This window comes from Dasypus novemcinctus, chromosome 1 (assembly GCF_030445035.2).
Source record: "Dasypus novemcinctus isolate mDasNov1 chromosome 1, mDasNov1.1.hap2, whole genome shotgun sequence".
NCBI classification, from domain to species: Eukaryota; Metazoa; Chordata; class Mammalia; order Cingulata; family Dasypodidae; genus Dasypus; species Dasypus novemcinctus.
In genome coordinates this window covers 204772709-205055237 of record NC_080673.1, presented here as the reverse complement: position 1 = coordinate 205055237, position 282529 = coordinate 204772709, and the positions used below count along the sequence as shown (strand labels likewise).

At 54.8% G+C, this 282529-nt stretch overlaps 2 protein-coding genes, 1 long non-coding RNA gene and 1 pseudogene across 4 annotated transcripts; 1 reads left to right on the top strand and 3 right to left on the bottom strand.

Moving 5' to 3' along the window:
* Positions 1 to 69728: 69728 nt before the first annotated feature.
* On the bottom strand, positions 69729 to 104425 carry TRMT44 (tRNA methyltransferase 44 homolog). The gene is made up of 11 exons (XM_004459506.3): positions 103805 to 104425; positions 98575 to 98689; positions 95065 to 95284; positions 94270 to 94338; positions 93352 to 93459; positions 91686 to 91757; positions 87021 to 87127; positions 85787 to 85970; positions 82070 to 82502; positions 81603 to 81719; positions 69729 to 70464 (listed from the first exon to the last, which is right to left on the bottom strand). Exons 1-11 carry the CDS (start codon positions 104388 to 104390, stop codon positions 70232 to 70234), a joined length of 2244 nt encoding a protein of 747 aa, XP_004459563.2. The 5' UTR covers positions 104391 to 104425; the 3' UTR covers positions 69729 to 70231.
* Positions 83272 to 83355, bottom strand: LOC111764398 (U4 spliceosomal RNA; annotated as a pseudogene).
* A 902-nt stretch (positions 104426 to 105327) lies between the features above and the next one.
* On the bottom strand, positions 105328 to 107067 carry LOC139439679 (uncharacterized). The gene is made up of 2 exons (XR_011649678.1): positions 106803 to 107067; positions 105328 to 105702 (listed from the first exon to the last, which is right to left on the bottom strand). It is a non-coding gene; the product is annotated as an uncharacterized lncRNA (long non-coding RNA).
* Positions 107068 to 113005: 5938 nt separating this feature from the next.
* ACOX3 (acyl-CoA oxidase 3, pristanoyl) lies at positions 113006 to 205308 on the top strand. Of its 2 annotated transcripts, XM_058301306.2 has the most exons (19): positions 113024 to 113134; positions 141064 to 141112; positions 141580 to 141732; positions 142799 to 143029; positions 144339 to 144413; positions 144703 to 144792; positions 146240 to 146383; positions 148875 to 148963; positions 158624 to 158720; positions 164832 to 165014; positions 167560 to 167682; positions 169304 to 169424; positions 172129 to 172251; positions 174305 to 174418; positions 183072 to 183187; positions 196650 to 196824; positions 198253 to 198320; positions 201577 to 201663; positions 204670 to 205308. In XM_058301306.2, exons 3-19 carry the CDS (start codon positions 141589 to 141591, stop codon positions 204784 to 204786), a joined length of 2097 nt encoding a protein of 698 aa, XP_058157289.1. In that variant the 5' UTR covers positions 113024 to 113134; positions 141064 to 141112; positions 141580 to 141588; the 3' UTR covers positions 204787 to 205308. The 2 variants fall into 2 exon arrangements, with proteins under 2 accessions (XP_058157291.1, XP_058157289.1); XM_058301308.2 differs by lacking the exon at positions 141064 to 141112 and having other exon boundaries at positions 113006 to 113134.
* Positions 205309 to 282529: the final 77221 nt, after the last annotated feature.

Sequence of the window (282529 nt, the reverse complement as noted above, 5' to 3'; positions counted from 1 at the left end):
GCGCTTGCCCCCTCCCCACTCTGGTCATGGGGGAATATTTAGTTGGAGGCAGGGGACAGGCAGCTCCCATGGGGCCTGGGGGACCCCTGCCTCTCCGAGCCTCCAGATCTCATTCCACCCCTTTGGGGTGTCTCCTCCAGGCCTGGCTCAGCAGCAGGGCCCTGCAGGGAGCGGGACCCCTGGGGTGGTTGATTGATTGGGGCAGGGCAGGAGGCGGACGGTGGTCCAGGGCACGAAGGCTTGAAGGAGGTGTGTTCGCCCTCTCTCCTCTCCTCCCCCTCCTGTAGAAGAGGGAGCAGGGCAGGGGGGGTGTGGGGAAGCCAGGGCTCAGCACCTGCCTCGTGGTGGCCTGAGCAGCTGGAACCCCCCCCCAAGCCTCATCCCACCCTGCCAGCTCTGGGTCCTACAGGGGGCCCCAAGGGAGACAGAAGAGAGTCCCAGAAGCCTCTGCTGCAAGGTGAGGGAGGGAAGGTGAGGGAGGGTGGTAGCTGGAGCCCTGGCCGGTGGTCTGCCCAGAGCCCCCTTTCTCCCCTCAGGGGCAGATGGCTTTGGGGCCGGGCCAATGCCTCCAGAGCCACTCCGCCCTCCATGGAGCTAGATGAGCTGGGGATTTGCCTCCCAATGGGCACACGACCGCTGGGTGGCCAGTGCTCACAGCCCCACAGCTGCGTCCAGGCACCCATGCCCAGGGAGTGCTGGCCACACTCTGGGGCCATGGATGGCCACAAACCTGGCCCTGGGCTGGGCCCTCTGCTGTCCCAGTCCGTGAGGCATTGACCTCAGCCACCTCTGGGAGAGTTTTACAGTTGCCCTTGACCAGCTGGCCGGGCAGTGCTGGGCTCAGAGGTCAGTGCACGGAGACTGGAACCAGAGGTCACAAATCCCAGGCCTGGACAAGCCATGACTGAGACCGGGCAGTGCCCACAGTGGAGGAAGCATAGGGGAGTGTCTTGGCTATGGACCGAAAATGGAAGATGCTGATCCTAAGTAGCACATTTCAAAATGCAGCCTGAGGGAGTGCTGAGTTCCTAGCCAGGGGAGCTCTGTCACATTCCCCAATGGAACAGCAACAATCCCTCAAGTGCAATGGCAAAGACCAATGAAGACAGATGGTCCAACAATGAGCCCTTGATACTGATGGCTGCAATTATGAGCCTGTGTGCCTGAAATTTCAACTAGGCCTAGAGCTGCAGGGTGCCTAAGAGTTACTGCCTGAGAGCCTCCATGTTGCTCAAATGTGGCCACTCTCTAAGCCAAACTCAGCATGTAAATGTATTACCTTCCTCCCAGTGTGGGACATGACTCCCGGGGATGAGCCTCCCTGGCGCCAAGGGATTACTATCAAACACCAGCTGATGATGTAGCTAGAAAAAGACCTTGAATAAAAGGGTCAACTCAGACCAGCAGAATTTCTCAACCTACATGTAATATCGGGTGTTAAAAACTGCTTTTTGACTTTGGATAAAAGGGGGAAATGGAAAGGACAAATGAGTTCATATGGCTATGAGTCTCCAAAAACGAGTCGGAAGGTCATCAGAGGGGTAAAGCTTACACACACCTCAGCAGGGTACCAGAGACAGGCAAAGTAGATAGAAACCCAGGCACTGGTTCTCCTGAGGGCTACAGAGACCCACGGGTTCTATGGTCATGGCAGATGACTCTGGAGTTCAGTGCCATGTCAGTTGACCCTACTTTGGAGTTTGTGTTCCTGAATGTGATGAAATTGGACTCAGATATGACCTTTCTACACATGCCTCTTCTGTTACTTTTACCAGAACTGTGGTTGGTGTTGGGGTTGGTGTATATTCAGGAGACCTGAGTCTCTGAACTGTCCATGTGACAGCCAGACCCTGAGCCTCAGCAGACTTGCAACTCCTACATTCTGGTTTATTGGACTTACCCTGGCCAGCTAACAGGGGGGTGAAGGTCAGCCACCACACCAGGGAGCCAAGAGTGCCTACAACTGCAAGTAGGAGAATTGTATCCATCATCCATGTGGAATCTAAGCCCCCTCTTGATGTAGAGAGGGACTGGACGTAACCATCCCAGGGTCCACAGGGTGGAGAAATGGAGTATGGATTAGAGTGGACTTATTGGTATTCTGCTGTGGAACTATTGTGATTAGTAATAGAAGAAATTGTAGCATTGATATGGACAAAGTGGCCACGGTAGCTGCTGAGGGTAGGGAGAGGGAAGAAGAGATATGATGTGGGGACATTTTCAGGACTTGAAGTTGTCCTGGGTGGTCCTGCAGGGACAGATGCTGGACATTGTGTGTCCTGCCATGGCCCACTGGATGGACTGGGGGAGAGTGTAGGCTACAATGTAGACCACTGTCCATGGGGTGCAGCAGTGTTCCAAAATGTATTCACCAAGTGCAGTGAATGTGCCACGATGATGCAAGAGGTTGTTGATGTGGGAGGAGTGGGGTGAGGGGCGTGGGGGGTATACGGGGACCTCATATTTTTTTAATGTAACATTTAAAAGAAAATAAAGAAGAAAAAAAACAAAAACAAAAAACTCCAAAAAAAACCAAAATGCTGCCTGGTCTTCTAGAAAACTCCATCGGGCTTCAGGGGAAGGCAAAAAAGGAAACAGCAGCCATCTCTAATAAGCAGCTTTGCTTCTTTGTAACTGCTGCACCTTCCAGCGGGAGGGGTATAGCTTTTCCTGGAATGGATTTCAGGTGGCAACAGTGGGTTTGCCACTGTTTGCCCAAGGATGCGCCAACCTTGCCGCGTGGGCCCCAGCTGGCCTTGCGGGTCTAGGCCCCTGCGAAGCCACAGGGAGGAGAGAGAGCTCAACTTGCAGACTCGGGCTGAGCTGCAGCAGGAGCCAGGGAGGCCACGCCCCTCCGCGGGGTCCTGCCTCCGCTGCCAGCCTCCGGGGACCCCAGGCCTGAGGGCCTTTGGTGAACCAGGGGCATGGAGCCCCACAACCAGTCACACCCCAGGCCCACAGCCGGGGGGCGGTTCTGACTGACGGGCTGCGGGCGGCGGGGATGTGGCTGGTTTTTTTCAAAAAGTTTTTAAACTGCTTCCTGGCCACCTATGGTTATAATTATTCCTAAAAGGATTTCTTTTATTTGAATTGTGCTCTGTAATTTACAAACACACTCAAATACACACTCGGGAGGAAGGCTTGGAGAATCCACTGCAAGGAGCATCCAGGCATTGCTACGAGTGTGTGCCTCGGGCTGCCCGGCGGTGACCTGAGGTCAGCGTGTCCCTCGGGCTGCCCGGCGGTGACCTGAGGTCAGCGTGTCCCTCGGGCTGCCCGGCGGTGACCTGAGGTCAGCGTGTCCCTCGGGCTGCCCGGCGGTGACCTGAGGTCAGCGTGTCCCTCGGGCTGCCCGGCGGTGACCTGAGGTCAGTGTGTCCATCCGTCAGCGGAAGGAGAGGGCTGGCGCGTGCTGAGTCGTTGAAGGGGGCACCCGTGGAGGACCAGGTCTCGGGACCGGGCGCCCCAGGCCCCGCCTTCCGGGGTGGGGCCAGCGCTGCAGCCCCCTGGTTCCCACCGGGCTCAGCCCCCACTGCAGGGGACAGGGGATGCCCCGGCGCCTGGACGGTAAGGAAGCAAGTCACGGCAGGAAGCGAAGGGCAGGTTTTGTCCACTCATTCATTCACGCCCTCACACCCTCATTCATTCACACACTCACTCATTCACAGCCTAGTTGGGCCACCGTGGGTCGTCCTTTCTCAGACTGTGAAACGTGACGGAGGTGCCCGCAATTCCTGGACACTGTCCCTGGCTCTGTCAGTGACACTGACACCGAACAACCCCCGCCCTGGGAACAGCCCCCCCACAGTGACTCTACTGAGAGCCAGGCTCCCTGCAGCCCGGGACTTCTCCCCCCTTGGCAGGTGGGGGGCCCCCCTCCCCCTCCTGGGCACTGATCCACCCTCGGCCACGGCTAGGCCTGATGGTGGCCGTAGGGGGCAGGGCAGGGGCCCCCTTGCTCTTCCAGCCTCATCCTTACCCTTCGTCCTCTGAGCACTGGCTCAGTCTCCCTGTCCTTCCCCAACCAGATTCTGATCCTTCCCAGGAAGCCAAAGGCTGCAGACAGGACGCAGGTGTCACCTGTGTGCGAGCCAAGAGGCATCATGAGAGCAGAAGTGGCATGGACAGGTGCTAGCCAGACCCCCCAGGCAAGGCTACAAGGGCTGGGCCTTGTCCTTGAACACAGCTGCCCATGCAGGGGGTCTGCTGCCTGCCAGGCTTTCCCACCTGTGCAGGTGCTTTCCCACCTGTGCAGGTGCTTTCTCACCTGCTGCCTCGAAACATCGCAGCAACCCTAGAAAGAGGGAGAGGAAATGGAGGCTCAGAGAGGAAAAGCCACTGGCCTGGGGCGGCCCAGCAGCCACATGGCTGAGTCCGGAGCTGCTCCCTGCCGCCTGCCCATGCCAGTGTCTTCCCACCCTTCTCCCCTCCCTGACAAAGCCAGGCTGTCATTTTGGGGTCCCAGTGACATGTCCACTGCAGGGCTGGTGTCCAGTCCACGGTGTCCAGTCCACGGTGTCCAGGGCGCTCAGGGCGGGGTCCCTGGGGCCCACCTGGCCCTTGGTGAATCCACTGCAGACAGAAGCCAGGCTCTGTGTCCAGAGAGCCGCTGTGGGCAGGCGCTGGGGCCCCTCTCTCCTGAGCAGCCAGGGCCTGGCACAGCGGCTGGCGGAGCAGGGGGTACAGGAGCGGATGGGCCGCCACCTCCCTGCAGGCCTGCTCAGAAGCCCCCAGGGAGCCTCGCTGCTGATGGAGCGCCAGCTCCAGCCCACCGGAGCCCCAGAGCATTGGAAGTCTCTAGACTCACGGATTTGAGTCCAGCCAGCAGCCCTGACTCCAGCTGAGCAGCTCCGTGCAAGCGCCCTGAGCCTCAGGCTCTTCGTCTATAAAATGGGGTGACAGTGCCAGCCCCTTGGGATCGTGGTAGGATCATGTGCCAGGCTCCAGGTATACAGTCTGCGCTCAACAAACAGCAGCTCTGTCATCACTGTCATTGGTACAAAAGCCTCTACCCACCATCCTCTCATTAGGTTTTGCTCAGTCCCCTGGGCTGGGCACCCGCCAGGGGTACAGGTTTTCTTGACAAGCTCCCAAGGACACTGCTGTCACTTCCATCTTATAGACGAAGATGCCCGGCTCAGAGAGGGCAAGTAGTGTCTCCAAGGTCACACGGCAAGTCAAACTCGGGCTCTGAACCCAGTGCTGTTTCCCTGACACCTGTTCAGACCTCCTGGGGGGGGGGGGAGAGGCTGGACTGAGGGTGGGAGAGGCTAGCATGGGGCCAGGGTGTCATCTTCTGGGCTCAGCTGGCCTCTCCCAGGGCCTTTGGGTCTGTTCCTTCCCAACTCGGTGTGTCCGTCTGTTCAACCTGGGGTGGGGTGGGGGGGTGGGGCAGGACCTGTGGGAGCTGCTCACACTGCCAGGCCACGCTGGCCGGCGGCTGGCCCGGGAGCCGGGGAAGGACACGGCTTTGAGTCCAGCCCGCAGAAGCTCTGGGGTTTCCCACCAGCCTGACAGTCCCAGAATGCCCCACCCCAGCTCAGAAGGCCCACCTCCCCGACATTTACAAAGTGTGGCCCGTCACCCATCAGTTTGGAGACCCACCCTGCAGGGGCAGGTCTGCTGGGAGGAGATGAGCAGCACAGGGTCGCCACGGCATGCTGCAGTGAGCTGAGCGCAAGGACAGGTTGGCGCTGAGGCCCAGGTGGGGGCTGGACGCTGGCCCGGCCTCGTGGTCCCAGGTCCGCCTGGCCTAGGCTCAGTGATGGTCGGGAGAGGAGCTGCCTGTGCAAATGACACCACCACTGCTGCCCCGCCTCCAGGGAGCACCAGCGGCCAGCATGGGGGGGAGGCGGCCGCGGGCTGCAGGGGCCACGTCGGGAGCAGATTCCGGTGAAGGGCTCTGAGAGACAGGGCTGTGCAGCCCCCTAGGGGAGCTGGACCCAGAAGGAAAGACGCCCGTGTCTGCGGTGCCTCTTGCAGGAGGTGGGCCAGGCTGCACCTGCATAAAAGCCCCCCAGCCGTCAGGAGCCCCTAGCAAGGCTGAGGGTCCCACCCTGGGACTGGAAACCAAGTCATCCTCTGGGGAGTTTCGGCTGGGGCAGCCACACGCGTCCAGGCGCTCTGCCAGCATCAGCCGTGGCTGCGCGGAGAAGGCTGGCACGCGGCTCCCGTGGGGCTCGGCCCCAATTCCACATCCCCCTGTCCCCCGAGAAGAAAACGGACTCCCGGAGGTGAGCTCGGCGCCCTGGTCCTCCTGGGCGGGGGTCCTGCACAGCCAGGACTTAATCCACAGCCCTGACAAATAAATAACAAAGGCCAATGAGGGAGGAAGAGCAGCCCCCGCCCCAGCTCCTCTGCCCCTGTGTCCGCATGCGGCCTCCAGGCAGCCTGAGCCACTTCCAGCAGGTGACGTTCCTCTCCAAGGGGTGTGCAGAGGCAGCTAAGCGAGCCTCCTGTTCTAAACGTAATTCCCTGGATGGGAAGCCGACTTGGCCCAGTGGCTAGGGTGTCCGTCTACCACATGGGAGGTCCGCGGTTCAAACCCCAGCGGCCTTGACCCATGTGGAGCTGGCCCATGCGCAGTGCTGATGCGCACAAGGAGTGCCCTGCCACGCAGGGATGTCCCCACGTAGGGGAGCCCCATGCACAAGGAGTGCGCCCCGTAAGGAGAGCCGCCCAGCGCGAAAGAAAGTGCAGCCTGCCCAGGAATGGCACCACACACACCACACACGGAGAGCTGACACAGCAAGATGACGCAACAAAAAGAAACACAGATTCCTGTGCCGCTGACAACAACAGAAGCGCACAAAGAAGATGCAGCAAATAGACACAGAGAACAGACAACCAGGGTGGGGGTGGAGTGGGGGGAGAGAAATAAATAAATCTTTAAAAAAAAAAAGTAATTCCCTGGAGAAGACCCTCGATCCACCTTTGCCACCGCTGCGCGATTGCACTGAGGGGCAGTCAGCTCTTGGGCAGGCAGCGGGCGCCGGGTCACTGCCCGCATGCGGGTTCAGCCATCGCCACGCGGCGTGGGCTCCTTGCTGACGCTCACCACGCAGGAGGCGCCGAGTCACGGCCCGACGGGGGGAAACAAGGCTGCAAGCCGGGCGTTCTGGCAGTTTCGGGCTCCCTCTTGCACACACATGTGCACTTCCACAATGCAGACACATGCTCACACCCACGCTCGAAAATAAAAAAGACCTATGATTCAGCACCGTGCAGTGACTGAGTAATTCAAGATGAATTAGTTCGTAACTTCAGAAAGAAACGCTGGAGCCAGGGCCGGGCAGGGCTCTGGGAGGCAGCTCCACCCCTAGGCACGCAGGCACACTCACGCACGCGCAGACACACAGACGTGCCCGGGAGACGGCGGGCTCGTGGGAGAAGAAGGCTGCCGCCGCCCCCGCCCCCCGCCGGCGCCCAAGCCGGGACCTGTGGGCCCGAGGCCTCCCGGGGCCCCTGGTGAGGAGAGGGCCCTGGGAACCCCAGCAGCCCCAAAGGGCCCCCTGAGGGATGTGCCCAAAGGAGAGGGCCCTGCTCCGCTCAGCACGGGAGCTCCGAGCACCACCCGGCCTCACGGGGACATCATGCCAACTTAGGCAGAAAACCCAGACACAACTGGGGGACACACAGCCTTCCTGGACAGACACGCTGGCTCGGGGCAGACCTCCGAGGAAATACTCCTCCGTGCCGGCCGTGAGGAGCCCTTACCCCCATCACTGCAGGGTGCGGGGCTGGGGGCCGGGTGCTTCTGAGAAGGGCAGAGCACTGGAGAAAGAGTCCAGGCCTGGCCGGGACCCCCTCCTTCACTCAGGAGCACAGGGGCCTCGGGTGAGTCACATTCCCGGGCTGGCCCTCAGTCCGTCCCTTAGCAAAGGGGGCACAGCCCCTTCCCTGCCCCCTTCCAGGCTGGTGGGGGGTGCTCAGTGCACCCACCCACCCAGCCGCAGGCCCTGGGCCGGCCCTGCTCAGCTCTGCACCCTCTGCAGCCGCTGCACTGCAGAGCAAAGCAGCGCGGCCCGCTCTGCAGCACAGCCCCTCCCTCCTTCCAGCCCCTGCAGCAGAGCCGCCCACTGTCCCACTTCCGAATGTGGGAAGGGGACCCAGAGAGGGCCGGAGCCAGGTGGCAGTCCCAGCCGAGTGGCTCCGAGGCTGCGGCCCTGGAAGCGGCCCCGGGAGAGCCTCGCACCGGCACAGGAGCCACCACCACACCGGGCTCAGGGCTCGAGGAGCTGCTGCTGCGGCCAGGGTGGTGGGTGGGGAGACCACCCGGGGAGCTGGGCCCCGAGGGCCCACCCTGCAGGAGACCCCCAGGAGCCCCGCGGGCAGGAGCCCTCGCTGCGGCACGGTGCCCACGGTGCATGGCGCCTGCGGTGGCGGCTCCCCCAGGCGCCCTGCGCTGCCCCAGCGCGGGTCGGCACGGCCAGGTGCTCAGGCCAAGGGGTTCCGGGGACAGGGTGGGAGGAGGCCACGGGCGAGCTGCGGCGGCGTCCTGAGGCCCCAGGCTGGCCCCCCACCCGGAGTCTCAGGGAATCCATGCCCGGCAGACGCTGAGTCTGGGGTCCGGCCTCTGTCCCCTGGTGTAGAGGACTGAGCTGTGGGACAGGGCCCTCGGCCCCGGGGCCTTAGAGAGGAGCCGGGTGCGCAGCGCACCTGGCTGGGCCTCGGGCGTGGAGGGTGGACAGAGGCCTGGCCGGCCCAGGCTGTGCCCTGCCCCCGGCGTCCTCACGGCAGGGGACTGACAGCCAGGACCCCGCTGGTCACAGCGCATGGAGCAAAGCAGACAACCAAGGACCCTGTGGGGACACCGACCCGGGTGCCCCCCCAGGCGCTATTTCTGCCCGTTGAGGTGGTGCTGCCACACACTGCAGGGGGAGAAGGGGGGCTGGAGCTGGGGGAGGGGAGGGGTGGGGGGGTCAAGGGGCAGGGAGAGGGGCACCTGCTGGTCAGGGTGCCAGAGCCCGACACTGAGAGGTGGGGGAGGGGGCAGGTCAAGGGGGTGTTCAGGCCGGGGATCCTGGAAGTCAGGGGGACAGGGCAAGAGAGAAAGACAGGGAAAGAGGATAGACGAAAGGGGACGGATGGCGGCCCTCAGCACAGGGAGGTGGGCCACTCTTCCCTTGAACTCTGTCCTCTCTCTGCAGAGGAAACTGAGTCAGACGTGCAGCTCGGCCAGGATTCCCAGCCAGGGGGAAGCCCCCTGGGTCTCCCTCCCCTAGGAGAGCTGGGCGGGAGCTGTGTGCACGGGGGACACCAGGGGACACGGGGGAATACAGGTGGGGAGGCAAGCCGCACAGATACCGGCTGAAAACTCAGCAGCCAAAAGCACCCTGCCAAGGAGAGAGCGGGTGGGGTATGGCCCTCCCTCCCCAAGACTTGCGCCCCCAGGTCAGGGCAAAGGTACTGGGCACAAATGGAGAGGATGTGCAAACGGACCCCAAGCTGGGGGTGGCAGACCCCCACAGCAAGACAGGCGGAGAGACACCCCCCCCGAGCATTCACAGAGCCGCACACCAGCTCCCTGCGCAGCGGGCGCACACGCGTGCCAGGGTAAGGCCGACACTGAGGGGCACGCTGCCGCAGGTGTGCGCGGGAGGAGGGTCAGAGAGTGTGTGCGGAGCCCGAGCTGCGGACCTGGGCTGCAGGCGGGCGAGGAGCACGGGCGTCGGCGTGGTGACATAGACGCACCGGAGCGAGGCGGAGCAGGGGCGAGGCGGGGAGGGCGGCCTTGGAGGCGGCGGGGCAAGTGCCCGGGCGCTGGGGTGCAGCGAGCAGGATGGGAAGTGCGGTTGGAGCTGAGCCATGGGCAGCAGAGCGCCACCAAGGTCCCCACGCGTCCGCGAGCAGCAGGCGGGCTACACGTGGGACGCCGGGAAGGTGTCGGGGGAAGGTCAGGCCTGGCCCACGCCAGAGCCCCGGCAGCAGGTGGCCCAAGACAGAGTCACTGGGGAGACGCCCAGGCACGCGCAGGAGCAGCGCACCCAGCAGCCACGCCACGGCCCGCACCCGCGCGCGCAGCCCCCCAGCGGCGCCTCGGCCGCCCCCAAGGCGCTGGCGGCTCCCCCGCGGCCCCGCGCCCTCGGCCTGGGCTCCGGGCGGGCTGGGGAAAGCTGGCCGGGCACGCGGAGTCCCGCGGAGCCCGCGGCGGGCCTCGGGGTGACGGCCGGGCGGGGCGCTGTCCCGGGTCCTGAACGCGCTCGCGCTCCCCGCGCCCCGAGGCCCGGGGCTCCGCCGATTGCCGGGTCCCACCGCCCTGACCCGCGCAGGGAGTGAGGCGGGAGAGCGCGGGGCGCGGGCAGACGGAGGTGTCCTCGAAGCCGCCTTGTCTCCGCTCCTGGCGGGGTGGCGGGAAGGAGCCCCGCGCCCCTCGCCTCGCACCGGCTCAGCCGCTGCTTTGGTGACACCTCTCCACCCGACGGGGCCGTGCCTCTGCGGAAGCATCGCCCCTCCCTCCCCGGGCACTGGCACCAAACGGAACGGGAGTGGTGCCGTGGTCTCGCGGAGCTGACGAGACTGAGTCGGCAGGGGTGGGGCTGGGCAGGGGTGGCAGGAGGGCAGGAAACAAAAAATGCCACAGGCAGGGTGCTGGCGAGAGAACAGAGGCACACACTGTGCTCGTGTCCCAGTCACCTGCCTCCAGGGAGGGGCGGGAACTGGGCAGAGGCTTACTGAGCCAAGAAACGGGGTGCGAGGAGTGGAAACGGGGTGCAGGGCACGGGGGAAGGAGGGTGCTTTCATCTCCTGGTCTGCTCGAGCAAATGGCCTGCAGTGCATTGGATCAAACCATGTAGATCCATTAGCTCGTGGTTTTGAGGCTGGGAAAGGTCCAAATCAAGGCGCCATCGAGGTGACACTTGCCTTGCATGGCCCGGCGCTCTGGGGCTGGCGGCGGGTGACTGCGCGGCCTGGCTCCCCGGTCACATGACAGTGCACATGGCGGCCTCTCCCAGCCTCTTCCAGTTTCGTTGCGTATCAGCTTCTCGCTTCTCTCTTTCTTTCTCTCTCTTTCTCTGCCTGAACTCCATCCTCTCCTAAAGGACCCCGGGGATAGGATTAAGAGCCCCCCTGACCGAGCTGCCCCACACCGTACCTGAAGTAGACTGAAAACGGGCTCACAGCCGCAGGGATGGGTTACCTTTAAGAACGTGTCTTCTGGGGTCCGTACAGCTCCAAACCACCACGGAGGGAGAGGAAGAGGGAAAGAGAGAAGAGAGGAGGAGATGGGGGAAGAGAGAGGGGAGAGCGGGAGGGAGAAAGAAAGGGGGGGTGAGGAGCTGGAAGGACGCCCTCTCCCCTCGCGCTGTGTATGGAATCTCCCCTGGGGGCAGGGCTCGGCCCCTCACGCTTGGTGGACCCCAGGAGAGGGTCTGTCCTTCCCCCACCTCCACTGACCCCTCCCATGACTTCCAAACTTTGTCACCCCGTGGGACTCTTCCAACCATATCAGCAAGCATAAGGTCCCAAGAGGCTTTCTGGCATTTGCTGCATACTGGTGACCATGACATGAAAGGGCCAGAAGGCAGCTGCCAGCCCAGCCCTTCCCGAGAGACAAAGCACAGCTGGTGGGAGCGGCTAACTCAGGGAGGGGGGTCTCCCCTCGGCCAGCGCCGTGTGAAAGGCCTGGAAGCAGCAGAGTGGACCACCTGGCCTGCCCCCCGGCTGTGTGGCCTTGGGCAAGTCCCCGGAGCGCCCGGGGCCTCCCTTTCTCACCTGCAAAATGGGGACGCTGACAGTGACAGCACCTGCCGCACGTGGCTGCGTTAGGATCAAAAGCGTCCACGTAAAGTACCTAGAACGGTTCCAGCTGCAGCAAGTCCTCAAAGGCGCGCCAGCCTCAGTGACAGTTCCTGTCTTAGAGTGGGGGACAGGAAGGCTCCCGCACACCTTCCCCAAGGCCGCACACCTGGGAGCTGTGGGCTGTTCCTGCTGCACCCCCAGTGTCCCCCACACCCAGAAAGGCCGTCACAGCAGCTCCACCCCTGGCCTGCTTCCATGCAGTGCAGCGGCCTCCTCTCCCCCCAGCCCGCCTTGGCACCCCACCTCGCCAACCTGCCCTCCAAACCAAGAGAAATGCTCATGCAGCCGTCCTGCCCCTGGGGAGCCGGGAGCTAGAACGAGGATGTCGCGGCGGGGGCTGGCTTTTCAGCGCGTGCCCAGGCTTTCTGGCTTTCTCAGGAAGAGGGGATGGCTCCAGAGTGTGCCAGGGACTGGCCAGGACAGTGGGGGTGGCGGTGGCCGCTGCCCCTGCCCCCCAAGGCTTCTGAGTGACTGCCTGAGGCTCTGGCAGCAGGGAGGGGCAGAGGGCCTCACCGGTGGGCTTCACTCCAGCCGCCTACAGCAGCGTGCTCTGTCACCTCTACACGTCTCCCAGGAGGGCAGGTGCAGGAGCAGCTCCTCTGTGCTGTGAACAGGGGGACAGTTTGCCCTGCGGTGTCACATGAAGCCAGGCGGAGGCTGCTCTGCCATCCACGAGGAGGCACTCCACACCCGGCACGGGCAGGGGGCTGGGCTGGACCCCGCGTCACCACGGAGATGACCAAGGTCTGATGCAAGCACGTCTGCGAGCCGAGAGATGGGGACAAAATAGGATCTGAATTCGGACCCCCACCAACACTCTGACAACTTTCCTCTGAGGAACAAGGACTTTACTCGTTAAGAGAACAGGTAGGCTGTCGCCAGGATGTCAAGCCCAGGCGCTGGCGTTTGTGAGCCGATTCATTTCTGCACGCGAGCCCTGAGAGCTCGTCACCCGCAGTCAGGGAGAGCAAAATGAGCGGAGAGGAAGAAAAGTGAGCGCGAACTGCGCGCCCCTTGTCTAATTCACGCGCCGCCTCCACGTGGTGGGCGTCCCTGCCTTGACTTTCCAGGCGAGGAGACAGCGCAGAGCAGTGAGGCTGACCCGGTGCTGGAAGGAAGCCTCGTCGTCTCAATTGGCTCTTGCCATCAGGGCTAAAAGAGACGTTTCCAGGAGCTCTGGAAGAGGCGGGTCTCCCTGGCTGGCCGACTGGGGGAGGCTTCCCAGAGGAGAGCGTGAGCGCACTGCTTCTTCTGAGCAAGAGGAGGTGGGCGGAGAGGACCCCCAGACGCAGGGAGGGCACCCCTGGCCGAGGGGAGGCAAGGCCGGAGCCACGGGGCCCCGGAGAGGTGTCAGGCAGGTGGCAGAATAACTGGGGTGCCAGAGGTTGCGGGGGCAGAAGAAGCCAGCAGGCGTGGCTGAGATCCGACTCTGGAGGGCTGTGAGGGGCCCTGGAGGCATCTGGAATACACTCTCTAGGCAACTGGGGGGGGCATTGGATGTTATTCAGTTGGGGAGGGTCCCGGGGTACCCAGAGCGTCATCTTAGAGGCATCTCAGCAAGAACGGGCAAGCGGGCATTTCTCGGGCACTCGCTGTTTTGGAGTGGTAGTAAAAATATTTAGCATTTTAATAAAACCCTCCTTTGTAAGATTGAAAGATAGATTAGTCTCTACATTCCACCCTCCAGAGGATTTAACTTTTTCACCAGGAATGAGAGTTGAGGGTCAGAAGGTTACACGGTATGGCCTTGCTAAGGGTGCAGGGCTCAGGTAGGGGGGCAGCTGCTGGCCCCAAGGGCTCTCAAGAGAGCAGTCGCCGGCCTCCACGTCTCCAAGGCGGCCCCCTCCCCTTCAGAGCAGGAACCCCAAAGGGCAAGCAGGGAGGCCAAAAGGAAGGGAGGGACACTAAACGCCCCAACACAAGAAGATCACAAAAAAATTATATATCCTATATATCCCCCCGACACAGCACGATGCAACTGTTTTTAAAAGTGTGCAAGAAGGACAGTGCTTTCATGTGTTTTTTTTCCAGTCAAGAAAAGATGCAGTATCAATATATATTATTTATTAGAAGGCAAATTAAAATTTAAAAATTTTCTTTGTCGCAATTGCACTAATATAAATTGCCCATTTTACACATTATAGTTAAAAACAAAACAATAAAAATTACAGATATTAATATTGGTGTGTGTATTTATAGGAATGAAAAGCATTACACCAAAAATCAGAAAGGGTGATTTGATTTAATTATGAAAATATTAGGAGTTTTCCTCTAAAAAAACACAGAAATAAAAATAAGGAGTAAGTTGGCCAAATTATAGATAAAATACATTTATATTTTACATGTGTCAGGATTCACTTTATTTATGGAACACTTTTGAATAAATAAGGAAAATATAACATCATGCAGGAAATAATCAATAAAAGGTTTGAGCATGTAACTTACTGAAACAGAATTATAAGAAACAATAATATAGATACCTAGTGTGTAAGTCAGCCAAAGGGACGCTGATGCAAAACACCAGAAATGGGTTGGTTTTTATAAAGGGTATTTATTTGGGGTAGGAGCTTACAGACACCAGGCCATAAAGCATGAGTTACTTCCCTCACCAGAGTCTATTTGCACGTGTTGGAGCAAGATGGCTACTGATGTGTGCGAGGGTTCAGGCTTCCTGGGCTCCTCCCGTCCAGGGTCTTGCTTTTCTTTCCCCTGTGAGTTTAGTTCCTGGGGCTCCAGCTTCAGCATCAAATTCCAACATCAAAACGCCAACATCAAAAACCCTCGACTCATCCTTTGCCGTGCCTTTTATCTGTGAGTCTCGCCCTCCACAGGGCAGGCACTCAACAACCTACTGGCACAAGAGGTTTACTTGATTCCAATATAACTAATATGCCCAGAGGAGAAGACCAGTTTACAAGCAGAATCCAATATTTCTTTTTGGAATTCATCAATAATATCAAACTGCTACACTCCACCCTCTGAATTCCAAAAAGCCATTACAATATCAAAAAAGGAAAAGAAAAACCTTAACTCGGTGACAAGGCAAGTACTAAACCACATCACAATCAATTTAAAGAAATAGTTTGTCTTGGAGCAAAGTCCCACCTGGATGTACAAAACAATTTATCTGCTTCCAACACACAAATGGACAGAAAAAGGATAAACATTTTCACTACAGTAAGGAGAAATGGAGAGAGAAAAGGCAAAAAAAGCAAACAAACAACAACCACCAACCAGCCCTGAACTCAATTGTGACTTTAACCATATAAAATGCTGCGACAGCCCTGGATGGAAATAGGCTGGCCTGTCAGCTGTCATGCCCGGGGTCTGACAGAACGATGGGCATTCTTTTCTCTGTTTCTTTTTGCTTTCCTGTAACTGCTCACATTTTCCGGGAGAGCATGGACTGCTTTGAAATGCAGGAAATAATTTTAAAACCCTGGCCTTCAGCTCCTCCGTCAAACTGCGCCTTTCAGAGCTCGCGGTCTGCCCGGCTGCTCGGCTGGTTTTCCTGCTTTGGAACGTCCTAAGTTTTCGGAGATCCTGGCAGCAGTGGCCTTCCCGAGAGGGAGGAGAGAGAGCGTGTGAGCAAGAAGAACAGAGGGAGAGACAAGTCCTTAAACCAGCAGAGGGCTAAGGAGCGCTAAGCTGGCAGCCTGCCTGTACTCGCCAGGAAGCGCCGCCTCTCCATTGCGCCCATTCCAGTCAGGGTCTCAGTGGCTTTTGAAGAAGCTCCGAGCACCGGGACCCCCGGAGCCCAGGAAGAGGCAGGGCTAGCAGGGCAGGCCTGGCGTGCAGCCCAGGAGGGGTCTGATCCCTTAGTGGGACGGAGGCTCCCGGGGGGGCCAGGACCAGTGTCTGGCCCAGCCTGGATGTCCCCAGGGAAAGGGGATTTTAAGGACAACATGAAGCTTCTCAACCAGTTGGTGCCAAGTTGCCCGGAGCCCCCCACCAGCCCCGCTGGTATCTGATTCGTCTCGTGGCCCCGTGTCCTCCGTTGTATCCCAAACAAGCCTGGCCCCCCAGGTGCCCGGTCCACACACGTCGAGCCAGCGGGCAGGGCAGCCCCACTTCTGCTGGGGGCACGTTGCTCAGGGTTCCGCATTAGTGATAATGGTCAGAGCCAGCGCTGACCGGGGAGGGCCTTGCACACATCAGTGTCCATCTGTCCAGCCGCCCTCTGGGGTGCAGACGCCTCTGGGTTGGGGCCTGCTGCCTACACCTGTCCAGCCCACACCTGTACACACCAGGTAACCGGAAGAGAAACCAGTTTTAAAATCACTGGGAGATGGGAAGCGGACTTTGCTCAACGGCTAGAGCGTCCGTCTACCACATGGGAAGTCCAGGGTTCAAACCCAGGGCTCCTGACTTGTGTGATGAGGTGCCCACGTTCAGTGCTGATGTGTGCAAGGAATGTTGTGCCACGCAGGGGTATCCCCCGTGTAGGGGAGCCCCATGTGCAAGAAGTGCACCCCATAAGAAGAGCCGCCCAGCACAAAAAAAATGCAGCCTGCCGAGGAGTGGCGCCGCACAGACGGAGAGCTGACACAACAAGATGACGCAACAAAAAGAAGCACAGATTCCAGGTGCTGCCAACAAGAATAGAAGTGGACACAGAAGAACATACAGCAAATGGACCCAGAGAGCAGACAACTGGGGAGGGGGGAAGGGGGGAGAAATAAACTTAAAAAACATAAAATCTTAAAAAAAAAATCAGGAAACGGACTTTGGCCCAGTGGTTAGGGCGTCCGTCTACCACATGGGAGGTCTGCGGTTCAAACCCCGGGTCCCCTTGACCCGTGTGGAGCTGGCCATGCGCAGTGCTGATGTGCGCAAGGAGTGCCCTGCCACGCAAGGGTGTCCCCCGCGTGGGGGAGCCCCACGCGCAAGGAGTGCGCCCATGAGGAAAGCCGCCCAGCGTGAAAAGAAAGTGCAGCCTGCCCAGGAATGGCGCCACCCACACTTCCCGTGCCGCTGACGACAACAGAAGCGGACAAAGAAACAAGACGCAGCAAATAGACACCAAGAACAGACAACCGGGGGGGGGGGGGGGGAATTAAATAAATAAATAAATCTTTAAAAAAAAAAAATCACTGGGAGCTGAGCCAGCATCTCCCAGCTTAACCCTCCACTGCGGAAAGCAAACAGGTGGGTCTTATTCTCCCCATTTTACTACTGGAGAAACTGAGGCCCAGGGACTCCCGGTGGGGGAGCGGGGTCTCGCCTGAGACTGCATAGCTGGCAGGAGCCCCCGCTGCTGGACCTGCCCTCTGGCCCCGACTGGCTGAGGCCCTGCCGGCCCCTCCACCTGACACCAGGCTCCCGGAAGTCCACCTGCTGACCCGCTGGCCTAGTGTCCTGGGGGGAACTCACACCCCCGCCGCCTCGTGCACCGCGGACTCCACTTACTTTTCCTGCGTCAGCCCCCGTCGAACATCCCCCCAAACTTGCGACGGCCCTCGTCTGACAGGTGCAGGGCTGCCCCAGGCAGGAGGCCCCGGTCAGCCAGGCCTCAGGAACCGGCCAAAGCGGGACACGGGCAGCGGAGGCGGGTAGTCAAACCCTGAGCAGGACAGACGCACGAGGCAGGCCTGACTTTGCTCGGCAGTGGGCACCCAGGGGCTGCTGGGGAGATGAGAGCGCCGGAGGCAGCCTGGGCTCCGGCCCAGCCACTCGGTCACCGCATGCCTTTGGCCTTTGGACAAGCCGCTTCCTCTCTCAGAGCCTCAGTTTCCTCATCTGCAAAATGGTGAGAGCCCTCTCCCCGTTAGGGCTCTTGTGGAGGAGCAACGCGATGAGACAGCTTAAAGCAGCCGACACTGAGCAGACAGCAGGGCCCTCCTCCTCGCAGGGGTCCCCCAAGCCCTGGCAGATTCCGGAATGGTCACGGCCTGTCCACAGAGAAGGTGGAAGACGGCGGGGGTTACGGCGTGGAAGGGGTGCGTGCGTGGTGGGCACATGGAAGGCCAGCTGCTCGGCCAGCTGCGCCCCCAGAATGGAGTGAGCCCCGGCTCTGGGCCAGCCCTGAGCTGAGCTCTGGGGCCACAACACTCTGCCCACAAAGCACGAGCGGGGCTCCCAGAAGCGGGGTGAGAGGGCCAGGTGCCCGGTTGGCAGCCGCTGCCGAGTACGAAGGGCAGGAGCTCGTCCCCCCAGGAAGAGGGTGATGGAACTGTAGGTGAGAAGGACTTTTCAGTGGGCAGGAGAGCAGAACGTCCTGAGTGCAGGTGTGGGGTGCAGGCAGCTGCCAGGGGCAGGCGGGAGGAGGAAGGGAGGAGGGGGCTGGGCAGGGCGCCAGCCGCCCTGGAGGATGCTGGGCACGGGCTCGGCTTCAGCCTGGGGGCGGGGGACTGCTGACGGCTTTTCGGTGTGAAGCAAGCCCTGGGGGTGCACCACGAGACAAGGGGGACGGGGTTGACCGGGTCAGCTCACGAGGGGTTCAGGGATTGGAATCGAGGCATGAGTTAGACGCCTCAAGAGTTTTGGAGACCACTTTGGAAAATCCAGCAGCCCTGAGCCCACGGTGCCCCCTGGCCGCTGGGTTGAGGGCAGGCGTCGCTGGCCCAGTGCTTCCCCCCGGCTCCCTGCACCCCTGCCCTTTGCCTTGAGAGCACATTTGCTCAGAAAGGACAGCGTGCCAGTTTCAAGCCCGGGCCGTAAGCAGTCTTGCGTGTTTCCGTGTGCTTTCCCGCCCCAGCTAGCCAACTGGCCCAGAAGACAGGCGCGTGGCGCTGAGTCACGCCCACCACGTCGCAGGCCAACAGTGAGCAGCGGAGCTGCTGCAGCCGCTGCAGCCTGGAACCGAAGCTAGCCTGGACAGCTGAGCCCCAGACGACCGACAGGCACAAGTGACTCCAAAAGCAAATTGTTGGGGGAGCAGATGTGGCTCAAGCAGTTGGGCACCCGCTTCCCACATGGGAGGTCCTGGGTTCAGTTCCCAGTGCCTCCTGAAGAAGAGGCGCAGACACAACAAGCAGATACAAGGAGCAAAGACAACAAGCAGGCAATAAGCAGACACAGTGAGCGGACAAGGAGCAAACAGACAAGGGAGCCATCTCAGAGGTGGGGGGAGCAAATTGTTCAAAGTCCCTGAATTTTGGGGTCATTTGTTGCATAGCTATAGCTCACTAATACAACAGAAAATGCCACCCGCCTCTTCGACATTCCACACATTTTCTGGTTGCCCGCAGTCTCCACCACTCCCTACTGTATTGCCCTCACCCCTCTTCATGCATGTTCAGTCTCTGCTGGGTTCCACGCTTGGTGCTGTAAGGAGCTCAGCAATGGCAACATGGGACCTGATCAGCTTCCCCAGGTGGGGATTCCTTCAACAATTCCCTGTCCACATCTGGGAGGGCCCTAGAAGACAGAGGAGTGGCCTGTCTAAGTCCATCCATGTCTCCCAATCCAAACCTCCCGGCCTGACCTTCACGGCTTTCCACCAGCCAGGTCGGCCTTGGCAGTCCACCTCCCCTGACAACCCACCCCAGCTGGTCCTGCCAAGCCCTCCCGGTTCCCCAGCTACCTTTCTCTTCCTCACAGCTCCTCACATCAACTCCTGATCCTCCCCTGCCGAGCACAGCACTTGACCCTGTGTCAGAAAGCAGGGCGTGTACTAGCAGTCTCCTTGCAAGGGGCAGAGGCTCCTCTGTGAGTTCCAGTTTCCCAAAGTGGAGAGGAGGATGAAAGCATCTCTTCTGGTGGCAGTGGGCAGGATGGTTCACAGAGCAGCAGATGTCCCACCCCACTGTGGGAGTCCTCGGGGAGTGGGACCCACCTACCACTACAGATGCCATGGGGGCCACGGGCTCCATTTCACCATCCCTGGAATGGAGGGCACAGGCACCCTGGCAAGGCTGGGCTGGCCCGATGGGACCAGGAGTCTCAGGGAGGAGGCCCAGATATGGCCACAGGAGAGGCTGTCCGGGACCACAGGAAGCATGGGTGACCTCCCAGCTCCCAGCCATGGCCTTGGCTGGGCTGCCCAGTCCCCAGTGGGTCCTACCTTTCCCATGGCTCTATGAATGGTCCAGAAGTTACATCCCTCAGGAAAGCTCCCTGTCCTCTTAAGTTTGCCAGATCTCAACTCTCAGGCTGGTAACCAAGAAGCCTGAGTATTAGAATACATGAACACATGGCACGTGAGAAGTATAAAGGAGAAGCCATTCCAAAGCAGTCGAGCGAATGTGAGCTTAGGTTCTAGGCAATATGTATTTGTTAAATGTATGGTGACGGTGATGATGGCGACGGTGATGGTGGTGATAACAGTGACGATGGTGATGGTGATAATGACGATGATGATGGTGATGATGGTGATGATGGTGATGACGATGATAGTGATGGTGATGATGATGATGCTGGTGCTGATGCTGGTGATGGTGATGATGACGGTGGTGATGGTGATGGTGATGGTGGTGGTGATGATGGTATTGCTAGTGCTGATGGTGGTGATGGTGGTGATGATGATGGTGGTGATGATGGTGATGGTGATGATGACGGTGGTGATGGTGGTGATGATGGTATTGCTAGTGCTGATGATGGTGATGATGGTGATGGTGGTGATGGTGGTGATGATAGCGATGGTGATGACAATGATGATTATAATGGTGATGGTGGTGATGGTGATGCTGGTGATGGTGATGATGGTGTCAAAAGACAAATCAGACCCGAGTTTGCAAACTGCTGCATTTTGCTCGGCACACCAATGTTTAGCTGCAGCAGAGGAAACCAGACCACTTGCAAGAATGGAAGTAGCTTTGGGTTTTAGGGATGACAAATGATTTTCATAGACTTAAAAAGGAAGGTAGCTCGATTCCTATTGATTAGATGAGGGTTTGTCAGTCTCATAGGGGTGGGTTTAGGGTGGTGGGCTTTATTTTGTATTGGGTTAAAGGAATGAATAAGGACTCGATCAGCTGTCTGGGTTAACTGCCTGGGTGGGGATTTCAAATTTCAAAAGATAAAGCAGAGGGAAACGGACTTTGGCCCAGTGGTTAGGGCGTCCGTCTACCATATGGGAGGTCCGCGGTTCAAACCCCGGGCCTCCTTGGCCCGTGTGGAGCTGGCCATGCGCAGTGCTGATGCGCGCAAGGAGTGCCGTGCCACGCAAGGTGTCCCCCGCGTGGGGGAGCCCCACGCGCAAGGAGTGCGCCCGTGAGGAGAGCCGCCCAGCGTGAAAAGAAAGTGCAGCCTGCCCAGGAGTGGCGCCGCCCACACTTCCCGTGCCGCTGACGACAACAGAAGCGGACAAAGAAACAAGACGCAGCAAATAGACACCAAGAACAGACAACCGGGGAGGGGGGGGAATTAAATAAATAAATAAATCTTTAAAAAAAAAAAAAAAAAAAAAAGATAAAGCAGAAACCAAGAGTGAGTTCAAAGAGGAAGTAAAGCAGTGTTGTTGTTGTTGTTGCTTTTGGGTCTGAGAAGTCTCCAGGACTTCCTCTATGCAATTTTATCAGTGATGTTGGTGACGATGATGACAAAAATGTTGATGGCGGGGATGACGGTAGAGATGATGATGGTGATGGTGGTGATGGTGATACGGTGATGACGATGACGATGATGGCGATACCACATTTAAGGAGCACTCCCCACACCCTGTACTAAACCCTTGGTATATATCACCCCCATTTAATCCTCTCACTGAACCTTTGAGGTAAGTGTCATCATCTCCATTTTAAAGATGAGGAAACTGAGGCACAAAGAAGGTAAGAAACTCACCAGGGCCCCACAGTGGTTGCTGGTGGGGCTGAGACACAGTCGTTCCCCTCACTGGGTGGCCTCCAGATGTAACGAGGTGCGTGGGAGAGCAGTGCCGAAGGGCTCTCCTCCCAGGGGAAAAGGGGGTTCCCAGAGAGGGCAGGGGTGACGTCAGGGGCCAGGGTGGAGCTGAGAAGATTCTGGCCAACAGCAGAGAAGCAGGTCACCTCACCTCCAACACCGACTCATAGCAGGAGCAAGCCTTGATCAGACGCCTCACAGCCACCACTCACCACCCACCAAATGCTTACCAAGAGGCCTCCGGCCAGTGAGCTGGACAGCGACAGGGGCCCTGGGCTCGTCAGGCCGCTCTCCCCCTGCCCCTGCCCCAGGAGGAGCTCACACACCTCCAGGAGCCGAGCCCCCGGGAAGCGCTGGCTTGGGAGAGATGCAGGTTGACGTGCCTCTTCTCAACGACGTGTTCCGCCACCTCGTGCCGGAGGCTTGAACTAGGCTGTGGTGGGGTACTTAGCCCACGGAAGTTGGCAGACATTACACACCGGACGCCTTTTGGTCTTGTGGCGCTGGCCGTTCCACGTTGACCAGCGCAGCCCTGTCCAGGCCCCAACCGCCCTTCCAGCCACCTGCCTGAGCTGCCTGGTGGCTCAGCCCCCCACAGCCCTGGGCCGGCAGCCTGGCAGGGGCCACGGGCTGGATGACATGCGGCTCTCGTGTCCACTGCCAAAGCTAAGCCATGGAGGTTGACTGTCACCCATCAGATGCCAGGACCAAAGCCCGTGTTGTCTGGCCCACGGGAGGGAGGGGCTCCCCACAGCCCACTGGCCCCCGGGAGGGCTCCCGCCCCTGGCCTGGCTCCCTGCCCGCCCACAACCAGCTCCCCTGAGCCCACCCCTGACTGCCTCTGATGTGCCACCCGCCTTGGCGCAGCGAGCATCTCTGCGGAGGGCCTCAGGGTCCCCACCTGCTGCAGCCTGTCCCAGCAGCGTGAGGTCCTAGGGGCACCCTGGTCTTGGAGCCAGAAGACGCAGCTTCAGGAGCTCTGTGACCTCAGTGAGCTGCTTGGCCTCCCTGGGCCTCAGTTTCCTCCTCCATGAAATGGGGCGACCACACTGCTCTCACACGGTATTTTCTAGAACAACCCATGCTCGCCGCAGTGCCATGCTGACCTAAGGGACTCACCCTCCCCCCGGGGCCCGGGCTGGTGCGGGGACTGGGCTGAGCTCGGCCAGCAGGGAGACCGGATTCAGCGGAAAGCCGGGCCGGGCTTCCCGGGGGGCCGGGTGGGGGGTCAGGCAGCTTGGGGCGGGAGCGGGGGCAGAGCCGGCGGCATCGCAACCAGCCTTCCCCGGGGCAAAGCCCGCGCCGGCCGAGTCCTCCTCAGATCCCGACCCTTCCCTGAACTTCTGGAACAAGAACGATCTCCAGCCCCTCGGGCCCAGCGTGCGGACGGCGACCCTGCCGCCCCCTGGGAAGCCGGCTCCGGCCCCTCGCAATCATTCTCTATTATTGTCACCTCTGGGAGTTAAAGATCAAGCCCAAATCAGCTGCCAGCCGGCAGCCCGTCCTGGGGCCTGGGTGTCCTTCCTCTCGCCCACTCTTGCCCCTTACAAATGCCCACCGGGCCCCGCCTCGGCCGGCTGCTGTTGGTCCAGTGGCCGCAGCCTCCAGAGCTCGGAGGGGCAGGCGGGCCCACCCCACGCACAGGGAGGCGAGGGCGGGGGGCCGGGGGGAGACAAAGGAAGAGGGTCCAGGAGGGGGGTGGACTTGGAGGCCCCCTCTGGGCCTTGTGATGGGGGTGGGACTTGTCGCCCAAGCAGGGCTTTCGCTGAGAGGGCAACAAGCTCCCGGGCCGGGAGTCAGCAGGGACGGGAGGTCGCCGGTCCCATGCCACAGGTGGGAAAACTGAGGCCGGAGCCCGCCTCCCCTCCCAGGCCTGGCTGCTTTATTTTTTTTTTTAGGAGGCGCTATGATCCAACCCAGGACCTTGTCCGTGTGAGGCAGGCGCTCAACCACCGGGCTCCACCTGCTCGGCCTGGCTTCCCTTTGCTCACCTTGGCTTGGTCATTTCCCCCCTCCCCTCTGAGAGGGGCTGGCCCTCCAGAGCCTCCTTTGGACTAAGGGCTCCTCCTAGGACACTGTGCTCTGCTTCCTGCAGACCTGGGCTGCCAGCGCGCTGCGGGGAGAAGAGGGGAGGCGAGCGACCGGGCCCACGCCCTCCGCGGGGACGGAGAGGGGACGAAGGAGGGCCTCAGCCGGCCTCCCCTCCTGTCCGGGCCTGTTTGCCGTCTCCATCGGGGGGCGAGGCCCCCGGGAAGCCTCTGAGGACGGAACGCGCTCCCGTGAGCAGTGAGGTCCCAAACCCGGGGCTCCCCCACTCCAGCCACTTCCGCTCCCTGGGCCAGGGCTAACCCGACTCTCCCACTCACGAACCTGCTGTGGCTCCCCATTGCCACCCCAGTCCAAACTCGTAGAGCCACAGAGACGGCGCGGAAAAGAGCCTTTGGGGCCCTCGTCACCCAGCCTCCGCCTCCCTCGGACCCACGGGGGCGCAGAGGGCGGGGGTGACTTGCTCCACTCACACCCCCTCGTGAGCCCCCTGCCCCCAGGGGACCTTGGCACACGTCTGGTAAGCGGATGAATTAATGCACGGCTGGATCCACGGAACAACAAGGGGTCGGAGCCAGGCAGCTGGCTGCGGGTCCAGGCCCCCGGCGGCGCCCGTGCCGCCGACCTCCGGGAGCTCCCATACGGGCACTCACCCTTCTGACTGCGCGTCTTTCTGTCACTTGAGCAAGTGCTGCCAAAATCGCCGGAAGGCCGAGCGCACACCCCGGCTCTCAACACTCGCTCTCCGCGCTTTGCGGCTCGTGGCGCGGCGTGGCTCGTCGGCCCGGCCAGGGTGGGCAGTGAGTCGATCGTCACCGTGCTGGAGGGTCTTTCGAGCGACCCCAGGCCTGAGCCTGGCACAGCTGAGGCCCCCACTCCACCTCCACTGACAGCCTCGGAGGGGCTGCGTGGCCGGTCCCCGGACCTACCTGTCCCCTCCCGCCTCCCGCCTTGCCAGGCCGCCCGTCCCCACGCCCCTCCACACGAGGCTTTCCCAGCCCTTGGGGCCCGGCTGGAAAGCCACCTCCTCGTGCGGCCTTCCTCGGCGACCTGGCCAGAGGCCCCTCCCATCTGTCCTTCCGCAGCCACACCCTGGCACCTGCGTGCGCCGATGGCACCAGACGGGGAGCGGGCTCGTTCCTACAGCTTGGACGACTCGCCGCGTTCCTTCGATCCTGCGGTGAATCTGGAACGAAGCTATTTAATCCCTTTTTACAGACGAGCAACCCGGGAATGGGGGACTCTCCCCCAGATCACCAGCAAGTGAGTGACAGAATGCAGGGCCGCCGCCAGGCACGTCTGCCCCTGGCCCATCTGCTTCCGTTCTTCTAGGGGCTTAAGAAAAGGGAACGTATTGCCTCAGGCTCTGGGGACCAGAAGCCTGGAATCCAGGTGTGGGGGACGCTCTGCACCCCACCTTTCCCCCGGCACCTGGGGGCCACCGCAACCCTGGGGGCCCCGGGCTTGCGTCTGCCCTGCTCCGTCTCCACGCAGCCTTCCTCCTGGGCTCCACCTCTCGTGGCCTTCTCCGCTCTGTCTGTGTCCAAGTCTCCTTTTAAGGATGCCCCTGCTTCCAGAGAAAGTCCCTTCCCGGGGCTGGGTGCTGGGGCTCAAACCTGGCTTTTGGGGAGACCCAGCTCCATCCAGAGCCTTGGCCTGGCGGTTTGGGTTTGCTGATTGATGCCACGCGCCTCGGGCACAGGGACACTGGCAGAGGCGCACAGACCTGCCACGGGTGGGGCAGCGGCTCTGGCAAGGGTGAGCGGGCACCTGAGGATCTGCCCGGGAAGGCGAGGAGGTGGGAGGCGCCAAATGGGACTCCAGCCCCCAGCCCCGCGCCGCTGTCGCTGTCGTGGGACCCCAGGCGCAGGGGTGGAGTGAGAGCGAACGTTTCAGATGACCGACGTCACGGCTGGCAGCGGAGGGCTCGGCTGTGTGCAGGCCGTGGGGCCCTGCCGGCTGCGCTGACCCCGCGCCCAGAGCTGCTCGGGGCCACGGGCCCAGCCAGGAGGCGAAGCCCCGTCCTGCAGCCGTGGTCATGGTGGCTGCCAGCCCACGTAATTGCACAGGGGACGTTTTTGACTTTACAGTTCTGGATCCGGAACCACTTTAAATGGCCCATTGCCTCCATGTTTTGTGGCTTTAGCCATTTTTGCCGATCCTATTTTCGTCTTCTTCCTCTATTTCACCTTCAGGTGGCCAGGTCTTCCGACGCCCTGCTTCTGTTTTCTGTTCCTTCATTTTCCTCCCTTTACCTGAGGCCTGTCATTGAATTCTTTAGAAGAGACGCCAAGGATGATTATTTTCCTGCTTTCCGCGCTGTGTTTTACACTTCAACGTGGAGCTTCCAATCCCACTGCTTGGCCTTTTGTCCCCTTCACCTTCTCGTCTGCAGCTGCTTTTTCACCTTGAACTTTCCACTCGTGGATTTCACATTCTATCCTTGATCTTAATCTCTCATTTGCTTTACTTTCATGTAGCTTATTGGCATTATCTGTTGTGCAAACTTTGGTTTTATTCTCTCTTTTTCTAGTTTCTCTCTTGGACCTGGGTGGATTTCAAATTCATTTTGTCCTGTTGCACTAATTGAACAATATTAGCACCTGATTTTTTCTGATTTTATCCTATCTTTATTTTAGTATTTTTTTATTAACGTTTACTTTGGTTTTTTCCTCTTTGTTCCTTTTCATATCTACATTTTCTTTACAAATTCCTTTTACATGGCTGGCCTGTGGCCTGGTTAGGACATTAACTGCATAACCGACAAGCCCCAACCTCGGCGGCGTAGCGCCATCAGCAGTGACTTCTCACAGCCAGGGACAGGTGCCTTCCGCTCCTCTCTGGCGTCCGGGGGCGCAGGCCACAGGGGCTCTGACACCTTGGGCCACGGCTCCTGAGGTCGCCGGGAGGGCCATCGTCCAGCAGGAGGACGGGGAAAGAGAGGGGACGGTGCTGGGCACGTCACCCACCAGCCTGGAAGGGGCACCCACCGCTTCTGCTCACGTTCCAAGGGCGAGCGCCGGCCACCTGGGCCCAGGGGCCGGGGAAACGTGACTCCGCTGGCGGCCAGTCTGGAAGGGGCGGCACGAGTCTGGGTGGACGGCCATCACCAGGGCCGCGGCCAGCAGAGGCCCCACCCCGCCCCTCCAGGCGCCCCCCTCTCCCGGGTCCCCCGCTTCGAGAGACAGCCACGTGCCGCTCCCTCCTGGTTCCCCCCACGGCCCAGGCTCACGGGGGCGCAGGCCTGAAACCCAGGGTCCCCCCGTGTTCGACCTTGGGATCTGGGGTACGCCTGCAGGGGAGGCGGGCGATGGCCCCATCCAGCGCCCTGGCCCGTCCATGGTCAGCACAGCCAGCGCCGGCGCCAGCCCCAGCCTGTCCCCGTCCCTGACCAGCAGTGGACCCGGGGCAAGGGGTCACCCTGGCCTCCTCACCTGCAGAAGGGGAGGCCCCCTGGCCGGCAGGACAGCACCCCTCAGGTGCGGCAGCACGGCGAGGGGCTGCGCCGCGCGGGGGTTTCACTCTCGCGTCCGCTGCTGTTTGCGCACCAGAGACCCCGGGGAGGAACCGGGGCCCGGCACCCCAGGAGGAGGGAAGGGGGCGCATGAGCGTCCCTCCTGGTGGATGCCAGGGCCACGGATGGACAGGCGCAGGGTCCCGGGGAGAGGACGCGCCCCCGCTGCCAGCTGCCGCGTCCCGGAGCCCCGGCGCGTCCCTGCCGCGAGGCTCTCGTGCGGCCCTGGAGAGGCAGCGCAGCTGGGGCACAGTGCCAGTTTCCCACAGCTGCTCGTTGTCTCTCCACTCCGTCAGGAGGAGACCCAGAGCCGGGCCCTTCCCAGGGCACCCGCGGGGGGCACGGGGCCTTCCTGGGGCGTCAGCAAGGCCCTTGGGTCTAAGCACCCACTCCGGAAGGTTCTGTCTACAGCGGAGGATCCTGGGGTGCTGGGCGTGGGGAGACACGGGACACTGCCAGAGAGACCGAGCGAGGGGGCGCTCTGCAGGGGACTGCAAGGGGACCCCAGGAGGCGGGAATCGGGGGGGATGGTGTTCTCGGGGGGACTGCAAGGGGACCCCAGGAGGCGGGAATCGGGGGGGATGGTGTTCTCGGGGGGACTGCAAGGGGACCCCAGGAGGCGGGGATTGGGGGGGGTTCTCCGTGATGTTCCGTGCAAACCCTGGGCTTTCCTCCCCCTCCGGAAGGTTCCAGAATGACTCCCCTCCCAACTGCCCCCACCAGAAAAATAAGCTTTAAGTTCCACAGCCGTGGACTGAGCACCTACTATGTGCCGTGTGCGCGGTGAGGGGAACTGGGTGCAGTGCCTGCTAGGGGAGCACAGGCCGCCAAGCCCACACCCGGCCCTGCCCAAGCTGCGCCTCTCCAGTGCTCCCACAGAGGGAGGAGGGCGCGCGGGCAGACCGGGGAGGGGGCCGGGCTGAGGCTCACAGGGGGTCCGGGCCAGCCTCACGGGGCGGGGGGTGCTGTTGGGACGTCCTGCTCGGGTGGTGCCCTGGGAGCCACTGGGGAGGGTGAAAAGAGACCGGGGGGGGGGGGGGGGGGCGGTCGGGGAGGGAGGGAGGGAGGGAGGGAAGGAGGGGGCGGGGGGAGAGGGGAAGGACAGAGGAAGGAGGGAGGGGGAGGGGAGGGAGGGGCAGGGAGGCAGGGCGGTGGGGCGCCCCGCTGCTTGGACCGCTTCAGCGGAGGCAGCACCCTGTACTTCAGGCCCAGCTGTCATCAGGAGCTGCAGCCTGCGCTGAAGGGAGAAAGCGGAAGGTGGAGAAGGAAAAGAAAGTGCTTCTCTGGAAACCTGAGGGGGAAAGGGTGAGGTCTAGAAGGGCAGAGCAGCTTTTAGGCCCAGTTCTGGCAGGGGCGGCTGTGCAACCTTGGGGAACTTACTTAGCCTCTCTGTGCCCTGGTTTCCTAAGGGCTCTTCCTAAAAACTGCAGGGTCTCGGGGGTTGGGCAAAGAGATAAACAAGTCGGGGTCAGGGGCTTGGGAGAAGGGGGAAGGAGGGGGAGAGGCAGGGGAGGAAGGGGAGGGAAGAAGGGGGAGGGGTGAAGGGGACGGTGGGGGAGGGCGGCAGCTCTCTGGAAGGACACGGGCAGCGAAGGCCCCGCATGGAGCTGCTGCCTGGCCTTGCTGGGCGGGATCAGGCCCCTGCCTGGTGGACGAGACGAACGGGTGGGGGCCTCTGGGCGGGGCCAGGCCCGGCTCCTGTGGGGGCAGCCAGGGCGCAGCACGGGCGGCTGAGGGGGGAGGCGGGCAAGGGTGGAGCCTGCGTCATCCCTGGGCACTTCCCCTGCTCAGGTGTGGCCTCAGGGAGCCACCTCGTGCCCCAGTGCCTAGGGGTGAGCTGCCCCAAAGCGTCGTGGGGCTCTGCTTCCAGGAAATGCCTGGGTGCCAGCAAGTGCCTCTCCCACCTCTCCCAGCTCTGCCCAGTCCTGCCACCTCTCCCAGCTCTCCCACCTCTCCCAGCTCTCCCACCTCTCCCAGCTCTCCCAGCTCTCCCACCTCTCCCAGCTCTCCCACCTCTCCCAGCTCTCCCACCTCTCCCAGCTCTGCCCAGCTCCACCTAGCTCTGCCCAGCTCTGCTCCATCTCTTCCCAGCTCTGCAGTAACAGGGGACCGAGTGGCATCTTAGATAATCAAATGCAAAAGCCTGGGGTGCCCCCACCCAGAAAAAGTTGATTTCCCAGTGGTGGGGAGGGCTGGGCCTCTGGGAGCTTATTTCCAGCTCCCAGAGGCCAGAGGGAAACTGGGCTGCAGGGAGCTGCAAATGGAAACACTAAGGCATGAGGCAGAGGGAGAGAGGGGCTCGGCGCCCGGGGCCAGCGCAGCAGCTGTCCAAATCCAGCTCGCCGCCGGCCCCGTGGCCTGGGGCAAGGGACGAAGCCTCTGCAACGAGGCCCGAGGGTGGCAGAGCAGCGCGCAGGGAGGCCACAGCCCCGCTGACCCGCCGCGGCAGCCATGCGGGGACGCTCCGGGCACAGCGTTGGCCCAGGTCAGGCCGGAAAAAGGGCTCGTGGGGTGGGCTTCCGTCAGACACCCCAAGGTCCAGAGCCCGGGGGCAGAGCCGGTGGGCTGTTCACCCAGAGGGCAGCTCTGGTGCTGGGGCAGCGCCTCCGCTGAGAGCTGGGGCCGGGGGCCAGCAGGGCACCGGGCAGGTGGCAGGGTCTTTGGTAGCAGCTGTGTTGTGAGCGAATCCAGGGGGAAGGGAGGTGGGCGCACTGCACAGACCCGGGGGTCTCTACACCCTCCCAACAGCCCATGAGGAGGGTCATCGTCCACGTTAGAAGAGAGGGAAATTGAGGCATGGGGCTGTGAAGCTCAGGCCCAGGGGGTCCAGCTGGTGAGGGGTTGAGGCAGGCTGAGCTTGCCAGGCTGTGCGGATTTGCCTTGCCAGTCAAGCTCCCTGCTACCCCGAGCGGCGTCCAGCTGGTGCCTTCCCTCCCGGGCTGCCCTGGAGGAGGCCATGGGCAGTGTGGACACTGACGAGGTCGTGCATCCCTCCTGGCTTGGGCTCGTGGTGGAGATCCAGAAGTCCAGGAGGGCTTCCGGGAGGAGGTGTGATTGGAGCCACAGCTTGAGGAGGGGGAGTGCGATCCGGGCCACAGGGGGCGGTGCCTGAGTGGACATGAGCATCCAGACAAGCCCCGGAGGCCTTCAGGCCAGAGGCCTGCTCAGAAAGCAGGACACGCCGAGTCCCAGGGGCCACCTGCTGAGTGGTACGGGGACCGGGGGACCCCCGAAATCTCTTCTCAGCTGCCAGGGAGTGTGAATGGAATTAGGGGGGAGGGTGCAACACTTAGGCCATGAATGTGGAGCTCCAGGGACCCCCTAGACCCAGATTTCCTCCGGGCAAGTTTCCCCCTGGCCCCGACTTCCCTCAGGGCATCACCTCCCACCAAGGCTGGACGGCGGCGCAGGAGACCTCTTGCTGGGTCACCTCCCAGCTCCACGGAGCTCAAGGGAGCCAGAGGGCTCCTCTCCTTCCCCTCCTGACCCCAGCCACCAGATAGACAGACAGACAAATGGCTTCCTACCCCACCCCTCCCCAACCCTGATGACCAGCCCCTGCCAACGCTTTAACATCTTCCTAGTCCCAGGAGTGGGTAGAAGGGGCCCAAAGTCATGCCCACGCCCTCGGGACCTGGGAAGGTGGTCTTACGGGGAAAGGGTCTTTGCAGCTGTGATCACATTAAGGTCCATCCTGGGCTAAACGGGTGGCCCTGGATCCCCCAGCGAGGAGGAGGCCCTGAGAAGAGAGGAAGAGACACAGAGGCGGCCCCGGGAGATGCAGGTGGGAGCGAGGCAGCCGAGGAGCTCTTTGTCCACTCATCTGGGGGTGGACACTCAGGGTGCTCCCACTTTTTGGCTGTTGTGAATAACGCTGCAGTGAACATTGTGTGCAGATATCCATTGAGGCCCTGCTTTCCATTCTTTGGGGCATACACCTAGGAGCAGAATTGCTGGTCGTAGGGTAAGTCTATACTTCACTTTCAGAGGAAGTGCCAAACTGTTTTCCACAAGGGCTGCACCATCGTACATTCCCACCAACCATGCATGAGGGCTCCTATTTCTCTGCATCCTTGCCAACACCTGTTATTTTCAGTTTTTTAAATACAAGCCATCCTCAGGGGTATGAAGTGGTAGCTCACTGCAGTTTTAATTTGCACTTCCCTAATGGCTAATGATGGTAAGCATCTTTTCATATACATATCGGCCATTTGAATATGGTGGCGGTTTGAGATTATTTATGAATCCCAAAAAGAGCAAGATTATGTTTGAAAGCTAATCTATTCCGGTGTGATACCTTTTGATTGTATTAAATCCAAAGGTTTTGAGTTTACCTATAAAATCAATTGAGGGCTTTTGACTCAATCAGGTCAGTAGGGCATGACTCAGCTTGAGTCCCTGTCCTCTTGGTGGGCTGATATAAACAGACACTCACTCAAGACAACACATGGAAGAAGAGAGCACTTGGTCCTTTTGGTCATGTCATGTGACAGAACGGAGAAGGCTCCAAAAGCTAAAGCCCCAGGGAGAGCTGAGCCATTCAGCTGAGAGTCCACAGAGGAGAGACCAGCAGAGATCAGCGACCATCTCGCTTCAACACATGGCAGCTGACCTCAGTGAGAAAACAACCTTGCGAGGGACTCTTTAGCCCTTGTAATGGGATAATTGACTTTTTCCTTTCCAATTCGGATGCCTTTTATTTCTGTCTCTTGTCTGACTGCTCTGGTTAGAACGCCCAGGACAATGTTAATTAACAGTGGTCAGCAGCATCCTGGTCTTGTTCCAGATCTTAAGGGGAAAGTTTTCAGTCTTTCACCATTAAGTATGATGTTTGCTGTAGAGTTTGTTTGTTTTTTCATAAATGCCCCTAATCATATTGAAAAATTTCCCTTCTATTCCTCATTTTCTGAGTGTGGTTTGCTTTTTTTTTTACATCAGAAACGATGTTGAATTTTATCAAATGCTTTTTCTGCATCAATGGAAATGGCCATGTGGTTTTTTACTTCATTCTATTAATGTGGTGTGTGATGTTGCACTGATTTTCTTATGTTGAGCCAACCTTGCATTCCTGGAATAAAACCCACTTGGTTATGTTGTATAATCCTTTTAATATACTGTTGGATTCAGTTTGCCAGTATTTTGTTGATGATTTTTGCATCTATACACGTAAGATATATGGGTCCGTAGTTTTGTTTTCTTGTGCCACCTTTATCTGGCTATGGTATCAGGGTAATGCTGTCCTCATAAAATGAGTTAGGAATCTCTCCTCTTCTGTTTTTTTGCAAGAGTTTGAGAAAGGTTGGTGTTAAATCTTCTTTAAATGTTTGGTAGAATTCAGCAGTGAAACCATCAGTCCTAGACTTTTCCATACTGGGAAGTTTTTAATTATTGATTCAATCTCTTTACTTATTATAGGTCTGTTGAGATTTTCTATTTTTTTCTTGCACCAGATGAGGCAATATGTAGGTTTCTAAGAATTTGTTCATCTCATTTAGGTTTTCTAATTTGCTAGCATGAAATTGTTCATAGTACCCTCTTACAATCTATTTATTTCTGTAAGGTTGATAATTATGGTAGTTATGTCTCCACTTTCATTTCTGATAATAGTTATTTGTGTCCTCTCTCTTTCTTTGTCAGTTTGGCTAAAGGTTTGTCAATTTTATTGATGTTTTCAAAGAACCAATTTTTGCTTTTATTGAGTCTTTTAATTGTTTTCTAGTCTCTTTTTCATTTATCTTTGCTCAAATCTTTCCTATTTCCTTCCTTCTACTTACTTTGGGTTTGGTTTACTCTTCTGGTTCTAGCTCCATTAGATGTGAAGTTAGATTATTGATTTGTTATCTTTCTTATTTTTAAAATGTAGACAACAAAGTTATAAATATTCCTCTGATTACTAGCTTTTGCAACATCCCATAAGTTCTGTTATGTTGTATTTTGTTTTTTGTTTGTCTCAAGATATTTCCTAATTTCCCTGTGATTTCCTCTCTGACATGTTCATTGCTTGGTAGTGTGTTATTTAATTTCCACATATTTGGAAAATTTCCAGTTTTCCTTCTGTTAGTTATTTCAAGATTTATTCCACTGTGGACTGTATTAGTGAGCCAAAGGGGTGCTGATACAAAGTACAAGAAATCTTTAGCTTTTATAAAAGATATTTATTTGGGGTAGAAGCCTACAGTCACAAGGTCCTAAAAAGTACCATAAGAGGGACTTTCTCACCCAAAGTCTGTTGCCACGTGTTGAAGCAAGATGGTGGGTGATGTCTATGAGGGTTCAGCCTTCCTCCCTCCTCTTAAGACTCCATGGTCCCAGCTCCTTCTGATCTCAGTTGTAGGCTGGCAGAGGGCTCCTCTCTTTTGCCAAGACTTGTTTCTTTCCTGGCTCAGCTGCTCTGTTCCCTTCACAAGCTCAGCTGTAAACTATCATGTGAATGGCTCAACTCGCTTCCCGGGGGTGCAGGAGCCTCTTCAGTGGAGCGTTCACTCTTTTCTCGCATTATCTGCTTCTCCGTGTATCTACATGAGTGACTATCTCTTTACAAGGCCCACAAAGGGGGCAGGGACTTAAGCTGAGTTGCCCTAATGACGTGTTCAAATCAAAGCCCTAACCTTGATTTAATAAAGTACAAGTGGAACCTCTAAATTTAGTACAATCCAAAGGATATCACACCCAGAGGAGCAGACAGTTTACAAAGATAACCAATGTCTCTTTTTGGAATTCATAAGTAATATCAAACTACCACATAGTCCAAGGAGATACGTTGTTTGATTTCAATATAGTCTTTAATTTATTAAGATCTGATTTGTGGTCTCACATATGGTGTATCCTAGAAAATGTGAGCAATTGAGAAGAGAATACTTTCTGTTGTTGTGGGTGGAGGATTCTATATATATCCCTTAAGTCTAACTTGTTAATAGTGCTTTCCAAGTCTTCTCTTTCCTTATTGATCTCCTATTTTGATGTTCATCAATTATTGAAAGTGGCATATTGAATTCTTCAAAAATAATTGAAGAACTGTCTTTTCCTCCCTTCTATTGGCTTCATATATTTAGGGCTCTGTTGTGAGGTGCTTATAAGTTTACTGTCATTATATCTTCTTGCTGGATTGAACTTTTTCTCAAAATATGATCTCTTTTTTAGTCTCTTATAACCTTTTTTTACTTAAGCTCTCTTTTTTCTGACCATAATATACTGACTCTGGTTCTCTTTTGATTGCAGTTTGCATGGAATAACTTCTTCCACCCTTTTACTTTCAACAATTTTGGTCTTTGTACAAAAAGGGAGTCTCTTGTAGACAGCATAGAGATGGATCACATCTCTGCTTTTTAATAGGGGAGTTTAATCCCTTGACATTTAGGTAATAACTGAGAAGGAAGGATTTACTTCTCCTGTTCAGCCATTTTTTCTATGTGCCTTTGTACTAGTTAGCCAAAGAGGTGCTTTTGCAAAGTACCAGAAATACGTTGATTTTTAAATTATTATCTTTTTTTAAAAAAGATACATGGATCACACAAAATGTTACATTAAAAAAATAAAAGAGGTTCCCATATACCCCACTCCCCAAACCCCCCACTCCTTCCACATCGACGACTTCTTTCATTAGTGTGGTACAGTTATTGCATTTGATGAATACATTTTGGAGCATTGCTACACAGCATGGATTATAGTTTATGTTGTAGCTTACACTCTCTCCCAGTCCATTCAGTGGGTTATGGCAGGATATATGGTGTCCTGCCTCTGTCCCTGCATTATCATTGAGGACAACTCCAAGTCCCGAAAAGGTTATAATCACATGGCCCTAAAGAGTCCAACTCAAGGTTGGTTTCTCACCAAAGTCTGTTGCCATGTTTTGAAGCAAGATAGTTGCTGATCTCTGCAAGGGTTCAACTTTCCTTTCTCTCACCTACAGGCTGGCATAGGGCTTGTCACTCTTCCCAGGGCAGCAGGATCAAAGTTCTCTCCTCTTCTATGTCATGACAAAGTTCTCTCTTCCCATGTAACTGTAACCTTGTTTGATCCTTGATTACTCCACTACTGTCTCTTTTTTTTATTTAGTTGCTTTTTTTTAAAGGTTAACTTTTATTTTTTTTTTAAGATTTATTTACTTATTTATTTCTCTCCCCTTCCCCTTGACCCCAGTTGGCTGTTCTCTGTGTCTATTGGCTGCATCTTCTTTGTCCACTTCTTTGTCAGCGGCATGAGAATCTGTGTTTCTTTTTGTTGTGTCATCTTGTCATGTCAGCTCTCCATGTGTGTGGCACCATTCCTGGGCAGACCCCACTTTCTTTCATGCTGGGCAGCTCTCCTTACGGGGTGCACTCCTTGTGCATGGGGCTCCCCTACGCGGGGGCCACCCCTGCATGACAAGGCACTCCTTGCGCGCATCAGCACTGTGCACGGGCCAGCTCCACATGGGTCACGGAGGCCTGGGGTTTGAACTGTGGACCTCCCATGTGATAGACGGACGCCCTAACCACTGGGCCAAGTCCGCCGCCTAGGTGCTTTTTATAGCGTAACATTTTTATTCCCTTCTTTCCTTTTCTATCTATTTTTTAGTTTTTTTTTTTTTTTCTTAGTGGTTACGTTTGTAGTTACCATTAACATCTTGAACTAGTACCAACCTAGTTTCGGGAGTATACATACTCTCTTCTCCTATAGATCTCCATCCTCTCCTCTTTGTATTATTATCTCAGATTACATCTTTGTACCATGTATGCCAATTAACATAGATTTTAAATGTCATTTTGTACATTTGCCTGTTAAGTCATATAAGAGGAAAAAAGCATTTATGAACCCAAAGTACAATAATGCAGGATTTTATTTTACCTACATAGTTACCTTTGCTGATGTCCTGTATTTCTGCTTTCCTTTTACTCCAGTCTGAAGGGCTCCCTTTAGCATTTCTGGTAGCCTGGGTTTTCTGGTAATGATCTCTTTCAGCTTCTTTCTGTAAATTTCCTAAGTTCTTCATTTTTGAAAGATAATTTTGCAGATATAGAATTTGTGGGTGAAAGTTTTTTCTTTAAGGACTTTAAATATGCCCTCCCAATGTCTTCTGGCCCCCATGGTTTCTTCTGAGATCCCTTGTGTGCGACAAGTCACTTCTCTCTGGCTGCTTTTGAAATCCTCTTTGTCTTTAAATTTTGACAATTTCACTATATTGTGTCCTTGTGTAGACCTCTTAGAGTCTATGCTGCTCAGAGTTCACTGAGCTTCCTGGATGTAAATATTCATGTCTTTGATCAAGTTTGGGGAGTTTCCAGCCATTATTTCCTAAATACCTTCTCTGCTCCTTTCTCTCGCTATTGTCCTTTGGGTACTTGAATGGTACATTTGTTTGTGCACTTGATGGTGTCCTTCAGGTTCTGTTCACTTTTCTTCATTTATTTTCTGTCTGCTCCTCACACTGGAAAACATCAATTGTCTTGACCTCAAGTTCATGGGTCTCTCATTCTGCCTGTTGAAATCTTCTGTTGAATCCATCTAATGAGTTTCTCATTTCAATTACTGTACTTCTCAGTAAAAAAAAATAACATTCTGCTTGGTTCTTTTTCAGTTTCTATGTCTTTATTTCTACATCTTATTATAATTTTGTTCAGATGATGTTTCCCTAATTTCCTTTAGTTCTTGGTAGAAGGATTCTTTTAGGTCATTGAGCATATTTAAAATGTTGACTTCAAGTCTTTGACTAATCATTTCAATATATGAGCTTCTCCAGGCATGGTTTCTGGCAAATCTTCTTTTTTTCCTGTGACTGTGCCATACTTTCCTGTTTCTTTGAGTGTTGGTAATTTCTACTGAGAACTGGGTATTCTGAGCATTTCTCTTGTTATAACCCTGGAAATCAAGTTTTCCTACTCCTCTGGGATTTCTAGGGTTTTTTCCCCACTCCTCTTGGGTTTCTAAGGTTTTTGTTGTTGTCGTTGTCGTGTTAAGGACTGGAGTTGTCAATCTGTGCCCTTTCCAAACTATCATTTGCTCCAAAACAGGAAACAGAAAGAGAAAGGAAGAGGGGGGAAGAGGCGCTGCCTCTTTAAGACTCCCTAGCTGGTTTTGCCCAAGGAGGTTGGAAGGAAGCCTGCCCTCCCGGACGCCTCCCTCGTGATCCGAGGGAGCTGGTTCAAGGCTGCGGTCAGTGATCAGACCACACTCACCCACAGTTTGGGAACTGGCTCTTTATGTCCCACCCAGGCCCCAGGAAGCTGCCCCAGGAGCCCAGGTTCCATCCCCACTGCTGCTGGCAACCAGGCTGGGGAAGGGGTGGAGCCCCCGCCTGGAGGGGCACTCGCTGGCGGTCACTCCTGCTCTCGCCTGGAGCGGCACGGTGCTCCACTGGACACCAGATTCAAAAACAGTTGGTGCAGACAGTTCCTGCCAGTTCAGCCTCTGTTTTGGCGTGGGGACGCTCTGGAGCTTCCTGCCGTGGCATCTTCCCAAACACCTCCCTTTGGAGCCTGGTTCTTGGTCATTTCTTTAGCTTCAAGGTACCAGTGAGGTGGTGCCCAGGAAATGCTCTCTCAATGAATGAAAGAATGAGAGAATGAATGAATAGGCACGTTTCTTCCTGAATCCATCTTGTACTATGGTGAGTTCAGGCAGACGTTCCAAGCTGAAAGCTCTACTCCTGGCAAAACCTGGCGGTTCTTAATGTGAAGCCTTGAGAGGGCGGGACCTGCCCACGGCCCCACGGCAGGCGGCAGCTGGGCCCGGCCGGGGATCTGCCTTAGGGACTTTTCACATCCTCCACAGTCAGCCCAGACCCTTTCCCTCCTTCCCTGCCTTTGGTGCATCTCTAGCTTCCACCCAATTAACCTAGCTTACTCTCCAGGGACGCCATGCCCAGGGCCCTAGTGGACCACTGCCAAGCCCTCTGCCTTCCCACCTGGTAACCATTAGCTTCTGCCCTGCTCATCAGGAGGCCACGAGTCTTAAATCCTCCCAAGGAGGTGACTTGGTCATGAGAGTTGTAGCAGTTTGATATGGTTATGAATTCCAAAAATAGATATTGCATTGTGTTTGTAATCCAGTCTGTACCTGGGCATGATTGAGTTACGATTAGGGCACTGAGTCCCTGCCCCTTGCTGGGTGGAGACCCACAGATAAAAGGCAAAGGACAGAGCTGAGGGCTTTTGATGTTGGAGTTTTGATGTTGGAGTTTGATGCTGAAGTCTTAAGCTGGAGCCCCAGGAAGTCAGCACACAGAGGAAAGAGAAGCCAGCCCCAGGAAGGGAGGAACCCTGAGCCTAGGAAGAAGCAAGACCCTGGAAGGGAGGAACCCAGGAAGCCTGAGCCCTCGCAGACGTCGGCAGCCATCTTGCTCCAAGTAGATGTGGGTGAGGGAAGTAACTTTGCTTTATGGCCTGGTCTCTGTAAATTCCTACCCCAAATAAATGCCCTGTATAAAAACCAACCAGTTTCTGGTATTTTGCACCAGCACCCGTTCGACTGACTAATACAAGGGTTTTCCAGTAAACGCATTTGAGGACTTAGCAAATTTTAGTATATGAAAGCAGGGAAGATTGCTGCTGTCCCAACTGAACACAGATGCAAGCCATTCATTCATTCATTCATTCATTCATTCATTCATTCATTCATTGGTTCATTCAACAAGCATCTGCCGAGGCCCCTGCTCCAGGACCTTGCATGCCAGGGGACGTGGCAGAGAATGGAACCGACCCGCGTCCCTCATGGAGCTGAGGTCCTAGCAGGAGCGCTGGGAAAGGAAGGAACGAATGAGCACCTGCTCTGTCGGGCCGGGATAAATCAAGGATGAGCAGTATTGGATTTGCGAGGGCGGCCGTGCCGTTGGGGGACAGCCTCGCCCGCCAAGAAGGCGTTGTCTGAGCAGAGGCCTCACCAGCTGGGCAGGCAGGGGATCTCGGGGAGCAGTGCCCGGGGTGGGGGAGAGTTGAGTCGGGCAGAGAAGGAAGGTGAGGGAGCTCCGGGGCGGCGTCGCGGGCCAGACCTGGCGAGGATCTCGGGCTTTGCTCCAGCTTTGGTGGGCGCCCTCGGGGGAGCGTGAGTGAGGGTCCCAGCCCTAGGGGACCACCACCGGCCGGCCCGCCGTGGACACCAAGGAGGCAGCAGGCCTCGACCACGGAGCCACGTCCTGGAGGACCACGAGCAGATGAGCCGCTCCCTCCCCTGGGCGGTGGGAGTGGGGAGCGGTAGCCTCCTCTCGAGAGAACCGGGCTCTGACCGTGAGCACGTCGTGTCCTTCTAGGCGCTCTCCCCAGGCAAGGGGCCGCCGGGGTGGGGGAAGCTGGGCCCCTAACCTGGGCGCCCACAGGTGCTGCACACCTGAGTCTCGTTGAATTGCGCAGCAGCCCTGCCGGTGAGGACCGTCTCGGCCTCGGGTTATCAGTGCGGCTGCTGAGGCTCCGAGCGTTGCGGCAACTTGCCCGAGGGCTTCACAGCAAGCCGGTGGAAGAGCCAGGCTGACTTTCTGGCCCCGAGCCCTGAGCCCCCTGCCCTATCTGGCCTGACCATCCCTCTGCCGCCTCCTCTGGGAAATCGGTGGCCGTCACGCAGTCACAGTCCAAGGGGCCAGTGGAGCAGCCCCGTGGGCTGGCAGTGGCCCCAGAGGCCCCGCCCACAGGCAAGTCCCCCCGGCAGCACCCCGGTCCAGGGCGGCCTTTCCTCCTGGGCTCAGGGTGCTCACGGTAAGGTGGAACCAGCCCAGTGCACCCAGAGCCGCCCGCCGAGCGCAGCGGGGCCGAGGCCTCTGCGAGGTGATGTCCCCAACACGGGCGGGAGGTGCGGATGGGGCCATTCAAGCAAGTCCCCAGCCCTGGCCGGGGAACAGCGAGACGGCTGGCGACACTTGGGCCTGGGGCGCCCCGTGAGCCTCTAGTTCTCTTTCTGTTTTTTTAATTTTTAATTTTTAAATTTTTATTTATTTCTCCACCCCTCCCCCAGCTGGCTGCTCTCTGTGTCCACTCGTGTGTGTTCTTTGTCCACTTGCATTCTTATTAGCGGCACCGGGAATCTGTGTCTCTCTTTGTCGCTTCATCTTGTGTCAATTCTCCGTGTGTGTGGCGCCATTCCTGGGCAGGCTGCACTGTTTTCGCACAGGGCAGCTCTCCTTATGGGGCGCACTCCTTGCCCGTGGGGCTCCCCTATGCGGGGGACACGGCACTCCTTGTGTGCATCAGCACTGTGCATGGGCCAGCTCCACACGGGTCAGGAGGCCCAGGGGCTGCACCCTGGACCTCTCATGTGGTAGACGGACGCCCTATCTGTTGAGCCACATCCACTTCCCGTCTAGTTCTCTCTCACCAGCTCTCGGGCGGCAGCAGCAGCTGCACCAGCTCCTGCGACCGGGCCTGGTGCCTGAGATCCTGGGGGCGGGGCGCAGGCCCCACGCGGGGCGCTGTTTCCTGTTTGCCCCTCGCCCCACCCTCGGGCGCAGTTGTGGGAAGTGCCGGCAGGTCAGGCCGCTCCAGCCCCAGGTGTCCAGAAGGCCGAGCACGGGAGCCCCGAGACCCCGGGCACCCGCGGCCCAGGGCAGGGAGGCGCGTGGGCATCGGCCCCAAGCTGTGCGTGCCCCCAGCGCTCTGACCCTGCCTGGCACTCGGGCGTCCACCTCCTTGGGCTCAGGCTGGCCGCTAAGTGGCACCACTGGGACCTTGGAGATGGAGCTGCTGAAGGCCGATGAGGACCGGGCCCAGCCGGGCCGACGGCAGAACCAGAAGAACCAACACCCTCTGTGGGATTTGAACGTGGCAGGCCACACGGCAGGATGTCAAACATGCAGGGTCAGTCCACAATCACCCAGCGCGGATGCAGGACGCCCGGCCCTCAGGTGGCAGAGGGCTGGGGACAGCGAGGCCAGGGGCTTTGGTGGGGTCATCTGGTGAAGACCTTGAAGTAGCTCCACGAAAATCGATCCCTGAAGAAACACGCTTGGAAGGAAAGACAGAGGGAAGCGCCCAGTGGATAGGGCGTCCGCTTACCACATGGGAGGTCCATGGTTCAAACCCCGGGCCTCCTTGACCCGTGTGCAGCTGGCCCATGTGCAGTGCTGATGCGTGCAAGGAGTGCCCTGCCACACAGGGGTGTCCCCGTGTAGGGGAGCCCCACGCACAAGGAGTGCGCCCCACAAGGAGAGCCGCTCAGTGTGAGAAGAGCAACAGCCTGCCCAGGAATGGCGCCGCCCACACGGAGAGCTGACACGACAAGACGCAACAAAAAGAGACACAGATTCCTGGTGCCACTGACAAGAATGCAAGCGGACACAGAGGAACACACAATGAAGAGACACAGAGAGCAGACAACAGAGGGGAAGGGGAGAGAAATAAATAAAAGATAAATCTTTAAAAAAAAAAAAAAGAAAGGAAAGACAGAAAGTCTCAGCAAAGAAGATGGACCACCAGTTTGAACCGCGGACCTCCCATGTGGACAGCCAAGCCATGTGCGTGCCCCCCGGGCGGGCTCCACGCCGAGAGCAGAAGACACAGGACTGTGCTCTGAAGATGGGGCAATGGCGTGGCCCAGCGCGCGGCGGAGAGAAGGAGCCTGGGGGAGTGCGCAGCGCTGCAGGGAGCCGTGGGCAGTAAGGCAGGGCTACCACCTGCCTTTGGAGGCCCAGCAGGACAGGAGGCAAGCGCCGCGCAGGAACAGGTATCAGGAGGAGAGACGGCTGAGACGCCCCACATTTGCCACGACCTAGATGGGAAACAGCCCAAATGCCCCTCAGGAGGGTGGATACCCCCTCCCTGCCGCCCTCAGGCCCCGGAAGGCCGCGCTGCTGCTCGGGCCGCCTGCTCAGTTCTTGCTTTGAAGCCCTCATCCCGTTCCTCCTGGATCCAGTCCCGTTCTCGCAGGTGAGGAGGGCTGAGCGAGGCGCCGGGGGCCGGGGGCGCGGCAGGGCTGCGCCTCCACGTGCGGCACGGGCCACGCAGCAGGACCCCCAGGGGCGCGCTCGCTGCAAGAAAAGGTCACTTAAAAAACCCGGGCCGAGGAAAGGGTGCCCGGGGAGGGGGCTGACCGCCTGGGTGAGTTTTGTTTGGTAGCAGCCGCTGCTCTGCGCACCAGCACAGCACCTCCATGTGCGCCCTGCGCGCGGCGGGGCCGGGGGTGGGGGTCAGTCAGCACGCCCGGAGGGGTGGGGCCCCTGGAGGCTCAGAGGGGAGAGGCCCCGAGCCAGGGCCACACACGCGTGTGCACGCCCACACAAAACACGTGCATACACCCACCTATTGCATGTATTACATATTACATACACGCTCACGTAGCACGGGTGCACACATGGAAGCACATGTGCCTGCACACACATGAACACGTGCCTGCACGCACATACACGCTGCACACGCTACATGCCCACGCGTGTAGGCATGTACGCACACACTACATGCTCACACACCTGCACACACTGCACACACCACATGCTCGCACGTGTAGGCATGCACACCTGCACACACTGCACACACTACACGCTCACACATGTAGGCATGCACACATGCACATACTACATGCTCACACGTGTGGGCATGCACACCCGCACACACATGCACACCTGCACCCGCAGGCACGGCATCTCCCCCGTGTGCTCAGGCTTTGCCCGCAAGCGCCGTGTCCACCCCAACAGCCTCCCTCTGCTGGGGGGCCGGGCTGGGAAGGGCCCTGCGCAGGCGGACGAGGCGGCTCTGGCGGGGGCTCCCCTCGCCTGAGGGGGGACTGCAGGGAAGCCGTGCCCCGCTCGGAGGCAGCCCCACTCGGGCGCCGTCCTGGGCTTGTGCTCAGGGCACCAGGCACCCTGGCACACAGCCCTCTCGCACACCTCTGCACACGCACAGCCACCCTGCCTCCGCCCCCCGGTGAGCTCCGCACTCCGGCTCCAGGTGCCACGCGCTCGCTGCCGTCCACGCCGCCACAGAGGGCGGCGGCTTGGCAGCGGGATGGCCCCGCCGTGTCCTTGCCTAACCCCCGCCGCGTGTGTAAAGCAGGAGTGTCTCGGGGCAGCTGGAGCCTGGGAGGCCGCGCACCGCCTCCTCCGCTCAGCGCCAGGTGCAGACCCGCCGGGCACCGCCACCTGCTGGCGGGGGGCGGGGATCAAGGCGAGTCGCGGCCCCCGTGGGGTCCCAGCCCAGCAGGGGCGACCCCGCACAGAGGCGGGGGAGCAAGGCCCCGGAGCCCCGCCCATCGGCGCCCGCCTCAGCGCCCTCCTCCCCGCAGCCCGCCCGCGCACCCGAGCCCCCTGGCCCTCTGGCCCGCGGCCCCCCTGTGAAATAAGAGCCAGCCCAGCTGACGTCCGACGCCTCCCGACCCTCTCGCCAGGCCCATAAATCTCTGTTTCTTTTAAACTTAGAATATTTGAGATTCCACAGGCCGCCCTGCTGAACTTTTCCAGAACGATTTCCTGAGAGGCACATTCTTGAGCCGACTTCAGAAGGCCTCTTCCTTCTCTCCTGCTTCCTCTGCTGACCCTCTGCCTCTCCCGCCGCCCGGAAACTTCTCCGGCACCCGGGGAGGCCGGCAGCTCCCCTGGAGGGGCCTCGGCGAGAAGCCGGGAGCTTTCGCCTTCTGGATCAGGGACACAGGAGGAGAGGGGCCTCCACGGAGCTGGCCTCCTGCGTGCCCATCACCTTGGGAGATGCCTCCTCCGGGAAGGCCCCCAACCACCATCTCCACCTGGGGCAGAGCGACTTGGCCAGCACCGGCCCAGCCTCTGCGGTGAAGAACTAACATGCCACAGGCCACCACGTGGCCCCACTGTGCGTGGCCAGCGTGGGACTCCCCACGTGAGCCCGACTGTCTCCACGCTGGGTGCGTGCTCTGCGCAGCCCACTAAGTCTCTGATCACATGGTCGGGGGCACCACAAGGCTGGACCCCTTCCGTTGGTCTCCATTGCCCCTTCTGTCCTCGTGGACCTGTGGAGATCCGTGGACCACGGCACCCCCCCCCCCCGAGCGTCAGCCAGCCATGGATGAGCGCGCAGCGGGAGAGGCGAGCGGCTCTGGCTTTGGGGGCCTCCGCAGGGCATTGCGTGCGCCGGCTGCTCGCCGTACTGGCCACGGGCACCGCACCCCAAGTGCGCGCCTCTGGGCTTGGTTTGGGCAGCTTGTCACGGCATACATGGCTGTTTTCTTTGTTGGTTTGACTTTTTGTGATTTGATTGAGAAATCATCTCCAACCCAAGGTCCTAAGAAGAGCCTCCTGAATGTCCTAAACTGGCTGAGTTTTGGTCTCCTGTTTAGGTCTCTAAGCCATCCAGAATGTTCTTGTGTACGAGGTATAGCACAGGGACCTAGTTTTGCACTGTCCATATGGATGAGCAAGTAGCCCAGCCCCATTCAGCCGAACGCCCACCATTCCCTCGCCAGTGGTAGTGGGAGCCAAGGTCAGCAGTCTGCCGTGGCCCTAGAAGGCCCTCTCTTCGCCTCCTTCCCCTGGCTGACTGCTGTTCATCCCTCAATACCCAGCTGCGTGCTCAGTGCTCCCGGGAAGACTCTCCTGACTCCCGACCTGGGTTTGGTGCTTCCTCTGGGCTCCCACGTCCTCTCACTTCCCTCCATCGCAGCAGAAAGCACATGGGGAAGCGGTTGTGGCTCAACCAATAGAGCATCCACCTACCATACGGAGGGTCCAGGGTTTGATCCCCAGGGCCTCCTGACCTGTGTGGTGAGCTGGCCCACGCGCAGCGCTGATGTGCACAAGGAGTGCTGTGCCATGCAACCCCCTGCGTGAGGGTGCCCCATGTGCAAGGAGCACGCCCCACACGAAAAGAGCGCAGCCTGCCCGGGAGTGGCACCGCACACACAGAGAGCTGACACAGCATGATGACGCAACAAAAAAGGGACGCAGTTTCCCAGGGCCACCAGATAATGCAAGTGCCCACAGAAGAACACACAGCGAATGGACACAGACAGCAGACAATGGGGGGAAGGGGAAAGAAATAAAATCTTTAATTTAAAAAAAAAAAAATGAAAGCACATGGAAAGGGCAAGCCGGGTCACTGAGCTTGAAACCTGCCTCCCTGCAGCCGAGTCACCTGGCGCGCGCCCCGACCGTCTCTAAGTTCATTTTTCCTGTCTATAAAATGCAGATGCTGGTACGTGCCTGGCGGGTAGTTCAAGTCTTCCTAAGCGTCCTGACCCGCCATGAGGACTCCGTGAAGGATCCTTTCGATTGCTGCAACGTTAATGGTGGCCGCAGCGCTCACGGCCGAAGCCCGCGGCCCCTGCTGGCCGGAGCAACCTGGGATAGGACGTGGGTCTGCCAGGGCCTGCCCGGGGGTCCCCTGGGTTGGGGAATGGAAGTAGCCGCCGTGCCCTGGGGGTGGCTTCCAGGGCCACCGTGCCGGGAGGGGAATGAACTCGTGGGCCATGACCCCCCACCGTGGAGAACGGGCCCCGGCAGCCACCCCCGCTGGAGGCGCAAGACACGGCCGGCCCTGAGGGGCCTCTCCAGGTGCCCCCACGAGGTCAGGGTCCCATTCCAGCCGAGCACGCTCTCCGGACCCCAGCGCAGAGGGTGCGGCTCAGCGCAGGTGGCTGGGGGGGGCCAGGGGCGCCCCGGCCCTGCCCCTCACCGTGCCCCCCGCCCTGCCCGCCCGTCACCGCACCAGGGACGCGGTGGAGCAGGTACAGCTTGCCCTGGGCCTCGGACTCCCCCTTGGGTGTCAGAGGTCAAACTGGGAAGTGGAACGTTGAAAAGCCCCCATTCTAGCAGCAGTCAGCCCCCCCGCCCTTTCTGCACCCAGCCCTGAGATAGGCACGGGGGAGGGAGAGGCCAGAGGCCCAGGCCTGCCCCCCACCTCGGGCGCCGACCAAATCCTGGCCACATCCACGGCAGAGAGGTGCTGGCGGGCCCCGGGGCCACGCGGCCACCAGCCCGCCAGCCAGGGGCTCTGTCCACACCACCCGGGGCATGCCGGACCGACCCGGGCGGAGCCAGGCCCGGCCTTCAAGCCAAAGGCAGGCGGCCCTTTGCCAAGAGGCCAGGCTTGGGCACCAGACTGGCCTGTTCCCCCCTCCCCCCTCCACCTTTCCTCCCCCTCTCAGTGCCTCGATATCCTCATCTGTAAAATGCAAACTTCTACATGACGGTGCCCACCTCTCAGGGATGGGAGATGAAGCCGGGCTGAGGAGGCTCGATTAACCCTTCCCTTCCAGCCCAGCCCCGAGCGGTGCCCTCTGAAAGGCAGAGGTATCAGGCAGGTGGGAAGGAACGTATCAGCTTGGTTCCCTTAGAAAAAACTGGAGATGCTGGATTCAGAAACGTGGCTAGGACGTGCGGGGGTAACGGCTTTCTAAGTGGGTGCCAGGGCTGGGTCGCTGCCTGGCCTCGGGCAGCCCTGCCACCGCAGGGACCCTGGGGTCTGTCCCCAAACTCATCAGGGAGGAGCCGGCCACACGACACAGGTGACGTAGGCGTCAGGTGCCGAGAGGACGGAGGATCTGGCTGACACCCCAGCACGCTCGACCAGGCGCCCCGCTTCTCCCAGCGAGATGCAGCCAGGCAGGCTGGAGCCTGGAGGTCAGGGAGAAGCCCTCCTTAGGGAGCCTGGTGATGGAGACGCATTGGGGAAGCTGACGTGGCTCAGCGGATAGGGCGTCCGCCTACCACACGGGAGGTCCAGGGTTCAAACCCCGGGCCTCCTGGCCCGTGTGATGAGCTGGCCCACGCGCAGTGCTGATGTGCGCAGGGAGTGCCTTGCCACGTAAGGGTGTCCCCCGCATAGGGGAGCCCCACATGCAATGAGTGCGCCCCATAAGGAGAGCTGCCCTGCACAACAAAAGCACAGCCTGCCCAGGAGTGACGCTGCACACATGGAGAGCATGCAATGAAGAGAGACAGTTTCCCGGTGCCGCTGACAAGAATACAAAAGGACAAAGACAAACACACAGTGAATGGACACAGAGAGCAGACAATGGGGGGCGGGGTGGGGAGGGGAAGGGGAGAGAAAAAAATAAAAGATAAAATAAAATAAATCTTAAAAAAAAATAAAGAAGATGCTTCTGCCGCTGGCCATCCCAGCCCGGGCACTTTGCATGAGCATGTGTGTACATGGATGTTTTACATACATGCCTGCGTAGGATTGTAAAGCGCCCACAGAGCAGGCCGAGGGGAAGCGGCCAGCAGCTCTCAGCTGTCGCGAGCAACACCTCTTTACCAAGCCCCTACTGTGTGCCAGGCCCATGGAGACGCTGAGCAGGGGGCAGCGGTCCTTCTCCAGGCCCCGGACGCACGCCTTTTAATGTCCTTATTTCTTTTTATCGCCTGATTGCACTGGCAATAAGTAAAATGCTGAACAGAAGTGGTGAGAGGGTACGAGGGGGAAACCGAGGCCCCAAGGAAAGGGGCTCTCCCAGGGCCCCTCACAGAGCTGGGGCGCAGCAGGAGCCCGTGCAGCCCCCATCCAGCTGGGGCTCTTGCCGGCACAGTCTGTCCAGTGCCTTGAAGACACCACTCAGAGGGGCCTATGGGTGGCTCTGGGACCACCTGGTCAGTGGCTGGGTGAGCCCAGCAGGGGCCAGGTGCCCCCCGCTCGCCCGTGGAGTCTTCCCTCACCCACACGCCACGCCCGCGCAGCCCTGGCTCGGACAGGCGCAGTGGGGAGCAACTGGCCGTCCTGTCTCCCTAGAACGGCACTTCAGGTCCTCGAGAGGCGCCCCTTCACCCACCTGCCCGAGGGAGCGGCACACTCACACACTCACACCCACACGTGCCAGAGGGAATTGCACACTCACACACGTGCCAGAGGGAATTACACACTCACGCTCACAGTCACGTGCCTGCACACATGGAGTAACTGGATTTCACCTGGAGCACCTCGTACTGGGAAGGCATTAATCAAATTCAGCAGGCTCTCCCTGAGCCCCTCCTGGGCTGGGACCCCCGAGCCCTGGGCTGAGTCGGATGCAGCCCCCAGGAGCCCTTACAGCAGCCACGCGGGCCAGGAGGGCGGCGGCCCCCGAGGCAGCAGCCAGGCCGCCCCTCTCCTCACCGGGTGACCCTGGGACAGGAAATGGGGCTTGGGGGGCAGATGACCCCACAGCGGGGCCCGCTGCCGCCCGACGCACCGATTGTCAGAGTTGGAAGGAACCGGAGAAAATATTAGAAGAGTCTACAGCAGCCCCTCGTCGCCCCGCTGCCTTCTCTACTGCACCCCTCTCGGTTTGACAGGTGGGGAGCCTGAGATTTCCAGATGCACCTCACCTGGGGCAGGGCAGCAGGGGCTCGGGCTGGCATCCAGGGTGGGTGCGAGCGGAGGGCTGCCCTTCCTGGGGGCTCGGAAACACCCTCCAACCTTGTTTTGTAACTAACAATACAATATGCAGAGAGAGAACTGCAGTGTGTCCCCTCCCAGGGGGCCAGACCCGCCAGCTTTAACACTGCCGCTTTTGCTGTGGCTTACCACCCTCCATCTGTCTATCTCTCCATCCATCCATTCATCCATCTCTCTATCCATCTATCGCCTATCTATCTAGCATCTATCATTTATCTCTAACCAATCTACCTGTCATCACCTATCAATCTACCATCCATCTGTCCATCCATCTCCTATCTAGCACCTATCTATCATTTATCTCTTATCAATCAATCTACTTATCATCACCTATCGATCTATCTGTCCATCCATCTATCTCCTATCTATCTATAATTTATCTCTTATCAATCTACTTATCATCACCTATCAATCAATCTATCTGTCTTCTACCTGTCATCGTCTACCTGCTCACTAAACATTGGAGTAGGTGGCACACGCCATGCTCCTTGAACCCTCAGTACCTCCACGTCCGCCTCCTAAGAACAGGGACGTTGCCTCATGGCACCACCTCAAGGGCAGCTGTCAAGTTCAAGCGATTGGACACTGGCCCTTATGAGGGCCCCACTCTTCCTTCTGGGCCTTTTCTCCTCCGTTATGGCTCCCAGCCCAGGGGCGTGTCTTGCATTTCATGCCCTTGTCCGCTCAGCCTCTTTTGTAAGTGTCACCAGCATACAGCGTGCCCCTGCCCCCACTCCCAGGCACGCCCTCGCCCAGCGGGATGCCCTGCGTTCACCACGTGCGGCCCTCGCCACCCCCCGTCGCCGTGAGAAACCCTGCCCGCGGCCCGCGCTCACCCCCACCCCACCCTGCCCCGGCCACCTGGGCCCCTGCTGCCTCCCTGAGCCTGCGCCTTCTAGTTGTTTCCTGTGAGTGGGGCCACACAAGGTCTGCCCCCCGGCTTTCCGTGGCCACCGCGCACTGCGAGCGTGCGTGTCCCATCTCACAGCCGAGAGCTGAGGTTAAAGGGCCCGAGGCCCCTGCCAGGGCAGCACGGCTGGCCCGGCGGCCCCTCCGTCCAGCCCGGAGCCCACGAGCCGCTGGCCGCCAGCACCCGCGCTTGCCTTCGTTCCAGGGAGGGGCCCCCACAGGCTCAAGCCTGGAGGCCCAGGACCAGCCTCGCCGGCCAGTGCCAGCGTAGAGAAAGGGTGCTTTCAGGTCAAAAGCATTCCTGAACAGGAGTCAGTTCTTGGAAATCTGTCATCCCTGGTCTGCCAGGAGGAAGGGCGGCCGCTGCCCAGGCTCCAGCCCGGCCAGGCGCTTGTGCCTCGTGGAAGCCCCGCGAGAAAGAGGCCCCTCCCAGCGGAGGGCGGCTGACGTGGCCCCTCGCTGGGGGGAAGGGGCTCGGCCCTCCAAGGGCTCGCCGGGGAGAGGCCACGTGGCCCCTCCTCACCCTGCCACGGCCTCCCGGGGCTGGAGACAGTCCTTGCAGGGGCACAAGCTCAGCGGACTGCCAGCCTCGGGGATGGACTCAGAGCCGGAAGGTTCCAGAGGACACCTGGCCTGCTGCAGCCCTCGGGTGCGGCCTGGGCCGGGGGCCAGGAGCTGGCCAGCGCCACGCAGAGGGATAGCCAGGGCCAGCACCACCACGCCTCCTCGGCCTCCCGGCCCCAGAGGGCCCGTCTCCCTCCCCAGCGGCCGCCCTTCCCTCCACCTCCCTGCCCCCTGCCGGGGGGGCTGGGACCCCTCATGGGTCTGGTCTTGACACACCGTGACCGCCCCTGGACACGCGTTTTTAAATGAATTTCTGGATGAATTGTCGTGTGTGTCTCCTGCAGGCTCCAGCCCTCCGGCTCACCCACCAGACGGGGCCCCGTGGTCTCCTTTCCTCAAGCTCGTCAGTAGCTCATTAGTTACTCAGGGCGATTGGGCATCGATGCTGTGCAGCTCTGGGCCCCCAGAGACCCGGCCTGAGCCACACTGAAAGGCGGCTGGTGACTCAAGATTGACCACGTGCCGGGCACCTCCGGCAGCTGGTTTTTCTTTTGAGTTCTTTCTCTTCCCAGACAGTGATGAACGGGGTGATAGGGCACGGCCATCAAGGAGAGGCTTCTGTCTGCACCCTAGGGTCTCTCTGTGTTTAAAACTGGCTAGAAGAAAACTGCAAGGCTGCTCAAGAAACCACCTGCCCAGAGGAGCCTCCCAACGACAAGGTTACATTGTTAAATATGTGCAGAGTTGCCAATGCCACCTGGGCCCCCCAATCAGGACTTGGCGTCTGGCCCTTGGAGGATCCTGGTTCAATAGCCTTTTGTTGAGTCAAAGGGAGGGAGAGAGGAAGAAAGATAAAGGAGTAAGTGGAGGAGTGGATAAATGGATGGCTCAGTGCATGAACGGATGGTGCCTGGGGGTGGGTGGATGGAAGGAAGGAACGGAGGGAGGGAGGGAGGGAGGATAATGGATGGTGTGGGTAGGTAGATGAATGAATGGATGCGTGCATGAGTGGATGGGTAAACAGGTGGATGGATGTGTAACTGGGAAGATAAACAGATACTCTCTGTCCACAGGTGAATTAATTCATTCCACCTACTTTCACTGAGCACCTGCTATGGACCAGACCCACTCCAGCCACCGGAGAAACAATGGTAGGAAGGAGAGATATCTCTGTCTTCATGGAGCTCACAGTCTAGAGCTGGAGAAGAAGAACAATCAGCCTCCATGTCCACAACAGGAACTCAAGAGACAATTTCACCATTTGCATGAGCCAGTGCAGCTCAATCTCAGCCTGATATGTCAGAGTTTGTATAGTGAACTCAGTTTCTATAAAAAGGCAGATATTGTATTAGAAAGACCCTGGCCTCCAGGTTAAAGCAATGTTTTAAGGCTTACCTGCTGTGTAAATTGGGCAGGTCAGTTCACTTCTTAGTCTCAATTTCTTCATTTATAAAATAGAAGTGACCCCCCCCCCACCATTGCAGTGTTATCATGAGCATCGAAGGCACTCAGGAAATAGTAGCTGCTATTAATGAGCCTCAAGTGTTGGCTTTATCCCCACCCCCCATGAATACAGATTCATCCAACCCCAATCCCTAGCCAACCCCAGCAACCTGCTCATTTCCCATGAGTCCTTCAAGGCTCAGCCCAGGGGATTCCCCTGATCCTTCCATGACTTACCCTCCCTTGGTCCTTGTTCCACCCCGGGTGACACTTGCTGCCATCCTCTGATTGTTTCCACCAGACTGGGAGCCATTTGGGGCAGGGCTGTAACCCATGGCTGTATCCTCAGCACCTGCCGGGGGCCTGCACGGAGCAGACACTCAGGACATGGACACGCCCCAGAGCCTGTTGCAGAGGAGAAACCGTGGTGACCTTCACCAGACCGTGAGGTCCCAGGGACAGGGGTCAGCTTGGGTCCTTTGTGGACATTTCCTCGGCGCCTGGAGCAATATGTGGCACATAGTAGGTATTCCAAGAGGATTTGTTAAGTTGATGAATGGACTGCCCTGGACCCCTCAGCACCCCCAGCCCACGTGGACCCCGCGTCTTGCCAAGTGCTTCAGAACTCCCACCTCTCCTTCCATCCTCCCTGAGACCTACGTGCCAGGGTCCTTCTGGTTTGGGTTTTGTTTGTTTTGCTGGATAGAGCTTTGGTTTTCATGTTTCGTTCTGTTTTGTTTGGGGGTTTTTGGTGTTATTGTTAGGGAAATCCTATACAGAGAAAGCAGCAATTTATTGCTGAACAGCTTGATGGATTTTCATTAAATGGACACACCCCTGAGGCCGCCAGCCATAGCAGAAGAGAGACCACCACCTGGACCCTCCTCCAGGCACTACGCCCCCTCCTCAAAGTGGCCATTTCCACTGCCTTCATCAGCAGGTTATTTTGCCTGGTTTTCAACTTGATATAAAAAGTAGCTGTCTTGGGTTCTCAGCTGCTAAAACAAATATCAGGCAATGGTTTGGCATAAACAATGGAAACTGATGGGCTCCCGGGTTTTTTTGTTTTGTTTTGTTTTGTTTTTAAATGTGTAAATGTATTTAATTTGTAGTATGCAGATTTTCTTAAAAAATTTTTTTGGATTTTTTTAAAGATTTATTTATTTATTTATTTCTCTCCCCTTCTCCCCCCACCACCCCGGTTGTCTGTTCTCTGTGTCTATTTGCTGCATGTTTTTCTCTGTCCGCTTCTGTTGTTGTCAGTGGCACGGGAATCTGTGTGTTCTTTTTGTTGCGTCATCTTGCTGTGTCAGCTCTCCGTGTGTGCGGCGCCATTCCTGGGCAGGCTGCACTTTCTTTCGTACTGGGCGGCTCTCCTTACGGGGCGCACTCCTTGCGTGTGGGGCTCCCCTACGTGGGGGACACCCCTGCATGGCAGGGCACTCCTTGTGCGCATCAGCACTGCGCATGGGCCAGCTCCACACGGGTCAAGGAGGCCCGGGGTTTGAACCGTGGACCTTCCATGTGGTAGGCGGACGCCCTAACCACTGGGCCAAGTCTGCTTCCCAGGGCTCATGGTTTTGAGGCTGGGAGAAGTCCCAAATCAAGGCGTCGTATAGGCGATGTCACTCCCAGGAGACTGGGCGTTGCGGGGCGGCCACTGGCGAGCCTGGGCCCTTGCTTTTCCGTCATGTGGTGATGCACCTTTCATTTCCGGGCTCCGTCAGCTTCAGCTCCTGGCTGCTCCCTGTGGCTCCTCTCTGTGTCCCTTTGCTTAAAGGACTTCAGCCCTACAGGACTAAGGCCCACCCCGTTCGGCCCGGCCGCATCTTACCTGATAACACCCTCAAAGGTCCTTTTGACAAAGGGCTCCCGCCCACAGGGCCAGGGATCGGGGCTGAAGGGCGTCTGCGGGGCCGTGAGTCGGCGCCTACAGCGGCGGGCAGGCCGTGGCCTTGCGGGTCTGACTTCTGCTGGGCCCCGCCCGCGACGGTCGTCAGTGCTGTGCACTGTGCTGGAGCGCTCCCCTCCTCGTAGCGTCCTAGTGTGGTAATAGACCGCGGTACATGGACGGGGCGGTGGTCGTCTCCAGCCCAGGCCTGGGTGGCAAGTTCCTTGCTCTCTGCTCGCATCTGGCGGCTGCAGGCACTCCTTGGCTTGGAGCCGTATCACTCCATCTCTGCTCCGTCTTCACCGCTCCCTCTCTCTCTATCTTCTCCCCGTCTTTATTTTAATTTTGTTTTCATGTTCTTTTTAACTTTTTTCTTTTTTTTTAAAGATACATAAATCACACAAAATGTTACAATAAAAAATATAAGTTTCCCATATACCCCTCGCAACACCCCCACTCCTCCCACGTCGACAACCTCTTTCACAAGGGCGGTACCTTCTCGCCGTCTTTAAAGACACCGTCACATTCGTTTAGGGCCTCCCCGCATCCAGTACGGTCTCGGCTTGATTCCATCTGCAAAGACCCGATTTCCAGGTCAGGTGCCTGCCCTGACACTGGCCACCGGGACTCAGACGTGGACAAAGCTAATCCCCTCCTGTGTTTGTAAACCTATTCTAAGCAGGGCCTTTTATAACGTTATTTCAGTTAAGGCATGACCCAGGGCAGGTCCTAATCCTCTTACTGGAGCCCTTAATAAATGGGATGAAGACAGAGAGAGGGAGAGAAAGCCATAGAAGCAAGAAGCTGAAAGCAACACCACCTGGAAGAGACGGGAGAGACCGGCCGGCGTCGCCACGAGCCTTGCCGTGTGGCAGAGGAGCCCAGGATGGCCGGCAGCTGGCCTCTGGGGAGAGAGCATCACATTGAACATTTTCTCGGCCCCCAAACTGTGACGTAATAAACACCCGTTGTGAAGCCAGCCCACTTCATGGGATCTGCTTTCGGCAGCCTGTAACAAAGCGCTCTCCATCCCTCTCTCCGTCTCTAGCCACACGTCCTCTCTGCAGCTCGTCCTGCAGGACCTGCCCCTCTGAAGCCTGCTGCTAGAGTCCACTGCCTGGGGTGGGCCTTCTGGGGGCCTGACCTGGGCTGTGGAGGGGCGGGGGCTGTGCTCGCCCAGGAGCCGACGAGGCCAGGCCAGCGTGGGTAAGAGATGCCCCTGAATCTGAGTGCCGGGGCCCACATCGTCCCCCAGGGGCTTGCCGGGGCAGTGGGGTGTTTTTAGTACCAGGTGAGCCACAAAAACAGAAGGCTCTGGGGCTGGGGGTCGGCGGTGGGCAGGGGGTCTGCCCCACTTCCATTGCCGGCCAGGTATGAGACCCCCCCCCAGGGTGCTGCAGCTGGGTGGGCGTCCTCCCTGAACTGGTGCCTGCCCGCCTCAGGGCGAGGCCCTGCCCTCCCTGGCCGAGCCCCCTGCCCCTGCCCCAGCGGCCTGCCCCAATTGGGGCCCCACTGGGGGAGCCCCAGCAAGAGGCTCCCTATCTGTTTGCAGGTCCAGAGGCCCGGGCTCGAGGGCATGGGGGGCTTCCTCCTGGCAGGCCCGGGGGCCGTGGGGGCCAGAGGTGGCCTCAGACAGTCCACAAGAGGGAGGGGAACAGAAGCGCCTCGCGAGCCAGAGGGTCCCCCACCCAGAAGGCAGCCAAACACCGGCCTTGGTGGCTGCTCCCCCAGCCGCAGGCCCAGGCGCAGTGGACACCCCTTCCTGACGCAGGGGGGTCCCCGGGGGTCAAGGCTCAGCCACGTGCTGCCCCCTGCAGCCTGCTTCCCAAAGCCGGGAAGCTGGATGGGGACGCGGAGAGACCGCGGCGGCCAGCGGGGCAGGTCCCGGCCCCTCCAAGCCTCGCTCCCTCGTCTGTAACCCGGCTACTGTCTGCCCCCCTGGGGGCGAGCCTGGGAGTCCCTGAGGGTCTTTCTGGCGCCCATCACTGGGGGCCGCTTTTCTCTTTCTGTTGTCTTTCCACAAAGCAGATTAAACCTTCCTCTTTGTGATGTTGCAGGGTCAGATGCTGGGCTTTGTATATCCCGCCGTAACCCACTGAATGGACAGGGGAGAGTGTGAACTGCAGGGTAAACTGTCATCCACGTGGTGCAGCAGCGCTCCAGAGTGTGTTCACCGAGTGCGACTAGTGTGCCACAAAGATGGGGGAGGTTGTCGGTGTGGGAGGAGTGGGGGTGTGTGTAGGGGGTATACGGGAACCTCTTATGTTTTTTAATGTAACATTTTTTGTGTGATGTATGTATCTTCAAAAAAATACAATTTACAAAAATGATGGGTGGGGGGGTATATGGGAACCTCTTATGTTTTTTAATATAACGTTCTTTGTGATCTATTAACTTTAATTTTAAAAAATGTAAAAAAATAAAAAAGGAAGTTTAAGGTTAAAAAAAAATTAAGCAGAGCATCTACTGACGTGCAGCTAGGACAGCGTTCCCGAAACTGGGACATCACGCCTCTCTGCTTAGCAGCAGGCTGAGCTGCTGGCCCTGGAATCCATGCTCTCTCAGAGGCTGCTGCGTGCTTCCGATCTCATCAAACACAGCTTTAAACTTGCTGTCAGCCAAGAAACAAAATCGGTAATCTGTCTCCATATAATTTTCAGGGGCCTCACTGCATGTCTCCTACTCCATTTTAAGTCATTTCTAGGCTACTTCAAAAATTGTCCCTAGGCCATAGCCAAGGAGAGGAAACCATAAAGTGCTCAGTTTCCAAATCAACAGAAGTGTTTTTACCCCCATTCCACCTCATTTTCGCCCACCACAGGGGCCTTTAAGGGGCAGTGGGCCAGGTCTAATTAACGGCATCCCGTGAGGCTAGTGGTGCTTTGGCTTTCCTTCTAGAAACCCCGGCCAAGCGTGAGGCCGACGACTGGATGACACACCATCGTGAGTCAGGTCGTTTCAACTCTGCTTTCAGCAAATTTGTGGAGGAATCCATCACCTCTTCTCAGCAGATCCGTGCTAAGTCATGGGTGATTGCTGTGATTTGGGGATCAGGCCCCAGCGGGGGTTGGATCATTGAAGTGGCGTTGTTGTAATACAGGGCTATGTGAATAAGGTTTATTCAGTTCTTCATCTATAATATGAAAAATTAGACTAGATGGATGCTGAATTCCTCAAATTCAGGCAGGGAGCAGCGTGCATCCCTACACAAACACTCCGTGAGAAATGGCCCCACCATCTTATTATTTCCAATAAAATCTAAAGTGACGTGTAATGATTATTGCCAAAATTAATTTGCAATATATTTATGTCATTTTCATCAATTGGAAAAATAAATGCAGGGATAACCACATCCCGGTGAAAATTGAAAGTCCTAGAGCTTAATATTTACAGCACTTTTTTTTTTTTTTCAAGATTTATTTATTTATTTCTCTCCCCTTCCCGCCCCAACCCCGGTTGTCTGTTCTCTGTGTCTATTTGCTGCGTCTTCTGTGTCTGCTTCTGTTGTTGTCAGCGGCGCGGGAATCTGTGTTTCTTTTTGTTGCGTCATCTTGTGTCAGCTCTCTGTGTGTGCGGCGCCATTCCTGGGCAGGCTGCACTTTCTTTCGCACTGGGTGGCTCTCCTTACGGGGCGCACTCCTTGCACGTGGGGCTCCCCCATGAGGGGACACCCCTGCGTGGTACAGCACTCTTTGCGCACATCAGCACTGAGCATGGGCCAGCTCCACATGGGTCAAGGAGGCCCGGGGTTTGAACTGCGGACCTCCCATGTGGTAGACGGACGCCCTAACCACTGGGCCAAGTCCGCCACCAGTACTTATCTTTTTAATTCATTTCAGTTTATGCGTGTTGGTCATAGAATGATTTACATGACTGTAAAGCATAAAGCAAGCACATGCTTTCACATAAGCTGCTGGAATCTAGTTTGCCTTAACAATTTGACGTCTACCGTCTTAGTACGTACAGCATTTCCTGTGCATTTTCAAGGGTTTTAAAGTGTCGCTGGACAATGGGCCAGGCAGGTGCACACGGCCACAGGAACTCCCGTCCTGCCCTCGGCGCCCGTCGTGGGTGTCCATCTCCATCAATGGTCCGTGGCGCAAGCCTCGGAGGGCCCTCAGCTTCAGCCCCCGACCTTGCACAAGGCACGCGCCATTCCCCCATTAACCAGAGGAGACGGCCCTGCAGGGTGGGCAGCTCGGCTGGCAGAGGAGCAGCTGACCCCGCGGCCCCTGCCCCCGTCCCACGGGCCCTAGGGGGCCCCAGCTCTGGGAGGACGGGGGTCCCCGGGGTATCCCCAGAGGGCCAGGAGGTCCACGGGGAGGAAGGCCCAGAGCCCCCCCCGTGGCCCCAGGGGACTCGGTGGCGCTTCCCGGGCTCTGGGCCTCGCAGCCAGCACGCACCGGGCCCCCAGGGTGACGGGGCCCACGCGCTGGTTTTCCCACTCGAGAAGCTCCCTGCGTTAGAGTGAGGCTAAGAGCCTCGGGGAAGCTGTGGCCTTGGAGAAACCATCACAGCCCGGGAGCACCAGCGACGGGCGACGAGCCCTCCCCCGACAACGCCCGCCTGGAGCCAGCGGGTGCAGGTCACCCCATCCTCCCGTCGGTCCCTCCAGAGCCCCAAGAGGGGAGTGCGTGCGCCCACACAGACGTGGAGACTGAGGCAGAGGCTGGTCACAAGTCGCCCAAATCCAGGAGCTCCGCAGGCCAGCTGCGGCCCCAGCCCAGGGGCCCGCCTTCCCGGCGCTGTCCACCGCCCAGGCCGCTGCGGGACAGCCCGGGTGCGCCCCCACAGATGGGGCGGCGCAGGTGCACTGCCGCAGACGGGGTGGCCGGGGTGCACCCCCCCAGGTGCACGCCCGCGGACGGGGAAGATGCACTGAGCCCGGGGGGGACGGGCCGGGGAGGCCGGAGCCGGCAGGGCTTCGCGGAGGGGCTCACGCCGGGCGCGGGGCGCTGGCCTGCAGGACCCGTCGGGCGCGGCAGCGGTGGTCACAGGCCCTGCAGGACCCCAGCCGCCCCCTCGACTCATGGCCAGACGGAAATGGCCCCCGGCCGCCTCCGGGAGGGGCTGCTGCCCGGCCAGCAAGGTCCTCAGGGGGCCTCACAGAGGGCGGGCCTGTCCCCCCCACCCCGCAGCGGCCCTCCATCGGCGCTCTGGGGGCTCGTGTCGGGTTTTGCCTCGAGCCGGGCCTTGGCTCCGGAACCCCAGGCATGGCCTGCGCGGCGCCTCCAGGGGCCGGACGAGGGGCAGCGGCCTCGGCGGGGGTCCAGCCCAGGGCCAGGGCCCGCGGGGACACGCACACGCGGCGCTTGGCCGCCTCCCCCGCCGCCCCGAGGGCGGGTCTCGGGACGCGATGCAGGGCCTGAGGCCGAGCAGGGGAGGGGAGCTCCGGGGCCGTGCGGGGACGGTGGGGGCGCAGGGCCAGCACCCGGGCAGCGTCCCAGCTGAGCCGGGTCCAGCCGGCTGGAGCGTGCGGCCAGCGCTGGGCGGGAGCCCCGGTGGCGCTGCAGCCGGGCGCCGCGCCCGTCCCCGGGGCCGGCTCAGTCGAGGTGTCTCCGGGTGCTCGGCTGCGCCAAGGCCCGTGAAGGGGCTGTTGAGGGACAGAGGGCTCTGGCCGGTGCCGCCCTCCAGGTGAGCGGGGCTTCAGGGGAAACGCCGCCTGGAGCCTCGTGGTGCCCCCCTGAGCTAGGGGGTCTCGGGGAGGTCCCGGGTCTCCTCGTAGCAGTGGCCACACACCCCCGGGCTCGAGCCCTGCTGTCGCAGCTTGCTGTGTGACCCTGGATGAGCGTCTTGGCCTCTCTGTGTCTGTTTTCTCATCAGTGAATGGGGAAGACAAGGGTGACACCACCCCCGCAGTTGTCAGAGGATGCAGCGGGTGCAGCCGGGGCAGCCAAAGGCAGGCATGCTTTCCTCCTCGAGCCGGCTTTGGTCTGGGGTCTGTCAGACCCTAGGGAGGGGGCCGCGCTGGGGCTCGCCTCTCACAGGGCAGGGCTCCTGGAGGCACATGGGCGGCAGGCGGGAGCTCGACCCCAGCTCCGGGTCCCTGGGCGGGGCATGCCGACCCCATGTGCGCTCGCTGGCCCAGCCCCCGTAACCCACCTTGGTGTGTGAGACCCCCGTGGAGACCTTCCGGGGGCCTCTGTGTCCCAACTCACAAAGGAGAAATCAAGGCTCAGAGGACGCCGTGACGCACTGGGCTCCAGCCACTCCCCTGCAGCTCTGGCCCCTGGGGAGGCCACGGGCCCCTCTGGTGGGGCCACTGAGATCCACACGGCCAGCAGAGAGGAGGGGCAGCTCCCGTTTGTGGGCGCTCGGGGGGTGGGGGCAGGGGAGCGGCCCCTCCTTGGCTGGGGCCGGCACAGGGGACGGGAGGCCCATGACCCACCGGGTGCAGCCCAGCAGGTCAGGGGACGGGCGGGCACAGGACGGAACCCCGCACAGGTGTACTGAGAGCCAGGTGGCGGCAGGTGGGCGGCAGCTGGGGGCAGGGGGAATGGGCACAGGGAGAGCAGAGCTGCCGCCCTGGGGACAGCAGGGTGAAGGCCAGTGGCCGGCGTGGGTGACGGTCAGGCGAGGGGAGAGCCCACGGCTCAGGATCCAGGCCCCGCAGCGGGAACAGCGTGGACCTTCCTTCCCGGTGGGACACTGCGTCCTGCGCGCCAGGACAGCAGGCACAGGCCTGGCCCGAGGCCAACGCCGGGCACCCTGAGGGCCCCGCTGCAAGCTGGGGTCAGGAACGGAGGCCGGGCCTGGGCGCGACGGGTAGGGCAGGGGGCAGGAGCTGGGCTCGGCGGGGTCCCCCGAGCTGGCGGCTCCAGGCTGGCACCGGGCACAGCCTGGGGGGGAGGGAGCAGGGTGGGAGCAGAGAGCTGGGCCGGGTCCACACCCCGATCAGCAGCAGAGGGGCCGCACATGGGCAGAGCACACCCGTGGGAGCTGCAGAGGGGGCTTCCGGGGGGGGGGCAGCCTTGGGGTGGGGGGTGAGGAGAGAGAGGGACAGACATGAAAGGCCTGCAGGGGCGGGCTAAGGGGTGCCCCGGCCAGGAAGTCCCAAGGGGCCCAGACCTGGAGGCCGAGACGCAGCCTCGTGCCCGCCCTGCGGGTGCTCCCGGGCAGGCTCCCTCCACCAAGACGCCCGCCGGCTGTGGGAGCCCGAAGACGGTGCGCTGGCCAGGGGGTCCGAGGAGGCGTGCCAGAGGACATGCAGCCTCCGCGTGTGAGGACTCGGCGCCCGTGAAGGGGCGGGCAGGCGGCGGGGCGCTGGGCGTCTGGCCGTCACTGGTCAAGGCAGCGCGGAGGGGTGAGGAAAGCCAGGAGGCGGAGGAGCTGGGCGTGCAGGTGTCTGGGAGCAGGGCGGCCCGGCAGCGGGAAGTGCGCGTGCAAGGGCCCCGAGCAGAGGGCGCCTGGGGGTCACAGGCCAGGAGGGAGGCAGGGGCTGGGGGGCACGGCCTGCGGGGCCTGATGGGCCCCTGGAGAGACGGGGGCAGGACCTGACTTCAGTTCTCCCGGATCCCTCTGGCTCTGGGCTGGGAACGGCCCATCAGCAGGGAGGGGTGAAGCGGGAGACCCGGCGAGGGCTCTCCTCTGCGCGGTGGTGCCGGCGAGAGTCGGCGGCTCAGACAGCGGCTGCGGTGCAGGGGGGCGCTCTCCTGGTCCCTCCCAATGATCCCTCCGGCTCCACGGGAACACCAACTTCAGGGGGGCTGCCAGAGGCAGCACCAGGGGGGCTGCGCACTCAACCCTGAGTCATGCCTAATGACGCGGTTGAATCAACGCCCTAATCTTTTTTTTTTAATTATTTCTCTCCCCCTCCCCACCTACCCCCAGTTGTCTGCTCTCTGTGTCCATTCGCTGTGTGCTCCTCTGTGTCTGCTTGTATTCTTGTCGGCAGCACTACGAATCTGTGTCTCTTTTTGTTGTGTCATCTTGCTGTGTCAGCTCTCTGTGTGTGCCGCGCCACTCCTGGGCAGGCTGCGCTCTTTTTGCACATGGGACTCCCCTATGCGGGGGACACCCCTGCATAGCATGGCACTCCCCGTGCGCATCAGCACTGAGCGTGGGCCAGCTCACCACACGGGTCAGGAGGCCCTGGGTTTGAACCTTGGACCTTGCTCTAGCTGTTGAGCCAAATCTGTCTCCCAAAAACCCCTAAGCTTAATATAATGTCATCAGTCGTTTCCACTGAATCTAATACAATCAAAAGGTTCTCACACCCAGAGGAACAGGCCAGTTTACAACCATAATTAATCTTTTTTTAAAATTCATAAATAGTGTTAAACTGCTCCGTTTACAAATGGGGTGGATACAGAAAGAGAGACAGGGAGCCAGGGAGGCCAGAGCTGGAAACAATGAAACCCAGAAGAGAAGGGAGAGACGGGCAGAGCCGCCACGTGCCCGGCCATGTGGCAGGGGACCCCAGGAAGGTCGCCGGCCAGTCTTCGGGGACGAGATTGCCTGATGATTTGGACATTTTCAGGCCTCAGAACGTGAAAGCTAATAAATCCCCACGTAAAAGCTGACCGGTTTCTGGTGTATCGCATTCTGGCAGCCTAGCAGCCCAAAGCAGAAGGGAAGGCGCTTGGTGTCCGCTGGGGTGGGCGAGTGTAAAGGGCGGCGCCAGCGCTGGGGTAGGCTGGGGGCTCCACGTGCGGGGTGGTTGGTGGGGCCGTGATTCTGTGAGTTGGGAGGACGCAGAAGGAAGGCAGAGGCGACAGAGGGACTGGGGTGGCTGGGGGGCACCTGAGGCTGCAGGGCAGGGAGCAGCCGCTGGTTTGAGGGCTGTGGGCGAGGGGGCACCTGAGCACCTGCAGGGGGCTGGGGTTATCCGGGGGGGGGAGCGGACCCCAGAACCTCCAGCACCGACGTGGGCAGAAGACAGGAAGTGGCCCAGGGGCCACGGCAAGAGGGGGAAACAGTTAGTGTCCAGACAGAAAGGGGCAGTGGGGAGGAAGCTTCTGGAAGCCCAAGCGGCCCTGGATGGCACTCAGGCAGGCGAGGCCTGAGGAGAGGCAGCTGGATCTAGCAGCGGGAGAGGGGGACCCCGTGGGCAGCTGGGGTGGCCAGGCCTGTGGGAAGGGGGACTTCAGCCCGACCCCCCCGCAGCCCAGCCGAGGCCAAGAGCCGCGACCCCTCCTCCACGTCTGACCTGACCGCCCAGGGCCTTTGTTATTTGGCCGGCGGCCTAAGCAGTGCTGAGAGTGGACCCTCGAGGAGGCGGCGGCCGTCCCGAGGCACCGTCCCGTGGGAGGCCACGCTTGGGCGCGCTCCCTGGCCGGGCCGGGCTCGCCCACGCCGTCCTGCTGCCTGCGCACGCGCCTGGCCCCCCTCCGCAGCTGGCCCCAGGGGTGCTGGGGGGCGCAGGCCCATTTCTAGTGTGGCCTTCCCGGGGGGCTGTGACCCAGGCCTGCGCAGGGCGGCTGGAAACGACAGCTCCGGGGGCCGCTGGAGGCTCCGGGGTCCCCTGGCTGGCGCTCCGTGGCCCTGTGGCTTCACTGCCACCGCCGCCACAGGCCCTCCCCCCGTCCTTCTGTCTGCCTCTCCTGTAAGGACGCCCATCCCTGGGTCAGGGACCCCCCCATCCTCCTCTTCGCCCATCACATCTGCAAAGACCCTATTTCCAAACAAAGCCACATTCTGAGGGACAGGACTTTGGGGACCACGATTCAGCGCAGGGGTGCAGAGGCCCATTAGGGACGGGGTGGGGATAGCCCTGAGAGGAGCCCCAGGGGACTTGGGGCAGCAGAGTGGCAGACCCCCGTGCTGCGGGGGTGGGGGGGGCCCGACTCATCCCCCCAGGGTGCAGCCTGGTGGACCACGGAATGTCCCGCCTGGGAGGCAAGTCTCACGACCTCTTCTCGGGCCAGGACACGGAGGCCGAGGCCACCCCTGGGGCCTTCGCCAGCTGCCACCTGACGGCCTGGGGCCCTCCGCCATCTGGCCGTGGCCTCCGCATCTCAGGGTTCAAATTCCAAAATGAACGATGCTGTTGGTTTGGCTCAGAGCCCCCAGGTCAGGTGATGTAGGCGCCGGGGCCAGGAGGAACGAGGGTGGGGTGGGGCAGGTCTGCCGGGAAGCGTCCGGAGTGGACGCGCAAGGCCAGCTCCCAGGGGGACGCTGTGCGGGAAGTACGCCATTCCAGGAGTGGGCTGCAGCCAGGAGGGGGGCAGGCCTCCCGGGCAGGGAAGCACCGGGAACCCCTTCAGGCCCAGCCCCTCCGAGCGAGGGTGGCCCTCCCACGGTCACTCAGAATGTCGCCCAGGCCTCCCGCCTCTCGCCTTGAGGGCAAGGGACGCCCCGGGCTGTGCTTTCCCACGTCCTGCGTCCCAGGCCCTGCCCGGGAGCCTGGCTTGACGTGGCTGGGCGTCTGCGTGCCTTCGTGGGCGAGGAAACCGCCAGGGGCCAACCCAGAGCGAGGCGGACAGGCTCTCAGTGGCCCCGGGACCCCCAGCTCCTGACGGCCACACCTGAGCACGCCCCCTCCCAGTGCGGGCAGGACCCGTGACTTGCTTCTCACCGGCAGAATCAGGCAAAGGTGACCGGCACCCACCGTGCTAGGCGACTTCTCACTGGCTCTGAAGAACCCAGCTGCCGTGCTGCCAGCTGACTGACGGGGCCATGGGCAGCAGGGAACGGATGCTGTGACAGCCCCTGTGTGTGGGGCTCCCCTCGTCGAGCCTCAGCCGATGCTGCAGCCCCAAGACCGGAGCCGAGGACTCAGCTGCGCCCAGACTCCTGGCCCATGGCCCCCATGAGATAACAGATGTGTTATTGTAAGCCAAGTCTGGGATAGTCTGTTACGCAGACTGGGTAGCTAATACACAGAGGGCCCCTCACCATCCGCGCTCTGCCAATCTGCTTCCAGAAGCATGCGAATGCAGTTAACAAACGCCAAGGAAAACCGCAGTGCGGCGCTTCTATTTCAGGGTTCTGGACCGTTCAGGACATGAGGCCCGATCCCATGGACACAGGGAATCTCTGCAGACATGACCAGCGGAATGTTCTAAAGACGCGCCCACCAGCCTGCCCCGAGGTCTAACGGGTTGTACTTTATGGGTCAGAACCGCTGAACTAAAGGGATGCTCCCTCTTTGAGGAACGCCCTTGTTCCCTTGTGGACCTTGGCAGCTAATTAAAGGAGCTGCTGCTGCTTTCCTCCTGGGGCAGGGAGGCTCTCCTGGGGGTCAGGAAGAGGGGACGTCCCACTGTCCCAGGGTGGCCCTGATCCCACCGACCACAGAGCCCTGGCAGGGGACCGTGCCGCCTTCCTGATTTGTGGGTGGACAACCTGGAGCGCGGGGAGGGGGCGGGGCCTGCCCCAGACCTCACGCAGGTGCAGAGGGGAAGGGGCTCCACGCCCCAGAGGCCCCGAGGGGACCCCGCTTCCTTGGCTCCCCACTCGCCTCCCTGGGTGAAGAAGGGAGGCAAACGGGTCTAAGGAGCAGAAGGAAGTTCCACGCCGGCCAGGGCTGCTGGAGAAGGCCCCGTGGAGAGCAGCCGGGGCGCCCAGCACCTGCAGCGCGCAGAGGATGCCGGGCCCCAGAGCTCTCGGGCCCCGCCCACGCCTGGACGTCGGGCTTCTGCCCCCAGAGCCCGGAGAGGGGGCGTTTCTGGCATCTGAAGACCCTCCCCAGTAGTGGTCCTTCATCACAGCCACCCCAGGAAGCCCAGGCCCACGCTGCACGCCCACAGAGCCCCCGCGCCCCGTTTCCCTCCCCCGCGGTGGCCCCAGCTGCACACACGTCCCCTCTGGGCGCCCTGCCCTTCCCTCCACCTCCAACCAGGAGATGTGCCGGGTCTAGAGGGGCCGTGTGTACAGGCACGCACCTGTGCACACCCAGGGCACGCACGCGCCCAGATGGGCACAGACGTGTGCCAGTGCCCAGGCACAAATAAGCACAGGTACGTGTCACCTGAGCCGGGGGTGAGGGTGAGGGTGGCACAGCTCGCTCGGACAGCCCCCCCGCTCCCTGAGGCCGCCCCTGCCTCCCTGCTCCGTCCAGCGGCCTCCCCTCCACGTGCCTCGCAATCCCGACGCGCTCTGCAGCATGCTGGGTGCCGGGGGGCAGTGGCCGCGAGCCGCGGTCACCCCACCAGCCTCTGTCACTGCCCCCGCTTCACGAGAGGGAGGGCTGGGGCGGGCGCAGCTGCTCCGCCCCCCCGCCTGAACCCCACTCCCAGCGCTGCTGCTCTGCCGCCCCCACAGATGCTGGGGGACCCTCCGGGCCGCCTGGCCTTGCCCAGCCCTGGACGGGCCCACGATCCGAGTCAGCCAAGCACACGCGTGGGTGCCGGGGCTGGGGCCAGGGGGCCTGGTGGAGCCCTGAGGGCGCTTGGAAGGCCGAGCAGACTGGAGGGCTGCCCGCAGGAGGCGGACTCGGGGGACGGCAGCTCCTGGGGCCCTGGGGCTGCAGGGTGAGCCGGGCGGGGTCCAGGGAGAATCGAGGTTCTTGAGGTGGGGGGCTAGGGGCTCAGACTTTCCCCGGCGACAGTGGGGGCCACGGAGGCACAGCAGGCAGGAGTGACGGGCTGGTGGGCATGGCGGGGCGTCAGACCCGAATGGGGGGCCCTTTACAGGGTCTCTCACTGGCCCCCGCCCCTCCACCCTGCAGACAAGGAAGGCAGCGAAGGCTCTGGCAGGACAAAACTCGAGGGAGTGAGGGACGCTGGGAGGGGCGCGGGCGCTGCTCTCCTGCCAACCGGCCGGGCCTCCGCGGGGTCGGCGGCCACGGGGGCCCCAGCAACGTGGTCCTGGTGTAGCCGTGGCAGACTGCGACTTTCCAAGGCCCTGGACACGGTGCCGCCACGCAAGGAGGCGCCCCAATCCTCAGGGCCCCCGGAGCCAGGGCACTGCCGTTAGTCCCGTTCTTAGACAGACCCCCAGAAGGAGCTTTAGAAATGATGGGGTCCATGCCCCCCACACCAACAGGAACCCACCCCAGCATCCCTGCTACAGTCACACGGTGCTCGCCTGCACACCTCTAGCGATGGGAGGCTCACTACCCAAGGTAGGAGTTCCATCTCGTTGGATCGTGGATTGAGCACGAATTTTCCTTCCTACGTGGACTGAGCAGGAGTCTGCCCACCCCCACCCCCACCCATCTCATCCACCTGTTGGATGTGGTTTCACCTCGAGGGAGACGCAGAGCAGGTGTGCCCCATGCTCCAGCTGAGGCCGCCAGGCCCCGGGGGCCATCTTCCCCCCAGAGTAAAGCCCCTACGCCCCCCAGCCACCCTGGGCAGGGCTGTCATCCAGGCCTCTTCCTGGCCCCCCACTAAGAGGCTCCAAGACCCCCGGCCCTTGGAGGACCCTCCTGACGGGCAGAGCATCCGCGGTCATCCGCTGCCACGCCTGCGCCCTGCGCCCCCCGACTGCCCACTCCAGGGCCCGGCTCGGCCTCTGCACCCAGTCCTGGGAGGAGACCCAGGAAAGAACCTCCAGGCAAACCGAGGCAGCCCCGCACCTGGGGGGCAGGAAATGGGGTGGGGGTCTCCCCGCCATGGGAGCCGCTGTCGGTCACCCTCCCTGCCCGGGGCGCAGACTGGAGCGAAGGGTCCTGGTGGGTCTGCCCTTTGGAGCTGAAGAAGCCACCCCCTCCCCGCGGCAGGCCCAGGCCGGACCCCCCAGCAGCTCAGCACCTGCGGGCAGCGCAGGGCTCGGGCTGCCGGGGGCCTTTCCCTCCCTTGAACAAGGAAAATCTGGACTCCCCTGGCGCCACCTGCTGGTCCTGCGCACTCCTCCCGCCTCTGCCCGCAAAGAAGCAAAATAAAAACAATACGCATTTTAAAAAGCACGTCCCGCTGCTCACACAGCCCGGGCTGGGAGCACGTGTCCCGGAGTCCATCGCACTCGTTTCCCCCAGAGCCCCGGGAGCACGTTCCCCCTGGGCCCACTGTGCAGACGGTACCACTGAGGCTAGGAGCTCTGAGACAGGCCAAGGCCCCGGAGCGGAGGCCAAGCCGGGCGGGGGGCTGCGGCCCGTCCTCAGGACCCTGCAGGGCTGCTGCTGTCACTCGGGATCTTACACCATCAGTGTTTCCATACGGGATGGAGCTGGGCAAAACGATGAAGGGAAAGGACAGGTTAAAACACAACCAGAGGGGGCAGCATAGCTCAGGGGTTGAGCGCCTGCTTCGTACATACAAGGTCCCAGGTTCAATCCCTGGTACCTCCTAAAAACGAATCAGACACACAATCAGAGGCACAGTGGACACCTCCCAGGGGTGGGTTCACGAGAACTGCAAGGCGCCTGGCCCCGCAGGACTGACGGCAGCGCTGGCTTCTGGGCTTCCCGCAGTCCTAGCAGAGGGAAAGTGGGCAGCGCCTAGCCCCACCGGCCCGCACTCCCGACGAGCAGCCGGTGCTGTGGTGCGCCACGCCACGTAAGGGCGTTGACCACTCGGATCCTCACTGCTCTGGACGGAGAAGCATCTGGCACGGCCTCAGTGGAGCCACAGCGGGGCGCGGGCGCTGGCTGGAGAGGACAGGGGCGTTCAGCCGGCGCAGGGCCCGGGAGAGGACACGCCGCGGCCCAGGGTCCCGCAGGCGGTGAGGACATGCGTGTCTGAATGGCCGCCCCAGCCCCTCACCTGGCTTGTTCTCGAGTGTGCTCAAGGGCAGGGTCACTGGAGGCCACGGAAGTCCACCGAGTTGACGAAGTCCCCCAGCTTGAGGTCGGCAGGGGCCAGGCTCTCCAGAGACAGGACTGCCAGGAGGCCTTACAGCGGATGACCGTGCACGAGAGGACCAGCATGTGCGGCTCGGGGACCGGCGACGGCCTCCTGCAGGGCAGGCCGCACGCTGGCCACTCCCGTGAGGGGGGGCGCTCCCCGGGCTGGCTGCAGAAAACACCCGGGAGCCGCGGGTCTTGCTGGAAGGTCTCTGCGAGTGGGCAAGGACAGTCCCTCACTGCTGCAGCGACCTCCGCTGGGGGCTGTAGACGGCACCCGCAGGGACATCGGCTGACGGAGGACTGAGACCCATGAACTATCCTCCCACCACCACCAGGCCAGCGCCGCTGGACCGGCCAACCGGACACCACGGCTAGCCCACTGACACGTGGACCTCACCGTCACAACACACGGCAGGTCTGGTGAGCACCTTGAGTGGCAGAGCCGCTCCAGAGGGACACCAGGCGAGCGGACCTTCCCCTGGGAGGGGGCTTCTCTCGGGAGCTTGTCAGATGAACACTCACTGAGTGACCACAGCACGGGGGGCTGTGGACCCCAAGGCTGAGCCAGGCGAGGGCCCACCCGACCCCTTCCCTCCTGCCTGCTGGGCCTGTGGGGGCAGCAGCCGTCGGCCCTGGGGGTTGGGGCGGCCGGGGCAGGCAGGACAGTCCTCCCGGACACGGAATTCTGGCCATGAGAATGGGGACCTCTCCAGGGAGGCAGCCGTGCCCAGAGCCCAGGCCTTGGCCGGGCTGCCCCCCTGCTGGGATGCCCTTCCCCGCACGCGTCACCCGGAGCCTCGGCGTCTCCTCCCCCGGGGCCCTGCTTCCACTTTCCGTGGCACAGACTGCACACGTGTGCTCCGGGCTCTCTCCGGCCTCTTCCTGGCCACCCTGTGTGTGGCTCGTGGGCTGCCCCCACCTGCACCCACGGCCTTTGCACGCAGGTGCCCCCTGCAGATGGCGCTCCACAGCAGAGCAGGGCGTGCCTCGGGCACGTCACTTTACCAGCAAGGAAACACCGGGCCAGGCCCGCCCCCACCGTGAGCCTCGCTGGCCAGAGCTGCGCCGCCTGCAGGCCGACCAAGCGGGCCAAGGGCACTGGCACGGCTGGCCCCGGGTAACCGAGACTGCCTGCAGGACAAGGGAGGTGTGGGTGGGCGCCTCAGTGCGCTACAGCTGCGCAGACGCCACGACGGGCTGGCGCGACAAGCCGCTGCCGAGCAGGGCCTCCCGAGGCCGCTTCGTGGCGCCATGGCCCCTGCGCCGGGTGGTCTGTCCTCCAAGGCCTTTCAGGGAACGCCACGGGGAGCAGCCAGAAGCAGGAGGGCAACGGAGCCCACCAGAGAGGACGCCGCCGCGGGCACTGCGGAGGGGGCAGGTCCAGAGCCCAGAGCCTGCCGGCCGGCCAGCAACCACCACCCCAGAGGACGCCAGCCTCCCCGCCTCCAAAGCCAGGAGCCGGGACTCCCTGCTGGGAAGCCACCCAGAAGCGGGAGGCTCTAGGAGCCGGGGGCCAGGCCGGGCAGCCGGGTCACCCCTGCCATGCTCTCTCCTCCCCACGCTCACCTGGCACAGCGCCTGGCGCCGGCAGGGCACCGCGACGCCCACACAGCCGCCTCCGAGAAGGGGCGGGCCACGGAGCAGGCCGGGACACTCAGGGCTGACGCCAGCACCCGTGACCTCCTGCGTAGAACGGTGCAAGTGTTTTAAACAGCAACATATCAGGACATTCTTTCCCGGAAGGATGTTGCCCTGAGTAGAGGGCCTAGGGGAGAATATTTCTGTAATATTCGCATTTTGTGGCCTTTCACACGGATTACTTAGGGTTTCTTTAACGTCACCTAAGGTTACCTAAGCAAGGAGACTGAGCCATTATTTTACTTCATTTTCCTCTTTATAATTCCAAAAATAACCTCGACAACTTTTTAAAAAATTTAATCTGGTGACTAACACCTGGAGCAGCTGGATTCCCAGAGCAGTGCGAGGCGCGTGCGAGGCGCGTGCGAGGCGTGTGCGAGGCAGGAGTGGCCGGCAGCCCTGCCCCGTTCCCAGAGCCTGGCGCCAGCGAGGCAGGGGGCCCCGCGAGGGCCTGCGGGGGGCTCCTCAGGTCTCCCACGGGGCAGGGCGAGCACTGCGCCTTCCTGAGCCGCACACGCTGGCGCTAGGCTGCGCCTGCTCTCGGGATGCTGCCCACGCCTGACCACGGCCTCCAGCGAAGGCAGAGCTGGCCCTGCGCGGGGTTCGGGAGTGAACTCGGCACCTCCAGTTTCTGTACTTTCTGGAATCTGGTTATATTTCCATGAACATCTGGAGAAAGGCAGGTAGAAGCGGCAGAACCCGGCAGTGCCAACTCCGCCTGGGCCCCGGTGGACAGGTCACGGCAGCTGCCTCCTCCGCTTGGTGCTCTGGGACGGCCGCAGCTCCCCGGGCCCGTGGGCAAACGGGCAGCGATCGGAGGGCAGGGCGCAGCCGTCAGGGTGGTGGGAGAAGAACCAGCAGACGCGGGTCTTGAACGCGCCAGGCGACGGCCTCCGCTTGGCCTCCGGCTGCGGCCGCCCCGGGGGCGCCTCCTCTCTCCAGTCGCGGATGCGAACGCGCCCATTCACAACTGCGAAGGACATGGGAGATGCGGCCGCAGGTTACCCTCAGCGTCCACCGACTCGACGCGCCCGCTGAGCATCCAGGGCGCGGAGGGCAGGGACGGGAGCTGGGGACATGGCGGGGAGCCAGGCCGAGGCCCGCAGCCTCAGCGAGCCGCTCCAGGACAGGGCGAGGGGCCTGCGGGGTCAGGAGGCCTCGCCGAGGGGACAGGGGGCACTGCAGGCCAAGGAGGCAGCAGGTGCACGTCCAAGGGCCCTGGGACGCACGGGTCGGAGCTGAGGGAGGGGAACGACAATTCAGGGGGCTGTGGGGCCGGCCTCATGGACCCTGGTCTTGACGCTGTGGCACTGGAGGGGGCGGCAGGTAGGGACCGGCTGTGGTGATGCAGGTAAAGGAAGGTGGAGACAGGACGGTGGCAGGAGTGGTCGTGTGTGGCCGCGCCGAGGGTGGAGCCAAGGGCCTGCTGGTGGGCTCCATGCGGCGGGCAGGCGGGCCGAGCCCTCTGCGCCGTCCTCAGCACCTGGCTGTGGGCCACCACTGGGCGGGCGCGAAGGCGCAGGCGGGGGACGGAGAGTGTGTGGACACGGGGCGCGAGCGAGGCCGGCTTCCCCGTGAGCAGGGCTGCCGCGGGAATGTGCGTCCAGCACCCGGGCAGTTGGGAGGCCACAGCACACACTGGGGGTGGGACCCCTCGAAGCGGGGAGGGGAATGGGGGTGAGGCCTGGCCCAGAGCTGCCAGCACCGGCACGCAGGGCGGTGAGGAGGGGCGGCGGGGCTGCGCCTAGAAGCCCAGTGGAGTGGGGAGCCCGGGCCGCGGGCAAGCGGCGCACTTCCGGGAGTCAGCACCCGCGAGGCGCTTCCTGACGCCTTGCTGGGCGCAAGTAGGGCCAGAGGGGGCTCAGGCACGAAAGGCACCCAGGGTGCCGCCGGCCAGGCCAGACAGCGGGAGCTGCAGGACAAACGGCCTGCCTCTCCAACCAGCAGGCCCGGGGGGGCGCTCCAGAGTGAAAGTGACTGACCCGTCGGTCACCCGCTGGGGTGGGCAGAGGGCCGAGAGGCGGCGGCGGGCAGGAAGCTGCAGGAGGCTGGCCACCGCGGGCACGTTAACAGGCACGAGCTGTCTGCAGCAACTCCTGGAAACTCCAGAGCCCACAGCCACTACAACACCGCAGCCCCAGGGAGGAGCGAGAAGGGGCAGGTTGGCTGCAGGACAGAGACCACCGAACTACTCTCCACATGGCGGCAACCACCGCCCGCCCCAGCCTCGCGGCAGGCACGGGAAGATGCCGGCGCAGCCGCTGTGCCAGAGCGGGGCCCAGAGACTCAGGCGCCAGGATCCGGGGCGCGGAGCCTGAGCACTGCTCACTGCTTGTCATCAGCTGCTGGAGAGCGCTGGGCCCCCCGAGGCTGTCACTCTCCCAACCTCACCCCGGGGCATGGGCAGGGGAGGGGACGTAAAGCGGTGCCCGTCCTTGGAGCTGCACTTGCTGGGCAGGTGTCACAACAAGAAGGTGCAGCTCAGAGTGAGAGGGGGGGTCCTGGCCCCTCCCTGGCCCCTCCCAGGAGCACTGGGCGCTGGCCCAGCTCCCTTCGCAGGTCCCTGGCCTTGCTGCAGCTGAAAGGCTGGCTTGGACACTCCTCTCTGGCAAAGGCAGCCTGCGGCAGTGAAAGCCGAGGAGGAAGCACAGCGTCAGTGGCCTGGGACCTGAGGCCTGGGGCAAAGGCTTCCATGCTCTGAGCCCGCACAGAAACTGCAGGGAGACCGGGAGGTCCGTTTCCTGGGAGCAGAGGGGGCACTCCCCTCCTAAGGCCGCTGGCAGGCACGACCCCTCCAGGGTCCTGCACCGAGCGGGAGAGCGCCCCGGCCATCGCCTCGCCTGTTCGCAAAGACAGAAAGGCGTCTTGTGCTCACGTGTGCCTCCTTTTGCGAGCTCCTGACACTCAAGAAAATCTTGATACAAACTCAAGAAACAGATGTCTATCTCGGGTCAACCCACGTTAACATTCTGAAACACTGAAATAAACAGTGTGAAACAAAGACTATAGGACAAACAGGAGCAGGCACTGATGGCGCCCCCAGCGAGTGAGCACAAGTCCAGGGAGCATCAAAGACGACCAGGCTGCACACACCTGACAGGAAACTTTAAACCACCTTCAATACACTCGGGGGATGAAGGAAAACACAGAGAAAGAACTCGAGGATATCCAGAAAACGACAAACTAACAATATGAGAATCTCAGCAGGAGGTAGAAATTTTAAAAGGAACCGAACTGGAGGGGAAGACCACAAGAACCGAAATGAAAAATTCCCAGGAGGGTTTCAACAGCACGCTGCAGCTGGCGGAGGAAAAGATGAGCAAACCTGAAGACAACTGGAGTGAGACAGAGAAGACAGGAAAAAGAGCTATGGAAAGTAAAGAGTCTCTGACACCTGTGGGGCACCATCAAGCACGCCAAGACAGAAGAAAGGAGAGAAGGAAGAGTCAAACTAGTGGCAGACTGAGTCCCCAACTCTGCAAAAGGGGAACACGCACATCCAAGAAGCCCAGAGAACAACAAACAGGATAAGCGTGACGACACACGGGCCCCACCCCGTCTAGGCCCCACGTCACAGCAGAGGACAGGAGAGAGCTCTGAGAGCTGCAAGAGGAGAACAAGGCGCAGCCTATAAGGGATGCCCATCAGATCGAGTGCCCCTCGCTCCCTGGAAACCGTGGGGACAGAGGGCGGTGACGGCAGCACGACTGGGCATGTCCCTAGGAGCAAAGGATGATACACTTGAATGTGGTTAAAAGGGAAGTTACAGGTTGCACACGTTACCAGAAAAAAAATTTAAGAAAACAAACATGGGACTACATGACACCCAACAGTGAACACTAAAATAAACCCTGGACTAGAGTTAATAGTCCAGCCTTTAAAATGTGCTTTTATCAGTTCTAACAAAGGCATCATACTAATGCAAGATGCTAATAAGACAGGGGGGTAGGGGAACCCTGGGTTTTATGCAGGATTTTACAGTAAACTCACAACTTTTCTTAAAAAAAAAAAAAGGCAACAAATGTACAGAAACAAAGTCTTGAGGAGTTGGGGGCAAGGGGCACGGGACGGGCCCCTGCAGGGGGTTCCTGGTGTGGAAATGGGGTGCAGTTTTGCTCTTTCGGGGAGTACAATGTGGTCCTCCAGGAATTTGCTTTAGAGCAGCATGGGGCCAGCAGGAGGGGCTCAGATGAAAGCAGGCTGCTCTGGGCTCAAGACACGCCGCTCTTCCATTTTGCATGGCTGCATTCTCTCAAAATAAACACTTTTGAGAAGAGAAGATCAAGAGAGCCGGCCTGGACAGCTTTCAAGAAGCCGTGCTGGGAAGAGGTGGCAAGCGGGGCAGGGGCTGGGGCCGCGGGGGCTCCTGTGAGCGGCTCAGCCCCCGGCCGTGAGGGGGCCCTTGGGGAGGTGGGTGTGCGCCCACCTGAGCTCGAGCACCTGGGCACAGGCCGGACAAGGGGAGGGAGCCGAGTGGGGCCAGCAGGGCAGGGAAGGCAGGCTGAGGGCCAGCAGGGGGCTCGGCAGGGGCGTGGGAGGCGGGCTGAGGGCTGGCAGGGGGCCCGGCAGGGGCGGGGGAGGTGGGCCGAAGGCCGGCAGGGGGCCCGGCAGGGCCGGGGGAGGCAGGCTGAGGGCCGGCAGGGGTGCGGGAGGCGGGCTGAGGGCTGGCAGGGGTGCGGGAGGTGGGCTGAGGGCTGGCAGGGGTGCGAGAGGTGGGCTGAGGGCTGGCAGGGGTGCGGGAGGTGGGCTGAGGGCTGGCAGGGGGCTCGGCAGGGGAGGGGGTCGGAGGGCCGGCACGGGGCTTGGCAGGGGCATGGGAGGCGGGCAGAGGGCTAGCAGGGGACTCCAGGCAGCAGGGGAGGCGAGCTAAGGGCCAGCAGGGGCATGGGAGGTGGGCGGAGGGCCGGCGGGGGGCTCAGCAGGGGCGTGGGAGGCAGGCTGAGGGCTGGCAGGGGGCCTGGCAGGGATGTGGGAGGCGGGCCGAGGGCCGGCAGCGGTGGGGGAGGCGGGCTGAGGGCCGGCGGGGGGCTTGGCAGGGGCGTGGGAGGCGAGCTGAGGACTGGCAGGGGGCCTGGCAGGGATGTGGGAGGCGGGCCGAGGGCCGGCAGCGGTGGGGGAGGCAGGCTGAGGGCCGGCGGGGGGCTCGGCAGGGGTGTGGGAGGCGGGCTGAGGGCTGGCGGGGGGCTTGGCAGGGGCGTGGGAGGCGGGCTGAGGGCTGGCAGGGGGCCTGGCAGGGATGTGGGAGGCGGGCCGAGGGCCGGCAGCGGTGGGGGAGGCGGGCTGAGGGCCGGCGGGGGGCTTGGCAGGGGCGTGGGAGGCGAGCTGAGGGCTGGCAGGGGGCCTGGCAGGGATGTGGGAGGCGGGCCGAGGGCCGGCAGCGGTGGGGGAGGCGGGCTGAGGGCCAGCGGGGGCCTCCAGGCGGCGGGAACCGGCGGGGCAAGCAGAGTGGAGCCGTGGCCACGGGCTGAGGTCACGGAGGGAAAGGGAAGGTCCAAGGCCCAGGAGGTCCTTGATTTGGGGCAAAACTCCAGAAACCACTTGTGCTCCTGCCCTCCCCGTCTCGGACTGGTTTTAAGGTTCCCAAACGGAAGACGAGGAGGGCGGTGGAGGGAAGGGTCGCCTCCAGGCAGCGTGAGGCTGCCGGCCAGGGCCAGGCCATGTGTGCGTGTGTGCGGGGCTGGAGCGTCTCCACCGCCAGACCCCCTTCGAGCCTGTACACCGAGTCTCCTGTGCAGGCCGGGGCCAAACACGCCGCTCCAGGGGCGGCAGCGCGGCTGTTCTGGGATGCGAGGGAGGCATGGGGGTCAGGAGGCTGCGGGTGGGCGCTGCGCCCGCTGCACAGAGGGGAAGGGAGAGGAGGGAAGGGGAGGGGACCAGGGGCCGGGGCCCGGCCTCAGGCCGACAGCCTTGGCCCCACGTCCGGGCTGCCTCCCTGAAGCAGGAAGGCGGTCTGGGTGGAGGCAGCTGGAAGAGGCACCCCCAGGCCGCTCAGCCGCTTCGTCTTGGGCAGCCCCAAGGCCACGTGGAGCACGGCCAAGGCAACCAAACCCTCCTGGTTCCACTGGAGACGCTCACACCGCCGCAGCCAGCCAGGCTGGGGGAAGCAAGGGCCCATTGATGAGCGCTGGCTGCTGCCTTCTGGGAACGACGTCTGTGAATTAGAGTCGGGGCGTCACTTTCCACCCGCCCCGGGCCGGGGGCAGCTGAGGACTGGCTCCCCGCGAGCAGACAGGCGCTTCTGCACTCTTCTGGAAGCCAGGGCCGAGGTCTCCCCAGGAGGCGCTCCCTGCCCAGGGCTGCAGGCTCGCTGTCCGGGATGGAAGCAGCTCCTGCCAAGGGCCCCGCGAGCCTTTCACACCTCCCCAGCCCACCCACCCGTGTGGCCTCCCCAGGCTCTCGCTGGGGCTTGTTTTCTTCACCTGAAACCTCAGGTTAAGAACACTTTTTTACGGTCCACTTGGTGCTGTGACAGCAGCACCTACTGGCGCAGCCTGGAATAACCGCCACAGCTGGTGGGGGGGCAGCGGGAGATGCCCGGCCAGGCCTGCGAGGCCCCTGGCAAAGCAGACCCTCAGCGAGGGGCAGACAGAGCCCGGGAGCAGGAGCCACCCGGGGCCCGCCTGACTCGGCGCCCGGGGCCTCTCGAGGGGCCCAGCCCCTTCCCGCTCAGTCAGTGCAGGGCCGGGCAGGGTCAGGGGCTCGGCACAGCGCTGGCCGCCCCCGCCCCGCAGCCCCAGGCCTTCTTGCCAGGCTGCACCAGGCCCCGGGAGAGCAGGGTGCGAGAGACCAGCCCCCAGAAAGGGTCAGCATTAGCCCAACGATGTCTTCTAGAAACCTGACTCACTAACATTTCTCGAAACCAGCCGCTCTCATTTAAAACAAAATCGGAAAGCCCGAGTGTAGAGACGGTAAGGCCCAGGGCCAGTGCATAGTTTTTGCATGACTGGAAATGAAATGTTTATCTGGAACTCACGCCCAAGCCTCCTACGCAGCAGTATTTCCAGAAATACATCTGCCCCCCAAGGAGAAAGGCACAGAAAAGCAATCGCAGACATGCATATTCATCATGGAAGAAAGGATACTGTTTCATGAGTGTAGTGGTTTGAATATTATTGATAAGTTCCAAAAAAGAAATACTGGATTATCTTTGTAAACTGATCTCCTCGGGGCATATTAGGTTATACCGGACTCACAGATTTACTTGATTATGTAAACCTCTTGTGCCAGTAGAGCATTAAGTCCCCACCCTTTGGTGAGTGGGGACTCACAGATAAAAGGCATGGCAAAGGACAGAGTGGAGGGTTTCTGATGCTGAAGTCTTGAGCTGGAGCCCCGAGAAGTCAGCATGCAGAGGAAAGAGAAGCAAGCCCCAGGAAGAGAGGACCTGAGCCAGGAGAAAACAGAGGAATAGAGACGGCTCCTTAGACCTGGCAGAAACCCTAGGGAGAGAGACAGAGCCATTCACCTGACAGTCTACAGCTGATCTTGTGGAGAGAGGCAAAGCCTAGAGAGCCTCATAGCCTACAGATGACCTTGTGGAGGAAACAGAGGCGCTGAGCCCAGAGGAACCCAGGAAGCCTGCGCCCTGGCAGACGTCGGCAGCCATCTTGCTCCAAAATGTGGAAATAGACTTTGGTGAGGGAAGTAACTTATGCTTATGGCCTGGTATCTGTAAGCTCCTACCCCAAATAAATGCCCTTTATAAAAACCAACCAGTTTCCGATATTCGGCAGCAGCACCCCTTTGGCTGACGAATGCAATGAGACCAAACAAAAAGTACTGGAAAAACAAAAAGGCGAGAGGCCCTCTGGGTCCATGGGATCCTAACCCACCAAAGCGCTAGGGAACAAAGCGCGGGCTCCGGCACGAGTCACTTCCAGCCCAGGGCCCGAGCCTGCCGGCCCGCTTGTGATTGGGTGACCCCTGCCCCCCAGGGTGGAGCAGCGTGTGTCCCCGTGCAGGCACCCCAGAGCTCAGAGCGGCTGTGGAGGGTGCGGGCCGCCCCAAGTTGGCGTGCGCGCACACCCTAGGCTCAGTGGTAGCACAGGGCCCGGGCAGCTGCCTGCACCCCACACAGGAACCTGGCGCCCAGCTCTGTGCGCCCCACAGTGGCTGCCCCAGGTGGAGGGGAGCCTGGCCCCTGGGGATGGCGCGGCCTTTTGCCCCCCTGCATGTGACTAGCCCTGCGCACAGATGGCACTTTGTGGGTGAGGGTCGCTCAGACCTGCTGTCTACCCCAGGCCGCAGGTGCACCCCCACGCACTGGCCACTTGTGCTGCCCCCAGCAGCACCTGCTGAGCGTCAAAGCAGGCGCTGCGGGTGGCTCAGGGCTCAAGGCCCCACAAGACGGAGCAGCCTGGGCTGGGCCTTGCAAGACAGGCTGGGTGTTGGAGGGGAGGGAGGTGGCAGGGAGGGCCGGGGAAGGCGGGCTCCTGAGAACCACCGTGCCAGGCCCTCACCTGAGCCCATGCTCCCAGAGCCGGGGGCCAAGGGCAGGTGGGCAGCCCGGCCTGGCCTTCTCCACAGTCCTCATTCTCGGCCCATCTTCCCATGACACACGATGTCGACTGCCTGCCATCGCCGTCCCCACCCCACCCTCCTCAGGAAGGAGCAGCCAACACGAGGCACCCAACAGCAGGCCACACCCAGCATCCAGGAAACCTTCCGTGATAGAAAGCGCCATCAAAATCATATCTACCTCGTTCCGCGTTCATGGACCGGAAGACTAAATAGAGTTAAGGTGTCACTTCTACCTAAACTGACTTGCAGATTCAATGGAAGCCCAAAAGAAGTTCCAACAGTCTATTTTTATAGAAAGGGAAAAGCCAATTATCTAATGTATTCAGAAGGGTAAGGAACTCCAAATAGTCAAAAATGTCTTAAAAAGAACCGAATTGGAGGACTTGCTCTCACTTCCTGACTTTAAAGCACATTACTTAGCGATGGTGATAAAAAAAAAAACAGCATAGCACTGGCATACTGACCAGCGGAACCAAATCGAGAATGCAGAAATGGACCTCCACACCCACGGTCAGGTGGTTTTTGACCAGGCTGTCAAGCCCACCCAGCTGGGCCAGAACGGTCTATTCAACAAGTGGCGCTGGGAGAACTGGACAGCCATAGACAAAAGAAAGAAAGAGGACCCCTACCTCACACCTTGTACAAAAAATTAACTCAAAATGGATCAAGGACCTAAACATAAAAAGCCAGAACCATAAAACTCCAAGAAGAAAAATGTAGCGGAACATCTTCAAGATCCTGAGGTAGGTAGTGGTTTCTTAAACCTTATACCCAAACCACATGCAACAAAAAGGTGGATAAATGGAACCTCCTCAAAACTGAACACTTTTGTGCTTCAAATGACTTTGTTAAGGTGAAATTGCAGCCTACTCATTGGGAGAAAATTTTCAAAATTACATAACCAATAAGCATTTGATCTCCATGTTATATGAAAAGATCATACAACTCAATGTAAAAAGACAAGCAACACAATCAAAAAATGGGCAAAAGACCTGAACAGAATTTTTTCCAAAGGATTATAAATGGTCAAAAAGCACATGGGATGATGCTCAATATCACTAGCTATTAGGGAAATTCAGAACAAAATGACAATGAGATATCATTTCATGCCTTACAGAACGGCCATTACTAAAAAAGGTGAAAAAGTGCAAGGGCTGGAGAGATGTGGAGCAATGGGGACTGTCACTGGTGGTGGGAACGCAGAGCGGTGCAGCCTCTGCAGATCAGCTGGTGCTTCCTCAGAAGCTAAATACAGAACTGCACATGATCTGGCAATCCCACAACTAGGAATGCATTCAGACGGACTGAAAGCAAGGATGGGAACAGACATTTGCCCACTGATGTTCACAGCAGCATTATTCACTGTTGCTAAAAGATGGAAACAACCCAAGTGCCCATCAACCGAGGAACGGATAAACGAAATGCGGTCTACACACACAGTGGAATACTATTCAGCCCTAAGGAGAGACGAACGGGGGAGGCCTATGACGACAGGATGAACCTGGAGGACATTAAGTCGAATGAAATAAGCCAGACCCAAAAGATCAAATATCGTATGGTCTCACTAATACGAACTTAATATGACAAGTAAACTGACAGAATTAAACTACGGGGTACAGGTTACCAGGAGATAGAATGTGGGTTCAGCAGGGGGGGCAGATGCTGAACGTACACAGAACGTTTAAAAAGGGGAATTGTAAATGGGGAACGGTTAGAGTCACTGGTAACACTTCACAGTGGTGTAATTAATGCGCTGACCCATGAATGTGATTGTGGCTGGAAGAGGCAGCCTGGGCAGGCTAGCATCTATTGAGGAAGCTGGAGGCTAACCTAGGGACGGCACGACAGTGACCGTGGTGGTGGATGAGGGCTGTGGTTACTAGTGCAGATCCACAGCATTCCTCTATTACAAAGTGTTAGCACGTAGACACACGGGAAAACAACGCATGTAGCGCACAGACCGCAGTTAGTAATGCCGTAATATTTTCAGAGCAGTGGAAAAGAGGGTGCTAATCAATGCTAAGGGCCAGTAACTGGGAGATCCAAGAGAGTGTGGATTCTTCCCTCTGGAGTAATGAAAACGTTCTGAAATGGACTGGCTAATGCCAGCACTATGCTGCAGGAAACTGAGCCACTCCGTGTGCCCTTTGGGAAGAGTGTACAAGGCACGGGACTCCGGGGTCCTCGGGGTGGACGATGGACTGTGCTTAACAGTACAAACAGGAGAACATTCTCTCCGGAACCATCACAATGTACAATACTAATACGTGGTCTTACTAATAAGACATTCTGTGGGACAAATACACCAAATCCAACATGGCATGGACTACAGATGGCAGTAGTATCACGGCAATGTCCTTCCGTCATTTGTAACAAATGCATCACAACAACGTAAAGTGTTGGTTGTGGGACAATGTATAGGAATCCTGTACAGCAGACATGATTGTTTTAACTCATACCTTCTCAAAAAAAAAATCCCGTCTACTCACTGACCACCACGGGGCATGTGCCGAGCTGCGGCTTGAGCACAGCACTGCCCTAGACCCTCCCTGTCCAGCAAGGAGGGGGTGGGCACCCCATGGCTGGGGGGCGGGGCCCTGGCCAAGCTCACACAGAGGGTAGAGCCGGGTGTGACTGAGCCCACGTAAGCTCCTACCAATGCACTCATGTCACCAACCGCCCAGTGGAGGCCCACCAGCCCAGGCTTCTCACAGCCACGGGGGCTGAGCCCCCACGGGCCCCACCCCCAGCCCCCATGCCCACCGCTGTGCCCCCATCTCCGAGCTCCTCCCTGACCCAGGCCCTGTGCACACGCTGTCCCCCCACCTGGACACGCTTCCCTGTCTTCTCCACCAGCCAAGCCGACCTCCCTTGGAGTCCCAGCTCAAGCGATGGTCACTGCTTCACACGAGGCAGAGTGGAGGGCACGTTGCCTGGGACAGGGACACAGGAAGAGACGGACGCCATGCTGCGCTCAGCCCCACCGCCTGCGGCGTGAGGGAAGGAACCGACAAGAGGGCAGCCCCGGCCCTGGACGCACAAAACGCCCGTGCAGGGGAAGGGCTGAGGTGCCTCTCCCACGGCGCAGGTTTCACCAGGGAACCCCCAGCCCAGGCCAGCCGCTGAGGGGGGCCTCCAGGCCCCAGCTCCCAGGCAGGGGCTCTCTCCTCCACCAGTCCCGTGCCTGGCCCTGCAGCCCTGGGGGCTTCCAGTCTGCAAAGCCACAATGACCCCACCCCGAGTCCTCTGGGTGACCGAGGACCCGGCGTCCAGGCCTCTGGCTGTGCGCTTTGCCCGCGAGGGGACACAGCCCAGAGGGCAGGGAGCAGGGCCCCTGAGCGTGGGCTGGGAGACACAGGAGGGCAGAGGGAGCGGCGGCATGTGGAGGTCGGGGCCAGCGACGGGGGGCCTGGGGGCAGGCATGAGGGGTGCTGCACTGTTTGCACGGCTTCTCTGCACATCTGAAGTACTCTGGAGTGAAAAATTCATTGAAAAGATGTTTAGGAGCGACAAGATGCCCAATTTGTAAGAACAGGCTCCCGCTGGCTGGGGACAGGAAACTGCCTCCACCGGCGGTCGGGGGCCTACCTGCAAACACCTGGTGGCTGTTTCTCAGCAGAGTCTGCAGGCCTCCGCAGGCCCTCTTCAACCTCCCCAGCGTCTCCCGGTCCAGCTCGCGGGCGACTTCCGCCAAGGAAAGGCTCTCTGTGGAAAGCGGGATTCCCCCGAAACAACAGAACGCTGACGACCCTGTCGATTCCGCTTCTCCAACTCACACCCCGTGCCCTTCGGCGGGCGGGACCACGTCAACTTAAATCCAGCTCCAGGCACATCTCCCAGCCGCGAGGACCATGAGGTGGCTCCCCCAGACGGGTGCAGGGCGGCAGCACCCACCAAGGCCCCCTCCCGAGGGACACTTGGAGAACGAACGCCGGCCCAGCCTAGTCAGGCTAAATGCATCTAGGATTACAGGCGACCCCGCTGAACGCTCGACCGCTGCGGAGGCATCGCGCCCCGACCCTGCCAGGCCGCTGCCCCTGGGCGTGGCCGCTCACCTCCGCGGTTCCAGGGCCTCAAGGCCCCACTCGGAGGAGCCCCTCCTGCGTGCGACGGCTCTCCTCCCAGCAGCAGGTTTGCCACCTGCAGAACCACGCGGTCGATGAAGTCTCGGGGGAGAGCGGCGCAGTTCCTCACGCGCTCAGTGCGTTCTCTGGGCTGAAACCCGGGGACCCAGGGCCCGCTGGCCTGGGCCCCCGCTGCACACCCAGCGCCGGCCTCAGGCACACCCTCGCACCGGGTGCCCAGGGCACTGTGCCAGTCCTGGGGGTCAGCACCGGGGTCCGTGGCCCTGGGCAGAGCACGGGGAGGGTCCTCGCCCGGCGGGCCCGCAGGGCAGGCCTGCCTGCTGTTAAGGTACTGACTCCTCTGTGCGTCAACGGAAGCTTCTGCCGCGGGCGGGTATGTTCTGGACTTCCCAACGAGGCAAACCTGCATTTGAAAGAGCATGACCACTACTTAGTAGGCTGACAAAATATTTTAATGTCTTGTCCTTGAGTACAAATTACACCGAAATCTTACAATTCTATCATAGAAATCATTATTTTAAAACTAACACTGGTATAAATTACTTAAAAAATTAAGAGAAAGCCCACGAAAAACCTCATCACTCAAACGTTTCCGGAGTGAAAGACGTGGCTACGTGAGGGGCTGGCGCTGCCTGAGCTTGCCAGCCACGCCGGGCTCTGCTCTCCCTTCACCGTGTCGCTTAGTCAAGGGACCATGTGACCTGCTTGGCCACCCCACAGCCACATGCTCACGTGAACCCTAAAGGCAATCTCGGGGGGGATATAAAACAATCGAGACGTCCTTCTACCACCCTGGCCAGAGAGAGGTGACTGGCAGCAGCCCCAGCAGTGTGTGAAAAAGCACACACGCCCATGCTGATGTCCTGCTGATTTCCTTCCTTCTCAGTCACCCAAATGCCCGTGGCCGGGCCACCGGGAGGGCAGCGGCTAATCCCAGCGCAGCCGTCCTGGGCACAGCCCTCTGCCTTCCTCTTGGCTTTAACAGCAAAGCAAGATGATGAGGCACGAAAGAAAAGGCCCAGGTCGCACCAGGAGCGCCCCCTGCTCACCCCCAACTCCACGCCCTCCTAAACGTGCTGCTGGGGCTGGGGCTGTCCTCTCTGTACTGGGCGCAGAGCAGAGCCTGGCGCTAGTAGGCCACACTAAGCACCACTATCTCTGTGCTACTTCTTGGGGTACCGGAAAAAGTTTTCAATTAGCAATAATCGTGCCTTGGATAAATCACACTGGCTACGATATTGCCACTGTGCAAAGCTATGCTGCTTCTTAGGGAGCGGATGTGGCTCAAGCAGTTGCGTGCCACCTCCCACATGGGAGGTCCTGGGTTCAGTCCCAGTGCCTCCTAAAGAAGACGAGCAGGCACAACAAGCTGATGCAATGAGCAGATGCAACGAGCTGACACACTGAGCAAGAAGCAGATGTGGCTCAAGCCGTTAGGTACCGCCTCCCACATGGGAGGTTCCGGGTTCGGTTCCCAGTGCCTCAACAAGCGAACACAATGAGTACAAACGGCAAGCAAAAACAACAAGCAAAAACAACGAGGGGTAATAGAAGAAATTTTAGCATCGAGGTGGAGAAAGTAGCCACAGTAGTTGCTGCGGGCAGGGAGAGGGTAGAAGAGATGTGATGTGGGGCTATTTTGGGGATTTTGAGTTGCCTTAATGATATTGCAGGGTCAGATGCTGGACTTTATATATCCTGCCATAGCCCACTGAAGGTACTGGGGGAGAATGTGAACACAGGGTAAACTATTATCTGTGTAGTGCAGCAGTGCCCCAAAATGTGTTCACAGAGTGCGACTGAGACTGCCACAATGATGAGGGAGCCTGTTGGTGTGGGAGGAGTGGGGTGGGGGGTTGGGGGGTATAGAGGAATTGCTTACGTTGTTTAGTGTAACAGTTTTTTTGTGATGTATATATTTTAAAATAAATACAATTTACAAAAATGATGTGGTGGGGAGTGGGGAGTGAGGGGGTTATATGGGAACCTCTTATTTTTTTTTATGTTAATTAAAATTTAAAAAAAAAAGAGGGAAGCAGCTCTGGCTCAATCAGATGAGTTCCCGTCTACGTTATGGGAGGCCCACTGTTCGCGTCCCAGGGCCTCCTTGTGCAGGCTGCTCACCCGCACTGCGGAGAGCCACCCAACCCGCAGGATACTGCAGAGAGCCGACTCAGCAAGGTGACGCAACAACAACAACAACAAAAGGGAGACAAGCAAAAACACAGAAGAGCGTGCAGCGACTGGACACAGAGAGCAGACAGCAAGCAAGCCGCAAGGGGGGAGGGGAAATAAATAAATACAGACACAGAAGAACGCACAGCAAATGGACAGAGAGAGCAGACAGCACACAAAAAGCCATGGGGGGGATAAAAAAAAAACAACAACAAGCAGACAGATGAGGGAGCCATCTCAGGGGGTGGGGAGAACTAAAATAAATAAATGAAGTTACAAAACACGGTCACTTCCACGACTGCATTTAGTGCCCACACCACTTCAGGAGAACACTGAAGCTCAGAGGGATTAAGCGAGAGCTCACGGTTTCAAACAGCTAGTCGATGGGACTGGAAAACTCAAGAATCACAACCACAGGGTGCTCTTACCCACCGAGGTGACCCAAACTTCAGCAGTTCCCAAAAACCCACTCCACCCTCAGAAGACTATGACTTACTAAAATAAAGGTCATTTAGGAGACTAGCACAAAGGCCATGGAGATGGGTCCTACAGCAGCACTGACCACAATCACAAAGAGGGCCCAGCTGACAAGGCCCACGTCCACCTGTCCCGGGCCACAGGACCACTCCCTGCGGTCGCTGACGCGCCCCACAGCAGATGCTGCCCTCCCTGTTTCACAGGCAAGGGTGTGCGTGAAGAGTGGGGCAGGGTGCCCAGGAGTGCACGGCGACAAAGCGGCAGGGGAGAGCTGGCCCAGAGTGGACTCTGGCCCTTTACATGAGGCCCAGCAATCAGGCTGTGTGATGTGGACGGTGGGTTTATTCATAAAGAAGGCATCCCAGAATCACAGAGTCTTGTGAAAGAAGGAACCAGAAAATTAGCGCAAAATTAAAGCAAAAAACGTAAGCCCTTCCCACAACTGTCTATGGTGTCAAGTCCCGAGTGGGGAGTGGGAGACCTGCCCAGACCACCGGGCAGGGTCACAGGAACAATGTGCGCATTGCCCTGCAGGCCGCCTGAGGGTCAGTGTCAGCCCTCGTGGTCATCCAAGTTACCTTTCAGGTAAGTCTGGGTCAATGAGCCTTTAAAGAGAAAGTGTGGAGCTGTTCTGAGCTTGGGAAAGCAAGCCTCACCAACTTCAGCTCCCACCAGCTGCTCTTTCCGAAAGCGGAGTTGGAGTTCACCTGGACAAGTGAGTCCTCGGCAGAGCCCGGCTGGAAACCACTGCCCAAGAAGACTGAGCAGCTCCAAGAAGGGGCTCCCCGCGGGCTGTGCAGACCTTCTGGAAAGGAAAGGAAGGCTCTGCAAGGGTCTTGGGAGAAGGGGAGAGTCCCAGAATCGCTCTAGAGGGGGAGATGGTATTGACAAAACGAGCCCTCTGAACCTGCATCGACCGAGACGCTCAAAGCAGCACCAGCCTCACACACCGCCACACCATTTGTGACCACGGGGCACGGCCTTGGACTCCGACCTAAACGCTCACACGGCTCAGAGGACAAGGACCAGCCATACCCTTTTGGTTGAAGGAATGCGCAGGCAGTCTTCTTGCACTTGGAATCCACACGTAAGCCCCACTTCTTTAATGAAGTCCAGGTACTCGCGGTACTGGGTCTTTCCGCTTTGCCTCCGATGGTACTTTCCCACGAAGTCAAAGAAGCAGCAGGGGAGGACAAAGAAGCGGCAAGAGTAGGAGGACCTTGGAAAGAACAAAGCACAGACACCGAGGAGACTGAGTGGACGCACTGAACACAAGGCGGCGGAAGCCCCGTGGGGATAATGGATCACATCAAAGCTCATTCCTGGTTGGCTGTTTCTCATGTAACAATTACATTCTTCCCCAGTTTCATTTCTAGAGACACTACAGCACAGTCTATCTTTTCAATAAACTATGAATCTATTTTTATAACAAATATTTTCCATTGCAGTCACTTTTGTCAGCTGTGATAAAAAACACTTTCCGAAGTACACTGAGATTTCAGCCACGAGGAAGAAATTTCAGAGGGAGGGACGATAAAGCCTATGCTGAGACTTGACCCTTGACATATATTTTTCCTTGAGGGCTAAAATAGTTCAAAAACCTCAGATAAAGGACACGTGGCAATTATATGTCAAGAGGTGGCAAAGAGCCCACTTCCTGATGAAGTCTCTTTTACATAGAGAATCACAAACTATCTCTGAGAGATGCATAAAGCTCCTACTATGAAGAGGCAAATGTTGCCGAAAGGGTCTGTGTATTGACAGACTGTTCGTATGAGGACAGACCCTCCTGTTATCAGGAAAAAAACTTGCAAAAATAAACATCTTATGATACTGGATGTAAATACTGCAGAAATAATCAGTTTTGTCCAGCACTGTCCAACTGAAATCTAACATGGGCCGCATACGTAGTTTAACACTTCCAGTAGCCATGTTTTAAAAAGGAGAAAGCAATGGACGGTGGTAAAGGCAGCACAGCATAGTGAACGTACTCACCACCACTGAATTTTACACTTGAAAGTGGGTAAAATGGGAAATGTTACATCGCACATACAGTACCACAACAAAAACTTTAAATGAAAAAAGGAGGTTGGAATTCATTTTAACTTTACCCCAGTATGTTCAATATTCTACCAGGGCAACGACTTGAACCAGCCACACCTCTGGTGCCCAGTGGCCACGCGTGGCAAGTGGCTGCCGTCTGGGAAAGCAGAGATGAGATGACAGAATGTGACATGCATTCACCATGCCCTGTGGTGGCCGCAATCACCTGGCTGCAATGACAGGTATCCATGGCGTAAGTTCATCGGAATGGTTGCCAATTAACCAGTCGACACCAGGGAAAAGGTTCTCGTCGTTTGGGGTGACTGCACCTTCCTAGAAGAATAACCAAAAAGCAAGACTCAGTGGTCGGCAAACACGCACAGGCTACCGAGGCAATGAGGCACAGCCGGGAGCAAGGGCTCTGCGGCCAGCCACAGCACGCACGCGGCAGCACCCTTGGATCTGCTGCTTGCTCTCACGCCGCCCCTCCAGGCCTGCTGCCCAGGACCACCAGCAGGACCGCCCGAGGCACGAGGCACCCACTGAAGAGCCCAGCATGGCAAACAAAGGGCTTCCGGAGCCGGCAACTCTTAGAGCGCTGTCTCCTTATGATAGTCACAACGCGCTGCTTAACATAACTGTGCAAAGGAGCAACAGGAAGGGGGATGGGGACCGTTTCGCCTTTGGCAGAACACCAGGAAGAAGTGGCCCTAAGAGTGAGTAAGCAGAAGGCAGCCAAGGTGCTAGCACGTCCTTAGAGACCGGCCAGGTGAGGGAGAGCACGGCTCAAACTGCGAGCCCGGGTGCAAGTGGCGTCCACACCCAATCCCAGGCTCTCTTCCACGGGTGTCTACTGGGTCTCACGAGAAAGGATGGGGGCAGGGCAGGAGGCTGGAGCAGCCCCTGCAGTGGCACAGGCACCCAGGAGGACAGGCCTGGCGCCCACCCGCTCCCCCAGAAGCCTGCTGGTGCTGGTGGAGGCAGAAAACCCTCAGGCTCCCTCAGGGCCTTGCAAAGACCTGCTGCTCCTGGAGGAGGAGCAGAGGCAAAGACCCCTGGGCCTGTGGAGGAGGGAGCCTCTCAGCAGCACCCTGCAAAGACACAAAGCACAAGTCTGTCACTGCTGCGTGTCCACAGGAACCCTTCTCCTGCCAGGACCCTTCCAGAGGTTTCCTGCCACGGGGAAAGAGGCAGCAGTGCTAAGAAAGCACCACCCCGAGGCCCCAGTTCTCCAGGCCGCCTAAGATGGGGGTCCCGGAATGGAGGACCACCCTGCCAGAACAAGCCAGCACCAGGGTAACAGGTGACAGTGTCTCCAGCTGGGGAGGGGGACGGGCACGGAGAGACCCCTCTGTGGCTCAAGTGTGCAGGGGCTGTGACTGCTAAAGGTGCGACAAAAACACTGAGAAAGACATCCCGCACCCCAACACCCCCTCTGATTATGAGACAGCAGCCGCAGGCATGAGGAACTGGCAACGCCAACAACGCGCCCAAACCCTGCTCGGCCACCCGCTGGGGCACTCGGCCCCCACCCTGAGGATCGCGCCAAAGAGGAGGCTGCTCACGTGCGGGCACGAACAGTACCCGTCTCAGCCTCTAGTTCTTCCACACACGATGAGGCCCAGCGTTCAATCAAAACTCACAAAACTCACAGACAAGCGAGAAGGAATGACCCACCATGAAGCAATGACGCCGTCAGCAGGACTCCCACAGATGACCGAGGTCCCGGAACTGGCAGTGACGTTAAAACCACCACAACTCACGTGGCGGGTGCTGGTGATCAGCACAGCCTCATGGACACACAGGGACATCAGCAGACAGGGAATCAACCGCTGCGGGGGCAAGAGGCAGCGCTGGCGCCTGAGCAGCACCGGGTGAGCTCCGCCGGCAGGCCCACGGCAGACGGGACGCCAGGGAAACCCGGAACTTAGTGCGTCCAGGACCGGGGTCGGCCGAAAGGCAGGAGGCCTCTCGGGAACTGCGACAAGTGTGCAGCCCCAAAACAGGGTGCTCGTGTGGGTGGGGGGAGAGGCCAAGTGTAAGACATGGGCTACAGCTAGGAGCGGTATTTTGATATTTTCATATCTGTGACAAATGTTTCACTGCAGTGCAAGGTACGGCGGTGGGGAGAGGTCTGGGAGTCTGTAGGATGACATGCTTGGTTGGTTTGTAAACTCACAAATTCTACCATACACTTATTGTTCATGTACGGTCAGGTATGAATGCTAAAGTTTCAATTTTAAAAAAAGACAGTTTAAAAAAAAAAGCTAAAATGAAACACAAAGGGGGAAAAAATCGGAGAAAAACCCAGAAAAGTGCCTCTAATTGCTGCTGAACAATATCAAACTAGAAAGTGTGTAGAAGGGGTCCCAGAAGGATTAGAATGAGGAAAAAGAAACATTTCAAGAAATGATACCTGCCAATTTTCCAGAATTCCCGAAAGACAAGAGACAACAGATCCAAGAAGCTCCAAGAAACCCAAATAGAATGAAAATGAAGAAAACACACACACACACTAACTAGACTCATAATAAAAATCCTGAAAACATAAAACTAAGGAAAAAAACCTAGACACCTGGAGCAATAAAGACGACATAAACAAGAACTGCAAAGGGGCACGGGGGACTTCCAGAGCGAGCACCTTCCGGAGGCACCTGTCAACACTCCTTGCTCGGTGCAATCAGGGCGCTTCAAAGGCAGAGTAACACCTCACCCGACCTGAGGGACACGAACAGGGCCTCTCCGAGTGGTTCTCTACCAGACACCACATTCTAACCCCGTCACACCAGCTGGCAACTAAGTGCAGAGAGAACTGTCCAATTTTCCCCAGAACAAGCAGAGCGCACATACGGTTTAATTACTCAAAAATGAAGGACTAATGCATGTATGACCACGCTCCCGCCTCTCTCCAGTGGCCTGCCCCCCGGGCTCGAAGGAGCATGCCCCCACCCAACCCCCCGCTGCCCCCCTGGGCAGCACAGCCGACAGCAGCTCCTGGAAAGCCAGGGCAGGCCCAGCCCCAACACTACGTGTCCCACTCCTGACACGGTGCCTGGTAGGACACAGACAAAAGTAAGTGGTGAGAGAACAAGCAGCCCGCACCAGCAGCTCACTGCCCCTGAGGGGAAGGCCGAGCTCCCTGGGAAGCACCGCTAACGCTCTTCCAACAGCTCCCGCTTCAGGCAGTCTGCAAGGTGCAAGCATCTAGGTGTGAAGCTGATGCACATGCACGAGCCGACACACGGCTATAACCCCCAAGTCCTTCGATCCACATAGTGAAGAGCACCTAGAAAAGACCAGATACAGGGAGAACTTCCATATGTCAGCAATGTGTGTTTCTTTGCCAGCAAGCAGGTATCTTTTGGAAACTCTCGGACAGCAAGTAAAGACCCACGAGCAGGTACTTCAACCATTCGGACAATTTCTGGAGTCAAACTGGGAACAGTTTACTTTTATGTCTTAAAGATTTAAAAGGACACCCACCCTTTCTGATAATTAGCAGGCCATCACGAATTACTGAAATCAACAGTTTCAATAGTGAATCTGTGACTGAACATGGAAAGAGAGACAGAAAACATTCTATATGGCCACTCAAAATTTTAGTTTTAAGAACAATTAAAATTGTACGATGAATTCCCAAGGGAAGTGAGAAGTGTATTCCTTAATCAGAACAAACAGGGAGAGAAATACTTTTCGAGGCCATTTGTTGTAACAACAAAATCTCAGTATGAGAGCCTTGTGGGTACAGCCCACAAACACAGGACTGAAATCTGACACTCTCTCCGGCTCTTAATTAAGCCCTCTGTATTCCACCTCTCTCTCTAAATACTCCCATTAGCCACATTCCACCGGTCTGTGCATAATCTAAAAGCAGGAAAAACAAGTCTTTGGCACTCTTTATTCTTCACAGCCACCCACTGGAGGCTTACATTTGCCTATTTGTCTCTTTAAATGGCCTGTGTCAATAAGAGTGTAATTTACACTTAACCTGCATTTACACGTTTACATTCACATGTACAGGAACTGTTTCAGCACCACTCTAGACAACAAAACCCCACCTCTTTTAAAAAGTTTTTAAAGTTTTGATCACCATTTTGAACATGGCAAATTGCAATTTTCTTTTCAGATACAACTTTACAAACAAAATTAAGATGCTCTGTGGTCATTGCAATGCTACTCTCATAAACAGGTGTTTTTTCGGAACATTTTCCTGGTTAGAATCAAAAGATTTTTGGGCTTCCAGACAGTACATATTCATGGCAACCACTGCCCTGGGGCTGAGGAACTGTTCACCAGGAAATCCCACCAGCGCTGAGCACACACCAGCCAAAGCACGCGTAATTCTCGGGTTCTCCTAGAGTGGACAGCACGCCAGAGCTGTCACCGGCGCCCAGCCCTCACACCTGCCCCCAGGTAAAGCTCGGCTGCTCTGGCAGTAAGACCGAAGGCACAGAACTAGCAGGCGGGGCGGAGGCGGGGCTCGGGAAAGGGGCTAGCACTGCCCCCAGGCCTGACCCTCCACGGGAAAGTCTGAGGCTTCTGGGGAGCCTCAAATAAAGACGAGGACCTGCCCAGGTCCCCGCGGGCCGCCTCCCTCCAGCTGGCTCTCCCCTGCGGTTGTGACGTAAGGCACCAGCCCCGCAGGGAACGCACAGCAGACTCAAGGGGCAATGGCTGGAGAGGCTGACGTGCCTTTCTGCAACGGAGCCAGAAGATTTCTAAGTCTACAAGTTCATCCCCTGCCTTCTTTTCTCCCCTGAAATTCTAAAGCACTTAGGGGTGAAGCGTTACAGTTAGGATTTCTGGGTCCCCTAAACGTGGAGGCACTCATCCAAACAACTGTCGTCACGGGACAGTCTGTCCGAGAGTGAGGCCCTCACAAAACCAGTACCTCTAGGTGCGTCTGTGGTCCATACGTGGCCCATATTTTTCTCCTTCGGACATCGATCCCTCTGCCTGGATGCTGAAATAAACCATTTTAGAAATCAAACGTCAAGGTTAGGAAACACAGTAAATCACCGAGAACAAACTAAAGCTCGCAGGACCAAGTGCAGGACACCCTTAACTTAAGCTTTTTGGTGTTGCCAGTGGAATTCCTCAGCTACTTAAAACGGACACCCTCGCTGCGACAAGGCACAGACCAGAAGCTGGGCTCCCCGTGGTCAGGGGGGGCTCCGTCCCGCGGGGCATGGAGTCGGGGCCACAGACCCTCGAGTCCAGCAACACTGCCCAGGACGGAGCACCCAGGAACATTCCGGAACCTGAGCCCCGCTCAGCGAGTGCCCCGACTCAGGCATCCAGGCCCTGTCCTTCCTGCTTTCCCACCCCGATGAGACCTGCCCTCCAAGCTCGCTCGTCAGCTCCCCAGGGCCTTCTTCAGTTCAAGCTGGAGGAAGAGGGGTATGCTGGCCCTCGCCGTCAAACGTGCTCACACCCAAGAAAGAACCTGCTCACCAACCTCAAACCGGGGTGGGGGGGGCTTTAACAACGGACATTAGTTTCTCACGGTTCTGGAGGCCGAAAGCCCCAAATCCAGGCACGGGCAGGGCTGTGACACAGCTCCTGGGACACTGCAGGCGAGGGCCCTTCCTCACCTCCCCCCAGCTGCTGGGGGTTCGCCACACCCCATGGGCCTCGCTCTCCGCTGCTGTCCTTGCATGGCCTTCTCCCACGTGACGCTGCCTCGGTGTCCACCTCTCCCATTTTCAGGACCCCAGGCCTACCGAATCGGGGCCCACCCTCAACCAGCCCCCCATCCGAACTAATCATGTCTTCGGAGCCCTGTTTCTAGAAGGGCTCACAGCTGCAGGACCAGGGCTACGACTTGGACACAGCTTTTGGGCAGACACAATTCAACCCACAACAGACACTTCGATTACCACCAGGCCTTCAACCACTAAATCACAGCTCCCGCTTCCAAGTCCACATAGGGCAGGACAAAGTCCTAGGTCCTAGGGCAGAAAGCACGGGAGAAGCCAGCCAGCCGTGGGCCAAGACGGGACTTCCCATCCCAGCTGCGTCGCCCTGCAGCAAGCTGCCACACTCCAGCTCCTCAGTGGCCTAGTGGGGAATGACGCCTGAAGCACCAGGAACACTGAGGAGAGAACATGAGGGGATGGATGGCAGAGAAGCTCCAGCCCAGGGCGCTGCTCTAAGCGCCTCGCAGCCTTACTGCACTGCCGCACGGGGTGCCGGCGTCCACGAGTCCTGAGCTGGAACGTAAGCCCCCCAAGGGCAGATCCCACCTTATCCATCTCCCCCTGTGGTGCCTTCGCGTGGGAGGTTTCCAGAAGGAAAACAATTTCCTGCCAGCGCACCCAGGACGTCGCACGCATGCTGCCATTCCACTGGGGCCTGAGACCTGCCTCTGTGTTCTACGGAAGCCACTGCTTCTTCGCTCTTGTTTTTACATGTTGCATCAAATTAATGGGAGTTCATAATTAATCGCTATTCCAACAGCCAGACAGACTCTGAATCCAGACTGTGCCAAGAGCAAATGACTTCAAGGAACCCTGTGCTCGATTCTCTCTGGGGGGTACTGCTGGAGCGGCCTTTACCCCCTCAGTGCTGAGGATATGCACCAGCAGACCATTCCCGCAGCCCAGGTCGACGAAGGACTGCTTCTCAGCCACTTTCCTCGCGGCTCTTTCTTCTTCCCACAGAATCTAAGGAAACAGACAGCAAACGAAAAGCAGGTGAGTCTGTCATTCACTATACCCGAGAATTCAGACATAACTCCCAGCTGGGATGAGAACTCACACTCCTGGGACAGGAAGGAGGCCTCCCCTGAGCTGACCCGGGCCTCAGTACACTGACCAAGAAGAGACCCAGCTGGCCCTGGCGAGGGGGTTGGGGGGTCCCTGGTACTGCTGACGCTGCCAGAGCACCCAGAGCCTTCTCGTGCCGTCCAGAGGTCTCCCGACAGGAGCTGGCCCTGGGTAAGGCCTCCTCATCATTCTTAGCTTCTGTGTATTCTCCCCACGGCCCTCAAGGTTTGTATACTTTGATAATCAGGAGGGAAAAAAGCCTATTATTAAAATGCTTAAAAGAACTGCAGTGGAAGGAAGCTGGCAATGACTAGTACAAGTGCTTTAGAGATACAAATGGCAAGAGTTACGGTAGGGGCACACCCACGATTTAGCTTGCTGGCTAAAGAAAGGGCTGGAACCAGACAGCCAGACTGCCAGAGGTCGAAGGCCTGCCCTGACAGCTGGCATCGCAGCTCCAGGCGCCAGTCCCAGCATCTCCACGTTGATGGCCGCGTCAGCCTGCATTTTATGTTATATTTCACAACTCAAGTTGGTTCTACATTCAGGCAAAAGCACCAAGATAAACCCCACACATAGAACCAACCTCAACAAACAGAACGATCAAGTGACCATTCCACGGATGTGATAATGTTGGTTCCCACTGGTAGCACCTGCCACTCGCAAGCCCGGGCCCTGCCTGTAAGCTCAGCCCACACGCGTCCTTACCAGCAGGTACGCGGCGATAGCCACGTCTTCATACACGAACTTGTCGGGATCGGTTACTTCGGGCCATACCTGTAAAAATTCAAAGAGCATACACGAATTGTTCCATTATCCCCACACTTCACCACACTTCCTCCTTTAATGCATGAGTCAAACTGGACAAACCATGTAATAAAGCAAAAAAATAAGCTCCCTCCAAAGGTACCAAGTCACGACCAGTCTCTTACAGTAAGCAATTTACCCAGAGACACAGCACGTCTCCACCACCCACGTGCACCAGGACTCGCCAAGCACCACGCAGCCCAAAGCGAGGTTTTCCAATAAAGGAAATGTACATCCGGCTTCTAGAGGTGGCAAATGGGCATTGGGGGAGCTCACCTCTACCACCTTCACTGCATCTAAAGCAGGATGACGGACAAGGGCACGAGGGGTGAGGGAGAAGAGGAAAGCAGAGCCCACTGCTCACGCCCCCCGTGGCTCAGCGGCTGGCCCTCACTCTCTAGGACGGTCACTCAGCCATCCGTAGAAGAGGGATGAAACCGCTGCCCTAATGAACGTGCAGCACAGCTGCCAAGCTGCTCTGTAAACACCGGCTGGGCTAATTAAGGTTGCATTATCAGTTATGCCAAAGAGATCAATCCTTTTCCATACCATCTTGGCCAATGTTTCCGTGGCCTGCACCTCTAAGTATGTAAAATGGAAGAAGTCCAAGGGTATATTTTGACTTAACGTATGCAGGAGAAAGTTTTACCCTCCACTGATGAGAGATAAAATAGCAGACAACACCCACAGCATTACCTTAACCATTTCTTTATACTTCTCTTTAAGTTCCTGATAAACCTGGCTGTACCTCCCAATGGAAATGAGGGAGAGGGTGCTTTTAAATTCACTCTTCTTGTCCTCGACAGACCACTTGGCCAACTTGGCCAGCAGTTCTTTTCCAAGCCAGGTGGGTTTGGGATATACAATTCCATCTGCATGCCATCTTTCTGGACAGAAAATCAAAACAGATATGAACCTTTAAAAATAAAAGAAAAATGAATAAGCAGGGCTGGATGAAATTCTTGATTTTAAATTGTATGTTTATTTACCTAAGGAAGGAAGACACTAAAGACAACTACAATTACAAAATGTCTTACCAATAACACAGCAATCTGGAACTCATTAGAGAATTTTCATCTAACAGAGAAAAGCACACTTATAAAGCAGAATGAATTCCTCTTCTCTTGGAAACTTTATCAAACTGCATTTATTCATCCTACAAAGGTTATCAGAAGATGAGCAAATAAAGCTCCTCTTACCTGCTACTTCATACACTAATTGGACAGATTGTAAAATGTGCAATGATTTTCCTAGTACTCCTATTTTTTATGCTTCCACGTGCACCTCAAACGTGAGTACACCAGCTCACCGAATATTTCCTTGCCACAAAGCTAAGTGCTCAGCTTACAGCGGCAAACGACACCCACGTGGCCCCTGTGGGTTTGGCTGGTTCCTTTTGTTACTGTCTCCTACCACCAGAATGACCGAGGGCAGCACCTTGTCTGTCCCGCTCGCTGCCACGCCCCAGGTATCCTAATGGCACCTGATGCAGGTGTGTCTGATGTATTCACCACGGCCAATAACTGAACAAAAGCGCCCAGGGAGGACGCAGGGAACACAGCCCTTCTCAGACAGCCACACCATGCTGTGTGCCCAGGTCGCCGACTATGACCACACGAGCCGGGGGGAGGACGGGGCACTAGGCTTCTTGGGAGGACGAAAGGAAGCCACAAGAAAAGGAGGAGGGCTCAATGAGAAGTCAGGGCTGGAGAGGCTAGCAGGTGCCGAGGGAGGGAGCTCGGGGCGGGCGTGGGCCATCTGGGGAGAGCTGGGATGTTCACAGGGGACACAATTCACCTCCGTGAGACTGTCCACCGAGGCGCCCCCAGGGAGGGTCAGCTGCAGCAGAGGCTGGACTCCCCCCGCTCCTGGAGGCTCCGTTTCCCCTCGGGTGGGCTGCTTCCCAGTCTCCCCTGAAGCTCGAGCTGCAGTGGCCTCCTTGCTGGGCCTCACGTTCCCTGAACCCCTGCTGGCCTCAGGCTGCCCGACGCCCTGCCCTGGGCCTGAACACTCTGTTCCGGGAGCCCCAGGGGCCCACCTGGCTGTTCCCCGTCTTCCCCCTCCTCAGAGGCCTTCTCCACCCACCTGACAGAGAACCATTTCTGATGAGGACGCGGGAATGGAGGCCAGCTCTTCCCCGTTCTGCTTTTCTCCCCAGTCCTTAGCACACCTGGCATGGCATCATCTTTACTTGCCTCCCTGTGAGAGCTCTTTGCCCACTGCACCATCCCCTGCACCCAGCACGTGGAAGGCCTGCAACAAGTGCACACCACAAAGGACGTGTGCTGCTGGGGAGAGAAGCAGTGCCACGGCGCAGCCCACCGCACCCAATGGATCTGTGCTCAACCAGACGCTGGCGCATCTGAAGGCAGCACAGCTGCTGGGTGGGCAGCCACAGGCAAGACTGAGCAGAAACAAGAGGCAGGCAGCCCACCCTCTGCGGCTTTGCTGTCACAGCCAGCTCTGCTGAGCACCTCCCCTGGGCCCAGCCTGTGCACAGAGCCTTCACCAGATGAACACAACCAGCGACGTAATAATGTGCCCAGGCTAGGGGGTGCGGCAGGCCAAGGGAAGCAGACCAGAGCAAGGCAATGGGCCCTTTGGAATTCCCCAACTGCCCCAGCGGCCCCAGAGGGTCCCTAAAGGTCAGCCTGCCTGAGGGCCCCACTTTCCATTAGTCTGACTCAGGAGCTCTCAGCGCTGAGCACACAGAACCAAGGAGAGCAGCCTGCGCCAGGCCCCGCACCAGGCCTGCACAGGAGCGACTTAGAGATCTCCAGGGGAAAGCGTGAGCAGACAGCAAGCACGCCTGTCGGAGGCCCTGGGCGGGACGCGCTGGCAGGCAGGGCAGAGGTGAACTGCCACTTCCCCTAAGAGAAAGGAGGCTCGGGGGAGGAGCGTAAGGCCAGAGACCTGGGGGAGCGCCCCGACCCGACACCGTGCCTGGCCGCAGCGCACCTTCCGCCCAGGACAGGTGAGGCCAGGCCAGCAGTAGGTGCACCATCCCGGCACTGAGTGAGGCGCCCCGCCCAGCTTCCGGGCCCTCTGGGGAGGTTCTGTGACCGATGACTGAAGAGTTGAAAAGGCAAAGCAGAGGAGGCCTGGCAGAGCACAACCGCGAGGTGGTGTGCCAAGTCTACGACGTGACCTACATAAGGCTCGCCTTCAAAAAGCTAGGAAAGAGCGGACTGGAGAAGTCTGATGACTAGTCCCCCTGGTTGCTGCTCGGTGAGCAGGAAGCTAGGAGAAAGGCAAGGCAGACCAAGAGACAGCTCAAACCAAAGCCGAGTGAAACAGCGCCCAGGGCCTGGCCCCCGCGGCCTGCCGTCAAAGGAAGGCCCGAATGCCAAGGGCGGGCGTCTTCTCCAAGCTCCGGCCACCTGCTCTCCTCGCAGGAGCCACGGCAAGACCCTCCGTGCCAGCCAGACCAGGACTCAATTCCTGGCTCCAACACGAGCAGGGCCTTGACGGCCCAGCCTTGGGCTCCTCGGGCCCCATGTGCACCTGTCTTGGCCACCCCCACTCCCCAGACACCCCGGAACCCACGCTCTTCCCACTCGTCCCTCTGCCTGCTGGCCTTAAGACTGCTCCAGGAAGTACAGACCGGATGTGGCTCTTGGGAAACATCAGAGGAAGAGCCATGAGCGACCTGACCCTCCCTCTGAATTTTTCAACTAAAAAATACCAAATGGAAGTAAATAAATTTAATACTTTCTGGACAGGCCCAAACGCCATAGAAAATCAAAGGTTCTTGGTAAGTGGTTACTTGGATAATTAGCATTACTGAATACCCACTATGTCTAAAACCGCATGTGCCTCCAGGGGAAATAAAAAAAGAAACATTAACTTACGCCCCCATCCCTAAGGTTGAGGGATGACTTGTGAAAAAAGAAATGGTTCACAGAATCACAGAGGGCTCTGGATGCACGTGAGTGAGGTGCTACAGCCAGGGGAGGCGGTGCTGGCCAAAGGCTGCCTGGCCTCAGAGGACGGAGGCCAGCCCAGCTGTACGTGACACAGGGGCCGCTGCCGGGAACAAAAGCCGCACCCCGAGAGCACCACCCAGAAAGAGCATTCCCACCCGCACACCTGCACTGAGAGTGTCTGGATGGCGGAACTCACCCAGAACCCTTAAGCTGCCTAAAGCTATCATGGACGGAAACCATGGGGCCAAGACGGGAAGAGGTTTCCTAGCTTAGCTCTTACCACTCTTGCCTGCTGTGACTGAGCTGAATTTGATAAATGTTGCTCATCTTGACCTCTATGCTGCCTTCATCATCTTCTTCCAAAGGTAAGAAAGTTATCGTTCCATTGAGGACATCTGGGAAAAAAAGTCATGAGCAATTAACCCCCAGAAGCAACTGGTTTCCTGGGGCTGCCGCATCCGAGTCCCACCCGTGGGGCTTGGGTTCTCCCCCAGTTCTGGAGGCTGGAAGTCCAAAGCCAAGATGACAGTAGAGCTGTGCCCCCTCCGTCCCTGCCACCTCCCGGCCTCTGGTGGTAGCCAGCAATCCCAGCCATCTTTAGCCGGCAGCCCCATCACTCCAACCTCTGCCTCCATCTGAGCACAGCGTCTTCCCCTGTGCTCATCTCCAAGTGCCCCTGTCCTTGTCAGGCCACCAGTCTCTGGACTCAGTCTGACCCCCTCTTGGCTTCACCACATCTGCAGAGACCCTCCTACTCAATAACGCAGCATTCTGAGGCCCAGGAAGACATGAACGTTAGGGGGACACTGACCAATGAGATCATAACGATGTGGAATTTTTCTTTTTGGAGTAATGAAAGTGATCTAAAATTGTCTGTGGTGATGAATGCACAACACTGTGATTATATTAAAAGCCATTGATTATACATTTTGGATAGATTGCATGGTATGTGAATATATCTCAATAAAACTGCTTAAAAGTAAATAAATACATATGCAAGAACAGCCAGAAATAGCAGCTACGTACAGCAGGGGAAGCACTGAGAGCTTGAGGGGTGAAGAATCTTTTTTGTTTGTTTTCCTGGGGTTTTGTTTTCATTATTTATTATTGAAATAACGAAAATGCTCTAATAATGACTGAAGTGCTGAATGCAAAATTATGTGATTAGACCACTGATTGTACACTTTGGAGGGACTGTATGCTTTATTAATACGTATCAATAAAATTGAATTGTTTTTTTAAAAATCATGATGACCAGATCATTGTGCCTCCAACCCAGCTCTGTCTGCCAGTGCCCCAGGAAGACTGCGATCACGCCTGGACCATGCCTGGCACGCGGCGGGCATTCAGGACAGGTGCTGCGGGGAAGACGCGGGCGCCTGCGGGGTGTGCATGGTCCTGCTGGCCAGGTCTGAGGGGCAAGTCGGCCGACATGGAGCCTGGCGGTACCGAGAGCTGTGATGGGATGAGGGGGGCCTCGGCCAGCCTGGCGGTGGTCTGCAGGTGGGGAGTGGGGCCCAAGCACGGGCTCAACAGTCAGAGGCCGGGCAGGGAGGTGAGCGCCGGCGCCTCTGGCCCAGGGCTCCCCCTTGTGAGGGCCACACTGTTTGTGGAGATGCAAACTCACTTTCCCTTTAAAATGGAAGTGGAAAGACATATTCACTCCTAAGCCAAGCACATTCAGGGAGTTACACCACTTGGTCTGTCAGAAGCCTCCTGAGGAGACTCAGCAGTAAACGAACTTGTCCCAGGGGAGTGCTTCGAGCTGCTTTCGGGGGACGAAGGGGAGGCAGCACAGGAAACCTGGCTTTTCAAGCTTTTTAAAACCTGCCTGGAAGACGAAAAGGACCTTCCGGTTACATCAGAATCTCAGCGAGCACTTAACAGGGGGATTTACACAGTCAACATTTAATGGGCACCAGACTGTGCCAGGCACACCAAAGTGAAACGAGAATGCAAAAACAGTACCCCCCATTTGCTTCCACCACGTGCCATGGAGAAGGACCAGCCTGACCACGCAAACACTCTGGCTCAAGCAGAAAAATGCACCCTGGCCGAAGCAGAAGACAAAGACAGCAGCACGTGGGTTTGTTGTCGGCCCTATCGGGTGACCGGCAGTCCCCACCACCCTCCTAACTGCCAACAGCTACCGATGCCACGTACGAGGCCACAGGCTCAGCACTTCATTGACTTACTTGCTGAACCACTAAATACCCACCAGGGGCTGGGCTCAGTTCTCTCTAAGTGAGGACAGTGAAGGAACAGAGAAGTCTCTGCCCTCCGCATGCTCGAAGGCAGTGAATAAACATGCACGCATGAAAGTAGGCAGTAGGGAGCGCTGACAGCAAAGTCTTGGTGAAAGATGAGGATACACTTCCTTCACGAGCCAAGAACCGCCAAGAGGAGGCTGAGGCTGCAGGAGCCTGAGGCTGCAGGAGCCTGATTGGCTGAGAACACAAATACAGTGGAGTGAGGGGCCAGGACAGGTCAGCGAGCTGTGCTGTTCAAGGGGGCCAGGGAAGCCTCCCTGATAAAGTGGCTCTGAGCCATGAGCTGAAGGCAGCCACCACTGAGCCACGGTGTCTGGAGGGGGGGGCACTTCAGACAGAGGCACAGCAAATGCGAAGGCCCTGAGGTGGGACTGTGCTCAGGCTAAGAGCAGAGGTGAGTGGCCTGGACAAGGTGATGACGACAGCAGTGACAGGGCCACAGCAACTGCAAGGCCTATCGCAGTTAGTGGGAAACGCTCCGTCATTCTTTAAGTGACCGATCCTATTGAACACGCACAAGGAATTTATGATCTAATACTACTCCTTTTACCATTTTCTAGATCGAGGTTTCTCAACCTCGGTGCCACTGGCATTTGAGGCAGGTAGCTCTCTGTTGGAAACAGGGCCCGTGCACTGTAGGATACTTCGCAGCATCCCTGGCCTCTACCCACCAGGCGCCCGAGCATCCCCTCCTCCATCTCCAGACATTGCCGAAACACCTGGGTACCAACCGTCCCCGCTGAGAACCACTGCGCTAGACGAAGGAGCCAAGGCATTAAAGGGGTAGAATAATGTCTCCAGTTCACCCAGCTGACAACCAGCAAAGCCTGATATTGAACTAAAGAGGCCAAGTGCTTCCGCACTGTGTCACCCTGGCCTGCTCTGACTGTGCAGGTTCTTAGTGACGCCGCTCTAAACCGTTAGTGAGGTTATTCAGTGTAGGGCCAAGACACAAACCAGGGAGAACTTCCCCACTTTGCAAAGTAGCAGGTAGCACTTAATAAGTGCCTAACATGGGCCAGGAACCACTCTAAGCACTTTCTAATATGCAATTACGTTTAACTCTCCCATCAGTTCTAAGAGGAAGATTTGAGTATTTTTATTCCATTTTACAAATGAAGAAATTGAAGTATAGAGAGACTACAGAATCTGTCCAGGGTCATTCAGCCAATCACTGGCAAAGTGAGATTTCAGACCCAGCTGTCTATACCCCAGGGGAAGACAAAAACATCCTGTACTTTTCCCCAGAGGGTTACTTTTCCCACCAGGACTGAATGTGGAAAGCAATCCTAAAAGGCGCACTCCTCTGTTAACACGGAGTACTGCTCCACCCGAGGAAGGAAGGCCAAGGTCATTTCTACCTCCCTCTGTATGAAAGTCGCTATAGAAGACAATCTGTGAGAATAAGAAAGTCTGCAGGGGAAGGCTTTATGGGCACCGCCTCGTTAATGCTCTCAGTATAGCACAGGGAATGTAAAAAGGCAATTTACATGGGTGAACAAGGGTGATAACGGCTGGAAGAACTCTACAACTAGTCTGGAAATGGCAAGGTCAGAGAGGGCCTCCTGGAAAGGGTGGCTTCTGGGAAGTCTTTCCGAAGCACACAGCACTGGGAAGGTGTGGGGAAGGGAGATATCCAGTCCCCAATACCCAGAACCTGAGGATACATTTAGTGACCTGGCAAAGGGACTTTACAAATGCAATTAAGGTTACAAATCTTAAAAAACTACAAGTACTCTGGATTATTGGGTGGGCCTGATCTAAGCACTGCAGCCCTGAAAAGCAGAGAACTTTCTCTAGCCGCAGGCAGAAGATGCAGCTGAAGGGGAAGTCAGAGAGATTCCATGCACCCAAGGAGTGATGGGCACCACGCAGGCTTTGAAATGTAGGGGCCGCCTGCGAGAATCACAAAGGCTTCTAGGAGATAAGGATGCCCGGCGGATAGCCACCAAGGAAGTGGGGAGTGGATTTTGGCAACAATCTGAATGGGCTTGGAAACAGATTCTTTCCCAAGCCCCCCAGTAAGAGCCCAGCCAGCAGACTCTGATTTGGGCCTTGAGAGACTCAGAGCAGAGAAACCAGCTGAGCTAACCTGGCCTTCTGACCTACAGAACAGTGGGATAACAAATGGGTGCTGTTTTGGTGCTACATTCGTGGCAGTTAGTTACAGCAGCCACAGAAAACTAATACACGGCTGAAGGAAGTTTGAGGCAAGGAGTGGCTGTGGCCGAACCAGCAAGGTCACTGATGATCAAAATAAATGCCGGAGACTTGACAAACCCTAGCGTGCTGCACCCTTCTGATGACTCAGGCCAGAAAAGGGATCACCCAAGGCTCCTCCTTTCCCCTCACCTTCCACATCTTGTGGATCTTTACTTATACTTCCCCAGATGCTTCTGGTTCTCTTCATTTCCACTAAGTGGTCTTGCCCAAACTAATGCTTCCTTCAAACCTCTGCCAGGAAGATCCTTCCAAAACACAAACCTGACCATGTTTCTTCCCTGCTTTCTGTCACCTTGCAGTGCTTCTCAAACTCCCACAGGAATGGTCTCACTGTAAAGGAGAACCAGAGCACTCCCAGGAACTTGGGAGCATAAGCAGGCTGCAGGTGTGAAATGTGTTCACATTTTCTATTTCATTTTTAACATATGCACTAACTTTAAAACCTATTCCAAAATGCCATTATGAATGTCCTAACAGAAACTAATCATTTCCTTCAGATCTCTGATTAAACTGACATTTCAGCCAAGCGTGCCAAGCTTGTGCCGTGCGTGAGAGCACCCTTCACCTATGTAAACTCAGGCATAGCCTCTCCTCACTCACCTCGCTCTACTTTTCCCCTCCAACTCTGTGGTTTTACTAGAACCAAGGTCTATGTTATTTCCTCAGACACACTAGGCTGCTTCACTACCGTTTGTCTTGGCATAAACTGCTCCCTTTTTCCTTATCTCTTTAATCTACCTGCTAAACTAGTTCTCATTCAACACTCAGCTCATCCTACACCTGTTCCCTGAAGATCTGCAGATACCACCCCAATCAGCTATTCCCTCCTCTGTACTATGGACACACATTTCTACGCGCCCCCTCAAAAAGCAAACAAAAACCTCTACAAATTTCCTAGGATATCGGAAAGGAGCTGGCACAGGGTAGGTACCTGTAATGACATTTCATTGCCCTGAGATTCAATGGATGCATTACGTTTACAGAACCGTATCCTCCCGCTACCAAAAATACTCTTGCCTTGCACGACTATTTCACTCCTCGGAGCAGCAAGCGGACAATGCGAGGTCGCTTTCGGGATTACCGTTCTGAGAATCACATCGAGCTCGTGCTGAGCCTCAGGCTGCGCTCCCTCCCTAGAGCGGGTGAGGAAGGCCAGCACATCCGCATTGCCGCCGGCGAGGCTTCGGCAAAATTGTTCCCAAAGAGCATCCAGGTCCTTGGCGGGGAAGTCGCCCTCCCCGACCCCAGTATGCCCAGGGTCACTGGCAAGCAGAGGCGCTGCTTCCGTCTGCTCCTCCTCCGGTGGGCACCGGCCCTCGGCCTCCTCGGGTCCCACTCGCAGCGTATGGCCGGGGCCTGCCTCGGGGTGCCCCTGACCAGGCCCGGTTGTGCCCCGCCCCTCCGTCTCGGGGCCTGAGTCCTGCCTGGGCTGGCGGGCCGCGGCCGGGGGTAGGGCGGCGCTCCGGTGGGCCTCCAGGCGGGCGCCGCACAGCCGCTTGTTGACCACCTGCGGCCTCTCCAGCCACACGGCCACGGCGGCCCAGAAGCCCCCAGGCAGCAGCTCGCCGGGGTCACCCAGCGCGGCCCGGCCCACCTCCGCCATGAGCCGCCCAAGAGCCCAGCCCGGCAGCGGCGCACTGCGATGACGTATGTCGGCGCGCCGCGAAGACGTAAACCGGCGTCGCAAGATTTAACGTCATGTGGGCGGGGTGTGGAGGCCGGGAAATGGAAGTGCTCAGAGTATAAGTTTGTTTCTCTCTTTTCACTTCCCTGACCGCGTCTCTATTTGCCAAAACAATCGCCCCGTCGCATCTGAAGGCACCGCGCTGCGGTTTAAGGGCCGCGGGCCTGGGGCGCCTCCCCTCGGCCCCGTGAGAGAGGGTCGTGCCCATTGCGCAGGTGCGGAAGTGGCTTCGGCGACGAGCAGAGGACAGCCTGGCGCTGGCGCGGCCGGGCTGGGAGCCCGTCGGCGCAAGACAAGGGCGCGAGCGAAGTGCTGCGGGATGTGGGGCAGGGGAGGGTGGTCGAATGACTTCCCGAGGAGGCGGGCAGCGGCTGGGGAGAAGGTCCCACACGAGAACTCCATTTGCTCTGCGCTAACTTAGGCCCGTTTGGGAAGATCAGTTGAACCCTGAGAGCTCGGGAGGGCAACGTTCTGTGGCAGCCTGGAGACAAACAAGGGCTTGCGAAAGCGGGAGTTCGAGTTCGAGTTGGAGTTCTTGGGGGAGGAATTTAACTTTTCCCCTTAGCCTCTGGGGACCCGTCCAAGGCAAATATTAGGAAACATGAGCTGATTTTTTTTAGCCTTTTATTTTGAAATATGTTCAAACTTTGAAGGACAGTTAACAAAAATGATACAAACCCCATACAGGGAACTCCAACATACCCCTACCCTCTCCCAGACCCCCAGAGCCAACAATTTAAATTTTTCCAGTATTTGCTATATTATTCTATGTATTTATCCACCTGTGTATTGATCTATTTTCTGAGCACAAATGTGGGTTGTATACATTACACTTGTCAAGGGAGAAAAACTAAACTTCAAGGCAACAAAGGTGTTATTCTGGAATCTTAGAATTACAATTAGGGGAGTACAGATTCAAGGAGCAACCCAAATTGTGTCTTGTCTTGGCGTTTCCAGGCAAGGATTTTAAGAGAAAAAGGTTAGACAGTTGTTTCGGGTTGGTGGATATTTGGAGTATTCCTGTTGTCCTTCCGGTTAGATAGATTCAGGCACTTTTAAATGGCCACTTTCTTAATTTGATGCTCACCCTTTTACTGTAGTCCTTCAGCTACTCCCTGAGGCTTTGAGAAAGACGTTACTGCCGGTTACTGCTGGTGGGGCCAGAGCCCTGAAGTGTGTCACTGCCATCATGATCAAGCTGGGGCCCAGAGTTGAGTTTTGAAAGAGAATTCTGGAAGACAGTAGATTTATGAACTCACAAAGAACGTCTAAGCCAGTGGACCTAGCAGCTAGCTGAGTGTTTCCAATATTGACTACTAATGAAAGTCAAGGGGCCTGAATGTTAGCAAGGGGAGGAATAACTAATGGCTTAAAAAGTAAGCACACAGGGAAACAGACTTGGCCCAGTGGTTAGGGCATCCGCCTACCACATGGGAGGTCCGCAGTTCAAACCCCGGGTCTCCTTGACCCATGTTGAGCTGGCCCATGCACAGTGCTGATGTGTGCAAGGAGTGCCCTGCCACACGGGTGTTCCCACTTAGGGGAGCCCCACGCGCAAGGAGTGCGCCCCATAAGGAGAGCCGCTCAGCACAAAAAGTTCAGCCTGCCCAGGGGTGAAGCTGCACATACAGGGAGCTAATGCAGCAAGATGATGCAACAAAAAGAAACACAGAGGGAAACGGACTTGGCCCAGTGGTTAGGGCATCCGTCTACCACATGGGAGGTCCGCGGTTAAAACCTGGGGCCTCCTTGACCCGTGTGGAGCTGACCCGTGCGCGGTGCTGATGGGGTGTCCCCTGCAAGCCCCACGCGCAAGGAGTGCGCCCTGTAAGGAGAGCCACCCAGTGCGAATGAAAGTGCAGCCTGCCCAGGAATGGCGCCGCCCACACTTCCCGTGCTGCTGAGGACAACAGAAGCGAAACAAGATGTAGCAAAGAGACACAGAGAACAGACAATTGGGGGAGAGGGGATTAAATAAATAAATAAATCTTTTTTAAAAAAAAAGAAAGAAACACAGATTCCCGTGCCACTGACAGCAACAGAAGTGGACAAAGAAGACGCAGCAAATAGACACAGAGAACAGACAACTGGGGCGGGTGGGGGGAAAGGGGAGAGAAATAAATAAATAAATCTTTAAATAAAAAAAAAAGTAAGCACATAAGCCAAATTTCTCTGCCCAGAGCAACCCACACCTACACCTGGGATGCATAATCTTTTATTTTCCTCCCTTTTCCTTAATAAACTTCTGGCCTAACAAAAAAAAGGTCAAGGAACCTATGTCTGAGCGTTCAAGGTAAGCCCTCTGATGAAGCCTCTTTTTTCTCAGCTTACATTCTGGTTTTCTTTCTTCTGTGGGAGAGTCCCAGCCAGCACGTTCTTAAGTCTGAGCACAGCCGTGGGGTGCTGCGTCCTGACAGGAACAGAGTTGTCTGGCTACTACCAAATAACCAGTCACCAGCACCCAGTCTGCAGATAGACAAGCAAAATCCAAAGGATAAAGTGTATATTTTCCGAAACTTCAAAATTTCTTCCTTTATTTTTTTTTTTTTTTGTATGTTGGTCCCTCGATTGGAGCTTTGCCATTTTCCAAAAGATCTGTCAAAATTAAGAGAGAAAAGAAAAACTAGCTCCAATTATGTGATTTATCAGGGAGAAGGGCACTGGATACTATGACCTCACAGACAAGCCTGTTGACTGCAGCCTGTTCATTCTTTGATCATCTAGTTGAGTTTTATGCTATCTCAAGGTGTTTAACCAGACCAGACAGCCAAAAGAGCAATATTCCCCCCGACAAACCCTACCAAACCACTGGGGTATGCAGAGACCTGGGCTAGGCTAAAGCCCTGCCCTTGAGAAATCTTCCGGCAGATGGGGAAGGTAATGACCATGGAATGTGAGAAATGCAAGTGTAGGGCTCAAAGCCTCAGGGAGAGCGAATTTATTCTCTAGGGCCCTTTCTTGTCTTGAAGCAGAGGTGTTGTAAAAGGAGAACTCCGGTGGCTGAGTAGAACCACCCTTAATAAAAAACACAACTTTACTAGGGATCCCAGACATCAGAAGAACTGGCTGTCCGAACACAGGACACAGTAGGTTTTTAAGGGAAATGCAACAAAACAAAATAGTTCCCAAAGTTAGAATAACTTGTTTCTAGTGGAATAAAACAAGTTCTCCCTGATTCTACTGCCTGCAAGGCCATTGTGTGTGTGCAGTTGTACAAAGGTCGTCGGGGTTAAAGTCTTCATTAGGTGTTAGCAACTTAAAGACTTCATTAATTTGGGGGGTGGTATTCGACCAGGTGTTCTTGCCTTTTTAAAATTGATCTCGGGATCAAGGTCGTGTTTTTGATTCGAGTGCATTTGTAATGTGCTTATGCAAAACAGTCACAAGGCCAGGTTTCCATTTTGATAGTTCAATGTACAGCAGAAGCACTGCTTCAGCTCATTTAAAGGTGGAACCGTCCTCAAGATTTTCTTGTTTTCCAGGCTCTGTTCTCTCAAGTTTCGGGCCCTTTTGTGGCCATGAGCCTTCACCATGTCCTGGCGCTGGTTAATGTAATACCCACTGCTCTGCCCTCCTTCATGGGGATGGGCTCAGGACTTTGGAGTGAGGGTCAGGAATCCAGAAGCCAATGTTTTATGGGGAGGTAGACTATTGCAGTTTAGTTTGGGCTGGTGTCCTTGCCAAGATTGTGTCAGTCCCTGGCTGAAAATCCTCCCATTGAACTAAGAACACAGTTAACCTGCCTCCTCCCTCCAAGGCCCCCACAATCTGGCTGTTGTCTCCCTAGCCAGACTAATTTCCCAACCCTGTCCTCTACCCACTAAGCCCCCTGCCACCGTGGCTTTCTTGTTTGTCCAGCTTGCCAAGCTCATTCCCACCTTAGGGACTTTCTGTGGGTTCCTTCTGCTTGGGATGCTCAGTCACAGATCTACCCATTCAGGAATCTGTTTAAAATGCCCCCTCATCAGGGAGACCTTCCCTGCCCACCCAACCTAGTCAGCTCAGACACTTAGCATTTTTTGTCTTCTCTCTCTCCTTTTTTTTTTTAAAGATTTATTTATTTATTTATCCCCCCCGCCCCCGCCCCGGTTGTCTGTTCTCTGTGTCTATTTGCTGCGTGTTGTTCTTTATCTGCTTCTGTTGTTGTCAGCGGCACGGGAATCTGTTTCTTTTTTTGTTGCATCATCTTCTTGTGTCAGCTCTCCATGTGTGCGGCGCCATTCCTGGGCAGGCTGCACTTTCTTTTGTGCTGGGCGGCTCTCCTTAGGGGCACACTCCTTGCGCGTGGGGCTCCCCTACGCGGGGACACCCCGGCGTGGCACGGCACTCCTTGCACGCATCAGCACTGCACGTGGGCCAGCTCCACATGGGTCAAGGAGGCCCGGGGTTTGAACCTTGGACCTCCCATGTGGTAGGCGGATGCCCTAACCCCTGGGCCAAGTCTGCTGCCAGTCCTCTCTTGTTTTCTTATGATTACCCAAACTTTGTGTGTTGTTTGTTACCTCTTCCTCTAGAACACAAGTTCTGTTGGGTTGGGAGCACTGCCCAGCTTATCCACCACCACAGCCCTGGCGTGCTTCCCGTATATGAGAGGTGCCAAGCGCTAATGGCTGAATGAAAAGGTCACCAAGTGAAGGGAGCATGGTGGGCAGATGGTAGGGCTGTCCAGGATGGTCTCTCCAGCCAGTAGTTGCAGGGCTTAGGGAGCAGGGAAAGCAATGGCCAGAACCAGACTTAGGTCAAGAGTAGTCTTGACATGGCACTGATAGAACTTTCTGTGGTGGTGGAAATGTTCTATCTGCAAAGTCCAGTACAGGAGCCTCCAGCCTGAGATCTTGAGCCAGTGCTACTATGGAACTCGTCACCCAAGGGCTGGAAGCTGGGTGGGGCTATGGAAAGCAACTGCTGAGGCTTCACCTCAGAAGGTCTAGATTGGGGGTTCTTAACCTTTTTTGTTCCATGACCCCTTTGTCAGGTGAAAACCATGGACCCCTTAGTAAGTCCACACTATACTGTGTATTATTTAATAAATGTATCATACCCATACAAACATGTCCCCACAAGAATAATGTTTTTTTTTTAAATTTCAATTCAAGCTCACAGACCCCTTGTTAAAAACCCCTGGTCTAGATGCTGTGAGCATCCTAAATGTAAGTCCCATCATGCTGGTCAAACCTAGTGTGTGGCCAGGCCATCTGAGTCTTGCAGACCCCAGGAAAATTATGTTATTATGCTAATCCATTACTGTGGGTGAAAACCCTATCATAGATGGAACCTTTTGATTAGATGCAGTTAAGGGACCTCCATTTGATTAGATCACTCCAGTAAGGCCTAGCCCTGAGTAGGTCTTAATCCTCTTATTGGAGTCCTTTATAAATGGGGGAATAAAATACTGCAGACACAGAAAAAAATCCTGCAGAGACAGAGATCCAGAAGTTGAAGTCAACGAACCCAGGAGAGAAAAAAGCCACAGCTGGAGCGGGCTGAAGCTGAAAGCAGCAAGGCCAGGAGGAGAGGGAAGAGACTGGCGGACACCACTATGTACTGGGTTGCCCAGGCTGAGCTGGGCGAGATAACGAGCCTAGAGAAGGCAGAAACCGGCAGCTGCTCCATTGTATCTGGCCTTGTGTCTCGTCGCCCACAGCTGCAGTTCAGTGGGAAAAGCATCTCTGATGAAGCCTTCATTTGGACACTTGCACGATCTCAGCATTGTAAGCTTTTAGTCTTATACATTCCCATTGTAAAAGCCAACTCATTTCTGGTCTATTGCATTGGCAGCCTTTAGCAAACTAAAACACCTGGGCTTAAACCAACTTCAGCAGCAACGCTCTTCTTCCTATTAGCTTCTAGGTCCTCAGCCAGCTGTTCATCTGATGCCAGAACTCATTCGGCATTTAAGCCCTTTGGATCAAAAGTGTTAAGTTTATAGTAAATGTATATATTTCATTGAATTGTACCAGTGATATTTGCCATGAAGACCAAAGCATCTTATACGAAACCATGTTAAAATTCTGTGACTCATTCCCAGTACCATTCTTAGCTGCCTAAGCAATGTGATTTCACTAGGGAAGGGGGTTTGTGCTGCATAGGTGCTGGCCAGCAGAGCAGTGGCAGTGCCATATTTGGCCTGAATCATTGTCATCCATCGCAGCGGGGGGGACCTGGTGACCCCTTTCCAACCACTCCTTCATGAATTCTGAACCATAGGGAGGTGCTGGTAGTGGGAGATAAAGGTACAAGGGGATAGGGGGAAACAAGAGGCCAGAGTTTGGGAGCAAAGTTTAGTTTTGAGCCCATGTTCAGATAATCACAGTCACTACAAAGGAGCAGAGAATGGGTGGCATGGGACAGATGTCAAAATGAACAAATGTATGGGTGGGCAGCATCTGATGGCACAGCTCCAGAGACAAGGGCTCCTTCCATCCCCGGCTGTTCCTACACAGTGCCACTCGCAGCTCCTGGCGCCTTTATCAGGACAGAGCCGTCAATGCAGGTGCACAACCAAACTCCTTTTCTTTTCCCCAAAGTTGCTCCCCCTTATACTGCTCTTAGTGATGTGGGCTATGGGTGGCAGGCTCTTTGTCTCTTCAGAGATGATCTAAACTATCTGTGACTTGTGGGTGTGGGATGATGAAAGGTTGCAGTCCTGCCTTTGGTGAGCAGGAGACAGTTTAACAATGCAAGGTCTATAAACTTTAAGTATTCAGGGGAAATGCAAAGCAAATATGCTAAAAGCTTATCGAATGCCTGAGGTCCATGCTAAAAGCTTACTAAGATGTGGAAATATATGTTAATTCAAGCCTATTGAGAACTGAAACAAAAGGACCATTTGGCCTTTCCTCTCTGTATAAAAGGGACTAAAAAATCTTGTTCGGGGCTCGGGATTCAAACAGAAAGTTCCCGAGTCTGGCCGGCCATCAATAAACCATTTTTCCTTCTCAAAATCATTCCTGAGTCCTGGCCTCTCTATACTCAAGTAATTGAACTTCTCTCAAATTCTACAACATTAGGTCCTGGTAAAACAGAGTCGTGTGTGACCCCACCACCCTTTTCTTCCTTCACCACCACCCAATAAGTCTCAGTGCTCACTTGATTCTACCTAGCGATGTCCAACGTGAGTTTGTACTAGCAGGGTCTCACTGATAAGGGACCATAAATCTGTTTTGAATAAGAGTAATAACTGTGAAGAGAAGTGTTGTCATGGAAGACAGAAAAAGGTATTTCATAGTAGAACAAGAGAAAAGATTTGCAACTATCTGTTGAGCATCTTCACCCAGACATTGTACCAACATCTTAAATTTGACACATCCCTAAAACCAAACTAGTATCTTTCACTTTCCTATTACTGCACTGCCCATCTTCCAATTCCCTTGAAATGGAAAACCTTGTGATTCCTCCTGCTGGTTCTACAGGCAGTAAATTGCCAAGTCCTGCTGATTGTATCTCTGTAAATTTTGTATAGTTATGTGTCCTAATCTAGATCCCCCAAACAGCCTAAGTCAAGGATTTGAGTGCAAATAATTCACTTTAGATGTATCTCAGGACGCAGGAGAGAGGCAGTGGGAGGCGTGAGACCGAAAGGAAGAAAAGCTAATAAAGAATGGGTTGTGTTAATTACTGTTCTCCTACTGTAGCTCAAGTCCGCTGGGGACCCTCTGTAGAACTGATGTGGGCTATGGGTGGGAGGCTCTTTGTCTTTTCAGAGATTTAACCTAAGCTCTCTGACTTGTGGGTGTGATGGTAAGAGGCTGCAGTCCTGCTCTTGGTAACAATGGCAAGGACTCCAGTCCCAGGAAACAATTTAACAATGCAAGGTCTATAAACTTTAAGTATTTAGGGAAAATGCAAACCAAATATGCTAAAAAGCTTACCTAGAATGTTTGAAGTCCATGCTAAAAGCTTACCTAAGATGTGAAAGATATATGCTAATTGAAGCCTATTGAGAACTGAAATAAAAGGACCATTTGGCCTTTCCTCTCTGTATAAAACTCTTGTTCGGGGCTCGGGATTGAAACAGAAAGCTCCCGAGTCCGGCCGGCCGTCAATAAACCATTTTTCCTTCTCAAAATCATTCCTGAGTCCTGGCCTCTCTATACGCAAATACTTGAACCTCTCTCAAATTCTACAACAGAACTATGTAGAACTATGTTTCTTAAACTTTAAAGAGCACTTGGAAGTGCTTATTTAGATATTCTCAGGGTCCTGCCTTGGGGCTCTGATTCATAGCTCTGGGGCTGGCTGCAAGAATCTGCAAATTAATCGAATATCCAAGAGATTCTCTTGCAGGAAGGCCCACTGTCACCCTTGGAAAAACGGGTGTAAAATGCCTCTCAGAACTGTGACGCCCAGGAGGGGCCGGGACTGGAGTGGGGGGGGGGGGCGGGTAAGGAGCACCCCGAGCGCCCGGGCGGACCCACGCAGCCACCGGCGGCCTCGCAGGGCGGCCGCATCCTGTGTTTCCCTGGCGACGGGGGCGGCGTGGGCCGGCGCGACGCGATGACGTCGGGGGCGGAGCTTCCGCGCTTCCGGAGCGACCCGCAGAGGCCGGGAGGCGGGGCCTGGGGCAGGCGGGCGGTGCGCTGGGCGCGTCCTCGTCTCCCGAGGTCAGTCGCGTGCCTGTCAGACACCCTTGGAGGGCAAGGCGAGGCGAGCTCCAGGGCACGGTAAGGGCCGGGGCGCCGGGGCGCCGGGGCAGGGCGGCGGGGACGGCGCGCGCGGAGGCCCGGGGCTGCACCGGGGGCTGCCGTGCCCAGCAGCCAACTGCTGAGCGTCCCGGCGGCCAAGGCCGGCGTGGCCGTGGGAGACGTTGGTGAGGGGTGGGGACTTTGTCCTGCGGTCGCCTGGCAGCTGTTCACTACGGGAGAGTGATCCGCGCTGCCTTTTACAGTCTTCTTTCCCACTGCAGGGAGGAAAGTTGGTGCGCGACAGCTGCTGCCATTATTCTGGTACTGCTAGTTCCTGCCTGCAGGCCAGGGACTTTGCCAGGTGCCCAAAAGAATGAAGGAGTGAGATCATCCCAACACCTTAGATACTAGGCAAGCATTGCCAGGTTCCTATCACTCGCCGTGCCCAAAGATGAGATGTAGTGTGATACTGTCACCCAGCTAGTAAGCCACCATGTTGGGATTTGTCCCAGGCAGCCTGGCTTTGGAGAACGTAATTGTCACAGCAGTGGTGTTGGTGACCCCCGTGTAGGGCCATCGGGCACATATGACCAGTTAGGGTCATGAGATTCGGGGTCAGCTGTGCCAGGTGGTATAGCTGTGTGGCCTTGAGCAAGATACTTAGCTCTTCCAAGCTTCCGTATTCTCATCTGGAAAATGAGATTACTGATAGTACTTGGGCCTGTTGGGTTCAAATGAGATTATCTAACTGCTTGACACAGCCACCTACAGTCGGGAATTGTTGGATAATTGAAGGGTATGATGAGTGCCCTAAATGGCGCAGAGAAAATGGAAGGATTCAGGCGGCCTTAAAGAGGTAAAATGGTGATGAATTGGGTTATGGGGCTCTAGAGAGTGGGGGATTCCAGGATGCCTCTCAGGTCTATAGCTTGAGTAACCCTTGAGCCATTGGCAATGGCGTGGGGCCCCAGAAAAGGCCAGGCTGGGAAGGAGAGAGTGGGTGAGATCGGTGTGAGAGGTCATCTGTGACATGGGGTAGGGGTGGCGTGTCTAATCAGCTGCCGAAGAGCCATGCCGCTCAGGAGCTGTGGGCTTGGGAGCCGTCCAGACCTTCGTGCCAATTTAGTTGGAGGGTGGATGGACAGAATGGTGCAGCGTGTGGCTGAGGCTGAGCAGCCAGGAGACAGGCGAAGAGCTGGAGAGGGAGGAGTGGGGCTTCCAGACCCCAGGGAGGGCAGCACGCTGTCGTCCAGAAAGATCCAGGGTCCCTCTGATCTTATAGCTTGCTTTTTCGAGCATTTGATCTCCACTAAGACCTGTGACTGGTGGTTGTTTATATATATATATATATATTTTAAGATTTATATTAATTATTTACTTCTCCCCACCCCCTTGCTGTGTTTGTTCTTCTTCCTTGTTTCTTTAGGAGATACCAGGAGCTGAAACTGGGACCTCTGATGTGGGAGGAAAGTGCCTAATGGAGTGAGCCACCTCCGCTCCCTGTTTTGTTGTGTCTCTCATTATGCTTTTCCTCCCCATGGTCTCTTGTTGCGTCTTCTTGTTGCGTCAGCTTGCCGTGCCTGCCCATTGCTTTAGCTTGCTGTCTTCTTTAGGAGGCGCCAGGAACCTCTGCTCCCTGCTTTGCTGTGTCTCTCATTATCTTTTTCTTTTTGTGTCTCTTGTTGTGTCTCTTGCTGTGCCTACTCGTCATGCCAGCCAACTTCTTTAGGAGGCCCTGGGATCCGAACCACAGACCTCCCATGCGGTAGGTGGGAGCCCAGTCACCTGAACCACATTCGCTTCCTGGTTGTTGTTTTTGGAGCAGCTTTATTGCTTTATTGAAATATCATTCATGTACCATACAATTCACCCTTTTAAAGTGTGTGATCCCCTAGTTTTTAGTATATTCACAGACTTGCGCAGCCATCATCGCTAAGCCATTACATTTTCATCACCCCAAAGGAACCCTCATACCCTTTAGCAGTGTCTCCCTATTTCCTTCCGCCCCTTAACCCCTGCCAACTACTAATCCATTTCTGGCCTATTTGTCTATCCTGGACAATTCATATAAATGGCATCCTGCAAGATGTGGTCTCTTGTGACTGGCCTCTTTCCTTGGCATGGTGTCTTCAAGGCTCATCTTTGTTGTAACATGTGTCTGTACTTCATTAATTTTATTAATTTTTTTTGTTAGAGGAATTGTAGGTTTACAGAAGTATCATGCATAAACTATATAAAATGCAGAGTTCCCATATACCACATACCTTAGTTTGCCAGAGGGTTTCTGATGCTAAGAACCAGAAATGTGTTGACTTTTATAAAGAGGATTTCTTGGGGCTAAAAGCTTACAGTTCCAAGGTGTGAAATTTCCAAATCAAGGCACCGTCAGACAGGCTTCCTCACCAAAGTCAGCTGCCAGGGACGGACTTGCTGCCGCGGGGCGGTCGGGTGTGCGGCTCGTCTCCTCCGCCTGGAGCTGCTCCGAGGCCCAGCCTCCTGGGGGCTTTGTGCTTCAGCCGTGGCTGCCAGCGAGCCTCACGCATGGCAGGGTGAAGATGGCGATGACTCTCTTTTCTGTGTCTCCACTTATATAAGACTCAGCAAGAGCACGGAGACTCAACTTGACTCACACCTCACTGGCAGTGTCCCATCTAGAAGGCCTCACACCCACAGGAATGGATTAGTTCAAGGACATAGTCTTTTTCTTTTTGGGATTTATAAAAGAACTTCAACTGGTCAACCACCTGTTATTAACACCTAGTATTAGTGAGATATATTTGTCATAATTCATGGAAGAACATTTTTCTGAAGAACTAACTATAGTCTGTCAGTTACAATAGCTTTTGTGGTATTGCACACTCATGTTTTTTCTTTTAATTTCTGTCCTAGTAACATGCAACCTAAAATTTCCCCCTTTTAATCACATTCAACTCTCTAATTCAGTGCTTAGTTACACTCACAGTGTTGTGCTACCACCACCACCGTCCATGATCAAAACTTTGCAATCTACCCAAAAAGAAATTCTGTACAATATAAGCATTAATTTCCCATTCCCTGCTCCCAACCCAACCCCAGGTAACCTTTATTCTAGATTCTGACTCTTTGAGTTTGCTTATTCTGTTTATTTTATATGTCAGTGAGAGCATACACTATTTGTCCTTTTGCGTATGGTTTATTTCACTCAACATGATGTCTCATGTATGGGGACCTCATTCCTTTTTACAGCAGAATAATGTTCCATTGTATGTCTATACCACATTGTTTATCTGTTCATCGGTTGACGGACACTTGGGTGGCTTCCACCTTTCAGCAGTTGTGAACAATGCTGCTGTGGACATCGTCGTGCCAATGCCTGTTTGAGTTCCTGCGCTCAGTTCTTCTGGGTGGATAGATACCCAGTAGCGGGATTGCCGGGTCGTATGGTAATCCCATGCTCAGCTTCCAGTGTCCTGGTTTGTCTTACGGACCCCAGAAGATGCTGTTCTTCAGCTAACCCGTTACTGTGCCTGTGAACGCAGTGTGGATGGGCCTTTGGATTAGGTTCAGTTTGAGGGACCTTTAGGTGGGTCACCGTCAATTAGGTCGCCTTTCTGACTGGGCTGCTTCGGGGAGATGCCCCAGGGTGGGTGTCCGCTCTCTTGCTGGGTCTTACGTAAACTGAGGTCTGAAAGCAGAGACACGAAACGGAGGGCCACCGCCACCTTTACCATGCCACGTGGGAGTGAGGACTCCAGGTTCGCCTTCAGCTGCAGAAAGACCGAGAAGCCGGGGCGGCTCAAGGAGAGATGCCTGGTGGGAGAGACCCCGGCAGTCCTGCCTCTTGCCTCACCACGTGGCAGGACTCCAGGGTCTGCCAGCAGCCAACCTTGGGTGAGGAAGCACCCTGACGATGCCTGGAGGGGGAAGTTTTCACAGCCTCGGAACTGTAAGCTTTTACCCTAGTGAAGCTCCCACTGTAAAAGCCAGCCCAGTTCTGGTCTGTTGTATTGGCAGCCAGTGGGAAACCAGGACTCGGAGGAACTGCCCAGCTGTCCTCCACAGCGGCTGCCCCACTTTGCATTCCCACTGTACTAGTCAGCCAGGGGGGCGCCGACACAAAATGCCAGGAATGGGTTGGTTTTCATAAAGGGCGTTTATTTGGGGTAGGAGCTTACAGCTACCAGGCCATAAAGCGCAAGTTACTTCCCTCACCAAAGTCTATTTGCACGTGTTGGAGAAGATGGCTGCTGATGTCTGCGAGGGCTCAGGCTTCCTGGGTTCCTCCCTTCCAGGGTCTTGCTTCTTTCTGGGCTCAGAGTTCCTCTCTTCCTGGGGCTGGCTTCTCTTTCCTCTGGGAGCTTACTTCCCAGGGCTCCAGCTTAAGCCTTCAGCATCGAACTCCAACATCAAAAATCCTCAACTCTGTCCTTTGCCATGCCTTTTTTCTATGAGTCCTAATGCCCTAATGATGTGGCCCAATCAAAGCCCTAATCATAACTTAATCACGCCCAGGTACAGACCAGATACAAACATAATCCAGTATCTATTTTTGGAATTCATAACTATATCAAACTGCTACACCCACCAGAATGAATAATGAACAAATGTTCCTATTTCTCCATGACCTCACCAACACTTGTAATTTTCTCTTTTTTTAACATAGTGTCCATTTTAGTGGGTATGAAATGGTCTCTCACTGTGGTTGTTTTTTTTTTAAAAGATTTCTTTATTTATCTCCCCTACCCCCCCCCCCCCCAGTTGTCTGTTCTCTGTGTCTGTTTGCTGTGTTCTTCTGTGACTGCTTCTATCCTTATCAGCGGCACCGGGAATCTTGTTGTGTCAGCTCTCCGTGTGTGTGGTGCCACTCCTGGGCAGGCTGCACTTTCTTTTGCGCTGGGCGGCTCTCCTTACAGGGCGCACTCCTTGCACGTGGGGCTCCCCTATGCGGGGGACACCCCTGCGTGGCATGGCACTCCTTGTACGCATCAGCACTGTGCATGGGCCAGCTCCACACGGGTCAAGGAGGCCCGGGGTTTGAACTGCAGACCTCCCATGTGGTAGACAGACGCCCTAACCACTGGGCCAAGTCCACTTCCCTCACTGTAGTTTTAATATATGTTTTTCTAATAGCTAATGATGTTGAGCATCTTTTCATGTGCCTTTAAGTCATTTGTATATCTTTGGAGAAAGGTCTATTGAAGTCTTTTGACCATTTTTAATTGGGTTTGTCTTTTTAATGTTGCATTTTAGGATTTTGTGTATTCTAGATAGTAAGGTTTCCAAATACTTTCTCCCATTGAGTAGGTTGTCTGTTCATTTTCATGACAAAACTCAACAGTTTTCCCAGTGAATGTGACCACTCTCAGGAGTCCACAGGGAACAGTATACACATAACAGTTTATCTGGGAGATTCAGATCAGTGCTATTATGCCCCGGCCTGCGGGACGGCAACGAGGGCTCAAAACCTGCCGAGAAAGAATGGTAGGACAAGAGACACGAAGAATGACAGCAAGACAGTGTTCTGATCAAGCTGCGAATTTTATTGAGGGAACAAAGCATATATACTCCCAACATCTCCTCCCTTTTTCTTTTATTAGCACAGTATTTCTCGTAGGCTAGCTGAGGGAAGTAGAGGCCTCATTTCCCTGATGTAGATGGCTCTGATTTTTCGGGAAGGGGTTTTATTGAGTGTACAGCAAAGGCAAATGGAATGAGGGGGGGCTGTGCCTGTCTTAGGTTGGAACCGCACCCAGTGAGCCGTTTCAGCTCACTCACGCACGTGATCAGTCTTACCCGTCATGGGGAGGCATGGCAGCAAAAGGCCATGTCCCTGTCTTAGGTTGACTGTTAGGTCGGTTCAGTTGCCCGTCATTGGCTAGCCAGCCCAGCTCCCTGAGCAGTCAGAATGCTATCGACGCATCCCGCCCATCTATGCAGGCCGAGTGCAGTCGAAGCACCCTGCCTAGTGGCCTTAGCAAACAGAGCGCACCCCTGTAACAATGAGGCATACTTCTCAGAGATCAGTTAGGTTGTGCTTACCTCTAACTGTCTCCTGCAGTGCTGTGCCTTGCACTCAGCAGCTTATTGGCAGGGAGAGTTCATCCAGGAGGGGAGGCAGTCTGGATGGTCCATAGACACACCCTGGTCAGCGAGGTGGAGCCGGTGGTAATGCACCTGGATAGGCCTGCCAAGAGCGGAGTCAATTTGGTCCTTGACTAACTTGATAATTCTTTTTATGGCCCAAGGTCCGAAAGACAGTATGAGAAGTATAGTTATTAATGGGCCTAGTATAGGGAGGATGTAAGGAAGGATTCCATTGAATCCCCAGGAGAAGTTTCCCTGGGCTTCCCTTTCTCTTTTACGCTTTGCTAGTCCATTTCTGAGCTGAGCCATGTTATCTCTAATAAGGCCGGAATGATTAGCATAAAAGCAGCATTCCTCTCCTAATGCAGCATAAATCCCTCCCTCCTTAAGGAAGAGACGGTCTAGCCCTCTGCGGTTGTGGAGGACAACCTCAGATAATGAATTTAGGGACTTTTCTAGATGGGAAATGGAGGTTTCGATGTGGGCTATATCTTCGTTGACGGCTTGCCTGATAGAGGAGAAAGAAGTTTGTTGTGTAGTTAGGGCTGCTACTCCAGTGCCGGCTCCAGCGAGACCTAAAAGTGAAGTGATTGTGATGGCGGTAATGATTTCTCTTTTTTGTACATAGGCCAGTAGAAGGTGGCGCTGCCAGGAGTCAAATAAATGGTTGTCATTATGAAAATAAATGCAGGGGAGTATAATAGCAAGCATGCAGTTTTCATGGGTGGTGTTGAGGGCTTGGACGCTAAGACATGGGGTGAGGCCGGTGGAGGAACACAGCCATTTTGTATTATGGGGTATTAAGAATATTGCACTTGAAGTCTTTTAACTTTATTTCGAACAATGCCAGACTTGTTGGCATAAAAGCAGCACTGTTCCTGCAGAGCTAGACATATTCCTCCACGTTCTTCTGTAAGCAGCTTTAACCCTCTTCTGTTCTGTAACACTACCTCAGCTAGAGAGTCTATTTGATCTTGAATATCTTGTATAGTGCTCGACAAAGCCTGGACATTATCAATTAATTGCTTAGATAATTTTGTATATTGGGTAGAGAGAGTCCTAACCCCGCAGTACCAGTGGCTAGGGCTCCAGAAATGCCTAAGGTAACAAAAAGTGGGATAAGTCGCACAGCTCTTCTAGAGTGGCCGGCAATGTAGTCCATGCTGGGGACAGGTACAGGTTCAGTTCCATTAATAACACTAACATCGGGGAGGAGGATGGCTGGGAGGGCAGTATCCCTTCCCGCAATTCTCGTATTTAACATTTTGCTCAACAATACCAGATTTATTTATATAGTAGCAACATTCTTCCTGGGGAAAAGGCAGGTTCCCCCTTTTTCAGCTGTAAGTCAAGGGCCTTGTGGTTTTGTAAAGAAACTTGGGCGAGGGATGTTAGTTGCTGCTGCATAGAGTTAATAGACTGCGCACTGGATTCTAGGCTAATTTGTCGTTGTTGTTCACAGTATTGCAAGCTGATGAGGCCATGGCCAAGAGCACCACGTGCTGTGGCAGCTGCAGCGGCTGAACCTGTGAGGCTAATTTTTTACCAATATAGGGAGGAAGGCGGCTCTCTTTGACACAGATGGGGATAGTAAAATTTTTTAGTTTGCCTTCTCCATAGTATGTTAGTTGTGGGGTAATGGCTACTAGGATGCAAGGCCTCATTTTTATAGAATAGAACATTTTTGGGTTATAGTTAATTTCCCAACCACAAACACATAAGGATCTCTTACATATGCCTGAAGATGAATTTGATTTAAATGCAGATATTGACTATTCTTACTATTATTCCCAATCCATTCTATAGTAGGAGCTATTCCTAGAAAAACTTTCCACAAATTCTTTTGTTTATGTATAGATGTAATATTACACCATGGAGAAGGGATCCATTTCCCTTTCTGTTTCCAAACACTATTATTTTTAGTAAAAATTATTTTTTGTTGTCCTTTACTATTTAGACCATGCCAAATAAATCTGTCATTATATTCAATGGGACTCTCCATAGGGGCACTTCCCCACGCTATTCCATAGGAATCATAAAAAATGACAGATCCTCTTCCTATATGGCATTCTTGCCATCCTTCTTTATCCCTACCGTCTTTTTGCGGACAATTATAAGCAGGATTTTTAGTCATGATTAAATCGTAAGAGGGAAAAGTCACAATAGACTGAGTATTATTATTTTTGAAGATAGCTATGGCCCGATTTTTAACATACATACAGAAGGATGATTACCAACGCGTAAGCGTTGATAATCAAATGGTAATATGAGATTATCGATTCTTTTTCTTAATAGGGTTTAATTGGCAATCGATTATCAATTGGTATAGGGAATATATGGGTTTTATTCAGATATATGTGAAAGAATGCACTTTTCCTGGTTAACACTCTAAGTAATGGGGGGTTAGGTACATAGGCCTAATAAGTGTAATTACTGGCAGCTTCCTTATTACTTACGATCACCATCATCAGAAGTTGTAGAAGACCCCATTTCTTCATTCTGGAGCTTAATCCTTTTCGCAGATAACTAAATTTGTTTTCCATTTTCTGAAATGATAAGAGCATAGCCTCACCCCCTTACTTTAATCCTGCCTTTTTTTTCATACATTGCTTAAAATATCTTTCTAGAATATTGGTTGATCTTCATTTCCTGTATCTACTGTAGATGTTTGACATTTTCTAAGTGACATTCCACAGGTGTTAATGAATTATAAACATTAAGAAAATGTAAAGTAAATAAAGCTTTTGCTAATTAATCTTTTGGTGTCATAATACCATCATCTCCCCCTTTTTGTTTTAAAAGCATAGTTTTTAGGGTATGATGGCTGCATTCAATTATGGCTTGACCTGTAGGATTATAAGGAATGCTGGTATCATGTTCAATACCATATTTTAAACAGAAAGATTCGAAGGATTTACTAATGTAAGAAGGTTTATTATCACTTTTAATTTTCAGAGGGCATCCCATTACAGCAAAAGCAGACCAGAGGTGTGAGTGAACATGATGAAACTGTTCCCCACTTTGAGCAGTAGCCCACATAAAATGAGAATAAGTGTCAATATAAACGTGAACAGATTGTAGTTTACTAGGGGATGGTATGTTAGTAACATTCATTTGCCATAATTGATTAGGAGTCAGGCCTCTGGGATTAGTCCCAGCCTGAAAAGACACTATAGTTAAGGGTCCACAGGTGGGACAGGTACAGATAATTCCTTGTGCCTGTAGTCTTGTTAACTTTTGATATTTATTTCACAGGCCTTTAGCATTAATATGAGTTAAAGCATGGCAATTACGAGCACTTTGTAAACACCTTACTAATAAATCAGCTCAAGCATTATTTGATGTCATAGGACTAGGCAAAGAGGCATGAGAGATATATGAATAATGTAAATAGGTTTTAACCTAATGAGATGTTGCAAGTCAGCGCAAAGTTGAGATAACTCATCAGTAGCAAAGATATGAGCTGTTTTAATATGCTTGACAGTAAGACTTACATATTTAGAGTCAGAGACAATGTTCAAGGGCTCTTAAAACATTTGTAAAACTTTAATGATGGCTTAAAGCTCTGTGCATTGAGCAGATGAATAAGGAGTTGGCTAAACCTGTTCTTTTTGAAAAGTAACGTATGCTGCTTTTCCATTACTATTACTATCAGTAAATACTGTACAGGATGGTTGGGCTATGCACACAGCCTTGAAAAGCACTGCAAAAGTTTACTGTTGGGTTTTTTACAGATAGAGGAATGCAGCTGGCTTGATTTGTCTAAGAAGACACTAAAGAAAGTCTTAGCAAGTTTTAAAACAAAGTGATAGCAATACAGCTGGACTTTAACTTTTTGCAACAAACTAGCAGTATTTGGGATTGCTGCATACTAGTGTTGTTACTTCAATCTATGATAAGAGGTTGTTTTTGTGACATATACTCTTTTATAATAATTAAAACCATAATCAACCACATTGTACTTTTCTTTAAATTATGCTGAAATATTGGTAACTTTATACACTCTTAAGCATTCATAGGAATCTTTTACTCATACAACTTTAATTAACAGAGGGTTAAAAAATCCTGTTAATTTTATAACACTTTTAAACACTCTCAACTTACAACATATTAAATGAACTTAACTGTTTTTTCTTTCAAGGTAAAAGAACAAATCTCTTGTAATTAGTTTGAAATAAAAAGTTGCTTTTCAGGATCTGATTTTTAGAAAGCAGGTTTAAACATTATTTCCTTTAAAAGAGATAAGACCTTTTCTTCCTTGAACACTGAGGAAATGATGAGGTTAAAGCATAAGAAGCTGTTTTGATAAAACAGACTCTTTTTATACTGATTATTCAGGATATAAACTTTCACCAGAACAGACTAATGATTTCAGAGACTTTGAAAAAGAACAATATTTTTAACTTTGATACATACTACTTGATACTAAGGCTTTTTCAAACTTTATAGACAGACCCATCAAATCTTACTTAACTTTAACCATAAAAATTTCTTTCCACAAATCTTCTACACTTTCAGTATTCATTTGTCCCACATTTTACTCTTTCTCAATAATCAATCATTTTATTTCAGGATGAAATCATCTCCTGTTTCCTTAGTAATAAAAACACATTCCATATATCCCACATACCAAGTTACCAGGCTAACTTCTTACAACATATCACTGCCATCAACACTAAATGAGCTTGTTAAAATAATGAACTTTTCTTCAGTTTAAATACTTAGTAGCATGTGATACCAGAAACAGTCCCCTAGAGGCCAGTTTACAGGGAAGACTAGCCACCAACAAGTTTTCCTGTTATAAAATTACCTTTTATTATTTATCACCATCAATTCAGTTTTATATATATTTAATAATGACTTTTGGAATTAGCCATTTAAATACCTTAATTTAAACAATGCTTCATTAAACTTCTTATAATTATTTATAACCATATAGATTATATTATTTTAAGACAACTTTTACCTTCACAGAACACATTCCCTTACCTAAAGTTACCACAATACCTTCTACAACTCGCCACATGCAAATTAAGTTCCAAGAGTTTATGAAAAATTAGCCATCCTATTTTAGGACAAAACACCTTTTTGCAAAGACTTATTAAATTTCAGTTAGCATTTTCACAAACTTTTAACCAAATGTTCATTTAAGTTTTGCATCCTTCATATTATCCTGTGAAGAAAGATAAGTTATTTATTTCAATCTAGGCAAGAACCATTTCTTATGAAAAGGCATAGTAATTTTGTTAATCAAGACTCACAATTTTTATTATTGTAGATATCTTATTAACATTTAAACTTATGTATTAATATAATAAACTTAAGTTTTGATATAAGCGCTTATTTAATTTTTGGCCATTTGAATAGAGCTCTTTTAAAAATTTCTAGTAATTTATATTTACCATCCGGAGGTATCACAATATACATTGACATTGAATGAACAGACAGACAAACACAAAACAATTACAACACATTAACAGAAACATACAATTTATTTACAATCGACTCATAATTCTTTACTTTCTTGGTATAGCTGCTTTTAAATCCTCTGTTATATAGCACATCTTAGATTGTACTTTTCAAGATTTCTTCTGGAATTCATGTTGCCTGTAATATGAAAGCTTGTGCTTGGAAACATTTTTATTAGTTATCAGCAATCAGTTAAAATAACTTGAGCAGCAGTTAGGCAGACCATTAGCACACATTTTTGGACAATTACTGTAAGACTATACTGAGACTTTAAGTTCTGGAGATAATTATTGATTTAAAACTGAAAATTCCTTTTAGACCTTGATAAAAATTTTCTACTCATTTTTTATCTTGGTTAAATAAGCCCAATCAGAATTAGCATGGAAATAAAACAAAACACAAATGTCGCCACGGTTTTCTCTCATACCAGTGGATTAACTATATTAGTCTTCACTAGCCCAGAGCTACATTGTCATGTAGATAGTAGGGAGCCCGAGGAGCTGTGAAAGGGGTGGGCGTTTGCTGGAACAGAGTTGATTGCCTTATAAGCTTGCTTGGATTTTGGGGCTTGTGGCTGGCCTTGTTGATAGGTGGGGCCAATTTCAGAACAAAGCCTGAAGTAACCAGACAAGTTCTCCTACTTTCTATAAGATCTACCTGCGCCCTGATACGCCACATTTGCATTTACAAAGGCAATTTGCTTAACAAAGTCTGTTTCTGTGTTGGTATCGCCAAACAGTTTTTCTGCAGCCGTGCACAATTTGCCTACAAACTTTGAAAAGGGTTATTCTGGCCAGAACGGGGAAGGTTCTGAGGGTTTTTGCCTTTGGTGTCGGGAAGTGAGATGCTTATAAAAGTTTGAGTGAGTTCCTGAATACTGTGCATTTCAGCCAGCGCGAAGCTCGCTAATTTCAGAAGAATCTGAAAGAGCGGGAGGTTGCTTGAGGTTTGTAAGAGAAGGCATTAAAGCCAAAGGATATAAAAATGGAGGATTTAGATTGGAAGAGATTCCATTTGGGGGGGGGGGTTTAAAGGGCGGGAGTGGGAGCGGCTCAAGGTTGCATTCCATGTTCTTATCAAGAGTCTTTGGGTTGTGTTCGCCCTTGCCATCCTCAGGAGAGGGGGCGGAAGGCGTGGCAGGGCGTAGGTGCTCAGTATCTACATCCTCGAGGGAGATTAGGCTAAGAGGGGAGCCCGGGCGCGAGGGGTGGGGTTGCGGGTTGCGAGTGATGTTCAAACCTTTTACTGCAACCCGAAGGGGGTTGAGAACTTAATTTTAAAGCAGTCTCCCCTTCTGTAACTAAATTCTTTTTATCAGGAGGTTGGGGGTGATTCCTAGTACATCTTGTACTAGCCGCCAGTAGCTAAAGGCGGTGACGGGGACCCTTTCAGGTCCAAAAGTCTTATAATAGTCAGTTAAACAGTCACCTACTCTACTCCAACACTTTGCATTTATTGTGCCCTCCTCGGGAAACCATGGACAGGTTTTGATAATAAACTTGAAAAACTCAGTTAAACTTTTCCTTTTAACCTTAATTCCTCGTGTCTTGAGTGCCTCTTTTACCTGGCAAATAAACAATGAATGCGAAGATTCTGCTTGTCCCATGATTGTAAAGAAATGAAGTGAAATGAAGTATTTCACTTACCCGTTTGGCCACTGCCAATGACTGAAGAATTCACGGGTTGATGCTGAGGTCCTCCTTTCCGCCGCTGAGATGTGGCCTTTCGTCGGCCGATATGCAGGGAGCGCTCCCCTCCTTGGTGAAGCGGCGTTCTTTTCTCGATTACGGGAATCGTCGAGCCCCACGTCGGGCGCCAGTCTGCCCCGGCCCGCGGGACGGCAACGAGGGCTCGAAACCTGCCGAGAAAGAATGGTGGGACAAGAGACACGAAGAATGACAGCAAGACAGTGTTCTGATCAAGCTGCGAATTTTATTGAGGGAACAAAGCATATATACTCTTGGGAAGGGGAAGGGCGGTGGGTGGAGGTGGAAGCTAGGGATTGGCTACTTCTGTTGCTGAGGTAGAAGGCGGACTTCAGTTTCACCGTCTTGCGCCTGTGCACTATCTTATCAGTCTGGGTAGTGGCAGGAAACTGGAGAACAAAGGAGCAGGGAGGGAGAAGAACAAGGAAGTGACAGGGCAGATTTGAGTTCTGCCATGATGTGGGACCTGCCATGTTGTGGTGAACTAATTATAGTTTACTCAAATGAGAAAGTTGGCTCCTCTCTGGCAGCCGTGCTGCTGGCTCTGCTGAGTTCGGCGTGTACTTTATTTTGACTGCTCCCAACACTATTATGTGATGTATATTTAAAACTCATTCCAGAGATGAGATGTAATTGAGCTTTTGTAGTATTGCCATGTTCAGGAGTGACAGACAGACAGGGCTGCTGCGTCATGTTTCTGCATCCTTCAGCAGGGCCACACGTAGTGGTAATTCAGTTACTCCTAAGTGAAATTGAGGTTGGTACCCTCCTCGTGAAGATGTAATGGGATCTTCTGGTCCCGGAACCTAAGAGGAATCAGTAACGTAAATCAGAGGAGGGGTCTCCATCCAAGTGACAGTGAACAGCAGGGGAGGATTGGGAACGTATGCCCAGTAAGTGTAGTTATTCTCGGCTGCCCCTGGGGAACACACTTATGGGTGCTGTTATAACGGCTAACATGGAGACCAATAAATTTGGGGCAGATACTGGTGGCTCCTTCCTTCCTAACTGTTGTTCAGCTTCTCGACACAGGTGTTTAATCCGTCCCCACGTGGGGGACGGGGCAGCTCAGTCTTCGGCGTGGGACCCAGCCTGGCTGTCTTCAGCCTTAGTCCTTCCATTTGCATGACTGGGGGCTTCAGATCCCACAGGAACTTCTGTCGTCACTTGGCGTTCCTGATACGGCTTTATTCTGCATGCAGGTACCACATAAGACATTCGCCGTCTCCTGGGGAAACACAGGCAAACGCTCGTCCCCAGGTTAACAGCTTTCCCGTTGACCATTCGCTGGTCAACAGCAGGTCATTCCACCAGATTAATGGTAATTAAGAAAAGAAACTGGTTTGAGCCCTTTTATGATGTTGAAAATGCCATTCAGCCACTGTTTCCTGTAAAGTAGGCTCACAATTAAGAAAAATGAGAGTAAATAGTGCTTTATGTAACTGGGTATGTGGTATCTTCTTATCTCCCCCTTTTTGTTTTTGTAACATTCTTCTAAGAATCTGATTAGTACGTTCCACAGTAGCTTGTCCTTGCAGGCTATAGGGGAGACCTATAATCTGTGAAATACCCCAAAGGTCAAAACAGTGTTTTAGGGTGTTACTAGCATAAGCAGGAGCATTATCTGTTTTGATGGACCTAGGAAGCCCCATTGTTGTGAGACAGGCTTGGAAGTGTTGTCTGACATGGAGAACAGTTTCACCAGTTTGAGCTGTGACCCAAATAAACCCAGAGTACGTAGCTACAGAAACATGAACATAATGCATCTTGCCAAATGATGCTACATGGGTGACATCCATTTGCCACAATTGGTTGGTCTGAAGCCCACGAGAATTCACACCAGGCTCAACTGTCTAGGATTATTAATAATTTGGCAAGAATGGCAAGTTCAAATAATTTCTTTAGTTTGTATCCAGGTTAAAGGATATTAGCTCTTAAACCTAGTGCATTCACATGGGTTAATTCATGAAAATGCCTTGCTTCCTGTGAAACAGGAGTGACCAGTTTATCAGCAGCAGCATTACTTGAACTAACGTCCAGGGAGATGAGAATGTGGCTGAATACAGCTAATATAGAATGGATTAGCTCTATGTTGAATAGTCTGCTGAAGCTTATCAAACAATGCATAATGAAAATATTCCAAAGTGGGTGTAATCAGAGCTGTCTCAATAGGATGAATAACTTGAACAACATAAGCTGAGTCGGATAAAATATTTATAGGTCCTGGGATACCTTGCAAAACAGTAAGTATACCGCTATCAGTTCAGATGGTTACAAGGAAAAACCAGGAGTTGGAATTCACTTTGTCTTATATCCTGTGTATCCAGCCGGCCCTTGCCCAGATCCATCAGTAAAAATGGTAGGGGCGTCAGGAATTGGTTGAGACTTTGTCATTGTAGGCAAAATCCACTGTGTACATTTAATAAATTGCAACTTGGGACATTTAAGGTAATGATTATCTTTTTCTTACTGAGTCTGCAAAAGCTATTTGCCAAAGCAAATGGTTTTGAAAGCAAAATTCAACTTCCTTGCGCAATGGAGGAAGGCTAACATGTGAGGTTTATTGTCCATGGTGCACGAGTACGTTCCCTTCCTTTAAGCACTAGTTGCACCATAAAGTCAACATAAAGAGACAAAGATTTAGCTCTGCTATTGGGTAAAAAGAGCCATTCTACACTACTTTCCTGTTGCATAATAATCCCGGTAGGGAATGTAATGATGGGACAGTAATCAACTGCACAGGTTTTTCAGGGCCAGTCCATTCTATCGGAGCATCCTGAATTTTTTTTCAATAATCCTTAATTCTTGGGCAGCCTCTTTTGTTAATTGTCGGGGGCTATTCAATTGAGATTACCCTGAAGCATTGAGAATAAGTTAGATGACTTATACCCACCTTAGGCCTTAGCCAGTTTATATCTTCTAACAAGTTTTCTAAGTCATTTAAATTCTAAATGGAATCTTTACGAATTTGAACCTTTTGGGGTTTGATTTTATCACTTCTCTTCTAAAGTGTGATACATTTTAACTAAGTCCTCTGGCGAAGGAGCAGAACACAGTATATCATCCATGAAATGAATAATGTAACAAGAATACCTTGATCTAACTGGCTCTATGGACTTAGCTACAAAATTTTGGTATATTGTAGGACTGTTAAGCATTCCCTGTGGGAGATATTTCCATTGGAACCTTTTCATAGATTCTTTATTATTAAACGGGGGCACTAAAAATGCAAATTTTTCCTGATCTTTAAGGGCCAAAGGTATGGTAAAAAAAGCGATCTTTTAAATCAATTACTATAAGCGGCCAATTCTTAGGGATCATAGATGGTGTGGGCAAGCCGGGCTGTAAGAAGCCCATAGGTTGAATTACTGCATTAACAGCTCACAGAACAGTTAACAATCTCCACTTCCTGGATTTTTTCTTAATTGGAAATACTGGCGAATTCCAAAGACTAAAAGATTCCTCAACATGCCTTTCTGTACCTGTTCCCTGACTAATTGAACATGTAATTTTTAAAATTCCTTACCAACTTGTTCCCAATCTGCTATTTCTAAACTGCCCAATGTCGGAAACCATGTGCGGTGTGTTTCAACAACTTGCAAAATTCCATAACACAGACTCACCTGCCGTAGCTCCCTCTGCTTTTGAGGAACTCTTTCAGGAGACAGACAGAGGGACAATACTTGGTTGTACTATCTCCGTTCCCCATTGTAACCCTGTAGGAAACACCCGAGAGCGTCCTTACCGATTGAAGACTTCAGGGCCGTTGCAACCACTCAGGGCTCTGCGCCGATACACCACTTTCTGTTCCTCTCCAGCGATCCTCCTCCTATTCGAGCCCCACGTTGGGTGCCAGATGTTGAGACCAGCTCTGTGTAAGGAATGCTCGAATAAAAGGCATCGCACAACTTAAGAAAGAGACACAGGAAGTACGAAAAGACGGGAACAGGGGGCTCACGGTCTCAAGGACTAGAGCCCACATCGTGTTTACTGACTATCTCAAGGACGGGAGTATGCATTCTTTAGTTCACATTTTGCCAGAATAATCACGTCCACATCTTTCCCAAATATGTTGTGCAAAGTTTACATATTTCCTTCTGCAATCAGTCACAGGCTGTCCAGGACGGTGTTCCGTCTTGGCAGGACCTGGTTTCTAAGGTTCATGCCCTTGTTGGCATGATGGACATTTTAACCTCCGGCCATTTCTCCTCAAGAAACACTCCTGATTTTTGCTTGTTGATCTTGTACCCCACTACTTTGCCGAATTTGTTTAGTTTTTCCAATAGCTTTGTTGTAGATTTTTTGGAACTTTTATGCATAAGATCATGTCATCTATAAATAGTGAAAGTTTTACTTCTTCCTTTTTAATTTGGATGCCTTTTATTTCTTTTTTTGCCTAATTGCTCTACTTAGAATTTCCATTATAATATTGAGTAACAGTGATGACAGAGGGGATCCTTGTCTTGTTCCAGCTCCGAGAGGGTCTTTCACCGTTGAGGATGATTTTAAGTGTGCTTCTTTCACATATGCCTTTTATCGTGTTGAGGAAGTTGTCTTCTATTTCTATTTTTCTTTCTTTTTTTTTTTTTTAAAGATTTATTTATTCCTGGGCAGGCTGCACTTTCTTTCGCGCTAGGCGGCTTTCCTTACAGGGTGCACTCCTTGTGCGTGGGGCTCCCCTACGTGGGGGACACCCCTGCATGGCAGGGCACTCCTTGTACGCGTCAGCACTGCGCATGGGCCAGCTCCACACGGGTCAAGGAGGCCTGGGGTTTGAACCGTGGACCTCCCATGTGGTAGATGGACGCCCTAACCACTGGGCCAAGTCCGCTGCCCCTATTTCTATTTTTCTAAATGTGTTTATCAAGGAAACATTGCTGGATTTTGTCCAATGCCTTGTCTGCATCAGTTGAGATGATTATTGGTTTCTTTCCTTTGTTCTGTTAATCTGGTGTATTGTATTAATTGATTTTCTTATGTTGAACCCTTCTTGCATACCTGGGATAAATCCCACTTGATCGTGGTTTATAAATCTTTTTTTTTCCTCCCCTTCCCTCTTCCCCCAGTTGTCTGCTTTCTGTGTATATTCGCTATATGTTCTTCTGTGACCGCTTCTATCCTTATTAGTGGCAATGGGAATCTGTGTTTCTTTTTGTTGCGTCATCTTGTTGTGTCAGCTCTCCATGTGTGTGGCGCCATTCTTGGGCAGGCTGCACTTTCTTTCACTCTGGGCGACTCTCCTTACGGGGCGCACTCTTTGTGCATGGGGCTCCCCTATGCGGGGACACCCCTGCGTGGCATGGCACTCCTTGCATGCATCAGCACTGCGCATGGACCAGCTCCACATGGGTCAAGGAGGCCCGAGGTTTGAACCTCCTGTGTGGTAGGCGGACATCCCATCCACTGGGCCAAGTCTTCTTCCTGTATAAATCTTTTAATGTGCTGTTGGATTCGGTTTGCTAGTGTTTTGTTGAGATGTTTGCATCTATATTCATAAGAGAAATTTTTCTGTAATTTGGTACAAGGGTGATGTGGGCCTCATAGAATGAGTTAGAGTATGTTCCATCCTCTTCAGTTTTTTGAAAGAGTTTGAGTAGGATTGGTATTAACCCTTCTTGGGATGGTTTGGTAGAATTCACCTGTGAAACCATCTGGTCCAGAGCTTTTCTTTGTTGGGAGGTTTTGGATGACTGATTCAATCTCTTTACTTGTAATTGATCTGTTGAGATCTTTTATTTCCTCTAGTGTCATTGTGAGTTGTTCGTGTGTTTTATTCTCTATTTCATTTGTTTCTGCTCTAGTCTTCATTTCTTTCTTTCTGCTGGTTTTGGGTTTAGTTTGCTGTTCTTTTTCTAGTTCCTCTAGGTGTGCAGTTTGATTTCAGCTCTTGCTTCTTTTTTTAATGTAAGCACGTAGGGAAATAAATTTTACTCTCAGCACTGCCTTCACTGTATCCCATAAGTTTTGATACGTTGTGTTTTCATATTCATTTGTTTAGATATTTTCTGATCTCCCTTGTAATTTCTTCTTTGACCCATTGATTAAGAGTGTGTTATTAAAATTCCATATATTTGTTGATTTTCCAGATCTCTGTTATTGATTTCCAGCTTCATTACATTGTGATCAGAGGAGATACTTTGTATAATTTCACTCTTTTTTAATTTTTTGAGACTTGTTTTGTGATCTAACATGTGGTCTATCCTGGAAAATGATCTATATGCATTTGAGAAGAATGTGTATCCTGCTATTTTGGGGTGCAGTGTTCTGTATATATCTGTATACATTTATCATATTATTTAAATTCTCTGTTTCCTTATTGATTTCCTGTCTAGGTGTCCTACCTTTTGAAGAGAGTGGTATATTGAAGTCTCCAACTATTACTATAGGGGTGTCTATTTTTCCCTTCAGTTTTTCAAATGTTTGCCTCATGTATTTTGGGGTACCATGGTTAGGTGCACAAGTATTTATTAATTATTTTTATTTCCTCTGGGTAGATTAACCCTTTTATTAATATATATTGTCCTTCTCTGTGACTTAAAACAGCCTTTGACTTTGTCTATTTTGTATGATATTCATAGTACAGCTACCCCAGCTCTTTTTTGGTTACTCTTTTCTCCGTCTTCTTGCATCTCTGTGGCTTCTTGGCTGTTCTGCCCCCTTCTCTCTGTCCCTGACTCCTCATTCCCCTTCCCTTTCTCCTGGTGTAGCAGTTTGATATGGTTATGAATTCCAAAAATAGATATTGGATTATGCTTGTAATCTGATCTATACCTGGGCATGATTGAGTTACGATTAGGGAGTTGAGTCCCTGCCCCTTGGTGGGTGGGGACTTACAGATAAAAGGCATGGCAGAGGACAGAGCTGAAGGGTTCTTAATGTTGGCGTTTGATGCTGAAGTCTTAAGCTGGGACCCTGGGAACGAGACAGAGCCATTTGCCTGATAGTCTACAGCTGACCTTGTGGAGAGAGGCAAAGCCCAGAGAGCCTCATAGTCTATAGTTGACCTTGTGGAGAAAACGGGAGCTGAGCTCAGAGGAGCCCAGGAAGCCTGAACCCTCACAGACATCAGCAGCCATCTTGCTCCAACACGTGAAAATAGATTTTGGTGAGGGAAGTAACGTATGCTTATGGCCTGGTATCTGTAAGCTCCTACCCCACATAAATACCCTTTATAAAGACCAACCAATTTCTGTTGTTTTGCATCAGCACCCCTTTGGCTGACTAATACACCAACCTTCTATAGTTTTATCTGAAATAGTTTCTGAAATAATAGCAAAACCTTAAAAAAAAAAAAGTCAGCTGTAGTTAATATGATAAATAAAAACTTAAACCAAAGCTTTATAACCAAAAAATACAAAGATGGGAACTACATATTTAAGGTCTAGTTAAAAGAGTCTGACTTCTGGGATCAAACGTTGCTGGATTCAAATCCCTTCTCTGCCATTTCCCAGCTGTGGGAGTTTGTGAAAAGCATTTAGCTGCTCTAAACTTGAGTTTTTCTGTTGTTTAATAGGGACCCTGGTACCTGGTCCCCAGCTACTAGGAGAGCTAAATACAGTAGGACCCGAAAAGGCCCAGCCCCTGACGCCCAGGAAGTGCTTACCATGGCAGTGCCATCCCTTTCCTGTGTGCATGGAAAAGCAGAGTTTCTTTTACCCGGAGAAGAGCTGGCCTTGTCTTTGCTTACCAACAGTACTGACCAGTCGTACAGAAAGTCCAGCATCCTAGACTGCTCCCATGTTCAGCTTAAAGGAGTTGAACGTTCTCATGTGTCTCAGCAAATCAAGCCAGGGGGTCTGTGCTGGGAACGTAGCACTTCGGGCGTTCTTCAGGTCGGAGTTCTCAAGCCACTTTTATCCAAGGCACCATGGGGAAGGAGTCAGCCTATTCAGAAAACTCTAGAACAGTTCCTTTGTCTAGACCATGGCGTTGCTGCAGGAGCCTGCTTGGTTGGTGTGAAGTCAGATGTCCTATGCCAAGTAGACCGCAGGGCAAGGTCCCACGTGGGAAGGCTCAGTGGCAGTTCTCATCCAGCTCCAGTGGCTGGGGAAGATGCTGCGTAGACAATGGCCAGCACTGTCTGGATTCCAAAGGAACAGGTTCCTGGGCCTGTGGGGCTTGCCGAGCATCTCGGGATGACTCGAGAGGGCCTCAGTGCACCCGGGAGGTTCCGACGACTTCAGGCAAGGCTGTGGCAACAGCAGACAAACCTCAGACCAGACCTCTGCATTCCCTGAGCCTCGCCTCAGCATCCAGCAGGGCGTACAGCCAGTTCCCCCTTCTTCTTTTAATTTGTGGTTGGTTTTCTCTCTCCTTTTTTGTATTCCTTGCTCTGGTAGATTGCTGAAGGACCACTGTGGATGCTCGACTGGGTTTTGGCCTCAAAAGTCAAACCTCTGGATTCCCACCAGCATCTACTGAGAGGCTTGCAGAGCAGAGGCAGTAAACATAGCTAACAGTGATATTTTAATATTTTTGCAACAGTGGCGAAGAAGATATTACATCAGTTCTAAGGGACAACAGAGCAGGCGGGTATAAGGGTGTGTTTTAGTTTACCAAAGGGCTGCTGAAGCAAAGTACCAGAAATGTGTTGGTTTTTATATAGGGGATTTATTTGGGGTAAAAGCTTATAATTCCAAGGCTGTGAAAAGTCCAACTCAAGGCACCATAGAGGTGCTTTCTCACCCAAGTCAGGTGCCACGTGTTGAAGCAAGATGGCGGGTGATCTCTTGCTTCCAAGGCCGTGAGAAGTCCAAACTGAGGCACCATCAGATGCTTTCTCACCCATGTCAGCTACTGTTGACCCTGGCGTGCTGCCGTGTGGTGAGGCAGGATGGCTGCTGACCTGTGCACAGGTCTCAGCCCTCCCCTCCGGGCTCACCCCTTCCTCTCGGGCCGCTCTTTGGGCCCAGCCTCCTGGGGCTTCGCACAGACGCGACCGTGCAGTCCTCCCTCTCCCGGCATGGGCCCGTTTCTTTCCAGGCCTCCTTCATCAGTCTCGGCTGTTCACACTCTTCCCAGGGCCAGCTCTGAGCTGTCGGGCAGATGGCCTGTCGCTCCCGGGGCCTCGGCTGTTTGAGCCTCTCGTGATGGGATCAGAATCGACAGAGCTCTGTCTTCTTGTGTCTGCCCCTGTGAGTCCATGTCTCTCAGACCCAGCACGGGGCGGAGACTCAGCCCGAGTCAGGCCTCCCTGGCACAGCTCTGAAAAGCCCCGCGGCCGTCAAAGGCCCCTCACCTGAACTTCATACAGTCCAAGTGGATCACACCCAGAGGAATAGATGGGTTCACAAACAGTATTTCTCTTTTGGGGGTCCATAAGATAATTTCTAACTGTCACAAGGCGTATGGGATTTTTCCTTTTGGAATAATGAGAATATTCTGAATTTGACTGAGGTGATGCCAGCAGAAGTCCGTGCTGACAATGAGAGCCACGGAGGTGGAGTGGGTGTCGCTCAGTGGATGAGCACCTGCCTCACATGTGTGAGGTCTTGGGTTCCATCCTCGGTACCTCCTAAAAAAAAAAAGAGGGAGCCGCAGAGTGTATACTTGAATGAACTGTACAAAGCATGAGGCTGTATATCACAGGGGATCCTGTGGTGAACGATGGACTGTGGGTAACAGGCCGAACGTGAGAAAGTCCTCTTGTGAACTGTGACAAACGTATAATACGGATACAGGGTGTCATTATCCAGCTGGGTGGGGGGAGACATACACCAAATGTAAGATATGGGCTATAGTTAGTAATATTTTGATGATACTCTTTCATATTTTGTAACAGTTGCGTCATAACAGTGCAAGGTGTTGGTGGTAGGGTGAGGTATGGGGGCCCTGTGTGCATATTTGTTTTGTTTCATGAGTTCACAACTTTTACTATATACTTACTGTTCATGTATGTTCATGTGCGAATGATATACATCAACACTTTTTAAAAAATAATTTAAAAAACTTAAGCAGAAGAGAAAAAAATGAAGCAAAACCTGTCTCCAGCCTGGCATTACGGGCTGAGGGCTGGGTGGGCTGCAGAGCCTGAGTTTCTTGGCTGCTTCTTTTAATTCTGTATTGGATTTATTTTTTGAAACTTTACAGTGTTTTGATGCTTTCTGAATATTACCTTTTATAGTACATCTTCTAACTCCTGTTGTGTATAGAACATCACTTGAGCTTTTTTAAAAATTAATCTTATTGATACATATTAATAAAGCATACAGTTCATACAAAGTATACAATAAATGATATTTGGTGTGATCACATTGTTGTGTGTTCATCGCATCAAGCGTTATTAGAGCATCTTCATTATTTCAATAATAATAATATATATCTTTAAAAAGAGATAATAAAAAGATAATAATATTAAACAAAAAACAGACAAACAAACAAGAAGATTTCTCATCTCTCAATCTCTCTATGCTTCCCCCACTGTATATAGCTGCTATTTCTGGCTATTCTATCCAAAGTGCGTAATCAATGGCTTTTAGTATAATCACAATGTTGTACATTTGTCCTCTGAAAAATTTTAGAACAATTTCATTACTCCAAAAAGAAAGACTTCACACCTATAGCAGTTTGATATGGTTATGAATTCCAGACATAGATACTGGGTTATGTTTGTAATCTGGTCTGTACCTGGGCGTGATTGAGTTACGACTGGGACTTTAATTGGGCCACTTCATTAGGGCGTTGAGTCCCTGCCCCTTGGTGGGTGGGGACTCTCAGATAAAAGGCGTGGCAGAGGACAGAGTGGAGGGTTTTGTTGTTGGAGTTTTGATGTTGGAGTTTGATACTGAAGGCTTAAGCTGGAGCTCTGGGAAGTAAGTCACAGAGGAAAGAGAAGCCAGCCCCAGGAAGGAAGGAACCCTGAACCCAGAGAAAAGCAAGCCCCTGGAAGGGAGGAACCCAGGAAGCCTGGACCCTCACAAACGTCGGCAGCCATCTTGCTCCAACACGTACAAATAGACTTTGGTGAGGGAAGTAACTTGTGCTTTATGGCCTGGTATCTGTAAGCACCTACCCTTTAAATACCCTTTATAAATACCCAAATAAATACCCTTTATAAAGACCAACCAATTTCTGGTATTTTGCATCAGTACCCCTTTGGCTGACTAGTACAACACTGCTTAGTATTCCTTCCTCAGACCTACATAACCACTAATCTCCTTTCACCTTTATAAATCTGACTTACGTTTACATTTTACCTAACACCTGAGCTTTTACTGTTGATTTTTACATCCAACAACCTCATTCAAAGTATTTTAATAATTTGTGTGTTTCTTCTTTTGCATCATTTTCTTTGAGGCCAGTCATATCATTTGTGAATAATTCCAGTTTTATTTCTTCCATTGCATGGAAGTGGTGAGAATGGCAGCTGGTCCTTTTGAGTGCTTGCTGTGTTTGTAAGTTGATCAATTTGGGAAAGTTCTCTTCCATCCCCTCTTCCGCATGCATTGCCATGATCATGTGGTTTCCTCTGTTAATTTAGAGGATCGCATTAGGCCTGTCTAATATTAAACATGCATTCTTCAGATTCACCCATACTGGTTGTGATGTACCACCTCTTTATTCATTCATGTGACACTTTTATTGTACATCTGCCATCTGGCAGGCACTGGTCTAGGCCCTGCTATGAGATTTTCCCATATTTGTGCATGAATGAGATTGGCTGATAATATTCAGTTTTCCTAAGGCCCTTGTCAGACATCAAGGTCATGTTGGCTTCTTGAGACAAACTGGGGGAGTGTTAACACATACTGCACAGTGGAATCATTTTGTAATATTCGTATTACTTTTTTTTCCCCTTGAGTGAATTGTATGACTTTCTGGTAGAGTGACCTGGGTCCATTGTTTTCTTTCTTGAGAATTTTAAGACAGGTTCCATTTCTTTAATGATTATAAGACTTTTTAAAAAAGACCTGCTTACTATATTTTTATTGTTGATACTATCTTAGCTATGTCCTCGTTTCCATTCCTACTATCTATTATTTGTATTATCTCTATTTTTTATATTTTTTCCATTATTTTAGCTTTTTTATTTAAATAACCAATTTTTGGCTTTGTAAATCCTTTATTTTTCTTAGTGTCATTTTTCCTTCTTTCCACTTTACCTTTCTCTCCTTTTTTTCCTTTGAATTTATTTTTTGAGTCTTTTATGTATTGATACCTGCTTATCTCATTATCTTAGCTTTTCTTCTATCCTAATGTGAGCATTTAAGACTATACATTTCCTTCTAAGTGTGGCTTTAGCTGCCCTCCATAAATTTTGAAATGTAGAATTGTTTTTTATCATTCAATTTAAAATATTTTCTAAGTTCCTTTTTTTCCCTTAATTTTTTAAAAACTTATTTCCACCTCCCTTGCGACTTGCTTGTTGTTTGCTCTCTGTGCATTTGCTGTGTGCTCTTCTGCGTTTTTTTTACTTGTCTTCCTTTGTTTTGCGTCACCTTGCTGAGTTGGCGCTCCGTGGCGTGTGTGCGCTGGCAGCGTTCCGCGGTGTGCGGGCGAGCCTGCCTTCACAAGGAGGCCCCGGGACGTGAACCCAGGGCGCCCCGTATGGAGACAGGAGCCCAGCTGATTGAGCCACAGCCGCTTCCCTAAGTTCCATTTTTTAATCTATGAGTTTAAAAGTCTGTTTCTTAATTTCCAAAAATATGAAACATTCTTTTCCCCATACCAATTTTTCATTATCTTTTGTTATTAATTTCTAATTTAATCACTCTGTGGTTAGAAAAAATAATCTGCATGGTAGCACTCCTTTAACATTATTGAGATTGACTTTATCTGGGCCAGGGTACAGTCCGTTTTCACACATGTCTTGTACTGGGGAGGATGTAGATCCTCTGTTTTGGGGTCAGCAGGTTCTTTTTATTTTTTTTAGATTTATTTTTATTCATTTCTCTCCCTCCTCCCCCCTCCCAGTTGTCTGCTCTCTGTGTCCATTTGCTGTGTTCTGTGACCGCTTCTGTCCTTATCAGCAGCACCGGGAATCTGTGTTTCTTTCTGTTGCGTTATCTTGTTGTGTCATCTCTCCGTGTGTGCGGCGCCATTCTTGGGCAGGCTGCACTTTCTTTCACGCTGGGCGGCTCTCCTTACAGGGCATACTTGTGCGCGGGGCTCCCTTATGCGGGGGACACCCTTGCGTGGCAGGGCACTCCTTGCCCACAGCAGCACTGCGTGGCAGGGCACTCCTTGCGCGCATCAGCACTGCGCATGAGCCAGCTGAAAACGGGTCAGGAGGCCCGGGGTTTGAACCCTGGACCTCCCGTGTGGTAGGCGGACGCCCTAACCACAGGGCCAAGTCCGCTTCCCTGCAGTGGGTTCTATGTGTTCAATTTCCTGTATATTCTTCTGGACTTTGTTTGTCTGATTTGGTTGTGGGTTCACCCACATAGTCAGGAATCGCTACAAGCGCTCGTGGATCTCAATGTTAGTTGTACTCATGGCCAAGGCTAACTGCAGTGAAGCAACGCTTGAGAGGATCAGCACGGGGAAAAGAAGGCGCCTGGGGCAACCTCCACAGGCCTCCTTTGGCTCTTTCCGTGAGGGGGCTTTGGAAAGTGCTAGAAAGTTGCAGTTGCATGCACACATGCACAGTGTACCTGTCCAGGGAGACCCAGCACCCCAAGTTTGGGACTTTCACCTGGGGCTGGTCCCCGGGCACCTCGCCCAGCAGCCCCAGGTGCTCTGCTCGCATGCACCCTGTTTGCACACACAGCACGGCAGTCCCCTTTACCACCTTTGGGGCAGGGGGCACCCGCCCGAACCCCGCGTCCCTAGATATACAAGGGCCAGCCCGGGGCCTGAGGGGACGTGCGAAAGTGGGCCGCGACGTGTGCAGGCTTCTCTAACGCTCCTTGGAATTCTTTTGGTTTCGCATATTTTGGAAACTCGTTATTACTTTACAAGTTCAGAGTTACAGCATCTCCGGACAGAAGGAGCTTAGGAACATGACTTTCTCTGTAGCTAGTAAACCTTTTGCTTCTAGTTCATAGGGTCTGATACCAGCAGACTTCAGCCCGCATTTTGGTTAGTGCTCGTCTTGGGTATCTTTTTTTTTATCCTTAGCCTTTCCACCTTTCTGTGCTTTTGTTTTAGCCGTGTCTTTGGCCATCAGCTGGATGATGATTATTATTGTTTTTATTATTACTAAACAAATCCAGGCTGACCGTTTTTATTTTTTATCTGCAACATACACCCCGCTCACACTGAGCAGACGTTCACTTTACTGAGCTCCTTGGGGCAGTATCTTCCCTCTTCTTACTAATTTCTGCGCCTCCCCCCGTCGTGCTCTCTCCCTCTCTGTGCTCACCCTTTCTTCTTGCCTTACTTGATGGGGTATTCGCTCCCATTCTCTTTTTTCCCTCTAATGTTGGAAGTGGTGTGCTCTGTTGTCCATCCTTTTGGTATCACAGAACTCCTCCTAGACCAGTGCTAGCGTCTGTGTCCTCCCTCCAGGTAGAACAAGGGAGGAGCTGAGGCTGCTGTCCCTCGGGCCCAGCTGGCCGGTGCTGCCGTGCGTTCTGGTGGAACCATTTTTTTTTTCTTTTTTCTTTTTTTATTATATATTTTTAACGAGCATTTTTATGCTTTCTGTAGTCAGTGCTTGCTTACGTGCAGGTAGACGTTTTCTGAGGCCAGGTTCTACCCTTGCACTCGTGGCCTGGCTGACCTTGTCAAGTCCTTGGACTTTTCTCTCTCACCTGTGAGCCAGGAGGTCACAGCCGCCTCTCCCCACAGGGCATGGTGCAGAGAACACGGGACCGGGGTGCCAGAGAGCCTCGTAAAGGTGTGTCCCCGCAGGAGGAGGGCTGGAGGGAGCATCCAGTGCCCAGAGCGCACCTTCTTGTGGCACTGGGGGCCAGATGTTGCTGCTCGTGGCTTGTATGCCTCTGCAGCCGGGAACCACCGCCCCCCCCCCCCCGTCTGCTTTTAGGTCGGGGGCCTGGCAGAGCCACCTGGGGCCCCGCATCTGGCTGGGGCCTGTTTCTGGAAACGCTCGGCCCCACGCACTCGTGACCCTCCCCGTCCAGGCCCTGCGAGCTGCTCTGGACACCCTGGGGCCTAAGGCCCAAAACCCTGGCTGGCTGGCCCTTCACGGAAAAGCCTGCCAAGCCCTGTTATACCAGCGGATGGTTTCTAGACACGGCGCACCCGGCCATCCACGCGCCGCTTTCTCGTTGGCCGTGCGCCCTTCGTGCCACCTTGCCCATCGCGGCAGGGGCAGCAGCACCTACTCAGGTGTGCTTCCTGCAGGCTGTGGCAATGGCCTCTCCCGTGGAAGCCGGCATGGCCGCGCTGCTGCCCGAACTGCCCCGAGGGCCCCTGCAGGCCTATCGGGCCCGAGCGTCCTTCGACTGGAAGGAGCTGCTGCTGTTCCTGGAAGACGAGGACGTGATCCGCTTCAAGGTGAGGCCGGGCCCAGCCGCGCCCGCAGCCCACGTGGCGCTGCGCTCAGGCCGCCCCGGCTGCTGGGCCACCCGCGGGCCGAGGCAGCGGGACATCGGCGCAGGCCGGGGCCAGACCCCGCTCACGATGCCGGCAAGGCCTCTGCTTCCCAGCCCGAAGCTTCTGGGGCCAGTGACCCCACCCATGCCACCCCCTCACTCCTCCCAGCCGGTGCCCCCATCCCATGCCGCCCCCTCGCTCCTCCCAGCCGGTGCCCCCATCCCATGCCACCCCCCTCGCTCCTCTGTCTGGCAGCCCCCATCCCATTCTGTCCCCTCTCCTCCCTAGCCGGCGGCCCCCATCCCCTCGCTCCTCCCTGGCTGGCATCCCCCATCCCATGCCGCCCCCTCCCTCCTCTGTCTGGTGGCTCCCAGCCCCTCGCTCCTCCCTGACGAGCACCCCCTGTCCCATGCCGCCCCCTCACTCCTCCCTGGCCAGTGCCCCCGTCCCATGCTGTCCCCTCGCTCCTCCCTGGCCAGCGCCCCCATCCCATGCTGTCCCTTCGCCCCTCCCGGCCTCTTCTCACCCCCGGCGGCTCCTGGTCCCTGGGCTCTCCCTCCCGCCTGCGTTTCCTCCGGGGAAGGCTGCGGCCAGGCCGACTCCATTGGCCCGGATCTTATCCAATAACGGCCTGTCCTGAGGCCTGGCTGAGACGGGTTCACACTCTCAGGAACGCGGTGACAGCCTGAGCGTGTCCCTTCTGGGGAGGGGTTCAGTCCCCAGGCACAAACGGGGTCTTGGCTTCCTGAGACCCCGGCCCCCCCAGGGCCCGAGCACCGTGGCTGGGAGGGGCGCCCGGGGCCTGGCACAGGCCTCTCTCCTCTTCGTGCCCCCGGGGTCGGGCCGGGGGGCCGGCGGCAGACCCCCTGGGAGTTGGGGAGCGCGGGTCCTCCCCGTGGGCCAGCTGCACCCCACCCCAGGGCGTCATGGGCAGTCTGGCGTGGCCGGGGCAGCCGGTGGCCTCAGAGGGACCCCCGAGAGGAGGGGCGGCTGAGAGCCGTCAGCGGCGCCGTGCCTGCATCCGCAGCACGCCTTCTTCAGTACTCTGGAGAAAGACCCGCTCTTTGCCGGTCCCCGCGGACCCCATCTGCCGATGGAGAGGTACCAGGAGCTAAGCTTCCTGCGCTGCAAGCGGCTCTTCGAGTACGACTTCATCGGTTTCAATGACGTGTCAAGGAAGCCGCTCAAGTTCCTGGCACTGATCACCTGCCTGGGCATGTACGACGCGTCGCTGACCTCCAAGTACATTTTATACTACGTGAGTCCGCAGGCCGGGGGCCCAGAGGGAGCGGGGCCTCGGGGCGGGGGGGCGAAGGCGCCCGGGGTGCAGAAGTAAACGACGCGCACCCAGGCCGACGCGCACGTGCGGAGGAACCCCACCCCTGGGATTTCGAGATCGCCTGAGCTGCCGTTAGTGTCTGCTTGCTTTTAAACTCTTGGGGGATGAATTGTGCCTGTAAGGAAATGCTGGTTTAAAGATTTGTTCTGTAAGTGTGGAAAGTAAGAGTAGGGAGTAGAGTGTGTAGGCAGATTTTTGTGATTTTTTTTTTAAAGATTTATTTATTTCTCTCCCCCTCCTCCCACCCCTACCCCGGTTGTCCGTTCTCTGTGTCTGTTTGCTGAGTCATCTTCTTTGTCCGCTTCTGTTGTCAGCGGCATGGGAATCTGTGTCTCTTTTTGTTGCGTCATCTTGTGTGTCAGCTCTCCGTGTGTGCGGCGCCATTCCTGGGCAGGCTGCACTTTCTTTCGCACTAGGCGGCTTTCCTTACGGGGCGCACTCCTTGCGCGTGGGGCTCCCCTACGCGGGGACACCCCTGCATGGCAGGGCACTCCTTGCGTGCATCAGCACTGCGCATGGGCCAGCTCCACATGGGTCAAGGAGGCCCGGGGTTTGAACCACGGACGTCCCACGTGGTAGACGGACTCCCTAACCACTGGGCCAAGTCCGCCACCCTGTGATTTTTTTTTTTAAGTTCTTTTTTTTCCCTGCTCATTGTGCAGATGTGAGCCCCTAAGTCCCTGAGCTAGCGCAGTGCCTCCCCTTCTGTAGGAAGAGGGGCTTGGGAACATTCTTTGCTTTCTACCAGACAGGGAGGGCAGGCCAGGAGAGCACGGGCAAGGCCTGCTCCTCCCCCAGCGCCCGAGCAGGTGACCGGGGACCAGGGCATCCTGGCCGTGCCCCCGCCCCTTGCTACATCGCGGGGCGCAGTGGTGGCTCGCCGGGCCCTTCATGCGTCCTCGTCCTCTCCTCTTCCCACCCTCCTTCCCTGCCTCACTGCCACCCCGTGGGGGCTCGCGCAGGCCGCTGCAGTCCAGGCGGTTCTGAATCGTCTGGCGCAGGGGCGCCAGGTCTTGACCAGCGCTCGAGGCCCTGGCTGGCGTCTGGGAGGCCCCAGCCTCGGGACCTGGCGTTGGCGCCACTGACTGACCCCTCAGCACTTCGGTCTCCTCTTCCGTGGACCGATGTGGGTGGCGGGGGAGGGGAGCAGGGGCCGGGTCACTCTCTGTTCCGAAAGCACTCGCCCTTCTTGGCGCCCACCGTTCACAGGACGGCATTCTATTTTCAGAATTTTTCATCAGCCATTTTCATCTCTGGGACCAAAAGGCACTTCAAGTATCTCCAGAAGGCCTTCCAGATGGAGGTGGGTTTACTTCACGGGGTTGGGGGACCCCTTATTATTGGGATTCTCAGCCAAACAATCCCATCATCCGAACGGAACACCGCCCCGCATTGCGAGCGACTTAGTTCTCCATTCTGTCCGCCACTCGGCGCGCCGGCCCACGTGGGCAGGGTCGGCCCTCACGGCTTGGGGGGGGTCTTCGCGTGGCCAGGTGGGGATTGCGCTGCCATGGGTTCTCCAAGGCGAGGGGGCCCTCCGGATGAGCAGAGGTGGCCGCCTGACCGGGCGCCCTCTGTGTCTCGCTGTCTAGATCTTCGGCTGCTTTGCTCTAACGGAAGTGAGTCACGGGAGCAACACCAAGGCAATCCGAACCACGGCCCACTACGACCCCGCCAGCCAGGTAGGACCACGGCCCACCACGACCCCACCAGCCAGGTAGGACCACGGCCCACCACGACCCCGCCAGCCAGGTAGGACCACGGCCCAATATGACCCCACCAGCCAGGTAGGACCACGGCCCAATATGACCCCACCAGCCAGGTAGGACCATGGCCCAATATGACCCCGCCAGCCAGGTAGGACCACGGCCCACCACGACCCCGCCGGCCAGGTAGGACCACAGCCCACCACGACCCCACCGGCCAGATAGGCAGCCCCTCCCAGCTTCTGGGCGCAGAGCCTCAGAAGCAGGGTCCTTGTCCCAGACGCAGGCGCTTACAATGTCCTTGCTGCGCGCAGAGGGGCTCCGGAGAGAAGGGCTGAGACGCCCGCCACTCGCCTCGCTGACCGCTCGGTGGGCTCTCCCCTCGCCGGCGTTCATGCGTTGCTCTTGGCATTCCAGGGCTTTGCGGCCACAGTGCTCCAACCTGCCTCTGCCGACACGTGGTCTCTCCCCTGTGTCTGTCTAGCTCCTCTTCCCATGAGGACCGCTGTGCTGGGTTAGGGCCACCCTAAACCAGGATGGCCTCTCCTCACGGGGTCCCTCTGCGAAGGCTCTGCCTCCCTGCTGGGCACCCGCAGAGCCAGCCCGGGTCCTGGGTCTTTGGCTCCACAGCCCCCTTGTACCCCCTTGCCCAGGGACCCCCCCAGTGCGGGAGGCAACGCCCAAGACCCTGCAGAAGCAGACGCGGTCCACAGGGCCCAGCGTCTAGCAAAACCTGGGCATTTGTGGGGCGGCTGCCGTTTCCAACCACTTCCTCAAGGGAGGCGGCACCCAACCCCAGCACAGCCCCCAGCTATCGGGAGAGAAGCCTCAGGACAGGGCTGCTGCTTCCGCTCCGTCAGGACGGCAGACAATTGTCTCGACACGTTGTACTGTCTGAAATACTGGCCGTTATCTTCCACGGGGAGGTTCTTCTTAACTGAGAAGACCCAGGCATTTCCTCGGTTTAAAAATAGGCCTCCCGGGAAGCGGCTGTGACTCCTTCAGCTGGGCTCCCGTCCACCACATGGGAGGCCCTGGGTTTGCATCCTGGGGCCTCCTTGTAAACGCAGGCTCGCCCGCACGCCGTGGAGAGCTGACGGCCTGTGCCCACAGAGGGCTGGCGCAGCAGATGACCCAACCAAAAAAGGGAGACAAGCAGCATGTGGACAGAGCAGACAGCAAGCAAGCCACAGGGGGGCAGGCATAATTAAAAAATGGAAAATAAATCTTAAAAAAAAAAAGTGAATAAGAGAGGCTTTAAAAAAAAAAATAGGCCTGCCTGTGCCAGAGAGGAAGTAAAATGATCCTTTTTTTTCCTTACGGCAAAGATTTCGAACAGAAAAAATTCAATCCGTTGACAAGAGAAAGCACGGACATGCTGCAGTTGTAACAGTGTAACCTCGCCTGTGTCCCTCTCCTGTAGGAATTTGTCATCCATTCCCCTGATTTCGAAGCTTCCAAAGTCTGGGTTGGCAACATGGGCAAGACTGCTACCCACGCAGTCGTGCTGGCGCAGCTGTACACGCCCGGGGCGCAGTGCCAGGGGCTGCATTCTTTCATCGTGCAGGTAGGTGGGACGTGGGTGGCGGGCGGCGCGGTAAGATCCCTGGCCACCGCCAGGAGATGCATGGCAGTCCTGCGGGGGACGGCAGCAGGGACGGGGCTGCCGCTCGGCCTCCTCCAGCTGAGCCCCCCACGACGGGCCGAGTCCGCCCGAGCACCGCGAGCCCCTGGGTCCGGAAGCCCCGGCTGTGCTCGCCGTCCCTGAGACCAGCCGCCGGCACCTCCGTGCCCTGCCAGTGGCCCCACCATGGACGCCTGTTAAGGAACTCCGTGTCCAGCCTCCGGAGATTCCGAATCCTTGGGCCTGCGGTGGGCTCCAGGCGCTCTGAGGAGAACCCCGACGTGGGGAGCCCCCGTGGCCCGCCCCCGGGCTGCTGCGGTGGAGGGGGCCTGGGCTGGACTCGCACCCGCCTCCCCTCTGGGGCACGTTGCCACCCCCGCGGCTGCCGCAGCGAGCTCCCCGTCATCCCCACCCACTGCCCCCTTTTGTAAGACCCAGGGTCGGGGGAGGCTTTCGCGGTGAAGAGATTCTTCCTGTCTTTGGTTTCCAAGCCCCCCGAACCCCTGCACACTGGTGCGTCGGCAGCTAGCTAGAGCGCCACGCGCTCCCACGCCATGCCGGTCAGTCCCCGGGGCTGCCTGGGCTGGGCTCAGCTGCTCTTGTTGTGTCTGGTTTTGAGGCCCTGGAGCCCCAAGTTAGAAGTCAGGCTCCAGAGCTCAGTAAGAGTTGTGTCTTCCTCCAGCTAGCAAGAGCCACTGAGTGCCTCAGGGTGCGGGAATGAGTGCCACGGACCACTGTGGCCCTGCTCACGTGGCCTTCCCGTCGACTCCGCGGTCTCTGATTAGTTAGAATTGTGCTCCAAGCTGCAAACTGGTACCCGGGCAAGAGGGGTTGTAGTTTTCTGCAGGTCTGTTTAAGCCATCAGGTTGGCGAGTGGGAAGCGCTTTGGGTAAAGTCCGTGCAGCGCCTCGTTCACATGGGCCACTGGCCCCGGTCAGGCGCTTTCGTGGCGAGAGAGGCTGTCGCCGTCTGTGCAGACCCCGTCACCTTTCTTTCTGGATGAACTGGAAACCTGCATTAGCAGCAGTTTCCTTTTTGACTACTTGGCAATCATCCAACTATTTTTTTGTGACACTGTTTTCAAAAGGTTCTAAAGAGCTTTCATCAGAATCTTTACTGAACCCTATTGAGAAACATTAGAGAAAGGAAAAGATTGCCTGCCTTTGGGTTTAATTCTTTCATTTTAAATATCCTTTTTTAATAACAGGTCAATAAAGTTTGATGTTGTTCCACTGAAATAAACACAAATTAGCAATTTATAGAAAAAAAACTACATTCCAAATAACAGGAATTTCACATGGCTGTAAAGCAGGGCTTCTCTGTCTCGGTGCTGTGGAAGTTTTTTGTTTTTTTTTTTTAAGGCTAATAGTTAGTTTTAATTTCCTTCGCTGGATCCCACTGTAGACACTTGGGGTGGCGGCTGCCTCTTGCCTCTTCAGTGCCAGGACCCCCCCCCCCACTGTGTCATCTCAGGCACTGCCACACATCCCCCCTAAAGGGCAGGATCTCCCCTCGGAGTCGCTGCTCGAAAGGATTCCTAGAATGAAACTCATGTCCTTTCTGCAGAATGTTCACCTAGTGAGGAACCGCCAGCTGGCTTTAGCTGTAGATTTTTAGGTCAGTTTATTTCTTGGAACTCATTTCGGGAGAGGTAAGATTTACAAAATAACCTGGGGTTGTTTCTCCCACAACTCCTACAAGCACAGCCGTTCTGTTGTGCCATTAAAATGCAGGGACGCGGATGTGGCTCAAGTGCTAGAGCTCCCATGTGGGTGGAACTGGGTTCAATCCCCGGGGCCTCCTGGTGAAAAGGAAGAAGAGAAGGCGTGCCTGCGTGGCGAGCCAGTGCCCCCGTGGTGAGCTGGTGCCCGTGCAAGTGAGTCACGCAGCAAGATGATGACGCAACAAAGGAGAGACAAAGGGGAGAGTCGAGGTGACGCACAGCGGAAACCAGCAACTGAGGTGGCACACCTGACAGGGAACCTCTCTCCACATCAGAGGTCCCCAGGATCGAATCCTGGTGAATCCTAGAGGAGAGAAGATGAGAAGAGAATGCAAGAAGAGAAATAGATACAGAAGATCACACAGCAAATGAACACAGCAAGAACAGCAGGCGGGGTGGGGGAAGGGGGGATTAAAAGAAATAAATAATCTCTAAAAAAAAGAAAATGCAGTGGAAGGGAGTGGGTGTCTCTCAGTGGTTGAACACCTGCTTCCCATGTACAAGGTCCCGGGTTCAATCTCCGGTACTTTCTCAAAAAAGCGAAGGAGAAGCCGCGGAAGGCTGGCACTGAGACGCGAGCGGGAGGTCCTCTGCCGCGCAGAGTGAGCCCGCGGCTCGGCTTCGGGTTGGGCTGGTCGTTTCGTTGACGTTCCCCTGATCCTGCCGCGATCCTAACCATTGCCTTTTGTTGCCTGCTGTGGATTGATACAGATTCGGGACCCGAAGACCCTCCTGCCCATGCCGGGGGTGACAGTTGGCGACATGGGGAAGAAACCTGGGCAGAACGGGCTGGACAACGGGTGAGTGAGCGCGCCGACCCCGGAGGTCGCCCCTGGTGCCCCTGTGCTCGGAACGGACGCCCGCCGCTGGCCCCGGCCTCCCCTCCGTGACTCCCCCGGCCTGTCGGGGCGGGCTCCCCCGCCTACCACCACCGCGGCGGGCGGTGGAAACCCACGCTCACGCGCCTCCGCCGCGCCGGCCGCGCCCGCCTGGGCTCCGGGTTCAGGAGGGAGAGCCGCGTTGGCGTGCTGACCGGGGCACGTCGCCTAGGCAGCCCCCCCCCACGCCGGGCGCCCCCCGCTTGTGGGGGCCGCAGGGCGGGCAGGGCTGAGCTGGGAGCCCGGGGCCGCCTGCAGGCACCACCTCTGGCCTGGGCTCACTCCTTTTCCAATAGCCATTGGCGTCACAGGTGTGGGAAGAGAGAGCTCTGTGAGTCTGTGTCCTCGGCCCCTGACCGTCTCTTTAGGGGCGTGCTCTGTGGCAGGGACCGGGCTGCGCATACGGTGGCAGGGGGACAGGCTAGCCCCCCAGAGCACCCGGACACGAGGCGGGGTTTGAGGCAGTTGAGACAGTGTGGCCCGGGCTCCGATGGGGTCCCCAGACCCTGAAGAAGCGAGGCCCAGGGGAGACCTGCGTGCTTAGGAGATGGCCAGGGGCCGGCGGCCGGCTCCAGGGTGAGGGCACAGCAGGGCGCGGGCTCCAGGTGGCGGACAGTGTGGGGCCCGGCAGTGTGCCGGGGTAGGGCGGGGGGACGAGGACGATGGAGGGGGGCGGCAAGACCCGCACCCCGGGGCTGCTTCTAGGGACTGTCATTCACAGCTCGGGCTTTAGAATCTGGATTCGAATCCTGGGTCTGTCCCTTCTCTTTTTCTTGAATGAGCGCCTCGGCCCGCTCCCTGTAACGGGGACCTGTTGACGCCGTTTCTGTGCCAGTGCCCGGGGACGGTCCTGCCTGATGTGCCACAGGACTTCCTCTCCGTCTGCCCACCCTTCAGTGGCTCGTGCACAAGGAGACACAGCTGCGCTGTGTTTAGGGCCGCTATCCCCCTGGGTGCAAAAGCAGGGGTGCTCCCTAGTCGTTAGATCTCGCATTAAGCCTTAAGAAGGGCGATGTACTTGCCTCTTTGAACTTACTGGTTACCATTAACCCGGTCATATGGGATATAAAAGAGGTGGCAGGTCATCTCCAGGACAGAAACTGTGACCACTTGGTTCCCAGAACTGGCCACAGAGAAGCATCCTTCATCCATCCCACCCAAGGCATTGGGGGAGAGGGGCTCAGCTCTCTGGACCTTTGAACAGGTTGAGGCCCCAGATTGTAACAAAGGGGACAGGGAATCCACTAGCTCTTCTACAGTGTAAGCTTGAGAGGAAACTAAAAGAAAGTTGTTGAAAATCAAGACAAGGACAACCAGCAAGATGGCGGCAGTATAAGGCGCTCCTAGAGTCAGCTCCTGCTCCAGGGCAGTTAGCACACCCCCAGAGCTCCCTGGAGCCAGCTGAAGCACCTATGTGGGGGCTCCAGGAGACTAGCAGGGCATCCTGCCACATCCTTGAAGGAGTGGAAGGAGGAGACTGCCCGTCTACAGAGAAGATTCATAAGTAGAGTGTTCCAAGCCCCGGAGGCCAGTGCCATCCTCCACTGGAGCCACAAGCCGCCTCGGGAGCTGTTCCACGGCTGATTGAAAGCTCCACTTCCCCGAAACGGGGGAGGAAGAGAGTTGGGCACCAACTTCAGCTACTGATGAGTAAACTCAGCGAGCTACAGTAATAACCCTAAGAACAGCTAAAGCTTGAACCTGTCCAAGGCAGAAAGAGGCCAGCAGTTGTTATCTCAACTCCATGCCTGGCACAAGGGGAAGCCAGGCACACTGAAAAATCACAGTGACAGTAGGAACCGATTTCTTTCACCCAGATTGACCTGCAGCCCTAGCCTAGGCTTCAGCCCCACCTCTGGCAGGGAGGAGGCTGGCAGGACCCGCACCAGCCTCTTCAGGTAACTGCAAGTACATTCAGCTGGCACAGACTGAACAGTTGGAAGTCTGCTGGGGCAACTGCGGTCATCTTGGACCCACACTGCATAGATTGCTGCCCACACCTGCAGCTCCATCCCTGCCCCTGCAGGGGAGAAAGGGGCATGGAGCTTCATCAGTCTCTCTGGGCAACTACAGTCTAGCCCTGCATGACTTGGATTATTCCACACGGCTGTGACTCTGTCCCAAACCCTAGCAAAGGAGAAAGTTGGGAGAAGCTTCATTGGTCTTGGGGGCAATGCCAACAGCTTGAGCCTCCACAGCTTATAGCACCACCTACATCCATTGCTCTTACTGCCCAACCAGCAGGGAGAAAGGGCAGGAAGCCCTAAACTAAAGAGAAAACTGCACCCAGAATAAATACTCCAGTAAGCCAGATGCCAAGACACCAACAAAAAATTACAATCTATACCAAGAAGCAGGAAAATATGGCCCAGTTAAAGGAACAATATAAGCCTCCAGATGACATAAAGGAGTTGAAACAATCATAGATGTTCAAACAGATCTCCTTAACAAATTCAATGAGATGGCTAAAGAGATTAAGAATATTAAAAAGACATTGGATGAGCACATAGAAGAATTTGAAAGCATTCATAGAAAAATAGCAGATCTTATGGGAATGAAAGGCTCAATAAATGAAATTAAAAATACCCTAAAATCATATAAAAGAAAATTTGAGAAGGCAGAAGAAAGGATTGGTGAGCTTGAAGAAATGGTCTCTGAAAGCAAACATTCAGGGAAGTGGACTTGCCCCAATGGATGGGGCGTCCGTCTACCACATGGGAGGTCCACGGTTCAAACCCCTGGCCTCCTTGACCTGTGTGGAGCTGGCCCATGTGCAGTGCTGATGCGTGCAAGGAGTGCCGTGCCACACAGGGGTGTCCCCCGCGTAGGGGAGCCCCACGCGCAAGGAGTGCGCCCTGAAAGGAGAGCCGCCCAGCATGAAAGGAAGTGCAGCCTGCCCAGGAATGGGGCCGCACACATGGAGACCTGACACAGCAAGATGACGCAGTGAAAAGAAACAGATTCCTGGTGCCGCTGATAAGGATAGAAGCAGTCACAGAAGAATGCGCAGGGAATGGACAGAGAGCAGACAACGGGGGGGGGGGGGAGGTTTGCAGTAAGGGGGAACAAATAAAAAATAAATAAATCTCTTGAGAGCAAACATTCAAAAGAACAGATGAAGAAAAGAATGGAAAAAACTGAATAAGGTCTTAGGGAACTAAATGACAATAAAAGATGTGCAAACATACATGTCCTGGGTGTCCCAGAAGGAGAAGAGAAGGGAAAAGGGGCAAAAGGAATATTTAAAGAACTAATGGTGGAAAATTTCCCAACCATATTGAAGAACATGGATATCCATGTCCAAGAAGCACAACATACTCCCGTCTGAATAAATCCAAATAGACCAACTCCGAGACACATATTAATTAGAATGACAAATGCCAAAGACAAAGAGAGAATTCTGAGAGCAGCAAGAGAAAAGCAATGCATCACATGTAAGGGATAGCCAATAAAATTAAGTGCCAATTTCTCATCAGAAACCACAGAGGCAAGAAGACAGTGGTATGATACATTTAAGATACAAGAGAAAAATTTCCAGCCAAAAATCTTATATCCAACAAGATTGTCTTTCAAAAATGAGGGTGGGTTTAGAATATTCACAGATAAACAGAAACTGAGAGCATTTATAACCATGAGACCAGCTTTGCAGGAAATACTAAAAGGTGTGCTACAACCTGAAAGAAAAAACAGGAGAGACCTAGAAGAGAGTCTATAAAAGAAGATTATATCAGTAAAAGTAACTAAAAGTCTCAAAAGAGTGGTAAAAATAAAATATGACAGATAAAACCCAAATATTTAGGAATAAACTTAACCAAAGATGTAAAGCACTTGTATTCAGAAAACTACAACTCATAGTTAAAAGAAATCAGAAAAGATCTAAATAACTGGAAGAACATTCCATGCTCACAGATTGGAAGACTAAATATCATTAAGATGTCGATTCTACTCAAATTGATATACAGATACAGTGCAAGCCTAATAACTCCACCAGCATTTTAAAAATAAATGAAAAGCATGATTATCAAATTTATTTGGAAGGATAAGGAGTCCTGAATAGCCAGAAACATCTTAAAAAGGAAAAGCAAAATTGGAGGATTCTCACTTCTGGACTTTAAATCATATTACCTAGCTACAGTGGTAAAAACAGCATGGTACTGGCGTAAAGACAGACACATCGACCAATGAAACCAAACTGATGGTTCAGAAACAGATCCTCACATGTATGGTCAAGTGATTTTTGACTAGCCTGTCAAACCCACACAGCTCGGCAGAACAGTCCATTTTACAAAAGGTGCTAGGAGAACTGGATATCCGTATCCAAAAGGAAAGAGGACTCCGTTTTCATACCTTATACAAAAATTAACTCAAAATGGAACTAAAGTCTAAATATAAAAGCAGGAGCCATAAAGCCTCTAGAAGAAAATGTAGGAAAATATCTTCAAGACCTGGTGGCAGATGGTGGATTCTGAAAGGAGATAAGAGGAGGACTGAGATGGACTACTGATGTTTAATGTATGAGGAAGTTTTAATTAACTTTACTGTATAAGTGTGGAAATGTATAGAGTGGATAATAGCACATTATAGTGATTAACAGCTTATTTATGAATGGGATTGTGGTTGAAAAGGGTAGTCTAGGGGTGTAAAAGCCAATTGACAGAAAGCTAGAGAATAATCTAGGCACTGAACAGCACAGTAAACCCAGAGGTGGATGAGAATTGTGGATGATTGTACAGATGCAAGAGTGTCCTTTGTGAGCTAGAGCAGATGTACATCAGTGTTGCAGGATGGTGGGAACATGGAGAAGCATGGGAAAAATACAACTGGAGTGACCCCTGGGCTGTGGTTAACAGTAATAATTTAATGTCCGTGCATCTATGCCAAACATGTGCTGTGTTCATAGTGTGTGAGTGTGGGAAAGTGTGCCACATGTACACTGTGGACCTGGTAATAATCAGGTGATATTATCTCATAATCTTTAACACATGTGCTACCACGTGTGGTGTGTTGATGGAGGGCTGTTGTTTGGGAATTCTGCACATGTGCATGATAGTTTTGTAAGTTTACAACTCCTGTCATAAAAGTATATTTAAAAAATAATAAGAGGGTGGGTTGGGGGGAAAATACACCAAATGTAAGATAAGGACTATAGTTAGTAGTTAAGATTTTGGCTATTTTTTCATCATTTGTAACAAGTGTCTCTCATGATAATGCAAGGTGTTGGTGGAGGGTTGGTGTGTGGGACCCCTGTATGATGTTATGCATGTTTGCTTTGTAAGTTCACAACTTTTACTATACACTTATTATTTATGTATGTTCACATATAAATGATATAAAAGTAATAATAGGGTAGATTGGGGGAAGATACTTTGGTTAGTAATATTTTGAGGATGCTTTTTAGTTAAAAATGTCTCACAACAATGCAAGGTGCTGGTGGTAGGTTGAGGTATGAGAGCCCTGTATGATGTTACGTATGTTTGTTTTGTAAGTTCACAACTAGTACTGTACACTTATTGTTTATATATGTTTATGTATGAGTGCTATACTTTCATAAAGAAAAAAAAAGGAAAAAAAATCAAGACCACACACACGCCCTCTCATACTGATCTCTTAGAATTACCAACTTTTCACTCGCTGACCTGCAAAAAGAACCTGCTGATTAATACTGGGGCTCGGCAGGGAGAAGAGTGCCACCGACTCAAGGCTGTCAGATCCCCGGAAGCACCCTCTGTGGGGTGCAGGGGCAGCTGCTGGCCCGGGGGCCATGGGAGAGCGCAGCAGCGTTCTCAGCAGGGCGGTGCCGTGGTGGGGTCGGCACTGGGAAGGCGCGTGCCGGGCCCGTGTGGGCACATCGGTGGGGGGCAGCGCAGGCCTAGGGGCGAAGCTGCGGTCCTGCCCTTGACTTGGGGAATGAAAAGCCTTTTACAAGGCCCACGTGATCCAGTCAACTGCTGGGGTGGCACTGCCCCACCCGCTCGGGGCGGGTGCTGCTGCTCAGAACAGATGATGCCACCAGGACCAACGAGGCCGCTCAGGACAAATGATGCCACGTAGGATAAATGGTGCCACTCAAGACAAACGCTGGCACGGAGCACCTAGGAGGTAGCGTGACCTGTGGGTGGGCAAGGATTTCTCTTCATTCTTTTTTTGTTTTTTTTTCACCCGGAAAATGAGAACCTTTAACATTATTTCATTTGCCGCACCCCCCCCACACACAAATAAACCATCGTGCCTGGAGTGCAGGGGTGTGGTTGCAAGTGGTCCCCGGAGCGCACCGTGGTGAGCCGCCTGGCACGGGCACCGGGCGTCGCCTGGGGAAGGCTGTGCCAGCCCCGAGGCGCAGGTGTCGTGGGCAGAAGCGGTCAGCCCGCCCGGCCCCGGCGCCCCCCCTCCACTCCCAGCAGAGGGCGCCCTGGTCCCAGCCATCCGTGGTGGCTGGGAAGACCGTCCTGAAATCCTGCTCTGCTTTCTCCACGCAGATTCTCTCTGGGCTTTCCTCTAATGCAAATGTCGGTGTTATAATTCTGTGAATTTTTTTCTAACCAATTTCAAGATTGTTTATTTTGAAAAAAAGTGGAATCAATTTGTAGGTTAGATTTTGTCACTTCCCAAAATTACCAAGTATGTGGACTAATTGCTTAGCAATCAAAGGCGAACATATATCACATTAATTTTAGCTAAGAAAACTCTAAAAGCAAAATGGTAACAGGCCTTTCAAATGCTGTTTTCTGCAAAACCTTGAAGGCGGGCTGCGGGCGGGGCCTTTAGGCCTCAGGCACCGACCTGGAGCGTGGCCAGGAGGCCGTGGGTGCAGTGTGCCCGGCCTGGCTGGGGAGGTTGGTGGCCCCGGGACCCTGTCTGTGGGTGCAGTGTGCCTGGCCGGGGTGGTCGGTGGCCCCCAGGGCCCCTGTCCAGAGGCGCGATGTGCCTGGCTGGGGTGGTCGGGCCCCAGGGCCCTGTCCACAGGTGCAGTGTGCCTGGCCGGGGTGGTCGGTGGCCCCAGGGCCCCTGTCCAGAGGCGCGATGTGCCTGGCTGGGGTGGTCAGTGGCCCCAGGGCCCTGTCCACAGGTGCAGTGTGCCTGGCCGGGGTGGTCGGTGGCCCCAGGGCCCCTGTCCAGAGGCGCGATGTGCCTGGCTGGGGTGGTCAGTGGCCCCAGGGCCCTGTCCACAGGTGCAGTGTGCCTGGCTGGGGTGGTCGGTGGCCCCGGGCCCCTGTCCAGAGGCACGATGTGCCTGGCTGGGGTGGTCGGTGGCCCCAGGGCCCTGTCCACAGGTGCAGTGTGCCTGGCTGGGGTGGTCAGTGGCCCCGGGCCCCTGTCCAGAGGCGCGATGTGCCTGGCTGGCCTGGTTGGTGTCCCCGGGGCCCTGTGAGCTGGAGCTCAAGCAGGGAGCTGGCAGGGAGGCATGTGTGGAGGGGGAGCAGGCCGCCCCCACAGCTCCAGGGCCCGAGCCCTCTGCTGCCGGCCCCCTGCCCGCTGGCAGCGCTGGTTTCTGGCCCCCAGGCCGGCTGCCAACTCGGCTGTCACCAGACTGAGCCTTGACAGCCTTTGTGGTACAGAAACAGTCAAAAGGGGATCTGTGGAGCTTTGCTTTCAGCTGACTCAAGTGAATACCACAAGCCTAAGCGTGTCCGGATTCGCTGCTCCTCTGTGGCAAGACAGGGTGAAAAGTTCCCATGTGCGGCCAAGGGCACTTTGAGGGGGCAGAGTCAGGCTGGGAAGATCATTCCTTGGCTTTCACCAGCAAGCCAGAGCGTGTTCGGGGTTGCACGGGGCCAGGTTTTCTTAAAGAGCAGCCTGGTGACCCTTCCCTGGGCCCCCGGGCCCCTGTGGCGCGGGGGAAGCCACAACTGCCAGCTCGAGAAACCCGAGAGGCGCCGCTGAGAGCCACATTCCCGCTTGACGGGCACTGACTACCCTCAGACTTCAACACAGGGGCGGCCCGCGGAGGCTGGCCCCCTGCCTGGAGACGACGGGAGCCTGGCGGCCTGGCCTCTGTGTCCCCTGGCCAGCGCCCAGGGGCCCCCTCGCGGGTGTGGGCAGGGGCCTCCTCCTGCCTGCAGCCCCTGCCCCCGCCCAGGGCGGTGCAGCGGCAGGGGCTGCAGTGGGGACGGCTCACCCCACTCTTACGCATTCCCCAAGCCCCTGTCAAGTGTCTGGTGTGATCCGGGCACTGCGGCCCCCTTACGGAAAGGGGACTGAGACCCCCGGAACCTGCCGACGAGAGGCGGGCGGCCGTGAGGCGTGGCGCTGCACACAGACCACCCTCCTGCAGAGCGGTGGGCGCTCCTGGCACCCACGGCAGGTGGGTGGCATAATCCCGAGGGGCTTTCCAGAGGAGGTGGCAGCCAAGCATCACTGCAGGCTGCCCGGGTGCTGCAGTGGATGAGGGGGGACGGCAGGACGCCCGGGGGCCAGGGGGCAGCCTGGGCTCCGGTGGGCGAGGGGGGGGGTGGAGCAGCCGGGGGCCGGGGTGGGAGGGCGGCCCCTGCTTTCCTAAGGGGGTTCAGTCCCACGGTCACGGGGACCGGCCGGGCTGCGGCAGGGCCTGGCTCCTCCGCTGGCCGTTTCCCAAGGCCCCTGGCTCCCGTGTGGACAGGCTCTGGGAGGAAAGGCCAGTGAGGGGGTTGTACAGTGCAGGCGAGGGGGCACGGGCGGCAGGGTCGCCAGGCCCAGGCACCGGACGGGCAGTGCAGGCCAGAGGGAGGGGGCGGCCGGTCCCAGGCCTGTGCGGGCGAGGGGCGCCTGGCGCAGGCGGGAATCAGAGGAGGGGAGGTGCTGGGAGGGCGAGCCTCCCTGTCCGAGGACCCCGCTCGGTCCCTGTGCTCTTTCCAGATGACGCTCTCCAGGTGGAAAGGGATCCTGGCGGTCAGAGAAGTTGCTATGGGAACTGTCGGTGTGTTTTTGTTTCGCTCTGTTTTGCTTGCACAGTTTACGTCGCCTCCGTTACGTTCATAAACTCGCTCTCCTGGACTGCTGTGAAGCGGGTTCTCTGAGCCGGCAGAGAAGCATCTCGATTCTTAGCATGCGCGCAGCCCACGGGCGGGTCTAGAAAACGCGCCTCCTCGGCTCACTTGCGTTTAGGGCGCGGACACACACCAGCTTCCTTTGCTGGACATGAGAATCCTGGCGCTTCGTCTTGCTGACTGTCAGCCCGCGTGCTGGATTCTGGTGTGAGAGCGGAGGATGAGGCTCAGGGATGGCACGTGGCTAAGAGCCCGACTCTCCCGCGAAACCAGTGTCCCTGAGCCCAGTGGCAGCCTTTCCTTCCCAGCACCTCTTTAAGGGGCGCCTGCGTTACCCCAGGACTCTGACCCCCGTGGGAATGAAGAGCGTGGCTTCGCGCGTCGCCGGTGCACGGCCAGCCGTGTTTCACGTGGGAGCCCTCGCGCATGCCCCGCTTCCTCCCTGACCTTTGGGTGAAAGCTCTTTTGAAGCCTCCTCACCGCCGTCCCTGTCTCTGGGGGTTTCCGTCCCCTCCGCAGCTGCCCCGGCCTCTGTGTCCCTGGGTTTCGGGAGGGAGGGGAGACCAGCCCTGGGGCCGGGACCCGGTTAACCAGCCACCCCACCATGTCTCGCGCGCAGCTTCGCCACGTTCCACCAGGTGAGGATTCCTCGCGAGAACCTCCTGAACCGGAATGGGGACGTCACCCCCGAGGGCACCTATGTCACCCCCTTTAAGGTACCGGGGTTGCCAGGGAGGGAGGTTTGGGGACAGCGAAGCCAGTCAGCGTCCAGCAGGGGCCTCCTGGTCGGTGGGCTGCCTCCCCCGCCATGCTCAGTGCCTTCCTCCTGCGCTTGACAGGACAAAGACCCCTCCTCGCAGGCCCAGGCATGGGGACACACTCTCCTGCTGTGGGTGCTGGCGCCAAGAATGGAGGGATGCCCGGGCCAGCCACGGCTCCATGACCAGGGTGAGCCCACATGGTGCGAGAGCCGGCTCCGAGGCCACAGCTCCGTGGTCGGGGAGAGTCCACGTGGCACGAGGGCTGGTGCCGAGGCCACGGCTCTGTGGTCGGGGAGAAGGTTGGTGCTGAGGCCACAGCTCCGTGGTCGGGGCGAGTTCCGTGTGGCGTGAGGGCTGATGCTGGAGCTGCCCAGGGGTTTTCACCCCCCAAGCCCTCCCTCGTGGCCCTCGGGGCAGGAACGGAGCCCGCCGTTGCCGTGGGCTTCCGTAGGTTCAAGTGGGAGGCCCTTGCCACAAGGCTCACCCCCCGGATTCAGCCGCAGTGACAGGTCACCGCCTGGCCTTGGATCCCCCCAAGGATGGCCCAGGACAGAGGAGCTGATGGCCCACAGGACGACCATCATACAATAATAAGTCATTGAAGAGTGGAAGTGTTAACTCAAACATAAAACAATTGCCAGAAAGGACGTGATGGTTGGGACAAGTAAAAATAAACGCGCGATTGGAAAATCATGTTGAAGACAGCAGGAAGGGTTTACGAACACGAAGAAGCCACATCTGCTGACATTGAAGGAGGAAGGCCTCTGACTGACCCGTGAGTATTAAAGAGGAGAAATTAGGCACGGCCCAAACCTAGACACAGTAGAGAGAAATTCAAGAATTTCAAAGGCAGAAAACTTTTCGAGAGCTTCCAGAGAGAGGGAACAGATCAATTCCATTGGAATAAAAATCAGTTTAACATCAGATTTCTCAAGCACAACACTGGGTGCCAGAAAATAGTGAAATAATATTTTAAACTGTTGAGGGAAAGTGGCTTTAAACACATATTTTTAAATCTAAGCTGTGATTCCTGTGAGAGCATAATAAAAATACTCTCAGGCACACAAAGCCTTAGAAGGTTGCCACAAAAATACCACCTGGAAATACTTTTGGAAGAAGGAAGAGAAAGGCAGGTAAGGATGACGGAGTAATTTGGCAAGGTTACCGCTGTCTTATAAGCATATACAGAGGAAGAGCCTTTATTCACTGTAACCCCAGCTAACCTGTTTCTAACCTCCTGCCGGTGGAGGCGGGTGGCCCAGCAGGGGCACGGGGGAGTAGGCCAGCATTCTCGTCTCGTTAGTAAGTACGGGACACCAGTGGGCAAGTGACCACAAGTGCAGGCTCTAAGGCAACACTGTAAGAGCAAGAGTAGGATGCAGAGTCTTTAACCCAGGAGAAAATCCCACCAGCTATTAGAAAACGAGGGGGGGCGGGGCACTAAAACAAAATAAAAAATGGGAAATAGGAAACCAAGTCCCACTCTAAAAGCAATTAAATAGATATAAATGGGCTAAATATGCCAATTAAACAAATGAAACTATCAGATGGGGTTAGAGAAATACAAGATCCCAAAGTGCATTTGTCTACAAGACATAGAAAAGTCAAAAATAAAGGGATGGGCGTATTTATCAGCCAAAGGGGCGCTGATGCAAAATATCAGAAATGGGTTGGTTGTTATAAAGGGTATTTATTTGGGGTAGGAGCTTACAGATGCCAGGCCATAAAGCACAAGGTCCTTCCCTCACCAAAGTCTGTTTCCACGTGTTGGAGCAAGGTGGCTGCCGACGGCTGCGAGGGCTCAGGCTTCCTGGGCTCCTCTGTTTCCTCCACAAGGTCAGCTGTAGACTATCAGGTGAACAGCTCTGTCTTTCTCCCTAGAGTTTCTGCCGTTTCTAAGGAGCCATCTCTATTCTTCTGTGTTCTTCTGGCTCCAGCTCAAGACTCCAGCATCAAACTCTAACATCAAAATGCCCTCAACTCTGCCCTTTGCCATGCCTTTTATCTGTCCACCCTTGGTGGGTGGGAACTCAATGCCCTGGTGATGTGGCCCAATCAAAGTCCTAATCATAACTCAATCACGCCCAGGTACAAACCAGATTACAAACATAATCCAGTATCTGTTTTTGGAATTCATATCCATATCAAACTGCTACCATGGAAAAAGGTACCAGGCAACTATAAACCAAACGAGTTTAAAGTAAAATAAAAAAATATATGTAAGGGACAAAGAAAAGTGCTCTATACTCATAAAAAGAAAAATTGAATCAAGAAATATATATATATTTTAAAATTTATTTTTTTTAATTTATTTCTCTCCCCTACCTCCCCACCCTGCTCTTTGTGTCTGTTTTCTGCTCTTTTTGTCTCTTCACTGCGTGTTCTTCCATGTCGGCTTCCATTGATGTATTGTTGTCAGCAGCACCAGGAATCTCTGTCTATTCTTGTTGTGTCAGTTCTCCGTGTGTGCGGCGCCATTCCTGGGCAGGCTGCACTTTCTTTCGCGCTGGTGGCTCTCCTTATGGGGCGCACTCCTTGCACGTGGGGCTCCCCTATGCGGGGGACACCCCTGCGTGGCAGGGCACTCCTTGTGCTCATCAGCACTGCGCATGGGCCAGCTCCACACGGGTCAAGGAGGCCCGGGGTTTGAACCGCGGACCTCCCATGTGGTAGGCGGACGCCCTATCCATTGGGCCAAGTCTGCTTCCCAAGAAATATATTCTTATAAGCATATGTGCACGGCACAGATCAGCCTTAAAATGTATCAGCAATAGCTGACAAAACCACCAGAGCATATAGATAAGTCCACAGATGTAGCTGGAGATTTCACCCTACCCTTTTCAGAAACTAAATTGATCTCACAGTCAATAAGCAGAAATATGAAAAACCTAAATGACACACTTATGTTGAGCCTATTAGATCAGCTGGTGTCAATCTCTTTGTTCTCAGGAATCCTTTATCCTCTTAAAAATTATTGATGACCTGAATTTGCTTATGTGGGTTATATCTGACAATATTTGCCATGTTAGAAATTAAAGGGGAAGTGGATTTGGCTCAATTAATGGAGCATACGCCTACCACATGAGAAGTTCAGAGTTTAAACCCAGGGTCTCCTGATCTGTGTGGTGAGCTGGCCCACATGCAGTCCTGATACACACAAGGAGTATCATGCCACATAGGGGCGTCCCCTGTGTAGGGGAGCCCCATGTGCAAGGAGTGTACCCTGTAAGGAGAGCTATCCTACTTGAAAAAAAGTACATCCCACCCAGGAGTGCCACCACACACACGGAGAGCTGACGCAGCAAGATGACACAACAAAAAGAGACACAGATTCCCAGTGCCGCTGACAAGAACACAAGTGGACACGGAAGAACACACAGTGAATGGACACAGAGAGCAGACAACTTGGTGGGGGGGGGGGGGGAGGAGAGAAATAAATGAAAAAAAAAATCTTAAAAAAAAAAAGAAATTAAAGCTAAGAAATAAAAACAAACAAAGCCTGTATTTGTTAATTCATTTAAAAGTGGCACTGATTAACCTAATATCTCTTGAGAGGTGTGGTTTTATATTCTTGCTGGAAGACAGCCAGATTCTCGTATTTGATTCTGCACTCAGTTGTTGGAGATAGGTTGTTTAGGTTGAAGTGTATGAAGAAAATCCACTTGTCATAGATGCACAGAGGAAGAAGAGGAGCCTTTTAATTCCTTCTCGGAGAGCCGTGGGCGTTCTTCTTTGGTACTCACAAAAGCCCAAACAAGTGTAGTTTCTTAAAGTCAGATGCAAGGTGGACTCTGAAACTGCATCAACAAACTTTTCGTATTTTGTACCCTTAAGAAAGCAAGAATTTAAAAAGGCAGTAATGCCTTAGTAGTATTATGGAAATTGTTTTGACCTTGCATACCTCCTAAAAAGGGTCAGACACTTGAGAGCTGCTGTATTCAGCACACCCATTCAGGGACTCTTTACCCAGCAAACACAAAGTATATGTTTTTTGGTTTTTTCCCCCAGCATTTACAGAAAAACAGACCGTGTGTGTGCCTGTGATTTTTTTAGAGTGAATTATACTATTGATGTGAATCAAATTGTGTGATATAGATTCCATAATATGTTCAAATATTATGATATAACCATTAATATAATTTCATTCCATTTAATTTTTGGAAATGTGCACAGAAATAAATCTAAACTATTCAGAATAGCTTGTGTTATTAGTGTTGGAAAAATGCACTGAGTTTGCTAGAGAAACTTCTGGATGCTTTGGCTTCCTCACAACAGATTGGTGAAAATCATATTCAGGCTGTTGTATGCGGTGAACCATTTGTAAATGACTGAGTTGGATGTAAACGTCTCTGAAACGAAAAGGAAAGGCTTTTTAACCTTGAGCAGCCCTAACACATGGACGGACTTGCACAGTCGCTTAGCTGTGGAACTGTTTTCTGGTTGACAGTGGATAGCAGATTTTTAACCTCTTCTCCACATTTGGTGATCCGTACGGCCTGGTGTGGAAATTAAAAATACTACTTTGATCTAAGAAGAAACTTTTGTGGAAGCGTAGAGGCTTATAATTATTCACACAAAAACAAACCTTTGGGGGCCATTTGGGGGCATGACTAGAGAATACTTGAATTTCATCACGTCCCCCTGCATATGTTTCTGTGCTTGGTGGCACAGCTTCCCCACACAGGGCATAGGTGGACGTGGGCAAGTCCTGCTTTCCACGTGGAGGTGGACCAGCGGCTGTAAAGAGGGCAAATAAAAACATGAAGCGTCTCGGAACTACCAGAAAATGGAGAAAGCTTTTGCGTCCTCCAAAGAAGGTGACTGCACGAGTTGTAAGACATTGTCCTCTCGGATGGGGAGACTGCTCTTTGTAAAGATGTCACTTCCCCTCAAATCCACCTCCACCTGCCAGCGGTCCTTCCCAAAGCCCACTTGGGTTTTTTGCGGGGCGCGGCGGGCTTGCTCTAAGAGGCACGTGGGCCGACGAGGGTCCTTTTCAGAGGCGTCAACTCTTTAACGCCCTTGGAGGAGGAAGCAGTGAGGAGAGAGACTCGCCCTCCCCAGCGTGCAGGCCTGTTCTAAAGCCGTGTGCCAAAAGGTGGGGCCGGCGTGGGAGCAGACGAGTAAAGCAGCAGAGCGCTCCGAGCGTGCAGCATGTGCGTGCGCGTGCGTCCCTGCACACTCAGCACGTGACCGGGATGGCCTCACACCGCAGGGGCAGACGGATGGTGCTGGGAAAACTGGCTCAGCACACGGAGGCACGAGGACCTGGATCCCTACTAACTCCACTCCCCGGGGGGTGAAAGACAGGCGTGCGGCTTTGGTGTGCAAAGAGAAGCTGCAAAGCTGAAAGGAAAGGTGGGAGAGCGTCGTGACCTGGGGTCGGCAAGGCTCCTCAGAGCTTCTCAAGGCCAGACCACGTGGCAGCAGAGCAAAGCCAAGCCGTGACGATGAAGAGAATGACCACCCAGGGCTTGCGTTCAGCTCAGGACCTCTAGGCCAAAGCATCCCGGCCTCACCGGGAAGGAAGGAAACGTTTACTGCCGCTACAAGGGAGCGGGTTCACCATCTGGACTGAGCCCCTGCAGAAGAGAGGAGCACCCATAGAAGAAGAGGGCAGCGCTGGGACCCCACAGTCACCCCAGAGGACCCCCAGAAGGCTGGCGGCACAGGGGCAGAGGTGGAAAGAGCCAGGCACGGCCGAGTGCCTGGCAGGGAGGTCTCGCCTGGGCGGGTGCTGGGACGCTGCCGGCAGGGGCGCGGGCGGGCACGGGCGCAGCCGCTCAGATGCGGTCCCCGTGCCGCTCCCCGAAACCCTTCTTCCGTGCGTGCTGCAGACTGGCGGCCTTGCTTCCGAGCATGGCTCCCGGGGCTGCTTGTGCCACGCAGGGCACAGGCTGCAGCCCCTGTCCCTAGGGTGGACGGGGTCATGGCCTGCTGGCCCGCCTGCCTGGGCAGCGGGGTGGGCCCTCCAAGAGAGGATGAGCACACACGCGCCCCCGGCCCCCGCCCCAGCCGGTCGCCGGCTCATGCTTGTCGTCCCGGCCCTACGCTCTCCTCGCGCAGGACACCAAGCAGCACTTCGCGGCCTCGCTGGGGAATCTGTCCTGGGGCCGCGTCACCATCGTCGGCCTGTCCGTCGTCTCCCTGAAGCTGGCCTTGTGCATCGCCATCCGCTTCTCGGCCACGCGGCGGCAGTTTGGACCCATGAACAAGGAGGAAATTCCGGTCCTCGAGTATCAGTTGCAGGTATGTGCCTCTCAAACACGGTCCCACTTGCTTTAGCCGCGTGCGTGGCCCTTCCCTGAAGAGCTGTGGCTTGATGGCCGCGGGCTGGTCGCGCTCTGGAGCCGGCGTCCAGGGCGGCCGCGCTGCTGGCGAGGGGCTGCCGCCTGGGACGTGCGGGGCCTGGCCGCAGCGCCGACGAGGGCAGGAGGCCGGCACCGGCCAAGCCTTGGGAGCAGGCGGCTCGCTCATGGCTGTTGACCCCTGACCCCGGGGGGCTCTTGGCCCAGTGTGGCTTTGTATGTCCAGAACACGTGCTGACTCGAGATCCCATTCCTAAGAGAACATCCCAAGGAGTCACTTCTCCACGGAGAAGTCGCGTGGGCAGGCCCGTGGGTGTGACGGCTTTAGACCAGCAGAGGGGCCGCGCCCGCGCATCCTCAGAGCAGGCGGCTCTGGGTGAGGGTGGGCCTCGGGCGGCCGTGGAAGCCTGTTGGCGTTATTAGGGGAGGGGGCATCGGGCCACAGGGAGCTTCGTGGTGCTGGCACACCACACGCCCTTCCACCCGTGAATCTCACGTCGTACATGCTGCACGCCCTTATACCACGCCAGCTCACGCCTTCCACGCTGCACCCCCTTCCACCACGCCAGCTCACGCCTTCCACGCTGCATCCCCTTCCACCACGCCAGCTCACGCCTTCCACGCTGCACCCCCTTCCACCACCCCAGCTCACGCCTTCCACGCTGCACCCCCTTCCACCACGCCAGCCCTCGCCTTCCACGCTGCATCCCTTCCACCACGCCAGCCCATGCCTTCCACGCTGCACCCCCTTCCACCACGCCAGCTCACGCCTTCCACGCTGCACCCCCTTCCACCACGCCAGCTCACGCCTTCCACGCTGCACCCCCTTCCACCACGCCAGCTCACGCCTTCCACGCTGCACCCCCTTCCACCACGCCAGCTCACGCCTTCCACGCTGCACCCCCTTCCACCACGCCAGCTCACGCCTTCCATGCTGCATCCCTTCCACCACGCCAGCTCATGCCTTCCACCCTGCACACCTTTCCACCTGAGAATCTCACGTCTTAGACGCTGCATGCCCTCCCACTGCATGAGCTCACGCCTTACACACTGCACGCCCTTCCACCCACAAATCTCACAAATCTCACGTCATAAACACTGCACACCTTTCCACCGTGCCAGCTCACGCCTTATACGTTGCACACCCTTACACCTGCAAATCTCGTCTTAAATGCTGCACATCTTTCCACCATGCCAGCTCACGCCTTACACACTGCACGCCCTTCCACCCACGAATCTCATGTTATAAACACTGCTCGCCCTTCCACCACACCAGCTCACGCCTTACACACTGTGTACCCTTACACCTGTGACTCTGATGTCTCACACTCCTTGCCCTTCCACCCGCACTAGCACTCTTACACACTGCGCACCCTCCCACCTGCAATCCCACGCCTTACACGCTGCATGCCCTTCGCTGCTGTCATGTGGGTGGGTGAAACCATTCATCTTCCAGTTTCCCGGAGGAGGCACTAGGAACAAATGGGTGGCAAAGCTAACTAAGTAGCCAAGCCAGGGTCTCGGGCCAAGCCATACAAAGCAAAGGTATACTTGAGTAAATTGGGAGAATCGTGGTTGCTTCCTTCGCATTTCTTTTAAATGACCGTCAACATGTCTTGATGAGTAATTAAACAAGGAAGTGCAAAGTGGCACTGTTTGCACCCCTGCAGCCGCCCCCCCCAACGCCCCCCAGCCTGTGGCCTCCGTGGACCCCGTGCACCTGTGCTGAGCATCAAGGGTGCGTGGCGGTTGAGGGAGCCCACCCGAGCCCCCTGCTCGGGCTCCTGCTCCCAGGCCTATGCCTGCTGGCCGGTGCCCCCCGTCGCCCAGCCTTGGTCACTGCCTGCCTTGTTTCTAGCCCCTCTTCGTGGGGTGGGTGTCAGGATTAAATAGGCTACTGAGAAGCCCCCAGGAGCTGCTGGCAGACGGCATGACATTGGTGGGGCCTCCTCCAGGTTCCTCTCAGACTTCTTCCCCTCCCATGGCCCCCCTCCATCCAGCACGCGTTCCCCCAGCTCCCGCTCTACGCCCCAGCCTGCGTCAGGCGGCGCGTGCCCTTCAAGGAGCTTCTCCTGTGCCGCGAGCCTCAGTTTCCACGTCTGGTTCTGAGGACGAGCGCTTCAAACCCCCAGGCTCACAGAGCCTTGGGCCACCGGTCCGAGACCTCACCCGGGGTCGAGGACGCCAGTGGCCTCAGGTCATGGCCGGCCCACTCAGTTTCTACCAGCGGTTTCTTCCATGAGCCACTGGGAGTGGTGAGGGGTGGGTGTGCAGGAGTCTGACCTGGACCCCCTGGGGGCCTGGGTTGTCCATGGCGACGACTGTGACAGCTCAGCCGGGCACCCAGGGAGGACCAGCAGACTCAGGGGCCTTCCACGGGGAGTGGAGCGGGAAGGGACCTGCCACCCCACCCCGCCCCCCACCCCTCCGGCGTCGCGGTTGTCCGAGCTTCGCGGCGCACTCACGCGGTTGCTCGTTTGTTTCAGCAATGGCGCCTGCTGCCTTACCTGGCGGCGGCCTTCGCCTTGGACCACTTCTCCAAGTCACTCTTCGTGGACCTGCTAGAGCTTCAGCGAGACCTGCACCAGAAGGACCGCAGCACCAGACAGGTGAGGCCCGGCCGCCCTTCCCTGCAGGACTTGTTTCCATCTAAATATCCCCGAGGCCGGCGGCCTTGATTTCCAAACAAGAGCACCCGCCGGTTTGTAGGGACGAAGCCCCCGGCACATGCCCCTGTTGTCTCCACACCTGGGAGCGGTCGCTTTGGAGCTGAGGGCTGACGCTGCAGGCTCTGGCCCCGGCTCCTGACCCCCAGTTCCTGGTCCCCAGCTCCCAGCTCCCGGCTCCTGGCCCCTGGCCCCTGGCTCCCGGCCCCCGGCCCCTGGCCCCCGGCTCCCAGACCCCGGTTCCTGACCCTGGTCCCCGGCCCCTGGCCCCCGGCTCCTGGCCCCAGCTCCTGGCCCCAGCTCCAAGACTGTGCCGATAGGCCCCTGAGGCCCGCCTGTGAGTTCAGCTGTGCTCCTCCCCGTGAGAACACGCTGGCTCGGCACAGCCCGCGTTAGCCACCCCTCGGCGCGCCCCACGGTTCTGATCCCTTCCCAAACAGCTTCACAAAGCGCTGCCTCCCTATGCCTCCCTATGAGGCTCGTGCCAGAAACCAGCGTGCAGAGTCAGCGAGATCAGCCGCTGGCGAGAAGCTGTTTTCTGCCAAGGTCCGTGCAGGCTGAGTGCGGGCTGGCCTCTCCGTAGCCCCTCGAGGCTGAGCGTGAGGACACTTGGAATCAAGAAATGCGTTGGAGAACAGCCTGGAAATGCCGTGGATTCGGGGTCACGGCCCCCACCCCGAGCACGTTATCCTGTTTCACAGCGCGCAGCGTGGACGTCCAGGGGCGGTGGGGGTGTGCCACACCCCGCGCAGCCGGTGCCGGTTTCCGGGGAGCGCTTCCCGGACAGCGAAGGGGGGGGGGCGCAGTCCGCTCCCCAGTGTGAGTTACCACCGCTCGCGCCAGCGGACGTTTGGATCGTTGGCCTGCTGCTAATGTTCCGAAACGTAATCGCACGTCTTCGTTTTCTGAAACTCGGTGATTGAACCCAGGACACAGCGGGACCCAGGAGTGGGGAGCGCTAGTAAAACGAGCCCTTGGATTTGGCGCTGTCCGTGCCTCTCCTAATCGTCTCCAGCGACTATCGCATAGAAACAGAACAATATTTAGAAAGCGTACGAGGCAGGAAGGGCAAGGATCCAGCAAGCCACGCGCCACTCCCGGCTGCCGATCGGCTGGCGCTGGTGCCTCCGACGACCCGCCCCCAGGGGAAAGCAGCACCCGGCCCCCCGGCATTTGAGTCCCTGGCTTTTCTTTACGGCTTTTACCACCTCGCCTGTGACCCCAAGCAGCGTGCTGTTCGTTTCACCCACTCGTGAACTTTGTAGAAACCGAGCGGGAACGCCTGCTCTCCGGCCGCCGCCCTTGTGGGCAGCGTTGCGTCCCTGAGATGTCCTCGCCGTACAGAGCCACGAGCTGACTCTTGTCATCGCTGCACCGAAATGCACCCGCTCTGGGCTGAACCTGGTTTTTTAAACAGCTCTTTTGAGACTGGCTCCCTTCTTTAAACCCTTCCGAGTCTCTCTGGGTAACCGCCAGGGCGCCGTGGGGGGCACTTGCGGGGTCGTGCTCCTTCGACGCGCGTGTTGGGACTGACCCTGCCCTCGTTTGCTTTCCTCCCCCAAAGGCAGCGCTCAGGCGGGAGATGCACGCTCTGCTGTCGGCCAGCAAGCCGCTGGCCTCGTGGACCGCCCAGCGTGGCATCCAGGAGTGCCGCGAGGCCTGCGGCGGCTTCGGCTACCTGGCCGGTAGGTGGTGGAAAAGCGCGAGAGGGTCTCCTGTCCCGGCCCTGCCGCGTGGCCCTCGAGCGGGGTGGGCAAACCAGGGCCCCGGGGCCGCGTCCCGCCCGCCACGCCTGGTGGCAGGTCCAGCCTTGCTGGCGCTCGGCCACACCCGAACGGGCCTGTTTTCTCGGGCTGCTTCCGTACTGCGGCGGCCGAGTTGAGTGCACACGGCGGCGGCCCGGCGGCCGCCAGGGCCTGAGCTGCATCCTCCCGGCCTCACAGAGCGAGCCTATGGGCCCCTGCGCTGGGCAGGCTCCCCACTTCCTGAGGAATGTTGGTTGGTTGGGATCTGGGGATGAGGACGATGTATGGCGTGCCTCTGAATCAGTCCGCTGCACACCACAGCGCACGGGCTCTCCGTCACCGCGGTGTAACTGGTTAGTGGCTTGGTAGTCAACAGACCTAGGACTGAGTTCTAATTTTTTAAAAAAAATATTACATTCAAAAAATATAAGAGGTTCCCACATATCCTCCACCCCCCTCCCCCCACTCCTCCCACATCAACAACCTCTTTCATCATCGTGGCACATTCACTGCACTTGGTGAATACATTCTGGAGCACTGCTGCACCCCATGGAGAGTGGTGTACATTGTAGTTCACACTCCCCCCCAGTCCACCCAGTGGGCCACGGCAGGACACACAATGTCCAGCATCTGTCCCTGCAGCACCACCCAGGACAACTCCAAGTCCTGAAAATGCCCCCACATCTCATCTCGTCTTCCCTCTCCCCGCCCTCAGCAGCTACTGTGGCCATTTTCTCCACCTCAGTGCTACGGTTTCCTCCATTGCTAGTCACCATAGTTGCGTAGTAGAATACCAGTAAGTCCACTCTAGTCCATACTCTATTCCTCCATCCTGTGGACCCTGGGATGGTGATGTCCACTCCACCTCTATATCAAGAGGGGCTTAGATCCCACACGGGTGGTGGATGCCATCCTCCTACTTGCAGTTGTGGGCACTCGAGTTCTATTTTGATTCTTTTTTTTTAAGCCTAGAAAAAGAGGGTTAGTTTTCTGGGCGGTGGCCCTGACTCAGGCAGCTGGTGTATGGTGGGGAGAGCAGGCAACCAGATAGGCTGGGCAGGGATCCCGGCTCTGCCGCCCACCAGCTGTGGGAGCTCGGGCAGGCTGCTTAACCTCTCTGTGCCTCAGTTTTCTTGTCTATGAAATGGGACTCAGCAGTGTACCTGCAACATAGCTTCTGGCGAGGACCCCGCGAGCTAGTCCACATCAAGTGTTTCCTACGGCGTCTGGCCCACAGCATGACCCTTACCCGCCAGGGCTGCCGAGGGCGACCTGATGACTGTCGCCATCTCGGCGCCGTTTCACACCTGCCTGCAGAGCTTCTTGTGTCCTCGTCTTGAATAACGGGTGAAGGTCGGATGTGCGCAGGAGGCTCCCGCACACCCTCCCAAACAGCCGCCCCAGAACCGGCCGGGGCCTCGCCCGCAGCGCGCACCCGCGGCGCTGCCAGGCTCCGCCGGGGCTGCAGGCATTTCAGACGCTGCGCTCGCACCCTCGCAGCCTCCATCCCAGCCCCTGTCCTGGGAAGGACCAGGGCCTCGTGGGGGCACGGGAGAACAGGGGCAGGGGGCGCACGCCCTGCCCCGGCACGGGGGCCTGCGCCCACTCCCTCCTCCGCCTGGTTTGTCACTCCCAACCCCCGGGGCCGCGGCTGCCACCTGGTAGTCACTGAGAGGGCCTGCCCTCGTGCAGTGCTCTGAATAGCTTACGTGTTGTTTCAACTCACAGGAATGCTATCGTAGTTCAGCCTTTTCCTGGTTTGTAAGGAGAACCAGGACATTGAATCTTGCAGCTTCATAACAACGGAAGAGACCGAGTCAAGATTCAGTACATGTGCAGACCCCGAGCCGAGGCCAGCGGGAGGCCGAGTCAGCCGGGAAAACTGCACAGGCCTTTACGGCTGAAATGGCAATTATGAGTTTTCTCTCCAAGGTCCCTGCCAGCTCTTCATCTGACTGTGGCATGGGAGACCTGACTTGGCAGCGGGTGTCAGAGGAAGAGATCAGGAGTCATAGGTGGCCACAAGCCCAGGGTGAACTGGCAGTGTGGCTGCTCCCGAGCGCCTCACCCCGACATGAGTGTGAAAGTCAGAGCTCTCTCCTTCCCCTGCGGGGCTCATCCCCCCAGAGTCAGGAGACACAGTGGCGAGGGTCTGGAAAGCCGGCCTGCAAAGGAGTTGAGGTGATCTAACTGGCAGGAGGGGCAGCGCAAGGAAGGCGCGAGCTGGCTCCGGGCGCCCGGAAGCTCTCAAGTAGAGGGGCTTCAGCAGTGGAGGTGGGCGGGAGGACAGGTGGACGGGAGGACAGGTGGGCGAGAACCCCGGCACCAGGCCGCCACCGCCGGGTGGGGCGGCCCGGGGTCATCAGCGCCGTGGCCTGGAAAGCGCCCCTGCGTGTCGGCGGCCCGCTGGCCGGGAGTCCTGCCCGGCGCCCTTGCCCGGCTTGGCGAGGACAGCGAGGACGGCGCCGTGACCGTGGGCCGAGCGCCCCGCTGGCCGGTGCCCCCCAGGTGCGGGGGGGACAGGCCGTGCCAGGCGGGCGCCTGAGTGGCCCCTGGGCTAACCGCGGGGGCTGCAGGGGCTGCCGGGGGCGCCTGGTCGCTGCCAGCCCCCTCCCGGCGTGATGGGCCTGTGGCTGCGTTGCAGCGAGCCGCCTGGGGGACCTCAGGAACGACAACGACCCGGCCTGCACCTACGAAGGCGACAACAACGTCCTGCTGCAGCAGACCAGCAACTACCTGCTCGGGCTGCTGGCGCACGGGGCCCAGGGTGAGCGGGGGGCCCAGGGTGAGCGGGGCCCGGGTGGGGGCCAGGGTGAGCGGGCCCGGGCGGCGTGGGGGGGGCCCAGGGTGAGCGGGGCCCGGGCAGCGTGGGGGGGGGCCAGGGTGAGCGGGGCCCGGGTGGGGGCCAGGGTGAGCGGGGCCCGGGTGGGGGCCAGGGTGAGCGGGGCCCGGGTGGGGGCCAGGGTGAGCGGGCCCGGGCGGCGTGGGGGGGGGCCAGGGTGAGCGGGCCCGGGCGGCGTGGGGGGGCCAGGGTGAGCGGGGCCCGGGCGGCGTGGGGGGGGGGCCAGGGTGAGCGGGGGCCCGGGCGGCGTGGGGGGGCCAGGGTGAGCGGGGCCCGGGCGGCGGGGGGGCCAGGGTGAGCGGGGCCCGGGTGGGGGCCAGGGTGAGCGGGGCCTGGGCGGCGTGGGGGGGGGCCAGGGTGAGTGGGGCCCGGGTGGGGGCCAGGGTGAGCGGGCCCCGGGCGGCGTGGGGGGGGGCCAGGGTGAGTGGGGCCCGGGTGGGGGCCAGGGTGAGCGGGGCCCGGGTGGGGGCCAGGGTGAGCGGGGCCCGGGCGGCGGGGGGGCCAGGGTGAGCGGGCCCGGGCGGCGTGGGGGGGGCCAGGGTGAGTGGGGCCCGGGTGGGGGCCAGGGTGAGCGGGGCCCGGGCGGCGTGGGGGGGGGCCAGGGTGAGCGGGGCCCGGGCGGCGGGGGGGCCAGGGTGAGCGGGCCCGGGCGGCGTGGGGGGGGGGCCGGGGTGAGTGGGGCCCGGGTGGGGGCCAGGGTGAGCGGGGCCCGGGCGGCGTGGGGGGGGGGCCAGGGTGAGCGGGGCCCGGGCGGCGGGGGGGCCAGGGTGAGCGGGGCCAGGGTGAGTGGGGCCTGGGCGGCATGGGGGGGCGTGCCAGGGTGAGTGGGGCCCGGGTGGCTCAGGGGCCAGGGTGAGCGGGGCCCGGGCGGCGTGGGGGGGGCCAGGGTGAGTGGGGCCCGGGTGGCGCAGGGTGGCCCGTCGGCCGACTGGGAAGGAAAATGTGGCAGCTCTTTTTCTTCATTTGTTTACTTTTTTTTTTTTAAAGATAACATCAATCACACAAAATATCACATTAAAAAACATAAGAGGTCCCCATAAACTCCCACCCCCCTCACCCCCCTCCTCCCACATCAACCACCTCTTTCGTCATTGTGGCACATTCATTTCATTGGGTGAATACATTTTGGAGCACTGCTGCGCCACGTGGATTATGGTTTACATTGTAGTTTACACTCTCTCTCAGTCCATTCAGTGGGTTATGGCAGGAGATATAAAGCCCAGTGTCTGTCCCTGCAGCACCACCCAGGACAACTCCAAGTCCCGAAAATGTCCCCACATCACATCTCTTCTTCCCTCTCCCTGCCCTCGGCACCTCCCGTGGCCACTGTCTCCACATCAGTGCTACAGTTTCTTCCATTGCTACAGTCACAGTGGTCTATAGTAGACACCAGCAAGTCCACTCTTTTTTTTAAAAAAAAGATTTATTTATTTTTCTCCCCTTGGCCCACCCCCCCAGTTGTCTGTTCTCTGTGTCTTTCTGCTGCGTCTTGTTTGTCCGCTTCTGTTGTTGTCAGCGGCACGGGAATCTGGGTCTCTTTTTGTTGCGTCATCTTGTTGTGTCGGCTCTCCGTGTGTGCGGCGCCATTCCTGGGCAGGCTGCACCTTCTTTTGCATTGGGCAGCTCTCCTTACGGGGCGCACTCCTTGTGTGTGGGGTTCCCCTACGCGGGGGGCACCCCTGCGTGGCACGGCACTCCTTGCGCGCATCAGCACTGCGCATGGGCCAGCTCCACACGGGTCAAGGAGGCCCGGGGTTTGAACCGCGGACCTCCCATGTGGTAGATGGACGCCCTAAGCACTGGGCCAAGTCCGCTTCCCAGCAAGTCCACTCTTGATGGACCAACCTCCCAAAGTGCTGCCCGGGGGCAGGGGGCAGGGGGGCTCAGCGGCAGCCCATGGGGGGCCCTGCGCAGCCCCGCAGCTGCTCCGTGGTTTGGGGTCCTCCCGTCCTCAAAAGTCACTGGAGCTGCCTCCCAGGTGGCGTGGGCTTCACAAGCCCCCTGAAGACGGTGGACTTCCTCAGCGCCTACCCCGACATCCTCACCCAGACGTTCCCGGGCTCCAGCGCCCAGGGCTGCGCCGACTCCTCGGGTAAGTGCCCACATTTCTCCGCCGTTGCCGCCAGGAAGTGGGCGCGCCCTGCCCCAGGGAGAGGCTGGGGTGGTGGCGGCCCTGGAATGCAGCGTGCTGGTCGGCTCCTTCATCCACTCCGCCGTTCCCTGAGCTCCCGCACGGGGGCGTGGCGCGCACTCCCTACACCCTGAGCCCCCTCCCTCCCTGCAGGACAGACCCCTCGGGGGCCTCTGTGGAGAGGTCCTCCCTGCAGCTCCGTCGTCCCATGACCTCCTTGCCAGGCCGCGCATCGGGCTCGCTGGGGCAGGCCCCTGGGCCTTTGCACGGGCTGCCACGTCCACCCTCCACGTCCATACCCCCTCGTCTCCATCCACCTGCCCCCTGCTGCCCGACGTTACAAGACAGTCTTCAGACCTCAGCAGCCCTGGGCACCTTCCTGCCCTCAGCGTATCTCGCTGGCTTCTCTCCTGTGGCTCCCACGGCCATGTTAGAGCAGCCGTGTCCTGGGCCCCCCACTGGCGAGCAGCCCCCAGGCCGGGCCTTGGGGGACAACTGGGGAGCCCCCTGCCAGGCGGCGCTCCCTCCCGAGAGCTGCTGCCCCGCTGCTTCACTTGAGCTGTCCTAGGAAGCGCTGAGCACCCCGAGCACCCTCCCAGTGCAGTGCCGCGTGCTGGGGGTGCAGGCAAAGGCGGCCAAGACAGGCGGCGGCCAGCAAGCCACGGGGACGGCGCCCCGGGGAGCAGGTGCTGTCAGGGCACCTGGCAGGCGGCTCCCCCGTGCGGCGCGGCTGGACAGGGACAACTTCCGGATATGGCCTTTGGGTCGAGGGCCCTGGACAGAAGGGACTTCCCACAGGAACACCTGAGAGAAGGAAGTTTAGGAGGAGGCAGCAGCGCACAGAGCCGGGGGAGCTGGCCTGGCCTGTCGGAGACAGACAGTCTGTGTGGCCGGCACCGAGGGACCCAGAGGGCCAGGAGGGGGGCTGGTGGCGCTGCGGGGACACTAAGTTCTAGGAGAAGCTTGCATGTTATTCCAGGGTGATGGGAAACCAGCAGGTGATTTTAAGCAAGGCAGTGGCTGAACTGATTGCAATTTGGGTTGTTTCCAAGGTTCATATTTTTTAAAAAGCAGCTCTGGCTGCTCTCCTGTGGGCGGTAGGTGAGGGAAGGTGGTGGCTTAGACAGGAGGTGGCAGTGGGCGTGGAAAGGGGGACAGATAAGGGGTGTGCTTTGGAGGCAGACAGTGGTGGGGGCGTGGGAGAAAGCCGAGGGGCTGTAAGTGGCAGGGGACGCAGGGGAGAGAGCCGAGGTGCCGCGAGCTTGTGTCTCTGTGCCAGGGCTGTCCCAGGGTGTGTCCCCAGGGGGTGGCAATGGTGCTGGCGGCTGGCACGGCTGGTCCTGGGCTCGGGCCAGCGAGGCCCAGGAAGGTCCAGTCAGGGCACCTGGGGGTGGCAGGGCCAGCGGAGAGCAGAGCCCTTGGTCTCCAAAGTCCGAGGCCGTCCTGTGTCAGAAAGAGCAGGACCAGGGCCGCCCACAGCTCCCGGCCCGCCCCAGACCCTCCTTTTTAAATCCTTGTGTCAAAAACTAACGCAATGGCAGTTCTAAGCCGCAGCACACCCCTCGACGTCACTGTCCCCTTCCCCGTGACTGAGATTGAGTGACGCATTCTCCACTTGGCAGCGCAGCAGTGCCCCCCCCCCCCCGCTTGGGGACTTCTGAGTGCGGTCAGCGCCAGGAGTGCTGTCACCGCGGATCCCGCCGTGGTGTAAAGTTCCGACGGGCCCTGTGGCCCGGGCCTGCTGTTGAACAGGAAGCCGCTGGAGGGCGTGGGAGGGCCCTGGGCTTTGGAGCCGGAGGCCAGGGCGCGAGCACCTCCCGGGTGGCCCTGGGAGGGCCCTTGATCCCAGGGTGGAGGTTTCGTCTGCTCTGCTGCCAGAATGTAATACAGCAGAAAGGACCTGGCCTTCCCAGGGGGGCTCCTCAGGTTGCAAGCCTACAGTGTGGAGGCTGAGAAAAATGTCCAAACCAGGCATCATCAGGTGCAGCCTTCTTCCCAAAGACCGGCTCCTGGTGCTCCCGGCTCCTCTGTCACACACGAGGCACCTGGCGGCGTCTGCTGCTCTTTTCCTTCTCTTCCCGGTTACGTTGCCTTCAGCTTCTGGCTTCCTCTGACTCGCTCTCGCCTCTGTCTCTTTCCATATTCACCCTGTTTATAAAGGCCTCCAGTAAGAGGATCAGGACCCACTCTAGGCCACGCCCTACTGAAGTCACCTCATCAAAAGGTTCCCACCCACAGGAATGATTGATTCTAAGAACATAATTTTCTGAGGCCCATCCAGGTTCAAGCTGCCACAAGGAAGCCACCCCTTCTCCAGATGAAGGACAGAGAGCATGTGGGAACATGGCACGGTGCTGACATCCCAGCATCACAGTGGTGGCTGGTGCTCAGCATGTGCCATCCTAGTATGTCCTCACATCAGTCAGGCAGCATGACCTTTCACATTTTATAGAAGAGGCCCAGACTAGTCCACGTGAATGGCAGACGTCAGCTGAAAACCCAGGCCGGGCCGACTTCTGATCCCATGCTTATCTCCATCAGCACTAGCACCACCATCTACCACCATCATCACTGCCATCATCTACGACCACCATCACCACCACCACCATCCATCCATCCCCATCTACCACCGTCATCACTGCCATCATCTACTGTTACCACCACCACCTTCACCATCACCACCACCACCACCACCATCCATCCCTACATACCACCATCAACCACCACCGCCATCATCTACCACCACCACTAACACCTTCACCATCAACCACCATCACCACCATTAACCACCACATCAGCACCGTCAAGCACCACCACCACCACCATAACCGTCAACCATCACCACCATCACATCCACCATCACCATCCATCCCCATACACCACCATCTACCACCATCATCACTGTCATCATCTACCACCACCACCACCACCACCAGCACCACCACCCACTACCACAACCATCACCATCAACCACCTTCACCACACCACCACCTTCACCATCAACCACCACCACTACCACCAACCACCAGTACTGCCATCAACCGTCAACCATCACCACCATCACATCCACCATCACCATCCATCCCCATACACCACCATCTACCACCATCATCACTGCCATCATCTACCACCACCACCACCACCACCTTCACCATCAACCACCACCACCAGCACCAGCACCCACTACCACAACCATCACCATCAACCACCTTCACCACACCACCACCTTCACCATCAACCACCACCACTACTACCATCAGCACCATCACCACCACCACTACCACCAACCACCAGTACTGCCTTCAACCATCAACCATCACCTTTACCTTCAACTACCTTCACCATCACCATCCATCCCCATATACCATCAACCACCATCACCACCGTCAACCATCACCACCAACTGCCTTTGCCACCACTACCATCCACCATCACCATCCATCTCCATACACCATCAGCACCATCCACCACCAACAACCACCACTGCTGTCACCATCACCATCATCATTACCATCACACACACAAAAAACCTTTTCTGCTAGTAATTGCTTTATTTCTCTTTGGTCACCAAGTTTTGTTACAAATCTTCTGACAATTGCTAATTTCTTGCAGTTCTTGATCTGCCCCTTAGAAGTGCTCATCAGAAATGCAGCACCACTGAAGATCTATTTATTACTGAAGGTTGCAAGTTAGTTCTTACGGGCTACAAATGTTGCCACAGAAAGTAAGAGAAAATAATATGTAATAACATATCAACCCTGCCAAGTACTCTCCCCAGAATTGTTGCCCATTGTAAAATTTAAAAGCAGGCCAGTGGCCAGCCAGCCTCTGCGTGTCTGCCCCCATCTCTGCACACCCCCGGCCCGTCCTGTAGTCTGAAAGCAGAAGCACCTGGTGTGTCCCAGCACAGGAGCAATGCCGGGCTAGCAGCCTCGAGCTTCCTGCGCGTGAGCTCATTTTTGCAAGATCCAGCAAAGTGGAAACATTTTTCTGGAGCAAAGAGTGCAAGTGAATTCATTTGGTGCAAGTGGTCTGGCAGTGAAAAATGACATTATTCTCTGCACACGGAGAAGGGAGCTCAGGCCTGCTTGGCCAGCGCATCCTCTCCAGGGTATTTGATCATCAAATCCCCAGTCTCAGGGTGGACTGCACAGCCTTTGTCTCATCTCTGGTAAGAACCACATAAATGACTTCTGACCCTCAAGCGCCGTAGGACAGGAGAGACATGAAATGTTCCCAGCATTGTGTTCGTTGCGGTTGAGAGGTCAAGAGGTTCATCAGATGTGACAATCCTAATCCTCCAGGGAAGGCAGCATCTACTTGGGGAGGAGCAGGCACCGTCTCATTGCTCTAGGCACAGATGTGTGCACGGAGGACCCGTTCCAGGAGGCCTGCGCTCACGAGGGGCGCCAGGCTCGTCTCCGCGCCTGCGCTGGGCTCATCGGCGAGCACGTGCCCTAGCAGCCGCTCAGCACGTTGACTGCCCTGGCAGGCATGGGGCAGGGAGGCCCGGTGTGATGCCAGCACTCAAGGCCGGGAGCTCAAGCGTGGCGTCAGCCCTGCCTCCCACCCTGTGACCTTGGGCGAGGCACTCAGCTTCCCCAAGCCTCAGTTTTCCCTTCTGCACAGCAAGCATGCAGCATGGGGGAATGACACAGTCCGTGCCCTGTGCCTGGTGGGGTGCCTGCCCCTGGTGCCGTCACAGAGCACCCATTACCATGCGGCAGTGGGCAAAAGCGAGGGACCCCGTGGCCCCCTTGAGCAGAGCAGATGCACAGTGAGCTCTGCCGGGGCGCATCAGCCTCACGGCACACCGTAGGCCTTGCGTTCTGGCGCGGCACGTTTGGGGCAGCGGGCCAGCTGTGTACTCAGGAGACCCGGAGCCGCCAGGGAGCCTGCGCTGGTCCTCAGAGCCTCGTGATCTGACGGCGAGCAGAGAGCGGCCTGGAGGAGCGGGCTGGCACTGGTGCTCCACGAGGACACCCAAGCCGAGGCCAGGGTGGAGGGTGTTGCAAAGGGGCGCCGACAGGTGGGGGTGACCCATCAGAGGGGACCACGTGAGCTGGTACCTGGTGACGATGGACGTCCAGGTCTGAACACCTTGGGCTCAGGTGCCCATGGCACCCTGTGGACATGCCCCGACGGGCCTACTGGAGCCACAGACCTGGGAGACACTGGGTGTGGAGACAGCAGTGCCGTGGGGTCCTGAACTGAGTGCAGAGAGGCCAGACGGGCCTTGAGGAGGCCTTAAGGGTCAGCCCAGTGACCAGGGACAGCGGGGCAGAGGTCACACCAAAGGGCCACTGGGAAAACCTTGAGGGTGACAGCTGAAGTGGGATTTGTTCTTGGGCTCAGCCTCACTCCAAACGAGCAGGTTTCCTACTTGACGGCGCTCAGCGTCCTTACCCAAGACAATTCCGTGGGAGCGTCCCCTTCACGTGAATCCTGCGTGCACAGTGGGACGCCACCTTCCACCCCAACTCCTGTGCGTTCACATGCGCTCGCTGAGAACTCTGCCCTCCCATGAGCGCGTTCACGCCACGCGGCTAGTTCTTCCATGAAGAACGGAGAGCTGGAAGTTGAGTCTCTGAAGGAAAGCATTCTTCAAACGTATCTAACGAATCAGGCTTGTTTCTCATTTGAAGCAATGAGCCAACTCTGGAACGGTCGTTGACGTGAAGCGTTTTGGACGAAATCTGATTATGGAAAATGCCTGGAGGTTCCGGCTAGGTTTTGCGGCGGCATGTCCACCACAGAGGGCGCCTTCCAGGGCAGTGTTTGGCACGGTCCTCGGTCGGCCTGTGGGCAAAGCCGAGCTGGGACAGCAGGGGCCTCTGGTCAGGTTTGAAGGAATGAGTCCGAGCGGTTTCTGGCCAGAGCCGCTTCCTTGGGTTTTGTTTCTATATAAATAATTCATGGAAAATATGACCCGGCAACACCCACCTCCTGCTGCTGTTCGTGACAGCCGATCCTGCTGGGAAGAGTTTAGAAAGCATCCGAGGGTTTGTCTGTCAAAGAGGTGCTGATGTGAAGTACCAGGAATCTGCTGGCTTTTATAAAGGGTATTTATTTGGGATTACAAGGCCCTAAAGAGTCCAGCTCAAGGTTGCTTTCTCACCCAAGTCAGCTGCCACGTGTTGATGCAAGATGGTCTCTGCTTGCCGCGCCTGGGGCTTCCTCTCCCTCAGCTGCCGGCTGGCATGGGGCTCGTCTCGGGGCTTCCTCTCCTGGCACAGGCTCGTCTCGGGGCTTCCTCTCCTGGCACAGGCTCGTCTCGGGGCTTCCTCTCCTGGCACAGGCTCGTCTCTCAGGGCTTCCTCTCCTGGCACAGGCTCGTCTCGGGGCTTCCTCTCCTGGCACAGGCTCGTCTCGGGGCTTCCTCTCCTGGCACAGGCTCGTCTCGGGGCTTCCTCTCCTGGCACAGGCTCGTCTCGGGGCTTCCTCTCCTGGCACAGGCTCATCTCTCAGGGCTTCCTCTCCTGGCACAGGCTCGTCTCTCGGGGCTTCCTCTCCTGGCACAGGCTCGTCTCGGGGCTTCCTCTCCTGGCACAGGCTCATCTCGGGGCTTCCTCTCCTGGCACAGGCTCGTCTCTCAGGGCTTCCTCTCCTGGCACAGGCTCGTCTCTCAGGGCTTCCTCTCCTGGCACAGGCTCGTCTCGGGGCTCCTCTCCTGGCACAGGCTCATCTCTCAGGGCTTCCTCTCCTGGCACAGGCTCGTCTCGGGGCTTCCTCTCCTGGCACAGGCTCGTCTCGGGGCTTCCTCTCCTGGCACAGGCTCATCTCTCAGGGCTTCCTCTCCTGGCACAGGCTCATCTCTCAGGGCTTCCTCTCCTGGCACAGGCTCGTCTCGGGGCTTCCTCTCCTGGCACAGGCTCATCTCTCAGGGCTTCCTCTCCTGGCACAGGCTCGTCTTGGGGCTTCCTCTCCTGGCACAGGCTCATCTCTCAGGGCTTCCTCTCCTGGCACAGGCTCGTCTTGGGGCTTCCTCTCCTGGCACAGGCTCATCTCTCAGGGCTTCCTCTCCTGGCACAGGCTCGTCTTGGGGCTTCCTCTCCTGGCACAGGCTCGTCTCGGGGCTTCCTCTCCTGGCACAGGCTCGTCTCTCAGGGCTTCCTCTCCTGGCACAGGCTCGTCTTGGGGCTTCCTCTCCTGGCACAGGCTCATCTCGGGGCTTCCTCTCCTGGCACAGGCTCGTCTCTCTCCTGGCAAAGGGCTCATTTCTTTCCAGGCACAGGGCTCGTTTCTTTCCAGGCTTTCTGTACCAGTCTCAGCTCTTCTGTCTCTTCTCAAGGTCAGCTGCAAACTGTCAGGTGAACGCCTCTTAAACCCCGGGGCCCCAGGATCAAAAACGGCAGCGCCCCCTCTTCCCACGTGTCTATCCCCAGTGAGTTTCTGTTTATACCAGACCCCCCAACGGGACGGGGATGCCACCTGAGTCACGAATCAAAGAAAGCCCTCCAAGTAGTCCTAGCAGGCGCCTAGGCGGGGGTGCCCCAACCGCACCCAGTGTAATCAAAGGGGCCCCACCCAGAGGCACGGGGCGGTTTGCAGCCATCACCTTCCTCTTGGGGTTCATAAATGACCTCACCTGCCACAGTCAGGCTCTAAGGACTCAGGACGGGCGTTGGCAAATGGCCTCGGCCGGTGCTGCCGCTTGTCTCGAGACGCAGGCCTGGGTTTCCGGGTGACGCCCTCGGGGGCAGCGTTTAAGGCTCAGAAATGAGCGCCGGGTCCTCTGGGGTGCTCCTCTCCCAGCCGTGGCAAGTGGCCTCACGCCGAGGGGCTTAGGAGGCCATGCCTACTGTCCACAGATCTGGAGCATGGAAGTCAGGTGTGGCCGGCCGTGACCCCCCCAGCAGCCCCTGGCGGCGACTCCTGCCTCCTCCAGCCCCAGGGACCCCAGTGCCCTTGGCGGGTGGCTGCGTTGCCCGGCCCCGGTCCATCTTCACAGGTCTCCCCCTCTCCTCGCTGGGTGTCCCCTGTCTCTTCTAAGGACACCTGGGCCAGCCAGGGCCACCTCCATTTCAGGTCCTCAGCTTCATCCCGTCAGCAGAGACCCTTGTCCAAGTAAGGTCACCGCCCAGGTTCCAGGGGCAGTACATGCATGTCCCTTTTTGGGGGGGCTCCGTTTGACCCACCACACCTGGCAAGACTCTGGGAGGGGCGCCCAGGCTGGCACGGCCAGAGGGAGGTGGGAACAGGTGCCCCTTCCTCGTGCCTCCTGCTGCCACCTGCCTGAAAATCCCTGCGACGCCCAGGCAGATCCTAGGTGACCTGAGGCCGGTGGCGCCCCTGGTCCACCCAGACCAAGCGGTGGAGGGCGAGCCAAACCCTGTGGCCGGGCTCAAGGGGGCGCCCCGGGACCCGCGGCCTCCGTCGTGGCGAGAACCGCGACAGCGCCGCGGGGCGGTCTCACGGCAGAGCCAGCAGGCGCCCTGACCCCCTCCTGGATGAGGCAGCTTGGGTAATGACCTACCCTGCCTGTGCCTCGGTTTCCTTTTCTGCAACCCAGGACCCCCGCCCGGTTCGCAGTCCACGCAGCACGCTGGAGGGCCACTGGGTGGGTGGACGCTGTGTGCATGCTGCTCTTACTCTGTCCTCTATCCTTTTCCAGTCGCCCTGGCGGCATACAGGTGGCTGGTGTGTTACCTGCTCCGTGAGAGTCATCAAAAACTAAACCGAGAGAAAAGGTCAGGAAGCAGTGACTTTGACGCCCTGAACAACTCTCAGGTACCGCTTTGCTTAAAAGCCGTTCTCTTCGTCCCTTGCTCCAAGCTCTGTGTGCCAGGTGCTCGGGAAGTTCTCACCCTCCAGCCCCCTGACCTTGGGCGGGTTCCTTGACCTCTTGGTTTGCCCCCCGTAAGTTAGGGATGGCGACACCCTGCTTCTGGGGTACGGGGTCCCCTCTGACCTCGGTGGCCAGTGGCCGTAATCGGTCACCGTGATCACGGAAGCTGGATGTCGGCCGGCCAGCCTTGAATACGCAGTGGGTCCCCCCTCCCCGTGGCCAGAGCGACGCTGCTCGCCAGGGCCTCCGAGGCTCCTGGAGGTGACACTGCTGCCCGCGCGTACCGCAGGTCCTCGTGCCACCGAGGAACGCCGGGGGTGTGCGTCCCGGGATGGCAAGGCTGCTCTGGCATGCCGGGTGTGCACGGAGCTGGCCCTGTGAGCTGGGGGTCCATGGTGCACGGGCTCCTTGCTGTAGGAACCTCGTCAGGCCAGGGGCTCTCGGAACCCCGCTGCGCCCCGCGTGGGCACAGGTGCCTGCTGTGGCAAGGCCGTGAGAAAGCCTGGGCAGCGCGCCTTCGTGCTGTGGAAGGGGGTCTCCGCCAAACTCGGGGATGCCGCCACCCCGGAAACCCAGCTTCCCCGCCCACCTCTCCCCACGAGCCCCCGCTCCCCACGCAGGCGCAGCCTCCCGCCGGGAGGAAAGCAGGCGGGCGTCTCTGGGAACTTTCTGACCACACCTGCCCACAGGTGCGCACACCGAGGCTCTTGGTTTCAGAGGCTCTGCAGCGTTTGTGTAAACACGATCCAATCTGTGCCCTAACAAAGACCAATGACGTGGCTTGCTAAGAGCAACAGAACGTGTAGTTGAGTCCCACAGTGAGCAAAAACAGGAGGTTTGAAAAGATCCTTCCAGAGTGGGCTGCCTTCCGCTGCTGGCCTGGACTGGGCCACAGCCAGTTTGGTCATCGAGAAACTGATAGATTTGGGTTCACTTTCCCATGTCCTTCCTTTCTCTGCAAGTCAGATTCTCCTTCGGCATGCGCAGAAGGGCCATTTTCTGACCACGTCTGCATCTTAGAACTGCCCCCACTGGCCCTCGGCTCGGCCCCTCCGGCTGTGCCGCTCAGCCCTCCTCAGTGTCTGTGATCAGTAAACACAGGTTTCGAGAGAGAGAAATGAAGTGGTGTGAGCCTCTGTCCGTGGGGGGGCCTCTGAGCACGTGGGGTTTCACAGCCCCTCCTGAGGATTTAGGAACGGTTGTTAGGAAGAGGTCACCTTTGAACTTTGTTAAGGAGCTTTGCGGCGGCGGCCGTGAGCCCCTTGGCGGGGGCGGATGGCCCAGCCTGCGACCTGGGCAGGTGGACGGGCCTGGCGTGCCGAAGCCATGGGAAGCGGCCAGGCAGGCCCGGGGCAGAGGCCGGCGGGGCTGGGCGAGATCGAGGAGGACCGGGCGAGCTGAGCAGGCTCCCAGCCCTGGCGGGACGTCCGCGGGTCCTCAGGGAGAGGAAACCCCTTCCCATGTGGTGGTCACGACAGCAGCGCAGCCTGAGAAGAAACCTCAGGGAGGAGCCACGCCACCTCGGCCCGCGACAGGCCTCGCACGGCGGCAGGAAACGCAGAAGCTGCGGAAGAAATGGAAGCCGTTGGCTCTGCCTGCCTGAAGGTTGGACGTTCCGAACAGCAAGGATGGCCTTGTACCAAGGGCGGGAGCCAGCGGCGGGGCGAAGCCCGGGAGCGCGGGACCGACAGTGCCCCGATGTGGAAAGCGTTCCTGCGCCTTGGTTTTGTGGAGCCGGTGACCAGCCGGGCGGCAGACCTGGCCGCTGGCCCGAGGGGGCAGTGCCCGGCGCAGAGGACAGACCCCGGGTCAGGACACACAGATGGAAGCAGCAGCGTCCTGGCAGCGTGCCGGGTGCTGGGAAACGACCCCTCCCGGGCATCGTCAGCGGAGGGCATGAATCGCTGTGTCCTTTTGGGAAAATTCCTGGCTTTTTAAAAGCTGAAATAAGAAGTGTGCATACTCCCTGACCAAGCAAGGGGAGTTTAACTTTTCCTTTATGTAATAACGGCTACCATTTACTGACCGCCCACTAGAAGCAGGCACTTAGTAGGCGCTTTAAGAAAGCTGTGTTTATCTCGTTCTCATCTCCTGGCTGGGCAGCGCCCTCCCGTGACACGCTTCAGTAGACAAAGGTGTGCGGCCCGTGCCCCCCAGGCCTAACTGCCCCGTGATTCCTCCAGCGTTTTTTTTTTGTTTGTTTGTTTTTTCAGTTTTTTTATTTTTTTATTTTATTGACTTTGTAATAATATTACATTAAAAAAATATATATATGAGGTCCCATTGAACCCTACCACCCCCACCCTACCTCTCCCCCCCCCAGCAACACTCCCTCCCATCATCATGACACAGCCATTGCATTTGGCAAGTACATCTCTGGGCACCCCCGCACCCCATGGTCAACGGTTCACACCATGGCCCACACTCTCCCCCATTCCATCCAGTGGGCCCTGTGAGGATTTACAATGTCCGGTGATTGCCCCTGAAGCACCATCCAGGGCAGCTCCATGTCCCAAAGACGCCTCCACCTCTCATCTCTTCCTGCCTTTCCCCATACCCATCAGCCATCATGTCCACTTTTCTCAATCCAATGCCACCTTTTCTATGTGGACATTGGATTGGTTGTGTCCATTGCACCTCTATGTCAAGAGGAGGCTCAGATTCCACCTGGATGCTGGATGCAATCCTCCCACTTTCAGTTGTAATCACTCTAGGCTCCATGGTGTGGTGGTTGTCCTTCTTCAACTCCATCTTAGCTGAGTGTGGTGAGCCCAATAAGTCAGATTGTAGGTGCTGGAGTCTGTTGAGGCTCAGGACCTGGCTATCACATTGTCAGTCCAGAGATTCAAATCCCCTAAATATATCTTAAACCCCGACACTAACTGCACCTCCAGCACATTAGCATGAAAGTCTTATGAAGAGAGATCCCATCTGAGTCCAGATTCGTCACACATAAACACCAGTTCCAAAGAGGGGCCATCTGCCCTGGTAGTTAACCCCATCGGCCATGACCATAACTCCCATGGGTCTCTTTAGCCCTCGAAGGAACCGATATCTAGGGGTTGTATCTGCTTTATCTGTCTCTCAGACTCTGCTCAGTTGTGCATAAGGGCAATCCTTCTGACAACCTCCAGACTCTTTTTTAGAGACTCGTAGCCATATAAACTCATTTCTCCTTTCCATTTCCCCCTTACATTAGGTCAAACAGCATTTTAAAGTCATGTTATTTTATGTAGACAGGGATATTCCGCTGATCCGCGTTGAACCTTCCGTATGAGGTCATTTTCCAGTTGCATCATCAGTTGGTAGTTGATAGTGGTCCCTCGGTGCCAGGGAGGCTCATCCCCGGGTGTCATGTCCCAAGCTGGGGGGAAGGCATTGCATTTACATGCTGAGTTTGACTTCGAGACTGGCCACATTTGAGTAACATGAAGGCTGACAGGAGGAAATTCCCAGGCACAATGCTGCTCTAGGCCTTGTTCTTATTTTAGGCTTATCAGCTCACAAGCATAGTCATTAGCGTCATGGGCTCACTGTTGAACCCTCACTCCCTCCCGGTCCCCGCCGCTGCACCTGGGAGACTGTCGCTGCTCCCCTAGGGACCACGACAGAGCACCACTGGCCAGGAACCCAGTACCCCCCCTACTGTGGTTTTTAATTGTTGCCACTATGAGTATATCCAAACATTGCCATGCACCCTGGACATATGTTCTGTACAGCTCCCTGTCAGCCATATATCCCCTGTCAATGGTATCCCATACCAGTATTCCTCCATTGCCTTTGTTGAACCACTCTGTGATCCAGAACTCCCTGAAATTTGAAGCCCAATATAATGTCAGGGTCCCTTACTAGGAAATGGCATATAGCGATGGGTTTAAAGGTTATATAAAGAATACGTGTTGACTTGGAAAAAATTCTACATCCTATCTTCCCCCCCCCCCCCTAATTATTGAGCTTCTCTTCACAGGAGCCCTAGACCACAGCAATGCATTATATATAGTATACAGCACTCCCATACATCCACCACAAAACCTTTCCCTTCCACAGCGATACTCTTACACCCTATTCACATCATATTTACTTAACGTAATGTACAGAGTCTGAGACAATAGCTTTCAAACAAGGTAACATCTGTGCTTACATTGTGGTGCATACTTTAGGATACACAGTTTTTTACATTCTTAATTATCCTATGTTTTACATTATGCTTTACATTATCAGTCTGTCATCTCCTATATGTTATGCTGTAATATTACATGTTTTATATCCATCCTTGTGTACTCTCACGAAACTCCTCTCTTACCCCCCATTTACCTTGGTTACACACATTTAACGTCCATTTTCCCTTCCACCTTGGTGCCCACAGTGACAGCCAGTCTCCGTTTCCCGAGGAGCCACTTCCAGATATAGATGGAATAGTGTTCAGGGTCTAACTTGCTCAACTGCCCCAATGCCCTGGGAGCCACCCTTTCTTTCGAGGGATACAGTTCCCTCTATTTGGTGGCATTAGTCCTCCCCAGGATGTGGGTCCACCCCCACTCTCACTACTTGGGTTTCTACTCCATGGTGTCACCCACTCTGGCAGAATGAGCATTTAGACATTCCCCAGGAGCCCGTCCTGTATCAGACCCTCCCCTCCGAGCATTCTAAACAGGTAACCCTCTTTATTATATTTTGATATGATTTTCTCGGCATTTTACTCTCCACCAACACCTGACCCTCTCCTGTGTTCGTATGCTACCCCTCCCTCCCCCCACTTTTGGGCAATGTTACCCATCCGCCCATCCCCAGCCTCCCTCAAACCCGCAAAGCCCCAGCCAAAGGCAACCCTTGCCCCCCTTTTATCTCTTCTTTGTGTTCATACTTACCACCATCTTGTCTTAAATTCCACCCCTGTAGACATCGGCTCACATCCTTCCTCCACCCTCCGATTTCTTGTAAGCCTATTGTTCAGTCTCTTGCTATCTAGGGCAGCTTGGTTATTTCAAATCATTGAGGTCATGTAGTATTTGTCCTTTAATGTCTGGGTTGCTTCACTCAACATAAGGTTCTCAAGATTCATCCATGTTATCACATGTGTTTGTAGTGTGTTTGTTCTTACAGCCGAGTAGTATTCCATTGTGTGTATATACCACATTTTATTGATCCACTCATCTGTTGATGGGCATTTGGGTTGATTCCAACTTTTGGCAATAGTGATCAATGCTGCTATGAACATTGGTGTACATATATCGGTTTGCGTCCTTGTTTTCAGTTCTGCTGGGTATATACCCAGCAGTGGTATTGCTGGGTCATATGGCAAATCTATGGCTAGTTTTTTGAGAAACCGCCATACTGTCCTCCAGAATGGTTGGATCCTTCTGCATTCCCACCAGCAGTGGATGAGTGTTCCCCTTTCTTCACATCCTCTCCAGCACTTGTATTCTTCTGTTTTTTTCATAGCTGCCAATCTTATGGGTGTAAGATGGTATCTCATTGTGGTTTTGATTTGCATTTCCCTGATAGCTAGAGATTTGGAACATTTTTTCATGTGCTTTTTGCCATTTGTATTTCTTCTTTGGAGAAGTGTCTGTTTAAGTCTTTTTCCCATTTTTTAAATGGGTTGTTTATCTTTTTATTTTCAAGATATAGGAGTTCTTTACATATGCAAGTTATAAGTTTCTTATCAGATATATGGTTGCCAAATATTTTCTCCCACTGTGGGCTCCCTTTTTACTTTCTTGACAAACTCCTTTGAGGTGCAAAAGGCTTTAATTTTGAGGAAGTCCCATTTATCTATTAGTTCTTTTGCTGCTCGTGCTTTTGGTGAGATATTCATAAATCCATTACCTATTACAAGGTCCTATAGATGTTTCCCTACACTGCTTTCTAAGGTTTTTATGGTCTTGGCTCTTATATTTAGGTCTTTGATCCATCCTGAGTTGATCTTTGTATAAGGTGTGAGATGGTAGTCCTCTTTCATTCTTCTACATATGGCTATCCAGTTCTCCAGACACCATTTGTTGAATAGGCCACTCTCTCCCAGTTGAGAGGGTTTGGTGGCTTTATTGAATATTATGTGGCTATATATGTGAGGTTCTATATCAGAGCTTTCAATTCGATTCCATTGGTCTATGTGTCTCTCCTTATGCCAATACCATGCTGTTTTCACCACCGTAGCTTTGTAGTATGTTTTGAAGTCAGGTAGTGTGATTCCTCCAATTTCGTTTTTCTTTTTCAGTATGTCTTTGGCTATTCGGGGTCTCTTTCCTTTCCAAATAAATTTCATAGTTAGTTTTTCTAGTTCCTTAAAGAAGGCTGTGTTGATTTTTATTGGGATTGCATTGAATATGTAGATCAGTTTTGGTAGGATAGACATCTTAATAATATTCAGTCTTCCTATCCATGAACAGGGAATATTCTTCCATTTATTTAAGTCTTCTTTGATTTCCTTGAACAATCTTGTATAGTTCTCGGTGTATAAGTTCTTTACTTCTTTAGTTAAATTTATTCCTAAGTATTTGATTTTTTTATTTACTATTGTGAATGGTATTTGTTTCTTGATTTCCTCCTGATCTTGCTCATTATTGGTGTACAGAAATGCTACTGATTTTTGGGCATTGATCTTATAACCTGCAACTTTACTAAACTCATTTATGAGTTCTAGAATCTTTGTTGTAGATATCTCAGGGTTTTCTATGTATAGGATCATGTCATCTGCAAATAATGACATTTTGACTTCTTCCTTTCCAATTTGAATGCCTTTTATTTCTGGCTCTTGCCTCAGTGCTCGAGCAAGTACTTCTAAGACAATGTTAAATAGGAGTGGAGACAGTGGGCATCCTTGTCTTGTTCCTGAGTTTAGAGGGAAGGAGTCTAGAATTTCTCCATTGTACACAATATTGGCTTTAGGTTTTTCATATATACTCTATCATGTTCAAAAAATTTCCTTGTATTCCAATCTTTTGGAGTGTTTTTATCAAGAAAGGGTGCTGTATTTTGTCAAATGCTTTTTCTGCATCAATAGATATAATCATGTGATTTTTTTCCTTCAATCTGTTTATATGGTGTATTACATTGATTGATTTTCTTATGTTGAACCATCCTTGCATACCTGGGATGAATCCCACTTGGTCGTGGTGTATAATTCGTTTAATGTGTTGTTGAATACGATTAGCAAGTGTTTTGTTAAGTATTTTTGCGTCTAGGTTCATTAGAGAAATTGGTCTGTAATTTTCCTTTCTTGTGGTGTCTTTGTTTGGCTTTGGTACTAGGGTAATGTTGGCATCATAGAAGGAATTAGGCAGTGTTCCTTCTGTTTCGATTTTTTGGAATAGTTTCAACAGGATTGGTGTTAGTTCTTTCTGGAATGTTTTGTAGAATTCACCTGTGAAGCCGTCTGGCCCTGGGCTCTTCTTAGTTGGGAGATTTTTAATGACTGATTCTATCTCTTTGCTTGTGATTGGTTTGTTAAGATCATCAATTTCTTCTTTCGTCAGTATGGGCTGCTTATGAGTTTCTAGGAATTTGTCCATTTCCTCTAAATTGTCATTTTTGTTGGAATATAGTTTTTCAAAGTATCCTCTTATGATAGTCTTTATTTCTGTGGGGTCAGTGGTGATATCACCTTTCTCATTTCTTATTTTGTGTATTTGCATCTTTTCTCTTTTTTTCTTTGTTAGTCTCGCTAAAGGTTTGTCAATTTTGTTGATCTTCTCAAAAAACCAGCTCTTGGTCTTGTTTATTTTTTCAAGTGCTTTCTTATTTTCTATTTCATTTAGTTCACTCTTATCTTTGTTATTTCCTTCCTTCTTCTTGCTGTTGGGTTACTTTGTTGTTGTTTTTCTAATTCCATCAAAAGTGCAGTTAGTTCTCCAATTTTTGCTCTTTCTTCTTTTTTGATATATGAATTTATGGCTATAAATTTCCCTCTCAGTACCGCTTTTGCTGCATCCCATAAATTTTGGTATGTTGTGTTATCATTATCATTTGTTTCAAGGTAGTCATTGATTTCTTTTGAGATTTCCTCTTTGACCCACTGTTTTTCTAAGAGTGTGCTGTTTAATTTCCAAATTGTCGTGTGGAGTCTGGGTCTCTGTCCCTTGCAAATTTCCAGCTTAACTCCACTGTGGTCAGAGATATTGTTTTGTATGATTTCGATCTTTCTGAATTCATTAAGCCTTTCTTTGTGGCCTAGCATATGGTCAGTCTTGGAGAATGTTCCATGTGCGCTTGAGAAAAATGTATATCCTGCTGTGTTTGGGTGTAATGATCTATATATGTCTATTAGATCCAGCTCTTCTAATATACTGTTCAAATGTTTTGTTTCTTTAGTGATTCTCTTTTGAGATGTTCTGTCCAGAGTTGATAGTGTTGTATTAAAATCCCCCACTATAATTGTAGATGCATCTATTCTTTCACTTAGTTTTTCCAGCGTTTGCCTCACATATTTAGAGGCGCCCTTGTTAGGAGCATAAATATTTATTGTTCGATCTTCTTGACAGATTGTCCCTTTCACTAAAATATAGTATCCTTCTTTGTCTCTCACAATTGTTTCGCATTTAAAGTCTATTTTGTCTGATATTAATATAGCTACTCCTGCCTTTTTTTGGTTGTTGTTTGCTTGTATGATTGTTTTCCAGCCATTCACTTTCAACCTCCATGAGTCTCTGGGTCTAAGATGTGTCTCTTGTAGGCAGCATATAGATGGGTCGTATTTCCTTATCCAGTGTCCCAGTCTGAATCTTTTGATAGGTGAGTTTAATCCATTGACATTCAGTGTTATTACGTTTAGAGAGTTATTTATGGTAGCCATATTTTGGTTGGATTTGTGCTTGTTATATTTTGTTTGTATTATTTTGTTTTCCCCTTCTATTTTTGTCTTTCTTGTTGCTTTTACACTCTCCTCCATCTCTGACTGTCCTGTTTTTTCCTTTCTTCCTGCAGAACTCCCTTTAGAATTTCTTGAAGGGGAGGTTTCTTGTTGATATACTCTTTCAGTTTCTGTTTATCTGTGAATATTTTGAACTCTCCATCATTTTTGAATGCTAGTTTAGCTGGATAGAGTATTCTTGGTTGGAAATTTTTTTCCTTTAGTACCTTGACTATATCATACCACTGCCTTCTTGCCTCCATCGTTTCAGATGAGAAATCTGCACTTAATCTTATGGAGTTTCCCTTGTATGTGATGGTTTTCTTTTCTCTTGCTGCTTTTAGAATTTTTTCTTTGTCTTGAGCATTGGATAATTTGACAAGTATATGTCTTGGGGTGGGCCTGTTGGGGTTTATGACCAGTGGAGTGCGCTGTGCTTCCTTGGATATGTACATCTGTCTCTTTCAGTAGATTTGGTTGGGAAGTTTTCATTCATTATTTCCTGCAACACTCCTTCTGACCCCTTTCCCTTCTCTTCTCCTTCTGGAATGCCTATAATACGTATGTTTGAGCGTTTTGCGTTATCATTCAGGTCCCTAAGTCCTATCTGGATTTTTTCTACCTTTTTATTGACCACTTGTACTATCTGTTTGATTTCCAATGCACTGTCTTCCACATCACTAATTCTCTGCTCTGCCTCTTCTAGTCTGCTGATATTTGCTGCAAGTGTATTTTTAATTTCTTGAATTGTGGTGTTCATTTCCATCATATCTGCTATTTTTTTGTGCATGTCTGCAATTTCCCCTCCAAGTGTTGTCTTCATGCTGTTAACCTCTTTCATTACTTCATCAAATTTGTCGGTGATAAATGTTCTGAGATCTTTCATTGCTTGTGCGAAGTCCTGCCCCCCTTCCTGATTGGATTCAGCCATGTTTTCCTGATTACTGGTTTGGTTTGTAGATTTTTGTTGCTGTCTTGTCAACATTTTTTCTTGACGGGTTTAATCAGTTTCTTAGCTTCTTTGTCTAGTCTTGGAGATTAATTAGCTGTTGTTTTTGCGTAAGTGTTATATCTTCTCTTTGTCACTTTGTTCTTCTTATTCCAATTTCTTATTGCTAGTTAAGCTCACTTTAAAGGAAAGTATTAGTGCACTGTAAGGTCTCCATTCGACAACTGTAAGTTTATTGGGACCTTCTCTTGCCTTTTAATCCATGGCTCTCCACTTGCCACCTCTGGGACCCTCTGTTTTTTTTTTTTAATAAAAAAATTTCTTTTTTTTTTTTTAGCAGATTGGGGCAGGAAGAGACAGTCTTAACTGATGGTGGTTAAGGTCGTTTACTTTATCAAGGTCTGTAATCTACGGGTCCACAGGAACACTTTGCTTGGGCCCCCCAGGGCCTCGGAAGGGGCCGCGGGGTGAGGGGTCTTGGGCTGAGCCCATGACTTCGTGGGGAGTCTGGTTCTGGAGCCCCGACAGCTTAGAGCCGCACAGGCCCCCTGGAGACAGTGTCCCACCCACGAGGGCTGGGTCCTGGCTCTCCACTGTGGGAGGCAGGGCAGCTGGGGCATTCGCCACCAGGCCAGCTTCACCACCACCGGAGCACTCCCCCCCACCCCCCGGCACAGAGCCACCGGGGCCCTCGCCAGCCCCATCCACATTGTTGTTTTTTTTTTAAAGATTTATTTTATTTCTTTCTCTCCCCCCCACCCCCCTGCCCCAGTTGTCTGCTCTCTGTGTGTATTTGCTGCATGTTCTTCTTTTTGTCCGCTTTCTGCTGTTGTCAGCAGCACGGGAATCTGTGTCTCTTTTTGTTGCGTCATCTTGCTGTGTCAGCTCTCCGTGTGGGCGGCGCCATTCCTGGACAGGCTGCACTTTCTTTCGCACTGGGCAGCTCTCCTTATGGGGCGCACTCCTTGCGCGTGGGGCTCCCCTATGCGGGGACACCCCTGCGTGGCAGGGCACTCTTGCGCACATCAGCACTGAGCATGGCCAGCTCCACACAGGTCAAGGAGGCCCAGTGTTTGAACCGCGGACCTCCCACGTGGTAGGTGGATGCCCTAACCACTGGGCCAAGTCTGCTTTCCCCCGTCCACGTTTAATCGTCACCAGATCCCTAAGTGGAGAGCTCAGGCGAGGGGTGCAGGCACAGCCGCAGGTTCTCGGCTCAGCCCTGGACAGTGACCGTCTCACTCTGGGGCGGGGGCCTCCCTGAGCACTGCAGGGCATTTGGCAGCACCCCTGGCCTCTTCCCCACACATCAGGAGCACCCATGTGACAATCCAAACTGTCTGTGTACATCACCAGTGTCTCCGGTGACACATTGGGATCCCCAGAGGCACAGCGTCACAGGCTCAAGGGACCTGGCGATGGAAGCCAATGGAAGCAGATCCGCGCCCGGGGGCTCGGGGGTTCTGGGGTGGCATTCTGCTCTGCCACCTCCCCCCGCCGGGCCCCTGCCTGCTCGTGCCCTGGGGCGGCCAGCTGGAGTCTGGGATCTGAGCTGGGGCCACCTGACCGGCCAGGAGGGCGGGCCGCCCAAGACGTCCCTGTCCATCCCACGGGCTCAGGGCGTAAGGGTGAGCATCCAGGCTGCAGCCATAGCAACCCTGTGGACGCGAGGAGTTTCAGGGTCTGGCCCCCCAAGCATGCGCCCCACTGCAGACAGGTCTCCTCACCTGGGCACCTCCAGAACGCCAGACATCATCGTCCACATCGGGTTCCCGGGGACCGAGAGCGGCGCCTGCGGCCAGTGGTTCCTGAGAGCCTGTGGGGGTCCCACCCACTCCTCACAGCAGCCAGAGCTGTGGCCACCCCTGTTTGCAGATGAAGCAGCCGAGGCCCGGGGACAGCAAGTCTGCTGTCACGGATGCACGGCTCTGAGGCCCGAGTGGACGTGGACCCCGCTTGCCCGCTCAAGGGCCGGGCTGTAGCTTCCTGCTGACGTTCCACGTCCTCAGCAGGGGCTGCCTGGGCCCCCCCAGCACCCTGGGAAGAGCCTGAATTAAAGGGTGCCGCTTGCCTGAGGATACGCCAGAACAGCCTAGCTAAGGCTGGAAGAGCACCGCGGGGGCAGAGAGCAGCAGCGGAGCACGGAGCTCGAGGTGCGCACGGGCCTTCCCGGGTCCCCCGGGCGTGTCTTGGTTTAAACTGCATCGATCTGCTCTAGGGACGTAGTTGGGGTGTGGGCACCGACGCCAGCCTGCCTGGGTCTGTCCTGCCCTTGCTGAGCACGATTTGGTTGCCAGCGGGACCTCATGCCTCGAGGCCCTGCCCGGAGGGCGCGCAGCGCAGTCCTGGCCCCAGGAAGTATCCAGGGCCAGCCCTCGCGGCCACTGGCATCAGCCCTGCTCTTTTCCGTCTGCCCAGCAGACTCAGGGGAATTGGGGTGTCCCCCCCACGGTGTAGCCCACCCTGGCTCCCCAGCCATGGCCCTGCCCGAGCCGAGGGCACACGCACCCCTCGCCCAGCGGAAGCAGCCAGTGCCTCGTGGCCTCGTAGTGCCTGGACTCATGCGCTGGCATGGGGGGTGAAGCGCCCGCTCCCCCTGAATCGCACTCCTGAAGGCCCCCCTCTCTCCAGCGCCAGGGGGGCATTGGCGTGGTGAGTGGTGACCCCTAGACCAGGCCTTGGAAACAGAGCCCCCCTTACGGCCACCCATCTTCACTGCCCCTGCTGTCCCCACTGTGCTCCTCGATGCCACGCTGTGCCCCCAACCCAGGCCAGGGCCCGGCCGGGGCATCACAGCAGGTCCCGCTCCCCGACCCAGCCACGTCACCTTGGATTCTTTTTTCAATTGCGAAATAATGCACAATGATGCCCTTTATAGCAAGCCAAGCAGCGCGGGGGTTATTTCTGATTTTAAAAACCTGCTGAAGTGATCAATTGGAGACATGGAAAGGAAAAAGTGGAGCTGTGGTTATTAGGAAATGCTGTGGGCATTGGTTCAGAAGCACAGGCTGGGGCTGGATCCCCAGTGCCTCGGTTACCCCAGCGAGCCGGGCGTCAGGTCTCCCTGTGAGGACGCGGGGCAGCCGCAGTCGCCTTGCCCCCAGCGCGGCCGTCCTCTTTCCTGGCCGGGGAAGCCACGGCGTGCACCGCCCTGCCCTCCGGAGACGTGGGGATGGCGTTGAGCTGCTGTGTGCGAGCAGTCAGCCATGCGCCCCTCCTGCTGTGTGGACCCTGTGGCCAGCTGAGCAGGCTCTCGGACCCTGGGGAGCCCCCTTCTGGAGGACGCCCACCCAGCGCGGGCAGCTGCATGGACGAGCCCCCAGCCAGCGCGGTGCTGGGGCAGGTCCCTGAGCCGACGCCGTTCCAGAGGCCACGGCGCCCTCCCCCCCCCCTCGGTCCAAGTGGGCCGGGCACAGGCTGGCTCCCGTCATATGTCTGGAACGGCGCCTGTCCTGCCGGGCCCGTGCGGCTACATTCCCTGCTGCCCCGAGGCTCGCCCGGCGCAGACCTTGTCCCCGCGCGTGACCGCCTCTGGCCCGCAGGTCTGGCCGTGCAGGTCTCCGGCCGCCTGCCCTGCTCACGAGTGGCCCCATGTCCTCTCCAGGTGTATGCCTGCCGCGACCTGGCGCTGGCGTTCGTGGAGCTCACGGTGGCCCAGAAGTTCGACGACTACGTGCGCCAGCCCAGCGTGCCGGCCCCGCTGCGCCCCGTGCTGCGGCGGCTCAGCGCCCTCTACGCGCTGTCGTCCCTGCGCCCATATATGGCCGTGCTCTACCGAGGTAAGCCCTGCCCGCCCCCCAGTCACCTCGTTAGATGACCCGGTGGGGCCCGAGGCACCCGGCAAACGAAGACAGAGCCATCAGGCACGGCATTCCAGGCTTAGGGACCACCTCCCAGGGCCGAGGACAGAGGCTGTCCCCCAACTTGGGCGCGGTTAGCTTCCTTAGCACCAGGGCTCCTCGCAGCCGGGGCAGCATGAGAAAAGGCACAGCAGCAAAGGGACCTCGGGATGGGACTGTAGGATACAATTTTCTCTTTCATTCGGGTTTTTTTTTTTTACGATCCCTTTCAATTCAGTTTCCAGTTCAGCTCAGAGCCTTCTTCCGGAAGGCCGACCCACGAGAGCTGAAGCCCCCTATGGGGCATGGAGAGATGGAGCCCGGGTGCTGGTGGCACCCCACGGTGCCCACACGGGGCCTGGGAAGGCTTCCTGGGGTGGAATGTCCGGCTGGTTCCTGGCTGATGGGTGGGGTGGGGCAGGGGCTGCTCAACTTTTTTTTTAATCATCACCACTTAAGGACCTCTTAGGCCTCCCATCTGCTCTGCCTAGAATCCCCGCTCTGTGTCTTCCTCCAGAAGCCCCCTCATGGCTTCCCTGAGCCCCTGCAGGTGTGAGCCCCTGCAGGTGAGAACCCCTGCGGGTGAGAGCTCCTGCACGTGTGAGCCCCTGCAGGTGAGAGCCCCTGCACATGAGAGCCCCTGTGGGTGTGAGCCTCTGCGGGTGAGAACCCCTGCAGGTGTGAGCCTCTGCAGGTGAGAGTCTCTGCAGGTGTAATCCCCTACAGTTGTGAACCCCTGCAGGTTATAGCTACTGCAGGTGAGAGCCTCTGCAGGCGAGAGCTCCTGCAGGTATGAGCCCCTGCAGGTGTGAGCCTCTGCGGGTGTGAGCCCCTGCAGGCTAAACCTATGCAGGTGAGAGCCCCTGCAGGTGTGAGCCCCTGCTGGCTAAACCCATGCAGGTGAGAGCCCCTACAGGTGTCAGCCTCTGAGGGTGAGAGCCCCTGCAAGTGAGAGCCCCTGCAGGTTAAACCCATGCAGGTGTGAGCCTCTGCAGGTGAGAGTCCCTGCAGGTGTGAGCCTCTGCAGGTGAGAGCCTCTGCAGGTGAGAGCCCCTGCAGGTGTGAGCCCCAGGCACCTCCGGCCTCCTGAAACCCTCAGAGCTTGGGACACAGAGCCTTTCCTTCCTCCCTGCCCCCCTGGAGGCCGCCCCTGTCCCTGCCTCTGCCTCCCTACACTGGCCTGGAACGTGCCCGGGACCTGCTCTGACAACCAAGTGGGAAACGGCCCCTCAGAGCCTGCCCAGCGCCAGCCGTGGTCCTTCGAGGTGGCAGCCCGGCCTCCCGTTTCCTGGATGTGTTGCTGTCTGTGGGGTTTGGACTTGGGGTACCAGTGCCCAGTGTCACCAGGCCTTCACAATCTCCTTCCAGGTGGATACTTTTCCGGTGAGCAAGCAGGTAAAATGGTAGACAGCGCAATCTTGGACCTGTGTTCACAGGTAAGCTGCCGTCCCCTGTGGAGCGATGTACACTTCGCTCAGCACACGTGTGCGTTCAGCCCGTAGCAGAAGCAGGAATGCAGGAAAATGCATTTATGTCAAAAATTGCAGCAGAATGCTGGCTGTTAGGGCATGTCCTAGCACCTGTGCACGTTCAGCTCCCCCTCCACGTTTTACAGCACAGCAGTCCTTCTTCTTACACGGTAATCAGCTTCCAACTTAAATTCAGTTCGTGACATTTTACTGGCTAATGCTGTCCTTTGGCCTGTATTACCAAGAAAAGTCCAGTTGTCCCAATCTTCTCCTCTATGTCCTAGCAGTGCTCTCTTCAGCAGAACTTTCTACAGAGACGACGGTCTGTGTTCGCACTGCCCAGTGTGTGTCTGCACTGTCCAGCTTGCGGCCGAGCCCCGTGTAGCCGTTGGCCATTGAAACGTGGCGCATCAGAGGCGTGGCTCCTGCGGCTGAGCGTCTCCGCTTCCCAGCTGCCAAAGCGAATGCCGTGCAGTGGGTCGGCTTAGCCGCGAGGTCACTGGCTCTCGGTTTCGAGCCGTTGGCCAGGCAGCACTTTATCCCTGAGTCCGTGGCATTCCAGGCCGATGGCCAGTGACCCTTGGTCCTTGGATTTTCCTGCATGCGCTCGTACACGTGGCCTGTCTTCCTTCTTGACCAGGTCGCTTTGATGCTAGCTTCTAACTGGTCATGGCTTTCTCTTGTGTGTTTGAATTTCATCCTTTTTATAAAGAATTCCCTCTAGTAGTCTGGATTAAAAGCAACCTGGTTCTGTTGGCAACAGCTTCACTGCAAACGGTGTCTTCGAAAGGGCCTCTTTACAAGGGGTTCACCCCCACAGGGGCACGATTTTCTCGGGGGCACATAATCCTCCTACATAGCCATCCCTCTGAACCCCACAAAATTGTGTTCTTCCCATATGCAAAATACGTTCATCCATCACAACGTCCCTAAGGCCCCAGGTCGTTTCATAACAGTGCTAAGTACAAAGGCTCATCAAACAGATGGCGACCTGGGGCGCACGTCCGCTCCCGCTCCCGCTGTGGGGCCTGTGGATCCTGGGTGATCGTTTCCGTATACAAGGGTGGGGCAGGCATAGGTTAGGCACTCCAACCCAGCAGGGAGAAGCTGGAAAACGGGTCCCAGGTCCTACCCAAGCCTGGAATCGAGCAGGGCAGACCCCGGTAGCTCCAGAGTCCCCCGTGGCACGATGTCTTGTCCTCTGATGGCGCAGAGCCCCGCCCCTTCCGAGGGCTTGCGCGGTGGCCAGGTTCTCCTTGCTCCCTGAACATCGGGGCGCACGGCCTGCCCCTCCAAGTGCGGTGGTGGAACAGCCCTTTCCGACAGGGTCATGGGTGGTGCCTTCAGTGCAGACCTCAGCCCCCGTGGGTCTGCTCCTGACGTCGTTCTTTCAACCCGTCCTCTCTCTGTCCTGTTCAGTCCAGGCTGGCACTGCTTCTGCTCTTAGAGATACTGCAAAAGTGGGGTCAACGTTGCGTGCAGCTCAAGCGAGTCCAAACCCTCAGGCAAGAGAGCCGTCCACAGGGCCTTCCTGCTTGACTGCTTTTCCAACCTGCCTTCCACGGACACGGCTCGCCGGCTCCACGTTCCGTTAAAGCTCCGCAGGGAGCCCCATTCTCTTGGCACCCACCTCCCGGAAGCTCGGGGAGTCCCTGGTGGAGCCGCTCCTGGCCCTTGTCTCGGAGCATGCCGTCTGGCCGGCAGTTTTCAGATCATCATCATCAGTTCCTGCTTTCTTTGTGCTTGAGATTCGGCTCTTAGCGTATCCCTTAGCTCTCGTTTCACTAAAAGCTGCAAGGAGGGGCCAGGTGCGCCGCCCACACTTGGTTGGAAGTGTCCTTGGCTGAATATCCAAGCTCATCACCTACAGGGTCCAATTTCAGCCAACATCAGGACACTCTTTCCCCGAGGCCTCTGCCGCGTCGTAACCAGGATCATCTTTCCTCTGGTTTCCAAGAACACGTTCTTCTTTTCCTCCTGCGGCCTCATGGGAGGCGCTTTCAGGTCCAGACTTCTTCCTCTGAAGAGGCCTCTTCAATCTAGGCCTCTCTGTCAGGCGCCTCCCCGTTCTCCCAGCCTCTACCCATTCCCCAGCGCCACGGCGCCTCCACATATCTTGTAAAATCGGCAGTTTCCCCCCTTGCTCTCAAATACCCCCTCAGGTAGCGCCCCCTGCACTGTGGCGTCGGAGGCCTGCGGCTGGAGCAGGTGGTAGTTCCATGCTGTTCCGTGTGCCAGCCAGCGTTCTAGCACATTCCACGCCTGTCTTTCAGTCTGCCTCCTGGTAGATCCGGGACCTCCAGACCAGGGGTCGGCGAAGAAGCCGCCCGGTGTGTCATTTGTGGCTGCCCTCCTCCACTACCGCAGAGCCCAGGGGCCGCGAGGATGCACGTGGCCGCAGGACGGCCACCTCCCGCTCTGGCCCTTCCCAGAAACCTTGCTGCCCCCACTCTAGCCAAGGAGACTCGGAGCTCTTGCCCTCCTCCCGGCTCCAGCCAACACGGCGGCGCCCGTGCCCTGTACCTGTGGCCGCCGGCACGGGCCCGTGGAGCAGGTGCTCGCTGGCTGCCTTCCCCCTGGCTTGCTGTCCTGCAGCCCACGGGCACCTAGCCTGCCTTTAGAGCTGCTCCCACTTCCGTTGTTGTCGTCAGGGCAGCCAGGACATTGAGAATGCGCCTTTAAGAAATTTTTTCTTTCTGCATTTCAAGACAATTCTCGGGAGCCTCCTCATCTAAATTCCGTTTGTCATCTTGAAGAATGGTTTGTACCGGGGAACGGGAGAGGCGTAGAGTTACTGCGGAGTGCAGAGCCTTGCTCTCGTTATTCCTCTAGCAGGTGCTCCTAAATGCCTTGCCCGTGACGCTGCTTCTGGACCTATTTTCCGACCTCAAAACAAAAATTTACCCAGATGACGCCAGGGGTTAGGGATGGGCTTCTGAAGCCGGCCGCTGATGGACGAGCTGCGCAGCCGTCGCTTTGACGGGCAGCCCCTGCCTGGCTGGCACGCCGGCCGCGTCCCGAGTGAGAGGCAGCGTGGTGAAGAGGTCAGCGCGGCCCAGGGGTCCGCAGCCCGGGCCAGCAGAGGGGAAGGCATGACTAAGGCCGCGGGCGCCGCCCCGGCCACCGGTTGCTAGGGGGTCGCAGCAACAAACGTGCTCTCACTCGCCGGTCGCCATGGAGATGTCTGCGCGTTGCCAAGAGCCCGGGCTTTGTTTTCAAACAGCTGAAAGACGATGCGGTGGCCCTGGTGGACGTGCTCGCCCCCCCAGACTTCATCCTGGACTCCGCGATTGGCAGAGCCGACGGCGAGGTGAGGGCCCCCATCCCCCAGGACGCGCGGGTGGGCTCGTGCGGGGCAGGTGTGGCTGAGGCCAATGCAGGCGTCAGAGCCTGGGGTCCCCGCCGCCCCTTCCCTGACCCTCCCTGTCCCGATGGGTCAAGGCCGTCGCCACCGCCCCATGTCCTAGGTTCAAGGGACAGTGTCCTGCCTTGCTCCCCTCTTTGCTTCACCCAGCCTCGGTCCCTCTGGGCCCACCCACGGCCCCCTCCTCTTGCCCCTGCCCCTCCTGGCAGCTCCCCAGAGCTCCCCAATCGCCATTCTTGCTCCCTGGGCTCCAGAATGACTTCTGACGCAGCAAGGCCGGCCCGGGCTGCTTCTGTGTGAGCCACCGTCCCCCAACTTGAAATCAAGCCCCGACACCTCCCGGGCCGGCCAGCGCTCGCCCCTGACCTGCGCCTGCCCGGCCTGCCTCGCAGCCTCCATGCTGCTCTCCCGATAGGCCGGCTCCTCCGCGCCGCAGGGCCTTTGCACCTGCTGCCCAGGCCCTCACCACCACCTGTCCTGCTGTTCACCCCCTCTGCCCTGACCGTTTGCTGGCCCTGCACGGTGTCTCCCTGCAGCCTCGCAGCGTGCCCGGAGGAGCCTGCTTTACTGGCGGGGTGTGGCATTTCAGCGCCGAGGTCACACCTGCTGGCCCCTGCACGCCAGGGCCACCTCGGGCTCTGCTCTCAGGGGAGACCCTGCCTTTAGAAGGCCACAACGGGCTTGTCTAAGGAGGGGCTGGCACCCCCACCTCTGTAGGGTCGGGGAGGTGCACTGTGAGGCAGGGGCTGGGCCAGGGGCGGGTGGTCTGGACGAGAGGCGGGCACCCCAGTCCTCCTGGGGTCCCGTCGAATCCGCAAGGTGAGGAAGCCACATCCAGGGAGCCAGGCTGTCCTTGAGCTGCGTGCACGGTGTCCGGCCTTCCCCATGAGCCCACGCGGTGTAGACCACACACTCCTCTCTCCAAGCCCCATGCAGTGTGGACTCTCACGCCCCAATGCTGTGTAGACCACACACCTGCTCTCCTGATCCCTGCACGGTGTAGGTCCTCGTGCCCATTCTCCGACACCCCATGCAATATAGACCTGCATGCTCGCTCTTCTCTGTCCCTCTATGGTATAGACCACACACCTGCTCTCCCTCACCCCAGGCAGTGTAGACCTTCGCACCCCATGCTGTGTAGACTGCACACCTGCTCTTCTGATACCTGCACAGTGTAGGTCCTCGTGCCCACTTTTCCATGCCCCATGCAGTGTAGACCTACATGCCTGCTCTTCTTTGACCCCCATAGTATAGGCTGCACACCTGCTTTCCCTCGTCCCTGGCCGTGTAGACCCTCATACGTACTCTCCCATGCCCCAGGCAGTAGAGACCCTCATGCCTGCTCTCCAGCAACCCAGGTGGTAGAGACCCTCCCAGCTGCTCATCTGAGCTTCACACAGTGTAGACCCTCACGCTGCTCTCCCATTTCCCACACCGTGTGGACGTCACAACAGCTCTCAGTTGCCCCGAGCAGTGTAGACTCTCCCACCTCGCCCGAGCCCCACACCGTGCAGATCCTCATGCCTGCTCTGCTGAGCACCAGGCGGTGTAGACCCTCCTAATTCACTTGGCTAATGGGAGCCCTGAGATCTAGAGGAGCCTGAAAGCAGCCTGTGGCTGCCCAGCGGTCAGCGGCAGAGCCAGGCTCTGGCTTGAGCCCTTGCCCTGAGGTTTGGAGGGAAGTCAGGGGAGCCCGCGTGGTCACCTGGGGCGGTCGGGGCTGTCGGGGAGCCCAGAGGGCACAAGCTCCCTGGAGGGGCTTGCCTCGCCCACAGTGGGGCCGGGCAGGTGGCGGGCAGGGCACGTGAGGGTGAGGCAGCACGACCACAGCTGCCCCAGGGGGTGGGAGGCCTGTCTAGCGCAGGGCCCTGGGCGCTCTGGAAACGTCGGCCCGGGCAGGGGCCTGGGGCCTGGGGCCAGAGCGCTGCCACGTGGGCAGAAGCCGCCCGCTCAGCAGACAGCCCGAGCCAGGTGGCAGGCGGGGGGACACGGCATCAGGCTGGGCAGGGGGCTGCATTCCAGCTCAGGCTCCCACCGCCCCAGCTGGCGCCGGCCAAGGCACCCCTGGCAGAACCGGCCACAGATGCGCGCCTCTCCAGGTGTCGAGGGCGTGATGGTTTCAGCAGGCGCTACCAGGCACACGGTTCATTTGAAATGGAGCATTTGAGACAAGCGTTAACCGAAGCCAAAGCTCCAGCCAGGGGATGTAGGCGCGATTTACGGCCTGCGGAGGAAGGGCCTGGAGCCGTCTCTTTGGAGCCGCGCAGTGTTGCAGGAGTTGGTCAGTGCATTTAACAGGTGCAGGGGCAGTGGCCACGGCCCCGGCCAGGTGCACACAGCCTTGCGGTCCTTTCGGTGGCATGTGGCCCTCTGCCCTGGTCCCTCCGCCCGGGTGTTGCCTTCACGCTTTCGGTGGCTGGAGGAAGGCTCAGCTATGCCGGGCCCTCGCCGCCCTCCCCCTGTCCCAGCGCGGGGCCTTAGGCTGAACACAGCGTCCTGGAAGAGGCTGCCCGCTGGCCAGGGCTGGGAGGGGGCAGCGCGTGCCTGGCACGTGACCAGCCCCTCCCACTTCGTGTGCCACTCGGCTGCCCCCCAACCGTGCCTGCCGGCAGACACAGAGGCACAAAAGAACATTCCAGAGCAAGCCAGAAGGTAGGCTTGCCAGAGTCCTGTGGTGCCTGCACTTTAAGAAAGAAACAGAATATCTGCCTGCTACAGTAATTTCCAAAGAAAGGGATGAGCGAGAAACTTTCCATCATATTTTACAGTACTTCGTAACTGTTTTCCTCATTGTATTTTACAAAAAAAAAAAAAGGTCTACATGAATTAAATTACCTTGCGATTTTTCTAAGTGACAGGAGATAAATTCCTGTGTTTGGAACAAAACCTCGTGAGCCGGTTGTCTTGGCACCCTCAGCCGTCTGAGAACGGGCTTTTTCACTTATTTTGTAGCTCCACAAGAACTTCTGGACTGCCATCCTCCAGGGCCCCCAGGTGCTGGAGAGAGCCCCATGGTGGCAGGAATTCACCGACAAGCCCGACATTGGGAGACTGAAACCAAAGCTGTGAGCGGCGCCCCCGGCACGCGCCTCGCGGGGTTTCTGACCGAAGTGTCCGCGTCAATGCTAGAAGTTCCAGAAGACGCTGGAACGTCCCACTGCTTTCGGAGTGATCAGCTCTGCACTTAAACTGGGTGTCGACCCCCACTCCCTGGTGGGATCGCGCCCCCCCCCCCCCACAAGTCCACTGGGCTGGGGGGCTTGCCCACCAGGTGAATGTGGGGTCAGCGTGATTTGCGGTGCGAAGAGAAAACTTACACAATCGAGGCTTCTGCTGGACATATCCACAATATAAAGGAGACTGCTCTGGTGTAGCGGTTTTCCAGCCACTTGCTCTCTGATTCATCCGAGGTCTATTTTTACAAAGCCCTGCTTCCCTAACGACTCGCTGGTGGCAGTCTGAGCCTTTATTAACTCGAGGTTGACTTTATCATGCAATTAAATTCGCTTATAATCTTACTAATTGGTGCTGCAGACCACTGCTATTACGAATTGCAAGACTTTTAAGAAAAAAATATCCGTTTTATCATTTTCTCGTGTTCAGGTTTCTTTTCTGGTTTTTCCCTTTTTTTTATGATTTTGTGCAGGTTTCTAGAACGCGTGTGGAATAATGTCCTACGTGATGAGCTCAGGCATTTGCCCCTAAGTAGGTGAACTGCCCAGCTCCTTGCCCCGCCCTGCCCTCCGCTTTCCCAGTGGGTGGCTCTGCACTTAAACTGACCCTCGACCCTCCCGGGCTCGCTGACCCGGAGCCCAGTGAGCGCGGCCGTGGAGTCGCCGCGGGACCCCCGCCCGGCCAGCCTGCTCAGTGGGCAGCGCCACGGTGGGTGGTTTGGCTTCGTGCGGGCTTCACCGTAGGCCCTCGCTTCGGTTTTTCCTTGGCCATCGTCCAGAGGGCGGAGGGGCCTTGGTCACCAGCAGTGGAGTGCGTCCCCCCAGCCCCTCGGGTGCCCCCGTCACGGGGCCCAGCACGCGGGCGCCCAGCCTCCCGCGCAGCCCGGTGAGGTGGGGGAGGAGCGAGGGCTGCTCTTCAAGTCCTCACAATAGTCCAGAGGATGCGCGGCAGCAAGGCCCGGCGGCAAGGGGTCTTGGCGGACCCTCCCGGCTGGGAAGTCACTCGGCTCTCAGCCTCCCCGCCTGGGGGGAGAGCAGGGAGCCCCCCTCAGGGTGCCAGGAGCCTCGGGCAGCTCTGCGAGCCCCACTTGACACGCGAGGAAGGCTCTCGGGTCTGACCAAAGCTCTCAGCGGGCCCCCCAGCGTGTGCGGGCGCCGCTAGCATTCATGGGTGCCCCTAGTGTGTGCAGACCCCTACTGTGTGCAGCCCCCTAGCGTGTGCGGGCGCCACTAGCATACATGGGTGCCCCTAGCGTGTGCGGACCCCTACTGTGTGCAGCCCCCTAGCGTGTGCGGGCGCCACTAGCATACATGGGTGCCCCTAGCGTGTGCGGACCCCTGGTGTGTGCAGCCCCCTAGCGTGTGCGGGTGCCGCTAGCATACGTGGGTGCCCCTAGCGTGTGCGGACCCCTACTGTGTGCAGCCCCCTAGCGTGTGCGGGCGCCGCTAGCATACATGGGTGCCCCTAGCGTGTGCGGACCCCTACTGTGTGCAGCCCCCTAGCGTGTGCGGGCACCGCTAGCATACATGGGTGCCCCTAGCGTGTGCGGACCCCTGGTGTGTGCAGCCCCCTAGCGTGTGCGGGCGCCGCTAGCATACATGGGTGCCCCTAGCGTGTGCGGGCGCCGCTAGCATACATGGGTGCCCCTAGCGTGTGCGGACCCCTACTGTGTGCAGCCCCCTAGCGTGTGCGGGCGCCGCTAGCATACATGGGTGCCCCTAGCGTGTGCGGACCCCTGGTGTGTGCAGCCCCCTAGCGTGTGCGGGCGCCGCTAGCATACATGGGTGCCCCTAGCGTGTGCGGGCGCCGCTAGCATACATGGGTGCCCCTAGCGTGTGCGGACCCCTACTGTGTGCAGCCCCCTAGCGTGTGCGGACGCCGCTAGCATACATGGGTGCCCCTAGCGTGTGCGGACCCCTGGTGTGTGCAGCCCCCTAGCGTGTGCGGGCGCCGCTAGCATTCATGGGTGCCCCTAGCGTGTGCGGACCCCTACTGTGTGCAGCCCCCTAGCGTGTGCGGGCGCCGCTAGCATACATGGGTGCCCCTAGCGTGTGCGGACCCCTACTGTGTGCAGCCCCCTAGCGTGTGCGGGCGCCGCTAGCATACATGGGTGCCCCTAGCGTGTGCGGACCCCTGGTGTGTGCAGCCCCCTAGCGTGTGCGGGCGCCGCTAGCATACATGGGTGCCCCTAGCGTGTGCGGGCGCCGCTAGCATACATGGGTGCCCCTAGCGTGTGCGGACCCCTACTGTGTGCAGCCCCCTAGCATGTGCGGATGCCCCTAACGTGTGCGGGCGCCGCTAGCATACGTGGGTGCCCCTAGTGTGTGCGGACCCCTAGTGTGTGCAGCCCCCTAGCGTGTGCGGGCGCCGCTAGCATACGTGGGTGCCCCTAGCGTGTGCAGACCCCTATGTGTGCAGCCCCCTAGCGTGTGCGGGCGCCACTAGCATTCATGGGTGCCCCTAGCGTGTGCGGACCCCTGGTGTGTGCAGCCCCCTAGCGTGTGCGGGCGCCGCTAGCATACATGGGTGCCCCTAGCGTGTGCGGGCGCCGCTAGCATACATGGGTGCCCCTAGCGTGTGCGGACCCCTACTGTGTGCAGCCCCCTAGCATGTGCGGATGCCCCTAACGTGTGCGGGCGCCGCTAGCATACGTGGGTGCCCCTAGTGTGTGCGGACCCCTAGTGTGTGCAGCCCCCTAGCGTGTGCGGGCGCCGCTAGCATACGTGGGTGCCCCTAGCGTGTGCAGACCCCTATGTGTGCAGCCCCCTAGCGTGTGCGGGCGCCACTAGCATTCATGGGTGCCCCTAGCATGTGCGGACCCCTAGTGTGTGCAGCCCCCTAGTGTGTGCGGATGCCCCTAGCGTGTGTGGACGCCCCTAGCGAGTGCGGACGCCCTAGTGTGTGCGGACCCCCTAGCGTGTGCGGCCCCCTAGTGTGTGCAGGCTCCTAGCATGTGTAGATGCCCCTGGCGAGTGTGGACGCCCCTGGCGAGTGCAGCTGTGCAGGCCCCCTCGTGCCCCCGGCCCCGGCAGGGAGCTGCGCGTGCCGCCAGTCCTGTAAATCAGGCAGCGACCCCAGCCAGAGACCCCGTGCCCGGGGTCGGTGGCTTCCGTAGCCCGAACGCCCCGTCCTGGTTGTAAGGATGTGTCCGTTGTGCTGTCCTCGTCTTGCTTTCGGAGAGAACAGGGAAAAACAGCCATCCCCAGCACGTCGGGTGGGCGGTCCTGGGTGCAAAACTGAAACTGCCTCTGCGGCCGCCTGCTCCAGGGGGGGCTCGTCCCTCCTCGCCAGGGCCCGGGGGTCCCCAGGCCCCCTGCGGCCTCTGCCAGCTCAGGGCAGTGTGCGTCCTGGCCAGCGGGCAACTGTGGCCACACGGGTCCCCTCACGACCCCTCGTGTAGGTTCAGGACAGGGGCCGGCCCCTGCCGCGGTCACCCGCTGGGGGAGGCGGCCACTTTACCTCGATCCCAGAGCTTTTCGGAAAAGAAGAGGGGCGGGCCAGCGAGTCCTGGGACACTGGTGCTGCTGGCCCCATCTGGACTCCCCTAGAGCCCCGCACGGTGCCCCCACCCCATCAGGCCCTTCTAGGTGGCTTCAGGCCCCTCCTTAACCTCAGCCTTAGAGCCCGCACGGTGCCCCCCTACCCATGCCCCCCACCCACGCCAGCCCCCTGGGTGGGCACCGGGCCCCTCCTGACCCCAGCCTTAGAGCCCGCACGGTGCCCCCACCCCATCAGGCCCTTCTAGGTGGCTTCGGGCCCCTCCTGACCCCAGCCTCAGTTACACTCTTGCACGGTGTGCCCCCCGCCCCGTGTCACCCTCCCTGGGTGGGCACCAGGCCCCCTCTGTTTCATGAGTGAACGAGCCAGGGGGCCCCAGCCCCATCTGCGTGCCTGTGTTGTCACATCTTGTCCTCTTGTCATCGGGGGCTTTGGTTTATTGTCCGGTCTCGGGGCCGTAGTCCTCGGTTCCCCCTCTGCAGGTCTTAGGAGCTGTCCCTGCAAGCAGCCGAGTCTGGGAAAACAGGGTCGTTGCCTCAGCATCTGTCTTCGTCTGCCCGAGCCGCACCCACCATCACGGCCACCTGGTCTTGGCGTAAACCGTGGGAACGTGCCGTCTCGCGGCTTTGGGGCGACCAGCCTGGCCTCCTCCAGGCTCCGCGGCGTCCGGGCTGGCCCGCACCACACTGGGCGCTCCCCGGCTTTCACTCCGCTTCCCGGCACATGGCGACGTCCTCCCCTTCCTCGTGCAGGCTCCTCGCTGCCTCGCTGCTCCTGGCTCTTCATACGGCCCCCAACAAAGCGGGTTAAAACCCACGCTGGGTCCTGGGCCACGCCTTAACTAAAAATAACATCTTCAAAGGCCTCGTCTACATGCTGTCACCCCACAGGGACGTGGATGAAGGTGAATGTGGCTAAATTGGGCCACATAATACAGTCCACCCTGTGGCCCCAGAAGACAGGTTCTGCCCACACGCAAACACAGTCACCCCATCCCAGATGCCTTCAGTCATTCCAGTAGCAGCTCTGCGTACCAAATCTCATCAAAATCAAGGACAGCCCTGGTCTGTCACAGGGCAAAATTCCTTTCCGTCTCTGGACCCGTGAAACCTAGAAAATCAGTTATCTGCCTCCAGAACACAGAGGCTGGACCTACGTAGCATCTGACTGCCATCGTCGAAGAGGCCAGGGGTTTTGAATGCAGGACTGCTTTGCCACACCTGACCACTGAGCTCACTGCCCCACGTGCATTTTCATAGCCCCCTGGTGGAAATGCCTTCATTCCCAAATTATGGGAGCTGGTACACATTACAATCCTAAAGGATGAAGAGACCTGTTAATCAGCACAGTGAAATGAAAGTACAGTCTGAGCCAGAGGGGGTGTTTAAGTCCTGCTCCCTGCCGCTTGGCGCCTCTGTCCTCCCCATAGCACTCAGCTCATCACCCTCAGCCACAAGCTTCCTTAGGGCAGGGCTGCGCCTGCTCACACTGCTCTGTCCAGAGCCTAATGCCCGGGCCTGAGCAGGCTGGGGTCAAGTGCAGAGGTGACCCCGTAGAAACAGTGTTTAAGTCAAGGTAAGGTTGAAAAAGGTTGAAAAATGTTTGAAAATCCCGCACAGTCAAAATGTGAGTAATTGGAAGAAAATAATCACTTTCTGCACTCTTTCTGGGCTAGAAAGCAAATGCATTGCTATTACGTACTGTTTGGGCGGTGTAGAAAAGTGCAAAAAAAGAACATGAAGATTTACTGCGGAGGAGGCAAGATGGCGGCTGAGTGAACTTCCCGGTTACTAGCTCCTGGAGGGAATCAGCTGGGAGGCATCGGAGACTCTTTGGGACCGGGCTGTTTCGGGATTTTTCCTGGTCCCAAGGTGTTTGGACATCGATTTGGAGGGAAGGTAACAGAGAGGATCCATCTGTGAAATATACATGGAGATCCCAGCTACGTGTGGAGGATTCCCTCCTTGGGTAGGCAGAGCCGAGGCAGCTAGCACCGCGCTGCGACGGTTTGCTCGGTCGGTAGAGGTGGGGTCTGGCTGCGGACGAGGGGTCGGTCCAGCTCTGGACGAGGGGTCAGTCCCGCTTGGGACGAAGGGTCGGTCCCACTTGGGACGAGGGGTCGGTCCGGCAGCAGACGAGGGATCGGTCTCACAAGGGGTTGCGCGGTTCGGCTGACGGGGTCGCTCGGCGAAGCCGGCAACGAAGGGGTCGCCCGGAGAAGCCGGCGACGAAGGGGTCGCCCGGAGAAGCAGGCGACGAAGGGGTCGCCCGGAGAAGCAGGCGACGAACTGGGGACAAGGGAGGCCAGGCCCTTGTCGGGGGCTCTCAGGACTGGAGGGCGCACGGCAGAAGAACTACCGCGGAGACAAGGTAAACACGCAAGTCCACTTTACTGAGGGAGAGGCAACAGTTTTATAGGGGCTGGGGAAGGCTGATTGGTTGAAGCCACGCCCTGTTCTGATTGGTTGCCGGCGAAAGGTCAGTGGGCGGTACTGGACGGGGGAGGGGTGGTGGTTAGGGATTGACTGTCGCTGTTGCTGGGGGAAGGGGCAGGGTTTAGGGATTGGTGGCTGCTGTTGCTGGGGTGGAGGGCAGACTTGAGTTTCCCGCCCACACCTGGCTGTTGCTGCTGTCGGGGGAAGGGAAAAGGGCGGGCTGGATTTTTCCACCCACGCCTGGCTGTTGCTGCTGTCGGGGGAGGGGAAAAGGGCGGGCTGGATTTTTCCGCCCACACCTGGCTGTTGCTGCTGTCGGGGGAGGGGAAAAGGGCGGGCTGGATTTTTCCGCCCACGCCTGGCTGTTGCTGCTGTTGGGGGAGGGGAAAAGGGCAGACTGGAATTTTCTGCCCTGCGCCTGCGCAGGGAGAAGGAAGAAGAAGGGTGCCGCCCCACAAGGCATCGGGTGGCGCCATCTGGGAGGAGGGGCGGCTGCGGAAGCATGGCTGCCGAGAAGGGGAGACCCGAGGGCACTCTGCGCCCATGCCGAGCTTCCTTCAGGGGTGGCGGTGAGTTCGACCAGCCACCCTATTATGGGGGCAGCGGCTTGGCCTACCGCGGCCGCTCCCCCGCCAGGCCAGCAAACCACGCTTCAGCCCGAGGGGTGACCGCACCGCGCCAAGCCCCGGCGGGCGGCGGCCAGGGTAGCCTAGCTGGGCCGCGGTGGGCAGCGGGCGGGGGATCTGAGCCACGCCACGGTGGGCGGCGGGTGGGAGAGCCGAGCCGCGCTGTGCCGCGGCGGGCGGCGGGCGGGAGAGCCGAGCCGTGCTGTGCCCCGGCGGGCGGCGGGCAAGGGAGCCGAGCCCAGCCAAGCCTAGCCGTGCCGCGGCGGGCGGCGGGCAGGGAAGCCAAGCCCAGCCGAGCCCAGCTGAGCCGCGGAGGGCGAGGGGGCCGAGCCCAGCCGAGCTCAGTCGAGCCCAGCCGCGCCGCGGAGGGCGGCAAGCGGGAGAGCCGAGTCACGCTGCGCCGCGGCGGGTGGCGGGCAGGGAAGCCGAGCCCAGCCGGGCCCAGCCGAGCCCAGCCGAGCCGCGGCGGGCGAGGGAGCTGAGCCCAGATGAGCTTGGCCGAGCCCAGCCGCGCCGCGCCGGGCGGGAGAGCCGAGCCGCGCTGCGCCACAGCGGGCGGCAGGCGGGAAAGCCGAGCCCAGCCGAACCCAGCCGAGCCGCGGAGGGCGGGGGACCGGAGCCCAGCCGAGCCCAGCCGAGCCCAGCCGAGCCTGGCGGCGGGGTTCTGTTCTTTGTTTTTTGGTTTTTTGTTTTTTGTTTTTTTAAATTTTATTTTATTTTATTTTTGTTGTTGTTGTTGTTGTTTTTTAATCCTCTCTTTCCTGTCCCCATTATTCTTCTTATACTATTTTATCTTAACAGTACAATAGGTCCTACAGGAAATACCTCACATTTGCTGGGTTTCCTCACCCTCCACTGCCTCATTTCTCTGTGAATAGATTTAACCTATCTACACTATCCCCTTTCCCCTACAACTTGATATCCTCCACCATCTTCTATCTCTCCTATATTCCATCTCCCTTTCTTTGATCCACAAAGTGTCTAACTCTTAATTTCTAATACCTTTGTTTAGTTTTCCATCTGGTATTCGTCCCTGAAACTATTACCTTTCTTTTCTCTTTCCCTCTCTCACGAAAACAATAGCCTCTTAGTACGTACCACATTCCTCCCATATTCAGTCGTCTACCTCATTATAGGTACTTTCCTACTACTATAACTCTACACAATTTACATGATCTAACCTCCATCCTCCCAGAACTCATATTGTTGCTTTGTTAACATATATCACCAATACTACTTCACACTTTTTCCTCCCTTACACAATTGCCTTTCCCCAGCACTAATACTTTCCTTTAAAGTGAGCTTAACTAGCAATAAGAAATTGGAATAAGAAGAACAAAGTGACAAAGAGAAGATATAACACTTACGCAAAAACAACAGCTAATTAATCTCCAAGACTAGACAAAGAAGCTAAGGAACTGATTAAACCCGTCAAGAAAAAATGTTGACAAGACAGCAACAAAAATCTACAAACCAAACCAGTAATCAGGAAAACATGGCTGAATCCAATCAGGAAGGGGGGCAGGACTTCGCACAAGCAATGAAAGATCTCAGAACATTTATCACCGACAAATTTGATGAAGTAATGAAAGAGGTTAACAGCATGAAGACAACACTTGGAGGGGAAATTGCAGACATGCGCAAAAAAATAACAGATATGATGGAAATGAACACCACAATTCAAGAAATCAAAAATACACTTGCAGCAAATATCAGCAGACTAGAAGAGGCAGAGCAGAGAATTAGTGATGTGGAAGACAGTGCATTGGAAATCAAACAGATAGTACAAGTGGTCAATAAAAAGGTAGAAAAAATCCAGATAGGACTTAGGGACCTGAATGATAACGCAAAACGCTCAAACATACGTATTATAGGCATTCCAGAAGGAGAAGAGAAGGGAAAGGGGTCAGAAGGAGTGTTGCAGGAAATAATGAATGAAAACTTCCCAAATCTACTGAAAGAGACAGATGTACATATCCAAGAAGCACAGCGCACTCCACTGGTCATAAACCCCAACAGGCCCACCCCAAGACATATACTTGTCAAATTATCCAATGCTCAAGACAAAAAATTCTAAAAGCAGCAAGAGAAAAGAAAACCATCACATACAAGGGAAACTCCATAAGATTAAGTGCAGATTTCTCATCTGAAACGATGGAGGCAAGAAGGCAGTGGTATGATATAGTCAAGGTACTAAAGGAAAAAAATTTCCAACCAAGAATACTCTATCCAGCTAAACTAGCATTCAAAAATGATGGAGAGTTCAAAATATTCACAGATAAACAGAAACTGAAAGAGTATATCAACAAGAAACCTCCCCTTCAAGAAATTCTAAAGGGAGTTCTGCAGGAAGAAAGGAAAAAACAGGACAGTCAGAGATGGAGGAGAGTGTAAAAGCAACAAGAAAGACAAAAATAGAAGGGGAAAATAAAATAATACAAACAAAATATAACAAGCACAAATCCAACCAAAATATGGCTACCATAAATAACTCTGTAAACGTAATAACACTGGATGTCAATGGATTAAACTCACCTATCAAAAGATTCAGACTGGGACACTGGATAAGGAAATACGACCCATCTATATGCTGCCTACAAGAGACACATCTTAGACCCAGAGACTCATGGAGGTTGAAAGTGAATGGCTGGAAAACAATCATACAAGCAAACAACAACCAAAAAAAGGCAGGAGTAGCTATATTAATATCAGACAAAATAGACTTTAAATGCGAAACAATTGTGAGAGACAAAGAAGGATACTATATTTTAGTGAAAGGGACAATCTGTCAAGAAGATCGAACAATCATAAATATTTATGCTCCTAACAAGGGCGCCTCTAAATATGTGAGGCAAACGCTGGAAAAACTAAGTGAAAGAATAGATGCATCTACAATTATAGTGGGGGATTTTAATACACCACTATCAACTCTGGACAGAACATCTCAAAAGAGAATCACTAAAGAAACAAAACATTTGAACAGTATATTAGAAGAGCTGGATCTAATAGACATATATAGATCATTACACCCAAACACAGCAGGATATACATTTTTCTCAAGCGCACATGGAACATTCTCCAAGATTGACCATATGCTAGGCCACAAAGAAAGGCTTAATGAATTCAGAAAGATCGAAATCATACAAAACAATATCTCTGACCACAGTGGAGTGAAGCTGGAAATTTGCAAGGGACAGAGACCCAGACTCCACACGACAATTTGGAAATTAAACAGCACACTCTTAGAAAAACAGTGGGTCAAAGAGGAAATCTCAAAAGAAATCAATGACTACCTTGAAACAAATGATAATGATAACACAACATACCAAAATTTATGGGATGCAGCAAAAGCAGTACTGAGAGGGAAATTTATAGCCATAAATTCATATATCAAAAAAGAAGAAAGAGCAAAAATTGGAGAACTAACTGCACTTTTGACGGAATTAGAAAAACAACAACAAAGTAACCCAACAGCAAGAAGAAGGAAGGAAATAACAAAGATAAGAGCAGAACTAAATGAAATAGAAAATAAGAAAGCACTTGAAAAAATAAACAAGACCAAGAGCTGGTTTTTTGAGAAGATCAACAAAATTGACAAACCTTTAGCGAGACTAACAAAGAAAAAAAGAGAAAAGATGCAAATACACAAAATAAGAAATGAGAAAGGTGATATCACCACTGACCCCACAGAAATAAAGACTATCATAAGAGGATACTTTGAAAAACTATATTCCAACAAAAATGACAATTTAGAGGAAATGGACAAATTCCTAGAAACTCATAAGCAGCCCATACTGACGAAAGAAGAAATTGATGATCTTAACAAACCAATCACAAGCAAAGAGATAGAATCAGTCATTAAAAATCTCCCAACTAAGAAGAGCCCAGGGCCAGACGGCTTCACAGGTGAATTCTACAAAACATTCCGGAAAGAACTAACACCAATCCTGTTGAAACTATTCCAAAAAATCGAAACAGAAGGAACACTGCCTAATTCCTTCTATGATGCCAACATTACCCTAGTACCAAAGCCAAACAAAGACACCACAAGAAAGGAAAATTACAGACCAATTTCTCTAATGAACCTAGACGCAAAAATACTTAACAAAATACTTGCTAATCGTATTCAACAACACATTAAACAAATTATACACCATGACCAAGTGGGATTTATTCCAGGTATGCAAGGATGGTTCAACATAAGAAAATCAATCAATGTAATACACCATATAAACAGATTGAGAGAAAAAAACCACATGATTATATCTATAGATGCAGAAAAGGCATTTGACAAAATACAGCACCCCTTCCTGATAAAAACACTCCAAAAGATCGGAATACAAGGAAACTTTTTGAACATGATAAAGAGTATATATGAAAAACCTAAAGCCAACATTGTTTACAATGGCGAAATCCTGAAATCCTTCCCTCTAAACTCAGGAACAAGACAAGGATGCCCATTGTCTCCGCTCCTATTTAACATTGTCTTGGAAGTACTTGCTCGAGCACTGAGACAAGAACCAGATATAAAACGCATTCAAATTGGAAGGGAAGAAGTCAAAATTTCATTATTTGCAGATGACATGATCCTATATATAGAAAACCCTGAGAGATCTACAGCAAAGCTCCTAGAACTCATAAATGAGTTTAGCAAAGTCGCAGGTTATAAGATCAATGCGCAAAAATCAGTAGCATTTCTGTACACCAATAATGAGCAAGATCAGGAGGAAATCAAGAAACAAATACCATTCACAATAGTAAATAAAAAAATCAAATACTTAGGAATAAATTTAACTAAAGAGGTAAAAAAAACTTATACATCGAGAACTATACAAGATTGTTCAAGGAAATCAAAGAGGACCTAAATAAATGGAAGACTATTCCCTGTTCATGGATAGGAAGACTGAATATTATTAAGATGTCTATCCTACCAAAACTGATCTACACATTCAATGCAATCCCAATAAAAATCAACACAGCCTTCTTTAAGGAACTGGAAAAACTAACTATGAAATTTATTTGGAATAGAAAGAGGCCCCGAATAGCCAAAGACATATTGAAAAAGAAAAACGAAATAGGAGGAATCACACTTCCTGACTTCAAAACATACTACAAAGCTACAGTAGTGAAAACAGCATGGTACTGGCATAAGGAGAGACACACAGACCAATGGAATCGAATTGAAAGTTCAGATATAGAACGTCATGTATATAGCCATATAATATTCGATAAAGCCACCAAACCCTCTCAACTGGGAGAGAATGGCCTATTCAACAAATGGTGCCTGGAGAACTGGATAGCCATATGTAGAAGAATGAAAGAGGATTACCATCTCACACCTTATACAAAGATCAACTCAAGATGGATCAAAGACCTAAATATAAGAGCCAAGACCATAAAGACCTTAGAAAGCAGTGTAGGGAAACATCTACAGGACCTTGTAATAGGAAATGGCTTCATGAATATCACACCAAAAGCACGAGCAGCAAAAGAACAAATAGATAAATGGGACTACCTCAGAATTAAAGCCTTCTGCACCTCAAAGGAGTTTGTCAAGAAAGTAAAAAGGGAACCCACACAATGGGAGAAAATATTTGGCAACCATATATCTGATAAGAGACTTATAACTTCCATATATAAAGAACTCATATATCTTGAAAACAAAAAGATAAACAACCCATTTAAAAAATGGGAAAAAGAATTAAACAGACACTTCTCCAAAGAAGAAATACAAATGGCTAAAAAGCACATGAAAAAATGCTCCAAATCTCTAGCTATCAGGGAAATGCAAATCAAAACTACAATGAGATACCATCTTACTCCCATAAGATTGGCAGCCATGAAAAAAACAGTAGAATACAAATGCTGGAGAGGATGTGAAGAAAGGGGAACACTCATCCATTGCTGGTGGGAATGCAGAAGGATCCAACCATTCTGGAGGACAGTTTGGCGGTTTCTCAAAAAATTATCCATAGATTTGCCATATGACCCAGCAATACCACTGCTGGGTATATACCCATCAGATCTGAAAACAAGGACACAAACCGATATATGTACACCAATGTTCATAGCAGCATTGTTCACTATCGCCAAAAGTTGGAATCAATCCAAATGTCCATCAACAGATGAGTGGATCAATAAAATGTGGTATATACACACAATGGAATACTACTCAGCTGTAAGAACCAATACACTACAATCGCACGTGATAACATGGATGAACCTTGAGAATCTGAGTGAAGCAACCCAGGCATTGAAGGACAAATACTATATGACCTCAATGATATGAAATAAGTTAACTGCCTCAGAGAGCTAGAGTCTGGAAAAGTGGCTTACAGGAAATCGGGGGGTGGAGGAAGGATGTGAGTTAATGTCTGCAGGGGTGGAATCTGTGATGAGCTGGCGGTAAGTATGAGCACAAAGAAGGGACAAAATGGGGGCAAGGGGTTACCTTTGGGTGGGGTTTTCTGGGTTTGAGGGGGGCTGGGGATGGGAAGAGGGGTAATATTGTCCAAGAAATAGGTGGGAGGGAGGGGCAACATACGAATATGGGAGAGTGTCAGAAGTTCGTTGAGAACTAAATGTTGAGTAAAACGTATCAAAGTATAAGGAGGGTTACCTGGTTAGGACGCTCAGGGGGTATGGTCTGATGCGTGACAGACTCCGGAGGGAATAGCTGAAGGCTCATTTTGCCAAGGTGGGTTCTACCATTGGGTGGGGTGGACCCATATCCTGGGGAAGACTAATGCCGTCGAATAGAGAGAACTGTATCTCTCGTGAGAAAGGACGGCTCCCAGGGTATTAGATTGGCAGGCGTTGTGGGCCCTAAGGGGAGGGGAAAATGGATGTGGAATGGATGGAACAAAGGTAAATAAGGGGGCAAAGAGGAGTTATGTGAGAGTACACGAGGATGAATATAAAACAGCTAATATTACACCAAAAACATATAGGGGACGACAGACTAATAATGAAAACCATAAAACAAAACATAGGATAACTAAAAAATTTAGAAAACTGTACAGCCTAAAATATGGACCACATAGTAAGCACAAATGTCACCTTGTTTGAAAACTATAGTGTTGGAATCTGTACATCAGTTTCAGGAAATATGATATGAATAAGTTAAAAGATTATTGCTGTGCAAGGGAAAAGGTTTTATGGTGGATCTGGGGAAATACTGTGCGGGACCCCTCGGGCTGAAGTGTGGTTTGCTGGCCTGGCAGGGGAGCGGCCGCGGTAGGCCTAATTCCGCTGCCCCCATAATAGGGTGGCTGGTCGGACTCACCGCCACCCCTGAAGGAAGCTCGGCATGGGCGCAGAGTGCCCTCGGGTCTCCCCTTCTCGGCAGCCATGCTTCCGCAGCCGCCCCTCCTCCCAGATGGCGCCACCCGATGCCTTGTGGGGCGGCACCCTTCTTCTTCCTTCTCCCTGCGCAGGCGCAGGGCAGAAAATTCCAGTCTGCCCTTTTCCCCTCCCCCGACAGCAGCAACAGCCAGGTGTGGGCGGAAAAATCCAGCCCGCCCTTTTCCCCTCCCCCGACAGCAGCAACAGCCAGGTATGGGCGGAAAAATCCAGCCCGCCCTTTTCCCCTCCCCCGACAGCAGCAACAGCCAGGCGTGGGCGGAAAAATCCAGTCTGCCCTCCACCCCAGCAACAGCAGCCACCAATCCCTAAACCCTGCCCCTTCCCCCAGCAACAGCGACAGCCAATCCCTAACCACCACCCCTCCCCCGTCCAGTACCGCCCACTGACCTTTCGCCGGCAACCAATCAGAACAGGGTGTGGCTTCGACCAATCAGCCTTCCCCAGCCCCTATAAAACTGTTGCCTCTCCCTCAGTAAAGTGGACTTGCGTGTTTACCTTGTCTCCGCGGTAGTTCTTCTGCTGTGCGCCCTCCAGTCCTGAGAGCCCCCGACAAGGGCCTGGCCTCCCTTGTCCCCAGTTCGTCGCCTGCTTCTCCGGGCGACCCCTTCGTCGCCGGCTTCGCCGGGCGACCCCGTCAGCCGAACCGCGCAACCCCTTGTGAGACCGATCCCTCGTCTGCTGCCGGACCGACCCCTCGTCCCAAGTGGGACCGACCCCTCGTCCTGAGCGGGACCGACCCCTCGTCCAGAGCTGGACCGACCCCTCGTCCGCAGCCAGACCCCACCTCTACCGACTGAGCAAGCCGCCGCAATACTGTATATTGTATATATGAATTTCAGTGATCTAAGACTTTTCTGAAGCTGACATTATGTTGGGATTCACTTTACGGGAAGTTTTGGATCACAAAGTGGTTCAACAATGGCAGCGGAGGAATACTGATATGGGATGTTATTGACAGGATATATATGGTTGACAGGGAGTTATACAGGGCATATGCCCAGGGTATATGGTAATGTCTATATATACTCATAGTGGAAACAAAAACAACAGCTGGGGGGGTACTGGGCTCCTGGCTGGGGGGTCAATGTTGTGGGCCCTGGGAGAGCAGCGGCAATCCTCCAGGTGCAACGGCAAGAACCAGGAAGGAAGGAGGGCCCAACAGTGGGCTCATGATACTAATGGTTACACTTTTGAGCCTATACACCTGCAATAAGAACAAGGCCTAGAGTAGCATTGTGCCTGGGGGTTTCCTCCTGACAGCCTTCATGTTATTCAAATGTGGCCACTCTCACAGCCAAACTCAGCGTGTAGATGCGATGCATTCCCCCCAGCGTGGGACATGACACCCGGGGATGAGCCTCCCTGGCACCGAGGGATCACTACCACATACCAGCTGAAGAAGCAACTAGAAAATGACCTTGAATTAAAGATCCAATGTGGAACAGCAGAATATACCTGTCTACATATAATAACATGACTTCGGGAAGCGGTTTGACCTAATGTAAGGGGGAAATGGAAAGGAGAAATGAGATTATAAGGCTGTGAGTCTCTAAAAAAGAGTCTGGAGGTTGTCAGAAGGAATACCCCTATGTACAACTGAACAGAGTCTAAGAGACAGATAAGGTAGATACAACCCCAGGTATTGGTTCTTTTGAGGGATAAAGAGACCCACGGGTTCTATGGTCATGGCAGAAGGGGTTCACTGCCATGACAGATGGCCCTTCTTTGGAGCTGGTGTTTCTGCGTGATGGAATTGGACTCAGAGGGGATCTCTTTTCACAAGACTTGCATGCTACTTTATTGGAATTGTAGTTGGTGCTGGGTTTAAGATATATGTAGGGGATTTGAATCTCTGGACTGATAATATGACACCCAGGCCCAGAGCCTCAACAGACTTCAGCTCCTACACTTTGATTTATTGGACTTACTCCACTCAGCTAACATGGAGTTGAAGAAGGTCAACCACCACAACACGGAGCGTAGAGTGTCTACAACTGGAAGCGGGAGGAGTTCATCCAGTACCCATATGGAATCTAAGCCCTCACTTGACATAGATGTGCAATGGACACAACCAATCCAATGTCCACAGAGAAAATGTGGAATGGGTGTGGGAACGGTAGCCATGGTGGCTGCTGGGTGTGGGGAACGGGAGGAAGAGATGAGATGTGGAGGCGTTTTCGGGACGTGGAGTTGTCCTGGATAGTGCTTCACGGACAATTACGGGACATTATAGATCCCCCCAGGGCCCACTGGATGGAACGTGAGAGAGTCTGGGCTATGATGTGGACCATTGACTATGGGGTGCAGTGATGCTCAGAGATGAACTTACCAGGTGCAATGGATGTGCCATGATGATGGGAGAGAGTGTTGCTGTGGGGGGAGTGGGGGCTGGGGGCGGTGGGGTTGAATGGGACCTCATATTTTTCATAATGTAATTTTAAAAAATAAATAAATAATTAAAAAAAAAAAAAAGAACATGAAAATGGCTTATAATCCCACACTCAGAAATAACCACTAGTGGGATTTTATTTTGGGGCCATGAGGGTACAGAAGTGACTTCACTGTCTCCCTCGGTTCATGTCGTGTTCGAAGCATCCGGCACAGGAAGCAGAGCTCTGGCAGCGACGGGCATCTCCACGTGCCCTCCCAGACCCCTGCCCTCGCCCCCCCCCGCGGTGGCCTCCATTGCCCAGGCGGCCTCGGCATGTCACTTCGCCTTCCCGATGGTTAAGTTAGCACTTCAGCGCTCACCCTTCCGATCGCCCACTTCCTCCGTGGGCATGCGCACGTGCGCCCCTCTCCTATCAGCAATGGGGCAGGCTCACACCGTGAGTCTACAGGTTTCCCAGACTTGCTGAGCTGCCTGGAGGTTGATTCTTTTCTGCCCCAGGGGCCATTCACACGCCTGCACCTTGTGCACGCACCGCTTCCTGGGAGCGGAGTTGCCGAGACCAGCTCCGTGTGCGGTGGACCTGGAGATGCAGCAGAGCGAGCGTAGGAATGGGCACAGAGTGGCGGACGCAGGGCCGGACAGGTTGGGCGTGCCATCCCAGCTGCCCCCTTTACTGTGGCTTCCCTCGTGTATAAAACGGATGGACATGGGAAGCGGACTTGGCCCAGTGGTTAGGGCGTCTGCCTACCACATGAGAGGTCCGCGGTTCAAAACCTGGGCCTCCTTGACCCGTGTGGAGCTGACCCATGCACACTGCTGATGCGCACAAGGAGTGCCCTGCCACACAGGGGTGTCCCCCACGTAGGGGAGCCCCACACGCAAGGAGCGCACCCCTCAAGGAGAGCTGCCCAGCACGAAAGAAAGTGCAGCCTGCCCGGGAATGGCGCCGCACACACGGAGAGCTGACACAACAAGATGACGCAACAAAAAGAAACAGATTCCCATGCCGCTGACAACAACAGAAGCGGACAAAGAAGAACACTCAGCAAAAATAGACACAGAGAACAGACAACTTTGGGGGTGGGGTGGGAAAGGGGAGAGAAATTTTTAAAAATAAAATTAAAAATAAAACGGATGGGCAAGAGGATCTGCGGGTTGTCAGAGGGGTTACAATGAGTGAAGACCTGGAAAGCACACAGGCAGGAGCCTGGTGCAAAGGCGGTCGCCTTCGGTCCCTCTAGAAGGTAGTCTTGGCTCCTTGTGCCCCACCACAGGGCCTGCATCGTTCTTTCCACCTGCCATGAACCTAGGAGGTAAAATACAATGGGCAGTTCCTGGTAAGACTTGCTTTGCTTTGCTCCCTAGGGAGGCTGCACATTTCTTCCCGTACACTCACAGGCTGTTTCTGTGGCTTCTCTTGTGAAAATGGCTGGGCTTCTTCTTTGCTTAATGGCACACTTAGGTTTTAAAATTTGGAATTGATTTGTAAAGGATAGTTACTTTTTAAGAATAATAAATCTTTGATACTGTCCACTGTGAATTCTTTTCCAAGTTTGTCTTGCCTTTTAGTGGCGTTTTTTCCTTTTTGATTTAACAAGGAGATGTTTCAAATTTTAAAATAAAGCATATATATATAAATGAAAAAATCAGACAGCCTTTTCCTTTCCACACCCAGATTATTTACATCTTCGTCTGTTTTCTTTGAGTGCATTTCCACGACTGGGAATTGATTTTGTCATACAGAGGACAGGAGGATCTAAAATCCTCAGCCCTTAGTTTTGGATCACAAAGTGGTTCAACAATGGCAGCGGAGGAATACTGATATGGGATGTTATTGACAGGATATATATGGTTGACAGGGAGTTATACAGGGCATATGCCCAGGGTATATGGTAATGTCTATATATACTCATAGTGGAAACAATTAAAAACAACAGCTGGGGGGGGTACTGGGCTCCTGGCCGGGGGGTCACTGTTGTGGGCCCTGGGAGAGCAGGGGCAATCCTCCAGGTGCAACGGCAAGAACCAGGAAGGAAGGAGGGCCCAACAGTGGGCTCTTGATACTAATGGCTACACTTTTGAGCCTATACACCTGCAATAAGAACAAGGCCTAGAGTAGCATTGTGCCTGGGGGTTTCCTCCTGACAGCCTTCATGTTACTCAAATGTGGCCACTCTCACAGCCAAACTCAGCGTGTAGATGCGATGCATTCCCCCCAGCGTGGGACATGACACCCGGGGATGAGCCTCCCTGGCACCGAGGGATCACTACCACATACCAGCTGAAGAAGCAACTAGAAAATGACCTTGAATTAAAGATCCAATGTGGAACAGCAGAATATACCTGTCTACATATAATAACATGACTTCGGGAAGCGGTTTGACCTAATGTAAGGGGGAAATGGAAAGGAGAAATGAGATTATAAGGCTGTGAGTCTCTAAAAAAGAGCCTGGAGGTTGTCAGAAGGAATACCCCTATGTACAACTGAACAGAGTCTAAGAGACAGATAAGGTAGATACAACCCCAGGTATTGGTTCTTTTGAGGGATAAAGAGACCCATGGGTTCTATGGTCATGGCAGAAGGGGTTCACTGCCATGACAGATGGCCCTTCTTTGGAGCTGGTGTTTCTGCGTGATGGAATTGGACTCAGAGGGGATCTCTTTTCACAAGACTTGCATGCTACTTTATTGGAATTGTAGTTGGTGCTGGGTTTAAGATATATGTAGGGGATTTGAATCTCTGGACTGATAATATGACACCCAGGCCCAGAGCCTCAACAGACTTCAGCTCCTACACTTTGATTTATTGGACTTACTCCACTCAGCTAACATGGAGTTGAAGAAGGTCAACCACCACAACACGGAGCGTAGAGTGTCTACAACTAGAAGCGGGAGGAGTGCATCCAGTACCCATGTGGAATCTAAGCCCTCACTTGACATAGGTGTGCAATGGACACAACCAATCCAATGTCCACAGAGAAAATGTGGAATGGGTGTGGGAACGGTAGCCATGGGGGCTGCTGGGTGTGGGGAACAGGAGGAAGAGATGAGATGTGGAGGCGTTTTCAGGACGTGGAGTTGTCCTGGATAGTGCTTCACGGACAATTACGGGACACTGTAGATCCCCCCAGGGCCCACTGGATGGAACGTGAGAGAGTCTGGGCTATGATGTGGACCATTGACTATGGGGTGCAGTGATGCTCAGAGATGAACTTACCAGGTGCAATGGATGTATCACGATGATGGGAGAGAGTGTTGCTGTGGGGGGAGTGGGGGGCGGGGGCGGTGGGGTTGAATGGGACCTCATATTTTTTTTAATGTAATTAAAAAATAATAATAATAAATAAATAATTAAAAAATAAAATAAAATAAAATAAAATCCTCAGCCCTTGACTAACACGCCAAACTCCTGTGCCACCTGCATCAAACGCCCATCTGGCTACACGTGCTCCCGGGTCTATTTCTGAGCTTTCTATCCCATTTTTATCTTGCATCGGCTTACACTGTTTTTGTTATGGTGACTCTTTTATACTTTTAAAAATCTATCAGCAATTGAACCCTCATCATTCATCTTTTTAAAAACATCGCCTAGGTGTATGAGGTTTGCAATTCTTTCTATCAAGTCTGGATGCACCCCCCGAATTAAAGAATGATTTTAGAATATTTAATGTGTAGATTAAGGGGGAGAATTTGTATCTTCACCGTAAGAAGTCTTCCCATCTAAGACCATTTTTTCATTTCTTCAGATTATTTTTTATTTTCTCTTTTGTCTTTGTGGTTAGGCACTCCCAGGTGAACATTTGAGGATTCATGACTTTTTTTTTTCCTGATTAGGGATCCTCTGTGCAAATCACTTCATCACTAATAAGTGTTGATTTTCTTTTTCTTTTCTTTTTTAAACAAATAACGCCCCCCTTCCCTCCTTCCTAGGAAACCTCTATCTGCTGTCTGTCTCTGTGAATTTGAGTCTTCTAGTCATCTCTGTTAAGGGCTGTTTTACAGCATTGTTCTTATGACTTGCTTCTTTCACTGAGCATAACATTGCAAGGGTCTTTCGTGTTGCAACATGCTTCACAACTTCCTTTTTCTTATGACTGCACAATATCCCAGTGTGTGTGTAACACATTTTGTTTATCTGTTTATCTACTGATGGACACTTGGGTTATTTCCAGCTTTTGGCTCTTGTGGCTAATGCTGTATAAACACTGGTGTGCAGGTATCTCTTTGTGATCTGGTGGCACTCTTTCTGGGTATGTGCTTAGGTTGGGGGATTGACTCATGTCTCCGCACAAAAGGCGCAGCCATTAGAGCACCCCCGGTGCTGTGGGGGTACCCTGTGGTAAATGGGGCCTGCTGATGAGGTTCCTGCGGGAAGATCAGGGCCCACCTGATGGAGCCAAATAGGGCGGGACACAGAGAAGCCCCAGGGAGCAGCCAGAAGAGAAGGGAGAAGATGCTGCCATGCAGGTCACCCGTGGGGGAAGAGCCAAGGAGTCCCAACGTTTGCCGAGCAGCCGGGAGAGACCCACCTAGAGGAGGCAGGCCCTCTAGCCTCTGAAGCTGTGAGCCAACAAATTCCTACTAACCCATCCCACTGCCTGACGTTCGTATTAGCAGCTAGGAAACAACTGTAACCGAGAAGTGGGGTTGTAGGTCAAATGATAATCCTACATTTAACTTTTTAAGAAACCGCCATATTGGTTTCCACAGTGGCTGCAGCATTTTACATTTCCACCACCAATTCACTAGAGCTGCAGCTGCACCTCATGCCCTCCATACTTATTTTCCATTAAAAAAAAAAAAGCCATCTTCATGGGTGTGAAGTGGTATTTCTTTGTGGTTTTAATTTGCATTTCTCCATAATGGCAGATGGTGTTGGGCATCTTTTCATTTCCTTATTGGCCATTTGTTTATCTTCTTTGGAGAAATATTTGTTCAAGTCCTTTGCCTGTATTTTTATTAGATTGTTTCTCCTTTTGTTGTTGCATTGGAAAAGTTCTTTATTCTGAATATTAAACCCATAACTGATAAATGATTTAAAACTTTTCTCTCCCTTCCCCCTTTCTGTCTTTTCACTTTCTTTTTAAACTCCTTAAATGAACAAATGTTTTAATTTTGATGAAATCAAACTTATCTCTTGTTCCTTTTGTTCCTTTTGTTATATCCAAGAAGCCACTGCTGAATCCCAGGTCATGAAATTTTGCCCCTGTGTTATCTTCTAAGCATTGTATAGTTTGGGCTCTTACGTTTAGGTTTTGATCCATTGAGTTGGTTTTTGTATATGGTGAGAGGTAGGGGACTAGCTTCATTCTTCTGCATGTGGATATCCAGTTTTCCCAGCACCATTTGTTGAAGAGAGTTAAGTCATAACTTAGCACACACATCAAAAATCAGTTGGTATAGATGTGTGCGTCTACTTCTGGACTTTTAATTCTGTTCCAGTGATCATTTGTCTATCTTTGTGCCAGTGTTAGGCCTCAAGGCAGGGCCTTAATGGATAACTAGAGATGGCATGAAGAAAACTTCAACACGAGAGTTAGGCAAACTCACATTTATTACATCTGCAGAGATAAGGAGCCAAGGCCAATCCAAAGTGACTCAGACCTGACTCCCCGTGCTGCAGTTTCACTCTTGCTACTACTTAGCATTTGCTTTGATTATGCATTAGTTTTTATGCATATGGATGAACACACATAGCTGATTATATAATTGTACGATTAGTATGTTCAGGAAATCACGCTTGCACATACATTGCATGATCAAGAAAGGGGTGGACAACTCCACCCCTGGGTGGGAATTTTACTATGTTAATTAAGCAAGTTGAAGTGAGGACAGCAAGGGGCTGCTTCTGCGCAGGTCCAGCCAACTGGTTGAAGCTGGTTTTCATACTTCCTTGCTTCAACGGGATATTCTTGACTACCAAAAGCAGAATTTGGCACAAAGAGAGGGTTGCATCTCATTACCTTCTGATTTACATGCAATTTTTTTTTCTTTGTGTCCTAGCAACAGGGAAACGAGTTACTTTCAGGTATTTGGTCATCCTCCATCCATCAGTTCCATCCTTCTAGTTTTTGGCGATATTCTTATCGTGGGGGAGAGGGATGAAGCTCAGATATTCTGACTACTTCCTGCTGACATTATGGGCATTGAGCTCTTAGGAAACTCTTGTAAGAGGGTGGTCTAAGGAGGAAAAGTCAGTCTTAAAGTATGCAATTGCTTCTGAACAAAGCATTGCATGCATGATATAAGTAAAGGTACAAGTGCTAAAAGAATTACCATAACAATTAATGGTCCTACATAGGGGAGCAGGTTAGATGGGTTTAAAATAGAAAAATTACTTTCCCGTTTCATGGGGTTGTTGGCTTTGCTCTTTAGTTCCCCAGTGCTCTCAAGGACCTTGCCTGATTCATTTAGAGTCACAGCACTCTTCTTTGAGGAATAAACATGGTCCTCCTTGTGCAGCTGTTAGCCAATCAGGTGCTGGGGACTTTGCAGCACTACTGCAGTTGGGAGTTTATTTTCCTTTGCCCTGGTAAGATGGTGTCTGCTCTCTGAGCTCTGTCTGCTCCCACTTCTTTGGAGAGATCAGTAGCTAGGTACAAAGATGCAGCTGCAGTTCCAGTGGAGGCTGCGTTTCCTACGAAGGTAAATAAGGGGATTGACGGGATTGCTCTCTTTGTTGGGGGGCTAATCGTCTTGTTCCCGGGAAGGGTAGGGCGGTGCTTAGCTCATTGTGACTACCGCCGGGGAAAGCATCCAAGACTACAAAGTCCTTTCCAATACGGTGGAAGGGATAGATAAACAGAGTTTCCACAAAGAAAATACATTCCTAATTTGGGATTTAAACTAGCAGTAAAAGTTATATTTGTTGCACCTTGTTTCCATGCTCGCTTGCTTGACTGCCAAGAGTGCCATGTAAAAAGGGAAACTTCTCCTGCAGTTAGGGCAGCGCTAAGCAATGGGTCTATATTTGGGTGATGGGATTGCTTTCCACTAGGAGTTCCAAAACAGAACATGAATTTAGCTTCATCATAATAACATGGTAGCGTGATTGACACGGGAAGAGTTCAGTCGCCTGCAATTTTGATCGTTGTGGTGATAATGAGGATATTGTACACACCTTGGTGTCTGCCTTTACAAAAGCTCGCAGGATTTGGTTCTAAATTTCCTATGAAGGCATGAGTATATGGTTGTTTCTTAAGCATTTGAGACCCCAACTAGAGATGCAAAGTAAGACGATAATTGGTTGAGCTGGTAGTTACAGTATGGACATTTGCACTTCTGCTTTCAGCATTTTAGGCGGATACCCAGGCAGTCAAGTTACACTGATTTGGGTGCAGTGAGCCAAGTTGTGGCCCAGGCCTTGTAGAGTTGGCTAAAATGCACACACTATGTATGTATGCACACACTATCTACAGTGAACATTTCTCCAATTATTGGAGGTGCCACAACGATTTGATGTGTAGCATTTAGGTGCTGCTCAAGTGGGTCAAATCAACTTTAAGTGGGCTTTCCTGACTGCTCCTCTCAAGGTGCAGACAGACTGAAATAGTCCAAAATATCATTGGCCCAGGCATCGCTTGATATGGATGTTGCAAATACCAACACTTGGTTCTTTTGTAGAGGTTTTGGATGATCTGCAAAATATGGGTGTGGGATGAGAGAGATCTTCCCTCAGGACTACTGGCAGGTCCTGTAGAAGAAAGAACAAGCTTAGTACTTGGTGGAGACTTTTTCTTCTTGAACAGGAACCCCAGGCCCTCAACGGGCTCCATCTCACGTTTTGCTTCATGCTCTGGTGTGATAGCTGCTGGCTCTGATAAGTAGTTGGGTTTTGCTCTGGTATGATGGACCCAGGGCTTGATTCCCTGCTGCTGAAGAGAAGAACGAGAGGTTAACAGTGCTGTGTAAGTACTGCTAAACCCCATTTGGGTTTAAGCTGATCTTCAGGATGTTTGTTTTTCCAAGCTTTTAAACGAACCTGATCCCGGATTGAGAAGGGGTGGAGAGGCTGGTCAGGGGGGTATCTTAGGTGCATATTTGCATATGCGTGCTTGGTGGTAAGGAGCTCTCCTAGCTGCAAAGCCCACTTATGGAGGGCTCCCTCTAAGGTCACTGGGGAACTGGGTTTTTCCCTTGGATTGCTTAGGAAGGGCCTTCCATACATAAGTTCAAAAGGACTTAATTCAAGTCCTTTTCTAGGGGCCACCCTGACCCGAAGGAGAGCGAGGTTAAGTGCTTCTGTCCATTTCAACTGTGTTTCTTGACAAATTTACCTAAGGTTTTCTTCCAAGTATAGTTCATTCTTTCCACCTTTCCCGACGACTCAGGTCTCCAGGCTGCGTGTAGTTTCCACTTAATTCCAAGACACTGATTGACACCCGGTACCACAGCTGAAATAAAAGCGGGTGCGTTATCTGAATTGTTCGGGGCAGTCCAAACCTCGGATGATTTCCTGGAGGAAGAATTTAGTTACCTTGGAATGCGGTTCTGTGCGGCAGGGAAAGACTCCACCCACCCAGAAAAGGTGTCTACCAATACCAAAAGATACTTACAATTTCCTGTGGTTTTTGGCAATACTGTGTAAGTCTACTTGCCCATCTACCGCAAGGGCAAGCCCTTGACTTCGTGTCCCAAAGGAAGTCCACGATGTTCCCTTCGGGTTATTTTTCTGGCAAGTAGACACTGGTTAGAGACTTCCTGCGCTGCTCGAGCAAGGTGAGGTCCCACCACCAGTCGGTGAAGAAGGCTCAGCAGGGCTTGCTGTCCCAAATGTGTGGTTTAGGGATAATAAGAGACTAGGAGACATACTAGATTTTCAGGCAGATAAGATTGTCCTTGGCTGTTTTTCAGCCACTTACCCCCTTTTTCTGGTTTTTTCTGAATTTTCTTGAAAACCCCATTTGATGTGGGTTGTGGGTGGGAGGCTGTAGATAACCTAAGCTGTATGTGTCCTGAGCTGTGGGTGTGGGACAGTGAGAGGCTGCAGCCCTGCCCTTTGTAGTATTGTCTAGCAGTTTTGAGAAGTATGCTACCGGATGATGCTCACCTCCCAATTTCTGGGTTAATACTCCAAGGGCTACAGCTTGCTTTTCATGGACAAGTAAATCAAAAGGTTTTCTGAGATCTGGTAGTCCCAGGGCAGGGCCACTCATTAGCTCCCTCTCCAGTTGGTGAAAGGCTTGCTCACATTCAGAGGTCCACTGGAGCGGCTCTGCATCCCCACCAACCAAAGCTGTGTGCAGAGCCCAGCCATGCTTAAAAATCGCTGCAGCTGGCGACCGCTCTTTGGGCTTTTTATTTCTAAAATAACTTTGACTCTAGCAGTAGTCAGGGTTCTTGTTCCTTTCTTTAGTTGAAACCCAAGATAGCGGACTGATTTCTGGACTAACTAGGCTTTGCTCTTTGAGACTTTGTACCCTAAGGTTGTAAGCTATTTAGCATTTCAGTTGTATCTTTAATACATTCTTCTTGGGTTGGGCTTGCAATTAAAATGGAAAGGACAAATGAGTTTATATGGCTATGAGTCTCCAAAAAGAGCCGGGAGGTTATCAGAGGGGTCGCCCTTATGCTCACCTCAGCAGAGTCCCAGAGACAGATAAAGTAGATACAACCCCGGGTATTGGTTCTTCTGAGGGCTACAGAGACCCACATGTTCTCTGGTCATGGAAGATGGAGTTCAGTGCCATGTCAGTTGGCCCTACTTTGGAATTTGTGTTTCTGTGTGATGGAGCTGGTCTCAGATGTGATCTTTGTTCACAAGCCTCTCCTGTTACTTTTACCAGAACTGTACTTGGTGCTGGGGTTTAATGTATACCCAGGGGACCTGAATCTCTGGACTGACCATGTGATAGCCAGGCCCTGAGCCTCAACAGACTTCAGACACTCTAGTTTATTGGAATTACCCCACTCAGCTAACATGGAGGTGAAGAAGGTCAACCACCACACCAGGGAGCCAAGAGTGCCTACAACTGAAAGCAGAATTGGCATCCAGCATCCATGTGGAATCTAAGCCCCCTCTTGATACAGATGTGGAGTGGACACAACCATTCCAAGGTCCACAGGATGGAGGAATAGAGTATGGATTAGAGTGGACTTAACTGATATTCTATTCATGAACTATTGTGATTAGTAATCGAAGAAAATGTGGCATTGGTGTGAAGAAAGTGGCCATGGTGGCTGCTGGGAGTAGGGAGTGGGAGGAAGAGATGAGATGTGGGGTCATTTTGGGGACTTGGAGTTGTCCTGGGTGGTGCTGCAGGGACAGTTACTGGACATTGTATGTCCTCCCATGGCCCACTGGGTGGACTGTGGGAGAGTGTGGGCTATGATGTGGACCATTGACCATGAGATGCAGCAGTGCTCAGAGATGTATTCACCAAATGCAGCGAATGTCTCATGATGATGGAGGAGGTTGTTGTTATGGAGGGAAGACAGGGGTGAGGTGAGTTGGGGGTATATGGGGGCCTCATATTTTTTGAATGTAATATTCAAAAAATGAATAAAGTCAAAAATAAAAAATAAAAAAATAAAAAAATGAAGAAAAAAAAATATATATATCAAAAATAAATAAAATGCTATTTACATACTGAAGATATTGCCCATTTAATGTAACTGCTTCTTGCAAGTCCTGGGTTAATTGTTCACCAAAAATGGTTGGGGAATTTTTTAAAATTAATTAATTTACTTTTAATGTTACATCTGCCAGGACCATAGAACTGGTGGGTCTCTGTAGCACTCAGAAGAACCAATACTGGGGTTGTATCTACTTTATCTGTCTCTGGGACTCTGCTGAGGTGTGCATAAGGGCAACCCCTCTGATGACCTCCCGGCTCTTTTTTGGAGACTCATAGCCATATAAACTCATTTGTGCTTTCCATTTCCCCCTTTTATTCAGGGTCAAAAGCATTTTTAACTCCTGATATTACATGTAGGCTGAGATATTCTGCTGGTCTGAGTTGACCCTTTTATTCAAGGTTGTTCTCCAGCCACATCATCAGCTGGTACTTGGTAGTAATCCCTCGGTGCCAGGGAGGCTCATCCTGGGAGTCATGTCCCATCCTGGGGGGAATTTACACACTGAGTTTGGCTTCAAGACTGGCCACATTTGAGCAACATGGAGGCTCTCAGGAGGTAACTCTTAGGCACCCTGCAGCTCTCAGCCTAGTTCTTATTTCAGGCCCACAGGCCCACAAGCATAGTCGTTAGCATCAAGGGCTCATTGTTGGATCATCCTTCCTTATTGGTCTTAGCCATTGCACTCAGAGGATTGTTGCTGTTCCATTGGGGAATGCAACAGAGCTCCCCCAGCCAGGAACTCAGCACTCCCCCAGCCATCATTCCCAATTATAACCGTTATGAAAATATACAAACATTTTTATGCACCTCGCATATATGCCCTGGAGAACTCCCTCCCAACCATGCACCCCCCAGCAGTAACACCCCACACCAGTATTCCTCCCCCACCATCATCGAACCCCTTTGTGGTCCAAAATCTCCCTGAAAATGAAGCCCAATATATTGCCAGTTTCCATTAATAGTAAAATGGGATATAGTGATGGGTTTAAAGGTTAGATATAGAATACATACTAATGTAGAAAAATTAAAGTAAAAATAAATTGGGGTATCAAAAAATTAAAAAATTAAAAAGCTTTGTTTTTGATGTTTTGCCTTCCATCACTACAATAAGTGCTGACCTGTATGCACACTGGCAAGGCAATTTCTTCCATCTCTTCCTCAGGGTCTATGTCCTTTTTCTTTTCTTTTTTTTTTTTTTTTTTTTTCTTCTAATTATTAAACTTGTCTTCACAAAAGTTTTAGACCACAGTACTTCATATATACAATATACGGTACTCCCACATATTCAACATCAGACACTTTGTCCCTTGCCCAGCAATAATCTTTTTACATGTTCATACTATATTTCCTGCAACTGATGTACAGATATTGAGACAATAGCTTTCAAACAAGGTTACACTTGGGTTTACATTGTGGTTTATATTTTAGACTATACAATTTTCTAAATTTTTAGTTATCTTATGTTTTACATTATGATTTACATTTTAGCCTATAGGCCCCTATACATTTTTGGTGTCTTTTAACATGTCCTATATCCATCCTTGCATAATCTTGTGGAACACTTCCATTGCCCACAGTTACACTGATTCCACCAATTCAGTACCTCTTTCGGCTGGGGAATTTTTGAACTCTTGGGGCAGCACAGTCCAAGTATATTGTTGCTTAAGTCCTGCCCTTGGTTCTTCCTCCCTTTTATGTTGTTCTTGTCATAAATTATACCTTTATATATTGTATGCCCAGTAATAAAGATTTACACTTGGCTTTTATGCATTTGAATTTTCAGCCTTATAGGAAATGAAAGACAATATTACAAATGAAAAATGAATTAGTACTGACATTTAAATTTGCCCCTATTATACTTACACCAGAGATCTTTATTTCTTCATTCGGCGTCAAGGTACTATCGAAAGTCCTTTCAACATGGAGCGCTCCCTTCAGCATTTCCTGTAAGGCAGGTCTAGTGTAATGAATGCCCCCAGGTTTTGTCCGGAAAAGTCTTATTTTCACTCTCATTTTTGAAGGACAACTTTTTTGGGGTATTGTATTAGTCAGGGTTCTATAGGGAAACAGAACTGACAGGAGATATCTGTGAATAGTATGAGATTTTATAAAATTCTCTCACTTGACTGTGGGGAGGCACAAGTCGATTGTGCAGGGCAGGCTGCACACCAGGGGCTTGGATGAAGGTCCTTGAGGAGCTCCCAGGAGACACTGGCTGGCTGCTGTAGAGCTGGGATTTCCTTCTCATAATGCGGAAATCCTTTCCCCTTTAAGGCAGTCAACCGATCAGATAAGAAGTGCTCATTGCTCCTGGCAGTCTCCTTGGTTGATTGTAGATGTAATCAGCTATCTGTGCAATCAACTCACTGATGATTAAAGTGCATGAAATCTCCTTGTATTCTATTTATACCAGTGCTTGCTTGACCAAACAACTGAGAACCAGCAGCTGGCCAAATTGACACATTATAGCCTAACCATCACAGGTATATTACTCCTTTTTTTTTTTCATTAAAAAATGTATTGATGGGAAGAGAACTTGGCTCAACAGTTAGAGCGTCTGCCTACCACATGGGAGGTCCATGGTTCAAACCCAGGGCCTCCTTGACCCGTGTGGAGCTGGCCCATGAGCAGTGCTGATGTGCGCAAGGAGTGCCCTGCCACGCAGGAGTGTCCCCCACATAGGGGAGCCCTACATGCAAGGAGCGCGCCCCATAAGGAGAGCCACCCAGCACGAAAGAAAGTTCATCCTGCCCAGGAGTGGCGCACATGGAGAGCTGATGCAGCAAGATGACGCAACAAAAAGAGACACAGATTGCCGGTGCCACTGACAAGAATAGAAGTGGACACAGAAGAACACACAGCGAATGGACACAGAGAGCAGACAATTGGGGTGGTGGGGGGGGGGAGGGGAGAGAAATAAATAAAAAAATAAATCTTAAAAAAAATGTATCGGAGTATATCATTCATACATGAACATATATAAACAATAAGTGCATAGTAAAAGTTGTGAACTTACAAAACAAACAAACGTAACATCGTGCAGGGCTCCCCTACTTCACCCCACCGCCAGTGCCTTGCATTGTAGTGAAACATTTGTAACAAATTATGAAAGAGCTTTGTCAAAGTACCACTACTAACTATATTCCGTATCTTACACTTGGTGCAACTTTCCCTAACCCACCCTACCATATTTTTGTTCGTAACCATATAATTTAATTGAGTCATTTATTAGTCAGCCAAAGGGGTGCTGATGCAAAGTTCCAGAACTCGATTGGCTTTTATAAAGAGTATTTATTTGAGGGTAGATGTTTACCATTACCAGGCCCTGAAGAGTCCAACTCAAGGTACCGTAAGACATACTTTCTCACCCAAAGTCTGTTGCCATGGGTTGACACAAGATGGCGGGCGACGTCTGCAAGGGTCAACTTACTCCTGCCTCTTCAGGCTCCTTAGTCCCAGCTTCTTCCAATCCTAGCTGTAAGCTGGGATAAGTCTCATCTCTCTCCCAGGGCTTCTTTCTCTCTGGTCTCAGCTGCAGCTCTAGGCTATCAGACTCGTTCTCTTTCCAGGGCCTCTGCACTGTCTACAGAGCTGTCTTTATTCCTCTGTGTTCTTCTCCTGTGTACTTACTTCCTGGTGCACCAAGATGAAAAATTCAAACTCTCTCCTCTGCCATGTCATTTTCCAAGAGGGCAGGGACTCAACATCCTATTGATGTGGCTGAATCAAAGCCTTATTCATAATTTAATCAAGTAAACGGGAAATCACTGAATCTAATACAATCTATTACTCCCAGAGGAACAGATCTGTTTACCAACACAATCCAATGTCTGTTTTTGGAACTCATAAGCAATACCAAACTGCCACTTTTGTCTTTTTATTGTTCAGTTGCAGCATCTCTTTGTATATCATGGATATTAGGCCCTTGTTGAATGTGTGATTTCCAAATATATTCTCCTATTGAGTCAGCTGCCTTTTCACATTTTTTTTTTTTTTAAAGATTTATGTCTGCTTTCTGTGTCCATTTGTTGTGTGTTCTGTGTCTGCTTGTATTCTCATCGGGCGGCTCTGGGAACCGATCCTGGGTCCTTCCAGTGTGAGAGAGAGGTGATTACTTTCTTGTGCCACCACAACTCCCTGTTCTGCTATGTCTTCTTATTTTCTCTCCTCTGTGTCTCTTGTTGCATCATCTTGCTGTGCCAGCCGTCTCCATCGGCTAGCACTCTTGCACGGGGTGGCTTTCCCATGCTGGGTGCCATTCCCACACCGGCAGCACTCTTACACGGGGCTGCATTCGCACATGGGCTCACACTCCGTGTGGGCCAGTTTACCACATGGGCCAGCTTGCCCCACCAGGGCCTTGGGCATTGAACGCTGGACCTCCTACATGGTAGACAGGAGCCACATCTGTTTCCCCTTTTTCACCTTTTTGGCAAAGTCCTGTAATGTGCAAAAGCGTTTAATTTTGAGGAAGCCCCATTTGTCTATTCTTTCTTTTGTTACTCATACTTTGAGTGTAAGGTCTAAGAGACCCTGTCTACTGTAAGGTCCCATAGATGTTTCTCTACATTATCTTCTAGGAGTTTATGGTTCTAGCTTTTGTGTCTAGGTCTTTGATCCATTTTGAGTTGATTCTAGCATAGGGAGTGAGATAGGGATCCTCTTTCATTCTTTTGGTTATGGATGTCCAATTCTCCCATCACCATTTGTTGAAGAGACTGTTCTGTTCCAGAAAAGTGGACTTGGTAAGTGTATTAGTCAGCCAAAGGGGTGCTGATGCAAAATACCAGAAATTGGTTGGTTTTCATAAAGGATATTTATTTGGGGTAGGAACTTACAGATACCAGGCCATAAAGCATAAGTTACTTCCCTCACCAAAGTCTGTTTTCACATGTTGGAGCAAGATGGCTGCCAACATCTGCCAGGGTTCAGGCTTCCTGGGTTCCTCCCTTCCAGGGTCTTGCGTCTCTCTGGGTTCAAGGTTCCTTTCTTCCTGGAGCTTGCTTCTTCCTGGGCTAAGGGTTCCTCTCTTCCTGGGGCTGGCTTCTCTTTCCTCTGTGAGCTTACTTCCTGGGGCTCCAGCTTAAGGTATCAGCATCAAACTCCAACATCAAAACTCCAACATTAGAAACCCTCAACTCTGTCCTCTGCCATGCCTTTTATCCCCTTGGTGGGTGGGGACTCAATGCCCTAATGACGTGGCCCAGTCAAAGCCCTAATCATAACTTAATCATGCCCAGGTATAATCAGATAACAAGCATAATCCAATATCTATTTTTGGAATTCATAACCATATCAAACTGCTACAGTAAGCTTATCAAAAAATCAGTTGATCATAGAGCTAAGGGTCTATTTCTGAACTCTCAATTTGAGTCCACTGGTCAATGTGTCCATCTTTATGCCAATATCATGCTGTTTTGACCACTGTAACTTTATAATACACTTCAAGACCAGGAAGTATGAGTACTCTGACTTCACTCTTGTTTTTTAGGATGTTTTGGCTATTTGGGACCCTTTTCCCATCATAATAAATTTGGTAATTGACTTTTCTATTTCTGTAAAGTAAAGTAGGCTGTTGGAATTTTGATTGATTTTGCATTGAACCTATAAATCAGTTTGGGTAGAATGGAAATCTTCACGATGTCTACTCTTCCAGTCCATGAACATGGAATGTCCTTCAATTTGTTTGGGTACTCTCTGATTTCTTTTAGCTATGTTTTGTAGTTTTCTGAATACAGGTCCTTTTCAATCCTGGATAAATTAATTCCTAGATATTTGAGTCTTTTTTGTTGCTATTGTAAGTGGAATTTTTTTTTTTATTTCCTCCTCAGTTTGCTCATTACCTGTGTATAGAAACACTATTGATTTTTTGTGTATCCTGCCACTTTGCTTGTTGGGAGCGATAAAAAGAATGTATGCCGACCTCAGCGAGAGTCAGTAGCACGGCTGCCAGAGAAGAGCCAACCCTCTCATTTGAGCAAACTATAATTAGCTCCTCACAATATGCCAGGTCCCACAACATGGCAGAATCCAAATCTGCCCTGTCACTTCCTTATTCTCCTTCCCTTTCAGGCCTTTGTTCTCCGTCTTCCCGCCACTGCCCAGACTGATAAGGCAGTGCACAGGCGCAAGGCGGGGAAACTGAAACCCACCCTACACGTCAGTAGCAACCATAACCAATCCCTAACTTCCACCCCCGCCTATTACCCCTCCCCTTCCCAAGAGTATATATGCTTTGTTCCCCTCAATAAAATTTGCAGCTTGATCCTCACCCTGTCTCGCTGTCATTCCTCGTGTCTCCTGTCTCACCATTCCCATCCACGCAACCACGAGCCCCCGTTTACTGCCCCGCTGGCCGGGGCATTCACATTTGCTGAACTTGTTTACTAGATCTAATAGCTTTGCTGTAGATATTTCAGAATTTTAAAAATATAGTATCCTTCTCATCTGCATATAGTGAGAGTTTTACTTCCTCTTTTCCAATCTGGATGCCTCATTTCTTTTTCTTGTCTAATTGCTCTAGCTAGAACTTCTAGCACAATTTTGAATAACAGTGGTGACAGTGGGCATCCTTGTCTTGTTCCTGATCTCAGAGGGAAAAGTTTCAATCTCTCCCTATTGAGTACATTGTTGGCTGTGGGATTTTCATATATGCCCTTTATTACATTGAGAAACTTTGCTTCTATACCTATCTTTTGAAGTGTTTTTATCAAGAGGATACTGAATTTTGCCAAATGCCTTTTTTGCATCAATTGAGAAGATCATGTGAGTTTTACCCTTCAATTTGTTAATGTGGTGTATAACATTAATTGATTTTCTTATGTTGAACCACCCTTGCATACCAGGAATAAATCCCACTTGATGGCGGTGTATAATTCTTTTAATATGCTATTGGATCCAATTTGCAAGCATTTTTTTGAGAAATTTTGCATCTATTTTCATTAGAAAGATTGGCCTGTAATTTTCTTTTCTTGTAGCATCTTTACCTGACTTTGGTATTAAGGTGATGTTGGCTTCATAAAGTATGTTGGGTAATTTTTCCTCCTTTTCAATTTGTTTTGAAGAGTTTAAATAGGATAGGTATTAATTTTTCCCAAAATGTTTGGTAGAATTCACTTGTGAAGTCATCTGGTCCTAGACTTTTCTTTGTTGCAAGGTTTTTTGTTGTTGTTGTTGTTTTTTCCTGTTAAATCTTTTTTTTAAAGTAACACTTTTTAAAATTAAAGTTAATAGATCACATAGAATGTTACATTAAAAAAACATATAACCCACACCCCACCACCCCACCCCCATCATTTTTGTAAATTGTATTTTTTTGAAGATACATACATCACAAAAAAGGTTACATTATAAAAACATATGAGGTACCATATACCCCCCTTCCCCCCACCCCACTCCTCCCACACCAACAACCTCCCTCATCATTGTGGCACACTAATTGCACTTGGCAAACACATTCTGGAGCACTGCTGCACCACATGGATAATAGTTTACCCTGTAGTTCTCACTCTCCCATAGTACATTCCGTGGATTATGGCAGGATATATAATGTCCAGCATCTGACCCTACAGTGTCATTTAGGACAACTCCAAGTCCTGAAAATGCCCCCATATCATATCTCTTCTTCCCACTTCGTGCCCTCAGCAACTACTGTGGCCACTTTCTCCCCATCAATAATACAGTTTCTTCTATTAGTAGTCACAATAGTTTTACAGTAGAATACCAGTAAGTCTACTCTAATCCACATTTTATTCCTCCATCCGTGGACCCTGGGATGGTGATGTCCACTCCACCTCTAAATGAAGAGGGGGCTTAGATTACACATGGCTGATGGATGCAATTCTCCTGCTTGCACTTGTAGGCACTCTCAGTTCCCTGGTGTGGTGGTTGACCATCTTTACCTCCTTGTTAGCTGACCTGCATAAGTCCAATGAACCAGAGAGTAAGAGGTGCAACTCTGCTGAGGCTCAGGGCCCAGCTGGCACATGGACAGTCCAGAGATTCAAGTTTCCTGAGTATATACCAACCCCAGCACCAACCAAAGGTTCAGTAAAAGTGACAGAAGAGGCATGTGTAGAAAGGTCACATCTGAGTCCAACTCCATCACATTCAGGAGCACAAATTCCAAAGTAGGGCCCACTGACATGGTACTGAGCTCCAGAGCTATCACCCATGACCATATCCCTGTGGGTCTCTGTAGCCCTCAGGAGAACCAATACCTGGGGTTGTATCCACTTTGGCTGTTTCTGGGGTCCTCCTGGGGTGTGCATAAGCATGACCCCACTGATGACCTCCTCACTCCTTTTTGAAGACTCTTAGTCATATAAACTCATTTGTCCTTGCCATTTCCCCCTTTCATTCAAGGTCAAAAAGCAGTTTTTAACACTTGATCCTATATGTGGGCTGAGATATTCTGCTGGTCTGAGTTGACCCTTTTATTCAAGGTCTTTTTCTGTTTACATCGCCAGCTGGTACTTGGTAGTAATCCCTCGGCACCAGGGAGACTCATCCCTGGGAGTCATGTCCCACACTGGGGGGAAGGTAATGCATTTACATGCTGAGTTTGTCTTAGAGAGTGGCCTCATTTGAGCAACATGGAGGTTCTCAGGAGGTAACTCTTAGGCACCCTGCAGCTGTAGGCCTAGTTCATATTTCAGGCACACAGACTTGTAAGTATAGTCATCAGTATCAAGGGCTCATTGTTGGAAAGTCCTTCTTTGTTGGTCTTTGCTGTTGCACTTGAGGGATTGTTGCTGTTCCATTGGGGAATGTGATAGAGCCCCCCTGGCTAGGAACTCAGCGCTCCCTCAGTTGTCGTTTGTAACTGTAGTTACTCTGAAAATACCCAAATATATCCAAACATTTTTATGTGCCCTATATACATGCCCTGGAGAACTCCGTCCCAGCCATGTTGGAAGGTTTTTGATGACTGATTCAATCTCTTTACTTGTTGATTGCTTTGTTGAGTTCCTGTATTTCTTCTAGAGTAAATGTGGGTTGTTTGTGCATTTCTAAGAATTTATCCATTTCATCTAGGTTTCTGATTTGTTGGCATACAGTTTCTCATAATATCCTCTTATGATCCTTTTTATGTCTGTGGGATCTGTCATAATGTCCCCACTTTCATTCCTGATTTCATTTTTTTTAATCTTCTCTTTTTTTCCTTGTTAGTCTAGCTAGGGTTTGTCAATTTTATTGATCTTTTCAAAGAACCAGCTTTTGATTTTGTTGATTTTCTCTATGATGTTTTTGTTCTCAGTTTCATTTATATCTATTCTAATCTTTGTTATTTCTTTCTGTTTGCTTTGGGATTGGTTTGCTGTTCTTTTTCTAGTTCTTTCAGGTGTTCAGTCGGGTTTTTTATTTTAGCTCTATCTTCTTTTTTGATATAGACATTTAGGTCGATAAATTTCCTCTCAGAACTGTCTTCGCTGTGTCCCATAAGTTTTGATAAGTTGTGTTCTTGTTTTCATTCATCTCAACATATCTACTAATTCTCTTGCCATTTTTTCTTTGATCCACTGATTGTTTAGGAGTGTATTGTAAACCTCCATATATTTGTGAAATTTCCCCTTTGCCACCAATTATTGTTCTCCATCTTCATTCCATTATGTTTAGAAAAGGTGCTTTGTATAATTTAATTGTCCTAACTTTATTGAGAGCTCCACTGTGCCCTACCATGTGCTCTATCCTGGAGAAAGATCCATAGGCACTTGAGAAGAATGTATAACCTGCTGAATTTGGGTTCAACATTCTGTATGTATCTGTTAGGTCTAACTCATTTATCATATTGTTCAAGTTCTCCATTTCCATCTAATGTTGTGAGTGGGGTTTCGAAGTATCCAACGATTATTGTAGAGATGTCTATTTCTCCCTTCAGTTTAGCTAGAGTTTGTCTTATGTATTTTGGGGCACCCTGGTTAGGTGCATAGATATTTATGAATGATACTCCTTCCTGGAAGATTGTGACTTTTAGTAATATATAATGGCTTTCTGCATCTCTTATCGCTTTTTTTGCATATAAAGTCTGTTTTGTCAACACCAGTGTAGCTCCCTCTGCTCTGTTTTGGTTACTGTTTGCATGAAATATCTTTTTCCAACCTTTCACTGTTAGTCTATTTGCATCCTTGGGTCTAAGGTGAGTCTCCTGCAGACACAGCATGTGGATGGCTCATGTTTTCTTATCCATTCTGTCAGCCTATGTCCTTTGGTTAGGGAATTTAATCCATTAACATTCAGTGTTATTACTGTAAAGACATTATTTACTTCAACCATTTTACCTTTGGCTTTCATAAGTCATAACTCATTTTTTTTCCCTGTCTTTTTACCCTTTTTGTTACCTTTTCTGATCATCTTCACTTTTGTACTCTCCTCCAGTCTCTTTTCTTTTCTTTTTTTGGTTGCAGAACTTCCTTTAGTGTTTCCTGCAGAGCTGGGTTTTTGTTTATGAACTCTCTTAGTTTCTGTTTATCTGTGAATATTTGAAATTTACTGTCATATTTGCAGGACAGATTTGCTGGATAAAGAATTCTTGGCTGGCAGTTTATCTCTTTCAGTACCTTAATTATATCATACCACTGCCTTCTCACCTCCATGGTTTCTGAAGAAACATCGGCATCACATCCTATTAGACATCCCCTGTATGTGGTGTTTTGCTTCTCCCTTACCACTTTCAGAATTTTCTCTTTATCTTTGGCATTTGGCATTCTGAATATTATGTGTATTGGGGTAGGTATATTTGCATTTATTCTAATTGGAGTGCATTGTGTTTCCTGGACACATATATTCATGTCTTTCATGAGAGTTGGGAGCGATGTGGTCATTATTTTCTCAAATACTTCTTTTCCCCTTTTCCCTTCTATTCTACTCCTGGAACTCCCATAATATATATGCTTGTTTGCTTCACGCTGTCATTCAATCCCTTGAGCCCCTGCTCAATTTTTCCCGTTCTTTTCTCTCTCTGTTCCTCTCTCTTTTCAATTTCATCTCTTGTGTTCTTTCTGTGTCATTGATTCTTTCTTCCATGGCTTCAAATCTGCTGTTATATGCTTCTGTCGTATTTTTCCCTCCCCCCTGCTGCCCTGCTGTTTTTGCTGTGTGTGTCCACTCACTGTGTGATTTTCTGTATCTATTTCTCCCTCTGTCTTCTCATTTTTCTCCTCTAGAATTCACAGGGGTTTGATCCTAGGGGTCTCTGATGTGGAGAGAGGTTCCCTGTCATTTGCACCACTTCAGTTCCTAGTTTCTGTTGCGCTTCACCTTGACTCTCCCCTTCATCTCTCTTTTTGTTGCATCACCATCTTGCTGTGTGATTCACTTGCATGGGCACTGGCTTGCCATGTGGGCACTTTTCTTGCTGTATGGGCACTCACGTGAGTACTAGGCTTGTCATGCAGGCACTCACACAGTCACTTGGCTCACCATACGGGCATACTTTTTTTTACCAGGAGGCCCCAGGGACTGAATCTGGGTCCTCCTATATGGTAGGCGGAAGCCTAATCACTTGAGCCACATCCACTTTCCCTATTGTATATTTTAAAATCTCATTTATTATGTCTTTCATTCCCATAAGCTCTGTTATTTTTCTATCCAATATTTCAAAATTTTCTTTGTGTGTTCACCCAGTCTCTTCTTAATGTTTTATATTTCTTTAGCCTGTGTTGTCCTTCAACTCTATGATTTGATTTAGGAGATACTATGACTCTCATTGATTAGTTGTTTCAAGTCCTGTATCTCCTCTGGAGCTTTGATTTGTTCCTTTGCCTGGTTCATAACTTCCTTGTTATTAGTATGGCTTGTAATTTTTTGCTGATGTCTAGGCTTTTGATTATGATGCTCAGTTTACTCTTATGATCAGTTTCTCTCTCTTGCCTAGGGATTTACTGTTAAATAGGTGTGTGCTACCACTGTTCTTTGATTCTTTGTTCAGCTTCTTCTAGACATTTAGGATTGCCCTTGTTTAACTGCTCAAACCAGGGCCAAGGACCAAGGAATGGGGTGCCGGCTAGTTTCCAAGGGCTTTGGTGAGGGGGCAGTAAAGGTACCTGTTTGCCTCTTGTTTATTTATTATTGTATTTCCCTTCTTTTTGTGCACTTTTCTTGTTTGCCAGCAGATGGCATTCTTTGGCAGACCCCTCAGCTCAGACTCAGATGGGGGGGGGGAATTCACTGTAACCCCACCCAAGTGGGTGCTGCAAAAGTAATGCCCTCAGGGTGGGCCAAGCCTTGCAAAACAGAGTTTCTCAGAAGCTGTCCTCCTCCCTTGGTCAGCCACACCCTCCCTCCCTCTGTGTCCTTAGCAACCAACCGAGGGTATTTGAGAAGCAAATTATTTTTTGCTCCCTGCGGGCTCTCAGAGAAAACAATATTGCAACACCACCTGGCCTGGAAATGTGGGATTCCCTCCAATACAGCAGACTAAGTTTGCTGGCCCAAATCTGAATTTACCGTAGGCTGTGTCCCTCCCTCTCCCTCTTTTGGGGAAGAGGACCCCTGTGACACTCTCGGTCTGTAGCTGCCTGCCAGAGGCCAAAGACCCCCTGTTGTTTTCTACAATGGCGGGGAATGGGTGCCAGCAGCCCCTGCTACAGCTTGACTCAGTATTTTTCCAGCCAGCTGAGACTCCTTTCTTTTGCCCCTCTCTCTTCCAGTGGCGTCTCACTTTCTCCTGGTGTTCTAAGATCCAGAACAGTCCTCCAGACAGTCTCCACCTGTCCTCTAGCTATTTTTCTGGGAGAGAAGTGATCCCTCTGCCTTTCTAATAATCCCTAGGCCTGGAAGTCTGGATATACTATTCTTAGGTAAGAGGGTTTTTTTTTTTTCCTTTCAACAATTTAAATATGCCCCCTCACTACATTCTGGCCTCCTTGGTCTCTGTGGTGAAATCAGGTGTTGATCTTATTAAGGATCCTTATATGTGACACGTAGAGTCTCTCTCTCCGTTTTCAAGATCCTGTCTTTGTTGTTGCCATTAGACACTTTAATCATAATGTGTCTTGTTGGAGATCTGTTTGTGTTCATCCTGTTTGGCATTTGTGAGCATCTTAGATTTGTATATTTGTATCTTTCATCAGATTTGGGAAGTTTCCTGTCATTATTTCTTTTAATAGATTCTCTCTTTCTCTCTTTTTTCCTTCTGGATTCTCACTTGTCCACAGTTTCCTCATACTGTGTTCTCTTTTTTTCTATATATTTTTTCTTTTTGCTCCTCAACATAGACAATTTCAATTGTTTTGTCTTCAAGTTTGCTGATCCCTTTTTCTGCCTCAAGCTGCTCTTGAACCCCTCTCTTGAATTTTTTGCTTCAGTTATTGTACTTTTAAGTTCCAGAATTTCCATTTGGTTCTTCTTTATAACTTTAATCTCATTGAAATTCTCATTTTGTTGATATATTATTTTCCTGATTTCCTTTAGTTCTTTGCCCACGTTTTCCTTGAGTTTACTGTTCCTATTTATGAGAGTTGTTCTAATGTCTTTGATTAATAATTCCAGAGACTGCACTTCCTCTGGATGTCGCCACTGGGTTGGAAGCAGCCTGAGGCTGAAGCCAACCCACAGGAGGGAGGGGACTTGGGCAGGGGTAGACACAGCCATGGGAGCTCCTTGTGCTGCCATGTCTTCTTCACCATGTTGGCTGCAAGAGCCCTGGGGCCCTGGGAAGCACCAACTGGCCGTGGTCAGTCCTCCTGCGGTCAGGGAGCTCCTTGAGGTCAGAGACCAGGTCTGGAAGAATGTGTGTCTCCAGCTTCCAGCACAGGGCCATGCACAGAGGAAGTGCCTGGCAAGTGCTGAATGAATAAACAATGAATGAATGAGTGAGCAAATGAATGAACAAATGAATGAGTAAATGAACAAGTAAATGGATAGATGAACAAATGAATGGCTGAAGGAATGAATGAATGAACAAATGAATGGCTGAAGAAATGAATGGATGAACAAATGAACGGCTGAATGAATGAACAGAGAATGAGTGAATAAACAAATGAGAAATGAAGGAACAGACAAATGACGGCATGAGCTACCAGACCCCATTCTGGCAGTCCCCAATCCCACAGTCATCAGCACCCCGACCCTGGCAGACCCCTCCCCCCACAGCCACCAGCCACTCTCCCACACCACCCTCCCCCCGTCTATCCAGCTCCTTGCAGTTCACAGCCCCCCACTTATTAGACAAGCCTCCGAAGCCCTTGCCGTGGGACGGGCTCTGAACAGGTGAGTACTTGAGGACGATGTCCTGATGGTTGACTGCCACTTGGGGCCCCGGGGGTCCGTGAGGAGACCCGACAGGCCGAGCCCCCTGGCCTCCACCTGCAGACCCTGTGAGCAGGGTCAAGCCCCGGGCCTGGGGCCACCTGCACTGTGCCGTCATGGGAGCAGCCTGACCTCTGCCGACCAGCTCCTGGGGGACGCGGGGATGGGGAGGGGCCCGGTACCCAGTTCGTGACAGTCCCCTCATCCACGGTCCCCTGTCGAGGCCCCCAGAATGGCAGTGAGTAGGCTCAGTACCCCAGACCATGCCCCCAGGAGGGGGCGGAGCCCTAAGGCAGGGTGGGAGGAGCTTGTGTGCAGGCCCTCTACCTCCAGAGCTGCAGTCCCCACTCCCAGGGCCCACCCTCGGTGGCGCTTCCTGGGCTTGGCCCCTGAAGGAGGCAGGGGTGCAGGGGAATGAAGGGGGAGGGGCAGGTCTGTGCAGAGAGAGGGGGCCGGGCCAGGCAGCTCAGAGGACCCAGGAGAGAGCACCCAGGCCATGGGAGCAGGAGATAGCCAGTCACTAAGGAGACAAGCACGTACAGAGAGCGCCACTTTCCATCCAGATTAACAAAGCAGTTTTAGAAAAATTCACGTTAAGCACCAAGGTCTGCTGTTCAGTCACCAAATAACTGGCATCCTCCCCCCTGCCTCCTTCCACGCTCAGCTGCTCACTCAGTCTCATACTTACCCCTTCCCGGCTGCCCGCCCTGCAGACCCCTGCACGGCCGCATCAGCTGCTCCCTCTGGCCTCTCCGTCCGTCCCCTCTTCCATCCACTTTCGAGTGGGACTGTAGCAATGTGTGCCAAGCACCGGCAGAGCTGCTGTCCCTGGTGGAAGCCCTCCAGAGGTGTCCCCTGCCCCCAGGCTAACACCCAGCCTTCGGAGCCTTCCTTCCCCCTGCCGCCATCCGCCTTCGCACAGGCTGTTCCACGGTCTGCGGTGCCCTCCCTGCTGCCCTCTGGGCAGCCCCTGCTTGTGACTCTGGACCTCTGGAAAGCACCTCTTTCTGGAGCTCTCCTCCTTGGCGCCTCCAGCCTTCAAGGGTCCTACCCCAGGTCCCTGGGGAAGGGAGCAGCCGCGAATTTCGCAACATGTTCCTTCGCATAAACTGCACCGTAGAAGAAGCCGGTGAAGATATTTTCCCGTGAAAACGCTCACCGCCTTGGAGCAGAAATCTTCCCTGTGGTGGCTGGAGCTGTGTATACCCCAGAAACCCGTGTTCTTAAAGTTAACCCATTCCTGTGGGTGTGCGCCCGCTGCAAGCAGGACCTCGTGAGGAGGCTACGTCCGCTAAGGTGTGGCCGGCCGCCTGCAGGATGGGCCTTCGTGAGCCCTATACTGGATCCTCTACAAGCAGAATGAAATCCAGAGGGAGAGCCACCGGAAGCAAGGAGCTGAGGGTCCCGAGGGAGAGGCCACATGTGCTGAGCGTGCGACAGCAGAGCCAGGTGGCGGCAGCCGGCCCCAGTGCCAGTGTTAGAAAGGAGACATTGCTGTGATGACGCCTCGGTTTGGACTTCTAGACTCAAAACCCCGAGCCAGGAAATCCCCACTGTTCAAGCAGACCCACTGCGGGGTGTTTGCTGGAGCAGCCGGAAAACTACAATGTTGCCCTGAACAAGCAGAGGAAGGCTCGAGAATGGGGCTCGCCCAGCCGCGGGAAGGGGGGTGTCCCCTCTTGCTGCATCCACATGGGCCTTTCTCAGTGGAGCAGTTTGATGTGGTTATGAACTCCAAAAATAGATACTGGATTATGTTTGTAATCTGATCTGTCCCTGGGCATGATTGAGTTATGATTAGGGTGTTGAGTCCCTGCCCCTTGGTGGGTGGGAATCACAGATAAAAGGCATGGCAGAGGACAGAGCTGAGGGCTTTTACTGTTGGAGTTTTGATGTTGGAGTTTGATGCTGAAGCCTTAAGCTGGAGCCCTGGAGAGTAAATCACAGAGGGAAGAGAAGCCAGCCCCAGGAAGAGAGGAACCCTGAGCCCAGGAAGAAGCGAGACCCTGGAAGGGAGGAACCCAGGAAGCCTGAGCCCTCGCAGCCGTCGGCAGCCATCTTGCTCCAACACGTGGAAACAGACTTTGGTGAGGGAAGTAACTTGTGCTTTATGGCCTGGTCTCTGTAAGCTCCCACCCCAAATAAATACCCTTTGTAAAAACCAACCGATTTCTGGTATTTTGCATCAGCACCCTTTTGGCTGGCCACTACACCTGGCCTCAGGGTGCACCGCCGACCCCTGCACAGATGTCCATCTGTGTCCCCCTCCCCTCCCCCCATGCCGCTGGCAGCCTGGAGCCCTGAAACGATGCTCCCAGGCCTGGGCGAGGGGCTGTAAGCAGGAGACCCGGATGAGGCTTCTGGAGGGGTTTCTCAAGAGTGGGGGGTCTGCTGGCGCATGGGCACCTTCGCCCTCCCACCCGCCTGCCGGGCAAGGCAGCGCCCGCTTAGAGCCCGTGGGGATGCGAGGGAAGGGGGCGAGAAAAAGGTGGGCAGACGGCGCCCAGGAGGGGCGGAGCGAGGCCTCCTTGTCAGGGTCAGGGCCGCTGGACTCCCGGGGCTTGAGCCGCGCGCCCACGCCCCGGCGCGGCCCTGGCTGACGCGCAGCAGCCCTGCGCGCTCTCTTCACGCACCGTTTCCCTTCCGAGGACGGGGCACAGGGCTGGAGGCGGAGGCACGGCGCTCTTCCCGGGACCCCCAGTCTCGACCCTGACAGGGCTTCCTCTCCCCAGCTCGCCCTGCACTTGCCTTTGCAAAGCGTGACGCGCGCACACGAGGGCGCACGTCGACTTCCACCAGCCGCTCACACCTGTGGACGCAGAGCCCCGGCGGCTGCGCCCGGCACGGGACAACGCGCCTGCTCGGATCTTCCTGTGACGGAAACGCGCGCTCCGAGTTTCACCCGGGTCACCGCGAGTGCGTAAAGCAATGGATCGACGATTGTCCTGCTGCCTCACCCGGGGCCACCGTGAGCCTCGCTGCTCCGCCACTGTCGCGGGTCCGGATGAACAGATGGACGCTTTCATCCGTGGGGCTCACACCTGCCAGTGCACGCCCTGGGGGGGCTGAGGGGACCCTCCAAGTGTTCTCCCAAGGCGGTTGATGCCACTCGCGCCCCAGGGTTCCAGTGGCTCCATGATCTCCTCAATGCTTGGCGTCGCGTCTTTTTCGTTGAATCCACTCTGGCGGGCACGTCCAAGTGTCTCCTCGTGGTTTCAACTTGCATTTCCCTAAGACCTGATGAAGCTGAGCGTCTTTCCGTTTACGGGCCATTTGGACATGGCCTTGGCGAGGGCGTGTTCTGGTCTTCCGCCCGTTTTCCGGGGTGGACCCGGGCAGTGCGGATCCGCGGCCCTCGCCTCCCCACCCCACGCGGACTGGATCTCTGCATCGAGGGGTTTGTTCATGACACTTTCCTAAGACGTGGCTAAAATCTGGCTCACTCGATGAGAGATCTTGGGGTCCATCTGAGGGGTGCTGAGTGGCCCCTCGGGACTTCCAGGCTTTCTCATCACAAGAACTCCATTCCTGCAGGTGCTGGTGGGACCGTGGAGGAAACGAGCTGCCCATTTCACAGAATCACCTGGCGCATCGAGGTCCCTGGGAGCCCGTCCCGCGTCGGCCCGTGAATGCCGCTGCATCCAGCTCCCGGGGCGGGCTGTGTCCTTCCTTGGAACCGCCCACATGCCTGGCCCTCGGGGTGGGGGCATCCTCAGCATGGCCTCAGAAGACCCCAGCCCTCCTGCTACGGGGACACAGGAGCCCCTGCTCCCTTGTGCCTCAGGTTCCCCATCTACAAAATGAGGGCGGTTTGAACTAAAAGCTTCTTCACAAGCTTTTCAGCTGAGATCATTCCTCTTGGTATGAATTTCTATTTTCTAAACCATAAAAGCCCATGAATACACGAGATAAAGATCGTACGATCCAGGAAATGAGTCTCCCTCTGCCCTGCCCCTGGCAGACGACGCTGCGAGCTGAGTGTTTTTCATGCCAGGCCTTTTCCTGGAGTGTTTCCTGAGCATCGTTTTACTCTGAGGCCTCGTATAATTGTTCGTCTTACTTATTCCACTAACGGGAGGTTTTCGGTGCTGTTTTGTCGCCTACACTCACACGCCTAACTTCCAGTGGCTGCGTAGCATACCATCACCCGAGCTATGACGGCGAGGCCACACACGCCCCTGTCTGTGTCGTGTGGCCCACGCATCCCGGATTATTCCTTGGAATCACGCGCCCAGAAGCAGGACGTCCGGTCTGGGGTCTGGGAGCATTTTTCGCTGTTCAACGCCTTAAGGGAATTTGCGTTTCAAACACGTCACCCCGATTTATAAAGTCAACACAACGCGTGGGACCAGCGCCGCCCGCCCCCCCTCTGCCCCACAGAGGTTGTTTTAACCCTTGATTGGTGGAAAGCGGAGTCCTGGGGTTTTAGTTTGTATTTGCGTTTCCCTGGCCCACTGGGCAGCTCTTGGTTTGGGCGGCTCTACGGAGGGACCCTGAAGGGACCTTGTCCTCGCCTCTCACGGTCCAGAGCCCTGTCCCCAGACCCCCGGCCGGGCCTCCGGGGAAGGCGCTGCCCGCGGCGCGTGGGCAGAGCTGGCGCCAGGAGCCCGGGTCCCCAGCCGCCGCGCCTTAGCCCTCCCCTCCCCCACCCCACCCGCAACCGCCTCCTGGGTCCCGTCTCAAGGAGGGGTGCATCCTCAGAGTCCCAGCCAGACCCCCACGGGGTGCCAGTCCTGCTCAGGCTGCCCCGTCCCAGTGGGCGCCCTCTCGGAGCCACCCCGCTACCCCAGGGCCGCTGCAGGGTGTCCGTCCAGCCCCTCTGCCTCCTTTGCCCTCCCTGAGCCTGCCAACAGAGGGTGGGCCCTGGACCTCACCCAGCTCCCCCCCACTCGCCCAGCGCCCAGGGGCCACGTTGAAGCCCCTTCAGCTGGCACTCGGGACCTCTCGGACCCGCCACCCTGTCCTCCCCTGCCCCAGCCCCAGGCACGACACGCCCGCCTGCCCTGTGGCCTCCCCAGCCACGCAGGAGGCCCCCTCCGTGCCCTTCCCTTGCCCCAGGGCCCTCGGAGTAGCCCCTTCTGGCTCCGCCTCCCCTCGTGGGGTGGGGGGTGCCGCCTCACTGCCCCCCCCCAGCTCGGCCACCTCCCAGGGACCCCGACCCTCGAAGCCCACCCAAGCCCTTTCCCGAAATCCCACCGCCCCCGCCTCCTTTCCTGGGCCGGATGCAAGTCTCCAGGAGGGAAGTGTCCCTGTGGGCCGGCGCCGAGGGCCCGGGGTGACTCCCAGCGCCGCTCCCGGGCCTCTGCCAGGGGCACAGCCTCCGCTGTGTGACTGTCCCCAAGGAGGACGACCGGCCGGGGCGCTCCCGGCGCGGAGCAGAGCTCAGCAAGCGGTGGCTTCGGCTGCTGCCCGGGGGCGTGCAGGGGGCGTGGGGGGCACACCTGGGGCGCCGAGCACAGATAGGGCCCCTGGGGCAGGGGCTCAGAGCCCCCGGCGGCAGGCAGCTCTGGGCGGGGGCTCCCCGCGGCGAGCGAGGGGTCTGCGGGTGCCTCCCCAACAGCCGTGGCTTTGTCCTAGAAGAGGAAAGGAAACCCCTTGTGCGGGCGGCAGCCTGCGGCTGGGGCGCGGGACCCTGACCCTCGACAGGCCCCCCCGCCGGGCGGGGCTCCTTCCCCCACCCCGCCTCGCGCAGCGATGGCTGCGGCCAGCCCGGATGTGCCTTGTCGGGGGCTGGCCCTCACGCCATCAGCCTGGCTCGTGGTACCAGGAATTCCTCCAAAACATTCACTCTCGCTTGGCCTCGGAGCTGTTTTTCATTTTGAACGAAAAAACACCAAGCACAAAGCACTAGATAGGAACTGGACGCTCCCACTGCCTCCTTGTCCCACCCCCTGGCGACGCGCTTGCCAGGACACCATCGGACACATCAGCAGCACCAACAGCTGCTCCAGAAAATTCCAGCTGGAAAGCAGCCTGCGCCTCCCTGGCTTGAACACGGGCCGGCCGGAGTGCTGTGCTCTCACCCTCTCAGGGGGTCCCCTCGAGGACGGGGGGAGGCTGGGACCTCCTGCTGACAGCTTTGCATAGGCTGTTCCCTGAACCCCCAACACTGTTCCCCTCATTGCTCTGTTCCCAGACCAGTCCTGACACCCCGGCCCCCTGACTGCGCCCCGCGTCCCGCTTCTGTGCTGGGGACGTGCTCTCCTGTGGACGAGGGCCCGGCCGGGCTCTTGGGCTCCCCTCAGCCCACGGGGCCTGGCAAGGGTCAGCACGGGGTCGGCGCCCTCATGCACTGGGCCCCTGCTGGCTCCTGGGGTGCAAGGGCGACTCGAGGGGCCCCTGTGCTCGGCAGAGCCCCTCGAAGCGGCTTCCTGATTGGCGGGGAACCCGCAGGTCCTACTAGTTGTGCCTCTCTGGCAAACAGATTCTGAAAGTCCACGTCTACCACTGACCCTGAGCCACGCCTCCTCCACGGAACCTTCCAGAACCCACCAGGTTTATGTGCCGTGCTTCTCCTTATCATGCATGTCTTAGCTGCCCATTGCCCCCAGCCCGCCCCTAACTCCCAGTGCCCCCTCCGTGGGCTCCAGCCTCCAAGGCTCCGCCCAGCCTTTCGCGCTCCTTCCCCGGGTGGTCTCAGTCTGGATGCCTCCTCCAGGAAGCCTTCCCTGGCCACTTGGTGTCCCCAGCGCTTGTTCCTTCTCCCCGCAGGGGAGCGCGGCTGAGTGTGTCTCTCCCTAGTACTCAGTTAACAGACACCGAGGGCGCTTGCCCCGCCAGGCTCCTTTGAGAGCCCTTCGCAGATGCCACTCATTCCAAGCTTGCACCCTGCCGCCCCCGGGATTTGATCCCATTTACAGACTGGGATGCCCGAAGCCCCCAGACGTCCCACATGGCTGGTGGGCGGTTGAGTCCAGGCCTAAACCCGGCGGCCTCAAAAGGCACATTGCCTTCCGTCCTAGCCCATCCCCCCCAGCCCGTCCCCCGCCCCGCTGCCCCACGAGGCCGTGGCATCCCCGGGCAGGAGGCGCCTGAATCCTGGCATTAGCCCTGAGAGCAGAGGGACCCCCGTAACTGTGTGTGAAGCCCAGCACCTCCTCCGCTGCACGGCATTGCTCAGGCGGGATGTGGGGAAACTGAGGCACAGACAGCCGAGCGTCCCTGCCTGTGCTTAGAGCCCACGTCAGGCCTGGGCTGGGCAGCTGCTGGAGCCCTCGGCTTCCGGTGCCAGTGGGTCCCGCTGTCCACTTCCAGCCCGGCGGTGGGCTGGTTGTTGAACTTCCCTGAGCCTCGCCTTTCTCACCCCAAGCCGACGCCCTAATCCTGAGCGACTGTGATGCAGAGTTCTTGAACTTTACCCGCCCCCTGCCCCGTGTCTGTTCGAACACAGGCCCCAGCGGATGTGGGGCGCAGCCCGTGAGCCTGCAGTTCCGATGCGCCCCCGGGGCGCTGGAGGCCGCCCTCGTGGCCGGGCTTTGCACAGCGAGGCCGTGGGAAATGCCTCCCGCGCCCGGCACCGCCGTGCTCCCACGCACCGAGCCCCACGTGGCACCGTCCCCGCACCCCACGTGGCATCGTCCCCCGGGCGATCGCTGAGGGCAGGCTTAGGGACCACGGGCTGAGAGGGGGAAACAAAGTGGCCACAGCTGTTGGAGGCGGAGAAGGACTCGGGGACTCGGGCCAAGGCCGGCGGCGCAGATGGGCCCGGGAGCGCTTCCGGGCGTCGGCTGGTTCCCACGCTGGCCGCAGAGGAACCGGAAGCTTGTCTCCTTCTCAGAACACAAATCAGTCTTGGTCTCACGCCTGTATTTCTCAAGTAGGAAAAAATAAGTCTTGGCTCTCCAGGTGATGGCTGAGGTGGAACCCACGCCCCAGAGGGGCCGAGGGCCAGCCCAGCCGTCCCGGGGGGCAGGCCCTGGCCTCAGGGGGCCCCCGGGGCCTCGTGGGGGTGTGTGGAGAGGGGCAGGAGGAAGATGCCAGAAGACGGGCATGGGGGGAGGAGTGGCCACCCCCCAGCCGGGCAGCTGGAACTCAGCTCTAATTAGAACCTTCCGTGACCCTGGCGGGGACGGAAAGGTCAAGTTCATCTGAAAACAGAGCCCAGCCTCCTGGCCTTTGGAGGGAGCGGGGGTGGGGAGTCATGGGCGGGCAGGGCCCGGCTGACCCCTCCAGAGCGGCAGAAGGGAGAGGCCCCCCAGGTCCCCGGGCCTCACCTGAGATGCCCCCCGGCTGCAAGACGGGCAGCTGGAGGGGGCAGAGCACGGCACGCGTGGTGCTTTCCTCCGTGGGCCCTGGACGCGGCCCAGGAGCCACTCTGGCCCCCGCAGCCGAGAGGCCCCCCTGGCCTCCTGGAGGGGGGCTGTCTGCACTTGACTGGGGGCCTTGACCGGGACTGGCCCGTCGGCGGCTGGAGCTGACCCCCAGGACGCTGACAGAGGACGAGGCCAGCAGAGGGCCACTGTGTGTCCCATGTGGGTCACAAACGGAGACCCGGGGACTAGGAGAGAAAATGCCCAGAGCCCCCGTGGGCTGGAGTCCCCCATTTCGCAGCTGAAGAAACGGGTCCTAGAAGGGAGGACCACCGCCCCACCCCAGGAGCGTTCTCCTGTGGGGGTGTTGGGGGGGGCCCGGGGCCAGAGTGGCTCTCTGCACCCGGCCTGCGGTCCCTTTAATTCTCTGCTGCCCTGAGAGGACTCAGAGATGCTCCCTTCAAGCCACTAACAGACCCCCCCATGGCCCCCCACGCCCCCTCCTCAGCCTCAGGAGGCCACGCCACTCTGTGTCCTTTGAGTCCAAAGCAGGCTAGTGTGTAAAGGCCCAGCCCGGGGCAGGCAGAGGGAGGACGAGGTGTGAGGTGGGGGTGTTTTTGGTACTTGGCGTTGTCCTGGGTGGTGCTGCAGGGACAGATGCTGGACACTGTAGGTCCTGCCATGGCCCACTGGGTGGACTGGGGAGAGTGTAAACTACAATGTAAACCACTGTCCATGTGGCGCAGCAGTGCTCCAAGATGTATTCACCAAATGCAATGAACGCGCCACGATGACGAAAGAGGCTGTTGATGTGGGAGGAGTGGGGTGAGGGGGGTGGGGGATAGATGGGGACCGCTTATATTTTTTAATGTAACATTTTTTGTGATCTATGTAGCTTCCAAAAAAATACACTTTAAAAAAATGATGGGGGCATGGGGTTGGGGTGTGGGGTATGTGGGAACCTCTTATATTTTTTAATGTGCCATTTTTTGTGATCTTTGTATCTTTAAAAAAAAAAAAGACAAAAAATACATGTAAAAAAGCCCCACAGCACGGCCTTTAAAGCCCCGGGCCTCGGTTCCTCTCCCCAAAAGGGGCAGCCGCGCTCGCAGGCGCTGGCGCAGCGAGGACATCGGGATGCGATTTGGGGCACACACAGGAGGCCCCTGGGCTCGGCTGTCGGCTTTCCCTCTTCGGGCCCGCGCCCCCCACCGGCGGCAGAGCCTGGGGGCCACGCGGGGAGCAGGCTTGCCCAGCCGGTCGAGCCTTCTGCACGCGAAGCCCCTTGGCCCTGGCCCCGGAACGGCGGCCTGGTGGGGCTCGGGGGCGGCCGGCCAAGGGGAGGCGCGGCCACCAGCTCCTCTGGTTCTCGTTAGGACTCGCCGCCTCGCCCCGCCCCTGGCCGCCCCCGCAGGCAGCGCCTCACTCCGCACGGGCCTCTTGGGACCGTCACAGCCCAAACGGCCCGGACGCCTCGCCAGGGTCAAGCCAGCGTGGCGGGAGAGGGCGGTGGTGAGAAGACGGGGCAGGGGATGGAGAGCCGGGGGGACCGGGTAAAGGGGCCCGGATCTTATTGTGAGGGATCTGGGAGCAGTTGTGGATGGATTTGTGGGTCGTGGGGTGGAAGGAGCTGAGGGGGTCCAACTTGGGTAACTGGGATGGGGGGGGAGGGTAGGTGGGCTTGGAGGAGGCGTTCCCGAGGCCATTGTGCATCTGGGCCAGGCTCCCGGCAAGGGTCTCCCCTGTCCCCCGATGCACCAGGGCCGCTCATGCGGCTCGGCTCACTCCCTTCCGGAGCTTTCCCTTCCTCGGTCGTTCCCAGCTCTAACTCCGCCAGGTCCTCCTCTGCCTTTGTGGGGGTTCTGCAGGGTTTCCACGCCCTGCCCATCCCCTTCGTGAACCCCTGTCATTCGCCATGCAGAGTTTCACCCTGCACCGGTCTGGGGTGCCCCGAGGGTGGGTACAGCATCTGCTACTTGGAGGACTGACCTTCACCAATACTGGCTGGGTCAGGCTGATGTCCCCAGCAGGTCCCACGGGCATACAATACTTTTAAGGGCCCTTCAAAATGCGGGCATTGTAATTCCTTTTAAATTCAGAAGAGGAGAAGAATGTGGGATGAGGGCAGTGTAGAACCCTCCCAGGAATTGGTCCCCCACCAAAACAGCTGCTGACCTGCAGGACTGGATGGATTCTGTGGAGTCCTGGGCAGCTCCCGGGGAGGAGCTGCAGAAGAGGCTGGTAAATGGCCGGAAGTAGGGGTATCGTTTGCCCTCTGCCCAGCTCCCATCTTCTACCCCAGCCCCATAGGGGGCAGCTCTGGGGCCTGGAGCTCAGGCTCCTGGGGCAGCTTGTGTGCCAGGGTGGGGGTGATAAGGACCTGGGGGGGGTCTGGTCACTGCTTTGGGTCAGCTCCTCCAGGGCGCTCTGAGGCAGCCTTTGTTAAATCCTCTCTGGCAGAGCAGAAGAGGAGTCTTAAGAGGCAGAGCCAATATGTTTTTTCTACTCTTGACACTTTCTGTTCCCCATCTGGGAGAAAAATAGTTTGGAAAGGTTGCAATTGCTGGCTCCAGCCTTCAACAACAACAACGGCAAACTCTTGTAACCTCAGAAGATTGGGAGAACTAGATTTCCAGAATCCTAACAATATAATGGTGTCGTAAGAATGTCCAATTTTAGGCCAAAAAAAATTACAACACACACACACACACACAAATAGGAAAATATGACCCATTCGGGGGAAAAGAAGAATTTGCCAGAAATCATCCTTGAGTTGGTACATACGTTGAAAATAAGAGTCAAAGTTTATTTAAACTGTCTTAAATATGTTCAATGAGCTAAAGGAATCAATATATAAAGAACTAAAGAAAATTAGGAAAACATTGTCTAAAAATAGAGATGGGCATTATAAAAAGAAACTAAACAGAAATTTTGGAGGTGCAAAATATAGTAACTGAAATGAAAAACTCATTAGATGGATTCAACAGCAGATTTGAACAGGGGAAGAAAGGATTAGCAAACTTAAGACAATCAAAATTACTCAGTATGAGGAGCAGAAAGGGAAAAATGAACAGAAGTTAAGGGGCCTGTGGGACACCATCAAGCATACCAATATATGCATTATTTGAGTCCCAGAAGGACAGAGAGAAGGAAAGGGACAGAAGAAGTATTTGAAGAAAGAATGGCTGAAAACTCCTCACATATGAAGAAAGATATGGATAGATACATCCAGGAAACTCAACAAGCTCCTAGCAGGATAGACTCCAAGAAATCTACACCAAGACACGTTATAGTGAAATTGTCAAAATCCAAAGTCAAAGAGGGGATTTTGAAAGCAGTAAGAGAAAATACAATCCCAATAAGATAGACAGTGGATTTCTCATCAGAAACCATGGGGGCCAGGAGACAGTGGGATGTCATATTTAGAGTCCTTACAGAAAACAACCCGTAAACTGAGATTTCTATATCTGACAAAGTTATCTTTCAAGAATGAAGGAGAAATTAAGGCATTCATACATAAACAAAAACTGGAAGAATCCATGACAAGAAAATTTAAAGAGAGTCCCTTAAGCTGAAACAAAAGAACACTAGACAGTAACTCAAAGCCTAAGAAGAAATAAAGAGCATTGGTAAAGATAACTACATAGGTAAATACAAAACTCTGAATTATTGCACTGTTGGTTTGTAAATGCCCACATCCCCCCCCTCCCCCCCAATGACTTAACATGCAGTTGGGTAAGATAACATTATAAATTTCTGGACATACAATTATAAAGAGATAATCTGTGGCAATAACAATATAAGTGGGAATAGATGGAGATATATGGGAATAGAGAATTTATATGCCAGTGAAACTAGTTTGGCGTTAGTCAAACCAACCCTAGTTGGCTATTAATTTAAGAAGTTCATTGTAATTACAAAGGTAACCACTAAGAAAATAACTGAAAAATATGGAGAACACCAAAGAAGGGGGAAATCAAAATGGTACATTATAAAAAAATAAACTAAATATAAAAAAAAGGCAATAATGGTGTAATTATGGACCAAGAAACATACAAGTCATACAGAAAACAAATGGCTAAAAGGTAGAAGTAAATTCTTTCTTCTCAGTTATTATCTTAAATGTCAATAGATTAAACTCCCCTGTTAAATGGGATAGAATGGTAGATTGGATGAAAAAGCATAATCCATCTATATTGTGTCTACTAGAGACTTACTTTAGGTACAAAAACACAAAGAGGTTGAATGTAAAAGGGTAGAAAAAGAGATGCCACATGAACAACAATCAGAAGAGAGCCAGAGTGGCTGTATTACTGTCAGACAAAATAGACTTTAAGTCAGAGGAGATTACAAGAGACAATGAGGGATATAATATATTACAAAAGGTTTCAATCCACCAGAATATGTACTAAAATAAACATATATGTACCTCACAACAGAGACCTAAAATATATGAAGAAGAAATGGACAGAATTGAAGGGAGAAATAGGCAATTCTATGTTGGAAACTGAGGCACAGTGATCTCTAAAGGAGAGATTTGCTGTTTCCATGGCTACGCTTGCAATCTTAGGAATGAATGCAATAATTAAGTTTCCCGCCAACAGGATAAAGCTGTGAAAGGCTGAAAGAAAAGATGAGCAGGTAACGTTTGTTTAGTAAATAGAACACTTAAACTTTGTACCTTGAGATAAGATTTTTTGAATTCCTTAGACTATGAGTAATGTTGCTGCTTCTACCCACGTGGACTGGGGTATATAGAGAGCCCCTTGTGAACAATAAAGTTGTCTGATGAGCCTCTACTCACAGACCCCCTGATCCTAGCTCTCTCGTTCTTTTTCTTTCTTTCTTTCTCTTTCTTTCACTCTCCCTTTTCTCTTTCTTTCATTCCCGATACCCTTTGGGTCCAAATCTCCAAAATTCTATAATAATAAAGACTTTGATACAATGGTGCTGAGAACCAGCTCAGCAATAGATTTGCTTGAAGGGGGGCAATTGCAGAACTTATGGAAATAACGGACAAAGAGAAATACGAGAGCGGAACAAGGATTGAACCAGGGGGCTCGCAGCTTCTGGAACTGAGAGCTTCAACCCTAGTTTCCGCATCATATTTATTAGGAACTCCAAAGCAGCCGCTCCTCATCCATACGGCAACGTTTACAATAACTGGGGACAAGTGCAACAGAAAGGGAACAGGTAAGCCAGTTTCCCACAGCATTTTCCCCCTTTTTGTTTTTGTAAAGCAACGAAGGCAGATTCGGTGGTTTCTTGCTGCTTTATACCCCGAAGGGCTCGCTGCGTGCTTCTGAGGACTAAGTTTAAAAGAAAAAAAGACAAGCAACATTTCTTCCAGAATACCTCCTCCCCAACTTTCCCCCCAAGTCATAGGGTTTAGTGACTGCAGTCCATCTGCAATTCCAGAGGTCATTTAAGAAACAGGGCAGCATTCTGAATACCATTAAATCAGCTTGTAATTGGACTATTATTATAAACATGTGGGGTTAGACAAAAGTTAGATACATTCCAATCACATGTTAATCTCAGTTGGATATTTACATTTTGTCATTTTTCTTCCAAGTTTAGAACAGCATTTTATACATAATCCATGACTACAGCAGATTATACAAACTTCCAAACTAGCGATGACTTATTTCTCATGGGCTTAAGATTTCCTACCAGCAAGGCTCTATAGGTCAGTCCTTGATCAAAAATGACCTCATTTTCCCCAGTTTGTATAGTCTGAGGCACAGGCAATGACAACTTACTGTTACTTCCCCATTTTGGGCTGTGGGACGGCAGGAAGTTTATCACATAATTTCACTGCCTTCTTCCTTGGTCCTGCTCTGAGCCTCTTCACTGGACCTGGGGCCACAACTCAGTGTTGAATTTAAACTTAGTCCATCATTGTGAGGAGTCCTTTTCCAGGCAGAAAACAACAGCTGACCTGTTATAAGAGTCCCATTGCAGGGTCTGTAGCAGTGAAAGCGTATCTTGCCCCTGCCAAGAGCAGGAGGGTGCTGATGTCACAGCCACTGAAGTGAGCGTTAAGGCCACACGCTGCTGGTGAAGAGCAGGCAGCGGGAACTGCTGCGCCAGGCACCCCAAGCTCTGGTACTCATGATGTTCACTTCCGGTGGAGCCGCCTGCTTCTTCTCAGGTTTCAATTGTATGGCTCTGGATCTTCATGAGGCATCTGCCTCAATAGTCCTGAGAGTGATGTTAGAGGAGTGGGCAGGGACACGACAGACATTTACCTGTCACCGCTGGCAGGTGTCCAGATGTTCTTCTACAGATCTCTCCCTCATAGAGAGTGATTCACAGCAGTCCATTGTTTCTGTTTTGCTTTTAGTATTTGCAATCCACCCCTGGATAGAGATGGCAGTCTTCAGGGTGACCAGGTACTATTGGGTTAGATCTTTCACTTTCAGCAGGGCTTCCTTTTGTAATTCAACATCTCTTTTCGAGTTTTCCTCCTCTCAATTTCCTTCTAAATCTCTTTCTGTCCCCAGGCCGTACTGGCTTTATGATGCCATGCTTGAACAAGTTCCGTAGTTTAGATACTCTGATGTAAAGCCATTCTAGTCTTCGGAATGAGAGCCAGCCATGCAGTTTCCAGTGTCCATCTCTCCATCTGCATGACCGGAGGTTCTGAGTTCCATGGGAAATTTTGTCCTCTCTTGGCGTCCATGGCACAGCTCCATCCATAGAGCTGGCACCCACACAGGACGTTCTCCGTCTCCTGGGAAAATACAAGCACACCCTCGAGGACTTCGAAGGCTTTCCAAACCACTCGGGGCTCTGCGCCGGTACACCCACTTTAGTTTCACTCGAGGTGCTCCTTCTTCCCTTCAGGTCCTTAGTTTCACTCGAAGCGACCTTTCTTCCCTGTTCAGGTGTCGGTTGCTGAACTTCCCTTTGGGTCCCATGTTGGGCGCCAGTTGCTGTGATCAGCTCAGCGATAGGCTGGCTCAAAGGGAGGGCAACGCAGAACTTAAAGAAATAAAGGACAGAGAGAAAGACACAAGAGAGGAGATAAAGATGGGACCAGGGGACTCACAGTGCCTGGAACTGAGAGCCTTGACCCTAATTTCCACCTCATATTTACTGGAAACTACCAAGCAGCTGTTTGCTATTAGAACTGCAACATCATCTACAATAATAGAGAACAACTGCAACATCTACAATAAGGAACAACTGCAACATCTACAATAGAGCAGGTGTAACATTTACAATAGGGAACAGGTAAGCCAGTTTCCCAAAAGACAGTGGACAGTTATTCAGCTGTAAAAAGAAGTGAAGTGCGAGTTCATACTGCAACATGGATGAACCTTGAAGACATCGTGATGAGTGAAATAAGCCAGGCAAAAAAGGACAAATACGGTATGATTTATCTTATATGAAAGACTTAGAATAAGCAAATTCATAGAGACAGAAAACATCATAGGGGTGACCCGTGGTGGCAGGAGGAGGGGTGATGGGGAGTCTAGCAACAGATATTGGTGAAAGCTGCACAGGATTGTCTGCGTTCTTAATGTCTTTGACGTTATGGAGTACTGGGGACCGAACCCAGGACCATGTACATGCGAAGCAGGCACTCAGCTTCTGAGCTACCTCTGTTCTACCACATAAAATATTTTAAATGATTTTTAGCTCTGAATATTTTGCCACAACTAAAATTAATTTTAAACATCAGAAGACAAATGGATATAATTATCATGACCATGTACCAGAGAATTCAGCCTGGATCATGTTCATCTCTGTGACCTCACAGTTGTGAAATGCAATTTTTATTTTTATCTTTTGGATTATTCTTTTTTTTAAAGACACATGAATCACACAAAATGCAGTTTTTAGTTTTGATTTATTTTCTGTTTTTACTATTTCCTGTGCCGCTCTGACCGGCCCCTCCACTGCCGGCACGCCCGGCCCTGGTGCTCCGGTCAGTGGCCTCGCGCCCCTGGCCCCGCAGTGGCCGTCCCGGGCCTGGCCGCAAAGGGCGCTCCCCGCCACTCCGTCCCCCTTACGCCGTCTTGCTGACTGCAGGCGAAGCCTCGGGGAAATCCGAGGCACCCCTGCCTCTGACGTCTTTCAAGGGGGGCAGTGGCTCTGATGTCCCACCAGGACAGGGCTATGTGTCCCCTGACCGGGGAGGCACAGACGCCCGACGTTGGGGCCTGGGTAGCGGGCAGCTGGCGGGGGCTCACCGCTGGCCAGGACGGAGCCCACCGGCCACGGCTGCCCTCACGCTCTCGCGGCAGGGGAGCGCATGAGTGTGCGAGCGTGAGAGCCTGCTGGGCGTGAGTGTGTGACGTGCATCTGGCGTGTGTGTGTGAGTGCACAGACGCTGACCGGCGGCCCTGGGCTCCACCCCACCCCCCAGGGCTGCAGGTGGCCCTGGTCACCCCTTGTGACAGTTTGAACTTGGTGACACCCCAAAAGAAGACTGCGCACGTGAACTAACCCACCTGGGGGCGGGGCCCCTCTGATGAGACTGGAGCGGTGGGCGGGGCTCAGGTTGGGCCTCTGCCCTCTTACTGGAGCTTTAGATAGACAGAGAGAGGAGGCCACCTTATTATTTTTTTAGTTGGTCCTTTGTGCCTGGCGTCCTTCACTCACCTGTGTCCTCCCGGTTCACCGTGTCGTCGCAGGTACCCCAGTCCATCGCGTCCTACAGCATTCCTTGTGTGCACGGACCACATTTTGTTCAGCTGCTCATCCGCTGATGGACACCTGGGAAGCCGCCACCCTCGGCCCTGCCCCGTGAGAGGAGCCGGGGCACGCTGGCCGCCGGAGCAGAGGTGCAGAGCCCCGAGAGGCTGGCCCCGAGCAGCTCCCGGCGCAGGCGCCCGGCCGTGTGCCGCTGGCCTCGGCTGAGCTCGGGGAGAGAGCGCAGCAGCTGGACAGAGGGACGAGCCGGGGAGGGGCGAGCCGGGGAGGGGCGAGCCCAGACCCGGTGCCCGCGGCTGAGCTCCGGGAGGCAGATGCTGGAGGGCGGGCGGGCCGGGCAGAGGTGGCTGCAGCCTGCCCGTGGCAGGACCAGGGCCCCCAGCGGTGACTGGATGGAAAGCATCTGCTGCGCCTTGATTTGGACACTTCACGGCCTCGGAACTGTAGTAAGCTTTTACCCCTGTGAGATCCCCGTTAGGAAAGCCAGCCCATTTCTAGAACTTTCCCTCTGGCAAACTAAGACAGCCCTCCTTACCACTTAACACGCCATCGGCGCCTGCTTCGCTGCAGGGGGCCCTTGGATCTGTCCCTCCTGGTACCTGTGGGGAGACAGGGGACCCCCCGGGCCCTGGGGTGGGCGGGGCTCCTCTGGCCCGCAGCTCTGCCCCCAGCAGCCCCCGCACCTCCCGTCTGTGGGTCTCCTGGCACCCGCCACCCTCCCAGCCCAGGGCCGCGTCTGGACGGGCGTGTGTCCATCCGTCATGGAATGAGTGTCTGGCCGCCGGCGTCTCCTGTAAACAAGTGAAGTCCCGGGGTGACGCCCTTGTTCCCGTGACCTCACCTTTCCGCCCGGACCCTCAGGCTGGCAGGACCCCAGGAACGCCGCTGGAGTGGCAGGACGAGCTGCCACGTGCACCGGAGAGCCCACCCTGGGCGGGGGCCGGCCGGGGTCTCCGCGCCACGGCACAGGTGCTGTCCAGGCTCCCGGGTGGGCTGGGGCAGCAGGGCCTCGGGCCGGGGTCAGCTGGCTCCACCCTCACGACCCGGTCCCTTCCGCTCCTCCTGCCCGGCGTGGCGCAGACGCTACCTCAATGCCTGGCCCGATGGCTCCTGCCAGCTGCCTGAGGCTGCCGGACAAAGAGCGCGCCGCGGTGGCGCTGCGTGACGGAAACGTGCTCTCACCACCGCGGAGGCCGGGAGCCCGAGCAAGGTGCGGGCAGGCTTGGCTGCTTCTGCAGGCCCAGGGGAGGCTGTGAGGGGGCCCAGGGGAGGCTCTAGGAGGCTGGAGGGGGTCCCAGGGGAGCTCCTTCCTGCCCCGTCAGCTGCCGGGGCTGCCACCACCCTCACCTGCTGGCCGCGGGTCCATCCCCGTCCCCGACTGTCTTAGGGCTCTCGAGGGAACAGGATCCACAGGAGGCATCTTCAGCAGTACAGGGCTTATATTTTTTATCCCCCCACTTTGTGTCTTGCTTGCTGTCTGCTCTCTGTGTCCACTTGCTGCACGCTCTTCTATGTTTTCACTTGTCTCCCTCTTTGTTGCGTCACCTGGCTGAGTCGGCTCTCCACGGCACTGGCGGGCCAGTGGCTCTCCGCGGCGCGCGGGCGAGCCTGCCTTCACAAGGAGGCCCCGGGACGCGAACCCAGGGCCTCCCGTATGGTAGGCGGGAGCCCAACTGATGGAGTCAAAGCCGCTTCCCAGTAGTACGGGATTTTATCAGAGTCCCTCACGTGACCGTGGGGATGCACGAGTCCAGGTTCCGCAGGCAGGCTGCAAACCAGGGCTCCCATGGAAGTCCATGAAGGTCCTTGATGAGTTTCCGGGAGATGTTGGTTGTCCAAAGACAGCTGGGAAGTTCTCCCTGAGTGCTGGAATCACTTGCCCATTCAAGGCATTGAGCTGATTGGATGAAGCCTTGCTCACTGCTGATGTCAATCCCCCTGGTTGATGTAGATGCAATCAGCCATATATTCAGTAAACTCACTGATGACTAAAGCCCGCAAATGTCCTTGCATTTTAATTAGCCCACTGCTTGCTTGACCACACACCTGTGCACCAGTACCTGGCCGAGCTGACGCATGAGCCTAAGTGTCACTGTGTCTCACGGCCCGCTCCACCCCCTGCCCTTCTCCTCTAAGGACGCGTGCCGTTCAACGGAGGACCTGCCTCAGCTCGGGTGGGCCCAGGGCTTTCTCTTCCTGTGCTGGTTACGGGGCGCATGCGCTTCGTGGAAATTCATCGAGTTGGGCCCTCACGGCCTGAGCTCCTTTCTCTAGTTTCATCTCTGGTAAAGGGTATTTTTTCATCCCATGCAGGAACGTAGGGCGGCAGCCCTGCCCGAAGGCTGCGGGGTCTTCGTGACCGTGGCTCAGCGGGGGGCTGGACGCCTGGCCCAGACCCAGGCCCTGGCCGGAGGGGGCCGCCTCCTGCCCCCCACGGCTGGGGCGCCGTGCCCTGAACTGGGGATCCCGCCCACAGGAGGGCCGGGGGACGCCGCTGCGTGGGCAGGTGCCTGGCGGTGGGGCGAGCGTCTGAGCTGTGGCCTGAGCCTCGCACCGACGCTGTGACCCTCCAGCGATCAGAGAGGAGCCCGCTCACGACTACAGTGGAAAGCCTACCCGGGGGCCACCCGGGCAGGTGATCCGCGCAGTGCTGAGCGTCGTCGCCATGCGTCTACATGCAGGAAAATCAGGCCGTAATTGACGTCACATTCAGAGGGAGGTTTAGCACGGCGTCATTTTAGGGTCAAAACGGACCTACAGTGTGAGCCCAGTGCAAGAAAATTTATACACCGAGAAAAGACCGGAAGGGCGCACACCTGGGCACAGGTGGACAGTGTCTGTGTGCTGACGTGACGGTGATTGTGACCTCGTGCTTTTCTGATTGTCCTCCTCAATGAACATGTGTTTCTTTTGACATTAGGAGAGAGCAGTAGTTTTTTTAAAGAAGCGATGCAGAAATGAGGCGAGCAGCCCAGAAAGGGGCTGGGGCGACGGCGTAGCGGCAGCGCCTCCGCGGGGTTAACGGGACAGCGTCCTGGAGGCCCGTCGCCAGGGTCTGCCGTCCCTGCGCCTTCCGGGGCCCGGCGGCCCCTCCTGAGCCTGGGCTGGCGGCGAGGTCGGCCGGGGGGCATCTCCACTAGGCCTCCCCGGGGTCCGGCCCTGGCGTGGGCTCTGCAGAGACGAGCCCCTGGAGCATCGCACGTCCCTCCGCCTGGACGGGCCGGGAGGGCTCCTTTCTCCGGCGTGCGCCCCCAAGGCGTTTTTAGTCTTAATTTTTAATTTTTTTTACAACTGAAGAGCATGTATTTATTTCTCACTAAGACTTTATCTTGAGGACAGAACTAAACTTTGTCCCCACCCCGTCTTGCAGAAAGCGTCTGCAGTGAATATTCTAGAGCAGGTACAAACAGCTCGAAGGACCGGAACCAACGTTCACTGACAGAACCACTTTCAGTTACATCATAAAGATGTTTAAGTGAAGAAAAAGGGGGCGGGGGAACGGGGCAGCAGGGGTCTCAGGTTGACCAGAACCTTCGCGTTTCCTCCTGGCGGGATGGGGCAGCTGGAAACGGCTCGGCGCAGACCTCCCAGCCCGGCGCGCTGTCCACCCCGCGTCCCAGGCCCGCCCCGGCCCCCCGCGCTCCCCACGCAGCTGCGTCCCCGGCTGGCGGGCCTGCCCGCGGGAAGCGCGAGACCTGCTCCCCAGTCCGGGCTTTGCAGGGGGCTGGCGTGGCTGGGTGCCAGCTGGGCGAAGGCGGCGCCGAGGCCTGCCAGCCATCGGTAAACTCCACCCGCGGGTGGGAGGCCGAGGGGCTGCTGGGCTCCGTGCTCCCCGGATGTGCTTCGTGCACTTTACCAACGCCTTCCCCGCCCGCGTCCACAGGTCCAGAGCCGGCCTGTGCTCCGCCTTCTCGCCCCTCGGTGGGCTGTTCCATCCAGATGGCGGGCGCCACGGTGCCTACCCCCCAGGGCCTTTAAATAAAGGGTGGAGTGGATAGGGTCGGGAGTTCCCACCTGCCGTTCCTCACGGGCCAGTCCAAAGCAAAGCCCGAGCTCACTAGAGGGGTTGTCCCTCCTGCTCTGTGTGGTTTTCAAGTCGTGGCTCCAGTACCACCTCCTCCAGGAAGCCTCCCCTGACTGCCAGGGGCCCATGGCAGTAGCTCCCTCGCCTGCAGTTCTGGAGCGCCAGACCCACCCCCCCAGGGTCACTGAGCTCTTTCTCCCTCGCAGAGGCCGCGGGGCCCATGCTGGAGACGGGGCCATTTCCTTTCTCTGCAAACCTCTGCCTGTGCGGCTGGCTGTGTGTGGCTTTCCCTGAAAACTGAGCCTGGGACGAGGCTCCGGGGGTGGGTGGGTGCTCCCAGGGACCCCGGCAGGAGGGTGGGGACGCGAGTCAGGGCAGGGTGCACCGCTGAGCATGTGGGCAACTGGGGCTCCATCCCAGTGGGGGCCCTCGGGGTGGTCCCACCGAGGCACGAGGAAGCGGGTGTCATCTGCAGACTCCGGGTCCCCGCTGGCCGCTGGCCGCTCCTGCGGGCTGACTCCCGGCCCGGCGCCTGCCCCGGGCACAGCCGGCGCCTCCCAGCCTCCAGCCGCGGGTCCAGGGCAGAGAGATGCAGGCGGCCCTTGGCTGGAGTGACGGGAACCGTCCCGGTGAGCTGGCCGAGGGCCTGGGGTGGGCACGGACAGCTGCTGCCCCTGCCCACGGGCAGCTACGGGAGCCCTGGCACCTCTGCTTCCTGCACCAGTCCGGCATGTGGCGAGTACCAGGGTGGCAGCGGACAGGTGAGAATACCTGCCTTGGAGACAGAGCAGGTGCAGGAGGTTAGCGGGTGAGAAGAGGGTAAGGGGCTCAGGGCCAGCTCCACCTGTCCTGGAGAGGTGACGAAGCGCTCACCTGACGGAGGTCAACCAGCCACCCTCTGTCTGCCAGGCCTTGACCCTGAGCCCTGGTGGCAACTCAGGGACCCTGACTCAAAAGTGGACTCAGCACCATCAGATGGGACAAGAGTCAAGCTGGGGGCGGCAGGTGGGTTTGAATCAGCACAGGGGGCTCTGGCACCGGGCGCTGGCATCAGGCAGAGCAGCCTCTGCTTTCTCCTCCACCACCTCCTCGGGTGCAGCCTGGGTACGCTCTGTGGCCTCTGAGCTCATCTCCTTGTCTGTGGAATCGCAATGCAGGCACGGCGACGCGGGCATGGCGACGGGCATTCAAGGATACGATGACCTCAGGGTGTATTAACGTGGTGCCAGCCAGGCAACTGCCCGCAGAATTGGCACTGAGAGCAGAGCATGGCAGCTGCCCACACCTCCAGAGCAGGAGCCAGACCTCGTGGGGTGGTGGTGGTTAAGGGGTGCTCGAGAGAGTCCGGGTGGGGAACTTTGGTGCATTCTGCCCGAGAGCAGTGGTCTCCAGGCCAGGCTGAGCAGCGCGCAGCCCCCGGCGGGGGGGGGCCTGGGGGAGGAGGCTGGCTCTCGAGGGCGGCCCAGGTGAGCCTGCCGAGACCAGGACACACAGATGGGTGCAGGGCCTGGAAAAGCCTGAAGGCTTGAGGCAAGCAGGGCAAAGCACCTGAGCGGGTCAGAGTCACCTTGAAGAGGGTGTCCTGCCGGGCAGGGGGGCCCTAGCAGGGAACAGTGGGGTGGGGGACTCGCCAGAGGCCAGGCTGGGGCAGGGGCAAGCGGCTTTCTCGAGCTCGCACCCCCCCCCCCAACAGAGCCTGAGCTCAGCAAAGCGGGGGCTGGTTTGCCTGGCGAGGGCACCCTGGCACGGGTGCATTCACGCGCTTGCGTGCTCCTCTAGGGTAGCTTTCTCCCGGCCGAATCACTGGTGGCAGTGATGAGCATCTCAGACTCCGATGAATGGAACCAGACCACCCCAAGTTCCCGGGTGTGCTCCCACCAGCTGCGGGGGAGGCCCGCCTCCCCGAAACCAGGTCTATGCGCCATCGGCCATCCCTTAGTTCCTGCCTGTCGAGGGAAGAGGGCGCCTCGTGCTCCGTCTTGCCCTGACTCCCGGCGAGGCTGGCCTCCCGCCGCTGTCGAGGCCGAGGCTGGGCTCTGGGCCCTAGCACGGGCAGCTGCCAAGGCCCAAGGGGGAGGGCGGGCCCCAGCCTGGGAGCTAGCCCCCTCCTGCCCTGGGACCTCCAGCAGTGCCCACTGGACGTCCGACAAGGGGGCTTCTCCCATCCCAGCTGCAGCGAGTCGCCGGAGCGGGGACCCCCGACCCACCACGCGCCGAGGCTGAGGGCCCCCACCTGCAGGACCGGTGGCCGAGGGCAAAGCAGAACGGTCAGTCCCGGCACAGCGGCTTCCCGAGGCTCGGAGGGGGGCAGGCGGGAGGGCAAAGAGTAACCGAGGGGCCTTGGCGCTGTGTGAGAATTGCTCAAGGACAATTAGGAAAACGCAGGTGGACAGAGCGGCCCGGCTTGCAAGCACCGCATGGTCCAGACGCAGAAAGTCCGAGCCCGGAGCGCTCTTGCCGCGGCTGAGGAAACGGATGCTCCCGGAGGGCAACGCGACGCTTGCTGCTCTAGCCTGCTGGGCCGCCAAATGCAGTACACAGAAGTGCGCCGGCTTTTACAGTGGGCTCTGTTAACTCGCAGGCTGGCGGTCCTGAGCTGTGAAAGCGAAATCAAGGCACCATCAAGAGACGCCTTCCCCCCAAGACCGGCTGGCCGCAGCCCTGGATTCCTTTGTCGCATGGCAAGGCTCGTGGCGGTGCCTGCCGGCTCTGCCTTCTCTCTGGTTTTGTTGCTTCAGCGTCTTGCCTCTGGCTCTCTCTCTGGCCTCTCCCCACCACCCCTCCCCTTCTCTCTCTGTCTTCATCCCGTTTATAAAGGACTCCAGTAAGAGGATTAAGATCCACCCTGGGCCACGCCTTACTTAAGTAACCTAATCAAAAGCCCCTTAGGGAAGTGGATGTCGCTCAAGCGATTGAGTGCCTCTACCACATGGGAGGTCCTGGATTCAGTTCCTGGTGCCTCCTGGAGAAGACAAGCAAGACAGTGAGCAGGTGCAATGGGCAGGTGCAATGAGCTGACACAAAATGACGCAACAAGGAGACACAAAGATGAAAGACATGAGGGACACAACAAAGCAGGGAGCTGAGGTGGCTCAACAATTTGAGCACCTCTCTCCCACATGGGAGGCCCCAGTCTCAGTTCCCTGTGCCTCCCAAAGAGCAGACACAGAGAGCACACAGCAGATGGACACAGAGAGCAGACAGAGTGCAAAACAGTGAGGGGGTGGGGATTAAATAAATAAATTCTTAATTAAAAAAAGAAAAAAAGTCCCAGAATAACTGAAGTAACCTCATCAAAAGGCCCCACCTGTGATAGGTTCACACCTACAGGAAAGGATTAGCTCTAAAGACGTGATTTTTCTGGGGTCCATAAAAGCCTCATGTTACCATAGTCACTATTGCAGCTCTAGCCCGCTGGCCCTGTTCTGGCTCAACAGCATGGCCAGGGGGGCTGCACACCTAGGTCCCTGTGTCAGTGGAGGACGTGCATTGCCACAAGGGTTTATGGCATGTGCTGGTACATGTTTAATGACTGGTTCTCTGGCAGGAAAAAAGGTCTTGATTTGTAGCATCTTCTGATTTCCGCGGTGTGAGTTCTCCCACTATGGCTGACCTCAGTTACCCAACATGCCGTCCTTGGGACTAGAGTGGGGAAGAGACGCACACAGGCGCATCTGGTGGGGGCTCCCCGGGGGTTCTCACTGGCCCTTCTGCTTCAAGAGAACTGGAGAAGCGCCGAGGCAGCGTGTACCCCTGAGGGAAAGGTGGCCTTCCTCTGGGGCCTGGCGTTTATCCTCTCCTAAGAGGGGCTTTGACTGGTTGGGTCTCTTTCCTATGGGTGTGGCACCCCTCTTCAGCAGGCTCATCCCCACCACTTCCAGGCCTGCGCCTGATGAAGACAGTGATGATGGTGATGATGGCATGGTGGAGATGATGGTGATGGTGATGGGGGTGGTGATGATGGTGTGATGGTGATGATGGTGATGATGGTGATATAATGAGGATGATGGGGATGTGATGGAGATGATGGCGTGGTGGAGATGATGGTGATGATGATGGTGATGATGATGGGGGTGATGATGGGGTAATGATAATGAGGATGATGGGGATGTGATGGAGATGATGGCATGGTGGAGATGATGGTGATGATGATGGGGGTGATGATGGTGGTGTGATGGTGATGATGGTGATGATGGTGATATAATGAGGATGATGGGGATGTGATGGAGATGATGGTGTGGTGGATATGATGGTGATGATGATGGGGGTGATGATGATGGTGATGATGATGAGGATGATGATGAGGATGATGGGTGATGATGGTGTGATGATAATGATGGTGATGGTGATTATGGTGATGATGTGGTGATGATGATGATGGTGTGATGGTGGTGGTGATGATGGTGATGGTGATGATGGTGGTGGTGATGAGCTTGTGATGGTGGTGATGGTGATGATGTGGTGGTGATGATGGTGATGTGGAGATGATGGTGATGGTTATGGAGGTGATGATGATGATGGTGTGATGGTGATGATGGTGGTGGTGATGGTGGTGGTGATGATGGTGGTGGTGGTGGTAGTGACGGTGGTGGTGACGAGCTTGTGATGGTGATGATGGTGATGATGTGGTGGTGATGATAGTGATGTGGAGATGATGATGATGGTGTGATGGTGATGGTGGTGGTGATGATGGTGGTGGTGATGAGCTTGTGATGGTGATGATGGTGATGATGTGGTGGTGATGATGGTGATGTGGAGATGATGATGATGGTGGTGATGGTGATGATGGTGTGATGGTGATGATGGTGGTGATGGTGATGATGGTGTGATGGTGATGATGGTGGTGATGGTGATGATGGTGTGATGGTGATGATGGTGGTGGTGATGATGGTGGTGGTGATGAGCTTGTGATGGTGATGATGGTGATGATGTTGTGATGGTGGTGGTGAAGGTCGTGGTGATGATGGTGATGATGTGGTGGTGATGATGGTGATGTGGAGATGATGGTGATGGTGATGGTGGTGATGATGATGATGGTGATGATGGTGGTGGTGATGGTGGTGATGATGTGATGGTGATGATGGTGATGATGTGGTGGTGATGATAGTGATGTGGAGATGATGATGATGGTGTGATGGTGATGATGTGGTGGTGATGATGGTGATGTGGAGATGATGGTGATGGTGATGGTGGTGATGATGATGATGGTGTGATGGTGGTGATGATGGTGATGGTGATGATGGTGGTGGTGATGGTGGTGATGATGGTGATGTGGAGATGATGGTGATGGTGATGGTGGTGATGATGATGATGGTGTGATGGTGGTGATGATGGTGATGGTGATGATGGTGGTGGTGATGGTGGTGATGATGGTGATGTGGAGATGATGGTGATGGTGATGGTGGTGATGATGATGATGGTGTGATGGTGATGATGGTGGTGGTGATGGTGGTGACGGTGGTGGTGACGAGCTTGTGATGGTGGTGGTGAAGGTTGTGGTGATGATGGTGATGATGGTGGTTGTAATGATGAGGTGATGGGGATAATGGTGGTGATGATGGTGCTGAAGATGATTATTGTGATGATGATGGCATTGATGCTGCTGCTGGCTGCTAATATTTGGGCGGGCACTTCCTGTGTGCCAGACAGAGTTTTGTTTTTTTTAAAGATTTATTTATTTCTCTCCCCTCCCCCCCCCCACCCTGGTTGTCTGTTCTCTGTGTCTATTTGCTGCGTCTTCTTTGTCTGCTTCTGCTGTTGTCAGCAGCCCGGGAATCTGTGTTTCTTTTTGCTGCATCATCTTGCTGTGTCAGCTCTCCATGTGGGCGGCGCCATTCCTGGGCAGGCTGCACTTTCTTCCACGCTGGGCGGCTCTCCTTACGGGGCGCACTCCTTGCGCGTGGGGCTCCCCTACACGGGGGACACCCCTGCGTGGCACGGCACTCCTTGAGCACATCAGCACTGTACATGGGCCCCAGACAGAGTTTTAATTTTGCCTTGCCTGAGTTACCCTATTTATTCCTAACAAAGCGCCCTGAATTGTGCGCCATAATTGCTCCCAGGGTTTGAGCCCCCTGTCCAGGCTCTCAGAGGGAAACGAGCTGAACGGATGGGTGCAGGAGCCTGAGGGTGACAAGGAAGGGGAACCCCGGGTGTTCTGAGCCTCTCAACCCCCCCAGTGAAGAGGGATTGCTGTCCTGCCTGACAGCACAGAAATTGAGGCCCAGAAGAAGCGAGCAACGTGCCTGAAGTCACGGAGCCCGTGGTGGCAAGACGAGGTGGGATCCACGTGGGTTTGAATTCAGAGCTTCCACTCGGCACCCAGGCCAAGTGCCAGGAATGCAAAGAGGAATCGGGCAGACCCAGGCCCTGCCCTCAAGAGGCTCACAGTCTCATGGGACAGACAAGCACAGAAACCAATGGCTGGGGAGGGACGAGGAGGCACCCCTGCTGGGGGGCTGGCAGGGCTTCCTGGAGGAGGCGGCACTGGCCCTGGGGGGAGGGGAAGCCTGTTTAGACTGTGGGTCCTGCTGGCGGGTCACGTGCACACACCCCACAGGCTCCCGGCCGGCCCATCCCGAGCCGCGGCACCCGCCGCTGGCCGAGAGAACTCCAGCCCTGGCCGCCACCTCCCCAGGCCTATTTTTAGGCCCGACTCAGCTCTAACAGCAGACACATGGTCAAGACGGCAGCCAACTTGGACGCCACCCATGACCAGGCCTCTTCCGGGCCACCAGAACAGAAAATGGCTCTATTTGGGGATGACACGGGCTGAGGGCAGAGGCTCTGACTTCCAGTGGACGGGGGCCAGGTCGGGGCCCAGCCCTGGAGGCCCGGACGAGTCACGGCTTCCTACCAAGCGCAGGATAAAAATGCAGGCAGGAGCCCGCTGCAGTCGACCTCGTCAGAGGCAGCGTCCCGCCGGGGCCCGCCGCAGTGCAGTATGGGGCGCTGGAAGCCCGCGGCGAGAGCTGGGGGCCAGCTTGGCAAGGTCTCTGTGCGGGAGCCCGTTTGCTGGGGCTGGCGTTCCTTTCCTAATTTTTAAAGCCACTGGGTATGGACATGGGGGGCACCTTTCAGGCCATCGTAACCACAAAAGCGGTGGTGGCCCTGGTTGCCGAGGGCTCTGCATTCCTCTCTCAGTCCCTAGGACAGCCCCTGAGCTAGGTGAATTACCCCATTTCCCAGACGAGAGGCGCAGGGCCACCGCCTCGCCCTGGCCACCTGGTAAGTGGGAGGTTGGGGGTCTGGATTTCGGGTGGAAATTCTCTGTTCCTCGGTCTTGTTGACTCCTGCATTTATTCAGCTTTTAATGATATTCTCTCTTCTTTTCCATGGGCTTGAACTAGTTACTAATTTTTAATTTTCTGTAAAATATCCAGAAAGCCCAAACATAAAACATAGGTCCTGAGACGCGTTCTGCAGCACGCCATCTGTCCGTCTCTCGGTGGCTGCGCCGGCGTGACCCAGATGTGGTGTCACTGACACGCCCTCTGTGCTGACCCTCTGCGGCTGACTGCGCCTGAGGGCAGGTGCTGGAACCTCTGCCCGCGTCCAGGGCACGCCAGAAGGTCCTAGCCAGGCAGAGCCTTCCAGGGCAGCCCTTGGCCAGTGACGGTGGGAGCTGGCGGTAACTACCCCAGCGTCCTCTCCCGCAGGGTGGGCAAGGCTGCAGGGGTTTCACACCGCCTCCCAGTGGTCCCCGGAGGAATTGCGCCCCAGGCCAGCATACTTAGGCTTCCTTTCCTTTCTTAACTCAGTTGCCACCCTCCCTTGTGGGGCTTCCCGGGCTCGCCTCCCAGGTAAACCACTTGCAGCCTGGTGCTCATGTCAGGGTCGGCCCCGGGGGCCCAGCCTGAGACACCGGGTGCAAACGCTCCCCGGGGGTGGGCCTCCCGCCCCCACCCCCTGCTGGCTCTTTTCCCAGAGCTCTGCCGTGCCTTTTCCGTTTCTGCTCACCTGATCCTCAGCCACAATTTCAGCTCTGGCCTCCGAGAAGCCGGGCATCGCGGTTGAGAATGAGGAGGAAACGAGGTCCCGGGAGGGAAAGCAGCAGCGGGAGCAGAGGAGGCTCTGCAAGGGAGCTGGGGGCCCCCGGGAGCTCCCTGGGAGCCTGTCTCGGGGCGGCAGGAGGAAGCTTGGATGCACAGGTGCCTCGGCCCCAGCTCGGGGCTCCTTGGTGGAGGGGACTCGAAAATAAGCTGCTCGGAGAGCTGAACCCGAAGTGCCCCAAGCATCCCCGACTCTGCCTGGGGGACTCCGGTGGCTTGGAGCGGGGAGGTGAGAAGCTGATGGCAGGAGCTCAGGCAGGGTGAGACGGAGCCTCTGTGTTACCCGCAGCGAAGCAGGTGTGAGCCGGGGCGGGGGCGGCAGACGTGAAAATGTTCAGACCCGCGAGAAAAGCAAAGCAGAAGTGCTGGCGGAGGCCCCGGTGCCCGTGAGGGCCGCGGTCTGGGGCGTGGACCGTCTCCTTCCCTAGAAGGTGATCTGCAGGGTTTGATTTCGTGAATGTAAATCTAGACGGGGGTCCCCACAGCCTGCCAAGACCTTCATACGCACGTTCTTGGGCTAGAAGGCCCGTGAGGGTCTTGGCACTCGCAGGTGCAAGTGGGCGTGTCCTCGCAGGTGGGCGCGCGTGCAGGTGCCGGGGAGCCCGCCGTGCCTCAGCTTTGCCCCCTTGGGGACCAGACAGATCCTGCTGAGCCCGAAGGAGCAGCTGTCTCCAAGCCGCCACCGCAGACCAGCAGGTGCTGACAAAACTCTCAGCCCAAGGAGAAGGGAGGGGCAGGGCTGGCCGGCGTGGAGCCGAGCGGGGCGGAAGGAGCCGCCATGGAGTGCCCACGGGTAGCCAGACACAGGGACAGACGTGCCCACGGCCCACGCCCTGTCGCAGGGCCGCCACACTCACCGGCAGAGCAGATCCGTACATTCACCGTGGCCGTTGTCTAGGAAATGACGGTGGTGTCTTGAGGAATGGGAGGCTTTGTCTAATTTTCCCAGAACTCGCATCCACAAGGCCGGTCAGGGAAATTTTTTTTCCTACTCCTGAACCCCCGCCCTGCTGTTTTTGCTGTCTGTGTCCATTCGCTGAGTGATCTTCTGTGTCTATTTCTCTTTCTGTCTTCTCTTCTCGTTTTCTCTTCTAGGATTCACCAGGATTCGATCCTGGGGACCTCTGATGTGGAGAGAGGTCCCCTGGCACTTGTGCCACCTAGTTTCTGTTGCATCTTGCCTCGACTCTCCCCTTCGTCTCTCTTTTTTGTTGTGTCATTATCTTGCTGTGTGGCTTGCTGTGCGGGCACTTGGCTCGCCATGTGGGCACGCCTTTACCAGGAGACGCCCGGGATGGAACCTGCGTCCTCCCGTACGGTAGATGGAAGCCCGGTCACTTGAGCCACATCTACTCCCCCAATCAGGGAATTTTTGCAACAACTCTGTGGGAAGAATATTAAGGCTCCTTTTTACAGATGGGGAAACTGAGGCTCAGAGTGTTTCCCAAGCTCATCCGATCTCCCCCAGCCGGGAGATGGGATGTGCACACAGTCCAGCTAGAAGGCCCCTGCCCTGCACACGCTTTCTCCCACGGCCTCATGCTGGGCCACAGGGAAAATTCGGAAAGACAACTAAAGACGCTTCTGATTTAACAGCAGACCAGGTGCTCCGCTCCCTTCTCCCAGGCTCCGGGCTGCTCAGATGGAAGAATTCAGAAAGACGTTCAGGACTGAAGAGGGGGCAGAAACCAACCGAAGATCCCAGCAGACTTCCGGGTGGCGCAGCTCGGCCGGAGGTAGAGGGGCCCTGGCTCAGCAGTGCCAGGAGCAGAGTGCCCGGCTCTGCGGGCTTGGAGCGCGGCTGGGAGCAGGCAGAGGACAAGGAGGGGCCCTGAGACTCGTTCGCGGCCGAGCTGAGCTCGGTGCCTTGTGCCAGGCTGAAGGTCCGCAGCTGCCCTGCAGAGGCAAGCTGCCCAGGGAGGGGTGGCCCCAAAACGGAGCCCTCCTCCCTGTGCCACGGGGTGGGGTAGGAGGCTTCCCTGCCCCCTCCCCTCCCCCACGTCAACTGCTGCTTCAGGGGACAGGCTGGCAACACCAGAGAAAACCCAGGCAGGCGTGTACGGTGACCGGCCCAGTCCTTCGGTCGTACGTCCAAGCAGACAAGGACCCGTGGGCACGGGGCGACGGCAGGGCACCAGGACAGAGGCCGAGATGGACAGATGGAGCTGACGTCCACGACGGAATTAGGCTTTGTCCAGCAATGAAAGGTGGTCAACTATTTAAAAGTCAATATATTTCACCATATTCAAACAAGAAAGGAAATCAGAGGATCACTTCTGTAGAAGCAGAAAAGGCTTTCATTAAATTCCATGTCCACTTAGAATCACAACTCTTGGGAAGTGGATTTGGCTCAATGGATAGAGCATCCGCCTACCACGTGGGAGGTCCAGGGTCCAAACCCAGGGCCTCCTGACCCGTGTGGAGCTGACGCATGCGCAGTGCTGATGTGCGCAAGGAGTGCCCTGCCATGCAGGGGTGTCCTCACATAGGGAGCCCCACGTGCAAGGAGTGCGCGCCGTAAGGAGAGCCAAGCCATGCAAAGAAAGCTCAGCCTGCCCAGGAGTGGGGCCGCACACATGGAGAGCTGACGCAGTAAGATGATGCAACAAAAAGAGACACAGATTCCTGATGCTGCTGACAAGAATACAAGTGGACACAGAAGAACACACAGCAAATGGACACAGAGAGCAGACAACGGGGAGGGGAGAGAAATAAACAAAACAAACAAACAAAAAGACCTCTTAGTAAACTAGGAATAAAAGGAAACTTTCTGAATCCAGCAAAGAGGAACTAGAAAGCTCTCATGGCAGAAATTATATCTGGGGGGAGGACTTCCTGGAGGGGGAAGCTCAAGATGGACTTTTGTATCAGTCAGCCAAAGGGGTGCTGATGCAAAGAATCAGAACTCTGTTGGCTTTTGTAAAGGGCATTTATTTGGGGTAGAAGCGTATGGTCGTGAGGCCCTAGCGAGTCCAACTCAAGGTACCATAAGAGGTACTTTCTCACCCGAAGTCACTGGCCACGTGTTGAAGCAAGATGGCGGCCAACATCTGCGAGGGCCCAGCCTCCTTCCTCTTGAGGCTCTGAGTTCGGCTGTGGGCTGGCATGAGGCTCATCTCTCTCCCTGGGGCTCGTTTCTCTCCGGGCTCAGCTGCTCTGCTCTCTCCACAAGGTCAGCTGTAGACTCAGGCTCGTCTCTCTTCCCAGGGCCTCTGCCGTGTCTGATGGAGCCGACTCCCTTTTCTCACGTGTCTGCTTCTCTGTGTATCTACTTCTGTGGGAGAATCCGTTTTATCAGCCCACCAAGGGGGCAGGAACTCAACCCTGCACGCCCTAACGATGTGGTGGAATCAAAGCCCTAATTTTAACAAAATGTAATCAAAGGCATCTCGGCTGCATCTAATACAATCAAAGGGCAACACGCCCAGAGGGACAGCTCAGTTTATGAACATAATCAGTCTCTCCTTTTTGGAATTCATAGACAATATCAAACTGCCCCAGCTTTGGAGAGGGCCTCAGGTTCCAGTGGTTGCTGTAACAAATGACCACAAACTCCGTGGTTTAAAACGAGGAATTTGCTTCACGGACAATTACGGGACATTGTAGATCCCCCCAGGGCCCACTGGATGGAAGGTGGGAGAGTGTGGGCTATGATGTGGACCACTGACCATGAGATGCAGCGATGCCCAGAGATGTACTTACCAAATGCAATGGATGTGTCATGATGATGGGAGAGAGTGTTGCTGTGGGGGGAGTGGTGGGGTGGGGGCGGTGGGGTTGAATGGTACCTCATATTTTTTGAATGTAATATTTTTAAAAAATGAATAATGAAAAAAAAATAATGAAAAAAACAAAAACAAAACCGAGGAATTTATCGTCCTGCTGCTCTGAAGGCCAGGAGCTCGAGCTCAGCCTGGCTGGGCTGAAGTCCAGGGATCGCACGGCCTCTTCTGGAGGGGGCAGGGACAACATGCCCCTTGCCCTTTTCAGCTTCTGCCGCCCCGTCTCCTGCCCCCAGCCCTGAGCCCCCTGCTTCCGTTCTCTCGGGCCTTGACGTGCCATCGGGCTCACCAGGACGATCTCCAGCTCTTTGACGTGGTCACATCTGCAGTGTCCCCATTGTCACGTCAGGGTTCTGGGGTTATGATGTGGACAGCGCTGGGGACCCCAGCAGGGAGGGTCAGTAGGCACGGCGCCTGCACGGGGACACCCGGGAGGGCATTGCGCAGAGTGGACGGCCTGTGCCAAGGCCCTGGGCTGGGGGCAGCCTCTGTGCCTTGGTTTCCCCGCTGCTGCTGCTGCGACATCACACGATGGGTCTTTGCTGGCTCACGGTTTTGAGGCCAGAAGTCCAGAGTCGAGGTGTTGGCAAGGCAGAGCTTTTCCGCAAAGCCTGGTGTTGTGTGGCCGGTGGCCGGGGCTACGGGTCCCGGGCCTTCTGTCCCGTGGCCGGCCCAGGCCGTGCCCTCTCCGTCCTCGTCCGGCTCCTCGGCCTCCTCGTGGCTTCCACGCTGGGCCTGGGTTTTCTTGGCTTAGAAAGGGCTCCGGTAATCCTAGAGCCCAAGCGGATCCCGTGGGCCATGCTTTAGCTAAAGAGAGCCTCTCCACCAGGCCCTGCTGCAGCGGGTTCACGCCCTCGGGGTGGGGTCAGGACTAAGGACGCGCTTGCTTTCAGGGTACCTAACTGAACCCACCACCCCTGTCCCTGGGTGGAGGGCGATGAGCACACGAGCTGGTCCCAGAGGCCTCTCAAATCCCCAAGCTGACGCCTGTGGCCGAGGCAGGGAGGGCACGGGGCTCTGAGCGGCAGGAGAAGCGCGTCCAGTGCCCGGAGGCGGGAGGCCAAACAGCGACACCGACGGGACAGGAGGGCGAGGGCCGCACCATCCGTCCCCCGGGGTGCTGCTTGGGGCAGGGGCAGGGCAGGCCGCCCCACGCTCAGCCCGGGCCTCCCTGGGCCGGACTTCCTGTCGGGGGTCACAGCAGCTCCCGAGAGAGCAGGAGGGGCTCCCGCGGGAGAGGCTGGGCCCTGGGGCCTGTGCTCCCAGGGGCAAGCAGATGTGGGTCGTGCTGCAGCCGGGACCACCGCTGGTGGCTCTGGCCTGGCCCGAGGAGGGTCGGGGCCCGACCTGGGGGTCTGGAGGCTGGGGGCGACGCCGGCCCTGCTCGCTGGCAGCCGGAGCAGGCCCCTCGGGCTTCAGTTTCCACTTCTAGAAAGGACTTTGAGGATTCCCGAAGTCCATCAAGGACCCCCCGCGCCCTGCCCAGGGCTCAGGCAGCCTGGCGGCACACTGCTGGGTATTTCCGGCCTCCCCAATGTGTTTTGGGGCTCAGCACCAGCGGGCTAAGGGCATCCCTGCCAGCCCCCCAAGTCCGGGCAGGGAGGTGGCCGAGGTGGGGGGCATGCAGTGGACATGCAGCAGAGTCCGGCAATGTCCTTCTGTCCAGGCTAAAGAACCCCAGGCCCCCGGGGGGGTGGGTACACCTGCTGGCTCTGGCCTCCCCGCACCCCAGGTGGGGGGGCATCAGCCTCACCCTTGTTTCCTCCAGTCCCTGCTGGTGAGCGCAGGTGGAATGGGACGTTTCCTGCGCAGTGCGGGAGGGGCGCCCGAGGCGCCAGCTTCCTCCACGGCCGGGCTCACTGTGCACTCGCCCACTAACACGGGTGCACCCACTAAACCGGGTGCGTCGAGTGCCCCCTCCACTCTAGGCCACGGCCCCCCAGGGTGCCAGGACGTGCTCCGGGTGCCAAGGAGCCTTGATGCCGGGGTTCACGGGGAGGGCATGGGAGGAGGGAGCCCGTGGAGTAGGCGACACGCCCATGTGCAGATAGAAACCAAGGCTCAGAGAGGGGAAGCGACTGACCCAGGTCACACAGCAGCAAGCCTCTTTCCCCCCAGGCACCCAGTTCGGCGTGGAGTGGGAGTGGGCAGGGGGGGACTTGTTTATGGCTGGGGGCAGGTGTCCTGGCTGGGCCTGAGGCTGACATGAGGGTGCTGGCCTGTCCACACCCCAGTTTACAGCTTCAAGGGACAAGTTGAGGAGGAGGCCGTGACCCGACTGAGCCAGGAGCCAAGGGTTGCGCCACCGCCTGCAGCAGCTGGCTGGCTCTGGGAAAGTTGTTTTTCACCCACTGCAGCTGGAGCTGGAGCAGCAGCCGGGGGGGCGGGGGGTCGCTCGGCCCGGCTCAGAGCATCAGGCCGGGCGGAGGAGAGGGGATGGACGGCCACAGTGCCTCCTCCGCCGCCCAGGCCAGCCCGGGTGGCCCCCGGTGTCGGGCACAGCTGTCTGGGAGCCGCCGTCTCTCCTCCTCGGGGTGGTGGCAATCTTGGGGCACCCCGGATGAAGGTACCACCCAAGCTCATAGACCCCCGCAACCCCTGCCCCATTTCACCAGTGGCCACCCTGAGGTCACAGGCAGGTGGCAGGCGACGGAGGATGTGAAGTGGCCGGAGCCCGAGTCAGGGACCTAGGAGCTGCTTGGCTGAGGCCTCCCCGTGGAACAGTGGCTGCCGCCTCCCCACTTTAGAACAGTGCCTCCAGGCCGCACGCGCCGTCCCCCCCCCGCTCCCTCCCACCGGTTCTCCTGATGCTTCTAGAAGAAAGGGCAGTGGCCGCTCCACAGGGGTCATGCTTGTCTCCGCGGCTGGACCTCAAGGCTGAAGCAGGGGAGCTGCGCAGAGGCGGGGCCGGGGGTCCTGTTTAGGGCCCTGGCACTGAAGGGATTGAGCAGCCCAGGGCGCTGGGCACACTTCCGCTCCCCAGGTCCACGCAGCAGATGCTGCCGGCCCCCGCCCGGGCCCCCAGCCCGCCTCCCAGTCCACCTGCAGGACGGCTGGGGACGTGCTGCGTCGCCGTCCCACCTGCGCCCTGCTCCTCGGCCCTGGGTTTCTCCAACTGCGCCCGGGCAGCGTGTGACCCAGCCCAGGGCAGCCCACCGGCGCAGGCACCCGCCGCGCTCGCGCCTCCGCGGGCGATCCCGGCCTCCTCCTTCAGCGTCGTTCCTCAGAAGGCCCCCAGCGGGCCCCAGCTCAGGGAGACACCCCTGGGTCAGCTTCTCACCCCTCACAGGGCTTCCCGGGAGCACCTCCCCGTGAACTCTCTGCCCAGGCAGTCAAGGAAGTAGTATTCCCTCATGCTACAGTCGGGGAAACTGAGGCTCAGAGGCAGCTCAGACGTGGCCGAGGCAGGACTTGAACTCGCCCCCTGGTCCCAGGGAGCCTCGAATGCCCAGGTGAGGGCAAATCCCTTCCAGGGGCCCAGGAGAACTGGGCAGATGTGGCCAGGGTCTGCACTCGCTGCCTTCGGGGGCGGATGCAGGGGGTGGGGAGAGGCTTGAGCCGCGGTGGCCAGAGCAGGCAGTGCGGCTGCTGGGAGTGCAGGGGGGGTGGGCTTCGGCTCAGCGCACGGGGGGCACCGATGCAGGACCTCAGGCCTGTTCCAGAGGGTGGCCGTGAACCCCACGGCACCTGGGGCTCTTGGGGGGCCTCCGAGGCACGCGAGCCA

What these genes read in the sequence shown, in the direction of transcription:
- ACOX3 (XM_058301308.2), top strand. Translation starts at nt 141,589, where the DNA reads ATGGCCTCTCCCGTGGAAGCCGGCATGGCCGCGCTGCTGCCCGAACTG. An exon ending in AGAAGGCCTTCCAGATGGAG is followed by an intron (nt 144,414 to 144,702) that starts GTGGGTTTACTT and finishes CTCGCTGTCTAG; the next exon opens with ATCTTCGGCTGCTTTGCTCT. An exon ending in AGGACCGCAGCACCAGACAG is followed by an intron (nt 167,683 to 169,303) that starts GTGAGGCCCGGC and finishes CCTCCCCCAAAG; the next exon opens with GCAGCGCTCAGGCGGGAGAT.
- TRMT44 (XM_004459506.3), bottom strand. Translation starts at nt 104,390, where the DNA reads ATGGCGGAGGTGGGCCGGGCCGCGCTGGGTGACCCCGGCGAGCTGCTG. An exon ending in AGTCACAGCAGGCAAGAGTG is followed by an intron (nt 95,285 to 98,574) that starts GTAAGAGCTAAG and finishes TTATTTTTAAAG; the next exon opens with GTTCATATCTGTTTTGATTT. An exon ending in ATACCTGTCATTGCAGCCAG is followed by an intron (nt 85,971 to 87,020) that starts GTGATTGCGGCC and finishes GTTCTTTCCAAG; the next exon opens with GTCCTCCTACTCTTGCCGCT.